Source organism: Panthera leo, chromosome E3, assembly GCF_018350215.1.
Source record: "Panthera leo isolate Ple1 chromosome E3, P.leo_Ple1_pat1.1, whole genome shotgun sequence".
Classification (NCBI taxonomy): domain Eukaryota; kingdom Metazoa; phylum Chordata; class Mammalia; order Carnivora; family Felidae; genus Panthera; species Panthera leo.
Window position 1 is genome coordinate 31,741,323 of NC_056694.1, and position 203,547 is coordinate 31,944,869.

The following is a 203,547-nucleotide window of genomic DNA, read 5'->3' on the forward strand; positions in this document are numbered from 1 at the left end:
CCTCTCGATCGCATGGTCTCATTGGGCAAGATGGGGGCCGGGCGGATGGTGGTACAGAACTGGTCTCAAGCTGGGATTAATTACATATGCAGGGTCCACAAGACAAGAGCCCTGTTTCAGGGACCAGAAGACGTACACTGTAGAACTGAAACTGACATCAGATGCCTGGAGTAGGAAGCATTCATGGGTCACTCCTTTGTGTTGGTCCGAGCGCGGGCGCACTCATACATGTTTACAAATTACAAGGCTCTTTTGTGTGGCCAGTGTTTGTCGGGGACGTTGGGAGTTGAGTGTGTCGCCAACGCTGAACCACATCCAATGAACGAAAGAGCTTTATGTCTACTAGGACCTCAAGAATTTTACCGATTTCGAATGCCAAGCGGCTGTCTGTCTCATATACCGTGCGTCCATCTGGGAGAGGTGGCCTAATACATCAGTGTTGGTTGGCGTCTTGTAAACAAAAAAGTATTCAGGGATGGCACCTATTTAAGCCAGCTGGAAGCCCATGACTTTTCCTGGCTGACCGCAGCACCGCCCACAAAAATGTTTTCCCTGGGATAACTGGTTTCCCAATTTCTACTGTGAGAGCACCTCTCCGGGGCGCCGAACGATTCGTAAATGTGGCTTCACACACTCATGCGCAGTTTGGCCTCGGTTTTCTCCCTGGCGGCAGCCTCTTTCGTGTTCAGGATGTTAATCCTTCTCTGACTCTCTGGGCTCGAGGATCTCTGTTAGGAGTAAATGTAGACGTTGGAATTTTACTTGCAAAGTTCTGATTTGCATTTGGGATCCTATTAAAGTTATCTCCTGCATTTATGACTCAACTGTTCTCCGAAGAGTCGTCTGTTTTTTATAGATGCAGGAGAGGATTGTAACTAGATCCAGCAAGGTGATGAAAGAGAAACCAGTTTGCGTGTGTGTGTGTGTGTGTGTGTGTGTGTTTCCAGCCTAAGAATTTTAAAGAAACAAGATTCTGAGGGTCAGATTTAAACACACACACACACACACACACAGAAAACCACAGCTCACAGCCAAGTGTATCGCCTAGTGCATTTAACTAACTTTTGGGACTATTCTCTGCGGTATTAGGAAAATGTTCACGCGTTTACTTTATTTCCCTTTTAAATAAGCTACTTGAGATCAGTTTTAGGTTCACGGCCAAACGGAGCGGAGAGGACAGAGCTCTCTCATACACCCCTGCCCTCACGCACAGCCTCTCCTCCCCCCACCCCCCCGCAGGGGCTATATTTGTTAGAACTGATGAACTTAGGGGTTTGGACACATGTGTAATGATAGGTATCCACCGTGATAGCATCGCACTGAGTAGTTTGCTCTGCCCTAAAAATCCTCTGTGTTCTGTCTGTTCTTCCCTCCCTCCCCGTTAACCCCTGGCAACCACTAATCCTTCTACCGTCTCCGTAGTTTTGCCTTTTCCAGAATGTCTCAGAGTGGGAGCCGTCCAGCGTGGAGCCTTTTCAGATTGGCTGCCTCCACTTAGCATGACGCATTTAAGGTTCCTCCGCATCTCCCCGTGGCTTGAGAGCTCACTGGCGTTGAGTGCTGAGTGGTATTCCATTGTGCGGATGTACTACGCAGCCAAGGAGATCCAAACAAGCCTCTTAGGGCGCCGCGGCGTCTCCCAGGTGATGCACCTTTTCCCAGATAGGCCGCATCGGTGTAGGGGTCTTGGATCCGGGGCCTTGCGCAGCTCGGGTACCAAGCACAGCCCAGCCTGGGAAGAGGGAGCAGTGGGCCCAGCACGGCCCTGCCAACATTGCTTGGCGGCGACTGCTTTTGAAGCTAAAATCCACCTGCCATTAAGGTGTCTGATGCGGCAACATTTGGCACATCCACGGTGCCGCGCAAACGTCACCGCCAGCAAATTCTGAAACTTCGGCGGCGGCGGCCCAACGTAAAACACCACGCCCTCTGCCTTTTCTCCCGGCACCCGGCAGCCTCCCATTTGCCTTCCGTTTCTCTGGATTTACCTAGTTTGGATAGTTCGTGTAAAGGCGCCTCCGTGATCCGCGGCCTCCCGTGGCTGGCTGCTTTCACCCGGCGGCCCGGTTTTGAGGTTCGTCCGCGTTGTCGCGTGAATCCGTGCTTCATCCCTTTTAGGGGCTCAAAGATATGCCACGGGGTGGCCATATCCCACATTTTGTCAGTCCCGTAGTCTGTTGACAGACATTCGAGTCGTTTCCGCCTTTTGGCCGTTACGAGTAGTGAACGCTGCTGTGCACGTACGTGTGCAGGTTTTTGTGCGGACATCTGTGGTTGGTTTTCCGGAGTATTTGCCTCGGAGTGGATTTGCTGAGTCATCCGGTGGTTCAGTTTAACTTTTTGAGGAACCTCCTAGTTGCTTCTTAAAGAAACGTTTCCTGGGGCGCCTGGGTGGCTCAGGCGGTTAAGCGTCCGACTTTGGCTCAGGTCATGATCTCGCGGTCTGTGAGTTCGAGCCCCGCGTCGGGCTCTGTGCTGACACCTCAGAGCCTGGAACCTGCCTCGGATTCTGTGTCTCCTTCTCTCTGTCCCTCCCCAACATATGCTCTGTCTCTCTACGTCTCTCAAAAAATAAATGTAAAAAAAAAAAAAAAAAGAAATGTTCCCTATTGCGAAGCCGCATCTAGCAAGGTCTCCCCATTCCGAATATGCTCTTGGAGCAGCCCCGTGGCCACAGAGATGGATTTGCCCTGACTCCTCAGCTGATCTGAACCCCATTCAGCCCCTCTGTGTGGACCCTCTTTTGAGAAGGTGCTATGAACCCCAAAACAGAGTCCTCCGGTGCTGTTGGTCACTTGTTTGTGCGCTCTGATTGGGGGTACAGCTGGGGTTCTGCTGTCCCCTCCCTTGTGGAATTGACTGTAGAAGGGAAGAGACATCAAGTAAGAAAGGCTCAGTCGGTTGAGCGTCTGGCCTCGGATCAGGTCACGATCTCACGGTTTGTGGGTTTGAGTCCCGCGTCGGGCTCTGTGCTGACAGTTTAGAGCCTGGAGCCTGTTTTGCATTCTGTGTCTCCCTCTCTCTCTCTCTCTGCCCCTCCCCCACTCTCTCTCATTCTCTCTCTCTCTCTCTCAAAAATGAATAAACATTTACAAAAATTAAAAAAAAAGAAAGAAAACCTAACATTACAAAACTGTTGATGTGCTTTTGGGGTGACGGTGGGGTTTGTGGGGTTCAGAGCCGATGCCCCAGAAAGAATTCTTGAAGACATCTTTGGTGCAAAAAGGTGATTTAAAAAGACTTTTTTTAATGTTTATTTATTTCTGAGACAGAGACAGAGCATGAGTGGGGGAAGGGCAGAGAGAGGGAGACACAGAATCCGAGGCAGGGCTCTAGGCTCTGAGCTGTCAGCACAGAGCCCGACGCGGGGCTTGAACTCATGAACCGGGAAATCATGACCCGAGTCGAAGTCGGTCGCTCAACCGACTGAGCCACCCAGGCGCGCCAAAAAAAAAAAAAAAAAAAAAAAAAAAAAATGTGATTTTATTAAAGCACTAGGGACAGGGACCCTGAGCAGGAGACTTTCATATGCTAAAGACTCGTGATTACTGAAGGCCTAGCTATTGTGGAGCTAAGGTGGTTTTTCCCTCCAGCAAAACATTAGCATTAAGATTTAGGGAGTTCCTGGAGAAAGTTCTACTCTGCCTGCCTCAAGTATCTGTCCACGGACTGCAGGTGAATAAGGAGATTCAATTTTATCTGCCGTTTCCTTCTGCCTTTGTTTCCCCACATCACCGTGGAGGGAGGGTGATGTTGGGGCTCCAGGAAACTGAGCCTGTAGGTTTCTGGAGATGAGGCTATGGGTAGGATTGCCTTTTTCTTGTAATTTACGAAGACATTTGTAAACTGATGGAGACTGTGATCGCTATCAGTTACTGTCGGTTTTCTTTCCTTTCCTTTGTTCTTGGGCAGCCAGGAGAGCCCAAGGAATGTCACCCATATCCCACCTGTGCTTGACCTCAGCTTGCCTTATGGCCCCTCGTCACTGTTACAAAGTACAGGCCAACAGCGTTAAGGGCAGTGATGGCTTTTGCAGGGAGGGGTGCCTTATCCTTTTAGATGATCAAGTCCTTCTGCCTTAGGAGGGCAGCCTTCGGGCTTCTAGGCCGCAGTCTGCAAGTGTGTTTGTTGTTCTGTGCCTTTGTGTGATTCAATTTGCTGTTTCTTCCTCCCTGGGTGCAATCACCGGATTCTTGCCATTTTCTGTGGAAGAGCGGTAGTCCTTGAAACATAATCCTTTCCCCTAGCTCTTGTCTCCTGATTTCCTGTCGATAAGCAGGAAGCCTGGGGCTGGCTTCCAGTAAGTGGGCGGCCGCAGGCGGGGTATGGCTCTGCCTACCTACCTGCCTGTGACCAGTGGAAAACGTGACCTCTGCCCATGGGGCTGCCGTGTTCTCCCAGGCGTGTGCCCCTGAGGATGGGGGCGCCCCCCTTGAAGCTGGCTCACCCGAGCAGACTTTGCCGTCCCCAGTGAGGACATTGCGGGAAACATTTGAGGACCGCTTACAATTCCCAGTGGGGATGTTTTTGTTGCTTCGTTCCCAGTGGGCTCCCAGGCCGAGAGAGTGGGGAAAGCATGTATGGTACAAATACAAGCTTCTTCGGCTATAATTTCCTTATAACCTGCAGCCCGTGGACAGATGCTGGAGGCGGGCAGAGTAGAACTTTCTCCAGGAACTCCCTATGTCTTCATGCTGATGCTTTGCTAGAGGGCAAACGACCCTAGTCTGGCAACAGCTAGGCCTCCCCTATCTTGGGAGTGTTCTTTAGCATATGCAAATCTCACTGGAAACTTCCCTGGGCTTTACCCCCCAACCCCATAGTATATAACTAGTCTCTCCTCATGGTCCTGGGGCAGCTCTTCCTGCCCACGGGTCCCGTCTAATGAGAATCACCCTTTTGCACCAAAGACGGCTTCAAGAATTCTTTCTTGGTCATTATCTCCAGATCCCCCACCATCACCCCAAAACCTCATCCGTGGGTTCCTTTCGTCTTGGCTTTCTGCACATTCTCAAACCCGAAGCTGTTAGCCCAGCAGGAAACTCTGTGTGTGTGTGTGTGTGTGTGTGTGTGTGTGTGTGTGTGTGATCTTGGTGTGGTTGGTGCGGACATCTTGACCACGTAATTACAGGATTCTTGCCCCGTTTCACTGAGAGCCTTTCTCTGTGGCCAGCCCGGGGAACTGTCCCTGCTTTGTCGCTTTTCTAACCAGGAAACCTTCCCTCCTTGTTTTATGTTGAGCCTGCCCGCTTACATCAGCGCAGTGGTTTATCAGTGAGACTGCATGTGTGTGCATGCGTGTGAGTGCAAGTGAGTGTGCGTGCCTCTGTGAGGGTGTGTGGGGTCTGGCTATGTGTGAGTGGGTCGGTGCACGGGTGGGTGTTTCTGTGGGCGTTTGGGGGGGCTCTGGGAGTCTCCCTAGGTGCTGTGTCTAGCTCTGCGTGTGTCTCTGGGTGTGTACAGGCAAAGGGCAGCCACAGGGCTGTACCGCCTGGAAGCCACGTCCTGCACGTGGCCATGTGGCTTCCTGGCTGTGCCTTCAGTCCTCCAGCTCGGGGGCCCTGCAAGGACGTCCAGGTCAACCACCCCAGCGGGGGCGGGGGGGGGCGGATCTTGAGGACTAAAGGGTCTGAATGATTGTCGTCGTTCCTGCGTTTAAGCTGTTTGGATACTGCGTAGGTGTGGACGCACCTGGCCTCCTGGCCTTGGGCTTTGACAGCCACTACCGTCGTCAGGCTTCGGGCTGGTGATTCCGGGGCGGGGGCCCCTCTGAGGCTTCTGTGGTGGGACCAGCCTAGGCCATTGCGCTCCCCCTGGGCCGCACCTGTGAATCCCAGCCGCAGCCACAGCCCAGACCCCCTGAATCAGAAGCTCTAGGGTGCAGCCAGGCCTCAGGTGACCTCTCCCCTGGGCACCGTGGGCACAGTGCCGGGGGCCCACGATACTTCTGGGGCTCAAGGAAATGCTCTGACTTTATTTTTCTGTAATCAGAAGGGAAAAGCCTGAAAATAGCAATAAGGAATCCAACCTGGATTACATTCCTCTTTCTACCAATGCAGTCGGAAACTACACTTTTTTGGGGAGGGAGGGAGAGAGAAGGAGAGAGAGAGAGCAAGAGCGAGCCGGAGCAGGGGAGGGGTAGAGGGAGAGGGAGAGAGAGAATCCCAAGCAAGCTCCGTGATCAGTGTGGAGCCTGATCTCAGGGACTGGGAGATCATGACCTGAGCTGAGACCAAGAGTTGAACCTTGCTGGGGTGCCTGGGTGGCTCAGTCAGTTAAGCTTCTGACTTTGGCTCAGGCCATGATCTCGCCGTTCGTGAGTTCGAGCCCCAGGTCGGGCTCTGTGCTGCCGGCACGGAGCCTGCTTGGGATCTTCTCTCCCTCTCTCTGCCCCTCCCCTACTCACACTCCGTGTCTCTCTCTCTCTCTCTCTCTCTCTCTCTTTTGCTCGCTCAAAAATAAATAAACATTAAAAACATTAAAAAAAGAGAGAGAGTTGGACATTACTGTGAAAGGAGGAGCCCAGGGATGTCTGCACGTGGCTCCCACGTGCCCCCTGTCTGCCGATCCTGGTCTGGGGTTTGGTGTTGCTTTCAAAGCCCTTCTCATTGACGCGATGGTCTTCTTCATGCCTCTTTCATCCAGTAGGTGCTCATCGGGTGTGTGACACATTCCAGGGACACACAGGGCAGCAGAGATACAGGCTCCTGGCTCCTGGGGTTTTAGACAAGAATGTCATCATTTTAGGACCGTCTTGCATGTTTTAAGGTTATTGTGTTACTAATACCTTCTTCACGTATTTCGTATTTCTTCACCAGTCCTGCCAAGAAAGCTTCCAGGGGGGAAGTAAGAACATCATCACCGTTTACAGAGAAAGTAATGGAGCCACAGAGTAAGTGATTTCCCCCTGGGGGCCGCTGAGCCATCCATAGAACAGTGTGACTTCCGGTCCTAAAATTCACCTGGCGCTTGCTAAAATGCAGATCCCCGGGCCTCTTGCCTGGAGATTCCGATTCAGAAGACCAGGTGCCTGGGTGGCTGTCAGTCGGTGAAGCATCTGACTCGACTTTGGCTCAGGCCATGATCTCACGGTTTCGTGAGTTTGAGCCCCGTATCGGGCTCTGCACTGACCTCACAGAGCCTGCTTGGGACTCTCTCTCTCTGCCCCTTCCCTGCTCCTGCTCGCATGCTCTCTCTCTCAAAATAAATAGTTAAAAAATAATAAAAAAGAAAAGAGTTTAAAAAATTAATAACAGTGAAAGAAGGTCAAGTCAAAGCAAATCAAATCAAATCATTCGTTTTGGGGCACCTGGGTGGCTCAGTCGGTTAAGTATCCAACTTCAGCTCAGGTCATGGTCTTGCAGTTTGTGAGTTCAATCCCCGCATCGGGCTCTGTGCTGCCAGCACGGAACCCACTTCGGATCGTCTGTCTCCCCGTTTCCCTCTGCCTCTCCCCAACTCGTGCTGTCTCTCCATCTCAAAAATAAAATAAACATTAACAAATACACACAATGGTTCGTTTTATGTTAGGTGAGTTTTACCTTCATGCCAAATGTGCCAATTTGGGTGATTTACTGTGACAGTGTGTCAAATGGGGCCAGAGTGAATTAATTGTGCGCCCAGTGTAATCAGAAGGGGTACGTGCACGAGGTGGTAACCATTCACAAGTGTAATAAGAGTGCAGCGTATAATGAAATAATATTGGAAAGCAAAGGGTAGAATTTGAGGGCAGGGCCTCCCTACTACCGTCTGGGGAACCAGGACAGCGCGGCAGAAGGGGGCGGTGCGTGCTTGTCGACCTTGAGAAGGAAAAAGAGTGGAGAGGGTCTCCACCAAGACCTGTGTCTGAGCCCCCACAACCTGCTGTGTGGTTGGGGCAAGTCATTTTAACTTCCTTGGGCCACGTTCGTCTCCTCTCTAAAAAGAGGCAGGCGGATCCTTCCAGCTCTAAAAGTCTGCGCTGGGCAATGGGGGTGGGGGGGTGTGGGGCTCTAGGGAAAGGCCAGGGCACGTGCTGGAACTTGCCGGTGGCTGGCAAGCTAGGAAACTTCTCAAGACGCAGGCCGGGCACCAAGAAGTCAGTGTCAATTAGGACCAGGCAGCGTTCAGCTTTGACTAGCAGGATCAGCCTGGCCCAGCGGGTGAGAGTAATCACAAGGACTGGCCGCCCGTGTCCCCTTCCCCACCATCTGCTGCCAGGTGCAGTGTGTGCCTCAGCACGCGGGGCTCCCTGTGAGAACGGAGCCCGTGGCCACCTCTGCACGTCCCTCAAAAAGCCTTCACATTCCTTTACCGGTGGGTCGTGGGGGCCGCCTTCCTTTCTAGTCTGCGAACGCCACCATCGGAGCGTCTGTTTTGCGTTCTGGGACCTCAGGCCAGGCGTTTCTTCCCGGGGTCATGGTTCCCGGAGCCCGGGGCGCGGAAGCAGGACCGGATAAATGCCCGGACGTGAGTTATGGTCCTCGCAGGAGCTCACGTAGGACCCTGCAGGCCCCGCAGCTGGAGTGAATGGGATGCGGACAGGTGTCCTTTCGTTTGGAAGAGGCGGGGCTGGCAAGCAGGTGTAGACGATAGAGGTGAGGCCCAGGCGAGGTGGCTGCTGGGGTAAAAGTGGGCGAGGAGGGGCGGGGGAGGCCGGTTTCCCACTCCAACGCCTAGAATTTCCTCTGTAAACGGCCACTGACAAAGGGCTTCAAGGTGAGAGCTTTTTCTAAGGCGGGGAAGGGTAATAGCTTTATTTTATGGAGATGTTCTGCCCCCATTTAAAGTGTGTGATCAGGGAGGATTTTTTTTTTTTTTGTCTGTTCTTTCATAGGGTTTTGCCACTATCACCACCATCAATTTTACATTGCCATCACCCCTAACAGAGACCCCGAAGCCGACAGTTATCACCCCCCCATCTCTCCCCAGCAACCCCCCACCCCCACCAGCCCCTAAGCAACGGCTAATCTCCATCTCTATGGGGTTGCTCATTCCGGACCTTTCAGACAGTGTGTGGTTTCTCGAGTCTGGCTCTTTTTTCACTTAGCCTGGCCTTATTCAGGGTCCGTCCGTGTTGTTGCCTATCCGTCAGTCTTTCGTCGTGTGGACGCACCGCCTCTGGTTTCTCTGTCGATGGCTTCCTTTTACCGCGAGGGAATTCATGGTTCCAAAATTGCCGCTCCCTGTGTCGGCTGTGGACAAAAGGAGTAGCTGTGTCCTCTTTCTAAGACCATGGCTTGTTAGACGGTTTTTCTGAGAACAAAGAGGGACTGCTGTTGATGAGGATACGAGATGGCAGGTGTGAGAGGGGGCCGTCCTAGGCAAACCTGAGGTGTGGATGCCCCCCACTCCCCGCTCCTGGGGCAGGTGGGGACAGGCAGCTGTGTTGTTCCAGCAGGCCCTGGATCCGGGAGCTGAGGAGGCCAGGCCTTAGCGAAGCCCCTCTGTGTGCCTTTTCCGGCCCGACCCCAGGCAGACCTCGCGGGAGAGCTGCCCTCCCCGCAGCAGGCTTGGTAACAGCACCGCGTGGCAGGCCGAGGGGGCCCCCAAAGGGCTCAGGCCCCCGGCCTGCCGTGCTCTTGGCAAAGCGACGTTCTTGGTCTTGGTGCCTTTCTTCTTAAGTCTCGTACTCGCTCCCTTTTTAAGTTATTGATGTATTGGGGGGAGGGGGTGGGCGACAGAGGACCCGACGTGGGAGCCGTGCTGACAACAGAGCCCAATGCGGGGCTCAAACCATAAAGTCATGACCTGAACCGTCGAACCCTCAACCCACTGAGCCCCCCAGGTGTCCCTTCCTAAGTCTATTTATCTGAGGCTGGAGAGGGCGTTTCCTTCAGGTGGCTCTTTATGGTGAGTGCAGAGCGGCGGGCCTTAAACGCTTTTCCCACTTGGACTCAGAGCTCAGTGCTCCCCACATCCCCCACATCCCCCTCCAGCTCAAGGTCCACAAAGCACCCAGAGCCTTTTATTTTGGGAAGACCCCCCCCCCACCCCCGCACAGGGCGGTTCCCTGGGGAGAGTAGTACCGGAGAGGGGAGTCCCACATCCCCCATCACAGTGAGTGAGCAAAGGCTTAAGGTGTCATCTTGGCCTTGTGGCTTGAACTGGCTGCTCCCCAGCTGACAGCAGCTGAAGTGGGTCCTCGGTCCTTGCCAGCAAAGCGGTGTCTGTACTTGGCGGGGGGGGGGGGGGGGGGTGGGTGCTGGAGCTGATGTATTAAATTCACGGTATGCGGGGGCACCTGGGTGGCTCAGTGGGTTAAGCATCCCACTCCTGATCTCAACTCACATCTTGATCTCACGGTCGTGAGTTCCAGCCCTGGGTATAAAGCTTGGGTTTAAAACCCCCACCATCAACAATATGCAGATGATGACCAGCTGAATATGGAGGCACAGGGCCGCCCACGTGGGGTCCCTGGGCAGGCAGCTCCCGTGGTGTGGGAGCTCCCACCTTGGGGAAGTGAAACCCATGGGGTCGTTCTGATTGAAAGTGCAGTTTCAATTTACCGACACACAGGAAGTAGAGTCCCAAGATTTATGATGTAAAGAATTGGGGGGGGGGGGGCACCATGAGCCAGGGGATGGCCAATCCTCTATCCCAGGTCAAGGGGGAGCAGGAGAGGGAGAGCAGGTGGCCTGCACCTGTTACTTGGAAGGTGATGGGGCGGAGGGCACTAACTTTAGAGTGCTCAACTCTAAGTGGTTTTTGTAAGAGGTGCCCCCAGAGAAAGCGAAGCAGGAACTTGGGGCGGGAGCCTCAGGCTGGGTTGCACATCTTCAATGTGCAGACTTCAGGCATGAGCTGGGTTGTCATGCGGTCACGGGTCTGCACAGCAACTCGAAAGAGCTGATTTTGCGTCAGCCTTGACCCTGAGATGAGGGATACAAGATTTTCTGCAAAGCGTCCAAATCCCTTTCGTGTTCCTTGTCCCTCATTCTTCACGAGTGGCCGATATCACATGCGGACTTCTTGGCCTCTCACTCATAAACAGTTAATTTGGGGAGGCGCCCGGGTGGCTCCTCGGTGAAGCGTCTGCCTTCAGCTCCGGTCATGATCTTGAAGTTGGTTACTTCGAGCCCCGCGTCGGGCTCTGTGCTGGCAGCTCAGAGCCTGAAGCCTGCTTAGGATTCTGTGTCTTCCTCTCTCTCTCTGCCCCTCCCCTGCTCATGTTCACTCAAAAATAAACATTAAACAATTTTTTTCAAACAGTTAATTTTTCTTAAAATGTTCCCAGTATGTCTTTTATAGTATTTTTTTAAAGTTTTATTTTGGGGGGCGCCTGGGTGCCTCAATCCATTGAGCCTCTAACTCTTAATTTTGGCTCAGCTTGTGATCCCAGGGTTGTGGGATCGAGCCCTGAGTTGAACTCTGCCCTGAGCTTAATATTGTCTCTCTCTCTCTCTCTCAAAAAAAAAAAAAGTTTATTTTTTAAAAATAATCTCTTCACCCAACTTGGGGCTCCAACCATCAACCCCAAGATCAAGAGTCTCAAGCTTTTCCAACTGAGCCTGCCAGGCACCCCCATAAACAGTTATTTTTTGACTGAGCAGCATAGGTCCCCGAGCAAAACTCAAATGGTGCAGTGAGAATGGCCTCTCACCTCTGGCCCCCCACGCCCACCCGAGACAAAACCGCAGTTGAGAGTTCCTGGTAGGTCCTTGCCCACAGAGTTCTAGACAGTAGCAAGCAAACACACACACATAGTGTCTCTGGCTTCAGCCTTTTAACACTTGACGGTGGCCTAAAACCTCCAACCCTCCGCATCTTGCTTCCCTGCATGGTGGAAATCTGGTGAGCAGGGCAGCTTGTTAGAGTACAAGGCCACAGGGACATGGCAGGTTCGATGAAGCTTGCAGACCTTCCCATAGGGAGACTCTGGCTTGCCTGGGTGGGCCCCACCTGTTGAGCTGATTATGGCCCCCTAAATAGGTTCGCCTCCTAATCCCCAGCCCCTCTGAATGTTACCCTTAGGTGACCAAAGGGACTTTGGATAAAGGTATGGACCTTGAGATGGGGAGATGATCCCGGATAATCCTTTAGATAGGGGCAGGGGCCATAAGCCAATGAGTTTAGGAAGGTTCCAGAAGCTGGAAAAGCCAAGAACATGGGTTGTCTCCACTCAGAGGTTCCAAAAGAAATCAGCCCTCCCAATACCTTGATTTTTGGCTCCTGAAGATCCACATCTCCCTCCCGTCGCCCCCCCCCCCCAGATTTTGAGAATAATTTTCTTTCTTTATTTTTTAAGTTTATTTATTTATTTTTTGAGAGAGAGAGAGAGAGAGAGAGAGAGAGAGAGACTGTGAGCAGGGGAGGGGCAGAGAGAGAAGGAGAGAATCCCAAGCAGGCTCCACACTGTCGGTGCAGAGCCTGACACAGGGCTCGAACTCATGAAACTGTGAGGTCATGACCTGAGCCACAATCGAGAACTGGATGCTTAACTGAAAGAGCCCCCCAGGCGCCCCGCCAAGACTTTATTTTTAAGTAATTTCTACACACAACGTGGGGCTCAAACTTACAAATCCAAGATCACCAGCCACAGGTTCTACCGGCTGAGCCAGCCAGGCGCCCCTATATCAGACTTCTGACCTCCAGCGCTGTTAGAGAAAAAAATTTGTGTTGTTGTAAGTCACTAAGTTTGTGGTAACTGACTATAGCAGCAACAGGAAACTCCTACTGCCCTCTGTCTTGTGAGCCTTTGAAAGCTGAGAACCTGGGTGGCTCAATTGGCTGAGCGTCCGACTTCAGCTCAGGTCACGATCTCATGGTTGGTGAGTTGGAGCCCTGCGTCGGGGTCTCTGCCGTCAGCACGAAGCTCGCTTGGGGTCCCCTGTCTCCCTCTGCCCCTCCCCTCCTCACTCTCTTTCTCTCAAAAATAAATAAAACACATTAGAAAACCCCAGACCTTTCAGGGGCACCTGGGTGGCTCAGTCGGTTGAGTGCCCAATTTTGGCTCATGTCATGATCTTGTGGTTCGTGATTTCGAGCCCCACGTGGGGCTCGCTGTTGTCAGTGCAGAGCCCGCTTCGCATCCTCTGTCTCGCTCGCTCTCTCTGCCCCTCCTCTGCCCGTGCTCTCTATCAAAACACAAATAAAAATAAACATTAAACAAATCAATGAGAAAAACGAGAATTTCTCTGGCTGGTGGCAGAAAGATAAAGTGGAAGGAAACATTGGAAGCATGGTGGGGGCTGCAAGGAAAGCCTGAGAAGGCGTGAGGTCAGCCCCTGGGAGCTAAGCCTTGCTTTTTTAATGTTTGTTTATTTTTGAGAGAGAGAGAGAGAGAGAGAGCTTGAATGGGGGAGGAAGAGAGAGGGAGTCAGAAATCCGAAGGAGGCTCTAGGCTCTGAGCTGTCAGCACAGAGCCCGACGTGGGGCTCGAACCCACGAGCTGTGAGATCACGACCTGAGCCGAAGTTGGAGGCTTCACCGAATAAGCCACCCAGGTGGCTCTGGATGTACTTGCTTGTTAACATGTCAGATTCTCTGGAAGGATCCATAGGAGCTGGTACCAGGTTTTCTCCACCTCATGGGGCTGCAAGCAGAGAACCTGGCCAAGCCACGCTGTACCTGGACTTCGGGCCTTGGGACCTTGAGATAATGACTGGGTGGTGTTTCAAGCCACTTAACTCCTGGTAATGTGTTAGGACTGCAATAGAAAACTAACAGAGGTCAATTTCTCTAAGTGGTATCTCTTCTAGAAGCGGGTCAAAAGGTGGGTGCACGGCACATTTTGGCAGCTGCTGAATTTCCTACTCAAGGGTTTTGCCCATTTCTGCCCCGCTGTTGTGTATCCCGGGGGTTGCTTCCTCCCCCTGTAGCCAGAGGACTGATTCCTGGAGTCACAATGTTGTCTCCGTCAGTCTGGTTGATGAACAGGATATCACATGATAGATTAAAAAACCTTTATTGAAGTATAAGTGATATAGAGCAGACCACACCTATTTAATGTTTATTAATTTTTTGAGAGACGAGAGAGAGAGAGGGAGGATGGATGGATGGATGGATGAGCATGGGAGGGGCAGAGAGAGGGAGACCCAGAATCCAAAGCAGGCTCCAGCCTCCGAGCTGTCAGCACAGAGCCCGACGCCACGAACCGCAAGATCATGACCCGATCCGAAGTCGGAGGCTTAACCAATGGAGCCACCCAGGTGCCCCTAGACCATGTGATAAATTGTGACATATGGCCATCCCCATGAAATTGTCACGGGTTTCGAGATACGGAAGCGGAGGTAGGAAGCCCATTTGTTACCCACAAAAGTTGCCTCATTCCTGACTGTAGTGTCAATTTCCTGTCCCCTCTGCTCCCCACCTCCACACCAAACAGCCATTGATCTGCTGTCTAGAATTTTTAGTTTTCAGAATTTTAGATAAATGGAGACATACAGGATGTACACCTGCACTTTCCCCACAACTCCAGCATCGTTCAGAATAATTGTCGTAAGGTTCACATGTATCAGTCATTCGTTTCTCTTCGTGCCTGAGGGGTATTCTCTTGTTGGGATGTTCTACGCTATGTGTGTCCGGTCACCTATTGGCGGACGTTTGGGTTGTTGCCAGGTTTGCACCTGAGAAACAGAGCTGTATGAATATTTGTGTCTGAGTCTTTGTGTGGACATAAGGCTTTCTTTTAGGTCAATACCTCGGAGTGGAGAGGTTGGGGCATAGAGTTGATGGACGTGTGGCTTTCAGTGATGCACACATCATAGGTTTATTCTGTGTTTTCAGTCTGATGTTGAGTCTCTTGCAGTGGGATGAGAATCTATTGATGGGTTATTTTCTGTGAACGGGGTGCTCCCATACCTCGTTCGTTTATTGAATAATCTGTCTCTACTATGTGGTGCTGTTTTCATCATGTGGTAACTCCTATGTGTACTTGATTCCTTTCGGGTCCCTCTCTTCCCCACTTGAACACGACATGAAGCCAGAAGACACTCAACCAGTAATTTCCAAGCCCTGTATTAGGCCAGTGAATACGTAAATCCACAGAGGTCACATGACTTTTCTAAGATCAGGCCGCTCATTGCACAAGGCAAGAGGTTCCCCACCTCCAACCCCAGCCTTTCCGAACTCCCTCATCAACAGGGAGTAGGCTTTATTTCAAAAATAAAAGATTCAGCAAAAAAAAAAAAAAAAAGCCTGCAACACCTGCCCTAAGATTACAATGAAATTTGGGGCGCCTGGGTGGCTTAGTCGGTAGAGCGTCCAACTTCAGCTCAGGTCATGATCTCACAGTTGGTGAGTTCGAGCCCCGTGTCGGGCTCTGTGCTGACAGCTTGGAGCCTGGAGCCTGCTTTGGATTCTGTGTCTCCCTCTCTGTCTGCCCCTCCCCCACTCACACTCTATCTCTCTCTCTCAAGAAATAAATAAACATTAAAAAAATTAAAAGATTACAATGAAATTAAACTGGAGATTAATAACAGATAGCAGGAAAATCCCAAAATACTTGGTGATAAACAATACACTTCTTGTTTGAGGCAGCAGGAGCAGGGGAGGGGCAGAGAGAGAGAGGGAGACACAGAATTCAAAAAAAGGCTCCAGGCTCTAAGCAGTGAGCACAGACCCTGATGTGGGGCTGTAACTCAGGAACGGTGAAATCATAACCTGAGCCAAAGCTGAACACTTAACTGACTCAGCCACCCCGGCGCCCCATCAACAATACACTTCTAAATAACACATGGGGCAAAGAAGCAATCTCCAGAGAAACTAAAAAATATTTTGACCTAAATGAAAATGAAAACACAACTTCTCCAGATTTGTGGGATTCAGCAGAAGCAGTGTTTACAGGGAGAGTGATAGCATTGAATGCCTAAATCAGATAAAAAGACAGATCTAAAATCAATCAGCTTCCACCTTAAGAGAATGATACTAGAAAAAGATGAGCAAATCAAAGAACGCAGAAGAAATTCTGAAAATCAGAGGAGAAACCAATGAAGCGGAAAACAGGAAACCAGAGAGTCTACAAAACCCAAAGTTGGTTCTTTGAAAAGATCAATACAATTTACAAGCCTAGAGCCAGGTTAACTAAGAAAAAAAAAGAAAGTATACCCATTACTACTGTCAAAAAGAGAATGTATCATTATAGATCCTGTGACGTTACACATGACAAAAACAAAACAAAAAACCCAAATACACACACAAAAAAAGCTACGGTCCGATAGCTTTCGTGAACGTCGGTGTGAAGATCCTCCACAAAATATTAGCAAGTTGAATCCAACAGTGTGTAAATAGAATTATATACCATGACAAAAACTCTTGGTAAGCGAGAAATAGAAGGGAAAATCATCAACTTGTTAAAGAATATCTACAAAAAAAGAAAAACAACCCTATAGTTAACATCATACTTAATGGTGAGAAACAAGAAACTCCCACTGGCATCACAAATAAGGCAAGGATGTTCCCTCTCACCACTCCTTTTCAACATTGTTCTGGATGTTCTAGCTAATGTAATAGGACAAGAAAAGGAAATACAAGGTATACAGATTGGGAAGGAAGAAATAAAACTGTCTTTCTTCCCAGATGACATGAGTGTCTATGCATTAAATCTGAAAGAATTGACTAAAAAACTCCTGGAATTACCAAGCTATTATAGCTAGGTTGTGGGATTCAAGGTTAATATACAAAAGTCTATCGGAGTGCTTGGGTGGCTCAGTCAGTTAAGCATCTGAGTTTGGCTTAGATCATGAGCTCATGGTTCTAGAGTTGGAGCCCCACACTGGGCTCTCTGCTGTCAGCACAGAGCCCCCTTCAGATCCTCTGTCCCCCTCTCTGTCTGCCCCTCCCCTGCTTGCATGCACACACACACATACACACACACACTGTCTCTCAATAATAAACATTTACACACACACACACACACACACACACACACACACACACACACGTCCATCACTTTTCTATCAGCAGCAAACATGTGGAATTTGAAAATAAAAACAGCACCCCCCAAATGAAATACCTATAAACCTAACAGAATGTGAGGAAAATGACAAAACTCTGATGACAGAAATAAAAGAACTAAATAAATGGGAAGATGTTCCCTCTTCCTATGTAGGAATCGCCAGTATTGTCAAGATATTAGTTCTTTACAACTTGATGTACAGATTCAGTGCAATCCCAGTAAAAAATCCCAGCAAGTTATTTTGTGGATATCAGCAAATTGATTCTAAAATTTACATGGTGAAGCACAAGACCCAGAATAGCGGATACAGCATTGAGGAGGAGAAAAAAGTTGGAAGACTGACACTCTTTTACTTCAAGATGTACTGTAAAGGTATTGGTGAAAAAACAGACAAGTAGATCAATGGAACAGAGTACAAAGCTCAGAAATAATCCCACAGAGTCAACTGGCTTTTGGCAAAGGAGCAAAGACAGTACCATGGAGCAAAGATAGTCTTTTCAACAAATGGTTTTGGGACAACTGGACACCACATGGCACAAAAAATATAGACCGAGGTCTTAAACCATTCACATAAACTAACTCAAAATGGATCACAGACCTAAATGCAAAACACAACGACATTCTTGGGTTTGCTGATGACTTTTTGGAAGGGACGCCAAATGCATGATTCCATGAGAGAAGAAATTGATAAGCTGGCTCCTTTAAAATTGAAAATGTCTGTTCTGTGAAAGACAGTTCCAAGAGAATGAAAGCCACAGACTGGGAGAAAGTATTTGCGAGTGACACATCTGGTAAAGGACTGTTATCCAAAATGTGGAAAGAACCTTTGACACGCAACAAGAAAACAGCCTAATTCACCGACGGGCAGAAGATCCTAACAGACACCTCACCCATGATCTATGGATGGCATCTTTTTGCCATTGATTTCGTCATCAGGGAAATGCAAATTAAAATAATGAATACCACTCCGTACCTATTTTGATGGCTAAGATCTGAAACACACATCAAATGTGGGTAAGGATGTGGAGCAACCAGAACTCTCCTACATTGCCAGTGGGAATGCAAAATGGCGCAGCCACTCTGGAAGAGAGTTTGGTGGTCTCTCAGAACATTAAACGTACGCTTACCATGAGATCCAGCAGTCGTGCTTTTTGGTACTTACCCAAAGAATTTAAGAACTTACATCCATATAGAGGCCCCTTTAGTAGAGCTTGTGACTCTTGACCATGGGGTTGTGGGTTCAAGCCCACAGTGAGCATAGAGTCGTCTTAAAACAAGCTACCTATGTCCACACAAAACCCTGCACACGGATGTTTATAGCACCATGATCCATAATTGTCCAAACATGGAAGCATCAAGGTGTAGGGTCACCTCAGTCGCTGAATGGATAAAAAAATGTACATCCAGGCAATGCAATATTATTATTATTGTTGATATAATATTAGTGAGTTCTAAAGAGAAGTGTCCTATCGAGCCATGAAAAGATAGGAGGAACCTTAAAAGCATATTCCTAAGTGAAGCCGTCGTCAGAAGGCTACGTCCTATGTGATTGCAACTATATGATATTCTGGAAATGGCGAGACTATAAAAAGATCAGTGATTTCCAGGGACTGGGGGAGGGAAGAATGAATAGGTGATTTGCAGAGGATTTCTACGGCAATGAAAATACTCCGTCTGATCCCCCAATAGCAGATATAGGTCATTAGACAGGTGTCCAAACCCATAGAATGTTCAACACCAAGAGTGAACCCTAAGGTAAATGATGAGCTTTGGGTGATAACGATGTGTCAATGTAGGCTCTTCACTTGTGTCAACTAGACCAGTGTGGTGGGGAATTTTGATTATGGGGGAAGCTGTGCCTGTGTGAGGGCAGCGGGTGTATGGGAAATTTCTAGGCCTTCCTCTCAGTTTTACTATGAACCTAAGACTGCTCTAAAAAATGATGTCTTGGGAGACCTGGGTGGCTCAGTTGGTCAAGCGTCTGACTTCAGCTCAGCTCATGATCTCGTGGCTCATGAGTTCGAGCCTTCTGTTGGGCTCTGTGCTAACTCAGAGCCTCTTTCTCTCTCTGTGTTTCCCTGTCTCTCTGCTCCTCTCTCTCTCTCTCTCTCTCTCTCTCTCTCTCTCAAAAATAAACGTTAAAAAATTAAAAAGCAAAAATAAAGTCTTAAAAAAATATGGTGGTAGTGGTTCATAAAGGACAAAATCTTTGGTGAGATCGTCCACCGAGGTAAGAACTCACTGCGCCCCCTACTGGTTGGTTGTCTACCATGGACTATCTGTTGCCCTACCCGCTCAAAAAAGCGCCATCTTTTCATGGGTTACACCGAAGTCTGGCTAATTTTTGTGACTCTGGCTTGGGTGTGATGGGCCTTAAATCATTCTCTGTCTTAATTCAGAACTGGAAGCTCCATCCGCACGTACTGATAAGCCCAGCCCTGCATTTTTTTTTTTTTTTTTTTTTTTTTTTAAGAGGAGGAAGCTGAACTTAGTTTTGGTGGGAGGCTGAGGGGTGGGAAGGCTTGTCTAGGAGGGTCTTTCTGGGAATCAAGTCCTGGAGTCCTGTGCTCCATCCATCCAGTTCACCAGCTTTGTGTCCAGTAATGAAAGAAAAATGGGAAGCGAGGCCAGAGATGCTGGGAGACTACCCTGGCCAGCTCTGGGAGAAGGGGGTGATGGGTGATGGCACACCCAGAGTGGCCTGGAGGGACCCCCTCCCACCCCGGCCCCAGTCCTCCTGGCGGTTCTGAGCGTCCAGGCCTGGAATGTGATGCCGCTGTGTGGACTGGGAACCACGGCGTGAAACATGGAGGGGTTGTGTCTCAGATTCCTGACCGTGAACAGGGCAGGATTCTAGGACCATGGGCAGAGGCCAGAGTCTCCTGGAGGAAAAGATGGAGGAAGTGATAACCATTGATCTCAGCTGCGGAGTTGAGAGACAGGAGACTCTGGAGCCAGATGGGGTCCAGCCGTGTGACCTTGAGCAAGACTTAAGGCAGTGGGAAACGGAGGGCTTGTCTGTAACAACGGAATGATAGCATTTCCACCTTGCTGACCATTTTTAGGGGTGGAGTTTGGGGGGAGGTTTGACTGAATGACTGACTTAATATTCTGCGAGCGCTTTGCCCACTGCCTGATACAGGTTTTTAAATTATTAATTAAAAAAAATTTTTTTTTCTTTTTTTAAGAGCGATGTACACAGAGTGCGAGCGGGGGAGGGGCAGCGAGAGGGCAAGATGCAGAATCCCCAGCAGGCTCCAGGCTCGGAGCCGTCAGCCCAGAGCCCGACGACGTGGGGCTCGAACCCACACGCTGTGAGATGATGAGGTGAAGTTGAACGCTTAACAGACGGAGCCACCCAGGCACCCCCACGGTTGTTTTTTTTCTAATTGTGATATACTTGACATACAGCCCTGTGTAAGTTGAAGGTGTAGAACGTATTGACCGCATACATTTATATGGCAACGTGGTTGTCATTCTAGCCTCAGCTAATACCTCTATGGTGTCATATAACTATCATTTCTTCTAGTATCGGTGACACCCAAGTTCTGATCTCTTAGCCACTTTAATATTTATAATCCAGTTTTCTTTTAGCTCCCAGAGGCCAGCCCCGTGGGCGGGACATAGTTTTCTCCTTTGCTTTATCGCGTTTGGCATCGCCCAGAACATGTTGTGGGTCCTAGGGAGCTTTTAAACGTTTAGCCCTGAAGCACCTGGGGGGCGGAGTTGGTTAAGCATCCAACTTTGGATCACATCACGATCACGAGGTTTATGAGTTCGAGCCCCGTGTCGGGCTCTGTGCTGACAGCTCGGAGCCTGGAGCCTGCTTCGGATTCTGTGTCTCCCTCTCTCTCTGCCCCGCCCCCACTCACGCTCTGTCTCTCTCTTTCTCAAAAAAAAAAAAAAAAAATTGAAAAGCAAATTTTGTTTTTAAAGGTGAGCCCTATGGAATGGGGGCCAGTGAGAACGTTTGCCTGAAGCGGAGGAGGGGTAGCACAATTACTGGTTTCAAAATACGAAAAGAAAATGGACCAAGTGGGAAAGTACAATTGATCGTTTCCCTAAAACATCTGGTGTCAGCCAGCCAGCTGTTTTAACTCGAAGAAAGTTACACTGAACGTGTATTTAACTGCCCAGCAAGGGCATGAATGGAGGAACAATCTGTGCTTTATCCATCCCAGAGAATAGTACACAGGCATGAAAAAGAACCCAGCCCTGACACCTGCTACAGCGTGGATGAACTTGAAAACCTTATGCTCAGTGAACGGGACCAGTCACTAAACGGCTGTGCACTGAGTGATCCCGGTGATATGAAATGTCCCCAGTAGGCAAATTCGTGGAGACGGAAAGCAGATCGGCGGTGGCCGGGAATGGGGAGTGAGTGCTTACGGGTGCTGGGGTTTCCTTTGGTGGTGATGAAACTGTTCTAAAACCAGTTTGATGAAGGTTGTACAGCACTGAACGAACTGAAGACCACTGAACTGTGCACTTCCAACGGGAGAATCATGTGATCTGTATTATACCTCCATAAGGCAGTTTATAAAAAGCGTCTTTAATGTGGGAAGTAGGTGTATGTGATGAGAGGCCCACAGGGCCCAAGGAGGCGGTGGACCCGGAGATTGGCTGCCCGCAGCCTCAAAACCAAAGGTACAGGTGGAGGTGACTTTGAGGTGAGGAGGAGGAGGTGAGGTCTGGGGGGAAAAAAACAGGACGGTGGCCTTGGGTCAGGGCATGGGAAGAGCCTGCAGCCATCCACTGTTGGGTGAGAGCCATCGCTGGCGCCTGGGTTCGCCTAGTTGGGCAGTGGGGCGGACAAGCCAGACCTCACAGCAGTGATAGTTTTGCAATATTGTGAATGCCCTCAGTGCCACCAAACTGCCATTTAAAAATGGTTGAAATGGTAAATTTGATTTCAGACCACACACAAACACACACACACACACATCAAGGTCGTGTTTGCCTTCTGCCCCAGAAGCTCCATTTACAAGGCTTGAAGAGGCAAACCTTTCTTTGCCTCTCCTGAAAAGGGATTTTCCCCCTCAGTAGTCAGAAGCCCCCCTCCTCCTGGGTAGAGCGCTAAGAACTTGATCGGAGGTTTCTGATTGGCTGGGTCTTTGCCCTGGAAGCCCCCTCCTCCCCTCTCCACCAGCCGGCTGGTGGCCGTGGTTGGGAGAATTGAGCAGGGCTGTGCCTGCCCCTTTGGGAAACAAAGTCCTTTTCAGGGTTCTCTGTGCCATCAAGAGAGGCTGACAGTGCGGGGCTCCTTTGGGCTGGTGGCGGTGCAGGTGCCCATGGGGCTCTTCCGTCTGGTCCTGCTTGGGGCGCTGGTGGCAGTGACTTCGGGGAGTAAGTAAAGCTGCTGTGGTCCTGGTTGTGTGTGGGGTGAAGCCTGGACAGCAACTCCTTCACCTGGGACAGTATTTATGTAGCAAGGTGCCTGTTGACCTGCTCTTCCCCTGATTCTCATGGTTTTGCCTTCCATGGGGAGAAGGAAAGAGATTCCAGGTGGATCCTTATCTCTTGCCTCTGTCTTCCACCAACCTCCTCTGAAAACTTGAGACCAGATCTGTAATGCTGAGGGATGAAATGTTAAGTTGAGGGCTCTGAGCTTGTGCGCAGGGATGCTTAGCTGTTTGCAGGGGTGTGAGGTGGTGGGCATGAAGATTCGAAGCAGCTCTCTCTCGGATGCAGCGTAACTTGGTGAAGTGTGCTTTTTATCTGTTGTCTGTTTCCTACGGAGGTGTTGAGGGCAGCGAGATTCAATAAAAACATAATGGGAGACAATATGTAATTTCAAAGTTGCTAGCAGCCCTGTGTAAAGAAATGCTAAAAAGGAACAGGTGAAATTAATTTGGGGGATATAATTGACTCGACCCACTATTTCCAGAATATCATTAGAGAAGGTAGTCGCTGTAAAAAGGTATTAATGAGACATATTTTCTGTTCTCTGAAATCCGGTGTGTGTTTTATACTGGGAGAAAATTTCCAATTTTTTTTTTTTAGCGTATTTCCATTCTAAGATTGTTTTTTTTTAAATGATCTCTATACTCAACTTGGGGCTCGAACTTAAAACCCTGAGAGCAAGAGTCGCACGCTCCATCGACGGAACCGGCCAGGTGCTCCCATATTTCAATTTGGAGGCTAAATTTTCATTGCAAGGACTTGATCTGTAATTAGATTTCCTAAGATTTAGAGTTGAAAAGGCGGGTTCGTACACTAAGTGGTTTTAAACCTACTTAAGTTTTCCAGTAGCTGACTTGAGTTACTGGTTTTTAATTGAAACACAAAATGGAAAGTTCCTCCATAACACCAGCCACATCTCAGATGCCCAATAGCCACACGTGGCTGGTGGCTACTGTCCTGGATAGTGCAGATCAGATTGTAGCTGGCTCTTTGATTTTGTTTTGCTATATTTTCAGCACCTATTTGCCTGGTGCACAGTAGGTACTCAGTAAATCTGGGCTGAATAAATGAATGCATAGGGACCAGAACTGACATCCGAGAAGGCTAAAAGGAGACCCGGTTTCATTTCCAGGCTGTAGAGATCACATCCATTTCAGTCCCTTTCGTATCTCTCCCTTGAAATGAGTAGAATCCAATAGAGAGATGTATTACCTTTCCAAGTTCAATGTTTCCCCTCTTTGGCTGATCTACTTGGTAGGATAATTGAATTGTTTTGGAACTTTTTTAATTTAAATACTATTTTTTTAATACTTAGAATATTTACTAAAAAAATCTTAATATAATTTTTCGTCAAATTGGCTAACAGTGTGCTCTTGGTTTGGGGGCTAGATTCCTCTGGTTCATCGCTTACTTTCAACACCCAGTGCTCATCCCAACAAGTGCCCTCCTCAATGCCCATCACCCATTTCCCCTCCCCCCACCATCAACCCTCAGTTTGTTTTCAGTATCCAAGAGTCTCTTATGGTTTGCCTCCCTCCCTTGCTGTTTGTAACTATTTTCCCCCTTCCCCCCCCCCCCCCCCCCCCCCCGTCTTCTGTTAAGTTTCTCAAGATCCACATATGAGTGAAAACAGATGCTATCTGTCTTTCTCTGACTTATTTCACTTAGCATAATACCCTCCAGTTGCATCCACGTTGCTGCAAATGGCACGATTTCATTCTTATTGCCAAATAGTATTCCATTGTATAAATATTGTTTTTTTAAGTGCTTGAGAAAGGAGGAGAACACGATTTAGTTCGAGCACAATACTCTTTGAACACACCTCGTTTCTGGAGCTCGTGGTGGATGGGGGCTCGCGGGCTGGGCTGCTTTGCAGCGTAGTTGGTGGGCAAAACAGATGTACAGGTTGTTGGAAGGGCAAACAAGCCGAACGCTGGGTCTGTGCACAATTGGGAGTCAAACGATTATGCATAAACAGGTTTAATTTGGTGCCCAGAGTATATGCTGTCAGAGACTTGGAGGAAAGTGGGAAGGGAAATCCATCGGGCTAAATGTCTTTGAAATGTGGTTTTATCCAGTGTTAATGTACTTGAGTGCGAAAAGCGATTTGTGAGACGACATAAAACATTTGGGAGGCGGGGATGTCCTCTCACGTTCTATTGTTTCCAAGGGTCTAAACAAAATGGCGTAAAATGCACTTTGCCCCATCTTGGGGAAATGTTTCATCTCTCAAGGGATTAGGCAGGCTCCTATGGGAAATGGTTAGCCGTCGAGGCCCGGGGGTGGTTTTAAGGATGGAAATGGTATTCTAGAAAAGCTGTTGTCTGAACATGGTTGCAGACGGATTCCTGGCTGAGGTTGTTCCAGGAGAGCGGGATGGGTGGTGCCTGGGAAAGATCCAGGCGGGTGGCTGGAAGGAAGGACAAAGGTTGACAGAAGGTGAAAGTGGGCAGCACTCGGTCTGGGACCAGTGAGGCAGAGAAGCTGACCCTTTCCCGAGAAGGAGGTGGGGGCGGATTCCCTGCAGAGGGACCTCCATGGCCTGGGGTAGGGGCTAGGAGGTCGGGAGCCCGTGCTGTTCATTCTGTGGTTGGCTTCTGCTGCTGAGAAGGCGGCCGTGGTGGTGAGGGGTGGAGGAGGTGTTCCGGAGGTTCTGGAGACCACCGCTCATTGCTGCAGCCCCCTGGTCTGGCTTTGTCGGTTCACAGTGGTCAGGGAGAACCCTGCTGGGGTGAGGCCCGGGGGAGCCTGGGGTGTGGAGAACAGGAGGAAGAGTGTTCAGGGAGGAGGGAACAGCATGTGCGAAGGGCTTAAGCTGAAGAAGAGGACCCATGCGTCCAGAGGGTGAGGGCCAGGTGAGAAGTGGCCAGAGGGCAGACAGCGGCCAGCCCTTGTGGTAAAGGATGTTCTTAGGAGCGCATGTGGCTTGAGGGGGGCGGGGAGGGGACTTGGGAGCTGTTAAACCAGGAGCGATGTGATCAGATTAAGGTTTTTGTTCTTCCTACACTTTATTTTTGAGAGCGAGAGAAAGAGAGTGTGAGCTGCGGAGGCACAGAGAGAAGAGGGAGAGACAGAATCCGAAGTAGGTTCCAGGCTCTGAGCTGGACTGAGCTGTCCAGGTGCCCCCAGATTTTGGTTTTTAAGACAACTCCAGCTGCGGACGAGGAGTTGTGGACACGGGGGATAGTTACGAGGCAGGGGCAGGGAGAGGAGGGAGGGAGACTTGCGTTTGTTGATAGACTCGACAGAGCTTTGGGGACGGCCACCAGGAACAGAGTAAGAACGCAAATGACTCCCACGTTACCAGCTCGGGCAATGAGGACAGTGGTGCCACATCCACGATGGGGGAGAGCAGGTTGGATAAGGGGTGGGGAGGTCATTCCCAGCCCTCTGACAGACAGGAGTACTGGCATCATCTCTTCTTGTCCCCTCGGACGCTTAAGCGTCCCCCCCCCAACACAAGTAGGTCAGTGGCCGGTGGGTGGGGCCATCCCGTGCCTTCTCCTGGCCCTGCCCTTGTTTCATCCGATCTGTGATTTCAGAACCTCAAGATGTGTTGATGAGCTGCGCAGCCTCCTGCTTGAAGACAGGTGCAGGTGAGCAAGGGTCTCCGGAGACAGGAGCGGGCAGGGCTGGGGGTGGGAGCAAAGCGGACCAGCTGCCTGGTGTGAGTGGGGACAGCCTCCTCGGAGCACATGTCCCCATTCCCAGAGCGGCCGGTGCAGAGGAGAGAGGCCAGTTCTGGAAAGGCCATCTGGTTATCAGCAGTTGGCGGAGTAAACAGCATGCCTGGGGCTCTGGCCTTACACCTTGTGGTCCCCAGATGGAGTAAACATCTGTGCCGGGCGATTCTATTTGCGTTTTGGGGTGGAGTAGATGAGAGAGCTTTAGGGCGAATTCTTTGGAGGGAGAGGAACGTCCTGGAGTGTGAGGTGTGGCTCTTTGAGCACCTGAAAATGTTAATTCACTGACAAGCCCCAGAGAAGGGTGGGGTGTCATAGTTAGCTGGGTTTCGCAATTGGTCCCCTGGCCTAAATGGGAGGTTAGGGAAGTATAGAGCCGCCTCCTCCCTAAGTCAGCCCTTCCCGCCACCTCATTGTCCCCTGACGCTGGCCAGCTTCCCGGCCCGTTCCCATCAAGAACCAGGACAACCCTCTCCTAGTGTACATGACGCACATGACGTCCTCAAGGGCACAGGCGAGGACTCAAACTCCCAAGGTTGGCATCCCAGCTGTGTGACGCTGGGTAAGTTAGTAAACCTCTCTGAGCCTCAGTTTCCACCTCTGTAAAATGGAGAAAGAAGAGCCACCCAGAGTTGGTTGAGGCCTAAATGAGTTCACGTAAGTGTAGATCAGTGGTTCTGAACCAGGACTGTACCCCTCAGGGTGTTTTGCAGTGTCTAGAGAGAGTTTGGGTTAGCACAGCTGGTGGTCACATCTGGCGGGTAGGGGCCAAAGATGATGTATAAAGGTGTCAGAAGGGGGCCTTAGCGTAAGAAAACGCTGGTCACCCTTTGCTCAACACGTATTGTTCCTGTCTTTATGTTATTCTTCACCCTCAGAGGAGGGTGCCGTCTGCTGCGCTTGCCCTGCACCGGGAACAGGCAGCTCATGGACCAGTGGAGGCAGGGAGGTGGGAACCCAGACGTCTAAATAGTCTAGGTGGAGTTGAGTGGCAGAGGTTGATGGGTTGTCAAGGTGACATTCTATCCTCTGTCTGCTCTCCAGGGTCAGCTGAGCCCCACCTTCCTGTGGGCACCAGATACACCTATCGATTTTCCACCAACACCAGTACTGGCCTGCAGGGGGCCCCGGCGGAGGGGAGTGGCCTTGGCCTCCGAGGATTGGTCATCCTAGACGTGCTTGGCCCGTGCCAGATGGCCTTATGGGTGAGTGTCTTTGGGCAACCGGGAGATCCCAAGGATGCTGGGAGGGCCCAGGGGAAGTTACAGCCCCCTCTCTCCCCCGGCTTTCCATTATACATAAATGGAGAGGAGATTTCTGAACAATCTCAAGTTCATCAGGTCAGGACTCTAGAGGGTGACATCGGAATGTGGCGCCATTTTGGTTGTAGGAGGTACCCTGTGTGGGAATAGCGGGGGTTAAAAAAAAAAGAGGGAAAGGGAAAGTATTCCTCGGGGCAAATAAAGCCATGGGATTGGGTGTTGGGGTGCAAGCTGTGTCCTTGGTAGGAATGAGGGTCCAAGCTGGGGAACCTGAGCGAACACAGCTGAGGGTCCACGGCTCGGGTTAAAGGCACATGGTAAAGCTCCCTCGTGGTCTCACAAGTGGAAAGGCCTGCTCCTTCTTTCCTGTCTCCTTTCTGATGATTCTCCTGTGGTTCCTGGACAGACCCTCCCACCCCACATCAATGGCGGCCTTTTGCTTTCCCAGAAGTCTTTTTAAAAAAAAAAAATTTTTTTAATGTTTATTTTTGAGAGAGAGGGAGAGACAGAGCGTGAGCAGGGGAGGAGCAGAGAGAGAGGGAGACATAGAATCTGAAGCAGGCCCCAGGCTCTGAGCTGTCAGCCCAGAGCCCAACGCGGGACTCGAACTCACGGACCACGAGATCATGCCCTGAGCCGAAGGTGGACGCTCAGCCGACTGAGCCACCCAGGCGCCCCTCCCAGAAGTCTTATCTCCTGCTTGAGAAGCATTTCTGAACTGGCCAGAATGCTTGCTCACTAGCGTTTCTCAAAACTTTTTTTTTTTTTAATGTTTTCACGTAGACCACTGGATGTGGTCTCTCGAGGGGTGGCTGTGAGCTGCCTCTAAATTCTTCAACTGCCCAAAATGTCCGCTCTGGTCCCGAACTTCATCTGGAGTCTGTTGTCCGCTCACGTCCATCAAAATACTGGCAGCTCTTGGTTGGTTTTCTGTAAGACCAGTTTTCACAAAGGACGTTGTGTGCTGCTGTAGATTCGTTCGTTTGCTTTAAGCATTTAAAAAAAAAATTGGTAATGTCAAATGTTGGCCAGAAAAGAAAAACTGGCTTCTATCAAAGGCGTTTGGGAAAAAATGGAAACTTTACAGCTGCCCAGGAGGCAATCCGTTACATACATTTTTGTGTCAAAGGTGTGAAAACGGATCTTCAGAGCAATGTGTTTTCACAAACGGAATGTGTAGGTCTAGTGACCACCAGATCAAGAAGTGAAACACAGCCCCCGTCACCTGCTCCGTTCTCCCTCCTGGTCACTTTTCTAGAGGCCTTCCGGAGTTCTAATGCCATGGATTAGTTTTGTCTGTCTTTGCACTTGGCTCCCGTGGAATTATTCAGATGTTCTCAGGCGTCTGCCTTCTGTCTATTCTTTTTGTGTGTGTGTGTGTGTGTGTGTGTGTGTGTGTGTGTGTGTGTGTGTGTGTGTGTAATTTTTTAAATGTTGATTTTTGAGACAGAGAGAACAAGTGGGGGAGGGGCAGAGAGCGAGAGAGGGAGACACAGAATCGGAAGCAGGCTCTGGGCTCTGAGCTGTCAGCACAGAACCTGACTTGGGTCTCGAACTCATGAATTGTGAGATCATGGCCTGAGCTGAAGTCAGACGCCCAACGGACTGAGCCACCCAGGCGCCCCTCTATTCTTTTTTTTTTTTTTTTTAACGTTTATTTATTTTTGAGACAGAGAGAGAGCATGAACAGGGAGGGGCAGAGAGAGAGGGAGACACAGAATCTGAAGCAGGCTCCAGGCTCTGAGCTGTCAGCACAGAGCCCGACGCGGGGCTTGAACTCACGGACCGTGGGATCGTGACCTGAGCTGAAGTCGGACGCTTAACCGACTTAAATTCTTGCCTTTTAACCATTTTTAAGTGTACAGTTCAGTAGTTTGTTACAAAACTATGTTCTGCTTCTCTACGTAAAAGTTGCACATACGGAATATAGCTAGAATGGATGGCTTTCAATCAAGTGGTCAGAAAGCAAATGCTATCAGTTACGTGGCTGAGGGATTCATTGTCCAGGACAACGTCTCAGTGCCAAGGGGGACCGTATCTCACCCCAAGATTGCAAGCCTGGGTGACTGGGGGCACGACAGACCCTCTGTTGGGGGAGGGGAGCTGGTTTTCAGGGGAGAGAGCAAATGGGTTTCAGTCAAGATGAAGATGAGTCACTTTGAAAAAAAAATCCCCAGACAGTGAAACGACCCTGTAAAATGCTATCCTGGTGGACACGTGTCATGATGGGTCTGTCCAAACCCATAAAAATGCACGACACCAAGAGGGACCCCTGATGTAAACTCTGGGCTTTGGGGTGATGACGACGATGTCTCCATGCGGGTTCGTGTATTGTGACAAATGTACCACCCTGGCGGGGTGTGGGTAAAGGGGGAGGTTGTGGGTGTGGGCATATATGGGGTATGTGGGAAATCTCTGCACCTTCTCAGTATTGCTATAAACATAAAACTGCTCTAAAAACAGTCTGTTTTTTGGGCGCCTGGGTGACTGCGTCGGCTGAGCGTCCAACCTCGGCTCAGGTCGTGATCTTGTGGTTCGTGGGTTAGAGCCCTTCATCGGTCTCTGTGCTGACAGTTCAGAGCCTGGAGCCTGCTTCACATTCTGTGTCTCCCTCTCTCTCTGCCCCTCCCCGCTCATGCTGTCTCTGTCTCTCAAAAATAAATAAACATTAAAAAAATAATTAAAAAATTTAAAAAGTAGTCTGTTTTGTAAAAAGTGACATCAGTCACAAGAGGAAGGCAGTGTTTAGGGGTGATTTTATTTTTCATGTTTAGAAAGTCCATCTTTTGTGATAAGCACACACACAGGCACATGCACGTATCCACAGGGGCATTGGGACATCCAGGTTTTTTAAATGCATGGTGAGCAAAGTCTTGGTTGGCTTTGCAATTCTAACATATTTTGTTGATACACTATATTACAGATACACATCCCTTCCCCACACTGCTCGGGCCTTTTAGGCAAAATGAGAAACCAGTGAGAACTTTCTGGACATTGACCAGGGAGCCGTAGATTCTGGGTATTTCAGCTCTTTATCCCCTGGAGCTAGTTGGCCTCTACCACCCAGGAGCTAGAACCTTCCCTCAAGGGAAGGATCTCTCTGCCTGGCTCCCAGCACGGGGGTCTTATTACCATGCTGGGCCCCAGAACTGCTCGATGGGTGGGGGTGCCAGTGGGGTCCTGGGATATCCCCGGAGAGGTCACCAACTCACGATGCTTTCTGCTTTAGCTCCAAGGCTTCCAGGTGACCTCCATCTTGGGGTCCAAGGTGACAGTTCTGAAGGATTCCGAGAGTTGGAGGTAAGACGCTAGCCTTACTCGTGGTAGGACCGCACCTACAAGCCCTGTACCCCCTTCTGTTAGCTACCAGGTGTCAGGTGCACTGAGTTAGATTGCAAGAACAGTGAGAGTGACCCCGCCTTAGGTTTTGACCTCGGTAAGAGCCCAGGCCAGACCATTGATGAAAACGACTGAGAGTTAGGGCATAGGAGACTTGAGTGAGTCTAAGTAGCCTCAGCTGGCCTTCCCTTACCTGGTGGGAGAAGCTGGTCTCCTATTTCCCTGTCCATCACCCTCCACATGTCCAGGATTTGTGTTTGTCAAACACCCGCTGGGCATTGTCCATGAGTACTTTCTGGGAGACCCTGGGGACCCTTTAAAGCCCACCCCTCTCCCCTCCCTGTCTCTGCTGAGATAGGGGTTTTCTTGGACACCCATGGCCTCTCCCTTCCCGAGCTAAGCCTCCCTTTTGTGACCCGGCCAAGCCTGGAATTCTCTTTCAGGCTTGTTTCCCAGGACTCCCTGACAGTGGCCTCAGTGGCCTCAAAGCTCAATCCAGCCGCCAGACTGAAGACAAGCCCATCCCTGCAGATTCCTCTTCCTTTTTTATTGCAAATTCATTTGTTAAAAAAATAAAGCCTTTGTGCTGGGGTCCAGGGTTAGGGGATGCTGCCCAGGGGCAGATGGGTCCCTGCTGAAAGGCTTAGGGTGGTCTCCTCCGAGGGGGCAGTGAGGGCTATTGTCCCTGGGCTCCTCATCAGAAATGCTAAGTCACAGGGCTGGGGGTTGTCAGCTCCTTGAGGCCAGACTGACATTTGCTATTCTGGAAGGGGCGGGCAACATTTGCATTTCTCTAGCACAAGGCCTGAGACCCAGGGGGCTGCCTCCAGAGGGCCCTTGACTCCCGGGGGTCGGAGCTGGAGAGGGACAGTGACCTCCTGGGGAGGTGAAAGTAAGGACCTCAAGGTTCTGCTTTGCTGTCTGGCTGCTGGACTTAAAGCACCTCTCTCTTCTACACCCACACACAACTGTGGGGACTTCACGGCCCATCACCTCCCCCCACCCCATCCCCCCGCCTGGCAGGTGCATGAGTGGCGGGGAACAGAGGTGAGGGGTGGCGGGATGAGCCCTGGACTCAATTCTGCTCCCACCTCTTTCCTGACTTGCTATGTGAGCCCCTTCCCCAGTAGCTCCCCCTCTCTGGGCCTCTTGTCCTCATCTGTATGGTGATGGGGTCTGAAGTTTCTGAGACCCATGGCCCTGGAGCCAGCCTGCCTTGGTTTGAATCCCGGCTGCTGCCCTAGTCCCTTTCTGGTTCTGAGCCTCAGTTTCCTCATCTGTTTGTGTGTGCGCACGCCTTTCGCGGTGGGGGGGGGCGGGGTTGGGGGATGCTAGATACCTCCCAGTGGGCTGGGAAAATGAGAATCTCTGGAATTCAGGAAGCTCTTGGAAGTTGAGCTTTTGGTTACTTGACACTGGGCGCACCCGGGTGCTTTAGTCCAAGCGTTAGGAAGGCTGGGCTCACCTTGGAGCCAAGAGTTGGCTGCCTCTTGTGGTCCGTTCAGAAGTTGCTGGAGACCCCAGCGGAAGAGGGAAGCAAGGTCATTTGGGAAGATGGGGGGGGGAGGGGGAGGGCGTTCCCTAGGGGCTTCCTATGGGGAGTGACCTGTAGCAGAAGGGGCAAAGGCACTGTGGCCCCAGCAGTGCCTTGGAGGGTCTCCTCCTGACTCGCACCCACCGGTCCCCAGCGCTGCCCTGGGCCGCTATCCTCTGCGCTTCGTCCTGCACGCAGGCCGCGTGGCCCGTCTGTGTCCTCGGAGCGCAGAGCCGCGCTGGGTGCTGAACGTGAAGCGCGCGGTGCTGAGCCTCCTGCAGGGGCGCCCGGGCGCCTCCGGCCCCCAGACCCTCGAGGAGGTGAGGCCGGGAGCCTGGTTTGGGGGGGGGGGCGGGGGCAGGGGAGGAGCAGGGGCTGACGGGGTCCCCGCTCGCCCAGGTGGACGTCCTCGGCAGGTGTCCTACCACTTACCAGCCACACGGTGCCTGGCTGCTCAAGACCAAGGACTTAGGCCGCTGCTCCCTGCGCAGAGCGCGCTCTTCGCTGCGCTCCCAGGCCCTGCCGGGGGAGGAGGTGAGTGCTCCCCTCCCCCGCCCCCAGCCCTCCTGGACCCACCTTTCTTCCCCTCCTCCCTCCCCAGCTTGCCCCGCCCTTTCCTGTCTACACCTCATTCCCCTCCATTCCCTCTCCCTAGTTCTTTCCCTCCAGACTCCTCTACCCCACACCCCCATCTCGTCCCCTTCGCCCTTCCCCCTTCCCCCCTGCTCCCTGGCCCCACTTCCTCTCCTCCCATCCTGTCCACAGCTCCCTGCAGAGAAAGTGTTTTGTCAATAGCACTTTTCTGGGTAAGGGTGAAAGATGATCACTGTTAATGTTAACAATTACACAAAGTCTTCTTTTAAGTTTATCTCTTTTGAGAGAGGGAGGGAGGGGCGGGCTGGGAGAAAAGTGCTGTCAGCGCAGAGCCTGATGCGGGGCTGGAACTCATGAACCGTGAGATCATGACCTGAGCCAAAACCTAGAGTTGGACTCTTAACCTAAGACTGAGCCACTCGGGCGCCCCTGTACAAAGTCTTAATATCTGGCAGCCTCAGGTTCGACGTGAGGTTTTAGTACCTGCCCTGGGGTTCCTTTGTGTGGGAACCCCCCTTGTCCTTTCCCTCTCTGTCAGCCTTTGCTCTGGCTGCTGGTACTACAACCCAGGTTGGGGGGAGGCTGAGGTTGGGCTTTGAGGCCCCCAGCGTTCCCCACCTTACCCCTTCACAGCCGGGGCCTCGCCTGAGCCCCTGCCTGTCTCCCCCACCCCCATGGTCCAGCAGCCCGGCCTGGCGTCCCACCTGACCTGCCACCAGAGTTTCCAGGCTGGCATACTGAGGGAGGCCTCCTGCACGGAGCTGGACACCGTGGGGCCCCTCTCTGAGAAGGCAAGTGCCGTGCACATGCGGACCCTTTCCTCGCTCACCCTGCTGCGTGAGATGTCCTTGGATCCGGCTGTCACAGGTGACCAAGGGTGGATGTGGGGACCCTCAGAGCAGACTTGAGACCCCCTGTGGCAGAGCGGCTCAGGCAGGCCTAGGCTCTATCACTCTGTCCCTGTTTGGCACCCTATCTGTCTTGAGCAGTTTCTGAAAATGGCTGTTGACACGGGAGTCCGTCTCTTTTTCTAGAAGTTTCTGCTGGCTCCCATGGCTCAGGTTTGGTCTTGTCCTTTTCCCTGGGTGGAGATAGAATCTTCTGGTTCTCAGCTTTTGTGGGAGAATTCCACCTTCCATCTGATGACCTGAGCATTTTGGGGGCACGCTGACTCAGGTTTCCTGATTTTCTGGAAAGTTCCTGCCAACACATAGCGTTCCCTGGAGCTTGGCTCCCTTCTAGAATTTTGCACGGAAGGAAAGAAGCAAGGCATGCATCTGAGGGGAAAAGATACATATTTTTTGGTGGTTGAAAAACTGCTCTTTCCCTGAATAATCAAATAAAAATGATTGTTATTGCTGACCTTAGGGAAGGATTTACTGGGGGCCAGGAGCTGTGCTGAGCGTTTTATGTGGATTGTTTCATTTGGTTCTTATCATGACCCCAGTGGGAAGGTACTGTTGTTAGTTACTTTTTCAAATAAAGAAACTATACCTCGAAGAGGTAAGAGGACTTGTCTGAGGTCACACAGCGGGCAAGAGACAGAGCCGGGACTTGAACCCCCAGCTCTGTTCTGTAACCTTCGTGCCTCTGAACCCAGGCTCACTGCACCACCTGAGCAAGAACCTGGCAGGTGGGACTGAAGTCCTGGAGCTTCCCAGCATCCCCTCTGATTCCACAGAACACTGGCTGGGGTCCCAGCCTGCCCTGCCTTCTGAGCTCTGCCTTGGGCACCATGCAGGCAGCAAAGGGGTCGTCTAGTCATGTTAAGACCTGGATGTTCCCCAACGGAATTGAATGAACTGTCCGTGGTTGTTTTTTTTTTTTCATCTTTCATTAAGATAGAAGTGGTTTTATTTTTATTTTTTATTTTTAAATATAAAAACTTTAAAAATTCACGTTGCACACTTCATTTATTTTTTTTTTTTTTAGGCATTTATTTATTTTGAGAGCAGGGAGGAGCAGAGAGAGAAGGAGAGAGAGAAAGAATTCCAAGCAGGTCCTGTGCTGTGTGCTGAGTCGGACGTGGGGCTCGATCATGACCTGAGCCAGGATCAGGAGTCGGATGCTTAGCCCCTTAACCGACTGAGCCCCCCCAGGTGCCCCACAGTTAATCCATTTAAAGCGAACGATTCAGTGGCTTCCAGTATAGTCACAGAGTTGTGCGTCTATCATGGCAGCTAACTATAATATTTTCGTCACTCCAAAAAGAAATTTCACACCCAGGACACCTGCGTGGCTCAGTTGGTTGAGTGTCTGACTCTTGATTTTGGCTCAGGTCATGATCCCAGGGTCGTGGGATCTCAGGATTGAGCCCTGTGTCGGGCTCTGCTCTAAGTGTGGAGCCTGCTTGAGGTATTCTTACCCCTGCTTGTGCTCTCTCTCTCTCTTTCTCTCTTTAAAATTAAAAAAAAAAATTAAAATTCACACCCATCTGCCATCATTCTCTATCCCCCTGGCCCCAGACAACCTCTCTGCTCTCTGGATTTGCCCATTCCGGGAGTAACATGTAGATAGAATCATACGGTATGTGACCTTCCGTGGCTGGCCTCTTTCACTTCCGATAATGTTTCAAGGTGTCTCCACGTTGTACCGGGTGTCTGACCTTTTTATTGCTGAGTCATCTTCTGCACGGAGGGACTTTGCATGTTTTCTCTGTCACTCCCAAGAGCGCTTTGGAGGTAGCCTGTTTGACTGGCCCTCATGGATGGGTGTGAACGTTGTTTCCCATCTTTTGCTGGTAGCCGCAATTCGGCCATGATTTTCATCGTGCCTGTCTGCCCCACCCCCTTTGCCGGAAACATGTGGAAGTGTTGGCAGGGTTGGGGGGCGGCTCCCAGGGGGCCTTCTTCTCAATCTGGCCTTCCCCCACCCCCCGTATGGTCCTCCCCATCTAGCGCTTCCCATATCAGATCCAAACGACGGGGAAGTCACTCCAAGCAGCCTGTTGTACGAGTGGGAGGAAACGCAGTCTCAGGCTTCGGTGGTCACAGTGGCCGTGTCCGTAAGGAAGCTGTGCCAGGCTCAGACCACCAGCTTCGAGGTAAGTGCCTTTGGCAGCCTTAGGACAGAGTCTGGCCTGGGTCCCTGAGACACCCTCTTCTTTTTTTTGCCAAATCCTTCTTGGTGTTTAGTATCAGGGCTGCTACGTACAGTTGAGCAGGGTGTGTACTGCACAGCTGTGTCGGTTACAAAAGCAAAAGAAGGGGAAGAAATCGAGCTGGTGTGTGCCGAGCCTTGTGGCCCAGTGCGGGGAGAAGATGAACAAAGCGGAGGCCTTTCTTTCACTTGCCCGTCTGCGGCCAGACAGTCCTGTTGGGCCCTCGGGCTAACTTTCTGAACCTGGCTTATCCTGGAGATCTCGCCGGAGATCTCTAGCCATACCCAGATCTGACCACTGGAGACTTCCCACCGAGTCCCAACCCATTCAGCCTTCCTTGGAACTGCTGGTCGTTTAAAGTGGAGGAGTGGACTTGAGAAGATGGTTTCGCGGCCCAGAGAGATTTAGAAGGCTCGAGACATCTGGCTGGTTCCCTCCTTTGTGACTAATGACAGGATTTGTCGGAATACGTGATGCTGTGTCTTCCCCCTGCCTGTCTTGTTCTGAGATAGAGCCCCGCACCCACACGTAGGAGGAGAGGCGGACAGGCTGTCCCTGGGGAAGGAAAAACGACGCGTCTGGGTCCTGTGTCGAGGCTGCCCTCCCACGTTGCCTTCCTATAAGAACCTTCCGTGTTCCCAGGAATGATGTTCCCATCAGCGGGGCCCAAAGTGGCCGGTTTGCTCAGTTGGGGAACTGTTTGGCTTGTTCAGCAAGATGAGACGCTTATTACTACGTACTGGGCACTGTTCTCGGCCCTTAGAATGAAGGAGACAGGTACCGTCCTGGCTTTTACGTAGCATGAAATCCAGGGTGACGGGAGAGGGGCCGTACCCACCACAGGTGATGAGGATTTCAGCTGTTGATGAGCGCTGGGAAGAGAACAGAGTAGGGATGTGGCTGAGTGACCGCTTGGGACCAGGGTCTAAAGCAGAGGTCATTGGAGTGGAGACCTGGGGTGGTCCCTTGACAATCTAGGGGCGAAAGTGCTCTGAAAAGAGCTTGAAAGAACCAGAGTCTGGAGTCTGAGCCCTTGGGACGTGTTTGGGGAGCTGGCTGCCCAGCCTCGTGGGAGCCGGACGGTGAGGACTGGTGGGGCCGCCTCCTGCAGAGCCTCATGGTCAGGATAATTTCCGGAACATTCTAGACACATCTCGATCTTTGTTCCACCATCCCTGCCATTCACCACTCTGGGCTGGGTGTCACCAGTGACATTTGGGAGACTTTGTCTGCCTCCGCACCTGGGATAATGAGTGAGGACACCCACAAACCTGTGAACTGAATGTCCTGGACCCCTAGGGGCTGGGGTGGGGGCACATAGAGCAGGAAAGGGGGGTCAGAGGTGCTGGCATGGGGTATAATTTTAAGTGATGATGGAGGAGATGTTGAGTAGGGGTCGGAAGAGCTGTGGATGTGGGTGGCCCGTGGCGGCGGAGGGGAGCCACAGCACATACTCCAGGGTAGGAGCTGCTCGGGGAGTCTGAGTGGCAGGGTGGTTGGTGGGGGCCTGTGGCTGGCGCCCAGTGGGAAGCACGAGAGGGGACGAGGGTCCCCTCGGTGGAGCTCACAAATCCCTTTCTCTTGGGGTAGTGGGGAGCCTTGGAGGGTGTCGTACAGAGGAGGGAGGTCACGATCTGATGTGCATTTTAACGTTCCCCCTGTGGCTAAGGCTGGAGAACAGACCGAGCGCCAGGTGGGATGCAGGGAGCCCAGGCGAGAAGCTCTTGTAGTAACTTAGGGGGACATACAGGAAGGGGGTCTGGGAGACGAGGGGAGAAGGGTCAGATTCAGATGGACACTGAGAAAATAGGTATTTTTATAATATATTGAGGATGTAGAGACTGCGTTTATACCTACTGATTACATTTATTGACTATGAAACAGAGTAGAATATATTGAATAAACAGACTGTGTGTTATATCTGTGTATACTGGATGCATATTGAACACACACACACACACACACACACACATACATTTTGTACATGTGTGTATATATGGCAGAGACACACGGGGGAACCAGGAGCCAGTCTCCAGCTTGCTGATCCCGTGTGCCTCACCCTGGGGGTTTCGTGGGAGCCAGAGAGCAGCCAGAAAGAAAGGAGCCATCTGTCTCGCAAGGTGGTGCTACAAGCCACCAGCTGGTTAGGAAGTGACCGGGTCAGCTGTCAACCCAGGCAGCCTGTCCCCCCAGCAGGGTTCTTACCTTGACATTCCTGGCACCTTGGGCCAGATCGTTCTTGAGTGGGGAGGGGCTGTCCTGTGCATCTCGGATGTTCAGCAGCGTCCCTGGCCTCTGCTCACCAGAGGCCAGCCTCACCCCTATCCCAGCTGTGACAGAAGTGTCCCCAGGTGGTGCCACATAGCGCCAGGGGAGTATGGTCGCCCTCGCCGAGAACAGCCACTTTGTAGCCTATGTTCTAACTGTCATGTGGCTCACCCTCAGGAAGTGCTCGGAAACCACAGGACAGGCCCGCTTCCCTCGTCTGGCCCCCAGAGCACCCTCTGACTCCCTGGTCGGGCCCTTCCCCAGGAGAGGTGGCTCAGGGCAAGGCGTACTCGGGGCCTGCGTCTCGCTTCCTGGAGACTGGCAGTGCTGGCCCCCGAGGGCACAGGGCGGCTGTTCTGTATTTATAGCCCGAGAAAGGAAATAGTGTTCTCCCTGGGGAGGTCCTCCCCGGCTGGCGGGGAGCTGCTGAGGACCTTGTTTCTGAAAGTGGCTTTTCAGGGATGCCTCAGTGCCCACGGAGCAGCTCCTCGGCCCCCTGAAGGCCTGGGGGGCCCGCCTGGTTGCCCTGGGGACCAGCCTTGTGGGCTTCGGCTTGGGATGCCCTTGCTCGTCCCCATTGTTGCTGGGCAGGAGACAAGATTGGTTTTTTCAGTCGGGAAACAAAACCAGGACTCCTGCTCAATAGAGAGCAAATTCTGTGGCCTGACCCTCGCCAGAGAGGCCCTGGAGTTTCGACGTCGGGGGCAGGGGGCTGTGATGGCTAGGAGCATCCGTAGATGATGCAGGAGGAGGTGAGAAGTGAGGCAGGGTGGCACAGCCCCACCCCCACTGCCAGGGAGGACTCCAGGCAGAGGGCTCGGCTCTTGGTTACCTTCTGGTATTCTAAGAATATGGAGCCCAGGTCATGGGCCTTTATTAAACACTGACTGTGTACAGCCAAGGGTTTTAGGGGCCGTGTAGACCATGGTATGTCAGAGGTGATGGTCCAAATCCTGCAGGTCGGTTGTTAAACACAGCCGTTCTTATTAACGATCGTGTTAGAAATAAGTCCATGTTAAGGGCACCTGGGTGGCTCAGTCAGTTGAGTGACCGTTGATTTCGGCTCAGGTCATGATCTCATGACTCATGAGATCGAGCTCCGTTTTGGGCTCTGCGTTGACAGGGTGGAGCCTGCTTGGGCTTCTTTCTCTCTCCCTGTCTCTTTGCCCCTCCTGCACATGTGTTCTCTCTCGCTCTTAAACACCAAGAAAAAAAAAAGAAGTCACATTAGAAACAAAGGTAATCAGTGTTCAAAACCATCACTTACCTGCCTGTGACCTTGACACCTGTGACCAGGGTGTTTGCACCTGCTGTAGGCGTGTGTGGTGACATGACCTGCTCTCGCGCCTCCGTGCTGCTTTTTCCCAGTCTGCATCCAGTGACAGCACGTGGGTACACGGGCAGCTGGAAAGGGGCCACAGTGGGAGTATTGACATCATGGGACTTGGCAGCTGCCAGAAGTCCGGGCTTTCTTTTTTCTTGTTTGTTTGCCCACCCCCACCCCATGCCCTCAGGCAGGGGACACTGGTGAAGAGTGTGGGTTTAGGAGCTAGGTGGCCAGGGTTCAGTGCTCGACTCTGCCACTTAGGGGTGAGGCCACCGGCACCTGAGTAAAGCCCTCAGAGTGTCCCGGATCTTCTCTGTTAAGGGGGGCTAACGACACCCACTCCCCGTAGGCTGTCGCGCGCGGGTCAAATGAGACGGTGCGTGCACGCGACCTAGAACGGTGCCTGGCACGCAGCAGGGGCTCCGTACAAAGTGACCGGTGGTGGTCGTGGTGGTGTTCGCGTTAGGATCGTGCGTGCTTCTTAGTAGCGGACGGGCTTCTCCCTTGTCTCGCTGCTGGAGGGGAGAAACGGAGGCGGTGCTGTGATCCTTCCTGCTGTGGCTGACTCTGGAAGGCTAGTCCTGATGCCCACACTCGGGGCCGGAGGCCTCCCCGGAGGAGGCGGCATACTCCAGGGTGGATACCCGGCCTTCCCCAGGTGGCCAGGTGCTCAACCAGGCACAGCAGTTGTTGGAGGGCTTCAAAGCGTGAGTGTCTCAGCCCAGAGACTCTCGGGTGATGCCGAGCTGAGCCCATCCAGAAGGCAGGCAGCAGGCCTGGAGTTGAGAGTCCCCAGGGGTGGCTGCCCCGAGCTGGGCTGACAGTCTTGAAGGCCAATAGCAGTCAGGGCCTGCCGTGGTGGTGACAGTCGCCCCACCCAAGGGGCTGGCTTGTGTGTCCGGCACCAGAAAGTAAAGGCAGACCTCAGGGTAGCCTCCAGCTCCACAAAGAGAAGGCACATCATAGGAACGCTGTCCGGACCCCGGGGGCCAGATGTGCTGTCCGGAGGGGTGGGTGGGCCGAGCTGGCCAGTGAGGGGCCTGTTGTGCAGCCTGCGTCTTGCCCGGCCAAGCTGTGTGCACGGGAACTGGGTGCCTGCCACTCAGCACGGGAGGCCAGAGGCTGGGCGAGTGGGTCCCAGCCCCAGCAGAGCCCTGGCTGGCCAGGCGTGGGTTGGGGAGCCTCGGTCCTGGCCTTGGCCAAGCCCGGGGGAGGCGTGGGGACTGCCAGCAGGAAGCCGGGACCAAATCACCTATCTCCGGACACCTGAGGGGTGTGTGGTCTGAATACGCCTTTTTATTCTATATTTTTTTCATTAAAAATATCAGAAAAGATTGCCATCTCACAGACTCTATGAAAGAGGCTGAGACTCAGCCTAGATCGTGGTCGCGTGAACATTTAGTGAGCTTTTGTTAGAGCATAAAGCCCACAAAGGCAGGTATCATGTCTGTTCCCTCCACTGCCTCCTGCTTATCCCTAGCCCCTAGGTGTAGTGGCTGGCACACAGTAGGTGCCCAGTAAATGCTGGTTAAGTTAAAGAATAGAAATGGACCAGGCTGCGTGCCAGGAATTTAGGAGAGAGAAGCCCAGACATGTGGCCTCATTTCTTTGGATCTTAGGACACTTCAGGTGGAAGTTACCAATACATGTCCCACTTTCTTTGCCGTCCTGTCTGAAGGCAGGGGAATGGAGTGGGTGACCCTGTGCCCCCCACCACCCCCCGAGGCTGCCAGGGGAGGAGGTGTCGCTCATGCTTCCCCCCTCTGATTCCCAGGCCGCAGAACTGTTCCTGACGCTGGTATTAGAGCTCCAGGGACTCTCCCCAGAGGAGCTGCTGGAACTCTGGAGACAATCTTCTTTTAAATGCCGGGACAACTGGTAAGGGCCTTGCTGTGGGGGAGGGGTACCGGCCCGGGAGCTGGCTGGCGGTCCTGGTGGGGCTGGGTCATCTTGGCCCCGTCCCGGGTCCCCCCTCTGAGGGCTGCATGGTGCTATCTCGTCTCGTCTCGTCTCATCCCTGTGATACTGACTCGTCCTTCGTTCTGGGATGTCTGCCAAGAAGGTGATTAAGCGGGGAGTCTGGAGGTTCCCACGGGCTGGCGGGGGTGGGGGGGCCCTTCTTGTGACTCAATCTGAAGGGCCTGGCAGTATAAATACGGGCATTGTTCTCTCCCCCAGACTGGGACCCTCTTGCAGAGAGCTGGAATTAGCATTCCAATGTGCCTTGGGTACCCTTCTGGCCGTGGGTGGGGGTGCGGGCCGGGCTGGGGTCCCACCCCCTGGACCCTACTGATGTGGGGCCAGCAAGGGGTGAACAGAGACCCCAGGCGCCGAGTGTCTGAGGAACTCTGTGGGCTCTGGGCTGTCCTGGGGAAGCCTGGGGCTCCTTCCCCAAGTCCTGCTGCTCTCCAAGCTCCTGAGCTCCAGACATCTGGGACTTTCTCACAGCCTTTCAAAAAGATCTCAAAAAGCCTGCTTCAGATCCTGTGTCTGCCTCTCTCTCTGCCCCTCCCCCGCCCATGTTCTGTCTCTCTCCCTCTCTCAAAAATAAATAGAAAACATTTTTTGAAAAGATCTCACAAAGGTTATCAGTCCAAAATATGAAAGAAAAAAAAACCCTGCAAAATCAACATGACCAAATGTCTCAGTGACGGCACAGCCTAATAGCTAATGGAGAGGCACCTCCTGAAACCCTTTCTCTGTATCCTCTCATTGAACCCTCACTAGGACCCCATGGGGTAGGTGGCTTTTTTTTTTTTAATCCCTACTTCATGTTTGCGCAGGGAAGCCAAGGCACAGAGCAGTTAGGAAACTGACCCAGAGTCACACAGCAGAGTTGGGATTTTGAACCCAGGCGGTCTGTGCTTCTCCGTCTAGTACTTACGGGCTTGAATAGAAGTGATGTTTGACTTAGTCGTGTTTTAATTCTGTGTGGCCAAGGCAAGGGCCCTCAGGTCCTCAGGAGGAACGAAGTACCCGTTTCCCTGGTGACCTCCCCCGTCTGCTGCTCTGCATTTTCCTACAAGACCCTGGGTCTCATCGGTCCATGTACATGTTAGGAGGCGGGAGGACCCATCCCAAATCTAGGACTTTCTGAGAGGACAGATGCTCTTCAGAGAGTTCTTGTGTCCATGAGGTTGCCTTCACTTCTGGCCCAAGTGTGGTTCCCCAGGGCCCAGATTTATGGCGGAAAGAGGAGGTGCGAGGGTGAGAGGTGGGAAGAAAAGGGAGGACGTCGTTCAGAGGAAGTGACCTGTGTGTTCCAAGGACTCTCGGGCCATGTTGGGGCTGGTCCATCAGCATTCCCATTTTCGAGATGAGCAGATCGAGGCCAGAGACTATTGACAGGCAGATGATGAGGGTGGGGGTGGAGCGTCTGGTCCTGGGCAGGCGTGGGCTGGCTTGTGGGGCCCCCGGCTCTGGGAGCCTCCCGTTTCTGCGGTGATGCTGGGGATCTGCCTCCCATTTGGTCACGTCCCTACTCAGAGCCACCATTGTATCAAGGTTGAAAACCTTTTCTGAGCTTCAGAACCTTTCTGCCATCTCAGAAAAGAAAAGAAAAATGCTGATGTTGGCCCAGGACTGAACATCAGAGGCAACCTGCCAGTTGTTGGTTCCTGTTCGATGCCAGGGGTCCTCGCCCCTGCTTGGTGACTGAGGCAGGTTTTAGCAGAGCATTGGGCGGTTCTAATGTGGCCCCAAACCGCTGTTTCCTGGGTGGGCGGACTGGCCAGGGTTGGGACTGGGCTGCTGTTATCCTTGTGAACCCTGTAAGCCAGGCTGCTTGGGTCCCAAGCCCAGCTCGACCCCTTCCAGGATGTGTGATCCCAGACACGTCCCCATCGTACTTCTCGGAGCCTCAGAGTGTCCCGGGATGACCCAAGGCCACCTCGAGATGAGTCCGAAAGCGCTCAGGATGTGCGGGCCACCTCTGTGACATCCCTCTGTCTCTCTCGATCTCAGGCAGCCGCTGGTGGATGCCCTGCCCTCCTGTGGCACCGAGCCCTGTGTGGGCCTCATGAAGGAACTCATCATGTCCGGAGAGGTAGAGGTGGACGAGATAGAGGCGTGGCTCTGGTCGCTGGCCTTCATCCCACAGCCCACAGATGCCATGGTCCACACGCTGCTGGTGAGCCCCTGCTCCCCACCCGGCCCCCTGGCATCCCTCCCTGACTTAGCAACCGATTGGACACAGGAGGTGACCCGCTTTCGTCAGGGCTCTGAGCCAGCCCCTCGTGCTGCCAGTGGGGACAGAGCAGCGAGATCTGGGTTTGAGTCTCAGCAGTGTGCCTTCCAGCTGTGTGACTGTGGGCAAGTGGCTTAACCTCTCTGAGCCTGTTTTCTGATCCGGAAGATGGGGATGGAATAAGAACCTTCCTCCGGGGCTGGTGGTAAGAGATGGGGCGATGCATGTAAATGGATTCTCCCCGTGTCTGGCACAGAGTCTGAGCACTTTAGGTGAGAGCTGTTCTTGTTATTGTACATAGATACGTTTATTGAGTCTTGAAACTAGGAAGCCTGTGTGAAGCTAGGCCAAGGATTTCTGATCACCTGGAGGTCTTAGTTAATCCTGACGATGCCTCTGTGAAGTAGGTGCTTTGATTACGCCCATACTGCAAATGGGGAAACCGAGGCCCGAGGAGGCTGGGAAGCTTGCCTAAGGTGGCCCGTGTGCCCTTCCTTTCTCCGAGGGATGTGTCCTCACTTGCCTGCGGGCACCGTCACTTGTTGTTCCTCACCCTGCTGTGCCAGGCGGGTAGTGGGCGAGGATTCAGGGGCCACCAGCAGGGAGGAGGGGTGAACACACTCGAGAGTTGGTGACGGGCAGCCAGGGTCCCCAGGAGCAGCAGAGACCCCTGCCTCGCCAGTGGGGGAGGACGTCTCCAGCAGAATCTTTCAGTCCCTCATGCTGGTCAGGCTCTGGCTGACTCTCTGGGCAGAATATAGGGAGCACTCACCCCCGACCCCTGACCGCTGACTCTAGGGTTGGCCGTGGGGCCGGTCCAGGCAGGCTATGTGGTTGGCTCTGCTCAGCAGATATAAGTGAGGCCCTGATTCAGAGCCAGGCTCAGGCTGGCCCCCGCTGGGGGCATCCCGCACAGCTTATGGCCCAACAGGTGACAATCTGGCCACCAGGGGCACTAGCGCTGTCCAGGAACCACCAGGGCTCAGTCAGTGCCTGCAGGGTCATTGTCCTCGAGACCGTTTGTTCGGCACAAGTGAGGTGGCTAAAAGGGCAGGCTCCGGTTCTAGACCTCCAGCTCCGGATTGCAGCTCTGTCTCTTACCAGGATGACCTACAGCCGGGCGCTTGCCTTTTCTGTGCCTCAGTTTCCCCCTCTGTGCAGTGGGGTGATGCATAATGAGACTCTGTGGATCAAGGGGCTGTCGTGATGTGCACCAAGTGTCAGGCGTGCGGCTGGTGTCGCTGCTGGGACCGCTTGTTAGGGATACGGGGTGGGCGGGGTCCCTCGGCTGACAGAGCCCAGGGTCTCATCCGCCTACTTGGCTTGTCCTCTACGCCAGAGCTGGCCCCTCTCTGGACTGGTTTGCTCGTTCTCTCGTCCAGTCCACAAGGACAGAGTGTGCCGGGCGCTTGTGGGGCATGTGTCCGGGATGCAGACTTGCTTTTAGCAGCCTGGAAGGGGTGGAGAGAAGGAAGAGGGGAAGGGGGAGGGGGAAGAGAAAGAGGGGGAAGGGGGTAGGCAAGAGAGTTTAAAAAAATTTTTTTTAATGTTTGTTTATTTTTGAGAGAGAAAGAAGCGAGAGAGAGCGAGTGAGCGGGTGAGGGGCAGAGAGAGAGAGGGAGACACAGAATCTGAAACAGGCTCCAGGCTCTAAGCTGTTAGCACAGAGCTCGATGCGGGGCTCAAACTCACGCACCATGAGATCATGACCTGAACGGACGTCACATGCTTAACTGACTGAACCACCAGGCACCCCAAGAGTATTTTAATATACTTTTTCTTGTGGAGTAATTTTCGGTGTGCAGAAGGGTTGCAAGGCTAGTACAGAGTTCCTGTGTATCTGGGCCTGGTTTCTCCCATTACTAATGTCCGACGTCGCAGGGCATATTTGTCACATCCAAGGAACTGACCTTAGTACGTTACTTACTAAACTTCAGCTGTTCAAATCCCACCACCTTCCCCACGGTCTCCTCTGTCTGTCCTACCGTCCCAGGGGGCCGCATTGCAGTTAGGGGTGTGTTTTTAGTTACATGTCAAAGTACCCAATCAGGAGACTGTGCTACTCCTAAGTGTCCTGTGTGACATTTGTCCACCTGGGCAACCAGAAAAAGATGGAGGACATTTCCTGCTCCCCTCCCCCACCCTGTGTCCTTCCTGGTCGGTGACGTCAAAGATCATGGGGATTCTGACCTTTCCGGCCGTCCCTCACTCTTGCCCGCTCTTGACATTGTCCCGTGAGCTCATGCGCACCTGGAGTCTGGCTTCTTTCTCCCATATTCTCTGTGAGACTTGTCCGTGCTGTGTGTGTGTGTGTGTGGACTCCGTTCCATTGCTGGGCCCTATGCTGCCTCTTTGCCGTTTCCTCTCTTAGTGGTGTCTCTTGATGAATGTAACTTAGAGGTTCTTGGTTTGGGAAATGCAGGCTGTCTGTCTTTTCCAGCTCGTGTTTCATCTCCCCAAGTCGTGATGCATCTTCTATTGTTTTCTATCAGCTTGCCTGTCTGGCCTCTGGGGGAGGCTTGATTTGGGGGCAAGACGAGTGGGCTTCCAAGTCCCGTTGGAAAAGGGAAATCAGTTGTATGAGGGCCATAGGCCTGGGGAGTATTTTATCTTTTTTTTTATAATTTTTTTAAATGTTTTTATTTATTTTGACACAGAGACAGAGGGTGAGCAGGGGAGGGGCAGAGAGAGAGGGAGACACAGGATCCGAGGCAGGCTCCAGGTTCCGAGCTGTCAGCACAGAGCCCGATGTGGGGCTTGAACTCACAGACTGGGAGATCATGACCTGAGCCGAAGTCGGACGCTCAACCGACTGAGCCACCCCGGCGCCCCGGGAAAATTTTATCTTTAAAAATTAAAAAGGGGGGGCACCTGAGTGGCTCATTCAGTTAAGCGTCCAATTTCAGCTCAGGTCACGATCTCACGGTCCGTGAGTTCCAGCCCCTCATCGGGCTCTGTGCTGACAGCTCAGAGCCTGGAGCCTCTTTCAGATTCTGTGTCTCTGTATCCCTCTACCCCTCCCCTGCTCATGCCGTTTCTGTCTCAAAAATAAACAAACATAAAAAAATTTAAAAGAGAGAACCTTTTAAGCAGACTTTTAATTGAAGTGTCACCAAAGCTTTTTTTAAGTTAGAGATTTTTGTATTAGGAGCCAGGGTTCTGATTCTCGTGAAGTCAAGGAGGGCTCGCTGTTCTGGGCAGACATCTCCTGCCCCCCTGTCCCTCAGGCAGCCAGTGATCCCACAGGGTCCTTGTTGCTCTGGGAGCCCTGACCTCATGCTGGCCCCGCTGTCCTGCAGCTCCCAGCTAGCCAAGGGGCCCCAGCCACTTGGCCTCCCCCGCTGGGCCCTACCTCGCTTCTCGTTCCATCTTTGGTCCCTGGAGGGCCCAGTCTGCCCTTACCTTTTCCTGGCGGCCTTCCTGGGGCAAAGCCAGTAGAGAGCGAGACCTCTGACAGGGGGGAACCGTCCTCCACAAGCCTGGCTGTCTTCTCTCCACGGTTCATGTCCCCTGCTCTCCCTCCTCTGTATGGAGGAAACAGGGAAGATTGTTCTCAGTTGATAAATCTCGAATAACATTGAATGTGCTTTTCCAAGCCACATATCCCTTTCCTTTCACAAAGAAAACACACACGGAGACATACATACCAAAACACACATATATGTGAAAGTAGAGATGCCTATACACAGACATGTCATGGCCACACACACAAAGATACTCACAGGGACAAGTGCGGACATCCACCCATACCTGGGTGCACACACACACACACACCAGGCTATACTGGGACGTGCACACACACACACATTAGGGCAGGCATGTATACACACAGGGCACACACCCATGTTGGTACGTGTGCACGCGCACGCACTGGGACATGTGCACCCCGACCCACATGGTATACTGGGAAAAACATACACTCCCATAAGGGAACACAACACGCGTGTTTACACATACCACATACGAGAGCACACAGGCAGACACCGCACGACGCACAAAACTGGTGGACAGCAGGAGTCTAAGAGAAGAACAGAGACGGTATAGACATTGCATTTTCCCAGGCTGCCAGGCCGTCGCTGCTCTGGGTGGTGTGGGTGTGGGGTAATAGAAGCCACTGCCCGATGCCCATGCCCAGACCTGGTTTCCGCAAGTTGAGAATATGTATTTAAGGAGCAGTGAGCGTGGGGTAACGTCCCGCCCGGGAGCCAGACCCTTCAGGGTTACGTCTTGGCCCCACCTCTTTGTGGGCTGGGTGACCGTAGGCAAATTACTTAATCTCTCTGTGTCTCACGATTCAATCATGTGATCTGTGTGACATGTGAACAGCAGAACCGGGCACACAGGGAGTGCCATGTCAGTGTTTTTTATTAAAATCCATCTTCCTAGGGTCGCTTGGGTGGCTTAGTTAAGCGTCCGACTTCTGTTCGGGTCATGATCTTGCGGTTCATGAGTTCGAGTCCTGCCTCCGGCTCGGTGCTGACAGCTCCGAACCTGGAGCCTGCTTTGGATTCTGGGTCTCCCTCTCCCTCTGCCCCTCCCCTGCTCGCATCTGTCTTCTCTCTCAAGCATAAACATTAACAAAATTTATAAATCTATCTTTCTGGCTTTTCCCCCAATAGGCCTAGAACCAGCGCTCCCCTATCCCCCACTCACCCCACCCCCCTTTGCTTTCCTCTGATTTGAAGGCTCCAGGGCCCTGGTGTAGGGGTGCCTGAGCGTCTTGGTGGGACCCTGTCGCACAGCTGGAACGGGCCGGGGTCTGACTCAGCCTGGGCTCAGTTGCTGCTGCTGCTGGGAGGCCCCTGGAGAGATGAGCCTACTTGATGTGGGTGGGTAGGGCAGTGTAGCCCCATGGCGGGGACTGGGGTCTCCTGATCCTCAGGGAGTGAGACCCAAGAGGCTCCAGCATGTGCTGGAGGGTGGGGCTGGCGGCAGGAAAGTCTCGATTTCCACGCAGTTGGGAAGCTGGCGGAAAAACACAGATGTCATTTAAACATTCAGCTTGCAGGTAGAGAAGTTAGGTTAAAAGCCAAGGTCATAGAGACTGCACACCTCATCCCGTTACGGCACAAGACTGCCTCCCTTCCCTCGGGTTTATTTAGGCGAGGTGGGTGTGCGCGTGCGCGTGTGCGTGCGCATGCGCTTGCTGGCGTGAGCGGGAGCGCGCATGCGCGCTCTTGCCACATGCAAGCCGCTCCCCGCTGATGTCTGCGCGTCTGGCCCCGCTGCGGTGAGCCGCCGAGAGCGCTGTGACAGGAGCATTTACACCGTGGAAATAGGCCAGCGCTACCCACGAGGGGCTGCGGTTTCTCCGGGTGGTTGCTAAGCATTAACCCGAACGCTCCCGCCCCGCCCCGTGTTGTGCCCGCCTTCCTCCTCCAAACTGGTGACTGAGCCCGGGGTTTCCCAGCCTCGCACTGTCGACCTCTGGGGTGGACAGTTCCTCCTGGGTGCGAGAGGACCTTCAGCGGCATCCCCGGTCTCTGCCCCCGGGATGCTGGCGTGTCTGCTTCTCAGTTGTGACAGCTGAAACTGTCTTGAGACATCAGCGACAGTCCCCTGCCCTGCGTCCCCCTAACGGCCTTCTCCCTCCTTGATGCACCTAAGCGTCGCCTAGGTCCTTTGGCAGGTGCTCCGTGGATAGGCCCCACCACACGCCAGTTTATTCAGACTCCCGGGATAGGGGACCCAGGTCTCTAGGAGTCTGTGTGCAGCCAGGGCGGGGGCCCATCTGTACGCGGCCGGGCCTGTGAAGGGCCACTTAGCAGCCTTCTCGGCTGGGGTGGGGGCTGGTTTCTGTCCCCAGCCGCTCCTGCAGACCCCGGGGGCCAGCCCCAGCGCCTTTCTGGGCATCTCGGCCCTGGCGCACAACCTCTGTGCCTCTCTGGACGGGCCCTGCGGACGCCTGCCTGGTGTCGGCTCCCTCATGAGGATCCTGGGAGAAGCCTTGGATGCCAACTGCACCCTCCAGGAGCCCTCAGACGCTGACCAGGTGAGGGAGACCGGCATCCTGGGCACAGCTTGTGCCACGCAGGTGAGCCCTCAGCTGTGCGGGTGAGGTGAGCACCCCCACCAGGCCTCAAGGCCCCTCCGACGTCTTGTTTCAGCTCCAGCTCGTGCTGAAGGCGATTGGCAATGCGGGCCTGGCGGCTGCCGCTCTCACCCCTGCTCTGAGCACTTGTGCATCTGAGAGGAGCTGCCCCCCTGAGGTCCGGCTGGGGGCCATCCAGGCCTTCCGGAGAGTTCCCTGCTCTGCGGACGTGAGCTCCTGTGTGTCGTTCCCTGGGGTTGCGATTGGGCGGCGGTGGGTCTCGAACCACTGTTTGCGAACTCACTTCTTCATTTGTTCATCCGTCGCGTATTTACTGGGCACCTACTGTGCACCGGGCACCTGCGTGAATAGGCGTCCGGGTCTCTGTTGACACAGAGCTTGCATCTGGTGTGGGAGGCAAGGACTGATCAAAGAAACACACAAATAAGCAATATGATCACAAACCATATAGAAGCCTTCCTGTGCTGCAAACCCTCTAGTTCGGGGGTCAGCGAGCTCTGGTCCACAGACCCTACACTCCCTTGCTGCCTATTTTGCACGAAATACTTTGCTGGAATGCAGCCGTGCCTGTTCATTTGTGTGTTGTCTAGGACTGCTTTTTTTTTTTGCTACAGCTGCAGAGTACAGTCATTGCAAGAGACTGCATGGCCTGCAAAGCCAGAAAAATGTACTGTCTGACCCTTTGCGAAAAAGTTGGCTGACCCCTGTTCTAGAGGCTTCTCTCGCCCTTAAGCCAGAGTCTTGACAGACCTGGCAGGCCCTGTGTGCCCTGACCACTGACTTGCTTATAGCTTTGTCTCCTATTTTCCTCACCCCTACGGCTCTCCAGCCACGCTGGGCTCTTGGTTTTCCTCACTCTGGGTGCACTTCTGCCGCAGGCCCTTTGCATGGGCTGTTCTCCCTGCCCCGAATGCCTTTCCCCTGGATATCCTGAGGCTTCACTTCCTCACTTCCTGTAAGTCTTTGTGTATAAATCACTTTGACTGTGGGGGTCCTCCTTGGCTCTTGCACCTGAAATTACTTATACATTTAAAAAAAATTTTTTTTAATGTTCACTTTTGAGAGGGAGAGAGAGGCAGAGTGTGAGCTGGGGAGGGGAAGAGGGAGGTGGAGACACAGGATCCGAAGGCTGTCAGCACAGAGCGCACGCGGAGCTTAAACTCACGAATCCAGAGATAATGACACAAGCCGAAGTCAGACGCTTAGCTGACTGAACCCCCCCGGGCGCCCTTGAAATTGCTTCCCCATTTAAGTTTTCCCTTTTTGGCATTTATCACCTAATACACATTTCACAGACGAACCACACTTATTGTCAGTCTTCCTGCACTAGAAGATCACCTTCAGGGGACAGGAGCTGGGTTTATCTTGCTTGTCACTGTCACCTGGCGCTTAACACAGTGCCGGGCACATAGTAGGTGCTCAGTAAATACTGCTGCAAGAGTGGACGGATGGAGGGCTGTGCTCTGAAGGAAACCGGCAGGTGCCGAGGGAGAAAGTCACAGGGTGAGGGAGGTTGCTTGCTTAGGAAAGGGGCCTGGGCAAGCCAAGCCCTTGAGAGAATACCTCCTTTGTGTCGCACACTGTGCTGCTTCTATAAATAAAGTTTTATTAGAATGCAGCCACACCCATCTATCTACCTGTTGTTACCTGTGGAAAGTGGGGAGCCTTCGGGCTGGAGGATGACGGGGCTCAGCAGTGACCCTATCACCTCCCATAAACGGGCCGCAAGTGACAGCATCAGGGAGGCCTCCTATGGTGGAGATATTATAAAAGCTGGGGCGGGGGGGGGGGGGGTGGGCGACAGGGCCACCTGCTGGAGCCAGAGCAGCTCGGGGGACATGGAACCCAGGGGTGGAGAGTGGTGGGAGGTGGATGGACCCAGGGTGATGGCCTCCCCTCTGCCCGGGCCAGCGATCTGTGCTCTCCCGCCTGTACCAAAGCCCCGAGGAGGACGCTGAGATCCGCATCAATGCCTACCTGGCCCTGATGAGGTGTCCTGGCGAGGAGGTGTTCGCCCAGGTGCGGCACACCCAGGCCGGCGAGCGGTCTACCCAGGGTGAGCAGTGGGAGCTGGGGGTGGGGGCGGGGCTGGCACGGGGCCTCCCGCTGGGTGCAAGGGTTTGGAAGCGGGTTCACCTCTGCGCATCAGGTGCTCTCCTCACCCCTTCCTGTTCTCCTTTTCTTGCCACACCCCCTGAACAAGTAGCCTCGTGTGCCCGCACGTCCCGTGTATGGCACCTAGACAATCTTGGACAAGTTGCTTCTCTTTTTGGATCTCCGTTTCCTCATCTGTGAAAAGGGATGAAAGCCGCTGACTTCCCTTGTAGCTCTGGCCAGCTCGTGACCTAGTGCCTGGAAGGGAGACCTGAGACAGAGGAGGAACAGTATCTCCAAGTCTCCGATCCCTTCTAGGGTCAGAGAGTACCCTTTAAACAGGGGCCTCTGGGGCTCCTGGCCGGCTCGGTCAGTTAGGTTTCTGACTCTTGGTTTTTGCTCAGGTCGTGATCTCATGGTTTGTGGGTTCGAGCCCCACGTCAGGCTCTGTGCTGACAGTGTGGAGCCTGCTTGGGATTCTCTCTCTCACTCTCTCTGCCCCTCCACTTCTCCTGCTTCCTGTCTCTTTCTTGCTCTCAAAATAACTAAACAAACAGGGACCTCTGGCCATAGTTCCTAAACCCAAAAGTGAAACTTCAAAGAAAAATAAGTTGAACTAATTTTCAAAAATCTTGTGCATGCTACACAGTGAGGTGAGTCCCTGGAGCCCCACAGCCCGGGTTCAAATCCCAGCTCAGCGGCTCCCTGCCTGTGTGCCTTTGGACAAGTTACTAAACCTTGCTGAGCCTCTGTTTCTACATCTGGGAAATGGGGATGATCGTACTAGCACCGTCTCCCTCATAGAGGGAGCATAAACCGAGTCAATACACAAAGGCATTTAGAACGGTTTATCTTTTAAAAATTTAAAGTTTCTTTATTTTGAGAGAGAGAGAGAGAACGCATGTACCTGTGCACGAGAGAGGGAGACACAGAATCCCAAGCAGGCTTCTCACTGTCAGCGTAGAGCCCAACGTGGGGCTTGAACTCACGAACCGCGAGATAATGACCTGAGCCAAGACCAAGAGGCAGAATCTTAACCGACTGAGCCACCCAGGTGCCCCTTTCCACCCCCCTCCCCCTTTTTTGAAGGGTGTACACATTTAAAAGTCTGTCGTGCTGTTAGGTCACCTTCTAAAGAAGTGACATCCCCCCGAAAAGAATACAAACGGTACTGCTAGGAGATGTAACTGTTCGTTGGTGGTATCGGGTGGGATGGGATGGGATGTGAGTGGGAGGTGGGGAGAGAAAGCGGTTTTGGTCAAGTAGGCCATTAACCCAAGCCCCCCCTCACCGGGGAATCAGGGAAGGGGCTCAGCCTTGATGGAGACCCTGGGGTAGCAGGCCTGTGTATTGTCCCCTGGGAACAAAAGCCAGCCTCCACTCTGATCCATGGCGGATTGTTCTAGAAGCTCCCTGCCGGGCATTCTCAGAGCCTGAATATCCCTCATCGGAATCTTTCCCCTGGGTGATCTCATTTAATCTTTACTTCTCCAGAGAGCCTGGGGATCCCTATCCCGAATTGCACGTCACCCCTTTCCCAACCCTGAAAGATACTCATTTCTCTGGGCCAGGCTTCCTCTTGACTGGTCTGCACCAGCAGCCCTGGGAGATGGGTTGTGATGCTTCATTTTGCAGATGAGGAAACTGGGCCTCAGAGAGGTAGAGTAACCAGCCTAAGGTCACACAGCTCGTGAGTGGTGGACGTGAGATTCAGACTTGGGTCTGACTGTCAACCCAGAGCTTTCCCCACAGTGTCCCCCTCTCCCTTCCGGAAGGCACGTCAGGATGCCGTGCGCGGGCTGGATTGACAAGTTCCATGAAAGCACCACTGTTGGCCGTGATTTCTTGAAAGAAAATACGGATAGCTGGGCTCCTGAGAAGCCCCTTGGCTTGTGGAAGTGGCAGGACTTGGGCTACAGGCTCCGGTGGGGTGGGGGGAGGGAGTCTGTTCTCTGGGCTGAGCCAGCTCCTCCCCTCCCCTCCCCTCCCCTCCCTGTTGGCTGTGACTGGACTCCAGTGGGTTCCTTTGTGTGGAGTCACCTGCTGCAGCTGCTGGAGACCGATGACCCTCTGAAGCGCGCTCTCCGGGAGACCCTCCCTGAGGACATCCTCAGCCAGGAGTTCCATCCGGAGGCCTGGAAACACTCATCCTATTCTGACGTCACCTTTCGCTCAGGTATGACCATCCTGGGCAGCCGCTGCCCCGTGCTGGGGCCATGAAGCCCTGGGGGACCTGGGAGCTCTAACCCTCGAGGACACGTGGATCGAAGACACTCTTTCCCAGTTGTCACCTGTTTATATGCCACCTGCTTGATTTTTTTTGCTCTGTTCCCACCCACCTGCCATTTTTGTTGGAAGAAGTCTAAACTCATCAACTATCAGCCAGTTCATAGCATGCAATGGAGTATTTCTGTCTTTTCTCTAAACTGGTTATTTTTTAACTTGCATTTATCTCAAAAGGAATCTGTCTATTACTACCGTTAATAAAAAAAAATCAGTTTAACTCTGTAAACGCAAGGTAATCCGGAAAAGGAATACAATGCTGATGAAATAGTGGTGGAAGATTGGCTCTGTTGCCTGTCTGTGAATTGGGGACCTGTTTTCCCCTGTGTTAAAAGGCACTAAACGGAGGCTGTCACCATCTTGTAATTAAACAGAGCATCCAAAAGGAAACCCCGTTCTAGCTTGGGTACCTCTACTCCCTCGGCCGCTCCCGAAGTCTCTGGGTAGAAAGTGGGGTGCTCACCTGTCAGCAGGGGTGTCCTGATCTTTTCTGGGGTTTTGATGAGGCTAAAGGCAGAGACACCTGTCCTGCTGGAGAGGACGTGCCCCATCTTGCCTTGTCTTAGGCTGTGGCCCCTCGGTGGCCAGACTCTACTCTGTGACAGGTACAGAGTATGCTGATCCTCTCTCTTGGTTCTCCTAGTGTCTGGCAGCCTGGGAGCCAACCTGGAGCGGACGCTTCTCTTTTCTCCAGCCTCCTTCCTCCCCCGTTCCGCCATGACTAACCTGACCATCCACGCCCTAGGTCATGCCTTCAACTTCCTGGAGGTGAGAGGGGGCCCACTCTAGTCGCCTTGGGGCCTCTTCTAGAAGGCCAGGAGTTATCCCATCCATCCATTTTTCCATATATCACCTCTTGAATCTATTGATCCACTCCTCAGTCTTGTACCCCCTGGTCCTTACATCCATCCACCCACACGTACATACATCTGTCCATCCACTCGATCCCTCCCTCTCACCCATCTCTCTTCTCCCTCTCATCTCTGTACCTTCCCACCCATCTGTCCATCTACCCTCTCACCTACCCATCTATTCACCTGTTCTTCCAGTCAGTCACCTACCTACCCATCCATGTATCCATCCACACGCCTACCCGTTCATACCTCTGTATGTTCGTCTACCTTCATCTGTCATCCATCCATCTATCTATCTGTTTATGTAGCCTCTCACCCATTTCTCCACCAACTTCTCACCCCTGCATCTATTCATCCAGCCTCCTAGTCATCCACATACACTCCTGTGCACCCGTTCACACACCTGTCCACATATTCACGGTTATATACATCTGTATATCTGTCATCAATCCAGCCTCCCATCCAATCCATCCATCCATCCATCCATCCATCCATCCATCCATCCATCCATCCATTCTTCTCCTCCATCTGTTCACTAATGTGCCATTATCCCCATCTCACCATCTACCCTCTTTCCCATCCATCCATCCATCCATCCATCCGTTCTTCTCTCTCACCCACCCATCTGTCTATTCACCTACCTACCTACCACAGCTTCATTTTTCTCACTCATCTATCCATCCTTCCACAGATTGAAATCTGTCCATCTTCCATTTCCATCTACACCCATTCGTCTATCCGTCCATCCATATATTCATATTTAACTACCCACCTGTCATCCATTGCACAAATATCTGTCTTCTACGTGACTTGTGCCAGGTGCTGTACTAGGCTCTGAGAATCTGACGATCAACAGGTAAGATAAGATCCCTGCCCACAGAGGTAAACAGATAAAAAATGAGTAAACATATTGATAAAACAGTGGCAACTTTCAAGTATTGTGTTGGGGAAGGCGAAGTTTGAGCTGTGACCTAAAGGGGGAGCTTGAGCAGCCTAGGGAAGAGCTGGGGTAAGAGCGTCCCAGGCGGAGGCACCAGTATGTGCAAAGGTCCTGAGACAAGAAAGGACTTGGTATGTTCAAGGAGCAGAGTAGACCAGTAGAGTGAGAGAGACATAAGAAGGGTGTGCAGAGAGGAGCAGGGCCACATCGTGGAAGAGTTCTTTAAAAAAATTCGTTTTATGTTTTTATATTAATTTTGAGAGAGAGACAGAGCGCCAGTGGAGGAGGGGCAGACAGAGGGAGGCAGAATCCGAAGCAGGCTCCAGGCTCTACGCTGTCAGCACAGAGCCCGACGTGGGGCTCGAACTCGTGAGTGGCGAGATCGTGACCTGAGCTGAAATCGGACGCTTAACCGACTGAGCCATTCAGGCGCCCCTCACATCCATCACATTTTAAGAACCAACTAAGCCAGGCGTATTCGCGTTCTCTCGAGAAACAGAACCAGTAGCACATAGGTACCTCTAGAAAGAGATTTATTGTAAGGAATTGGCCCACACGATTATGGAGGCTGACACTTCCCAAGGTCTGCGGTCAGCAAGCTTTAAAGCCGATGGTGTTGTTCTAGTCGGAGTCTGAGGGTCTGAGAGCCTTTTAGTTTAGAGGCTTGAGACCTGGGAAAAGCTGATGTTTGAGGTTAGGCTGAAGGCGGGGAAAAGGTGATGTCCCAGCTTGAGGCAGTCAGGCAGAATTACCCCGTAGTTGTTGATTGCCTTTTGTTTCATTCATGCCTTCGACTGATGGGATGTGGCCCACCTACATTATCGGGGCACTCTGCTTGGCTCAGTCTATTGATTTAAATGTTAGGGGCGCCTGGGTGGTTCATTCAGTTGAGTGTCTGACTCTCGGTTTGGGCTCAGATCATAATCCCAGGGCTGTGGGATTGAGCCCCGCATCAGGCTCTAAGCTGAGAGTGGAGCCTGCTTAAGAGTCTCCTTCTCCCTCTGCCCCTCTCCCCCTCCTCTTGTGTGCACATGTGCTCGCTCTCTCATCCTGTCTCTTTAATATATCTATGTATGTAATATCTATATTTATCTATCAATCTAGATATACATAGATATAGATATTATGTAGATAGATAGATATAGATGAATGTTAAATCCATCTAAAACCACTCTCACAGAAACACCCCAAGTTGTGTGTGACCAAATATTTCAGCACCCCATGGCTCAGTCAAATCAACACAAAATTACCCATCACACCAGGCCTTCAGCATGCCTAGTGCATGAGACATGGGACCCTGCTCTCACGGAGCTCAGGATCTTGCAAGGGAGACACCCAGATTACAGCATCTGAGTGTGACCTAGAGGTTTTGGGCTGGACATTGAGGGGAAGGAGTGATAGATTTGGTCAGGGGATGGGGAATGTGGGAAGAGAGTGATGTGGGAATTCAAGGAGGACTTCCCAGAGGCGGTGCCATTTGAACCAGGCCTGAAAGAATCGGTAAGAATTTTTCCTGTGCAGCTTTTGCCCAGCAGATGTGGAACTTGATTTGGAAACGTGGTGCCCCGGGGCACTTGGGTGGCTCAGTTGGTTGAGTATCTGATTCTTGATTTCAGCTCAAGTCATGAACTCCTGGTTCATGAGTTTGAGCCCTGTGTTGAGTTCTGCGGTGACAGCATGGGGCCTCCTTGGGATTCTCTCTCTCATCCTCTCTGCCCTTACCCTGCTCAATCTCTCTAAATAAATAAATAAGTTTTAAAAAAAAAAGAAAGGTGGATCCTAGGGACCCCAGAGAGCCCTGCCCAAGCCTGCTGGGCACCCCAATTCAAGCCCTCTGCCCTGCAGCTCTGATCATCCATGTGACTGAGCATCTCCTCATGGAGTCCTGGCTTTTTCTTCCCAGCTTGGCCTCCGGCTGGAAAATGCAGAGAAAATCGTCCACAGGCTGTTCAGCGGGAAGTCATTCTGGGGGCAGGAAGAGGAGGAAGAGGCCCAAGCAGAGAAGTCCCCAGAGCCAGAAGCAGGGTCCACCCCACATGCCAGCAGCCCTGACTGTCCAGGAGAAAGGTACAGAAAGGTGAGAGGCATGCAAGCAGAAGGTAAGGGGGGGTACCCGCTCCCACCCTGCTCCCACCACTCGCCAGCTGAGCTTTTGGCCTGGGGTCCCAGCTGTCAATGACCTCAGACCCTGCCTTCCCTCCCCCCACCACCACAGAAACAAGTAGCTGGTCCCGAGCTGAGTAGCAGAGATTAGCCTGCCTGGTGGTGAAAAAGTGTTTATCAAAGCATCACATACAATTAGAAAACTGCCCAAGATTGTTAGCGCTTTTCCACCCATAGAAAACATCCTTATAATCAATGCCCAGACCATTGTCAGCACCCCAGGGGCCCCCTGCTCCTTCCTCTTCTAGTCTACCCCCTCCTAACCAAGGGTAATCACTAATCCCACCTCCTAACTGCACTGATTAATTCTACTTAAAAACAAAAATCAACTTTGTAGAGGTATAGTTGGCCAGTAACAAACGGTGTGTATATACAGTATAGTTTGTTGAGTTTTGACATAGGTATGTGCTATGAAATCATCACCATAGTAAAGTCAGTGAACATATCCATCACCCCCAAAAGTTTCCTCGTGCTCCATAATATCCCCTCCTTCCACCCACCCCTGTCCCCAGGAACCAGTGGTAGGTTTTCTGTCCCTGTAGATCACTTTGCATTTTCTAGAGTTACGTAAATGGAATCACGTGACACAAACTTAATTTTAAAAGTGTATAACCTTGGGGTGCCCGGGTGGCTCAGTTGGTTGAGCTTCTGGCTTCGGCTCAGGTCATGATCTGTTTCATGGGTTCGAGCCCCACGTTGGGCTCTGTGCTGACAGCTCAGAGCCTGGAGCCTGCTTCAGATTCTGTGTCTCCTCTCTCTGCCCCTCCCCTGCTTGCACTCTGTCTCTCAGAAGTAAATAAATGTTTAAAAAAAATTTTTTTTAATAAATAAAAGCATGTAGCCTTTTTGCCCAGCTTCCTGCATGCAGGACATTATTCTGTGATTCACCCACATGGCAGGCTATACTGGTAGGTTATTTCTTTTTATTGCTGAATAGCATTCCATTGTATGGATGTGCCAGTTTGCTTATCCAAAGGTGGATGGACCTTTGTGTTGTTTCCATCTTGGGGGCTGCTATGAACATTCATGTACAAGTCTTCACCTGAGTGTATGTTTTCACGTTTCTTGGGTGGATGTCCAAGAACGGGCATGACTGGGTCAGATGGTAGTTACAGGTTTAATCTCTGAGACCTTCCTGAACTGTTTTCCAAAGTGGTTGTGCCATTTTGCACTCCACCAGCAGGGTGGGAGAGTTCTGGTCTCCCCCTCATCCTCGCCAGCACTTGGTGTGATTAGACCTTTTAACTGTTGTCATTCTGTTAGTAGTGGTATCTTCTATCTTTAATGTGTGACTCCCCAGTGACTAATGACGTTGAACTTCTTTTCATGCTTGTTTGACCATACGTCTTCTTTGGTGTATGTTCAGATACAGTGTCGTTATTTTTTTAATATTGGATTGGGTTCTTATTACTGAGTTTTGAGAATTCTTTGGATTTTGGAAACAAGTCTTTTATCCGATATGTGGCTTGCAAATATTTCCTCCCAGTGTGTGGTATGATCTTTAATTTTTTAATTTTCTTAAAAATTTTTGTTTGTAATGTTTATTTATTTTTGAGGGGGGGAAGGGGCAGAGAGTGAGGGAGACACAGAATCCGAAACAGGCTCCAGGCTCTGAGCTGTCAGCACAGAGCCTGATGCGGGGCTCGAACCCACGAACCGTGAGATCACGACCTGAGCCGAAGTCGGACGCTTAACGGACTGAGCCACCCAGGCGCCCCTACAATGAACCATCTTAACGCAGACAATTCAGTAACATTAGTACATTCTCAGTGATGTGCAACCCCCACTTCTATCTAGTTCCAGAATACCCTCACCACCCCAAAGGTGACCCATACCCATTACAAGTCACTCCCCAGCCCCTGGCAACCACTAATCTGCTTTGGGTCTCTATGAATTCAACTATTTGGGACATTTCCTATGAATGGAATCAGACAACCTGGGACCTGTTGTGTCTGGCTTCTTTCACCTCCCATCGTGTTGTGAGATTCATCTGTGTTGCACGGGTCAGGACTCCCTCCCTTTCTACAGCTAATATTCCTCTGTGTGGAGAGACTCTACTGTTTGTCCACCCGCCTGCTGAAGGACCTTCAGGCTGCAGGTTGCTTCCACTGCTTGGCGAGAGTGAATGATGTTCCTCGTGTCCTTTTGTGTGTGTGTGTGTCTGTGTGTGTGTGTGTGTGTGTGTGTGTGTGTGTGTGTGTGGTTTCTTTGGCTTAAAGTTGGTTTGTGAGATCATCTGTGTAGCTGTGTATACTTAGGGCTTGTTCGTGCTCTTTGCTGTGTCACGTTCCACGGTACGGAGACACCACCGTTTGTTTATCCGTCCTGCTTCTGCTGGGCTTCTGGGTGGTTTCCAGTTTCTGGCTTATTGCAAGTGGTGCTGTGAACATTCTCGTACGTGTCTTTTTGGTGAACGCACGTGCGCGTTTCTGCGGGGCGTGTAGCCAGGAACGGATTTGGCGGGTCGCCGGGTGCTTTAACATCCGTTCTGTGGGTGAGGACTGTGCCTTCCGTGACTCTTCTCCCACTGAAGGCCACTTAGGTGGTTGGCACCTTTTTGCTATTATAAGAAGCTACTGCTGCATACATCTGATGGTGATCAGGGAGAGTGGCTGGGGCACTTATCGTGGGACATGGTCACACAGTTACCAGTCATCGAGTGTGAACCCAGGGCCCAAGGACACAAAGATGGTCGGGACATGGTCCCTGCCCTTTAGAGCCTCTTGGACTAGATCTGGGGCCAGCAAGTCACGTGAATGAGGCTGGTGGGCTAGGCATAAACACTTTTTCTTAGAATCTATAATCCTTGGGGTGGCTGGGGGCCTCAGTCGGTTAAGCATCCGACTCTTGATTTTGGTTCAGGTCGTGATCTCACCGTTACGGGATTGAGCTCTGCGTCGGGTTCCATGCTGAGTGTGGAGCCTGCTTGAGATTCTCTCTCTCTCTCTCTCTCTCTCTCAAAGAAAAAAAATCTACAATCGTTTTTGTCTGTTATTTTCACCCTCTTGATGGAGAGTCGTAACCAAAGATCTCTTCTGCACCAGCACAGCGATAATGGCAACAATACTTGGCCTCCGTGTTGGAGAGGCAACAGGGAGAGGTGGGGTCTGTGGCAGGTTCCGGGAGCATGTGCCTCCATTAAAAGTGGCAGCTATTGTTCACCTCTTTCTGCCCCTTGTCGTGGTGGAGGAGGGGGGCAGGCAGGCCAATACTTGTATCTTTCGAGAAGCAAGAGAATCTGGATTTTACGTGTCATTTCTTAAATGTTTAAATGTTGGAAACAGATCCAATTTTCAAAAGGTCCACACTGCGTGAAATACACAGGAAGACAGTGTGCCAGAGACTAGTGCAGATGGGAGAGGTGGGGCAGGTAAATGCAGTGTGGTGCCTGGATGGCGTCCTGGAACGGAGAGAACGGGGCTGGAAAAACTGGCGGAATCAGAGCAGTGTCTGCAGTTTTGATAATAGTCCGTGTCTGTGTCAGCTTCTCAGCTCTCGCCCTGACCCTGGCAGTGAAAGACGCTGAGCATGGAAACAGGGCGAGGGGTGTATGGGAGCTGCTCGTACCATCTTGGCAATGCTTCTGTAAATCTAAGGTTATTCCAGAACAAAAGGATTGTTAGAACACTCACACCCACACACACCATACTGGGCTCTGGGCAGTACGGTGCAGGTCAAAGAAAACACATCTCTGGATTCTGCTTGTGGGCCATGAGTTTGGCAAGCCACGTTCCAGACACCAAAAGCCCTTGACCTTGCCCTCTGGACCACCCCGCCCTCCCCCCGCCACCCCCACCACTGTCCAGGCACCAGACCTGATGCTGGTCACCTGGCTTCTCCCTCAGGTGGCCCGGAGGCGCACGGAGAGGCGGGCGCTGCGCTGTGAGCTGAGCGTGAAGGTGTTCGGGCACGAGCTGAGCGTCATGAACTGTGGGGTGTTGGGGAGCCGCATGAGTCGCCAGTCCTTGAGCCTGGCCGAGCTGGCAGTCAAGCTCCTGAAGGTACCTCAGGCTGGGCTCGCCCCCTCCCCGCCCTGCTGGCCCCGTGGCATTTCCTTTGGTGCTTTAAAGGTTATTACAGTACTTCTCAGACTTAAGATAGTGGGATTTCAAGCCAGGCTGCCCAAGTTCAAATCCCAGCTCCACCTCTTACCTCCTGGGGAGTGTTAACTAGTCATGGCCTCAGTTTCTGCATCTGTGAAATGGGAATGATATTATAACAATAATAGTGGGACGCCTGGGTGGTTTAGTCGGTTAAGCATCCGACTTTGGTTCGGGTCATGATCTCACGGTTCATGGGTTCGAGCCCCACATCAGGCTCTGTGCTGACAGCTCAGAGCCTGGGGCCTGCTTCGGGTTCTGTGTCTCCCTCTCTCTGCCCCACCTCCACTCGCACTCTGTCTCTCTTTCTGAAAAATAAATTAAAAAAAAAAGTGAAAAACCAGTAAGTGCTCTGCATCGTGGGCAGCGCCCGCACTCCTTACCTGACTGACCCTGGGTCCCTGACCTCTGACCCTGATCCTTTTCCACAGTAAACTGTGTGGGTTTGAACTCGGCTTCACCTGGTTCTACGTACGTGGGTTTGGCCAGATGATTTCATGTGTTGATGGGCCCGGTTTTCTCCTCTGGAAACGGGATAATGATAATATCCCTTCCTTCCCCCCTCCCCCGCGCCCCTTGTATGAGGATCAAATAAGGTCGTGTGTGCTCCGTGCACACCTGGCCCGCTCCGGGGGCTGTCACCTGCATCACTACGGTTCTGTGACTGCAGGGGCAGGAGGTTCAGGTGAACCGGAGGCTGCACCTGGCCTTGGAGGAGCTCACCTTCCCCACCATGTCTGGCCTTCCAGCCCGGCTGACCCTAAATGTCTCGGCTGCCATCAGCGTCCGAGTGCGAGGCACTGCCAGCTTCCAGCAGCCCCTGGATTTCTCTGTGAATGGTTATGTCAAGCCCAGGTAGCCGGCTCCTTGGAGCTGGGGGAGGGAGGGGGGCGAGGAGGGGTCTCCCCTTGCAGAGGGCTGCAGAGAGCGCGGGCACCACTCTGGGCTGGACGGGGTCCCTGCTCTGCAGACCATCTGTCACGCCAGCTGCTGTGATTTGGTGGGTTTTGTTTTGTTTTGTTTTTGTGCCAAGAGACTGTGAGGAGGTCCTGGGCAGCTATGCCCGCTTTACAGGTGAGAAGACTGAGGTTCAGTGAGGTGACAGCATGGACCCAAGGAAGCATAGCAGTGCAAGGCAGCGGGGACTCCAGTCTCCTGCCACAGCCCACGCTTCCCCCTGCTCCACGCTGCCTCTGAGGGGAGGGGAGGAGGGAGAGCAGGAGGGCCATTTAAGATGTGTGGGCACCGAGTCTGGTGACCCGCATAATCACCCACGAGGTGGGCACTGTCCTCGTTCCTGCCAATGGTGGAGGAGACGGGCTCCAGGCAGGTGCACTGTGGGTCCAGGGCCACACAGCATGGGCCGAGTTTGCTCAGTGCTCGGTCTGATTCTGCAGCGGGACTGACTCGGCTGGCCTGTCTGTGCTTTCTGGGTCTGACGGGGGCAGTGTGGGCGTCCTCTGCGGGCTGCTCTTTGGCACGAAGACCCCAACTGGGGCTCAGACAGCCCAGGTCCCCATCCTGCTACCCTTCATCCCAGCCATGGGTCCCGAGTGGGTGGTCTCACCTGTCCCGTCCTGTGTCTGCGCCTATGAGTTGAGGCCGACGATGGTGAGGACTGGGAGGACGGTGTGTGAAGGGCTCGGTGCCCCTGGAGCGTGGCCAGCGATGACCCCGGCGCACGGGCCGCTCTGGCTCGAGATTCGGAGAACAGCCGGGGGTGGTGGGCGAGTGGGTGCTGGGCTTACGCCCCCTCCCCCCACCCGGGTCTGCGGGACACAGCTAGTGTCTGTCTCTCCCCTCAGTGCCCTGGTCCGGATCTCAGCGCAGATGGGCACGGTGGGTGCCCTGGGGCAGGCCGGGCTGAGGTGGGTGACCGGCATCCGGGGCACCGCCAGCCTGGATGGCGGGATCCAGGCGAGGAAGAGTCGAGACCTCAAGGTGCATCTGAACACGCCCGAGGAGCCTGTGGAGCTGCTCAGCCTCAGGTGGGCGGTCTGCCCCAGTGGGCGGGGCCGTGAGCGCCTGCCCCTGCGGAGCGAGGGGGTGGGCAGGCGTGGGCGGAGCCTGAGGGCTCGTGCATGCGTGTCTGTGAGCACCCGTGAGCGTGTGCACATGATCGTCAGCGTGTGCGCCTGTGTGTGTGTGTGTGTGTGTTTTCACATGTGTCTGAGAGTAGAAGAAGTGCGTTAGGTGAGCCTGTGTGTGCAGAAGGGGGTGCGTGTGAGTGTGCCTGTGTTAGTGTCCTGTGTGTGTGTGTGTGTGTGTGTGTGTGTGTCAGTGTGGGAGTGTGTTTGTGACACACTGTGGGGGCCAAGGACTGGAGGTGGGAGCTCTTATAGGGCTCTCTCCTGGGACCAGCTTGTTCCCAGCCTCCTGGAGAGGTGACAGTTGGACAATGTTTAAAACCCCCCACTTGCTCCTAGGCTAACCCAGGTCTTACGTGATTGTCCTTCTTCATGGGGGTCCTACCCACCTCTTACCTGTTTCCTTCCACTACCTCCTGCCTTTCACTCACTCCCTCTCCCTGCACCCTGACGCCCTTGAGCCACCCTTTTTGTGCTTCCAAAGAGGCCCCTTTATTCCCACCCCAGGACCTTTGCACCTGCTATTCCCGCTGTCTAAGATGCCGGCTCCTTCGCATCCTTTAAGTCTCTGCTCACATGTCAACATCTGCAGATATCCACACACTCCCAGCTAACGGAGGCCTTGCCCTGTCCCCAAGACAGACCCCATGCTGCCCCCATTCAGGTTTATCATGGCACTCGTCACCAGTGCTGTGGGTGAGTTCTCCAGAGGCCTGTCCTGCTCGCGGTGGCATTTGCCCTGGTGTCAGACTGTGGCAGCTCAAGGCGTATTTGTCCGGAGAATGAACGAAAATGACTTGTTTGGGACTTTCCTCTTTCCCCACCCAGCTCTAAGCTGTACCTCGTCACCGGGGATGGCGTGAGGAGCCTCAGTAATGCCCGCAGCCCTTCTGAGGCCCAGTCCTGTACTGACAAAGAAGGTAGGCGGTAGTAGGGTCCTTGCCATTGCTGTCCCCAGTTGGGCATCTGGGAGCCGAAGGGGCCAAGGACAGCTCCAAATGCGAGAGTTGCTCTCCTGCCCAAGAAGGATTTATACCCCTTAACTCTTTGATTCTGCTTCTAGAACTCTACCCTGTGAAAACAAGCCAATAAAATGTGCTATGCACAAAGATGTTCACGGCATCATTATTTACAAGGGCAGAAAACAGGATGCAGCTCAGCGATCCAGTCCTGGGTGATTGGCTCCTTACGAAGGCTTGCAAGCTAGGAATAGGTTGTTACATTTCCAAATGGGTGAAAAGTAGTCAGAGGAAGAATATTTCAAAGTGTGGAAAATTTGTGCAGTGCATATTTCAGTGGCCGGAAATAAGGTTTTATTGGTACATGGCCGTGTCCATTTGTTGACCTATTGTCTGTGGCTGCTTTTGTCCTTCAATGGTAGAAGTGAGTAGTAGTGACAGACCATCTGTATGATCGGCCAAGCCTCAAGTATTTACTCTCTGGCCCTTTGTAGGAAAAGTAAAACCCTCCAACTTCCGGTTTAGGGAGTTACTGAGATATCCTATGACTTTACATTTTTTAAAAAAGTTTGTTTATTTTTGAGAGACAGAGAGAGCATATGCAAGTGGGGGAGGGGCAGAGAGAGAGAGAGAGAGAGAGAGAGAGAGAGAGAATCTCAAGCAGGATCCATGTTTAGCACAGAGGTCGATGTGGGGCTTGAACTCACGAGCTGCGAGATCATGAGCTGAGCCGAAGTTGGATGATGAACCAACTGAGCCATCCAGGTGCCCCTAAGTTATTTCCCTTTTATTTATTTTTTTTTTAGTTTTTTTTTTAATGTTTATTTACTTTTGACAGAGAGAGAGGGAAACAGAGCATGAGCGGGAGAGGGGCAGAGAGAGAGAGGGAGACACAGAATCCAAAGCAGGCTCCAGGCTCCGAGCTGTCAGCACTCAGCCTGATGCAGAGCTCAATCTCACTAACTGTGAGATCATGACCTGTGCTGAAGTCGGACATATACCGAGCCACCTGAGCACCCCAACCTGTAACTTTCAAACCCTGTAACGAAGGAGATATTTTAACAACATTAGAAAATTATCTGGTAATGACATCATGTTATTTTTCAGCAAAGCTGAAAAAAAAAATGGGGCGGGAATTCTCCAAACCGGAGTGGATCTTTGTAGTCATTTTAGAAGTAAAGTCGGGGAGGGGTCCATCTAAACGAACTGACCACTTTAGGCCGGGTGCTGTCCTGAACACTGACGGGCTCTGTCAGTCCCCACAGTAACACCATGGGGCAGGAACTGTTCTTAGTTCCAGTCCACCGATGAGCAACACTGAGGCACAGAGATGTTTAGCAACTTGCCCAAGGTCACACAGCTGAGAACTGGAAAAGCTGGAATTCGGACCCAGGCAGTCTTGCTCGGGAGCCTGTGTTCCTCTACACACAACTGCCCACACTCTTCATGTCTGCACTGGGGTCCTCAAGCCAGGGTGATTTTGCCACCCTCCCCCCACCCAGGGGACATCTGGCGATGTCTGGAGACAGAGGGTTGTCGTAACTAGCACAGCTCCCGCAACAGAGGCTTGACTAACCCAGTACGTCAGTAGTGCCGAGGGTTGAGGGACCCTGGTTTACATGGCACTGGTTCTCAGAAGCAAGTGGAGAAGCTTTTTCTTTTAAAATTTTTTTTTAACATTTATTTATTTTTGAGACAGAGAGAGACAGAGCATGAACGGGGGAGGGTCAGAGAGAGAGGGGGACACAGAATCCGAAACAGGCTCCAGGCTCCAAGCTGTCAGCACAGAGCCCGACGCGGGGCTCGAACTCACAGACTGCGAGATCATGACCTGAGCCGAAGTCGGCCACCTAACCAACTGAGCCACCCAGGCGCCCCGAGAAGCCTTTTCTTTGCTGCGTGAGCAGCCGTGGGCTCCCGCCTGGAATTCTCTAGCTTACTGCTGCCCAGTGCTGCCCACTCCCCTTTCTCCACAGGGTCCCGCACCTGGGGCTGGCAGCTGTGCACAGAAGTCACCTGGCCACCAGCTGGTCAGCCCTCCCTGCTCTCGCTGCCTGTGTTGGCAGCTGTGACACTGAAGAAGCAAGACCAGGGCCTTCAGCAGTACCTCCTGGAAGCTGCCTATACCTTCCACCCCCAGGTAGGCCCTCTGGAATGGTCCCCCCTACCCCAGCCAAGTTGTGGGTCTCCCTAGGTCTTCTACTCTGGGATCAGCCTCATGAGGACATGGGGCTCCTCTCTGGAGCGGCTGGGCTGGGCTGGTCCAACTGTGGTCTGCCTCCTGCCTCCGGACCCTTGCACAGGCTGATCCTCTGTCTCTGGCTGTCTGACTTGTTAACTCTGAATCTTCCAGTCTCAGTTCACACGTCACCTGCTCAGCAAAGCCTGCCTTGATGACCCCAATGCAGTCATGTTCTTTTGTTACTTGCTCTACTAGGACCATGCTCTTTCCCTTTAGATCATTTTCATGTTTGTTACTAAAGCTCCTTGGCTGCTGTCTGTTTTCCCCACTGGCTACTCAGTTCCCGGGAAGAGCTTCAGTGCCTGTTTTTCTCTCTCCTGTGTCCCCATCATCTGGCACAGAATGGGCATTCAATAGCCTCCTCCTATCTGATCTCCCAGTGTCTTCTCTGGTCTCCTTACCATCTGTTCTCCCCTAGCAGCCAGATAGGTCTTCTGAACCCCAGAAGGTTCTTGTCCCTCCTCTGCACAGAGCTCTCCAGTGGCTTCTGTCACTCTGAGTAGGAGCCAAACACCCTGAACCACTGGCCTGTCCTTCTCATCTCCCAAATTCTTTACCAGATTCACCACTGTCCACACACTGGTCTCCTTTTTTTTTTTTTTTAAACACCAAGCACATTGCTACCCCAGGGCCTTTGCACTGGCTGTTTCTTCTGGCTGGAATACTCTTTCCCAGGCATCCACTTGGCTCTCTCTCTTGCTTCCTTTGTTTTCTCAAATGCCCCCTCCTCCGAGGCAGCCTTCCCTGACTACCATGTCTGGCCCCAAACACTGAATTTGTCAGCAGAGTACCCCTTACCAGGTGCCGTCCTGTGTAGACTTGTGTCTGGTGGTCCCTCCCCTCTAGAATATAGGTGCCATGAGGATACGGGTCTTTGGGTATGTAATGCTCAGTCACACTCCCTGTGCCTACAGCTAGCTTCATACACAGTAGTGAACCTTTACAGGTAGTGAAAGAACGTACGATGATGCAGGGTCTCAAAGGGTGCTCTTGTCTTATGCTGTGTTGTCCTAGAAGCAGACCTGAGTCAAGGATTTGGGTCAAAGTGATTAAGAAAAGGCTCCAGGGGGACCTAGTAAGAGAGTGTGGAAGTTAGAATAGGGAAGGAAGAGGGGCGCCTGGGTGGCTCAGTCGGTTAAGCATCCAACTTCGGCTCAGGTCATGATCTCGCGGTTTGTGAGTTTGAGCCCTGCATCGGGCTCTGTCCTGACAGCTCAGAGCCTGGAGCCCGCTTCTGATTCTGTGTCTCCCTCTCTCTCTGCCCCTCCCCAACTTGTGCTCTGTCTCTCTATGTCTCTCAAAAAATAAATAAATGTAAAAAAAAAATTTTTTTAAAGAATAGGGAAGGAGAAGAAGGTGAGTGGGGAGTGACGTCAGGTGAAGCAGCAGCTTCTTCCTGATCCTGGGGGAGCCCTGGAGCATGGGTTCCAGGTCAGAGTGGGGTCCTTGTGAGGCTGGGAAGCTGCAATTTTTTGTTTTTTGTTTTTAACTCCTGTAAAAACGCACAGGAGGGCAACATTCTGGAGGCCCAGGTGCCAGGTGTTAGCACACTGTGCAGAGACTCATAGATACGTGCGCTGAGCTGGATAAGGGATCTGAGGGGATCTGCTCAGGGTGCCCCTGGTGGGTGCCATGCCTTGCTTCTCCCCAGGCTATTTGCCGGACAAACCAAGTCCCTGTAGACGTGGTCCTGAGTTTCCCGTAGGACTTTGCTCTTCCCCAGGTACTGCTCGAGATCTCCAAATTTGCGACTTGGTTCTTGCCTCGAGAGGTCAAGGAGGAGCCTCAGAACTCAAGTTTTTGAGTGGTGGGGATGCGGGTCTTCCCTCGGGAAGAGGGAGAACCTTCAGACTGGATGAGATTCTGGAGCCTGAGCAGTCTGCTGTGTTTCCAGAAGGACAGCTGGCTCCCTCGGGAAGCTTCGGCTCATGTCTTCATGGGCACGCCCAAGTCACACGTGCCCAGGGACGTCGGGGTGGACGTCAGCTACAGCTTGCCCCAGGGGAGGTTCCGGCTCAAGCTTCTGCATCTCAGGAAGAAATTGGAGCTAGACGGTAATGACCGCGTCCCCTCCGTGTTCCCGGGGCCCAGAGATAAGAAAACTGGCAGGATGTTGTCCTGGGGGAATGCAGGGGGCAGAATGGCAAACCCTGGTCCCTAAACTCTTGCGTTGTCCCCAGGAAAGATCGAGACTCTGCAGAGCGGCCACGTGGGTCACCTGGAGCTGATAATGGACGACCGGGACGTCTACTACATCAAGGTTTGCTGCATGTCTCCGTATCCTCGGGCCTCCCACGTTGGCACCTGCCACCTTCCGGGCATTTCCAGCCTGAGTCCCAGGGTCCCTGCTTACTAGTTGACGTCACCATTGCTGTGTCCTCCTCCCATAACATTTGTGACCTCTTGGCACTCAGAGACGTATAAAGGAGAGAAACGTGGGCTCGAATCTTACTACCACTTAGGTAAAAAAAAAATCAGTCATATTAGTAATTCAGGAGCATGCTTTAAGCTCAGTAGAGAGAGGCAAGTTAAAGCATGCCGTTCCCCAGATTTCCAGAAAAAATAGCAGTGTGTGCCCCAAGCAGTCTGTATTAGTTCCCCAGGGCTGCTCTAACAAAATACACCCCCCCAAATTAGGTGGCTGAAACACCAGAAATTTCTCACGGCTCTGGAGGCCGCAGGTCCAAAATCAAGGTGTTGGAGCCTCCGTGGCTCTTGGGAGGCTGGGAGGCAGGATGTCCTCCATGCTTCCCTCCCAGCCTCCGGTGGCCACAGGCATCCCTTGCCTGGTGGCATCTTTTCTCTGTCTTCACGCTGTGTTCCTCTGTCTGGGTCCAAGTTTCCTCTTTTTATAAGGACATCTGTCCTTCCAGAGTAGGGCCCGCCCTCGTGACCTTATAACCCGCTCATATGCAAAGCCTCTATTTCCAAAGAAGGTCCAGAGGGAGACGGGGAGACCAAGGAGGGGATTGAAACCCGTAGGTTTGAGCGTCTTCGTTTTTTCTATTTATCAAGCACTCATAGTGTGCCGGGTACTTGGAAGACAGCTCAGTGAAAGAGACACACACAATTTTCTCCTCTTGGGGCTTCCATTGTAACAGACAAAATCAACAAGTAAATTGTATAGTGATAGGTGGGTATCAGTGCAATGGGAAAAGGGAATCCTTGAGCTGGCCATAGGAGTCTGAAAGATCAGCCGTGAAGGCTATTGGCTAAGCTCCGTCCTCTGTCCCCTGTCCAGTCTGTCTCAGTTCTTGTGGGCGGAGCCGGGCTTGCTGGCCAAGCCCGGCCCCGCCCCCGGTGATGCTAGGGCCTTTTTAGGGCCGGAGTGACCTGTGGCCAGCAGCTGGCGGTGAGCCCCAGCGGTTTGAGGCCCAGCTGGAGGCAAAGCTGGTGACGGCGGGCCGCCCTGTGGTCCTCACCGGGCACTTCAGCCGGCAGGCAGGCAGCCGGTTGGTCTTCTCCCTGTTGCTGAGCAACGTGCTGAGTGACCAGGCCCACCTGTCAGGTAGGAAGAGGGGCCCCCTCCTGCCCACTCCCTCTCTTCAGGGCGCCAGGCTACAGGAGGGGGAGGGCTGAGCACCCCACGTGGAGTCTCCATGCCCTCGAAACCTGCCAGTATTAACATCCCCCCCAAGGGAAAATCCAGGCTCCGTACCTGCTCATGCCTTCCCTTCGATGCCCCCCCCAGAGGCTCCCCTCGACGCCAACTACCTTCCATGAACCCCAGAACAGCAGCTTTTGGACTCTCTTGATTCTGGCCCATATTCCACCATGTGTAAAATGCACATTTTGCATTGTGACCCAAATTGCATGGGGCACGGCTTCAACCTTGAGCACATGGCCTGTCCTGGGCATGGGCCAGCCTGGCAGGTGCCTGTCCTGATGCCAGAGCTGGGGTGCAGCCCTGTGGCTCTGCTCCTCGTAGGTATTCTGGGAGATTCTGGGGGGATGACGGCAGGGCCTGCTGGCCCCCTGGCGTGGGTATTCTGGGTATTGTCACTGGCTGAACGTTGGGGTCGCAGAAACAGGTTTCCAAAGGCCTCCCCAGATGGCCTCCGAGGCATTGTTTTTCTCCTCTGATCTGTCTTGTTTTCTACTTGAAGACTTTTGGCCTGGACCCACAAAAGTGACTTTCGGGGTCGCCCCCAAGTAGTAGGGTCAGTGCTCTGACATCGGTGTTCCTCGGCAGACACCGGGGCATCCTTTCCACCAGCACCCCTGTCCCCGGGGCCCCCGGGAGGGAGCCCCGGCCACACCAGGCCTGCCGCTCTCACTGCCCGCTCCCCCCGCAGTGCTGCTGGAGAAGAAGGCGGAGGACGGGCTGCAGGTGGTGGTCCTGGGCGGCGAGCTCTCTGTGCCGGGTTTCGTGGGGCTGCGCGGCCTGGGTCTGGTGCAGCAGCGGGGCCGCCTCTGGACCAGCTCCCTGAGGATCAAGTATGGCCTCCTGGGTACGGACCTCGAGCTGGGCGGGGGCCGACGTGGCGGGACCCTCGCCCTCTCCTGGGGCTCTGGCTCTGGGGGCCGAAGTGCCGTCTTGCCTTTTGTCCTTTCATCACCCTGTTCCTTAGCCACCTGGTCACTTTGTTGGCCCTGAATAGACCTGAGCACCCACCAGTTAAAAAAAAAATAAAGATATTTAAGTCTGTCCCTTAAGCCCTCCCTCCCCTTCAGTAGGTTCCAGCGAGTGACGGGAAGTGGAGCGGATCCGGGGCAGGGGTGGGGGTGGCCGAGACCGGGCTGTGTGCTCCCGTGTCCCGGGAATGGGGATGGAGGGCTGCTGGCGGACGACGGGCAGGCGTCTCCGGGTTGCCCCGCGTAGGTCAGGCGAGGCAGCTGGCGCAAGAATGCAGCACCAGCCAGAAGCTGCGGACGCACAGTGGCTCAGAGGCAGCTTATGAGCTAGAGCTGGACCACGAGCTCCACTGCACGCAGGCCCCAGCGCTCAGCCACAAGGTGAGTGCCCTGGGTGGGTGGGCGGGGGCGTCTGGGGAGGGCCCAGAGCTCATCCCCACGGAGAGATTTGGTCAAGGTCACGTATGGGAACGGGGCTGCAGTTGGAGCTGCAGTCTCAGGCTTCCGTCCGTTGGTTCATTTGGTCTTTAGTGAATATCTACTATGTGCCTAGCACTCGGGAGAGCTGTGCACAAGGCAGCGCCTGGCCTGTGGCGTGCTGTTGCTGGGTGGGGGCACAGAGAGAGAGAGAGAGAGAGTGAGAGCGCGCGCGAGAGAGAGACCAAAGCAAGGGAGCCATAGGGACATGGATGGTAAACAGGGAGGAGACTGAGGAAGCATAACAGTGGGGAATCTAGTTTGGATGGGGTGGTAGGGAAGGCTTCTTTGGGAAAAGTACATCTTAAGGTGAAAATGAAACCATGAAATGGCTCTGTTCCTATGGAAGCCTGCTTCAGGAAGGGGACATGGCAAGTGCAAAGGTCCTGGGGCAGGAGGGAGAGCTGGAGCGATAGGGACTCGCAGTTCGCCATAGTGGCTGGCAGCGTGAGCAGAAGGGAGAAGCCGATGTTCCCTTGTTAACTGACTTATTTCACATTTTCCTCTCCCACTGGATTCTTGCCCCCATGAGTGCAGGATCTTCTCGAGTCTTCCTTCTTGGGTATCTGATGTCCAGTGCTGGGCATAGTACCTACTTGGTACTTGGGGGAAAATGTGTTCAGTGAATGAATACATGAACGAACCTGGTGTGGAGATGTGAGAGGGGGTGGCAGGATGCCAGGTTCGAAACCCTGATCCACTGAGGTTCTGTCAGAGAGCCAGAGGCTGCCGTAGAGAGTGGGGGCAAGAGGCCACGGATTTCACTCAGTCCCCACTCAGGATTTAAGGGGTACTGACCACATAGTCTCAAAGGTGGACCATATTCTAATGCATTGTTTTACGAAATCAAAGTCAATGCAAAAAGACATTCACCTCCTGTGGAACTGTCTGCCCAGAGGAGCCACGGTGGGTGGCAGCGAGGAGGCCCAGGGACTGGGCAGACCAGGCTTCCTTGCGGATCTCCTTGGGGGGGGGTCCCCAGCTTCAGCTCCGGCACGAGGAGGGCTCGGGCCACCTGCACTCCCACCTGGAGGTGAGCTATGGGAAGCACTGGAACGAGAGCAGCGGTAAGAGGCAGTTCCGCATCAGCCAGACCTTCCAGAATGACTCCGGCCCGGCCCTGAGCAATTACTTCGTGGAGGTAAGCGCAGGCTGCACAGAACCGCAGCGTTGCCTGCTGGCAGCTGGGCATCCCCCCCTCCCCCCACCCCCCGTCACCACATCCCTTCAGGCCTTGGTTGCAGGGTCACCGCCTGCTTCGGCTTCACGTTCAGGTTTTACCGGGGGGCTAGCGCTTTTCTATAAGTATAACTGAGCACTTAGCCCCCGGACAGGCGATGTACTCTTGCAAGGCACACCCTTTGGGTGTGTGTTTTTCAATTGTTTAAAAATGTTTTTAATTGGGAGCGCCTGGGTGGCTCAGTCGGTTGGGCGTCCGACTTCGGCTCAGCTCATGATCTCACGGTTCGTGAGTTCGAGCCCCGCATCGGGCTCTGTGCTGACAGCTCAGAGCCTGGAGCCTCCTTCGGATTCTGTGTCTGCCTCCCTCTCTGCTCCTCCCCTGCTCGCACGCTGTCTCTCTCTCCAAAATAAATAAAGATTAAAAAAAATATTAAAAATGTTTTTAATCGTAACAAAATACAACATAAAATTGACCTTTTTTTTTTTTTTTGCGATCTTTAGATGTATAGGTTAGTGTCATTAAGGACACTCACGCTGTGGTACAACCATCACCACCAGCCTCCCCCAGAACTTTGCCTCTTGTACAATGGAAACTCCGTCCCCAGTAAAGAATAACTCGCCACTCCCCGCGCCCCCCCGCCCCCACAACCACCTTTTTACTCTCCACACCTCTTGATGCCCGGGGTCCCTCATATAAGTGGCATCTTATGCTATTTGTATCGTTTTGACTGGCTTCTTTCATTTAGCGTAACATCCTCCAAGTTCGTCCAGGCTGTACCTGGTGTCAGAATGGGTTCCCTTTCAAGCCCGAATAATGTGCCGTTGGATACGTGCATCACATTGTCCTCTGTTCCTCTGTTGATGGACCCTTAGGTTGCTTCCGTGTTTTAGCTGCTGTGAAACATGCTGTTGTGAATGTGGGTGTATGAATTATCGGTTCGAGTCCCCGTTTCTAATTCTTTTAGGTAGATAATTCCAAAAGTGGAGTGATGGATCAGATGGTAATTGTATTTTTAATTTTTTTCGACCGACAGCCATACTGATGGCCACAGCGGCTGCGTATCTTACACTCCCCCCCCACCGCCCCGCCCCAGCAGCGCACGAGGGTTCCAGGGTCCCTGCGTGTGCACTGACACTTGTCGTTTCCTGTTGTTTTTGATAGTAGCCGTGCTAATGGGTGTGAGGTGTTACCTCACTGTGATTTTGATTGGCATTTCCTTAACGATGAGGGATATTGAGATCTTCTCATGCCCTTGGCGGCCATTGGTCTGTTTCTTTGGAGAAATGTCTGTTTGAGTCCTTAACCCCCTTTTGCTTTGTTGACACTGAGTTGTAAGAGTTCCTTGTACCTTCTAGACAGTAACTGTGTATCAGATACGTAGTTTGCAAATACGTTCTCCCGTTCTGTGGATTGCCTTTTCCATCTGTTGATACCAGCCTTCGATACACACAAGTTTTAAACTCACAGATGGTCCAATTGATCTCTTTTTACTTTCCTGGCCTGTGCTTTGGGGGTCCTAGCCAAGAAATTCTCGCCAAATGTAATGTCGTTTCTCCTTGATGCTTTCTTCTAGGGATCTTCTAGTTTAAGCTGTCAACTGGGTGTTTGATCCCTTTTGAATTAACTTTCGTGTGTGATGTAAGGTAAGCGTCCCGTTGTGTTCTTTTGCGTGTGGATAGCCAGAGGTCCCAGCCCCGGAGTGTTGAACAGACTGGGATTTCCCCCCACCGACTGGGCTCACTGTGCTTGTTGGAAATCACGTGACCACAAATGTGAGAGTTGACTTCTGGGCGCGCCATTCTGGTCCACTGGTCTCTATGTCGCTGCCTTTCTGTCTGCCATACTGCTTTGATTACCGTAGCTTTGTGAGGCCTCCAACCTCGTGCTGCTTTTTCAAGACTGTTTGGACTGTTTGGGGTCCCTTGAGATTCCATATGAATTTTAGGATGGATTTTTCTGTTTCTGCCACACACACACCAAAATGTGATTGCACTTCTTGATGGGGATTGAGTTACACCTATAGGTTGCTCTGGGTTGTATTCGTGAAGACTGGTTGTCTCTCCATGTATTTATATCTTCTCTAACCCCTTCCACCAACATTTTGTGATTTCCAGTATACAAGTCTTTGGTCTTCTTGATTAACTTTATTCCCAAGTATTAAATTGCTTTTATATAGACCAACAACACTCTGTGAATAAATTCCCCTTGTGAAAAAAAAAAAAAGTAACATTCAGAATGAAGCTAAAACTTCGTTCTTAGTTTTTTCTTTCATCCTGGCCCCTTCTAGAAGGAACAACAGTTATATTCCTGGGCGCTGGAAAGGAGATCTCTTTCTGTTGTTTGCTCTGTGGGCCTGTCACAAGCATTTAGTTTTGTTTGGTGAGTCTTGCTTTGTGAGACCTTCAGCTACCCTGTAGGAGGAATTTCTTGTTACTTTGTAGACATCTGATCCATTCTTTTAAACACGTTCATCATGTTCCCTGTGCTGCTGTATTGTATCTTATTCGGCCATGTAACTCTTGTGGTTTCTAGCAGAGCGAATCTGAACATCCTTGGGCATGCCTCCCTGGGCACGTGTGTATCTCTGGGACACAGGTCATAATGCACAACTGGGATTTGTATATTTTTAAGTGGCTGCCTTTTGACAGTTTGCTCTCTAAAATGCTCGAATCAATCCCCCACCGCTCCAGCCACGTCCAAGAGGAGCAGTTTCCTTTCACCCATATGTGACTTTTACCACTGGAAAAATATTGCTGATATGGGTGGAAAGGATATCTCGTAGTTTGAATTTGCATTTCCCTGGTCACTCAGGAAGGCTGAGCACCATCTTTTCTGTATTTATTCTACTGCAGATGGCTTTTTTATATTGTTGGACATTCGAAAAAATTAGAACTCTGACGTGATTGACAGCTCTTTCCACTACTGCAGTACATGCATTACATTACTCTTCTAAATTGTGAAAACATCTTCTTTCTGGAAAGCATCTGGCCCCCAGGGTTTTGGGAAAGACATGAAAGCTGGGCGGTGTTTCTGCAGGCTTCTGAATATGGCGGACACCCTGCTAGGTTCTGGGGGGACAAGTATGAATAAGATACTATTCTTTTTTTTTAAATTTTTTTAAACTTTATTTTTGAGAGAGAGTGCAAGCAGGGGAGGGGCAGAGAGAGAGGGAGACACAGAATCCGAAGCAGGCTCCAGGCTCCGAGCTGTCAGCACAGAGCCTGACGTGAGGCTCGAACTCACGAACCATGAGATCAGCCGAAGTCGGACAGTCAACTGACTGAGCCACCCAGGCACCCCAAGATACTATTTATTCTTAAGACGCTGACAGGGAACAGAAGAGGGAAGGACAGAGGGAGTAGTCATGAGCCATTTATTATTACCAGGCCACAAGTCACCTGTGTTGTTGGTACCATCTCATTTAAGCCCAGTGAAGTAACCACTATCTGTCCTCATTCTTTGGAACGGAAATTGTGTCAATACGCTGGTCTGAGGTGTCCCTGGCCACAGGTCTACCATGTGGCGGAATTGAAGTAGAAACTCCAGGATATCTCATTGCAAACCTTAGGCTCTTAGCCTCTTGGCTGGACTGGATTGTGCCAGAATTAATTTACTGTAAAATAATTTACTGAATGATGAGTCAAGAGGAGAAATCATTTCCTGGGCTATTCTCTGAGCCCAGTATCATCCTGGTGCCCAAACCAGACCGAGACCTCAGGAGAAAAGAAAAACCAAAGACCTCTTATAAATATAGATGCAAAATCCTCAAGAAGGTACTAGCAAGCCAAATTCAGCACTATATAAATAGAATTACATAGCACAGCCAAACGGGTTGTATCCCAGGCACGCAAGGTTGGTTTCACATTGGAAAATCAAGGTAATACACCATATTGATAAAGGATGCATCGGTAGAAGATGAGATGATCAGTAGAAGCAGAAAAAAGTATTGGGCAAATCCCCTTATCCTTTCATGGTAAAAACACTCAACAGATGAGCAATGGAAGAGTACTTCCTCAACCTGACAAAGACCATCTATGAAACATCCACAGCCAACATCATACTTCATGGTGAAAGACTAAATGCTTTCCCTCTAAGATCAGGAACAAGACAGAATGTCTGCTCTCACCACTTCTATTCAACATTGAACTGGAGGCTTTAGCCAGGGCAGTGAGGCAAGAAAAATAAAAGATGTCCAGATCAGAAAGGAAGAAGTAAAACTATTTCTGTTTGCAGATGACATTATGTCCTCTGTAGAAGACCCTAGTGAATCCACACAAAAAAATCTATTAAAGCTAATACATGAGTTCCTCAAAGTTGCAGGAGACAAGATAAATATACAAAAGTCAGTTGTGTTTCGCTACACTAGCGATGAAAACCCTGAAAATGAAATTAAGGAAATAATTCCTTATGTAATAGTGTCAGAAAAGGTGAATACTTCAGCATAAAAGTAACAACAGAAAGTAAAACTAATACTCTGAAAACCACAGAATGTTGTTGAAAGAAATTAAAGAAACTGAAATAAATGGGGAGACATCCCATGTTTCTGGATTGAAAAATGAATGTTAACATGGCAAGGCTCCCGCAGTGCCTGGGTGGCTCGGTAGGTTAAGCGCCTAACTTCAGCTCAGATCATGATGTCACGGTCCGTGAGTTCGAGCCCCGCGTCAGGCTCTATGCTGACATCTCTGAGCCTGGAGCCTGCTTCTGATTCTCTGTCTCCCTCTCTCTCTGTTCCTCCCTTGCTTACACTCTTTCCCTCTCTCTCTCTCCCTCAAAAAATAAATAAACATAGGGGTGCCTGGGTGGCTCAGTTGGTTGAGCGTCCGACTTCAGCTCAGGTCATGATCTTACAGTCTGTGAGTTCGAGTCCTGCATCGAGCTCTGTGCTGACAGCTCGGAGCCTGGAGCCTGCTTCAGATTCTGTGTCCCCCTCTCTCTCCGCCCCACCCCTGCTTGTGCTCTGTCTCTCTCTGTCTTTCAAAAATGAATAAACTTGAAAAAAAATGAACATTAAAAAAACGAAAAAAAAAAAGAATATTGTTCAGCAATAAAAAGGAATAAAGTTCTGATGCATGCTACAATGCAACATGGGTGAATCTTGAAATTGTCATGCTAAATAAAACAAGCCGGAAACTAAAGGCCGTATATTATATGATTCCACGGATACGAAATGTCCACAATAGGCAAATCCATGGGAACAGAAATTGGATTAATGGTTTCCAGGGGCAGTGGGGAGTGACTGCTGATGGGCACAGGGTTTCCTTAGGGGTGGCCTGGGCTGGGCAGTTCCTGATAACTGGGGAACTCAGGCCGACCCGTGGCTGTCCCGGTGAGCCAGGGGAATGTTGTAGGTTGGGAGTGGAGTGCTCTGACCAGCATGTTGACGGTGGGTCTTGTCCAGTTTGCGCTCCAGGTGCCTGAGAGGCAGGTGGATTACCGTACACAGCTGTACCACTTGAGCCTTTGGCAGCCCCACGTGGAGAGCAGCACACACCTGAAGGTTCAGGACAACGGACAGCTGCCCTTTGCTGCCGGCTTGCGGTGGAAAGACACCTCTAGAGCTACCCTGTGGAAATGGGAAGGTGAGTGTCATTTAGGGAGGCTCTGGCTAGCGGTTGAGATTTCTGGCCCCCAGGTCTCTGCTCGGACTATGCCCCTTACCTGGAATACCTTTCCTTTTTGTTTGCCTGGATGTCAAGATTGATATACTAATTATCCAGTGTCACCCCGCCCCACTTCACCTGTTGTCCGTTACCCTGCAGTCCCCCTGGCTTCTTTTCTGTTCCCCCAGAGACCTCAGAGCCTTTGCACATGCTGTTGCTGCTCCCTGGAACACTGTCTCGCCTTGAAAAACTGGATTTACCATGGTTTATCCTTGAATTAATTTTATTCTTATTGTAGTCATACATAGTTTGAAAAGTAAAGTAGAAACTTTGAGTTGGTAATTGTTGAAGGTGGGTGAGTATTACATAGGGGCCCATCAGATGATGTTCTCTACTGACGTATGTACTTGAAATATTTCTTTAAATTTTTTTTAAAGATCTTTTTAATGTCTGTTTTTGAGAGAGAGAGAGCAAGAGAGAGTGCGCATGCACATGAGGGAGGGGCAGAGAAAGAGAGAGACACAAAATCTGAAGCAGGCTCCAGGCTCGGAGCTGTCAGCACATAGCCTGAAGTGGGGCTCGAACCCACGAACCAGGAGATCATGACCTGAGCCAAAGTTGGACGCTTAACCAACTGAGCCACCCAGGCATCCCTAAACTAAAAAGCTAGTTTATAACAATTATTGTAATTGTCTGCTTCATATCTTTCTATCCAGAGTTTTACTTAATACAGCAACCATTATAAATTCTTTTATCTGTTTCTTATTAAACTCTTCAGCTCTTAAAATAATATAATTATACTGCTATTTCTTGATTTTTCTATTTTAGACATTCTTCATATATTTTTTTACCAGACAAGATGATAATGTAACTCTTTAACCAGACTTTTTCGAATATCTGTTTTTCTTTGCCCCCCTAAAAGAGTTGGTCTGTGAATATCCACTGTTTACTTAATTGTGACTCTATAAATGTCCTTCTTAGCTGAGACACAAAGCTGACTTTTTGTTTTTTCTGGAGTTATAATGGGCTTTCCCCCTGTTTGGTTAGTTTCCTATTTTCCTCTTACTAATTATCCCCAGTTTTTTAAGCATAAGTGCAAAACTCTTCTCCAGATGGCCAAACACATGAGATTATGCATCAGCTTCAATTAGTTCCCATATTTTTCTTGGAGACCTTCTTCTTGGAACCACTGTCCCTCTCCAATGTAGACTAGTTGCACAGCTGTGGTTCTGGGGTGTCCCTTCCCCATCATTCTGAGAATTCTTTCTACTTCTCTGGGTCACAGCCCTGTTTCTTGCACTTATGTCCTCTTTTTTCTTGATTTACTCTTTTGTTTTGATGGAGCACATCTTCCAGTAGCTTCCTGAGAGAGGTATTAGATTCCTAAAGCTGCTTTAACAAATGACCACAAACTGAGTGGCTTAAAAGAACAGGGATGAATTCTCTCACCAGTTCTGGAAACTAGAATTCTGCATTCAAGGTGTTGTCAGGGCCATGCTCCCTCTGTGACCCTGGGTAGAATCCTTCCCTGACTCTTTCCTAGCTTGTGGTGGTGGCCATCACTACTTGGAGTTTGTTGGCTTGCAGCCACACTGCTCTCATCTCTGTCTCTGTTGTCACATTGCTTTCTCCTGGTGTGTATGCCTGGGTTCAGACTTCCCTCCTCTTACAAGAACACCAGTCCTATTGGTTTTAGGGCCCACCCTACTCTAGTGTGACCTCATCATAACTACTTACATTTGCGATGACCTCACTCCCAAATAAGGTCTTGTTGTGAGATACACTGAGGGGGTGAGATTTGGTATATTTTTGAGAGACACAGTTCATCTCATAACAGGATGTAAATGTTTTGCTCCCCCAATGTTTAAACTGGCTTCATTCTACCTGGGTAACTTGGCTGAGTAGAGAATTTTCGTTTTCCCCTTGGGATTTTGAGGACTTTGCTCTACTGTCCTTTCATACAGTTGAGATACTATTTTTGGTCCATCGGCCTTTGTATGTGACCACTTTCTTACTCTCTGGAAGCTTTTTGGAATGTCTCTGTATTCTCAGCATCTTCAGATCTTATGATGTGCCCTGACATGCATCTTCTTTCATCCATTGTATTGGGCACTTTGTGTAGACCCTTTCAACTTGGAAGTGTCCTTCAGGTCTGGTAGTTTTCTTGTACAGTTTCTTTGATAATCTCCTTCCCTCTGTGTTGTGGTCAGATAGGCTCCAGAAACTGAGGTTCTAATTTTCTTTCTTTGCTTTCCTTTGTTCCTTCTGTTTATCTTTCTGTTCTGTTTTGATGACCTATTTCCTCAAGTTCTGCCACCCCTTCGACTACGTTTAAATTTTGGCTCTCTTCTATTTTCTAGAGCTTTTTGTTGTTGTTGTTGTTCCTGGGAGCTCTCTTCTTAGAGTGTTTTGCTCACAGACACAACTCCTCCTACCTTTCTGAGACCTAAGAGAATTTGGGGGCTTTGATTTTTCTGAGTTTCTTTTAACTTTTGTTTTCTGAATTTCTATGAGTGGCTTTCCTTGAATGCCACGCAAGGCTTAGGTGTGTGCTTATGTTTAAGAATTGACCACTCAGAACTACTCTGGAAGGAGTTCTACATGTGTTTGGAGGTTTGGGGGTGCACTTGTTGACTGGGAAGCTTCCGTCTTGAGCATTTGGATGGGGAGCCCTGGGACCTGTATCTGTGGACCTTTCTTTTTCTTTTTAATGTTTATTTATTTATTTTGAGGAGGGGAGGGGCAGAGAGAGAGAAAGAGAATCCCAAGCAGGCTGTCAGCATCAGTCTTCCGACCACGAGATCATGACCTGGGCTAAAATCAAGAGTCAGACGCTCAACCGACTGAACCACCCAGGTGCCCATCTGCATATATACCTTTTGCCCAACATGTCACTGTGACAAAACTTCCAACCTACGGAAAAGTACCGTGGATTGTATCATCGATACCAACGTACCCTTAACCCAGATTCTACGATTCCATTTTTATTCCCCTTGTGTTATCACATATCCGTCCCCTTACCACGTCCAGGTTATTTGTTGGTGCAGTTCTAAGTGAGCTGGCGACATCCATACATTCCACTCCTAAGTATTCCAGTATGTGCGGTATTAACTAGAGGGGAATGCACACCTCTCCAGGGTGCCACTTAATGAGTTTTGACAGGTGCACACACCTGTGTAGCCCCTGCAAGATTCAGAGCATCACCAGCCTTCTGCAAAGTTCCCTTCTGCCCCTTCTCACCCATTCCCAGTTGCGAAACCTGCCCATGGTGGATGTGATGAGGCACCTCTCGAAGCCTGCCAGTAGCTCTTTTCATACTGGGTGTCCAACTTCTGTCTGTTTACTTCTTGCAGGAGCCTTGAACCTGGATAGTCCCTGGCTGATGGTCTCGATGGCTCACAGGCTGTACTGGCCCCACCGACCCACTTTCCAGGCTGTTCTGGAGCTGACGCTGGGCAAAGCTCGGACCCTCAAGAACCTGGTGATAAAAGTGGCCTGCAGGCGTCGGGGCCGCGACAGGGAGGGCAAGATCCACATTTACACCCCGACTACCACTTACCTCCGGGTGCGCAAGCCCAGCCACGCCCCCTGCTCCCCTCCCGCAGGCGGACTCTGGGCCCAGGAGCGTGGTTCCCTGCCATTTAGAAAGTCTCCCACGCAGAGGGAGAACACGCAGACCTGAGATCAGGTCACAGATGTGGGTGGTTTGGATGACCCAATGTGTACAGTCTTGAGAATTAGTCGCTAAGTGAATTTGGGAGAGGGGACCACCCCATCCCCCCATCCCATCTCGATTTCCCATATTCTTTTTTTTTTTAATGATTGATTTTGAGGGAGGGGGCAGAGAGAGGGGGCCAGAGGACCCAAAGCAGGCTCTGTGCTAACAAATGAGCCCAGTGCGGGGCTCAAACTCACAGACTCTGAGATCGGATGCTCAGCGAGCTAGCCACCCGGGCACCCCTCACTTTCCCATATTCTTGCTTAGCAGCTGATAAAAATAGGAAGGCAGGTTGGAGGGTAACTCAGCAACAAGCAGACCTCAGGCTTTTGCCGAAAACCAGAATAAAAACTCCTTCAAAGTCGTAGGTGACTTTTGTACCGGCTGCTGGATGTAATTAAGTATGCTTCTGTGCACCTGTTTGATCTCAGAAGCCAAAAGATTTGAAAGAAACCCAGTCAGTGGAAGGTGCCCTGGGTGTCCCACGAGGGAGCTGGGCACATCCATCCCCTCCCCATGTTGGGATGATGGGTGGACCCAGCAGGAGGTCCAGGCCTGACTTGGACCCAGAAGGAGGCAGCTCCATGGGCCCATCTGGGGACAGTGCAGTCCCCTCTGAGTCAGGGGCAGAGTGGGAGCAGGATGGAGGCGTGAGGAGTCAGGCATCACTGGCAAGCCTGGGGACTCAGGAGGGACTAACACGTGGCAGCCAGAGCCACGTTTGAATCTGGAGCTGACAGATGAGCTGGTGGATTGTCAGTGGGGAGGAGGGAGCGCGAGACACGACGTAAATGACCCCAAGGCTCCGGCCGAGCAGGTGTGTGGGTAGGAGGTGCCTTTCACTGAAATGGACATCTGGCGTTTGCAGGGGGGGGGGGGTGGGCATGGTTCTGGGGGGAGACCCGAGGGTCAGTGACCTACGGGACAAGGCGTCACAGATTTTTAGTATTTGGCAGTGGGTTCAGTAATCCCTAAACCCCATTTTGACCCCATCACCCCCTCTCCTGAGGCTTGGAGCTGTGTGAACAGCGGACAGTGGCCTGTAGGGTACAGACACCATGCTTTTCCTGGTGGGGCCTGTGCCGGGGGCCGTGGGCTGGGGTGTACAGCCGTGTGTGGGGCTACAGTGTCCTCCCTCCCCCAGCTCCAGGACAAGCCAGAACAACACCTAGTCTTCCCAGGCCTTTGAAGACCACAGCGATGATGCAGGGAAAGAAGGCCACCCGCATGTGTGTGTCCCTTGGGACACAGAGACCCTGCCTGCTGATAATGGTGGCCCCGTGAGATCATATAACCTTTCCGAGCTGAAGAGGAGAGAGGGGGAAGGGAGTTATCTTCTCTGACAACTCAGATTCTCCCTCTGTTCAGGGCTGAGAGATGGAGGGAAGTTTTTCCTCTTTCCTCAAGACCCTGTGGGAAACAACCAATTCTGCCGGGACCAGTCGGGAAAGGCCTCCCAGAGGTGGTATCGGAGGGGTTTTGAAGGATGGGTAGGAGTTCACCAAGTGGTAATGGGGAGAAAGGGCGTCCCAGGGGAGAACATAGGGTCACCCTCCACTTCCTCAATGTAGGTGTCCACGGAGATGGCCTTGGCACAGAGCCTCTTCCGCAGCCGGACTGAAGTAGAATCAGCGTGGAGTGCGACTTTGAAGAGTGAGATCCACGCAGAGAACAGCCAGGAGCTTAAGATACTGCACGGCTGGTTGAAGGGCCCCCTGCAGGAGGTGAACTTAACGGCAGCTTACAGGCACATGGAGCAGGTATGTCCCGGTAGCCCTTACTGGAGGCTCCACTCTTCAGAGACCTCAGATCTCTCCCCTGGGGTGGGAGAGGGCTCAGTGCCACTAGCTTGGTCTATGACCTTGGGCTTCCCTGAGCCCAGTTTCTCTGTATGTAAATGGAAACTAGCCTTATTAGCACGGACCCGTGCTAGCAAAGCCCTGCCTCATGGAGCCAGAAGCCTGAGAACTTCGTTTCCCCGCTGGGCGCCTGGGGAGGTGCAGGCATGGTGGTGATACCGTGCGATGTTGCGGTCTGATCCAGGGTGAGGCTGCCATGCAGTTCAGCAGCCCTTGTCAGATGCCATACCCAGGGCAGTGGACGGGCAGTGGGAGGAGCCCCTTGGACCCCCGGGCAGGAGGTTTAAGGAGCTCGGTCCCCGCCGGCCATCCATCCCCATCAGCCTGGTCTTTGTTGCAGCCTCGGAAGACCCACGTGTCACTGGTGGCTCTGGTGACCAGCATGAGTGGCCAGCCTCAGGGCCTGGAGCTGGAGGGCAAGCTGGAGGAGGTGACGCGTGATGGGAGGTTGTACCAGAAGCGGGGGACCTTCCTCCTCAGGTACATGCAGGCCCTTCCCCTTACGAGCATTGTCTTCCTGGGCCTCTGCTTCTGCAGCGTGGAGGGTCACGGGGGACAGGGTGAGCTGTGCTCCTGGGAGGTCCACGCTGGCCTGCGGGGCCCAGACAGAGCCCGGAGCTCAGAGACAAGCCATCTGCGTCCCTTGGAAGCCCCCACATCCCTAGTCCCCCTTCCATTCGGATGCTAAGAAACCTGGGAGCAGAAATCTTGTCCCCACCCCAGCCTGAAAGCCGTTCTGGGGAATGTTTTCAGTTCCTAGAGGCACAGCTGGTTGCAAAGGTGGCTCTTGTGGTTGGGGATGTAAGAGGGGGGATTTCATGAACTCCAGGCCATGTCCAGACCCTCTGCGTGACCTTGGTCATCTCGTGTCCAAACAGCAGTAACAGAAGAGTACCAGCATCTGTTATCTGCATAGATCTCATTTGTTCGTTTGTTTTGTTTCTATTTGTTGAGTACCTACTATGTGCCATGTACTTTTCTGGGTGTCTGGAAAACAGAGAATAAAAAAGACAGAAGTCCTGGCCCTCAGGGAGCCTGTACTCTTTGTGTAGACTTTCTGTCCAATGGTCCCAACCACCGTGTGACATGGCGGGGGGGGGGGGGGGGCTAGTATTTTAGCCCCCATTTCACAGGTGGGAACACCGAGGCACAGAGGAGTCAGTGAAGGTAACAGACCCCAGGTGCTGCCTGTGCTTGGGTCTCTGCTGCCAAGGGGCGAGGATGACCCCTGCCATGCCCCGGTCCCTGGGTTGTCGAGACGGCGAGGCGAGACGGGGAATGGGTATCAATTGGCAGATTATAATGCGCAGGGCCGGGGTATGTCCTCATGTTCTCTCTGTGACAGTCTTTGCTCTGCAAGCTTGCGACAGGTCCCGTCTGAGCTCACGGGACCCCTGGCCCCCCGCCCCTGCCAGCTGTTTTAATAGCCATTCTTTGGCCCGTTATCCTCTGTCTACGCCAGGCACCCCTTGCCTCTGCCCATCCCGCGGAGTCTGCTCCTGCAGGAGACCTTCACGGCGGACAAGTCACACCAGCGATGCTCCCTGGAAACCAGGCTGGTCCTGAACGGCCAAGAGGAGACCCTGCAGACGATAGTCCTGGGCTACCAGGCAGGACACCCCTACGTAAGTGGGCTCTGGGGTGCAGCTGGAGAGGAGGCTGGGCCCAAGGGGAGGCCCCTTGTCTGCTTCTGACCTGTCCTTGTGTGTGTGTGTGTGTGTGTGTGTGTGTGTGTGTGTGTGCGCGCACATGTGTGCTCTTCCCTCCCAGGTGTGTGTGGGCCTGACCCACCCGTACAGCAGCAAGGCCGTCCCCGGGAACGCGGAGGGTTGTGCTGCTGCTTGGAGTCAGCACGCCGTAAGTGAGAAGGCCCCGGAGGCCCCAGGCCCCTTGCATCCCAGCGGCCCGCGATCCAAGTGCCGTCATCTCTGCCCTGGGCGAGCAGAATGCTCTCCTACCCGGGTTTTCTGTTCCACTCTGTCCCCATTCTTCTACCTTGCGTGGCTGCCAGAGGGGGCTTTTCAATATGCTGCTTAAAGTCATGCCCCTCATTACAGTTCTCTCTGGACACAGACCCCAGCTCTGCCCGCTGTTGTCTCGCTGACCCTCCAGGCCACCTGAGACTACTCTCTCCCTTTTGCTGCCTCCTTTCCCTTCCTCACCTGGCTCTTTCCTGCCCCAGGACCCTTGTATGTTCTGTGCCTGGACCTGTTCCTCTCTCCTTCAGCTTTACCTTCATCCCTTTACTCATTGTTGGGGGTTCAGCTCATACGTCACGTCTTCTGGGAAGCTTTATCGCGACCCCAGACCACCTCCCATCCCCCAGCTACCCCTCCTGCACCACCCCCCACCTCTGCTTCTGGCTCCTGTTGGAGATCTCAGTTCTATTTTGATAGGATTCTTTGACCAATTCCTTTCTCCCCTACTGGTCTGCGAGACTCGTGTTTAGTACCGTATCTGTTTTACGGGCATACCTCATCCGATGGCACTCTATTACGCTTCGCAGATTTTGCTTTTTTTTTTTCAAATACAAATTGAAGGTTTGTGGCCACCTTGTATCCAGCAGGGCTGTTGGTGGGGTTTTACCAACAGCGTTTGCTCACTTCGGGTCTCCGTTTCGCATTTCGGTAACTCTTGCAGCAGTCCGCGTTTTCATTATTATATTTGTTACAGTAACGTGTGACCGGTGATTACCACTGGCTCAGACGATGGTTAGCAATTTTTAGCAATAAGGTATCTTTAAGGTATATACATTGGTTTTTTAGACACGATGCTCTTCGTGCACATTCAGTTGACTGCACTGTCAACATAACTTGTGTGTGCACTGGGACAGCAAGCATTTTATCTGACTTGCTCATTGCGAGAATCACTTCGTTGGGGGGGTCCCGGAACCACACCTGCAGTATCTCCAGAGTGCACCTCGATTTACCTTTAGAGCCTCAGGGCCTGGCGCGTCGTCAGTGCTTAATGAATAGTCACCTCAGTGCCATTGAACATCTGTCGTGTCCCTGACCCAGAGCAGGGGTCGACCACCTATTTCTGTGAGGGAGCAGACAGTAACTCTTTTTGCCTGTGTAGACCATACGGTCTCCGCCCCCTCGTCGCACAAAAAAACACCCTAGAAAACACAAATGAACAGGCACAACTGTGTTCTGATAAAACTTTTGCTAATGGACTGAATGTGTCCCCGCCACCCCCAGATTGGCACATTGAAGGCCTAATGTGAAGGTATTGGGAGGCGTGGGGTTAGCTCACGAGGTAGAGCCCCCGTGAAGAGATGAGCCCCCCCCCCCCCCCCCCCCCCCCGTGAGGACACAGTAAGGAGACAGCCACGTGGCCGGCATGCCCTGATCTCAGATTTCCAGCCTCCAGAACTGGAAGAAATAAGTTCCAGTTGTTTAAACCACCTGGTCTATGGGATTGTTGTTACAGCAGCCCGCACTGACAAACACAACCGTATACACGGAAAACGAACCCGGCCTGACTCTCTGGCCGTAGCTTCCTGAACCCCTGCCTCAGAATGTGTTCGCATTCGTCTTCCTAGGCATGAGACTCGTGTTTGCGATGTGCCCTTGGCAAACGATTCCACAACTCTGGACCCCCGTCTTCCCGTCTGTAAAATGGAGACAGTACGCATCTCTTAACGCAGAGGTTGTGAGAACCAAGATGTAACGTAATTCTCTCCCTCAGGGACCTGACGGGTGCCCCCTCAGCCCTCATCCCGGACTCCTTCCTGATCCCTCTAGGGCAGAAGCCCCGGGAGGTAACCCCATTCTCCAGCAAGCAATTATTGAGCACCTACTATGTGCCAGGCCCTGGACGAAGAACTTAGTGGTGGTTTCTCCCTTGCGGGATATACAGAGGCCTGCTGAAGGGTGAAGTGGGACCAGCTATTGAGCACAGAGACCTCTCCTTCTGGGGCCCCACATCCCTACCAGTTAAACAGGGCTGTAGATGGCTGCCAGAGGCTTGAGGCTGAAGTCCTTGGAGCTCCTGACAGGAAACAGAGGGCATAATGCGACCCCAAACACCTGCAGAAATACCTCCCCATGGTGTTCAGTGTTGTTTAAACCGGAGATTGCAGAATCGCGCCGTGGGCCGGATCCAGCCTCCAGATGTGTTTTGTTTGGCCTGCTTAGCACTTAACATGTTTTAAAACGTCGTCAACATCGAACATCGGAAGATTTGGGGGTAAAAATCAGATTTCTGCCTCTAATTAAAAAGGAATCAGAAGATCTGACACATGGGGTCCCAAATCCCACCTGGTAACAAGAAACGAGAACCAAGGAGACCAGAGCCTTTGAATCTAGCTGAGTATGGCTGCCCGTTCTTCTTTAATGTTTACTTTTGAGAGAGAGAGACAGAGCACTAGCGGGGCAGGGGCAGAGAGAGAGGAACACACAGAATCCGAAACAGGCTCCAGGCTCTGAGCTGTCAGCACAGAGCCCGACGTGGGGCTTGAACCCACGAACCGGGAGATCATGACCTGAGCCCAAGTCGGACGCTTAACCGACTGAGCCACCCACGGGCACCCTGGCTGCCCGTTCTTTTCAAAACCCTCTCTGTGTTTAATGGCATGCTTTCTTTTTCTTCTCTTGGAAGAATTTATTTATTCCTGCTCCCTGTTGTTTCTAAATTAAAGTCGTGTATTCTTCTGAAGTTATACACTAGCGATAAAATTCTGTGGCAAGGCGTTTGTAACTTCTCAGTGAACCCACATGGGCACAGATGGCGCCCTGCTCCCGGGTGCTTGGCATGTGGCAGAGGCTAGTAGCTGCTAAGTGAACAGATGATCCCCCCACGGGTGGTAGGATCCTATGGCTGCCGCACAAAGTACCACACCCTTGGTGGCTTAAAACAGCACACTCTTACCTTGGAGATCTGGAGATGAGAAATCCCAAATGGGTTTCACCTGGCTAAAATCAGGTGTTGCTGGAGTTACATGACTTCCGGAAGCTTCAGCAGAGAATCCGTTTCCTCGTCTTTGCTAACTTGTTAAAGCTACCCATGGTTCTTGTGTTGTGGTTCCTTCTCTGTCTTCAAAGCCAGCAGAAGTAGCAACTTTTCCTCCTTCCTCCCTCCCTTCCTACCTCCCTCTCTCTCTCTGTCTTTTCCAGCCTGTCTTTGGCCTTGGGGTTGCAGGCTATCACTGGTGATTCTGGATTCTTCCGGATATTTATTGAGCACCTACTATGCACCAGGTCCTGCGTTAAATATGAGGCATACAGCAGTGAACAAAACAGACTAATACCAGGACACTCCTTTGGAATGAGACACAGACCCTCAAGTTTGCCCCCTCAGGCCCACCCCACAAACTCTACCTGTGGGCACCGGCCTTGACCATCCCTGTTGGAAAGACCCTGGTGCACTTGGTCCTACTCCCTGCCCTGTGAGTGGGTGGGTAGACATCTTGGGACCACTTTGTTCTCACCGCTGGGTTCCCAGGGTGGCTTCTGCAGGCCCTGGGAAATGGGAAGTCACGTCTCTGAATGCCACCGGTTCTCGCTCACCCAGGCTAAGAGCAGGGAGGTGGAGGCAACCTTGAAAGTCAACCAGAACGTCGTGCTGCACTTAAGGGGTCTGCACCATGACAGATCTCAGGGTGAGGAAATCTGGCACCGCCTGGCCCTGAATGCAGCTCATTCCTCCCAGGTACCGGTCCCCAGGTTGGGCAGACACTGTTTGGTGGCCCCTGAGCAGAGCTCTCAACCAAGAGAGCTCTTGGGAGCTCTCTCTTGGGAGAGAGTAAACGGTACCGTTGCTTTCCAGCTGAGGCTCCCCCAGGCCCTGAGTTTGGATGGGGACGTTGTCTTCAGACGGGGTCCCCCGGGACTGTTTGACTTCAGTGTGGACGCAAGGGCTACGGCCAGCCCCAACGTCCCATCCCAGGTCAGTTCTGCCTCTTTGGTGGGGGAGGAGCGGCATTCGTGTTAGAGCGCAGGTGTCTGGTGGGGGGGGGGGTGCTGAAGAGGGGGCAGGGGGCCCTGGAGCGCTTACTTTGGGCGTATGCGTGGGAAAGGGACAGTGAGAATTATGCAGAAGTTTTCCATCGGCCAGTCCCTGAAGTGGGTCCAGCCACTCCTGCCCACATCCCATTGGCTGGAACTTATCACCTGGCCCACCCAGCTGCAAGGGAGGCTGGGAAATGTAGTTCTCGCTGTGTGTCCAGAAAATGCAGCTCGGTGACTATCTAGCAGCTGCTGGAGGTATCTTTGTTCAATCATTCGCTCTACACGGGTTGGGTCTCTGCTGCACTATGTGCTGGGGACGCACGGGTGACTGTTTCTGTCTTCACCTCCAGAGAGCTTTCAAGTTCAAATCTTAGCTACCCTGTGGACTTGCTATGTGACCTTGGGGAAATTACTCAACCCCACTGAATATCATTTTTTTTTTCATCTGTGAAATGGAGTTCGTCATACCAGCTTGTGAGAGGAGCGGTGACGATTAAATGAGGCGATGGTTATAAAGCCCGTTGTCCAGTGCCTACTTCCTGGTCAGGGTCAGATAGAATGCAGCCGTGGACATGGGAGACATGAGCAGGCACCATGGCAGGGGACGTAGGGGTTCCAGGGTCCCAGAGTTATCTTCCCAGCCCCATGTCTGGGTCTGTACTTGTCACGCTTGCAAGTAACAGAGCCTGAGTAACATCTGGGGCCAAGAAGCATCACAGAAGGTGCTGTTGGCCTGGGATTTGGGCAAACTCTGGGATGACCGTCCCCCTTGGAGCGCCCAGCCAGCTACCTTCTGGGGTTCTCCCTCTCCCTCCTCTGCTCCCTCTGACCCTCCCCCTCCCCCTCGGCCTCTCAACAGGTCTCAGTCCAGCTGAACGGATCTGACTCCCACTTGGTGTTCCTCTTCCAGCTCAGGCATCCCCACAGACCCCCATTTCCTCCAAACTTACAGGTACGGACGTGGGCCCTCTGGGATGACCTCAAATTGCCTGCCAAGTGCTGTCTCGGAGCCACCAGCTTGCTGGGAGATGGGGCGGAAGGAAGGGACGATGGAGGCCCCGGTGTGGGGCGGGGGGAGGCCACCCCAGGATGTTAAGCTGAGCCAGACAGCCAGTCCAGAATCAAGAACAGATGGCAGGGAGGTTTCCAAATCCATCATTTGGAAGTGATTGTCCAGGCCAGAAGGGGTTTTGGCTCCCTGGGGGGTAGAACGATCACATTTCACCCTTGAAAATGGAGAGAAGCAGAATTGTCCTCTAAACCCTGTCCTGTGTTTGGGGGAGGCCATCTGATCATTTTTGACCCTGGAGTATTTTGCCTGGTGTGGGGTGGAAACACGAAGGGTTTCACTTGACAAGGAAATAAAGGGCGGAGAGAAGGAGCCAGGCAGGAAGGCTGAGCTCTGTCCACGCAGCACTGGGTGCTCAGAAAGCCCCTGCACGTTGGTTGCTTCGTGGAGCAAGCTGTATGCACCACATCCACAGGAATCAGGCCATGGGCTAGGGAGACGGAGGTGTAGACGGGTGGTCCCACCTGTGATGAGGCTCAGAACTCGAAGGCAGTTTTTAAATGCCTGCTGCGTGCTCATCCCTGTGCTGGTGGCTTTGGAAACTCTATAAAGGAGCCTGAGAAGAGCTTCGGATTATGAAAGCTGGTCCTTCTCAGAGGCACCTGTTACAGTGTGTCAATAGCTCTGAAATCAGGATGTGTCTTCAGACCCACATAGCTTCATTGTTTTGTTACCAGCTTTTTTGCTCTCACCGGGGTCCATAAAGTCACGGCACATCTCAGGGCCGCTGGCATCCCTTATTTGAGGCCATGCTGTCACTGTAATCCCTTGTGATGGGAGCTGCTGTCTGTTGAGTGTTTACCGCGTGCCGGGCTCTGTTTTCAGCCCTTCACGTGGCTTCTCTCATGGCTACCCCGTGACTGTGCCATTGTAGCATCTTGCACATGAGAGTCTGAGACAGAGAGGTGATGTGTCTTGTACAAGGTCACTGAGCGTGTAGGTAGAGGATCCCAGATGGGCACCGGGCCGGTCCGGCTGTGGAGCCCATGTCCCCATTAAGTGGATGTAGCTGATGATGGGGATGCTGGGTCATCTCACGGGCTCAGACTTCGTCGTCACTTTTTAAAACAGCAGCACCCTTTGTTTACGTTATCTCTGTGGGTGAAGTGGGGCTCGGGAGCCCAGCCTTGTCAGCCTCTGTCCCCCTCCTGGAGCCCCCCCAAAGCATCTGCTGCTGGACTCTGTGCACAGCAAGCTTCTGTAGGGTCGCAAGTAGCCTAGCAAGTATCCGCAGCCCTCCCCCTCCTCGCCTGACCAGCGCTCCAAGGAGATCAAGGCCTGTCATCCGGGCATTCTTTGTTATCAAGGAGGCGCACCAGGCTGGCCGCCCCCCAAGCCCTTGACCTTGAACACTGAACATGTTTTTTTCTGCATATCCTGCCTGATGGGAATATAGAGGGAGCACAGGATGTGGACATCCTCAAGACAGTGACGGGCAGGTGTGTTCAGGGTGTGCGTGCGCAAAGCAGCCAGCAGCACGTCCCGTACGCTCCACCCCTGTGCACCCTGGACGGCCCACACGTTCTTCTCACGCCTCTCATCCGCGGCGTCGCTGGAGCCGGTATGCCGAGGTGCACTGTAACCAAATCCCAGAGCCACAGCGTCCCGGGGCTAGGGAAACACAAACGATTGTGAAACTCTGGAAAGCATTTTGCTAGGAAGAAGGCGAGCGATTGAACCAAGCCGGGTCAGTAGCCAGGGAATCAGCAGGTTTACTCTGTGTGCTTCAACTAGCCGTGGCTTGGGAGACGTCGTGGGAACGTTCAGGTGCATATGAGCAGCATTCGGTTTTGATGAGAGCGCGTGTCCCTCGTGTTGCGTTTAACACATCACGAGCTCTCCCACTTGGCAGAACTACTTGCCTTATTCGGGAACTCTCCTAGGTAAGGAGGGGGATTGCCTTACAGGTGGAATTAAAGATGGCAGCCGTGTGTCTTGCCACCTTGCGTCCGTGGCGGCCGCAGAGGGGAAGACCACGGCCAGGGGACAGAGCCGCTAAGATGTGTTTTCGGTTCTACGTCGGGCCCTGACCACCTTCCAGCTGGTAGGTTTCTCCTGTAAGCGAGTGAGTAGATGGCCCGGCAGGCAGGGATGTAGCGTCCCAGGTGTAGTGTCCAGTGCAGTCCAGGGTAAGTAGGGCCAGCCCCGGGCACCGCATGCCCGTAGCCATCCCCACGGAGAGGGGAACGCACCTGCGGGAATGGATGCGCGTCGATACCGAGCCAGGTGTCAGCAGTGACGAGTACAGTGGGATCGCATCGTTGTGTGGGGGGCAGCCTGACATGAGGACTGCTTTCATTGTCCTGTTAACTCCTGCAGCCCGTCCCAGACAGCACAGTCTCTTGGCAGAGTCTTGTTTAACCCTTTGAATTATGTTTGTATCTTCTGGGTAAATACCTGTTAGTCACGTGCCTGCGTCTTAATCGCTGGCCTCCTGTGGCCTCCGAGCTTCGCCGGATGGCACGCTGAGTTCTCTCGCTTGCTGTCCCGCTCTGGTTTCCCTCCCCTGCCCCTGTGCGCGGCATCTCCAACAAGTGCGTTGGACCGGCTGGCGTTTTCAGGGCGTCCCTGTCCTCGCGCGGCGCTCCACAAGCATCTGACGTATGGGCCATCCCTCCCCACACAGAGGTCACTGGCCGACTTGACATATCCCCCTGTGGATTTTTTCCCCTTTTCCCCTTTCCAACACCTTACCACTCGGGGAGGTTTCTCTCCAGCCTCATGGCTAGCCCGGCAATTAGGCAACTGCTCCCGGGCAGACTCTAAGGTGAGGGTGGGTGATGGCCCAGCGAGACGGAAGAAATGACCCAGATATGGCAAAGAAAACAGGATTATTGGGGGAAACTTACGTACAGGGAGTCCAGGAACAGCACACTGGACAAAACATCCGCTGCTGGGATCTACCCGCGGCATCTAGCCCAGCCAGCTATCTGTTGCCTTTTCCCTCCTTGCATGGCCAGCTCCAAGGAGATCACGGTCTGCCATACCGACATTCTTTGTTACAAAGGAGATGCTCCCCCTTGGCCATCTCTGGAGTCCCTGACCTTGAACGCTGAACATGTTTTTCCTACATATCCTGCTTGATGGGAACTCAGACGGAGCACGGGATCCATACATTCTCAAGGGAGCGATAAACGGCATTCAGGGTGCACGTGTACAAACCAGCCAGCGGCCCCTACCACACACCCCCTAATTGAAATTTTAATAACACAGACGTCCTGTGTTTGTTTGCGTGCTGTATGCACATCTATGATTTACACATAAGTTTTTTTTTTTTAATCCACCCCTCCACAAATCAGGTTTTGCATTTTGGGGGCGATATTGCCCCTCTTGAGGGCGCATGCTTTATGGGAGTCCTCGGGCCCGCAGAGGCCCAGTCGGAGAAAACATGGGTGTGACTTAAAAGTTCTCAGCCCAAGCCATGTTGGAATCACCTATGGAGGTTTTAGAACATTCCTGGACCCCAGCCCTGGAGGCGCTGAGTTGATTGGTCAGGGGGTCCCGGGCATACTTGGAAAAGAATTAATAAACTTCATTTTCCAGAGTGGTTTGTAGGTTTGCAGAATAGATGCATGGAAAGTACGGAGAGTTCCCTTTTCCTCATAGTTTTCCCTCTTAGGAGTATCTTGCGTGAGTGTAATACATTCTAACTGGCGAGCCAGTATTAATATATTATTATTAACCAAAGTCTGTAGTTTACATCCGGGTTCCCTCTGGGGGATGTATGGTTGTAGGGGTTTTTCCAAGCAAAGAATGTCATATACTCTTCTTTACTGTATCACACGGAGTGGTTTCCCTGCCCTAGAAATGCCCCGTGTTCCATCTGTGGATCCCTTCTTCCCCTTTACCCCCTAGCTACCTCTGAGCCCTTGACGCCTGGTTCTACCTTTTTCCAGAATGTCATACGGTTGAAATCTTCCGGTGTATAGCCTTTTCAGACTGGCTTCTTGCACTTTGTGAGCTGCATTTAAGGTCCCTCCACGTCTTTCTGGAGCTTCTTATCACTAATATTCCATTGCATGGATGGACCACTTGATCATTTCGTCCATGGAGGGACCAGGCATAGTTTTACAAGCTTCCCACATCACTGCGCTGCACCTCCCAGGCTGGACCAATGGGGAAACTGAGGCCTGGATTAGGAAAGGGGCTTCAGCTCCTGCGGAGTTGGCACCAGATGGAACTCCCTGCTCCCACCCCCACCCCTGGGAGCCTGGCCAAGCCTTTGCCTCTGCCTGTCCCCGCCCCCCCCTCCCCGCCCCCCAGTATGGCTCCTCCTCCTACACCGCACACTCCCCACCTTGAGCCCTGGAGCTTCTGGAGGTCTTCTGGGGTCAGGGAAGGCCATCCACCCTTCTTCCCTCTGCCTCCTCTCTTTTCCTGTGTGCCTGCTTGGTGGTTCTCACAGCTGGAGTGGCTCAGGAACGCTTCCAGGAGGAAGGGCCTTCCCACATAGCTGGCTCCCACAGACCCTTCCTGAACTCCCTCCACTTCGGAGTCCTCTCCTGTCTCCCTTCAGGTGCAGGCGACTGCCCGGCGATACAAAGACCGCAGCGTCGTTGGCTCCCTGTCTGTGCACGCCTCCGACCGTGAGCTGCTTCTGCTGGAGGCCGACACCAGCCGGGACACCCGGAGAAGCAGCAGGGCCTGGGGCGCCAGTGTCCTCCTCCGCCAGGCAGTCCTCCGCGCCCCCAGGGCTGTTCAGCTGCAGCTGTCCAGCAAGGTGGCCCCAGCCAGGTGAGGGTCCCCAGGGGCCCTGTGAGCGAGGAGGGACCTCGGCGGGCAAAGGGCTGGTGTCCCGGAGAGATGGGAAATCATGGCTCAGAGGCGCCCCCTTGCGTCCCTCGGGGACCGGGCCTAAATCCTCCCTACTTAGGCCATTCTTTTTTTTTTTTTTTTTTTTAGTTTATTCGTTTTGAGAGAGACAGAAAGCACGAGTCGGGGAGGGGCAGAGAGGGGAAAGAGAGAGAGAATCCCAAGCAGGCTCCCGCTGTCAGCGCAGAGCCCGGTATGGGGCTTGAACTCACCAACTGTGAGCTCATGACCTTCACTGCGCATGCCCGTTTATCCGCCGCGATCCGGCCGTTAGGATCCTGGGTTCTGGAGCCTGCTGCCCGGGTTCAAATCCCAGCGCAGCCTCTGGGTTGCGGGCCAGCCACTGTGCCCTTTCTCAGCCTGCTTCTTAGGGCCGTCCTCAGGTTAATGGAGCAGCGCACGTGAACGCCACACCAGCACTGTCCCGCGAGAATATTCGCTCCCCAGCTGCCATTAGCATTGCTCTTCTCAGTGTGATACCTTCTGGCACAGATTGGGTCTCCGTTAAGTATTAGTGCCCTGTTTCCCCTGCGGCCCCAGCGTTGGCAGCTTTTGTGAATTTGAGGAGACCCAAGGTTTCAGGTATAGTCCTGGATGATTTTGTCCCCAGAATTACCCTCTGTAGCTGTCCATCCATCCATCCATTCATCCACCTGTCCAAACGTCCTTCCTTATCTCCAGTCGAAAAAGGGTTTGAGGCAGATTATAAAAATGTATGTTGTTCTAGGTCAGGAATTGACAAACTTTCAGCAAAGGGCTAGGTGGTAAATATTTTTGGATCTATGGACTATATGGTCCTGGTGGGAACCACCCTGCTCTTGTAGCCCAGAGGTATCTTAGCTGATATGGGGATGAATGGGTGCGGCTGTGTTCCAATAAAACTTTATTTACAAAACAGGTGGTGGGCTGGTTTTGGCCCACAGGCCCATAGTTTCCCAACTTTTGTCCTAGATTTTTCAAAACACATGAGGAAATTAGCATGAAGGGAAAAGAAAACTGGGGAAAATAGGAAGGTGCTCAAAGTGGCTTTAGGAAACAAAATGCAGGCCACGAGATCTTCTACGTTGGCTGGAGTCCAGCTTAAGATTTGGCTTTAAGCATCCTAGTAGGCAATGCAAAAAGAGAAACCAACCGGTGGCATTACTTGCAAAGGCTGTAGGGAAACACACACATTCAAAACTGTGTGGTTTGCACCGTTGATCCCCAAGAGAGGTGCCTCCCATGGTGTCTTACAGTAGAGCATCCTATGTGGACAGTAGGGATCACGTCCCCTGCGCCAGCGCTCTAGGAAGTTTAACACCAGGCTTCTTGAAGCTATTTATTTTCTCATCGTTCAGTATCATATGATGCATAGATAAAATATCAGTAATATCCACTCAGTGTCAGTAGTTCTTTTTTATCCTCCACTTGGCAATAGAAGAAACTGAGGCTCAGAGAGGTTCTGTCGTTGTCCAAGGCCACAGTTAGTGAGCAGCAGCACTGAGATTCAGATCCAGGTTTGGCTGACCGCAAAGCCTATGATCTTAGCTGCTGTTAGACTGCGTCTCCATGGGCTGAGAGCCCGATAGAAGCAGTCCTGTGGGGGGTCTGGACGGTGGGGTGCAGGGACCCACCTTCCACGGTCTGCCCGCAGTGTAAGGACTGCCTTTATTCCCATCACGTTCCTTTCTAGGGTTTGGCTGTTGTACAAGGTGCTGGTGGACCAGAGCACAGCACAGCTTGTTCTCAAGGCTTCGGCGGAGCAGAGGGGAGGCCAGGTCCTGACCCTGCAGAGCCAAGCGCACCACACGGTGGCTGGCTGGCCGGCTGTACCCCACCTCCTGACCCTCAAGGGCGTGTTGAAGCAGAAGGAGACATTCAGAGAGGGTGAGCCTGGGGAACGCCATGGGGCAGGGGCAGTGGGGGTCTTGGAGAAAAGCCGTTTCTGTGGAACTACATACAGGGTAGATTAGATCCTACAGGTTTTGAAGCCCACGTACACTCTGTTTCAGCATCTCACATACTGACAACACCGCTTTGTCAGAAATAAACACCTCGTCGACGAGGTGAATCTTGTAACGAAACACCAGGTAGGTTTCCTTATGCAGGACTTGTCACAGCCTTTTATGTACTAATGGACATTAGAAAAATCCAGGAGGAAGGGTTGGGAGCAGTGTTCCCCAAGCATATTTTTTTTCTAATACTTTTAATTTTGACAAAATTTCGGACTTGCAGAAAAGTGGCAAGAATAGCACAAATAATGCCCTACACCCTTTACCCAGCTTCACCAATTACTGACATTTTACCACAATTACTTTATCATTCTTCTTTACCTCTTTGTCTCTCTCTCTATACACACATATATAAGTGTGTCTGTGACATTTTTATTTGTGTATAAAAATACACTTGATTCCTGAGCTGTGTTTGACAAAGTTGCAGACATGATAATTCTTTACTCCTAAATAGTGCAGTGTTTTTTTCCTTACACGTGAAGATATTCTCCTACATCCTACAATGCAACTATCAAAATCAGAAGACATAGAGTATTCCTTTCCCTTTCATGGTATTTTACATTTTTGAAGGATATAGGGAAGTCATTTTGGGGCTTACCTGATGCTTCCTCGTGACTACTTTCAAGCAAGTTACAGTAGTGATGTGCCATCATATCTGGAAGTACCTAATATCAGTATGTCCCAGAATTTTTAAAAGTTATTTATTTATTTATTTATTTATTTATTTATTTATTTAGAGAGGGAGGGAGGGGGAGAGAGGGAGAGCGCGAGAGTGAGCAGGGCAAAGAGAGCAGGAGAGAGAGAGAATCCTAAGCAGGCTCCATAATGTCAGCACAGAGCCCAATGTGGAACTGAAACTCATGAACTGCGAGATTACGACCTGAGCCGAAATCAAGAGCAGGACGCTTAACCCACTGTGCCACCCAGACGCTGCCCTGTGTCCCAGTATTGGTGGCGTTAGCTTTGGTCATTTGATGAACACAGTGTCTGCCAAGTTTCTCCACTGTTAAGAGGACTGTTTTTTTCCTTTGTGTGCTGAGCTCATAAAACAGGTCATGGGAGCATTTCCTCCTTTTATTATCCAGAAGAGTTTGTATAAGATTGGTATTCATGCTCCTCTAAGTGTCTGATGGACTCTACCCATGATCTTGAATTTTCTTTGTGGAAAAGTTTTTTGGAAAATGGATAGATGTAAAGCTATTGAGATTTTCTATTTCATCTTGTGTCAGTTTGAAAGTTACCCTTGTCAGGGGATTTGTCCGTCTCAACTAAGTTGTCAAGTTTATTGGTATAAAGTTATTCATTGTATCTATTATTATCCTTTTAATATACGTAGCATCTATATATAGTATGTTCCTTCTTTCATTCCTGCTAGTCGTTACTTGTTTTCCTCTCTTTTATCAGTCTAGCTAGGATTATGTCAATTTTTATCTCCTCAAGCAATATTTGGTTTTGTTTTCTCTCTGGTTGTCTCCTTCTGATTTCATTGATTCCATTGTCTTGCCCTTTCTTTTCTTACCCTCAATTTGGATTTACTCTATTTTATTAAGGTGGACTTTCAAGCCATTGATTTTTAGATTCTTTTCTTTTCTAATGGAAGTATATAAAACTATATATTTGCCTCTCAGGATTCTGTGAGCTGCTTGCCACAAATTTTGGTGTTGTGTGTTTTCATTATTATTCATTTTGAAATATTTTCACGTTTCTCTTATGATTTCTTCTTTTGACCCGTGGACTATTTAGAAGTATGTTGCTTAATTTCCAAATATTTGAAAATTTTCTAGGTAGCTTTTTAATATTTCTTTTCATTGTGGTCCAAGGGTCAGTCTTTTAAAATTTGTTGTGACTTGTTTTACAAGCTAATATATAATCTGTGTTGTAACATACCTTATGCACTGAACAGGAATTTGTATCCTGCTGTTGTCAGATGTAATGTTCTACAAAGGTCAGTTAGGTCAACTGCTTGGTTGATCTATAGCCTCACTGATTTTCTTTAAAATTATTTTTAAAGGTTTATTTATTTTTGAGAGACAGAGCACGAGCAGGGAGGGGCAGAGAAAGAGGGGGACACAGAATCTGAAGCAGGCTCCAGGCTCAGAGCTGTCAGCACAGAGCCCATTGCCGGGCTTGAACTCACAAACCATGAGATCGTGACCTCAGCCAAAGTAGTACTCTTAACTGACTGAGCCACCCAGGTGCCGCTCACTGATTTTCTTTTTGTCCTGTTACTGTATCATTAATGAGAGGAGGGTGTTAAACTCTACAGCTGTGATGACGGATTTCTCTATTTCTTCCTTCGATTCTGCCCATTTTTCTTCATGCATGTTGACATGCTGGTATTAGGTGCATGAGCATTTATGATGATTATTCTTTCTTGACGAATCAACCCATTTATTGTGACATATGCTGTCTCTCTCTCATCTGACTCTTTTTTTGGAAGTCTGTTTTGTCTGCCATTAAGGTAGCCACTCTTTTTTATTAGCATTTACGTTGTATGTATTTTGTTACCTTTTTACTTTAAACATATCTGTTTCCTTATATTTGAGGTAAATTTCTTGTAGGCCACATATAGTTGGATTTTGCTTTTTTTTTTTTTTTTTTTTTTTTGAGAGCGAGAGAGAGCACAAACAGGAGGGGCATAGGGAGAGAATCTTAAACACAGTGCAGAGCCTGACATAGGGCTCAGTCTCATGACCCTGAGATCATGACCTGAACTGAAATCATTTGGATGCTTAATCACCTGAGCCACCCAGGTGCCCCTGGATTTTGCTTTTATGTCTAGTTTGACAATCTCTGCCTTTTAATTATACTAGTTAGTCAGTTGATGTTTAATGTGATTATAGCTATAGTTGAATTTATGTGTACCCTTTTGCTACTTGTTTCCTTTTTTCTCATATTTATTGTTCCTCTGTTCTTTTCTTGCCTTCTTTTGGAAAAATTAAAAAAAAATAGAACTCAGCTTTAATTTATCTACTGCCCTTTAAACTTCTGTTTCTTTATATTATTTAACATTCTGCTTAGCATTTGTTTTGGAGCAGGTTACATCAGTTTTAAGAACCTAGACTTTGATCCCCCCACCCTTTCTGCCATAGTTGCCCTCTCTTTTACATCTACATACGCTATAAACCAACAACACAGTATTATAATTTTTGCTTCAGTCGTGTTGACTTGAAAGGCGTTAAGAGAAATAAAATGGCTTTTGTATTTGCACACGTGTTCATCTTTTGTAGCATTCTTCCTTCCTTCCTAAAGATCAAAACCTTTTCCTGGTATAATTTCCTGTCATTTTAAAGAACCACCTTTGGGGGCACCCAGGTGGCTCAGTCCGTCAAGCGTCTGACTCTTGATTTCAGCTCAGGTCATGATCTCGCGGTTTGTGGGTTCGAGCCCTACATCAGGCTCTTCATCGACACTGTGGAGCCTGCTTGAGATTTTCTATCCCTCTTTCTCTGCCCCTCCCCGCTCGTGCTCTGTTTCTCTGTCTTAAAATAAATAAACTTTTTAAAATTTTTTTTTTCAACGTTTTTTATTTATTTTTGGGACAGAGAGAGACAGAGCATGAACGGGGGAGGGGCAGAGAGAGGGAGACACAGAATCCGAAACAGGCTCCAGGCTCTGAGCCATCAGCCCAGAGCCTGACGCGGGGCTCGAACTCACGGACCGCGAGATCGTGACCTGAGCCGAAGTCGGACGCTTAACCGACTGAGCCACCCAGGCGCCCCTTAAAATAAATAAACTTTAAAAAATTGTTTAAAGAACCACCTTTAGCATTTCTTGGAAGGCAAGCTAAGTAGCCATGAACCCTCTTGATTTTTATTTGTCTGAAAATGTTGTTCTTCCTTTTTTCTTGAAGGATATTTTGTAGATGCATGTCTTAGTTTTTATTATTTTAGAGAGAGAGAAAGGGAGCAAGGGAGAGGGGCAGAGAGGCAGAGAGAGGGAATCTTAAGCAGACTCCACACTCAAACGTGGAACTTGACGCAGGGCTCGATTCAATGACCCTGGGATAATGACCTTAGCTGAGATCAAGAGTTGGATGGTCAGCCAACTGAGCCACCCAGGGCCGCTGAGCACCCCTGTATCCATTTCTCTGAACACATCTAGGAAATCTTCACATTTGGAAAATTATTTCTTCTGAGATTTTTCCTGTCCCATTTTCTCTTTCCTCTCCTCCTTGGGATTTCCAGTTGATAAATTTTAGAACTTTTGATACTGTTTCTAGGTCTCTGAAGCTCTCCTGATTTTTTTTTTTAGTCATTTTTCCTTTTTTTTTCCTTCAGATGTCTATTGATCTGTCTTCCAGCTCAATGATTTTTTCTTCTGTCTTCTCCAAACGCCACATGACAAAAATTGTAAGATGCTCCAATACATTTTTTAATCTCATATTTTGCATTTTTTGTTCTAGAGTCACCATCAGGATTTAAAAAAGAAAATTTCCATTTTACAGCTGAGATTTCCTATCAGTTCATTTAATACAAGAATATTTTCCTTATATTCTTTTTAAAATTTTCTTTATATTCTTGAGCATCGTTATAAGACCTGTTCTAAAATCCTTGTCTGCTAAAATCCTTGTCCTGCTTCTTTGTATGTGTAGCAACTTGAGATTGTATTCTGGACATTTTCAATGATATAGAGACATGAATTCTTTTTTATTTCTCTGAAGAGTGTTTTTGTTTGTGGGCTTTGTTTTTTTTTCTTACTATATTTTATTTTATTTTATTTTATTTTATTTTATTTTATTTTATTTTGTTTTATTTTGTTTTATTTTGTTTTGATTTGTTTTATTTTATTTTTTTAATGTTTATTTATTTTTGAGAGAGAGACAAAGAGTGAGTGGGGTAGGCACAGAGAGAGAGGGAGACAGTGAGTCTGAAGCAGGCTCCAGGTTCTGTGCCAATAGCTGAGAACTCATGTGGGGCTTGAAGTCATGAACCACGAGATCATGCCCTGAGCCGAAGTTGGACCCTCAACTGACTGAGCCACCACCCAGGCACCCCTGTTTTTTTCTTATTTTAGCTGACAGTTAAGTTGGGTAGATTCAGAACCCAAACTGTCTCCCCTCTGGTGGGATGCAGCTGAAATCAGTTCATTTCTCTTATTTTTGCTGGGCTGCTTGGGGTCTTTTCCGCTGTTGTGAAGTTCAGGGGATCAGCAAAGATAGGAAGTTTGCAGGTAGAATTTAGGGTTTCCCCTGGGTGGCTTCCTCCAGAATTTCCCACTTTACTTGCCATTTGTTGTTGCCGGTTGGACCTCTGTTCTCAGATTCCCTAATCACTTAGAGTGCAGATTGCTGTTCAAATGTTGTCCACCTTCATGGTGTTAGAGTGAAAACATACAGCCCGTTTAGTGCTGGTGATTTCCTCCAGTGCTAAGTCCCACCCACGGTCTGCCTATTTGTGGCTACTCTCCTGTCACTTTCAGATAACTGCTGTTTTTTCATTTTGCCCAGAGTTTGCAATTGTTACCTTGGGAGTGCTGGTCCGGTTAAGCTCCCCACCGTTAATAGAAATGATACTACTCATTTGTCTTTTATTTAAATGTTTATTTTATTTATTTATTTTGAGAGGGAGAGAGAGAGAGAGAGAGAGAGCGAGCGAGCATTGGCACAAGTAGGGGAGGGGTAGAGAGAGGGAGAGACAGAATCTCAAGCAGGCTCCACACTGTCAGCATACAGCCCAATACACAGTTTGATCTTAGGAGCTGTGAGATCATGACCTGAGCTGAAATTAAGAGTCAACTCTTGGGGCGCCTGGGTGGCTCAGTCGGTTGAGCACCCGATTTCAGCTCAGGTCATGGTCTCCCAGTTCATGGGTTCGAGCCCCACGTCAGGCTGTGTACTGACAATTCAGAGCCTAGAGCCTGCTTCGGATTCTGTGTTTCCTTCTTTCTCTCTGCCCCTCCCCCACTTGCACTTTCTCTCTCTGTCTCTCTCTGTTTCAAAAATAAATAAACATTAAAACAAATTTAAAAATTGGACTCTTAACCAGCTGTGCTACCCCGGAGCCCCATCATATATCTTTTTTTCTTTTTTTTAATGTATATTTTTGAGAGAGAGAGAGAGAGAGAGAGAGAGAGAGAGAGAGAGAGAGAGAGAGAACATGAGCGGGGGAAGGGCAGAGAGAGAGGGAAACACAGAATCTGAAGCGGGCTCCAGGCTTAGTTGTCAGCACAGAGCCTGACACAGAACTTGAACTCATGGACCGTGAGATCGTGACCTGAGCCGAAGTTAGACGGTTAACTGAGCCACCCATGTGCCCCATGGTGTGTCTTTTTGATGTGTTTCCATATTCTTTGAGCACTCCCTTCCTTTATGACCCAAAAGATGTTTGTCTCATTTTACATTTTCCCTCACGTGAAATAAGCCATTTCTCCAAGAATCCGTGGTTCCTTTTAATGCAAAATAATATGTAGAAACTAAGAGCTGGGTGCTAGGTGTGTTTATTCCTACTGAACTATCAGTCCTAGACTTTCTCAATGGACGTACCTGGAAAATAGACGTGTGCGCACGCGCACACACACACACACACACACACACACACACACACACATTTCTGTATCTTTCTACAGATAGGTAAGTTTAAAACCATTCATTCACATTGATGTCCTCAATTTCAATTTATCATCAAAAGGCTCATTCTCATGTTTTCCCTTTTCACCCTTCTCATCCTTTCTCCAACAGAAAGAAACCTGGCTCTAACCACCCACAGTGGATTACTCATTTGCTCAGCCCTACAATACACAGAAAGTAGTTTCAGAGTCACTAACCTGTACCTCTGTGAAAGGAAACCCTATTAACTAGAATTCAGTATTTGATGAGAATTTTTTTTTTTTTTTTGTCTTTGGCCTGAACATAATGTGGTTGGAGTTCATCCAAGTAATTATTGCAGGCCTAAATCCAACCACGGTGTTCACATGTTAGTTAGGGTTAATAATCCCCCTGCCACCCCCGTGTGATTCTGTTAATCATTTGAAATGCAGTGGGGTTCGCTGGTTCCTGTTTGTATTCCATTTTTAGGTTTCCCCTATCCTTATTGATTTTATGTGCTTGGTTTTTGATCGTGTGAAACATTAACAAGGTTCCCAAAGCCAGAATGACACAAAAAGGGACCCTTTGCCCAAACATCCTTGACCACAGCGCCCTAGCTGGACATCTGTCCAGGGCCCAGTGTTTCAGAACCTGATGATTCTGCCCTGACCCCTAAGACATGGGTGCCATTCTCTAGTCTGGTAGTAACATTAGCACCGACCCCCCTAATCCCAAATTGGCTAAATGGGCCCAAACCAAATTTCATAATAAAATGACATAGGTCGAAACAATTTTTAAACACATGGGTCGCCTGGGTGGCTCAGTTGGTTAAGCGTCCGACTCTGGCTCAGGTCATGATCTCACGGTTGATGAGTTTGATCCCTGCATCGGGCTCTGTGCTGACAGCTCAGAGCCTGGAGCCTGCTTTGGATCTGTGTCTCCCTGTCTCTGCGCCCCTCCCCTGCTCGCAGTCTATCTCTGTCTCTGTCTGTCTGTCTCAAAAATAAACATAAAATTAAAAAAAAATTTTTAAACACAATCAAATAAAACATGTCCCAGAGAACTACTTGTGTTGAGTTTACTTTGAGTTACACTGATGATCTCTCCATTTCTTAACATGTAACACGTGTTACTTCATTTTTGAAGGCAACTATTGACAGAAAATTTCTTGGAGTGTAATTTACATATAGGGGAAAACCTTTTACGTTTTGTTAAGCTCACAAAGTTATGTACCTCCCAACACAGTCTGGGTACAGGACAGTTAACATCTTCCCTCAAAGGTCCACTGTGGTCAGCCTCTTCCCTAACCATCCCCCCACCCCTACCCCGGCAACCCCTGAGCTGTGGTCTGTCCCTTATAGCCTTGGCTTTTGTATAATGTGACATGAATTGAAACAGTATGTGAACTGTTGAGTATGGCGTCTTCCGCCCAACATGATGTGGTCGAAATTCATCCAAGTTGTTGCACGAATCAGCACTTTATTCCTTTTCTTTGCTGAGTAGTATTCCATGGTGCTGATATCCAGCAGATTATCTGTTCACAGTTGAAGGGCATTTGGATTGGTTTCAGTATTGTCCAATTTTTTTTTTTTGGATTTTCCAATTATGAATAAAGCCACTATAATCATTGGCCTACAGGTTTTTGAGGGACCATATGGTTTCATTTGTCTTGAGCGGGCTTGCTGGATTGTAAGGCAAGTACGTGTCGAACTCTGGAGGAAAATGCCGGACCGCTTCCAGCGTGGGTGTACCATTTCACGTTCCCGCCAGCGCTGTGACGGTCCTAGCTGCTCTGTGTCCTTGCTTTTGCAGTTGGTGTCGCACATTTTTGGTTTGGGGGTTTTCAGTATTGATTGGTGATGGAATCTCATTGTGGTTTAAATTGGCGTTTTCTGGGGGAATCTGGGTAGCTCAGTTGGTTGAGCATCTGACTCTTGATCCCAGCTCAGGTCATAATCCCAGGGTCGTGGGATTGAGCCCCATGTTGGGCTCTGCACTGAGCGTGGAGCCTGCTTGGGACTCTCTTACTCTCTTTTTCCACCCCTCTCCCCTGCTCATGCCCGCACACGTTCTTTCTCTTTCTCCCTCAAATTGAAAAATAAATAAATAAATAAATAAATAAATAAATAAATAAATAAATAAATTTGCATTTTCCTAAGTACTGATTTTGTTGAACATCTTGTCATAGGTTTATACACTACTTAGGAATTTTTGTGAGCGAAGTGTCTATTTAAACCTTTGGTCCATTTCAAACACTGAGTTGTTGGGGCGCCTGGGTGGCTAAGTCACTTAAGTGTCTGACTTTGGCTCAGGTCATGATCTCACAACTGGTGGGTTCAAGCCCCACTGTGCTGACAGCTCAGAGCCTGGAGCCTGCTTTGAATTCTGTATCTCCCTCTCTCTCTCTCTGCCCCTTCCCCACCTAAACTCTGTCTGTCTCTTAAATTTTTTTGAAATTGAGTTGTTTTCTTGAATTCCCAAATTGAATTTGGAGTTATTTACACAAGTCCTGTGTAAGATGTGTGTTTTGAAAATAACTTCTCCCAGTCTGTGGCTTGCTTTTTCATTCTTTGATTCATTAATTCTTGTCTTTTAAAGAGCACAAGTTTTGGGGCGCCTGGGTGGCTCAGTCGGTTGGGCGGCCGACTTCGGCTCAGGTCATGATCTTGCAGTCCGCGAGTTCAAGCCCCGAGTCAGGTTCTGTGCTGACAGCTCAGAGCCTGGAGCCTGTTTCAGATTCTGTGTCTCCCTCTCTCTGACCCTCCCCCGTTCATGCTCTGTCTCTCTCTGTCTCAAAAATAAATAAATGTTAAAAAAAATTTTTTTAATAAAAAAAAAATAAAGAGCACAAGTTTTGAATTTTGATCAATTCCAGTTGATTATTTTTTTTTCTTTTATGGATAATGCTTTTGTGGTTGTGTTCAAAATCTTTATTTACTAAACCTGAAGCCATATCATTTTTATTTGTTCTTAGAAGCTTTATGGTTTTAGTGTTTAAATTCAGGTTTGTGGTTAATTTTGAATTAATTTGTGTATGTGATCAGGTAAGGGTTGAGGTAGTTTTTTACTTGTGGATTTTCAGTCATTTCACATTTATTAAAAAGACCATCCTGGGGTGCCTAGGTGGCTCAGTCGATTGAACTTCCAATGCTTGATTTTGCCTCAGGTCATGATCCTGGGATCGTGAGGTCGAGCCCCACATCAGGCTCTGTGCCAGGCGTGGAGCCTGCTTGGTATTCTCTCTTTCCCTCTATCCCTCCTCCACTCATGCGTGCCCCCTCTCTCTCTCTTTCTCTCTTTCTCTATAAAGAATAAATAAAAAAATAAAAAGATCATCCTTTCTCTGTTGAATTAGCTTTGTACCTTTGTTGAAAATCAATCCACTCTGTGTGGGGGTCCATTCCTGTCTCATCAACAATATTTCATTATATCTTCATCATAATCTAGTGAAGTTTTACTCTGGTTATCCATGATTAACTGGTTAATACCCTGTAGGATATGGTAACATAGGACCCTACAACATAAGGAATTTATGAGCATAATAGGCAGTTTATGTCAGAAAGTTCTGTCTGTGTGGAAAATGTTGTGTACTCTGTAATCTGATTGAGATTTGCATGAGCTCTCTGTCTGGAAGCACAGAACAGGGGTGTTTAAACCAGCCCAGGGGTGAAGAAGGGCCTCCTTCCTGGAGGTGGTAACGTGTGAGTCCAACTTTGAATGACGGGAGGGGAGGTGTTATGGGCATTTGGACAATGAAACTGGGCGGGGGCAGTAGATGTAAATGGTTCTGATAACAGCAAGATTCCCCTCTTGTGTGAGTTATATATGGGCACGGACTGGCCCAAAGGTGTGGAGTCTTTTCTGGATGGAAGAGATCTCCGAGCAGTTTTTCTATCCCTGGAATTCAAGGTTGGATCCCTCAAGCCTTGCTGGATCTCAGTTTTGTTGTGTCTAGAATGGGGCTGTTCTTTCACTGTGGTCTGTGGTTCTGTAGAACAGGAATTGAGCACTGGTATTAACTGACGTCCCTTATTAGGTATGTTTGTTTGTTTCTCTTTGTTTTTGCCAAAGCCCTTTTGTTTGTGAATTAGCTCGTAGCTTGCTTGGTCCTCAGAGCCTCCTGGGAGGGAGCTGTTCTAATTTGGTCCGTTTCCCAGATGTTCCCCCTGTGGCAAGAGTTAGAATTACATCATGGATCTAGGAACTTGTTCTACCCCGGGATTCTCTTCCCTCCTGCCCAGAGCAGCCCAGTCCCCTGCTCTGTGCAACTTCTCTGCCATCCTCTACAGGTACCATCAGGGTCACTGCTGACTCAGCTGTGCTGGGTTTCCTCCTGCGGGACAAGCATGAGAACGCAGGGAACAGAACCAGCATGCACAGCGTCACCTGCATCCTCGCCCAGAACGGCACCCGCGCCTTGCCAAGAGAGCTCTGGCTGAGAGGGCGGCTGCAGGCCCAGACGGGGAGCCTGGGGGGCCAGGCCAACCTCCGTGCCGATGCAGCCAGCCTGGCTCTGGGTGGGGTCTGCGCCTGGGGCCCTGGGCATGGCCGGCTCTCGGGCAGCCTGAGTCACAACATCAGCACCCTGAGTGAAGCAGGTAGGAGGGGTGGACAGGGCCAGATGCCTCCCTCCCTCCCCAGAGACGTCCAGGTCCTGAAGCCAAGGGGTAGGAGACAGAATGGAGCCTCTAGTCCCCACATCCACCTTCCAGCTGTATTTCCTTCCCCTGCCAGCTTCTCCCAGTGCTGCTGTCTTCCTTGGGCTGTGTGTTATTCACCCAGAACACACAGTGCAGGGACATCAGTTGCTACTGAGTATTGACGTCCTTCCCATTCCGGTGGCCCTTCCCCCAGGACTGCCCATCCCACCACCTCCCCTCCAGCTTCTCCGTGTTGAAAGCTGGTCTAGTGGGGCCTCAAGGATGTGCTCCTGTACCACAGTTAGGAAATAGGACACCCCCAGCTCTAGCTTCTTGGGGACACTTGAGTAAGGCCTAGAGGGGCTCAGAGTGTGGCAGCTAGGGGAGAATGAGAGATCAGACCCCCTCTGTTCTCCTCCTGCTTTCTGAGAGCCAGTCCCTGTCCCTGAAGGGTTGGAAGTGTGAAGGGGACACCAGGCCTGTCACTTGCTGAGTGTGGCAGAGGTGTTCCCTGGTGAAATCACCACTTGTATGGATCAGAAAGTGTTGAATGTTGACACTTTCATATGGTTCCACCTGGTATGTTGGGGGAAGTGGGACCTGAGAGGCCCGAGGTTGCCCCAGGGCCTGGGGACGCTGCAGACAGAAGCTGGGCTGACGGCAGCCCACTCCCTTACCCCCTTCGGGCTCCTGTGGAGGGTAGACTGGGCTCAGTCATCTCTGTGGTTCCTTCCGCCTCCAGGACTCCCCTCGGAGGCGGAAATGGTCCTGTCACACACCCACGTGGCTTCCAACCTCTCCACGAGCTTTATGGTGCGGAGTGCACGGGCCCAGCTGGACACAGCGCTTGGCCTGGACGGCCTGGCCCCCGGCGTCCCGGGTCACCTGCTCCGCGCCAGCCTGGCCCACACGGTGCCCGGCCTCAGGCGCTGGGGCCTCCCGTTCTCCGTGGATGGCCGCGGACACTCCCAGGTGGGTGGGGGGCTGGGCACGGGGGCCCCGGGGGTAGCGGGTCCCAGGGACACACACGGCTTCGCTTCTGCCCAGAGCGCGGGACACCCTGTGGCGGCTGGGCTGACGGCGAGTGTGGACGGCGAGCAGCTCCATGTGGCCCTGGAGGTGAGGCGACAGCCTGGCCACGGGGGCCTGGTCCTCGAGCTGCACCATGGCCTCTCGGCGCTCCTGGGCACCGTGCCCACGTGGCTCCAGGTGAGCGACCGGCCCGAGGGCGCATCCCAGCCGCCTTGCCTCGCCCACTTCTTAGGTCACCCGCGGGACTCCTGCCACCTGCCGGGCCCCTACCCGGATCCCGCCCCGCCGCCCCGCCCCTGCCACCTTGGCCCCTCCTCTCGCCCCCCCCCCCATCTTCCCTCCCAGCAACTCCGCATTCTCCCTTCCGTCCGCCACACCCTGTGTTGAACTCTTCCTCTCCTGTCCACCCGTCCTCTCCTCCACCTGTCCTGTGGTCCTGTCGACCCCCGGGCGCCCCCACCGTAATTGGAAGTACCCCAATTGAGGGAGCCACGTTGGAGGCACTCTGGTCCCCTCTAGTAAAGTTCCACCCGCCCACACCCTGGCCACCAGCGAGTCTTTTGGCCGTGCACCTGCCCCTCCAGGAAAGACCTTGAACACTGAAGAAGGGGCAGCAAACGTAGCTGGCCTCTGCGTTATTCTCAAGGATGAGAAGCAGGAAGCCTCGTCTGTGGCGGCACAGGGGTGGCTAAACCATCTACAGAGTGCGGGAGGTGGGGCCGGTGATCAGGGCGAGTGGCTAAAGCCACACTGTTTCCTCACCTCCCCTTTGTGTGACTTGGGGCAACTCGCTTACTCTCTGTGCCTCAGTGTCCTAATCTGCACAGTGGGACTGCTGACCATTCCCACCTCTTGTGGTTTCCTTGAGGACCGGATGAGGAACCAGGTAGAACCTGGCACACGGAGGCCGTGTGAGGACCTGAGCTCTGGTTCCTTTGGTTTAATGATGATGCTGTGGGGTAGGGCCGGGTTTCTGCACAAACCTCTCTATCGGGGTTATTTTCCCAGAGAGGCTTCCGTGAAGGGCGATGGGGTTGGGCTGGATCTCTGTGCTCCATCTGGGGCCCGCGTTGGGTAAAGACGACTCCGGTTGCCATCTTCCGGGCAGCGGCTGTCGGCGTGCTCCCCTCCCGACCCTGCTGGTCTCTGCAGGTCAACTGTAGTGGAGACGCCTCGCCTGCCCAGCTGTCAGGGCTCTGCTGGGGGGACTTTGCCCAGCAGCCTCTGGAGGTACCTGGGTCTCTGTCGTTTGCCGGGTAGTGGTGGCAGAGGGTGGTCTGCATCCGGGGGGCTGGCACTGTCTGAGCACTGAGGACTGCCCACAGCATGGCCCAGGGGCCTGTGGCCACTGCCAGGCTGACCCACATGGTCCCCTCCTCTGAGCCCTCCATGTCCCCCACAATGCACAGCTGGACTGGGGCACAGCCGGACTGGGGCACAGCCCAGCTTAGGTGGCTCCAAGCTCTCCTGGGCTGGGGCACGGGTGGACGGTGGGTCCTCTCTGTCGCAGGCACATTGTGGCAGGGAGCCCTGAGCCACAGGGCCCTATGTTCCTGGACCCAGGGTGAACTGGATGCAACCAGGGGGCTGCCTGCAGACCTGGTCAGTGCTGCCCTGTGGGCCCCCGAGTGGGCAGCTGGTAGCCTGGCCTGGCTGAGCTCCGTGCCTGCTGGCAGGGGAGGGGTGGGTGTGTAGCCCCAAGGACTGTCTGGGGGAGGAGGACAGAGGTGTTTCTGCTCCCGAGGCCCGCCACCACGGCCTGGCTGCGTGCTGGCATATTCCCACAGGAGCTGGTCACTTTGCCAAGGTCACACAGCGGCCTGGGTGGCGAGAGGGTTAACTAAGGGAATAAGGGGTCAGGACTGAAGGGGTCTGAACAGGCTGGACAGATGGGCTGCCTTCCCTACTCTGTGTCATGGGGAGGGGGACATCAGGGACCCTGAAATGCTCTTAGAGGCCAAACTTGATGACTCCATGGGTGGCCATTTTCAGCTGTTAGAAGCACTTTGCAGGAGTAGAGCCTGTTAGCTAGGGATGGGGGTGGCCCAGGGGATGGGGGTTCCCTGATCCCCCAGGCCAGGCAGAGGGTGAACCACCGCTTGGTGGGGTATTGTAGGGACACCTGCTGGGCCTCTCCTTGCCTTTCTTGGGGGTAGGATCTGGCTGTGTTGTCTTTGAACGGCTCCCTCCTGGTCCACACCCGCACGGCCAGTCTGGCGGCTCAGATATCTTCTGGGGACACCTTCGCCCGGGCCCACGTCCACACAGCCTGCGGCCACCGCCATATCCATCTGGACACCGGCCTCCAGCACGCATGGCCTCCACTTGAGGCTCTGGGGGTTGCCCCCGACAACCACATTCAAGTGTCCGTGGCGGGAGACGAACCCATCGGGGCCGGGCTGGCAGTGGCCCTGGGCCAGTGCGCCCTGACTGCCCGTGGGGACATCAGCCCCGAGGCCAACACCACACACACCAACTGGACCCTGTCACTGGTGAATCGCTGCCCCTTGCTGGAGGTAAGCCACCTCTCCATCTGTCAGTGCGGGGCCCTGGCGGGGCTCCCACCTCCCTCCATAAATTATTAGCTGCTTACTGTCTGCCCGGCTCTGCCCTCAGCCTAAGAAATTTCCGTCTTTTTGCCATTGTCCTCTGCCTTTGGGGTTTCATGGACTACAAAGGTTTGAGCCAAAAAATGGGGCCCAAAATGAGTTGTCTCCCCTTTCACAAAGGGCCCTACTGATTGCCTTTCTGGGGCTGGAGTTGATTCTTTTCTCATGAGCTCACTTATCCTACCCCTAGGTTTAAGGGTCTGAGAGTAATCATAAGAATATTAAGAAATAACAGACGAAGTTGATTGAGCATTGTGTGCTGAGTGCTCCTTAAATCCTCACCCCCACCAGGAAGGGCCGCTTGTATCCCTAGTCCCAGGCTCTGGGGCCCAGAGAAGAATGAGCCCAGTTACTCTCCTCTCGTTCCCATCTTGGGTCGGTGCCCCCGTGTGGGGCATGTTGTCTGCCCCAATGGAACACGTTACTGAGGCCCTCTGCCCTCCAGCCAGCGATCAGTGATGCTGATGCTGAATTTCCAATAGCCAGGCTTTCCGGGCGCCTGGCTCTGGCCAGCAACTCACAAGTATTAACTCATTTACATTCAGAGATGGGTAAACCGAGGTTCCAAGTTCGGAAAGATGGAGCCATTGGTGGAGCCGGAACTCAAGCCCATGTCCGTCGATGGGGTACACAGGGTATCGGTCACTTGGCAGGGGGAGGTGCTGGTGGACTTGAGGCCGTAGGGTCAACGCTGCCCTTTCCCACCCAGGCCCATCGCCAGCTCCCCCGTCTGGGCTTCTGAAGCTGCCCTTAAGTCCAGCCACTTCCCCATATTTCCAGGCAACAGGCCTCCCACAGGCCCTGCACGCTGATGGCAGCCTGAGCTGGAGCCCTTGTGAGGTCAATCTGGCCTCAAGCCTTCGAAGTGACCCTGGAGACGCCCACCTGCTGCTGGCCCTCACCTGCGGGCCCCAGACCTTGGTCGTCGGGCGCCTGGCCCACTCCCTGCCCCTGCTGGGCCGCCTGGGTCTGCCACCCAGCAGCGCCATCAGCCTGGCCGCCCAGCCCCGGCCCCCTGCCCACAGCTCCCTGGCCCTCCAGCTGGGGCCGTGCCGGCTGCAGGGCTCACTGGAGCAGCACACGGAGAACCAGAGCACGTGGACGCTGGCCGCCGAGCCGGGCTGCCCGCTGCTGGAGGTGCGTATGGCGGGCCCACGAGGTGACTGGAGGGACCTCCGGACCCCCTGTCGGCGTGAGGCGTGAGCCTGGCTGGCTTCATGCCCCGGGAGCCTCCCAAGACCCCAGCCACTATTTCCCAGATGCTCTCTCTGACCCTTGGTTCCTCTTTAATCTCACCTTCCCCCTCGACAGATGGGGAGATCAAGGCACAGGGTGGGGGGACTCACTCAGCGCTGTGCGACAGAAGGGCCACCGACTTGGAATTGATCAATTTGTCTTTTTTAGTGAAATTCTGAGTGCAGGAAGGAAATGGGGGGGCGCTCCCCTTAGCTAACAGTGGGGACAGGCACATCTTGGTTTCATAACCTGTTAGAGGCCACCGGCTGGGCATTCTCTGGGCCAGGAGATGATGTGAGAATGATCCTATGATATTTGGGGGAGGGGAGCCCGACTCTCAGGAAAGGGAGATGCTGAGTCAGGACTGGCCTCCTTGTCTGCGGGGGGCAGGCCCCTCTGCCTGTCTCCTTGTCTCTTACCTCCCGATGGAGCTTCCTGGGCGTAGGGATGGGGTCCAGTCCTCTCAGCATCCCTGTCTGTCTATGCTCTGTCTCTGTTAATCGAGTTGCCCACGACGGAGAGGCTGAAGCATCATGGGAACCAGCAGGCCCAGCCCTTGAACTCTGGGATGATGAAAGAGTTCTGTCCTTCGTTTCCAGAACAGTAGCCAGTCGCTGCAGGCCCTGAGCACTTCACCTGTGCTCACCAGTATGACCGAGAAACTAAATTTCTCCTTTTACTTCATATTAATTTGAATGGAAGCAGCCCCATGCGGCTAATGACTATCCTATTAGACCGGCCTAAAGACAGACCCCTTGCAAACCTCAGTGCTGTTACGTACCAGCTGTATGATCCCGGGCGTGTGCTCTGCCTCCGAGCCTCAGTTTCCCCGTCTGTCATTTGGGGATAGTGACTACCCAACTCAGGGCTGGGAATAGATGAAAAGAGGCTGTCCTTGGGGAGCACGTAGCACCAGGCTAGTTGTGAACTAAGTTTCTCCAGTGGATACTTGTCTGTTGTGATTTTGCTGTTGCTGGAATGGGGGACGCGGGAAGCACGGGTTGGTCAGACTCCCCCCTGACATGGGACCTCCCTCTGACCCCCTCTGGTCTGGCAGGGCCTGGGCCTCCCAGCCCGGACACAGCTCAGCGGCTCTCTGCGCGCTGCAGATGGGGAAGCAGACGTATCGGGGTCCCTCGCGTCGGCCGGCCACACTGCCTCCCTGACCTTGGTGGCCGCCTTGCACCGGTCCGAGGCCACGCTCCGAGTGAAGCTGAGTCACACGCTGCCTGCGCTGCGGGCTGTCCCCCCAGAGGCCCTGCTGACCGCCCAGCTTGGGTGGGAGTCCGGGAGTCGGCTGGATCTGCGGCTGCGGGAGGGGACCTGTGAGCTGCAGGGCAGTGGGGAGCTGCACCTGGGCCCCAGGCTGCAGTGGCAGGTGCTGGTCCAGAGCTCCTGCGAGGCCCTGCAGGTAGGTGGCGCTGCGGCGTGGGAGGAGTGGGCCCCAGGGTCACGGGGGGTGGGGCAGGGGCTGCCTCCCCCCCTCCTCCCCTTCCCCCGCCCCCCACCTGCCAAACAAGGGAGAGGAAATGAATCCCAGAGGGAGGGACTCATCAAATACTTGTCGAGCCCACTCTGTGCCCTGGAAATGTGGCCACACACCCAGAAGAGGTAAATGCCTACCTGGGGAGACAGGCAGTCCCCAGCCTACACGAGCGAATTACAGAGTATATTACTTAGTGATAAGGGCTACAGAGAGGCAGAAAGTGGCAACGGGGGAGTGGAGGACGACAGGACACATACTGCAGTTTGGGCAAGGTCGGCCCCGAAGACCAGATGACTTTTGAGCACAGACTTAAAGGAGAAGAAGGAGGAGCCATGTGGATATCTGGGGAATGAGTGTTCTAGGCATGGCCAGTGCAAAGGCCCTGAGGCAGAGCCAGAGAGGAAAGGGCATTTGCTAGGACCAGGGTCAGCAAACCATTTCTCTGGAAGTCCAGACAGTAAATATCTTCACCTTTGCTGGCTGTGCTGCCTCTGTAGCAACCACTCAGCCTTGTGGTTGTCACACAAAACACCATAGAACATATATATACAAGCGGGCGCGACTGTATTCCAATAAAGCTTTATTTACAGTAGCAAGTTGTGGGCTAGATATGCCCCATGGGCCACGTAGTGTGCTGACTCCTGTTTTATAAAAAGTACGCTCAGATTCAGGATCCTTTGTAGAGGCTGTGAGAGGACTGGGTGGGGGTCTGGGTGTGTGAGAGAGGGGGTCGGGGAGCAGGGTGCCTCCTGTGCTTGTGTCCTGTGTGACAAGAGCTCTGGGGCTACTGTTTCCTATGATGGGGAGCACAGTGGGAGGAGTCCCTGACAGTCACATCTTGGACGTATTGAATTTGATGGAGTTGTTGGACACCCAAGTGAAGATATTGGGCACAGCTCTTGGAGTCAGGAGGTTGGCTCTGGTCTGGACTGGAGGTCCGTGGCTCTCGGTGGTCCCACTGAAGGCCACAAGACTGACTCAGGTGGCCGTGGGGAGGGTGTAGAAGGAGCCGTAGCATAAGAAGCAGCCACGGGTGCCGCAAACAAGCCAGCGGGGAGGAGAAACCCAAGGGGAAGGGGTCCCAGGGGCCTGGGAGGAAGACCTTCCCAAGAGGAGGGAGGGGTTGACAGGGCCCAATGCCTGTCTGGCCAGGGCGTGTCAAGGCCCATGCTGGGGAGGCCACCTTTGATGTCAGGAAGCACCAGACTGAATCGTGGCTCTGTGCCCTTGTCTCTGGGTGGCCTTGAGCAAATCATGGCTCCTCTCTGAGCCTCAGTTTTATCAAAATGGGGTTAAAGACCCCTGCTCTCAGGATCAGATAAAACAGCAGACATTGGCTGCCCAGCCCTGCCCGGGGCACAGTGCAGGCCCGGGGAATGGCAGTGTCTTTTTCTGCCATGCGCTAGGGTGAGGAGCCCAGAAACACTCTGTGTTCCTGCTTGCAGCCAGTTTTCTGGAAGGTTCCTCTGTCAGGAGCAGATGTTTGGGTCCACGTGGGAGGATGGCAAGGGGAAGAGGGGGAGAGCTGCTGAAAAGTCAGTTCTCCAGCTCCTGTGGTTGCCAGACTCTTGGGCAGGTTGACTTGTAAGACTTGGTTCCGTTGGCTGCAAAAAGATAGGATCCCTGGTGGTTTGGGGAGGAGGGAGGCCCGAGAGAGAAGTTCATCAGATGGCCGAGAGCTACAGACCTGGGACCTGTGAGACGTGTCTGCAGCCATAGGACCTTTGAGAACTTGATCAAAGTCACAAACCCTCTCCTAGGAAGGAGTTCCCACCCCATTTTGCAGCCGGTTCGTGGGAGAGGCATTAGGACTCCCGATGCCTGCTTTGAGCCGTGTCTTGGTGAAGAGCCCTGCTTCTGTGTCTCTTTAAACCCCTCCAGGCCCTGGGGGTCCTGGGCCGAGTCAACAGCTCCGGCTACGTCGAAGTGAGCTCTGTGGCTGCGGACGCCCAGGCGCTGGTCGCAGTGGACAACAGCACTTTGCGGGCGCTGCTCATCTTCAAGACTGCCGAGGTGAGGGCACGGGGATAGTGGGTGCCTGGGGCGGCCTGGGAAGGGGTCCTGGGGCCCGAGGAGAAGCACCGGCCACCCTCCTAGCTCCAAAGAGGCCCCAGGGGATGAGAGCATCAGGACCCATAATTGGAGGAAAGCCTTCAGTTCCCCTGGCCTCGTGGCCCCCCACTTTTCTCTTGCTTGTTTGCTTTAAAAAAGACTTTTGGGGCACTCGGGTGGCTCAGTCAGTGAAGTGGCTTGACTCTTGTGGTTCAGGTCGTGATCTCACGGTTCATGAGTTCAAGCCCCGCATCGGGCTCTGTGCTGATAGTGTAGAGCCTGCTTGGGATTCTCTCTCTCTCTCTCTCTCTCTCTCTCTCTCTCTCTCTCTGCCCCTCCCCTTCTCGCACACTCTCTCACTTCCTCTCTCTCTCAAATTAACTTAATAAATAAATTTTTCACAAGTTTTCTTGAAGTACAACATAAGTACTGTAGGAAAGCCCAGAGATGAAAATGCTCAGCTTGGTGAAGTTTTCACAAACCAACCACCACCTACCTCGAAGCACAGAATGTGAGTAGAGCCCAGAAGCCGCCTTTGGCCCCATTCCTCTTACCTGCCACCAAGAGTCCCCACAAACATGAGTTCTTGAATGTCACATCTGCGGAAGCACACACATGTTCCTCTTCACGTCCGCCCCTTTGGTTCAACGTTAAGCTTGTGAGATTCGCCCATGCTGCACTCGTTGATTTTTTCCTTTTTCACTGCTCGATAGTATTCCCTGCTGCGCACACATCACGATTCATCCGTCCGTCCTACTGGTTAGCTTTTGGGTGGTGTCCTCTTTTGACTGACCATCGTATCCATCAATCATGTCCTTATTTTTATTTTGTCTTAAATTTTTTTTTATTGTGGTAACATTTACATAAATTGTACCATCTTGGGGCACTTGGGTGGCTCAGTGACTTGGGCATCTGACTTCAGCTTAAGTCATGAGCTCACAGTTTGTGGGTTCGAGCCCCACATTGGGCTCTATGCCGACAGCTCAGAGCCTGGAGCCTGTTTCAGGTTCTGTGTTTCTCTCTGTCCCTTCCCCACGCTCACACACTCTCAAAGATAAGTGAATAAACATTAAAAAAATTTTTTTTAATTTATCTTCTTAACCATTTTTAAGTACACATTTCAGTGATTTTCAAAACACTCACACTGTTGCCAACCTGTCTCTATTACACACGAACTCCCTGCCAGCCCCTGGCAACATACTTTCTGTCTCTGAGGACCCCACCTACCTCGTCTAGGTGGAATCATACAGTACGTCTCTTTGTGACCGGCTCTTTTCACTGAGCATCATGTTCTCAGGGTTCATCCATGTTATTGAAGGTGACAGAATGCCCTTCCTCTGTTGAGTGCCTGGGTGGCTCAGTCCGATAAGCGTCCGACTCCTGATCTCGGCTCAGGTCACAATCTTACACTTCTTGAGATCGAGCCCCGCGTCAAGCTCTGCACTCTCAATGCAGAGCCTGCGTGGAATTCTCTCTCTCTCTCTCTCTCTCTCTCTCTCTCTCTCTCTCTCTCCCCCCCCCTGCTTGCTTGCTTTCTCTCTCTCTCAAAATAAATAAGCTTAAAAAAGAAAAACAGAATTCCCTTCCTTTCTAAGGCTAAGTAATTACCCCATGGTGTGGATAGACCACGTTTTGTCTGTCCTTCATCCGTCAGCTGACCCTCGGTTTGGTCCCACCCTTTGGCTGATGTGCATCTGCTACCGTGAATGTGGATGTGCAAGTGTCCTTTCAAGGCCCTGCTTTCTGTCCTTACGGACGCGAGTGTCCAATTTTGGCCTCTTACGGACAGTGCTGCTTCACGCACACTCGTGCTTGTGTTTTGGTGAGCACGCACGGGGTGGAATTGGCAGACCGCGGGCTGTGTGCCGGTAAAATCACCTGTTGGGTTGCCGTGCGAACCAGCTGGCCTTCCCAGAGCTCCCGGGGAGAGCCGCTAACCGCTCCTCAACTTAAAAGTCCGTGCTGTCCTCAGCCCGGGCACGTTGTGTGCGCTCACCCATGTGAGCAGCTCCCTCGCCGGTCCTCCAGTGAGCACCATTCTGGATGTCTTGGGAGTTTTCCTTCGGGCCCCTGATGTTTTTTCTTTCTGCTGCATCCCAGCCTGCAAGGCGTGTCCTTCCCAAACATCCTGCGGGTCCTTCCCTGTGCCTCGCAGAAGCCCTTTCTCTCTCAGGTTCCTCTCCTGGGTCCACCCCTCGCCCCGGGATTTTTTTTTTCTTGCCACTTACTTTATGTCAGGCATCCCAGATGTACAGGCTGCTTTTGGTGTAAATCCCCCCAACTTTTTCTACGGTGCCCCGGCCACCAGGGAGGGGGGACAGAAGAGGCTTGGTGTAACGTTGGAGTGGTTTGTTCCCCCCCCACATCCCCCCCCCCACCCTTGAGAGAGTCTGGCCACCTCCCAGGCGGCGAGTCTCTTTCCCTTGCTCTGCTGCAGAACCAGCGGGAGGTGGAGGTTTCGCTCACGCACGACCTGCCCCAGCCCCGCCCCTCGGGTCTCCCAGCCCACGTCCTGCTGCAGCTGGCCACCGAGAGGCAGGGGCCCCGCTACAGAGGCACCCTGAAGGTCGGAGTGGACGGCAGACAGGTGTGGGGCTCTGCTGGCGGGGCCTCCGAGAGCTGGCGGCTGGAAGGGGGGGGTGGGGACAGCCCGGCGCGGTGGCCCAGCTCACAGCCGTCCATGCCGACAGGTGTCCGAGGAGCTGACGTTCACTCGGCAGCCAGAGCGCATCTCCCTGGAGTATACCCTCCAGCACGACGTCCCCATGCTGCGGACGCTGCGGGTTGAGGACACGCTGGGCCTGCGGGTAAGCCTCGGTGCTCGTGGAAACCCACGGCCGTGTGCCCTCCTTCATTCAGCAAATGTCCTTGGACGTGTGGTGGAGGACAGGGGTGTGGAATAGACTCAGACTTCCCTCCGAGTCTCGGTCTTCTCATCTGGGAAGTGGGGATAGCCCCCTCTTCCCTAGCCCAGCCGCAGCCCCGGGACCATTACCCATTCTCGTTTTCCAAAGCCTCCCTGGGACATGCGCTTGTCCTTGACCCCCTTGTTACCCGTGTCCGCTCGCACTGCCCGGGGGGGCTGGCCCGGTGTCTCACGTCAGTGCTGTCTCTCAGTCTCTCTCCCTCCTCTGGATTCACCTGCGTGTGTAGCTTCACTTGGCGGCCGGGCGGGCACCGCCCGCCCCTCCCGTTTGCCCCTCTCGGCCAGCGGCCCCTTGTTCCTTGACCAGCGGCGGTCAGACCCTTGGTGTCATCCTTCATCCCCTGCCACTCACATACCAGACGCACCTCTCACGGGAACTGCCAGCGTATCCCCCCCAGTATACCCAGAGCCCGACCCCTTCTCCCCACCTCCAGCTTTGTCACCTGCTCCAGGCCCCCTCAGGTCACACCTGGGTTCTAGCCACCTAGCTGGGCTCCCTGCTCCCACCATGGCCCCCGTGGTCTCCACCTAGAGCCCTTCTAAGTCAGACACCAGCCCGGCGCCAGAAAGCTTCGTGCCAGGATCTGGCCTGTCCCCTCTCTGGGCTCACCCGCTATGGCTGCCCTCGCGGACTTTCTTCAGGCCACGCTGTCCGCGCCCTGTACTCAAACTGGCAGGTCCTCCTTCCCTTCCGTGCCCCCTGCCCGCCTCTGGCTTCCCCGGGTCTTTGTGCACATGTCCTTTCTCCAGCCTTCCCTGCACAGACCTGCTCTGGTCGATGTCACCCCCACCCTGGCTGCGTAGACCCTCCCTGGTCGACGTCACCTCCCCGCGTAGACCACGTGGGTCCACGTCACCCCCCTTTCCCTCCCCGCGTAGACCTGCTCTGATCGATGTCAAACCCCCCCCCCCCCCCCCGCCGGGCGTAGACCCACGCGGGTTGACGTCACCCCCCCACCCTCCCTGCATAGACCGCCGTGGTCAACATCACTTCCCCCACCCTCCCCACATAGACCCACCCTGGTCGACGTCACCCCCCCACCCTCACCCTCTGCCCAGAACGTGCTCTTGTTTTCCCTCTGGTGCACAGAACGTGTGTAGCCAGATGGGTGGGGTTTCCCTGCACAATTTGCTGGCTCGCTTTCCCTGCACAATTTGCTGGCTCGCTTTCCCTGCACGTGGATGTGTTCCCCCACCCCCCCGAGCCCCACAGTTGGGTTTTCATGGAGGCTTCATCACGTAGGCATGTTGGGTCATTAACTCAATCCCCAGCTCCTCCACCCCTCCTCAAGGATGGGGGGCCGGGGCTGAAGGTTCCAGCTTCTAACCAAGGCTCAGTCTTCCTGGTGGCCGGCCCTCTCCAGGAGCCCCCCAGAGGTCACCTTGTTAGAACACCATGCGCTTCTCTTGCTTAAGAGATCACAGGGGATCGGGGCGCCCGGGTGGCTCAGCCAGTTAAGCCTCTGACTCTTGATTTCGGCTCAGGTCATGATCTCGCGGTTCGTGAGATCGAGTCCCACGTCAGGCTCCATGCTGACGGTGCAGAACCTGCTTGGGATTTTCTCTGTCTCTGTCAATCTCTCTCTCTGCCCCTTCCCTACTCATGCTCTCTCTCAAATAAATAAGCGTTTAAAAAGTAGACTTCAAATGGTAAGTATTACGTGTATTTTACCACAGTAAAAAGTTTACAAAGCACATGTACCTTTGGAAGGTTTTAGGCAGGGCGGGAGCTCTGTGCCCATGTGGCCTACCTGAGCCATCGCAGTTCTAAGAGCCCCTCCTCTTATTAGATACTCTTCAACCAGCAAGCCCCACCCGGCAAAACAGCACCTGCAACCCTGCTCCTCCTTAAACCTGCTCCTGCAGGGGGGCCTCTGTTCCTCCCAGCCCGGCGCTGTGGGTTTCCCGGATCCAGGGGGAGCTGGGCCGGGCTGCCTTCCCGGCACAGGGTGAGGCGGCCTCTCCTCTGTGTCATTCCAGGCCGCTGTGGAGGTTCCTGGCCGCGGCTCCAGCTTCGAGCATTCCGGACGCATCTTGGCGGGGTCCACCTCCCTGAGCTACTCCGTGAGCTGCTGTCGCCGTGCCGGGCACCTGGAACTCACTGTCTGGAGCGAACACAACAGCGTGACCCTGCTGCGGGCCGGACTCCCGCGCAAGGCCCGCCTTAGCGCCAGGCTGCAGACGCTCGGTAAGGCGCCCAGGGCCCTGCCCCGAGACCCAAGAGCCGGCTTCCCCCGGCCCGGAGCCTGCCCGCCAGTCTCGGGTGCGCTGAGACCCCCTCGGGCCCAGAGTGGTCCTGAGCTCCAGAACCAACCGGGACATCCTTGCCCGATTCCCTGCGAGCATGCGCTCCTTTCCCAGACCTGCCAAGGCAAAGCACCACAAACTGCATGGCCCGAAACCACAGATGCTTGTTCACTGATGGTCCTGGAGGTCAGAGGTCAGAGCTCAGGTGTCAGCAGGGCCACCCTCCTGCCCAAGGCTCTCTGGGGACAGTCCTTCCTTGCCTCTCCACCCAGCCGTTCCCCGGCTTGTGGCCACATCCCTCCCATCTGTCTGTGCCTCTTTTCTTGGGGACACCAGATGCTGGATTCGGGCCCCCCCCTACTCCAGCACGACCTCATGCCAGCACGATGACCTCTGCAGAGACCTTGTTTCCAAATAAGGTCACGCTCATTGGCACTAGTGGCTGCGACTTCAACTTAATTTTTAGGGGGAAACGGTTTAACTTCTAATGGAGGGGGAAGGGAAGGTAACGGTAATAAGAGCCAGTGTTGATCGAGGCTTACTGCATACACACCAGGCAAGCTGTCTACACACAGGAGCTCGCCGGGTCTGCTCAGCCATCCAGTCACACCAGGGAGAGTTGAAGCCCACGGTGGGGCCTCTGAGCCCTCAGGATCCGCACACTCATCTCACTGACCACGACTTCTGGCCCCTACTTACTTTACTCCTCGCTATTCTTCAGACACGTCGGGCTTGCTCCTGCCTCAGGACCTTTGCACAGGCTGTTCCTCTGCCTCGAAGGCTGTTCCCCTGCATATGTGCTTGACTCAGTCCCTCACCTCCTTCAGATATTTTTCATAAGTCATCTCCTCCATGAGTCCTTTCCCACCCACCCTGTTTATTTGTACCCCCACCTCTCTCTAGCTCATTCCATCCTTTTCCTGGCTTGGTAGCTCTAACATACCATATAACATACTTACTAAACACCTTCATTTCTCATTGCCTGTCTTCTGCCCACCCACGCTAGGATGTGTACTCCACAAGGACCCAGGGATGATTTTTACCTGTTCTGCAGAGTGGAGTGGAGTGGGTGTTCAATTAAACATCTGTTGAGTGAAGTCATGAACATATGAGGTAGAGATTAGTCACTGCCCCCATTCTGCAGAGAAGGATGGAAACTCAGGTTGAGTCACGTGTCCCAGGCCACACAGCTGTTGAACATTGAGATCAGGACTTGAATCCGGGCAGTGTGACTCCAGAGCCACCGTCTGACCACTATGTAGATTGCAGAGAACGGGACACTTGGTGGCTCCCCTGTCATTTGGGCCATCTTCTTTTCTGTCCTTGGCTCTCAGCCCGCTATGGGCTGAGTGGGAACCTGGAACAGACAGAGAGGGACTGACCTCACAGACTGCTCTGAGGAAGGGTTTACTGGGGTCGTGGCGGGTAAATGACGGGACAGTCGTTCCAGGATGACCGGTTCCTGGCCCTTGAGAAACCTGGTGTGGCCGCCTGTAGCCGCGGAAACTTCTCACCTGTGCACTGCTGTCCATGTTTAACTGTCCCAACCCCTTAGGGGGTATTTTCTGCCTGGTATTAACATTCTTGGTGTCCCCGAGGGTCTGAAACATGCCCGGGCGTGGAGATGGGGGCCCCTTCAGATGTGTGTCCCCTCCTCTTCGGGCCCCCTACACAGCAGGTGCATGTGGTTAAACACCGCATCAGGTGAGGACAGGAACGCTTCCTGAGGTCTGTGTGCCCCCCGGGTGTTTTCAGGTGTGTTACCTCCACGAATCTTGGCATCGTCACTCAAGGTGGGCAGGCTGTGCCCACTTAATTGACGAGGAAACCGAGGCTTAGGGCCACCTTGTCCACATCTGCCAAAAGCGCCACCTGCGCTGATGGGCCCACAAGGCTGGTGATGGCCTGGGCCAGGGGTCACAGGCTGGGGCTGTGGGGTGCATGGCCCAGGAAGCTGGCCTCTGATGTAGACTAGGCCTCATGCACTTACCCTGGGTAAGTATTTTCTGATGGAGCAGGAGGAGTCTAAGTCCAAAAAGGAGAAGAAGAAAGCTTCTGGATTCTCCTTGTCCAGAGGGTTTTTTTCCCCCTGCTTGCTAAGATGAGGCATGGTCCAGCTGGGCACCATGAGAGGTTCCTGGATGGGTGGAAAGAGCGGGGCCCCTCCAGTCTGGGCCAGGCAGGCTGCAGGTTGGAATCATTTGATAGTGATTGGATGTTTGATAAACCTGGAGGGAAGTATTCTTCTGTTCCCTTGGCAAGCCCTGGACCCCTGGGGTGTGTCCAGGGGTGCTAAGTGCTGGGGATGGGCCCGGGGAAAAGTAAAGGCCCTGCCCTCGAGGGGCTGATCCTCCCTAGGCGGGGAGCATGAAGGGTTGGCGGGGACAGTGCGAAGTGTCGGTTTGGCAGCCAGCCCAGGAGGAGGAGAAGCCAGGCCGAGATCCCCGGGGGCAGGTGGGGGCCGCCTCTTGACGTCCCGGTGGCTCAAAGCAAGAAGCCTTGCCTGGGGTTCATGCCCCCTGAGAAAGGAGGCAAACTGAGCCCTTAGCAGCCTGTGCCCTTCTCTGCCCTTAGAGACCCAGACCGAGGCCAGCGTGGCCCTCCACGGAGGGGATGGTGGGGTCAGCGTGGACGTGGCAGCATTGGTGGCCTGGCCGATGGACGGCACTCTGGAGCTGATGGTGAATGCCAGCCACGCGGTACCTGCTCTCCGGGGGCTGGGCCTGCCCTTCGCCAGCCAGGTGAGACGTGGGTCCCCCCACCTCCACGCTGGGCCGGTCTCCCCCCAGGTCTACCCACTCCATCCGGTTCCCAGCCTGCGCCAGGCCCGCTGTGTGCACGACCGACCGTGCTCTCTCTCTCTGTATCTCTCTGGCACTTTCCAGTCGGTGAAGGCTGTTGGTGACACTGACCGCTAGAACCCGTGTCTGCTCAGCCGTCTTTGTGCTTGCAGCCCTGGGGCGTGTGGACGGGCCTCCTGCGGCCTGAGTTCCAGCTCCCCGCCCTGCGTGCTTTTTTGCCCCTTCCGGTCTTGCGTTCAAGTGAAAGCCCAGCTTTGGTCTGTGGAGCACCGGGGTGTTCAGCGCCGGGGTTTTCTGTGCCGTGACTCCTTTCCTCCTCCTAACACCCCGTGAGAGGCGGGCGGCAGAGTCCTTAGGAATCTCGGCTCTGGGAGTCAGATCCCAGCTCTGATGCCTGCGGGCTGTGGGGCCCGGGGCAGGTTCCTTAGCCTCTCTGTGCCCTCAGTCTCATGAAATGGGGGTGATACTTGTGCTGATAGCACGAGGTTGGGGAGCACGGGGAGAGTTCGCATCAGTTACACCTGGTGGAGCAGGTGGTTTAGAAGCTTTGGCTGCCGCTGTGATGGTGAGTCGCCGTCATCACTGTCTCTGGGTCACACGTGAGAGGGTATGCCACCTGCCCAAGGTCATGTGGCAAGCGGGCAGCCAAAGGGGCTCTGGCTGGCAGCTGGGCCCCTTGCCATGCTGCCCTCCCACATCTGGGAAGAAGAACCTGCTGTGGCCCCGTGAATGGGGTCAGGCTCCGGCCACTGCCCCTTGGCACAGAGTTGCCTTTCCCGGCTGGGCCCTCTGGCTGCCCGGAGAGTCACTGGCACATTCCAGAAGCGTCTTGTTTTTGATTAGCAGCACGTCCCCGCCCCCACTCCACTCTGCCCCGAGGAGAGGCTGTTCCCAGAGGCCCTGTCAGCCCTCATGCAGGGGGTCTTTGTCACTGGACCCCCCCAACTGAGGGAACCTGGTTCCTGCTCCCTCTGACTTCATCTAAACCCCCTTTTCTTGGTCTCGGGCCCCGTGGTGGGGAGACGTGGTGGGGCTCATTTTCTGCTGGCGTCCGGGGATGCAGGCCTGGTGGGGTGCACTGTGGGCTGCAGAGTGGGGCCTGGCTTGGGAGGGTCCTCGGGCCCCCCGTACCCCCCCATACCTCACAGCCTGCTGCTTCCTCAGCTCGTGTTCCAGAAGCTCTGGGCAGAGGGACAGATGCACTCTTCCCTGCAGCTGACCTGTGATTCTCAAGCCAGCCTGGTCTTTGACGTGCGTGGCCAGAGCCAGGTGCTCAGGTGAGGGGCTCCCTGCCACTCTGCCCGCCCCCCTCCCCCACCGAGCAGAGAGGGATGGGTGAGGGGGAGAGATCAGCTGGGCCCCTACCGCGTGCTGACCTCTAACCCCCAGCGCCTCCTTGAACCCTCCCCACAGCCCCACTGCACAGATGTGGAAAGAAAGGCTCAGAGAAGCATAGCAACCTGCCCAAGGCCACACAGCTCATAAAATAGCCTTGGCCTTTGGGGGGCAGGACACAGATGAGGAGTTCCTGGTCCCACAAACTAAATGCATCCTAGGCCTCAAATTCAAATTAGTCATTGTTAGAGCTCTTCAGTCTGGGGACCTGCCGGGTGGCTGGCCCGGTGCCCGGTGGCCTCACGCATGTATGAAGTCGGGGGGCCACCAGGCTCCAGCCCCCGTACCAGGTCGCCGAAGGGTAACTGTGCCCGCCCAGGGTCATGGGGCCACGTCTGGGGAAATTTCTGGTTGTTGTAGCTGGGGAGCTACTGGCTTCTAGTGGGCAGTGGCCAGAGATGCTGCTACATGCACACGTCAGCCCACAGCCACGAGTGACACCACGGTGTGGCGGAGCCACCAGGAAGGGGCAGCAGCCTGGAGCTCACAGCACTGGGCCGCCATGAGCACCTTGGCCTGGAGGGGCCAGGGGAAAGCGTGCCGTGTGCACTCGGCTGCCAGGAGCGAGCCCACGTTTGAAATGCTGCCATCTAGACCCTGCTGAGGCTTCCACTGGCCAAACCCGAGAGGGCCTATTGATGGGCCCGCCGAAGACACTCAGCCCGGCACCGCTATAGCTCGTTATGCTGAGGGGGGAAACTGAGGCTCACAGAGGGTAATTGAGGAAATTTCCCCGGCCAGCACCCGACACAGGCCGGGCGGGGATGGAAACGCGTGTCACCTGACCCGGCACCACGCGGCCCTTGGGCCTGGGGCGTGCGAACGCCCCCCCACCGGCCCCCGGCCAGGTTCCTGGATCTCCTGCCCTCTGCCGGGGAGGTTGGCCTGCCCTGACCAGCCATGGGCGCCCTCGTGCCCAGCCTCAGGCACACTCTGTCCTTCCTTCCAGCAAAGAGCTGCAGCTCTCCGGCCGGCACCGCCTCCCTGGCCTTCTGGGCTGCTGTCCCCGCACAGCCTCAGCCAAGGTAACTGTGCCCAGCCGCTCCTGAGCCCTGACTGCTTCCAGATGCCCTGCCGAGGTGGGAGGGGGCCCTGCCAGGGACCGTAACCTGTCCACATGTGTCCGCAGGCCCATGGCAGGCCCCTGTGGGCTGCCCTCAGAAACCCCTGGCTCCAGCTTTCCCAGACACCCCCAGGCTCACATTCCTGGGCCGGGCCTGCAGCCCCCCACTGAGCCCACGAGACCCTGGGGAGCGGGGGAGGCCCGCCTGCCGGAGGCCTGACACCGGCACCACCTCACCAGCCTGGCAGGCTCCCAGCAGCTGGGTCGAGTGGCCCAGGCCTTAGAGCTGAGGCAGCAGTGCCACCCGGGTGCCCTGTCTTGTTCCCACGGCCCAGGCTCTCTGTGTCTCTTCCCGCCCTTGACCTTGAATCCCCTTTTCACCCGGGACCCCCAGGACAGCCCCTGGTCACGCATCTGGCCTGTGCGTGGCATTTGGGGGTCCTGGGGGTAGACAGCAGGCCCAGGCTGGCGTGCCCCCCCTCCCTCTGTTACCGTTACCATTACCTGTTTCCCTGTCAGCAAGTCTTCCCCAAATCAGAAGCTTCTGGAGGGCATACCCAGCCCAGGGCCCAGCACACAGTAGGTGCTCCGGGAAAGATGTTGACTGATGGAATGAGTGACCAGTTGTTACATTTGCTGACTGGTCACTTTGCCATCCTGCCAGCCACCCAGTTTTGTTAAGTGCCCTCCCTGCCCGGGGCTCAGCTGCCTCTGTTTGCAGAGCCCCTACCGTGTGCCAGGCCCCGTCCTGGTGCGCTCACATGATGTCAGTGCTCCCCAAGCTTCGTTGCAGCTGTACGATCCATCAGGGAACCTCTTGTTCCCCCGACCCCAGTCTTTGTTTTGTATACTTTCCAATCTATAGAAAAGTTACTGTGGGACAGTGAACATTCCCCAGTTGTTAATATCCTGCCAAAACTTTCTGTTTATACTTACGTGTTATATATATTTGTATATTCACACACATGCATACATTTTCTTCTGTGCAATTAAGAGATGCTACAGACATGTTTCTGGACACATCATACCTCTTTACTTCTAAATACTTCAGTGAGTGTTTCCTATTAAAAGTCTATTTTCTTGTATAACACAGTGTAAGTACAAAACTCAGGAAATTTAACATGATGTAGTAATATTATGATTTAATATGTAGTCTGTAATAAAATTTCCTAGTTACTCCAGTAATGTTCTTTCAAGCTGGGTTTTTAAAAAATTTGTTTGTTTTTAGTTTCTTTTAAATCTAGGACCTTCTGCAGGATCACCAGGGGTGCTTAGTTGTTCTTTTTGATTTCTTAATCTGGAACAGAGGTCTGCAGACCTTAGGAGCCAGATAGTAAATATTTTCGCCTTTAAACCCAATATGGTCTCTGTTGCAATGCTCAGTGCTGTCACTGTAACAAAAAAGCAGCCATGGACAATATGTAAATAAATGGGTGTGGCTGTGTTACAATAAAACTTTATTTACACAATCAAGTGATGAGCCAAATTTGGCCCAAAGTGGACCCCTGATCTAGAAATTTTTCTCCTGCCCAGTACCTATTCCCCCCGCCAATATTTTTACTATTAACCTTTCCAGACACTGGAAAATGAAAGCAATTTTGTAGTGAACATCCACATACCCAGTGCCTAGATTCCCTTACTCCTGGTTCACTCCTGTTGCTTTATCAGATAGCTCCCCATCCAGCTGAGTTTTTGACACATTTCAAAGTAAGTTGCAGAGGTTGATACACTTTCCCCTAAGCAGGAAAAGCCCTGCACTGACAGTTGTGAAGTTTCCAGGCAGTTATTTTGCAAAACTTCTCCGTCGGGATTTGTCAGATTCTTTGTTCAAGACGAGATCTGGGTTGAATGTTTTGACAGGGTACTGCTAATCCGCAGAGCTCTTTAAAAATACCAGTTTGGGGGCACCTGGGTAGCTCAGTCATTTGAGCATCCAACTCTTCGTTTCAGCTCAGGTCATGATCCTGGGGTCATGGCATCAGGCCCCACATCGGGCTCTGCACTGAATGTGGAGCCTGCTTAGGATTCTCTCTCTCTGTCTGCCCTCCACCCCTGCTTGCAAGCAGGCTTTCTCTCTCTTGCTCTCTCTCTGTGTCTCTCTCAAAGAAAATACATTTTAAAATGCCAGTCTTTCCACCCTGTTCCCAGAGGTTCTGTTTTTACAAGCGGCGGGTAGGAACCCAGAATCTCTATCTGTGGCTAATGCCCTAAGTGATTCTGTGGTGTAGCCAGTCTGGAAGATGGCACATTACTTCATACACTTTTTGCAGCACATTAATAAAAAGTCTCATCATCCCGGTTATTATCTCCGGCTAGAAAGCAGAGACTCGAGTGGTTAAGGAACTAGCCAGGGGTCATCCACCCCATGTGACAGCCGTGGAGCCAGAATGGGCATCTGCTGTCCCTGCCTGTGCCTAGTTCCCTGCGCTAGACTGCCCCCTGCTGTCCACAACACTAATGCAACCACAATTCTTGCCCGATGACCCCGGGATAGTAGCTGCCTTCAAGTGCGTGTTACAGCTGGAAGGGCTTGGAGAGGTGGTTGTCATGGGCACACCTGGTAGCCTCGGCTGGGGCTCAGGACCCTCATCTCCTCAGACTTCGTCCAGCCCAGGAAGCTGCAGGTGTCTTGGGCCCAACCCTACAGCCTGGAGCCGGGATCCACCTGAACGTTCCATCAGAAACCAATGGGGCAGGCACCTGGGTGGCTCAGTGGTTTGGCGTCCAGCTTTGGCTCAGGTCACGTTCTCACAGTTGGTGGGTTCAGGTCCTGCGTTAGGCTCTGTGCGGACAGCTCGGAGCCTGGAGCCTGCTTTGGCTTCTGGGTCTCCCTCTCTCCCTGCCCCTTTCCCACTCATGGTCTGTCTCTCAAAAATACATATTAAAAAAAATTAGAAAAAAAAATAAAGGAAACTAATGAGGAAATCTCTCCCCTGCTTCTCTGACCCAGCTACAGTATTCCGAGCATGAGGCCGAGAGCGCGATTTTCGTGGCGGTAGAAGAGCATCATTTCCACGTGGGCACCAGGGTGGTGACCGCGAAGGCCAGTGTCACCAACATCATCAGGCTGGAACAGACCTTCCCCCAGGTGCATGGAGGGCAGCCGGGGCCGGCTGGGGGGGCTCTTGGGGCGGCCCTTCGAGAAAAGAGGAATTGTCACGGGCTGTGAAGTAGGCGAGACTCGCTAGAATGGATCGGCAGCTGGTCTCTGTGTCCGTCCCTTCCTCCCTGTCTCCTTCCCTTGCACGTTATTTACTGAGCCCCTACTAGGGTCCAGGACAGGCAGGTCCTAGAAGCAGAGGACATCGCCTGGAATAGGATTGGTGGATCCTTCCTCTCATCCCGTGTCCATCCGGTGGGGCGATTGACCCCCCCAAAATTGCATTAATAAGTAAGAAAATACTCCAGATGGTGATACATACTATAGAGAAAAGAAAAATGGGGTGATAGCGGGGGAGCTCTTTAGGGGGCCAGGAAACCCTCACAAAGAAGCTGACATTTGAGCTAGCCCCAGATGACCAGCAAGTGTCGGCCGTCTGAAAAGCTGGTGGAAAGGCCTTCCAGGCAGAGGGAAGAGCACATACAAAGGTCCTGGGGGCAGGAATGAGTTGGGATGTTTGAGGAGTGGCCACCGGGCTGGAGCAGAGTGGGGGAGTATGGATGCGGTAGGAGGTCGTAGGGGTCCGATCGTGTAGGCTCCTGGCAAGCCTCAGGGAGGAGTTTGGATTTAGTTCTCTGTGAAATTGGAAGCCTTTGAGGATGTGGTCCAAGCGATGATTTCAGACCCTTCCGGCTGCTGCGTGGGGAGGGACCTACAGGGGGCAGCAGAGACAGCAGGGAGGAAGCGGCTGTCCTCCGCAGGGCAGGGAGTAACGGGGGTCTTGCATCAGGGTGGGGCAGTTAACTTCCTCCCCCGATGCTCAGCACTGGGTCTGGAACATGATGCCTGCTCACTGAGTGTTTGAGGAACCCTTGCTGCAAACCACAGCAGCTCCCACGTGGCAGTGCCCGCAGGTCAGCCCCGGGCTGGCAGAGGTTGGCCTTGGGACTCTCATCCCGTCTCATAGACGGGGAAACTGAAGCTCAGAGAAGTAAGGGGACTGACCCTGGGCCACACAGCTTGGAAGGGGAGCTGAGAGGTGGTGTCCTTTTCACGGGGCCATGCGGCGTCTTGTGTCGTGTTCCACCCCTCCACCGCGTTGTCTGCCCATCCCCCGGGAGCCTTTGGCTTTCTCGCTTCCTGATGTCTCTGGCAGCCCCGTAAACTGTTCATGCCCCGTGAATGTTCCTTGTCTTTCCTCTTCCGAAAGTGCTTCTTTTCTACCCCAAGCAGCAACGCGGACCAGGTTGTCCAGTGACCCGGTGCTGTCTTTCTCTTCCAGTTCACCACCCTTCCTGGGGAGCTGGTCCTGCAGACCTCGTACGAGAGAGCCCGTGGGACCCGCACCCTGCACCAGACACTTCTGTGGGATGACCAGGTGGTGACCCTCCACGGGAGCCTCTCTGGGTCCTTCCCCAGGCCCCCAGGGAACCTCAGCCTCCAGGGTGAGTGTCTGAGAGGCCGCTGACGGGGGTGGCCGGTTCTCTCGCTCCACGAACCATCTTCGAATGCTTGCTCGACCCAGATGCTGTTCCAGGCACTGGGGGATCCGCCCGGAAATAAGATGGCCCAGGTCCTTGCCCGCAGGGAGAGAGGCAGTGTGCAGGGATGCGAATGTGAGGAAAAGCCTATCAGAGTGTGAGAGCGGGAAGGGTTTGATTAGGGGGTGTGGGGTTCCTGTGGGTGGGGCAGCCTAGGAAGGCCTGTGTGACGAGGTAATGTCCAAGCTGAGCCCTGAATGATGAGAAGGAGCTGGCTGTGGTGAAGATCTGAGGAGGGGCATCGAGAGGAAAAGGAAAAGCATGTGCAAAGGCCCTGAGGTGGGAATAAGACTGGAGTGCTAGAGCAACAGCAGCGAGGCCAGAGTGGCCCAAGTGCACTGAAGGGGGAGCGAGCGGTGCAGACAGGCGGGCGGCCCCAGGGACCCCAGCCACGCAGGGTCCCAGCCCGGAGCCCAGAGTTACGGTTCCCCTGAGTGTGATAAGACAGGACGTGTGGAAGGTGGGGCAGCCCCGAGCATTCCCAGGGGGTTCAGAGCTGAGGCTGAGAGTTGGCAGGGGAGGTGAGTGCTGTCCCACAGAAGCCCCAGTGACGGCACCTGCGTCCCCCGAGGTCCTCCAGCAAACAGCCCCCTGGAAGGGACTGTGAGGTCACACAGGCTGTCAGTTTACACAGAGCAGAGCCCGACCTGCAGGCCTGCGACACAATGCAGACCCCGGTCCCGGGGCCACCACCTGCTGGGTGGTCTGAAGGAATTTCCCCAGGGTCACAGTTGCCACACGTGTGCCCTGCAAGGCAGAAGAAATGCATAGATCCTCAATAAGCTGAGGCAGCGTGCGTGTGTGTGTGTGTGTGCGCGCGTGCAGAGGGTGTGTGGGTGCATGCAGGGGGTGTGTGGTTGGGCTGGGCAGCCTGAGGACCCTGCTCTGTGGGTACAGAGCATGGGAGTCAGGGGGTCAGAGTGTGGGAAGAAGGAGGGTTAGGGCTCTGAGTGCGGGGCCCATGAACGTGGTCGGCGTTCTCTAGACTAATGACCTGGTGGCTCCTTAAGAAGCACCTAGTGGCACTGTCTCCGGGCACAGCTCCCAGGAGCCTGTGTAGGAACAGCTGGCACCCTTCCAGAGAGTTCAGAGGGCCACTGTCTCCCGTGGAGTCTCAGGTGACTCTTGCTCATGGGTCTGAGAAGACAGGGCCAACCGGTGGCCTCACAAGATGGGGTCAAGTGTTGCAAGAGGTCCGGGCAGCTAGACTTAGCCTAGCGGGTGAAGGAAGAAAGTCTAGGGCAGGGAGACTGCCCAGTGTGAGGTCTCAGCTATGGAGATGCTTCCATGTCTCACCCTAGAACAGAATGCGAGTAGAGGCCAGCTGACCGTGGGCCGGGTGGGTGCGGGGCATTCAAAAGGGGCACAGGTCACCCCTGAGTGTGAGGAATGTTGGGTGGCAGGTGGCCCAGGCAGCCTTTGGTGAGTGACAACCGTCCCCAAACTCACTGGTTTCTACCAGAAAGCCTCAGGTTGGGCACAGGCTGCTGCTGACCTGGGCTGGGCTCTCCAACTCTCTTGGGGGCTGGCTCCCGGCAGATCGAGGACCGCCTCGGCTGGGAGACCCAGGTGCTGCCTATGTGCGGTCACCGTCCAGCAGGCCAGCCTGGGTTCCCTCTTGTGGTGCCTGGGCAGGTTCCCAGAGAGCGTGTGGGAGCTGAGGCCTCTCGAAGCCTGGGCTGGGATGTGGCAGCATCCCCTTCCCCAACTCCTATTAATAAGTCTCAAGGCCCAGGTTCGAGGGCTCCACCTCTTGATGCAGGAGGTGCTGAGTCTCCCTGCAAAGCGGGGAGGGGAGATTTGGGGCTCTCACAGGGACGGGGGGGTGGGGGGCGGGTGCGTTGAGTGGTGGGTGACCCAGTGAAGGTGTAGTTTCTGAATTTTGTGTGGATTACCTGAGCACGCGGCCCCCAAGTGGCCACCTTGCCCGAGGTGGTCGCTGTGTCTGCTGAGATCCCCCTGGGCCCTCTCCGCCCCTCCCTGTGCCCCCACCCAGTGGAGCTCACGCACCAGCTGCCCCTCTCCCTGCCGCGACACTGCAGTCTCAGCCTGTCCTCCGAGCATTCACGACGTGGACGCCGGGACCACCTGGCCGTGGGCTGGGATGGCAAGGACCAGGTGGGTATCTGGGTTGGAAGGAGACCCCAGGAACTCTACCAGGCCTGTAGGCTGAGCAGGACCCTCGGGGCCCAGGCCTGCCCAAGGAGCCTTACTCGGGCCAACCCAGCTGGTTCCAGGCCCCAAGAGACCGTGGGAAAGGCACGGGGTGGGGAGTGGAACCTGGGTTGCAGCCACACCTGAGCGACAACAGGGAAACCAGTGGTGAATGCACAGGGAAGGCTTATCATGTGCCGGGCACGGCAGCCCCACGTTCCGATGGTGACACTGAACCTCAAGGAGGTATAGTGACTTGTCCGGAGTCACGGAGCTAGTGGAAGTCAGGGCTGCGATTCTAACTCCTTGATGCCCCTGGCCCGTGTCCTCCGTCCTCTGCCCCATCTCTGTCCTCACTGTCCCTGCCTGCTCCTCCCCGGGCCTCAACTTTGTCCTCTGCAAAACGGGCTGAATCTCTCCAAGGGCACCCCCCCACCCCCCCCGCAGTCCTGGGAGTTTTGTGCTCAGAGCCAGCCGCTCTCATGCCCTTTGACCTTGGAGAAGGTTGTCTGTACAGGGTGGGGAGGGGGACGCCCTTGTGGGCGAGGCCTCGGGCTCAGCCTGTCCCCCTCCCCAGGTGGTGGTCTCCTCCTCTCTGCAGTTGGGGAGGGACAAGCTGGCCGCCCGCCTGGCCCTGGCTCAGCCCTTCAACCTCTCCTGGTCGTGCATGGAGGCCAGCGGCCTTGCTGAGAGCAGGGGTGGCAAGGAGAGCTGGCAGGTGAGTGGGGAGCATCCGAGGTGCCTGTCATGTGGTCTTGGGGGTTGGCGAGCTGCATGGCTGAGCTGGGGGGGGGTGGGCAGGGGGAGAAGGTTCTGCCTGTCTACCGGTGTGAGGGACTCCTCCAGAATCACAGATTCCTGAAATTTGGGACCCTGAGAGGTCCTTTGGTCATTCATTCCTTTATCAGTACTTTATTAAACACCTACTACATGCCAGGTAGTGTGTGAGACCTACAGTGCTGCATTTAAAGAGCTTACAAGCGTGTCTGACTCATCATTTATATGCTTGCTTGTTTAGTCAGAAACTGCAGGGGGCTATGGGCAGGGCAGCTCGACTCCTCAACCAGCTGGGTGGCCTTGGGCAGCTCATGGACCCTCTCTGAGCCTCAGTTGTTTTAGCTGTGAAACGGAAAACAGTAGACCAGTGTGTGTAGACAGTAGACAGCGTGTTCCAGGCCGAAGACCCTGTCTAAAATTCAAACAAATGAATGAGGAAAAATTAAGAGTTGTGATAAGCACTCTGAAGAAAGCAGAGAGGAGGCTGAGATAGAGACTAATTAGATGGGGTGGTCAGTGAGGGCCTCCTGGAGGAAGTGGTTTGTCAGCTGAGGACTCACAAGTGAGAGGGAGCCGTCTTGTGGCAAACTGGAGGAATAGCATTTTGGGTATAGAGGGGGGATAGCAAGTGCAAAGGTCCTGAGGTGGGAACAGGCTGGGGTGCTTCGGAAAGGGCCAGAGGCAATTGGGCTGGAACAGAGTAAGTGATAGGACAGGTGCCAGGAGATAGCAGCTGAGGACCCCTGCCTTGGGCGGCCTCTGCTGCCATAACAAAACACTGCAGGCTAGATAGTGCCTGTCTCTTAAAACAAAAATTTACGTCTCCCACTTTCAGAGGCTAGAAGTCCACGATCAAGGGGCCAGCTTGGTCAGGTCCCGGTGAGACCTCTCTTGCTGGCTTGCAGCCTTCCGTGTCCTCACGTGCCAGGGAGAGAGCTCTCTGGAGTCTGTGGTTACAGGAGCGCTGGTTCCATCATGAGACCCGCCTCACGACCTCCCGTCAGCCCCGCTTCCTCCTGCCATCACAGGGGGACGAGGGCTTCAGTGGGAAGATTAGGGGAGCGGGGCGCACACTGAGTCCAGAGCAGCCCCAGAGGCCCTGAGTCAGGGGGCTCCGATTTCCTTCTGGAAAGGGCAAGTCTGGGTGTTGGCAATGAGGTGTCTTCCATTGAAATACTTGCAGCTTCCTCGTCTGGGCGTGGCTCTGAGCTCTTGCAGCCGGGGCAGGATGGGGGGGGGGGGGGGGGCAGGACTTTGTCTCTAGTTCCCTGCTTCTTCCCCTAGAGTGGTGGGCAGGGGGCCACCCTCCCTCTCCCCGCCCCTCGCCCCTGCAGCACACACACACAGAACATCCTCTTCCCCTTCCCACCCCCCTCACCGGCCTCCATCTGATGCAGGTGCAGCTGGCCTTGGACAGAGGGCAGCCCGTGACCTTGCACCTCACCTGGGCTGACAGGTCCTCGGGGTACGATACCATCTGGGACGGCTGCCTGGCTGCCTCCCCGGGGCAGGTAGGCCTTGGTGGGACTGCCACGTCGAGCGCGGGCCTTTCCCTGACTCTGGGCCCCTGTGCTGGCCCTGAGTCACATACTCCATCCTCTTGTCAGTTCCGGGCCACCTGGGGCCTGGGCGCCCTCAGGGCCTGTGGGGCCTTGACACAGACCACGGCCGTGTTCAGCGAGCAGCTCGACCTGTCCTGGGACCGACGCCGGGTGCAGCAGAACCTGACCTATGAGGTGAGGCCTAGAAAGCCGGGTCCCAGGCAGGTACCCACAGGGCGGCCCCATCTGCTATAGAAAGTGCCTGGCTCTGAAGCCATGTGGTCCTGGGTGCCAGGGCCAGCTGTGCTGTGGGACCATGAGTACCCATGTCTCCACAGTGAGCCTTGGTGTTCCCAGCTGGAAAGTGGGTGCAGTAGTCCTTCCCTGACTGGGGTATAGTGACAGCTCTGGGAGGTGAGGAAAGCAAGGCACCCAGCATGAGGTGAGCCCTCGGGGCAGACACCAGGCCGTGGAGAAATGGGGACACCCGGCCCTGGAAGCCCACCGTGCTCCTTCTGGGGTCTCGCACCCGCGTTCTGGCACCCCTAGGCCCAGCTCCCTTGGTGCCTCCAGCAGCCCTCCTGCCCAGAGTATACATGGCTGCTGTGGCTGACCGGGGCCATCATAGCGGGACTCAGGGCACCTGCTCCCCTCTTGTCAGGGTCTCCCGTCTGCAGCCGGCCGGGGCCTTTCCCTCCTCTACTGGGATGAGCCCCTGCCTCACCGGGCCCTGTCATTCCAGAGGCACTGGCCGTCCCAGCCAGACCAGATCCATGCGGGCGTCGTGCTAGAGCACATCTTCACTGCCTCCTGCGCCACCCAGAGCTTCCGGGGAGAAGTGGAGACCGACTACAGCCACTGGCTACACCATTCCCTGCACCTGGGGCTCTGTGACCTGCCCAGGGTGAGTCCGTCCCAGGGAAGGGGCCCAGGGACCCATGGAGGGAGGGTGAGGAGAGAGGACAGCATCTGCAGAGTGCGGGGGTGTGTGTGAGGGCGCTGGGTGCCAGCGTCACCGCTGTGCCATTTGTCGGCCGGTTGACCACAGGCAGGGTCCATACTTTGAATGTTCAGTGATTCACCTGGGGAACAGGAGAAGTACTAGGTTCCGGTGTGTAGGGTGACTGTGAGGTTTAAGACATGACACAGGAAGAGGGTTTACACGTAAATGAAAGCTACGCTTAGTCTCATCGTTGTTAGAGGTAGGGTGCTGGGGCCCCTTTCTCCCAACATTCTGCCTGAGTTTGTTAGCTGGTTGATTGGTCCTTCCTCCCATCCACCTACCACCCTCCCATCCAGTCACCCACCTCTTCACCCACCCTGCTGTCCGTCCGTCGTCCATCCGTCCACCCATCCACCTACCCAACCACCCAGCCGTCTACCCACCCACCTACTCACCTACCCTCCTGTCCGTCCATCCGTACATCCATCCTTCCATCCACGCGCCCAGCCACCCACTCACCTACCCTCCTATCCATCCCTCCATCCCTCCATTCCTGCACCCACCCATCCACCCACCCACTCCTGTCCATCCGTCCGTCCATCCACCCACCCACCCACCTACCCACCCACCTACCCTCCTGTCTGTCCATCCGTCTACTCACTCACCCACCTACCCTCCTGTCCATCCGTCTGTCCGTCCATCCATCCATCCACCCACCCACCCCCCTACTCACCTACCCTCCTGTCCGTCCGTGCATCCACCCACCCACTCACCCACCCATCTACCCTCCTGTCCGTCCATCTGTCCATCCACCCTCCCTCACACCCATCTCCTCACCTACCCTCCTGTCCGTCCATCCATCCATCCATCCATCCATCCATCCATCCATCCATCTATCTTCTCATCCATCCCAGGGTCAGGCTTTTTCATAACTGGCCAAATAGCAACATTTTAGCTTTTCAAGCCATATGGTCTCTGTTACAGTTACTTAACTTTGCTGTCATAAATACGTGTAAACAAAAGAGCTCATTCTCTGCCGGTGTCTGGGGATGCGGGCCTGGTGGGGTACACTCTGGGCTGCAGATTGGGGCCCACGTCTCCCCACTGCTGGGCCCAAGACCAAGAAAAGGGGGTTTAGATGAAGTCAGGGGGAGCAGGAACTAGGTCAGCTCAGTTGTCCAGTGACACAGACCTCCTGCTCAGCTGAGGGGTGACAGGGATTCTGGGAACAGCCTCTCCTCAGGGCAGAGTAGGGGTGGGGACGTGCTGGTAATGTGAAAAAGAGGTTTCCGAAATGTGCCGGTGACTCGCCGGGCAGGCCAAATTTGGCCCTTGAGCCAGTTTCCCAACCCCACTCATCCATTCATTCAGAGAGCATTGTGGGGTTCACTTACTCAAAGCCCTGTTCTAGGTACAGGGACAAGGATGGTGAAAGGGGCAGACCGGATGCCCTACCCGCTGGAGCTCACATGCCCCTGGGTGGAAAAAGTTAAACAAGAGGCATGATAAGTACTCAGGCATGATGAACGCTCTGAAGGAAGGAAGCAGGGAGAGAGGACACGGGATTGCAGAGGGGCCTCATTGACAAGCAAACTCTGTACAGGGAACAGCTAGTGCAAAGGCCCTGTGGCCAGATATGCTTAGGGTATTTGAGGAACATGGGGCAGCCCTTAGCAAGGAGGTGAGGTTAAGAAGATAATGCTGACCCATGGGTCAGGCCCAGGAGACCAGCTTTTCTTTTCAGGACAGTGGGAAGGCAGAGAGTTGTGAGCAAGGGGGTAGTGACTGATTTGCATTTTTATAGGGAGGTCTGGCTGTCAAGTGGAGGAGGGACTGGGGGCTGGCGCTGAACTGGGAAGGGAGACCCAATAGGCTACTGCGACAGATGACCAGGGCTTGGTGGGGACAGGAGACTGCTGCCCTTGTGCCCCCCGACCGCTAACACCCACCCTCTCGTCCCAGGCTCTCTCGGTCTCTGGGGAGCACACCCTGGGCCACGGTGAGCTCCTGCTTCGTTCCCACTGTCGGCTGGGCCTTGCCCCGGACCCAGGCCATGGCCTACACCTCAGCCTGACCGTGCGCAACCACAGCAGGCCTCGGACACCAGACTTCTCCGGGGAGCTGGAGGTGGGTGGCCAGGTCAGGGCTGGCCGGCCCCGGGTGGGGGGGGGGGGTGCTCTTTATCCCTTGCTGGCTGGCGAGGCCACCACCGCCCCGACGGCCCTGCCACTTAGTGGCCATTATCGGAACTGCAGGCTGACACCCTGGTGGGGACCAGAGCTTCGCTGGGGGGTGGGACCCTCCAGCCTGTCCCCAGCCCTGGGACAAAGCGGCTCCTCCCTTGCCCCGGGATGTGGCCCTCGCTATAACTCAGAGGCATTGGCTGGACTGTCTGGGTTTGAATCCCAGCCTAGCCCTTTCCTCACAACTTGCTCCCCGTCTGTGCCTCGGTTTCCCCCCTGTAAAGTAGAGAGTAGTAATTGCACCTACCCTGCCTCCCATGGGGTTAACGCTGCAAGGACTGGAAACGTTAATACGTGTAGATCACTTAGAGCAGCACCTGGAAGGAAGCAGTAGCTAAGTACCAGCCATTGTTACATCGGCCCAGCGTCCTTGCCCTCCTTCGGCCAGCGACGCGGGAAGGGAGGAAGGAGCGGAGGTGTGGCCGATGCCCGCTGTGCCCCCACAGGCTGAGCGGTCTCGGGAGGGGACCTCTCTGAGCCCTGTCTCCTCGTCTGTGAGCGGGGAGCAGACACACGTCACAGGGTAGTTGGTCGGGTTGCGGGCACCCCCTCCCTCTGCCCACTTAGCACAGGCACACAGTAGGTGCTCAGTCCCTGCTGCCAGCTGCCCGCCTCTGCGTCTCCCTGGCCGAGCGAACTCGACTCGGTGACCTTCCTTCTTCTGACCTCGTTGCCTCCTCTGCCCACTGGGAGCAAATCCCACCCTCTCTGCCGAGTGGGGTGCACAGTATGCGCGCCCAGTAGGTGCTCGTGAGATGGGTGTTTCCTTCCGGCATCCGGAGCCGGACGAGGAAGGCATTTCTGCTCTGGAGCTCACTCGGCCTCTGTGCCCACACACAGCCGCGCGGCTGGTTCAGGAGAGCTTTGCTTTCTGAGGTTGTCCGAGCTGACTCCTTGCTTCCCTGCTCCCCAGCCAGGCCCCTGGCTGCTCCCGCGTCTGTAATCCCGGTGCTCCAAGGCCTGCCTCTCACAGCTGGAGGTCGGGGAGTGAGCCACTCGCCCCATTTGGGGGTCCATGGGGTGGGTAGAGGCCTTTTCCAGCCTTGTGTGGTTCTCATGCCAACACGGAGGCCCCTGTGCAGAGGGGGGACAGATTGAGGACGTCGGGTACTCACCCCGGCAGCATCGGAGGGGCCCTCACCAGCCAGTGACAGCGACAGGGACAGTGGCAGGGTGGAGCTCGGCAGGAGGCCATCTGGGACAGAGGCCCCAAGTACGGTCTGCAGATTTCCCGCCCCCCCTCCCAGCCCCCTCGTGCACTCTGAAACCTCGTCAGGATTCTGGGCCCTGCCCCATCTGCTTGGAATGTTCAGGGACAGATTCTCTGGAACCTGCCCATTAGTGAGCCCCTGATTCCTCGGCCTGCCCGACAGCTTACCCCCAGCTCGGTGACCGAACACAACAGAAATTGTTTCTCTCACGGTTCTAGAAGCTAGAAGTCTAAAATGAAGGCATCCACGAGGCCTTGCCCCCACCAGAAACTCCAGGGAACTACCCTTCCTGGCCTCTTCCAGCTTCTGGAGGCTTCTGGCAGCTTCTGGCAATCCTTGGCATTCCTGCCTCACGGCTGGGTCACTCCAGGCTCTGTCTCTTCACACGGCTGTCTTCTCGGGACCTCAGTCGTTGGGTTCAGGGCCCGACTTAATGCAGTACAACCTCGTCTTACTTTAGCACATCTGCGGAGACCCGATTTCCAAATGATCGCACATCCACGGGGTGAGACCTTACACCCGTCTTTTTGAGGAACACGACTCAGCCAGGAACACACCTCCTGAACCCACATACACAGAGTAATTGCTGTTGCCACTAAGTTGAGAGAGCCCCCGTCCCACGTCATTTTACAGATTCTGACACTGAGGCACCACCCTCAGGGATGTGTGGCTTGCCGGAGGCAGGGTCTCGACTAGAACACAGGGCAGCCACGTCCAGGCCAGAGGTGCCTCCCCTCCTCCTAACCGGCCGCCCCCCTGCGGCTGTCCTCCTGGTCTGAGGGCCTCAGAGGCCTTGCCTGACATTGCCACCCCCCACCCCCCGCCCATTCAAAACTCACCTGTCCCGAATCCCCCTCCCTCAAGACTTGGTGTCTCCAAGGGTCGGGATACACGGCCAGTGACTTCATCCTGTGCCACGGGCTCCCCACAACGTCTCCTTGATCTTGTGGAGACACTTGCGTGGTTCTCAGGCAATTTTGGAAAACATGGCCTGCAGGTGGAAACACCAGGAATGTCCAAGATGCCAAGCCCAGGGCCACCCGGGTCAGTTAGGGCAGCGTCTCTGGGGTGAGGCCTGGCACCGGGAATTTGTAAGCCTCAGGGATGGCGGGTGCCCCTGGCCTGTTAGGTCCCAGATGTGGGCTGAATAGGTACTTTCTGCACTCGGTAGGGATTGGGAACCTCGTGGGGGGAGGGGGGGGGGAATGTACGTGGGGGTCCCAGTGTCCCTGGAGGTGTGGGGCAGGGGTGGCCACTGTCTCTGCCCTCCCTGGGCCCGGGGACGGCAAGAGCCAGGGGCCGGGGCCGGGCTGCACGCTGCTCTGTGACTTCCCACCCCCAGATCCTCAGCCCCGAGGCTCAGCGGCTCGGCCTCCGGGGCCGGGTTTCCGCCCCGGCTTCTCGGTGTGTGGTCCAGCTGGAGGGAACCGTGGACGATGGCAACGCGAAAGCGAGGCTGTCGGTGTCCCGGGCCCGGGGCTGCCTCCAGGCCTCTGTGGCCCACGAGGAAGGTGAGTAGAGGCTGTGAGTGTCTGTCAGGTTGGCCCCCAAGAGCACAGAGATTGGGGTGTTGAGAGCTCAGGAGTCAAGGAAACCCTGTTAGGACTTTGTGGCACCCTCCCCCCCGGGAGGTGACGACGAGCTTCCTGCGGCCACCTGTATGACGTCAGGAGGGGCTGGGAGAAGGACCCAGGTGGGTATGGGCTGGGGGATGAGAAAGAGACCAGGCCTCGGGAGGACCGGGAACTCTAGGGCCTGTGGGTGACGGAAAGCTCCGGAAGGCTGGGGGGAGGTGGAGTGGACAGTAGGGTGGCCGCCGGCTGAGTCCTGGGGAGCAACAGCAGGCCCCTTCCCGGCTCCAGGGAGCCGACAGGAGAGCGTGGTGCTGCGGGCGTGTGCCCACGGGCGGACGGCTGAGGCCGAGGTGCTGCTCCAGGACAGCGGGCGGCCCGTCCAGCCACTGGGACGCCTGACCCTGCAGGCTGCCGACCAGAGTGTCCGCCTGGAGGCGCACGGCTGCCCGGGGACCCTGCTGGGCCGCGTGGAGGTGAGACGGCCGGGCGGCGGGGGGCGTGAGGGATGCTGTTGTCTCTGGGGCGGAGGACACAGAGCCGCTGGACCCTGAAAGGGTCCAACAGTGCCGAGGACGTCCGAGGAGGCCCATAGCGTGTGGATGCATCCTGGGGCCCCGTCACAGGCCCTGAGAACCTCCTCCGCGCCCCTGTCCTGCGGAGCCCCCCTGGAGCCCCCAGCCCGTCCCTCTGTGCCCGCAGTCTAGTGTGGCAGCTGTTGGGTCCCAAGTGCAAGCCCAGCTGGAGAAGAGGATGCGAGGCTTGGAAGCCTACGTGGAAACGTTCCGGCGCCTGGTGGGTAGACTGCTGGGGTGTCGGGGACACGGAGAACAGGAGGCTCCGTGCGGAGACAGCCCCCCCTCTCCCCTCTGGCGCCCATCCCCTGCCCTCCGCTCACCAGACGTGAGAATCTCCTGGAGTGCTGCGTGCCCCAGACCCTTGCCCTGATCCTGCCCCAATTTCCCCACGCAGGTGCAGCCGGCGGGCCCCCTGGACGGTGTGGCGGGCCCCCTCCTGCAGTTGTCACGTGCGGGGCTGGGAGCCGTGCGGGCAGGTGGCCGGGCCGTGGCCGCCCTGTGGGGCCAGAGCCGGGCCCGGCAGGCGCTGACCCACCACTTGCCGCTCTACCTGGAGAGGCTGCAGGCGGGGCTGGAGCAGCTGCGGAAGGAGGTGGAACGTGAGTGCAGGAGGGGGGGCCTGACCCGGAGCCCTCCCGGCCTGCTCGGTCTCCGGGACCTGCAGCCTTCGCGTTCCCCGGGTGCGGCCTCCGTGCTGTAGGTCTCCATGCTAATAGCCCTTAGGCCCGCTGCCTGAGTTCTTTCGGGGACCACTGCCCCCGTGTCTCCCGTCCCCGCTGATTTCTTTGGAATATGCAGCTTTGTTTCTAGCAGGCCCATGCCTGTATGCTTCCAGAGCCGGTTCCTGGTTCTGTGATAAACGCCCGCGGGGCTGTGTGGTTGAGGGTTCCTTCCTGGTTACTAAGCATCCGCTGCCCCGATCACCCTCCGGGTTGATGTGGGGAACCTCTGGCCCCTCCTCAGGGAGCCTCGGGGCTCACAGCCGGCCTTCTTTCCCACCCCGCTTACGTCTCTGCGTCAGAATCCCCACGGCCACCCCCGGGTTCGGTGGTTCGCTAGGCCTCAGTTCTCAGCATGTTGTTACGGCGAAAGCATGCAGAGCAAGATGGAGGAAGAGGTGCAGGGGCCAAGGCCCAGTGGGGGGGGGGGGAGGGGCAACGAGGCACAAGCTTCCAGAATCTTCTCCCCGGGAGGTCACCCGGGCCGCCCTCAATTCCGCCAGCTTCGAGCTGTGCTGACATGTGTCTAACATCGTCCATCAGGAGAGCTCGTTGGAGACCTCGTACCCAGGGTTTTCCTTGGGGGCTGGTCACGTGGGTAGCCTTCTCTGGCACTTACCCCGCTTTGGGGCTGGGAGAAGCAAAGGGTTATTCGGCACGAGCCACTTGTGTGCACAGCTGGGGCACAGCACGAGGCCCTCTTCCCGGTTCTGGGGGTGATGGCACCTCCCTAAAATCTGGGATCCCAGGTGCCTGCCAGGGGCTGACCTTGTGAGCGGGACTCTCAGAGGGGAAGTCTCAGGCCCGCTAAGCCGGCTCTTGTCCGGGGTCCCTGGCGCCATCACCTAGTTTGCTGGAACAGGCCATATTTCCCGCAGGCCTGGGTCTGGGCTGCGGGCAATGGCATCTCGCCTGCCGTCGGGACTCCGGGGCCTCACGGTGGGCGCTGGCTGCCTGTTGCAGGGCCCCTGGCCACGCTGAAGGAGGCTTACCTGGAGGTCACGCTGCGGCCCCTGGACGAGGTGTGGCAGGAGCAGGCCGAGTCCGCCATGCGGTGGTTGCGGGCCCTGGGGCCCAGGCCCATCGCGGCCGCCTTGGAGCTGGTGAGGCGGGGCGAGGGGGTGGGAGGTGGCCCTGCTAGGTGGCCGGAACCCTGATGGCTCTCGCCACCCGCCGCCCTGCAGGCCACACGCCAGATGCTGTCTTGGGCCGAAGCCACTTTGTCACAGGCTCTGAGGAGGCTCTGCAAGCCTTTGCTGGATGTGTACAGCTTCTCGGCCAGGTACCTGGGCGTCTGTCCGTCCCTGCCTTCCTGCCCCGGGCTGGACACTGGGCTGAAACACCCCGGGTCTCAGGACAACCCTCCCAGGGACACGTTTGCGGTCCTGGTTTTACAGATGAGGAGATGGGCTGCTTCTTCATTCCATAGATGTTTCAGGAACGCTTTCTCTGGGCAGGAGCTGTTCTAGGTGCTGCGGATACAACAGTGAATGACCCTGATCCCTCCACAGTCTACCCCCCGGGGGGCTAGACTGAACACATAACTAGGTTATCTACACCAGGGGTCAGCAAACCTTTCCTATACAGGGCCCTGGAGTAAAGTGTTCAGGCTTCGTGGGCCAGATGGTCTCTTGCTTAGTCTTTGTTTTGTGTTTCAAGAATCCTTTAAAACCTAAAAGCCCTTGTTAGCTTGCAGGCTGTTCAGAAACAGAACACAGACTGGATCTGACCCCTGACCCATGGTTTCCCAGCCTCTGATTTGGTGTGTTAGGTGGTAAATGCTAGGGGCGGGGAGAAATAAAAAGGCTTGACAAGTGGGTTGGGGGTGCATTTGAAGTGGTGCAGCCATGGTCTGCTTCAAGGAGAAGGTAGCATTTGGACAAGGGCTGGAAGGAGCTGGGGTAGTGAGCCATGGACATCATGGGAAGAGTTCCAGGCAGAGGGCACAGTCAGTGCAAAGGCCCGGGGGTGGGAATGTGCCCTGCCTGTTGGAGAAATATGGAGGAAGCCAGGCTGGAGTAGAGGGTGTAAGAGCCCGAGAGGTGACAGGGACCCAGGCAGCCTGGGGCCTTTGTGAGGACTTGGGCGTCTCCTCTGAGATGGGAACGCACAGAAGATTTTGAGCTGAGGAAAGACATGATCTGTGTCCCCTTTCGAAAGATCCCTGTGGTCCTGGTGTTGAGACTAAAGATATGGGAGCAGGGGAGTGGTGTGGATACGGGTGGGGAGCCCAGTAAAGAGTCGTCACTTAGGGGCGCCTGGGGGGACTCAGTCGGTTGAGCATCCGACTCTTGATCTCGGGGTTGTGAGTTCAAGTCCCGCGTGAGGCTCCGTGCTGTGCGTGAGGCCTACTTAAAAAAAATTTAAAAAATGGTTGTTTCTTGGTGGCTGTCCAGGCGAGACCGGACGGTGGCTCCGCTGAGCAGTGGTAGCCGTGGAGGGCTGGGACGTGTCAGAGTCTGGATGTGGGTTAAGGTCAGGTCTGTAGATTGGAGGACGAGATTGCATCCGGGGTGGAGCAGTGCTAAGGGTTTTGGCCTTGGTTTGGCAAGGTGGAGAGTCCGTTTATGGAGCAATGGGGCATGAGCGGCGGAAGGCCCATCGGGGCTTTTTTCGTTTCCTGTTGCTGCCGTAGCACATCACCCACCAACTGGGTGGCTTGAGGCAACACAGCTTCGGGGCACCTGGGTGGCTCAGTCAGTTGAGCGTCCGGCCTCACGGCCTCAGCCGATCTTGCGGTTTGTGAGTCCGAGCCCCGTGTCGGGCTTCCTGCTGTCAGCTCAGAGCCTCTGCCCCCCTCTGTGTGCCCCTCCCCTGCTTATGCTCTCCCCCAAAGTAAACAGAACAACATGGATTTATTCTTGTCCAGTTCTGGAAGTCTGAAGCCCGGAATCAGTTTAACCCGCAGTCAGAATATGCTGACCCTGCCGGTTCCCCCCATGGAGCCCCCGTGTCCTTGACCTCCTCCAGCAGCTGGAGGCCCCTGCACTGTGTGGCTCACCGCCCCTCCCTCCTGCTTTCTGGCCTTTGTCCTCGTAGCTCCTGCTTCTGAGCCCCCGCCTCCATTTTTGTGGTTCTGTCGTGGTCCTCGGCTCCCCTGGATAATCCTTAACCCTGTCACACCTGCAAACTGTGTTTGGCCACATAAGTTACTGCAGTCCTAGGTCTCGGGCACTTGGATGTCTTTGGGGGCCTCTATTCAGTGTACTCCACCAGAGTGGGGATAGGGGGCCATTCTGGACGTGTTGAGCTTGAGACCCCGTGGGGACTCCCAGCTGGAGGTGTCCAGCAGGCAGCTGATGGCCTGTGTTGTGCGTCCAACTTTGGGAATCGTCAGAGGGGGACCGAGCCCGGGAGCAGCAGCAGAGGCCCGGCGTGTGCGTCCCTTCCCCTCACAGGCCGGGGGTGGGGGGACCCTTCTGTAGGAGGGGGTTTAGGGTGGCAGTGGCGCCCTTCTCCCAGGGCCAGCGGTCACACAGAGCATCCGGACCAGGGGAATGCTTGGACTTGAACGCACCTCTAACTTGGGCAGCGCTGGATCAGTCACTGCTTTGTGCCTCGGTTTCCCCCCCTGGGAACGCATGATGCTCCTGCTGCCCTAGCTGTCAGTGCGGTTGCCACGCAAGCTGGCGGACAGAAGCTGCAACCCAGGGAGGGTGTCAGGTCACGGGAGGAACGATGTCCCCAGTCGGGGCTGTTTGCACAGGGAAGGGGCTGTCTGGGGAGGTCCTGGCAATGGGTCACCCCTGGGTGCTTGTGCTGTAAAAAGGACTTCGGGGGTAGAAGGCCTTTGAGGCTGCTCCCTGCCTCAGGTCCCCTGGGCCCCGTGGGGGAGGGAAAAGTCCTGCACCCACAGTAGAGGGTGTGAAGTTGTCCTTGTCCACGTCTAGCCCCAGCGCGATGAGACCTCTGTGCTCCTTCAGGCCCCACAAGGTCGACCTGACCCCCTCTTTTCCATCCTGAGACAGTTTCAGGGTCTGCCCTTCCCTGTGCAATTCCCAAGGTCCCCGGGGCTCTGATGCCCTGCTTCTCCAGTGCTCTTGCTGCCCCTGCCCCCCGCCCCCCGCACCTTGCGGGGCCCCAGTGGTGGGCCCATCTATCCCTTGGGGTTCACACAGAGGTGCCCCCACCTGACCCAAGGCCACGTACGTCCTTCCGATGAGGCCATTGTGTCTCTTCTGAGCCTGTCCCGCCCACCTCCCCCTCCACGAGCTGCTTCCAGAAGCAAAGGCCCATCTGTCCGGCTGGGGTCTCCCACCTCTCCCGTGCTCTTTCCAGGAACTGCTCGTTGCTGGTGACGCTGCCACTGTTGCCTGCAGGGGACGAGCCCCTGGCTGTGGCCCGGGTGACCGGCTACCTGGTGGAGAAGCTGGTGCTGCCCTTCCGCGAGCTGTACGGGACCAACGTGCTGGCCGCGTACTACCGGCTCAAACACCGCCTACTGCAGAGCCCCCATGAGTGTGAGTCTCCCGCCCCCCTCCTCCCTGCTCAGCCCCGTGCCCCTTGGGGTGCAGTGACCGGACCCTGCAGGCGCAGACACGGGGGCGGGGTCCGGGGTGAGAGGAGCCGTAGCTTGGTACTGCTGGGCCCGGAGCTTCCTGCGCTTCCCGAGGTCATCCTGGCCTCGAGCTGGGCTGCAGAGCCGGGCTTGTAGCCAGAGTATGAAAGCCCGAGCCTGGCCCCAAGGTGCAAGTGGGCCAAGTGGCTTGGGGCTCGAGGCCAGCTCCCTCCCACTGCACTGGGCTGGAGCCGCAGAAGGCAGACCTCCAGTTGGAATCGGAAGGCGGCTAATTGAGTCCAGACTGGGTCAGGCAGCGCCTGCAGTCGTGGGCGGTGCCGGCATCGGATGTGCTTGCGAGGGCTCGGGGCCCCTGGAGGGTTTGCGTCCGGCTCGTGCCCCCGTGTGGCCCCGGCCGGTCTCCCCGCCTCTCTGGGACTTGGTTTCTCCCTCTGCCAAGGGGCGGTGACAGCTCGGCTCCCTCCCGTGGGTCACAGGCCCGGGTGCCGTTTGGGTGCACAATTCCTTGGTGACGGGGAAGATCTGAAGTCCACGGGCAGGCGTGGCACCCGGGGCCTGGCGGGACTGGGGTATCGGTGCGGGTTCTTGTCACCACACAGGTTGGGGGGGGGTCGGGCTGGGGCTCGCCTTCTTGGGCGCAGGGGTGCTTCCTCTGCAAGGCAGAGGTGAGGGAGGAGCCACTGGGTCTCAGAGCTCCACCTGTGTGTGACCTTGGGCTGGCCTGTGACCTTCAGCTTGGAGAGCTGACAACGGGGCTTTCATCCCCTCCTTGTGCGGCCGGGTGAGCCAGCAGCTGCCAGGCCTCGGTCACCGTTCCCGCTGAACACGGCCCCTGCCCCACAGCAGTGCGGGCTGGATGGGTCAGGCCGTCCCCCCCTCCCTCGTCAGCCGCCTTTGAAGAGATCGGAGCCAGGCCCCGTGGTACCTGCCTTGTGCTGGGGAGACCTTTGGCCATAGTCTTGTGTGCATCGTTTTTGTAATGTAATTCTGTTTTACAATAGCTTCATGGACACACAATTCACTTACTAAAGCATATGATTCTGGGGCTTTGAGTATATTCATAGGGATACACATCTGTCCCCCAGTCGATTTTAGAACATTTTCGTTCCCTCAAACCACCCCACCCGCCATCTCTCAGCCATCACCTTCCCGCCCCAGCTTTACAAGGCTCGTGCACGTGTCAGTCCTTTGTTTCTTTTTACTGCTGACTGGGCTGCAGATGGCTCACTTCGAGGTGCCGGGCTGGGCAGAAGAGCTGGGGACAGACCCCTTTCTCCGCACGTGGGCTGCCCCAGAGGACACCGGCCCAAACTGGCCGTCCTCACCTATCTGGCGACCTCTTCTTCCCAGACCATGCTGTGGTGGCCGGGGCCAGGCACGTGGTGACCTTCGATGGCCAGGTATGGAGCCTGGGTGTCCGCTGTGGGAGCCTGCTGCTGGCCAAGGATTTTGCTCACAACACGTTCTCGTTGACGCTGAACCGGGCCGGTTCAGGGCTCACGTCCGTGTCAGTGCAGCTGAACCACACTTCCCTGGTGTTCTACCCCAGCCTGAAGGTGAGCCGTGCCAGCGTGGGAGGGGCCCAGGGGGAGGACAGTCTCCTGCCGGCCGTCCCATCCACACACCTGTGTCCTGGGCCCCACGCCCTTCCCACCCGGTGCCCCGCGGCCCTGCTGCCTGGCCCCCTCAGCCCGCGTCTGGCCCCCAGACCTACAGGCTATACGAGTCCTCCGAGCCCAGGCAGAGCTGTCCACACCGAGATCTGCCCCCTGCCGCGACAAGGAGGGATGTGCCCAGGGTCAAGCTGGCCAGTGAGGACGGCGTCTCAATCACCTGTGACGTTCGGGCTGGCCTCTGCAGCGTCACTCTGGGCCTCTGGCTCCACGGTGGGTCTGGGCCCCAGCTGGGGGCCTCCGGGGCCCGTGGGGTCGGCTGTGCGGTGACCAGAGCAGGCATCCCAGGCCGATGCGACCAATCCCTGGTCAGGGGTGCACTCGCTGTCCTTGAGAGGCTGGGGGCCAGGTTCCCCGGGACCCCCTCCCGCTGCTGCTTCCCGGGGGGCTCCCAACCTGAGCAGGCACGAGAGGAGCCATTGCAGTGGCTCGGCACGTGAGGGCTTCCCTCCCTCCCTTCCCTTTCTCCTCTCCCTCTGGTGAAGGGTCAGAGCCAGGGTGGGGTGCAGGAGTCAGGGGTGGAGGGTCCGGCCCCCCTGGGAACCCTGGCCAGGCTCGCCCACGTCCCCCTTTCCCATAGGCGTGTCTGCCGGGCTCCTGGGCACTAACGACAATGAGGCCGCCAACGAGCTGATGCTGCCGGACGGCACCCTGGCCCACGGCCTGGAGGAGCTCGGCCTCGCCTGGCAGGTGAGCTGCTGGGCCTCACCAGGGCTCCGTGGCTGTGGGCAGAGCTTGGGCCCCTGCGTGCTAACGCTGCAGACAACTGCTCAGACCCAGGGGGTGGCCACCCACTCCGGAAGCTGATGCACCTAATCTAGATGCCCGGGAGAAGAGAGGTCCGGGGGGAGGCCTGAGTCTTGGGTTTGTCTCACCAGCTGGGTGGCGACTGCAGGGCCGTGGAGAAAACTCACGAGTGCCCCCGACAGAGCCCCACCTGCCAGGCCTTCTTCCAGGACCCCCGTTCCTGCCTGGGGAACTGCTTCAGTGTGGTGAGTGTGAGGCTGGGTCTGGACCCCAGGGAAGCCCTGCAGCGGGTAGACCGGAAGGCCAAAGAACTCCCCTGCCCTGATCCAGCCTCTGCCCCTCCTTGGTGCTCCTCCCAAGTGTGCAGTGGGCAAGGACCCTGACTCTGACGGCTGGCTTTCAGGTGGACCCCACCCCGTTTCTCAGCCTGTGCTCCCAGGACACCTGTGGCACCCAGGAGCTCTTTCCTGCCTGCAACCTGGCTGCGGCCTACATCCACCTGTGTGCCCGGGGCTTTGTGCCCCTGGACCCTCCTCCACAGTGTGGTAAGCTGCTCCAACCAGCAGAGTCTGACCCCTGCCCCGTTGACCTGTGTCTTCCCTCCCAGAGGCAAAACCAGTTCCTTCCTTTTGCTTAGCTCCCTTGGGGTGGACAGGCACTCCATCTTCTTGCAGTGAGCTCTGTTTTGACTCTGAGTTATGGGCAAAGGGTTACTTACTGAGAAAAAGAAGCCCAAAGACTCTCCCTGTCCAAGCCAGGTCCTGAAAATCCAGGGACCTCCGGCACAGGAGATAATAGCTCTGGGAGGTCAGACAACTATAAACTCAGCTTCCGAAAATTTATAACCGCAGATCTGCTCGTCAGGGATTTTAACGGACACTCTTTCCCCCGTCTGGAAAGCCCTCGGTCAACCAATATTATCCTTCACTCTGATTCCTGTGGCTAAAGTCCACTATGTAGGTTGAAAGTCAGCAACTGCACCAAGCATTGGGAGTAGAATCCCTGTTAAAGGGAAAATTATTCCTGACGCTTGTAAAAGAGCTCTAAGGTGGGCTGTATTCAGGGGGACTATCACAGTGGTGCGGGAACCACTGCAATGGGGTTTGGCCACAGGGGTGAGAGATGGGGCTCAACTCAACAGGGAGCATTGGGGACTGCGTGCTGAGCAGGGTTGGGGTCTGTGGATGGAAAATTACCAAGATGAACCGTGAGAGATAGGCGAGTTCTTGCTCAATCAAGCTGGCAGGATTCTTGTTGGAGGCAGGCCAGACTGATGAGAGGAACCCTGTCCGATGTCGAGGTAACCAGTCATGCAGGCTAAACCGACTTACCAGAATTCTTGCTAAACCTGGCTCATGGAGAGGTGGAGTCCCCAAAAGCCAGGGCCTCCTTGCTGAGACTTCGGAGGCCCCAGGGTAGGATATGATCCAAACAGAGACTCTTGGCCACTCACTGAGACCTTCAGATGCTAGCATTTGAGAAGATGTAATACATGGAAGAAACTGAAAATGGTAAGTGGGATTCCAAAAGCAATTTCCAGAATTGATAAATATTTACTGAAATTTAAAACATAACACATTTGACAGAAGAAAAAAAAATTAATGAACTGGAAAATATAAAACAGAGGGTGGAGTGAGGTGCTAACAGAAATTTCAGAATGAGAACACGAAGAGGTTTGAGAGTGTGATGCCTCAGATTCAGGAAGCACAAGGCAGCCCAAATACTGACCATAAACCTCTATTAAGACATTTCAGCTTGGGTAAGAGGTCATCTTTCAAGAAACAGGTAGACAACCAATCTCCCACCAGCAAGAGTCCAGTCTCTTAAATTAAGAGAGTAATTGCTGAGTTAGATTTTATACCCAGGTCAACTATGATACGAGGTTAAAAACGAAACATTATTAGCACTGAACTGTCTGAAAATATCTTTCCCACTGGGAGACAGTCACTAAAGGAACAGAGCAAGCCACACACATTTATTCACACTCCGTCTGTGGCTGTGTATTTGCAACACGGGCTGCAGATCTGGCTGCAGAGTCTAAAATATTTACTGTTTGATTCTTTACAGAAAGCGTTGGCTGGCCCTTTGTATAAACCAGGGAAAGCAGAAGGGAGGAATTTAATGAAACAGGAAGAGATGAACAATAGAAGGGATCCAGAGGGGAAAAAAGACAGTAACTAGGAATGACCGAGAAGTCAAAACCACAGATCCAGGAGAGACTGAAAGGTCATTCAACTACTCTGGACAGATTGCTGATAACTTGCAAGACCTAGCTTGAATACAAATTGATTTTTTAACCTGAAGAATCTCATAGCTATTAAATCAACTGAATCTATAGACTATAACGTTGTCTCAAAGACAGCAGGCAAAGCTTACTTATTAGGACACCAAAAGCCTGAGTCACAAAAGAAACAAATAGACCTCGTTCATACAAGACAAAATGTTTACAAACCACTTATCTGACAAAGGACTTCTATCTAGAATATATAAACTCAAATTTAACAGTAAAAAAAAAAAAATCTAAGTAGAAAATGAGCAATCACATGAAGACGTTTCACCTAAGAGGACATATAGGCAGCAAACAGGCCCAGGAAAAAAAGGTGTTCAGCAGTATTAGTCATTAGGGAAATGAGAACACTACATACTTATTAGAACAGTTTAGAAAAAAACAGCAACACCAAAGCCTGGCAAAAGTGTACAGAAACTCATTCCCTCATCTATTGCTGGTGGGGAAATACACAATGGTACAGCCACCCTGGAGAAAAAGCTAAGAACACACTTAAAATAGAATCCAGCAATGACATTCCTGGGTATTTATCCCAGAGAAATGAAAGCCTGTGTTTCACACAAAAGCCTGGATGTGATTATTCATAGCACTATTATCTGTAAGAGCCCAAACCTTGCAACAGCCCAAAGTGCCTACCTTTGGTGCACAGCGAAACAAAGGTGGGTATGTCCCTACCGTGGGATATATTCAGCAATAAAAAGGAACACCCTACTGGTACAGGTAACAACTGGGATGAATCTCAAAAGCATTATGCTGAGTGGGGCAAAAAACCCCAAACTCCTAAGATCAAGCGCCGTATGATTTTATTTACGTAACATTCTCAAAATGACCAGTTATAAAGATGAAGAACAACTCAGCTGCTGTCTGGGTCTGGGACGATGGAGGAAGGAGAGGTAGCCCAAGGGAGGTGTTTCTGGTGCTCGAACAGTTGTGTATTTTGGTGGTGGTGGTGGTAACACGAACCTACAGCTTCAAGGAGATGTCCGAACTAGATACATGCCTTCGACCACTGTCAAGGTCTGGGTTTGGAAATTGTGCTCTCATTACCGAAGATGTGGCCACTGGAAGAAACCGAATGTAAGATACACGGGACCTCCCGGCCCTATCTTTGAACCTTCTTCTGAAAATCTGTCCGTCCAAAACAAAAACTTTTAAATGGTACACACCAAGCCCAGATCATGTTAGAGCCAAGTTGAAATAATTTACTGTAACACTTCCAGAATAGGAAAATGAAACCTTTCTATCCCCAACTCATGTTAATGAAGTAGTAAGATATGAACACACGGCAAGGACAATACAAGAAGAGAAAGAAAAGCCCAACTTCGCACTTGAATATAGAGGTTACTAATGTATTAATAAACTAAACAATCTCTGGAATCCAAGGATGGTCTTTAAGAATAATGTACTAAAGAAATTTAGGTAATTCAGGACTCTTCTAGTGAGATATCTAATAATGCATTGGAAACATCTTTTTTAATGTTTCACAGAGAGAGAATCCCAAGCAGATGCCACCCTCAGCACAGAGCCTGATGCAAGGCTCGATTTCATGACTCTGGGATCGTGACCTGTGCCACAATCAGAAGTCAGACGCTCACCCGACTGGGCTACCTAGGCACCCCTGGAAACATCCTGATCAAAATGCAGAAGAAAACATGGCCCAAGAACAGACACTCACATCAACGGAACAGAAAAGAGAACCCAGAAATGGACCCACAAACGTATGGCCAACTCATCTTTGACAAAGCAGGAAAGACTATCCAATGGAATAAAGACAGTCTCTCCAGCACGTGGTGCTGGGCAAACTGGACAGCGACATGCAGAAGAATGAACCTGGACCACTTTCTTACACCGTACACAAAAATCAACTCAAAATAGGGGCGCCTGGGTGGCTCAGTCGGTTAAGCATCCGACTTCGGCTCAGGTCATGATCTCGCGGTCCGTGAGTTCGAGCCCCGCGTCGGGCTCTGTGCTGATGGCTCAGAGCCTGGAGCCTGTTTCGGATTCTGTGTCTCCCTCTCTCTCTGACCCTCCCCCATTCATGCTCTGTCTCTCTCTGTCTCAAAAATAAATAAATAAATGTTAAAAAAAATTTAAAAAAAAATCAACTCAAAATGGATGAAAGACCTCCATGTAAGACAGGAAGGCATCAAAATCCTCGAGGAGAAAGCAGGCAAAAACCTCTTTGATGTTGGCAGCAGCAACTTCTTACTCAACACATCTCTGGAGGCAAGGGAAACAAAATCAAAAATGAACTACTGGGACCTCATCAAAATAAAAACTTCTGCACAGCTAAGCAAACAGTCAGCAAAACTAAAAGGCAACCGACAGAATGGGAGAAGATATGTGCAAATGACATATCAGATAAAGGGATTAGTATGCAATATCTATAAAGAACTTATCAAAGTCAATGCCCAAAAAACAAATAATCCAGTGAAGAAATGAGCAAAAGACATGAATAGACACTTCTCCAAGGAAGACATCCAGATGGCCAACCAACACATGAAAAATTCTTTAACATCACTCATCCTTAGGGAAATGCAAATCAAAACCACAATGAGATACCACCTCACACCTGTCAGAAGGGCTCACATCAATCAACAACTCAGGCAACAAGAGATGTTGGTGAGGATACGGAGAAAGAGGATCTCTTTTGCGCTGCTGGTAAGAATACAAGCTGGTGCAGCCACTCCGGAAAACAGTATGGAAGGTCCTCAAAATGCTAAAAATAGAACTACCCTACGACCCAGCAATTGCACTACTAGGCATTTATCCACGGGATACAGGTGTGCTGTTTCCAAGGGACACATGCACCCCCATGTTTAGAGCAGCACTATCCACAATAGCCAAAGGATGGAGAGACCCCAAATGTCCACCGATGGATGGATGGATAAAGCAAATGTGGTATATATGTACAACAGAGTATTATTCGGCAATCAAAAAGTATAAAATCTTGCCATTTGCAACTACGTGGATGGAACTGGAGAGTATTATGCTAAGGGAAATTAGAGAAAGACAAATACCATATGACTTCACTCATATGAGGACTTTCAGGGACAAAACAGATGAACATAAGGGAAGGGAAACAATAATATAAAAACAGGGACGGGGACAAAACACGAGACTCTTAAATATGGAGAACAAACAGAGGGTTACTGGAGGGGTTGTGGGAGGGGGGCTGGGCTAAACGGGTAAGGGGCACTAAGGAATCTACTCCTGAAATCATTGTTTCACTATACACTAATTTGGATGTAAATTTTTAAAAATAAAAAATAAAATTAAAAAAGAATGTGGAGGAAAACAGCACACTGGCAAGAGGGCAGGCCAGGAAGTCAAGACCTTCAGTCCCCCAGGAGAACACCAAACGTATAATAAAATGGCCCCAAGTAGCTTTGTGGGAACTCTAGAAGCAGCAGCAACCAAAGGAGTGCCTGAGCAAGAAAAAGCTCAACTCAGAACCGTAGGGAACCCCTTGGTGTTTTTGCTTGCCTGTCACAGTAAGGTTTCAAGTAAAGCCAACCAATTCATCCCTCAGGATGGAAGAGAAAGTGTGGAACTTGCTGACAACGTTCTGACTTGCCTGGGGGCTGCCAGAGGCACAGGCTTCGGTCTCTTCTGGCTCAGAGTGCCGATGACCGTAATGGCAGAGTCTGGGTGTGGGGTTGGAGGTTGCTGAGAGCAGTCACGGCTGCGTATGTGAGAGTCCACAGACCGGCGGGTGGCCAGGGGCCAGATTATGGCAGAGGAATTCAATGTCTAGACCCCTGAGAAGAAGCAGGGGGGAGGCTGCTGGGGAAATTTAGACCTTTAAAGGCAGCTGTGTATATTGGGGATGGGAACTTAAAATACCCACAGGCCCAGAGAAGATAAAGCCCCCCTAAAAATGTTTGAGAGAACCCTGAGCCTTTCGATCCGGCTGGTTCGCGAAGGTCTTCCTCAGCCCAGGGACAGTCTGCAAAGACTGGGAGAGGTGGACGCCTTTTCAAATGCCCAGTTTCAACAAAAGATGACAAGACACACAAAGAAACGGGGAGGCAGGGCCCATTCACAGGAATACAGTCAACCTCCAGAAACCAACTCTCAAGAAAAACTGGCCTCAGACTTGAAAACAACAGTCCTGGATCTGCTGTCAGCTGAGGAAAAGAGGAGGGGACGACTAAACGGAATTACGAAAACAACATCTAAGCAAAAGGAGAATGTCGACAAAGACCAATTGTAATAAGGAACCAAATTCTGGAGCTGAAAAATCCAGTAATTGACTTGATGCCATCTGCCAGACAGTCACTCTAGATTTAAGGACACCCATAGGTTGAAAGCCAAAGAATAGAAAAAGATAGTCTATATAAATAATGACCAAAATAGAGCAGGGGTGGCTATGCGGATATCAGACAAGTAGAATTTAAGGGGAAAAAAAAAAAGAGCTGTTGCAAGGGATAGGAGAGGCCATTAATCCTTTTATCGACACATAATTCACCAAGAGGATCTAACAATTACAAGTATATATGCACCAGACATCAGAGCTTCTAAAAATCTGAAGCAAACATGGACAGAAGTGAAGGGAGAAAACAGCAACTCTTAAGAGTCCTTCAACCCTCCCCCATCCACCCACTTTCAAATCACATATAGAACATTAGAACACACATGGAACACAGAGAACATTCTCCAGAACAGACCGTCAATTAAGCCACAAAATACGTGCAGTCTTAATACAGTTTTGAAAACTGAAACCACACAACATATCTTTTACCAATCACAGTGAAAACAAATTCCTAAGAAACACAACTAAAAATAGGTGGAAAATAGGAAAAATCAAAAATTGTGCAAAATTCAATAACACACCATGAAACAATGGGTCAAAGAAACCGCAAGGCAAATTAGCAAATATATTTTTATTTTTTAAGTTTATTTATTTTGAGAGAGAGCAGGACACAGGCAGAGAGAAAGGGAGAGAGAGCCTGTGCAGAGCTTGATGTGAGGCTTAAACCCACGAATGGCGAGATCATAACATGAGCCAAAGTCAGATGCTTAAATGACCGAGCCACCCAGGTGCCGCAAATTAGCAAATCTCTTGAGACAAGTGAAAAGTAAAATAAAACACACCAAAACCATCAGATTTAGAGAAAGCAGTGCCAAAAAGAAAATGTACATTCTTTTCCTGTAAATGCTTAAATGAAAAAAGATGGTAAATCAACAACTAACTTAGTCTTTTCCTGTAAATGCTTAAATGAAAAAAGATGCTAAATCAACTAACTTTATACCTTAAGGAAGTAAAAATAAATAAATAAAATAAACTGAACCCAAAACTAACAGTAGGAAATCACAAATGTTAGAACAGAGATAAACGAAACAGAGAATACAGAGAAAATTAATGTAACAAAACGTTTTTTAAAGATCAACAAAACTGACAACACTTTAGCCAGATTGGCTAACTAAAAAAAAAAAAAAAAAAAGTACTCAACTAAAATCAGAAATGAAATACAGAACATTGCAACCAATTTTTACAAAAATCAAAGGGATTTTAGGAATATGAACAATTGTATGACAAACTGGACAACAAAGATGAATAAATTCCTAGAAGTATATGGTTTGCCAAGATTGAATCATGAAGGAATAGAAATCTGAACAGACCGGGAGCCTGAGTGGCTCAGTTGGTCAAGCATCCAACTTTAGCTCAGGTCATGATCTCATGGTTTGTGAGTTTGAGCCCAGCATCTGGCTCCGTGCTGACAGCTCAGAGCCTGGAGCCTGCTTCTGATTCCGTGTCTCCCTCTCTCTCTGCCCCTCCCCTGATCATGTTCTGTCTCTGTCTCAAAAATAAAAAAGCATTAAGAGAAATTAAAAAAAGTCTGAACAGACCTATAACTAGCAAGAATATTGAAATAGTAATCAAAAACCTCCTCACAAAGGAAAAAAAAGGCCCAGGACCAGATGGCTTCACTGGTGAATTCTACCAAACATTTAAAGAATTAAAAACAGTCCTCCTCAAGCTCTCCAAAAATTGAAGGGGGAACATCTCCACATCCATTCTATGAGGTCAGCATTACTTCTACACCAAAGCCAGATAAAGACACTTCAAGAAACAAACTACACAGGCGTCTGGGTGGCTCAACTGGGTTAAGTGTCCAACTTCTGCTCAGGTCATGATCTCACGGTTTGTGAATTTGAGCCCCTTGTTGGACTACTTGATGACAGCTCAGAGCCTGGAGCTCAGATTTGGAGTCTCCCTCTCTCTCAAAATAAATAAACATTTAAAAATTTTTAAAAAAACAAGTGACAGACCAATATCCCTGATGAATATAAATGCAAAATCCTCCAAAATAAATAAATAAATAAAAATACTACCAAACAGAATTCAAGAGTGTATTGAAAGGACTATACACCCAACCAAGTGGGATTTATTCCTGAAATACAAGAAAGGTTCAACATAGGAAAATTATTCAATTTAATACACCACAGTAACAGAATGAAGGACAGAAACCACATGATCATCTCAGCTGATGCAGAGAAAACATTTGAACAAAAATTTAATATCCTTTCACAACAAAAACAGACTAAAAGGAAACTACTTCAACTAATAAAGGGTATACATGAAAAGCCCATAGATTACATAATTTTTTTTTAATGTTTCTATTTGAGAGAGAGGGAGACTGTGAGCAGGGGAGAGACAGGGAGACAGAGGATCCAAAGCAGCCTCTGCACCGACATCAGAGGTCCCAATGTGGGGCTCAAACCCACAAACTGCAAGATCACAACCTGAGCCAAAATAGGAAGCCCACCAACTGAGCCACCCAAGTGCCCCCATAGATAACATATTCAATGGTGAAAGACTAAAAACTTCTCTTCTGAAAGCAAGAATAAGACAGCAATGTCTATATGGGCCTCTTCTATTTAATATAGTAATAGAAGTGCTAGCCAGAGCAATTAGGCAAGAAAAAGAAATAAAAGACATCCAAATTGGAAAGGAAGAAACCATCTCTGTCCTCAGACAAAATGACCATATATATATTATATACACACACACCTGTCTATACATATATCCTATGTACCTGGAGAAAACTCTGTAGATGGCGCACACACACACACACACACAGTCCCTATTAAAACTAATAAACTTGGCCAAGTGGCAGAATACAAAATCAATACAAAACAATCACTTATGTTTCTATACACTAAACAAAAGGATATTAAGAAAAGGAAATTTAAAAAATAATTTCATTTACAATAGTATGAAAACAAATCAAATGCTTAGGAATAAACTCAACCAAGGAGTTGAAAGACCTGTACACTGAAAACTATAAAACATCACTGAAAGAAATTGAAGAAGATACAAATAAATGGCCAAATATCCCATGTTAGTGGATTGGAATACTTAATAACATTAAGTATAATGACATTATATTAAATTAATTACATTAAGTATAATAACATTAAGATACTACTCAGTGATCTACAGATTTAAAGGAACCCCGTCAAAATCGCAATGCCTTTTTTTTTTTTACAGAAAAGAAGTCCATCCTAAAGTTCATACGGAATCTCAAGGGCCCCCCAAATAGCCAAAGCAATCTTGACAAAGAGCCAAGTTAGAGGTCTTGCACTTCCGGGTTTGAAAACAAATCTACAGTAATCACAACAGCGTGGTATTAATCGGTTGAGCGTCCACTTCAGCTCAGATCATGGTCTCATGGTCTGTGAGTTCAAGCCCCACATCGGGTTTGCTGCTGTCAGCCAGGAGCCTGCTTCTGTCCCCCTCTCTCTCTCTCTGCCCCTCCCCTGCTCATTCTCTTTCTCTCAAAAACAAACCAAACAAAAAACAAAAAAAAAATCCAGTATGATGTTAACACAAAGATAGATATACAGTGCAATGTAATTGAATAAAGAGCCCAGAAGTAAACCCTTGTATAGGTGGTCAAAGGCCTTTTTACAAGAGGGTCCAGACTATTCAGCAGACAAAGTACCGACTTTACATCAAATTGTGGGAGGGGAAATGGCAGAAAGGGCTGTCTGCATCCCACAGGATGAAGGTGGACCCTTACCTTATACCATATACAGACATTAGCTCAAAATGGATCAGAAGCCTAAACATAAAAATTGAAACCAGAAAACCCTCAAAAAACAGGGGGAAAGCTTCTCAACATCAGATTCGTCAGATTTCTTGAATAGGACACCAAAGGCACATGCAATTAAAGACAGCAGGCAAATCGGACTTCATCAAAATTACAAACTTTTGTGCACAAAAGGACACCATCAGCAGAATATAAAGGCAACCTATGGAATGGGAGGAAATATTTGCCAATTTTACCTGATAAGGGGTGACTATCCCGAATATATAAAGAACTCCTGCAAACTCACCAACAACAAAACAACTTGATTTAAACATGGTCCAGGGCGCCTGGGTGGCTCAGTGAGTTAAGTGTCCGACTTCAGCTCAGGTCATGATTTCAGGGCTCGTGGGCTGGAGCCCTGCATCGGGCTCTGTGCTGACAGCTTGGATCCTGTTTTGGATTCTGTGTCTCCCTCTCTCTCTCTGCGCCTCCCCTGCTCATGCTCTGTCTCTAAGATAAATAAAAACATTTTTAAAAAATTTAAAAAGGATCAAAGGAGGGGCACCTGTTTGGCTCAGTCGGTAGGGCATGCCGCTCTTGATCTTGGGGTTGTGAGTTTGAGCCCCACCTGGGTGTAGAGATCACTAAAAGTAAATTACAAAACATTAAAAAATTGTCAAGGGACCTGAACAGACATTTCTCCAAAGAAGACACCCAGACGACCAACAAGCATGTGAGAAGATACACAATGTTACTCGTCTTCAGGGAAATGTGAGTCAAAAGCAGAATGACCTATCACCTCACACCCATTTGGATGGCTACTATTAAAAAAAAAAAAAAAAAAAAAACCAGAAAATAAGTGTTAGCGAGGATGCGGAGACACACCGGAACCCTCGTGCACAGTTGGGAGAAATGCCAAAGTGACACAGCCACTAGGGAAAACATGATGGTGGTTCCTCAGAAAATGAAACATAGCATCACCACATGATGATACTCCTGGGGTATACACCCCAAAGAATTCCAAGTGGGGACTCCTACAGCTGTCGGTACGTCCGTTATTTGCAGCAGCTTCGTTCACAGTAGCCGGAAGGTAGAAACAACCCAGATGCCCACGGACAGATGAGCGGGTGAGAAAAGGGTGATACCCTGTCCTTACAAAGGAAGGAAATTCTACCACCTCCTACACTTGAACCTGGAGGACATGAGGCTAAGTGAGAGAAGGCAGTCACGGAGAGACCAAGGCCGTACGATTCCACTTCTAGGAAGCACCTAACATAGTCCAAAGCACAGGGACAAAGTCGAATCGTGGTTGCCACGGGCTGCTGGGAGGCGGAGTGGGCCCCGTCTAATGGGGACAGAGCTTCAGTTTTGCAGGAAGAAAAAAAAATCCTGGAAGTGGAGGGTGGTGATGGCCACACAGCAAGGTGAATGTACCTAACAGGGCTTCACTGTGTACTTGTACGTGGTGATTAAGAATTTCCTAATTCAAGAACATTTCCTAAGCACCTACTCCATGCTAGACACAGTGACACAACAATAAACAGTGTACTTATAAGCACCGCAGTTATAAAAACAACAACAAAACACACACACACACACACACACACACGGAGTGTGAGTGGCTCAGTTGGTTAAGCACCCAACTCTTCAATTTCGGCTCAGGTCGTGATCTCTGGGTTCGTGAGATCGAGCCCCACGTCGGGCTCTGTGCTGACAGCACGGAGCCTGCTTGGGATTCTCTCTCTCCCTCTGTCTCTGCCCCTCTGACACTCGTCTGAGTGTGCGCGCGCTCTCTCTCTTTCTCTCTCCCTCAAAATAAATGAAGCAACAAAAGACAAAAAAGAACACACTTGAGATAAACTTCTAAAAGCCAGCAGACATGAACCCACATGAATTGCCGTGGGTTTATGTGACACAGACTGCATACTTTGGCAGGAAACTAGCAAGTATTCGAAGTATATCCTATTTGGAACAGAACCAAAAATGTAATCTCAATAGAGGACCGACAAGGCATTTAATAGAATTCTTTAATGTTGGTGTTTTTAAAAAATTCAACAAACGGCGGATAGGCGGGACCTTCCCTGAAGCGGACACTTTGAGGTGTCGGCCATCCAGCCTTTCAACATCACAGTGGGTGGGGACACATCAGAAGCCCTTTGAAGCCAGCAGCCCGCTAAAGATACATTGTTTCTGCCTCTACTGCGTGCTGTATCCACAACCCCATCCTGCTCAGACCACAAAAAGAAATGAAGTACAAGAGATCCGCAAGAAACACTTAAAACGCACCTGCTAATGGCCACTTGCCTCGAGAGGGCGCTGCCTGTCTGTCACTCCTAAGTTGAAGAGACCCGCTCTTCGGTGGGAGCCGGAGATTCAAGGGGTGAGGCTGGATTTCTCTGCAAGCAGAGGGAAGTCACCCCGAGGTCACCAAATATTCTGGAACCATCCAAAGGCCCCTGCTGCTTTCGTGACCTAGAAACCGCTCTACCCGGGAGTCAGCTCGGGCATCACCCCTTGACCTTCCCCTTGCTCCCCCTTTGGGTTTTAGGTGTATCCCCTGTGCTCCCAAAGCCTAGGGTACTGGGGTTCAGCCCTCCCCCTCTAGGCTGGGAACTTTGGGGTGGGGGTGGGGTGACCAGGTCTTGGTTGTCTGTCACACAGGCGCAGGAGATCACCTAACCACACCTGGTGCTCTTCTCCAAAGGGGTGAGATGTCCTTTTAAAGAGGGCCACTCTGGGCCTGTGACAGGGGCTCCAGCATGATTCCAGGCAACAGAAGGGGCCCCCTGTCCTCTGGGCCCACAGAACAGCCTCCTCTTCTCTTTACAGTTGGAGAGTTTGCCTAAGCCAACACTAGGCTGCCAAAGATTTCACACCCGTCACCCCCTCAGCTCGGCCAAGATTCTTGGCCGAACAGAACCATCACAACGAAATGCCAGGAGGCACAGAGATCACACTGGGTCCAGATACAGCCAAGGGGGGCTCGTCGTCCATGATTTCAGAATCCTTCCGGGGACAATAAAGTTCACAACTGGTGTGGACAGTTCTCTACCTTCCTTGACAGCTGCACGGCCTTCTAGGAGACAGCCTGGGCCCCTGTCCCACCCCTGCGGGGCCGGGGGTGGGTCCATTCCAGCCACTATTGTTGCCCAAGTTCTTTTTTCGCTTGCTTTGTTGCTTGGTCGGAGGCCTCCACCGTGTGAGCCCAGGGCTGCCCTGGGGTCTTCCTACTTTGGGACAAGCACGAGGCTCCTTGAGGTATACAGATGGTCCCAAATCCCTTCATCGCAAGCCTGGGGGGAGAGTGTCCCTCTTTGGGGTAGATCCTCAATCTGGAACTGAATGTTTCAGGGGACACTTGAGAAGGCCTCCCTTTTTGGGGGACTGGTTTCCACAGATAGGTGCGAGGGGCACCCAGGCCCCAAGGATACAGCCTTCAAAGCTGTTGACCTTTGGGAAGGCTGATCTGTCCCTTGAATTTTTGAGTGAAAAATCTGGCACGATCCCAGAACACATCCATTGGATGGATGGGGCTAATCGTCCACTGGAATGATGGGGGAACTTGGGTGGCTGTGAAATCGACCCACCATTGGGAGTCCCCTTCAAGTCTTCTATCCAAAGGCCTGAGGTCCAGATTCCAAAGCAAAGGGCAAAGCGTCAGACACGAGCTGGGGGGCAGCCAGGTCAGATGCCAGATTCCCTTGCCCCAGCCTCCCCACCTGTAAATCCCCAGCACACAGCAGGCGCTCAATAAAGTCCAGAAGAAAAAATACTAGAGGGCTTGAGAGTTTTTCGGAGAACGCGTGAATGGGGCCAGTCCTGCACATTGCCACACACTGGAGGGAAAGGGGAAGGGGCTTCTGATTTGTTGAGCGTGTTGTCATGGGTTACAACAAAAAGACCCCAGAGTCCAGGCACTGCTCTTTGAAAGATGTTCCATCTTTTCTTAGACCTTCCAACAGCCCAGTGACGAATGCACAATCCCACATAAGGGAAGAAGCAGGCTCAGAGAGCCCAGGGGACTTACGAGGTCATCCAAGCAGCAGATGGCCAGGCTGGTGCAGGTCTGGGCCCGCTGGACCCTCAAGGCTGCCCAGCTTCAGTCATCACCTCCTATGCTTGCAAGAGCGCCATATTGCCTACTTTGAGAGAGTCAATTGAACACTGGCTCTGTCCCAAGCCAGATACGTGATGCTTACTCTCCATTTCCGAGTCCACATTAAAATGCCCAATGAGCCGTGTCACACACGATCAGAGACACATCCACAACCGTCAGAGGCACTATGCTAGGCCCTGTCACAGGGATCTCGGCCCAAGAGAAGGAAGGAAAGCAGGAAGGAAGGAGACAGTTCACAGCGGAAAGGCAACTGGTGGAATATGGGGAGCGGAGGTGGGGGGTGGGGGGCAGGTCAGAGTCTGCGGCACGGATGATTTGTCACCACGCAAGCTCTTGGTTTCTCCATCTGCTCACAGGATGAGTTATTTTCGGTCCAGGCAGGAAAGTGCACAAGGTTCCCAACCTGCCTCCCACGCTCTGTCCGCAAAGCGCTTACCAGGAAAACAAGAGTGGTAGGTTGGGCACCAGCCTTGACCTCAAGAGGGAAGCACAGTTCTCCTTTCTCAAGACGGATTTAACGACACCAACACTTTGCCATTTGGGGGGTTAGGCTGGGTGTGCACACACAGGCGTAGAATTTAAAGAAAAAAATGGATGAGACAGGGAATGAGTCCATTAAAGATGCAAATAAATAAGGGCGCCTGGGTGGTTCAGTCGGTTGAGCATCCAACTTCGGCTCAGGTCATGGTCTCGCATTCGTGGGTTTGAGCCCCACGTCGGGTTCCGTGCTGACAGCTCAGAGCTTGGAGTCTGCTTCGGATTCTGTGCCTCCCTCTCTCTGCCCCTCCCCCTGCTCGTATGCTGTCTCTCAGAAAATAAAACATCTAAAAAATAAAAAAAAATTTAAAAATGATAAAGATTTGTGCCTCAAGCACATAAAAAGCAAGTCCAGATAAGTCTTTAAAAAAACTCAGTCTCCGTGAAGTGATTTGGTCAAGGACAGAGCAGGCAAAATAGAGTAACACTTATAACTTCTTAAAAATTTTCTTAAAATTTATTTTGGGAGAGAACAGGGGAAGGGAGCAAAGGGGAGAGAGAGAATCCCAGGCAGGCTCTCGCTGTCTGGGAAGATCCCAACGTGGGGCTTGAACTCCTGAACCTTCCGATCATGACCTGGGCCGCAATCAAAAGTCAGACACTCAACCGACTGAACCAGCCAGGCGCCCCATGATTACAGCTTCATTAGGCTGCAGGGTCGGTATTTAAAGAATAACGTCCAGAACTAGTGAGGCTGTGGACAAAAACAAAGCCCTCAAATCTGGTAACTGGCAGTTTCAACTGGTACCTCAGTAGTGGGTTTCTAACATCCTTCTGAAACCATTCACTCCTGGGGCACCCGGGTGGCTCAGTCAGTTAAGCGTCAGGCTCTTGACTTTGGCTCAGGTAATGATCTCACAGTGTGGGATCGAGCCCTGTGTCGGGCTCCATGCTAACAGCACGGAGCCTGCTTAATATCCTCTCTCCCTCTCTCTCTGCCTCTCCCCTACTCGTTCTCTCTCAAAATGAACAGATCAACTTAAAAAAAAATCAGTAACTAAAACCACTCATTCCTTTGACCTGATAAGCGCCACTCCCGGGACTTTATCCAAAACCAGGGAGGGAAGGGAAATGAGAATGATCCCCAAGATTCCAAAATAACTTTGTTATTCAAAATGATGAAAACTTATACACCACTAACAGGGCAATGGTCTTTGAAAGTTGTGGTCTGTGACTTTGATACCCTATCTCGAACTCATTTGTCAAGAGGTCCAACGTGAGGCAATATATTAACATGAAAAAAAAGATTAACTTCCAAGTACAGCAGGAGGCTGCCTAAGAATCTGCACCAAGAATGACTGCATTTGGACAAGAAGTGGTCAAGGATACAGGAAAATGGAAACAGTTCATATAGGAAGAGTGATCACACTGTAGGGGATTATTTTTTCTTTTAAAGATTCCTTTTGGGGCGCCTGGCTGGTTCAGTCAGAAGGGGGTGTAACTCTTGACCTCAGGGTCTGAGTTCGAGCCCCACACTGGGCGTAGGGATTACCAAAAAATAATAACCTTTAAGAAACAAAGCAAAAATGCCTTTTGTAATTGGTCTAACGCTGATCGTCCTAGGGACGTTTCAAAATTAAAAGGAAGCGAGAGGAGAATGGAGAGGTAACGTTTGAGGCGTATCGGGTCTCGGGAAAGATGAAAATGTTCTGGAAACAGATGGTGGCGATGGCCGTACAACATTGTGAATGTACCTGATGCCACTGACTTATGCACTTAAAAATGGTAAAAATGCTAAGCTTTAGGAATAGGTATCTTACTATCGTAGGAAAGTGGTAGGAAGGAATGAAAAGGGTTGAAGGAATTTTTTCGTTTCTCCAAGCAGAGGGGTTGGGGGTAGTGGCCACGAGTGACACTTTATAGGGACAGAAGCCTAGCGGGAGGCTGGGAAGGTGGAGAGGGAGTGGCGCAAGGAAGAGGAGGGCGGTGGCGGCACGTGACCCCTTGGTACTTGAAGCCGCTCTCCGTCTTCAGGGAGAATCGCAGGCAAGTCCTTTCTTGGAAGAAACTTCCGTAAGGGAGGGGGGGAAAAAATCTCTCGGCTCTATCCATCTTGGGTCCTGTGGCTGGGGCCCCGTAACTTATGCTGGCGAGGGAGACCGGCAAGACGAAAAGGGACAGAAGTTTAGGACCATGACCATCAAGCATGCACGGGGGAGGGGGCGGGGCACTGGCGTCAGTAACCCAATCTGCACGCGTGTGTGTAACGTACATGGGTGGCGGTGTATACATCCATCTATCAAGAGTGTTCACAGAGGGACACATTTTTAGAGAGATGACCAAGTCAAATGAGGAGGAGTGGGAGCTTCCACAGGCGGAAAATTGAGGGAGGGGAAGTCGACGTGGAAACTGATGGTCGCTAAGGGCTGGTTTTTAGCGGGGTTTATTCTGCAGACGCCTCCAGCGCTGTTAGAGAACCAGAGTTCTCCGATTAACCTGCGCCCTTCCCGGCAGGCAGCTGGAGGGGAGGGAGACACCTTTACAGACTGAGTCCTCGCCATCTGCAGGGGTTATGACCGAACGAAAGCGTAGAAAAAGCAAGTACAGGTAATTTTTTTTTTTAAGTCAAGTCTCCATGACATGATCTGAGTGAAGCCGGAGTTTTATAACCAAAGGGGGCAAGGAAACACTGCTTATGTTCGACCACCGTCTAGGTAAGGAGCAAAGTGAGCCGGTCAACACACCTCTTGGGAAAGGCCGCGTGACCTTTTATTACCCAACCTCACTTCTCGATTATTCTTTAAAGACAGGGAAGGGGATAGAAGTGAGGTCACGCTGAAGCACTCTGGCCAATGCTCCCACCCCCAGGAGAGGAAATGAGCCCTTCCTTGGCTGGTGAATGCAAAGGATGCTTTCCAGTGACTCCTGCTGCCCCGGGGGCTCCGGGAGATGACGTATGTCTTAGCCTATTTCTCCAAGAACAACTTGGAAGAATGTAGCAGTTCCTGAATGTAAAACTTTTCAAAAATTAATAGAAAAATGGTAACCTGAAGTCAATCTAAGACTTGTTTCACTTGGGGGTGGGGAAGCGGGATTTAAGGGAGTCAAGACAAGAAAAGGGGGCTGTCGAGGCCGCGGTCTCTACACAAGTAAACTCGAAAGCCCAGAGGCAACATTTTCTGAGGGGACCAAGTACCAACAAGTACCTGAAGGGGGTTCAGAACAAGTCTTCCCAAAACGTGCAACTTGGCACACAGACTATTTTGAGCCGAAGGCAACTGAGCCCATGCAGGCTAAAGAGGATTTTGCCCCTCCCTTAAAGACCTAGAAGAATCTATACTGAAGGGTCTTTCCCAACATAAGAGTTATTACCAAAGATCGAATTTATCAGAGTGACCCAACTGTACCACAGAACAAAGATCTAATTAGGCCACAGCCTTTCTTGCCATCGCCCTGTCAAGGCCCTCCTCATGCTTTAAAGCCCCAGACCCCATCCCATACCTTAGCTCAGGAAAACATATACAGCTCATTTTCCTTTTGTTTTAAAAAATATTTATTTGGGTGAGAAGCGGCAGGGGGGCGGGGCTGCTGGGGAGGGGCGGAGAGAGAGAATCCCAAGCAGGCTCCACGCTGCCAGTACAGAGCCTCATACAGAGCTCGACCCCACGAACCGTGACATTGTGACCTGAGCCCAAATCACGTCAGACTCTCAACTGAGCCACCCGGACGCCCCTCACTTTCCCCTTCTGTCTTTGACCCTCTCATGTACGTGGGATTCCCATACATACAAAATTAAATTTGGGTTTCTCCCGTTCATCTGTCTCCTGTCACTTTAATTCTTAGACCAGCCGGAAGAACCTTTCAATGGTGGAGGAAAACCTTTCCCCCCGCAAAATACCGAAAAGAGAAAGTGTCTGTACCAGAAGGAACCGAGAAGGTTTTGCAGAAATACCAACACCCCCCAAGCCTCAGAGCAGGGAGGGGAAGGGAGAAAGCTCAGGCTGGGTTGTTTCCCAGGAGAAGTCAACCCACGCCTTTAGGAATCCTAATTCCAATGCCATTTAAACTGATCTAGGGCCCACAGGAGGAAGAAACACTTCCAAGTTCTTTATCAGAGACATTCATATAAAAAGCCAACAGTGAGGGAAAACCACACACCGACTTCGCTTACGTAAAAATCAGCGCAAAAATCCCAAATAAAATTTTAGCAAATACAATGCACGGTGATCCTTAAAGGGGTTCACCAAAACCAAGTGGGACTCGTGCAATACGACAAGGACATCTTTTAATTTCTAATAATGTATTAAAAGGGAAAAATCATGATCATGGATGCTGAAGGGCATTTGGCAACATTAACCATTTATAACAAAATCTCTTATCAGATAAGAGGGATGCTTTCTTAACCTGATAAAATTATACACACAGACACACACATCCACCCAGCCCAAAAATCAGCATCATTTGTAATGGTTGGAAGCAACAGAAGTTTCCATGAGGCTCTGGAATGAAAACATGCCCCCTAACACCACTATTTTGTTTGGAAGTTTCTAGTTGATGAAAGTAGTTAAGAGGGAAGACGAAATTTGAGGAGAAAGAAGTGAAATAACTGTGTTTACTCTGGAAAGTCCAGAGAAGCGACGGAAAAACGTGGCCGACACTAAGAGATTTCACCAAGGGATGGGGTGCCGACGTACCACACCGAAACACCTAGCCTTTCTAGGTACAAACAGGAAGCAGTTAGAAACGTTAACAAGAGAAAATATTCCATTTGCAACAGCACCCCCCCCCCCCCAACACACACACAAAAGAAAACTCCCAGAAACAAATGTGCTAAAATGTATACAATCCAGACGGAGAAATCTTTTCAAAGACCCCGGAGGATATCAAATACTTTAAATGTAAAGAAAGCTGTGCTGCATATTTTCCTACCTAGAGAGACTCAACACTGGAAAGATGGGACCATCTTTTGCGTTCGGGAGGATGCGGAACTGGAGCCCTCACAGGCCCTGGCAGGAGGGGTGAGAGGACATGGCCGCTCTGGAAGACAGGTTGGCACTTTCTTAAAAAGTTAGAAATCCTTTTCCCATGTGGCTCAGCAATTCTACTCCTAGGTTGCCCCCGACGAGAAATGAAGACACGTGCTTGCACACCAAGACTCGTACTCAAATACCCCCCAGCGACGAACAAATACACAAACCAGCTCAGCAACGACAAGAAAGTACTGGGACCTAACACACGAGGGATGAATCTCAAAAACGTGCTGAGTGACGGAAGCCAGATGCTGAAGACCACAGGTGGTGTGATGTCATTTATATGCCATTTCCAGAAAAGGAAAATTGGTAGAGACAGAGAGCAAGATAGCGACTGCCTGGGGCTGGCGGTAGGAACACACATGTCATGTTTCAACTAAACGAGCTGATTCTAAAGTTCATGAAAAAAATTTTTTTAATGTTTGTTTTTGAGAGAGAGAGACAGACACAGCGTGAGTGGGGGAAGGGCAGAGAGAGGGAGACACAGAATCTGAAACAGGCTCCAGGCTCCGAGCTGTCAGCACAGAGCCTGACGCGGGGCTTGAACCCACCAACTGTGAAAACATGACCTGAGCCAAAGCTGGATGCCTAACCGACTGAGCCACCCAGGTGCCCCTCAAGTTCATGAAATTTTTAAACAACAACGATAACCAGGACATTTCTGAAAATAAGAATGAAGAACAGCTAACCCTATCAGATATTGAATCAGATGATCCTGCAGTCATTAAAACAATTTCACAGGGTGCCTGGGTGGCTCAGTCAGTTGAGTGTCCAACTCTTGGCTTTGGCTTAGGTCTTGATCTCCTGGTTCGTGGGTTAAGGCCCCCACGTGGGTTTCATGCTGATGTCACAGAGCCTGCTCAGGATTCTCTCCCTCTCTCTCTCTCTCTCTGCCCTTCCCCTGCTTACTCTGTCTCTCAAAATAAATAAACTTAAAAACAAATTTCATACCAACAAATATGTGTATGAAAATGTACATAAAACATGTCAGTGGGACATATGTCAAAAATACACACAATCCATTCAAAGTGTAACATAAAATGAGAGACTTCATTTCAGATAAGTGGGGGAAGGAAGTGCTCTCTAGTTATTGGTATTAAAACAACTTTCTAGCTTCTGGGAAAAACACCGTTAGACCCCTCTACCTTTTTCTTCCAAGTAAATGAAGTATGGATGAGTCAGATTTAAACCTAAGAAATGAAACTGTCAAAGTAGAAGAAAGCCCAAAGAAACTTTAACCATCTCTTGGTAGGACAGTCCTTTCTAAGCAGGACTCAAAACCCAGAAGTCCAGAATATACATTTCGTAATCTAATAAAAAGTTTTAGGGGTGCGTGGGTGGGTCAGTTGGTCGAGTGTCCCACTACAGCTCAGGTCATGATCTCACAGTTTGTGAGTTCGAGCCCCACATCGGGCTCTGTGCTGACAGCTCAGAGCCTGCAGCCTGCTTGGGATTCTGTGTCTCCCTCTCTCTCTGCCCCTCCCCTGCTCGTGTGCTCTCTCAAAAATAAATCAACGTCAAAAAAAAATTTTGTTTAAGTTTTAAAAAAGTCTGCCAGCCTCAGTGAATTACTCCCACTCCTGCCATAAAGGACTCTCAAACTAAGCAGAATACATAAAATAATCATTTGCAGGAACTGGACACTGCAGCACAGAGCTGTCGTTCTTGAGAAAAGAGGAACACTTGAGATGAAGCCACCACATTCACCATGGCTTTCTTTGGAAAGGAGAAAAAGACAGTATTGACACTGAGCAGAGATTTGTAGCCCAAATGGAGAACAGTGGTCTTGTTAACTGGAGGTAACGGAGATCAGAGTTCAAGGATGCTAAGGCACTTGAGACGCACAGGGCAAACACAGGAGGGGAAGGAGCCACACAGAGGGAGCCCCAGAAATCTGCACAGAGGTTCACCTTAGCTCCTTGACCAAATCCTAAACTGTGCACGTAAGGAGGAGACACTAGGAAGCCTAGTGGAAAATAGCTCAGGGGTGGAGGAGGGGTAGGTAAACTGAAAAAAGGTATTACAAGTCATATAGTTCCAACCCTAGGAGGCAAGATTCTGATTGAGTGTCCTAGGCACTCGGTTGACACCCCAGAAAAGCCTGGCCTCAAGAGTGCAGACCATACCCCAAGAATAGGGGCCACACACTAGAACGTGAGGGGTGGGTGTGGGACCTGAAATATACTCATTCTAACAAAGCTAAAACCAAGCCTTGATATGCTCAAGGTCAATTTTACTCTCTTCAAGAAAAAAAAAACTCAACATTGTTTAGATGAAGATCATATAATCCAGACTCCTCATAACATGTCACCCACAATGTTCAACATACAATCAAAAATTACTAGCTACGCGAAACAGGAAAACACAGTTAATGAAAGCAGATTCAGGCATGACCCAGATGCTGGAAGAGGCAAAGACTTGAAGATATGTTAAAGAATTGACAGGTCAAACAAGACAATGAAGAGACAGAAAATTAAGAGAAAAAATGGAAACTCTATAAAAGAACCAAATAGAAGTTTTAGAACTGGAAAATACAAATATCGGAAATGAAAAATCTACCAGAGTAATTTAACCACAGACTGGACACAGCCCAAGAAAGAACTCAGTGAATTTGAAGACAGGTCAATAGTAGTTATCCAGAGTGAAGCACAGAAAGAAACAAGAATTGAAAATGAAATGGGGGCGGGGGGGGGGGGGTGGTGCGCCTGGGTGGCTCAGTTGGTTGAGCATCCGACATCGGCTCAGGTCACGATCTCACAGCTGGTTTTGAGCCCCGCATTGGGCTTACTGCTGTCAGCGCAGAGCCCCCTTTGGATCTTCTGTTCCCCTCTCTCTCTGGCCCTCCCCTGCTTGCACTTTCACACTCAAAAATAAACAAAACATTGAGAAAAAGTAAAATGCAAAGAGAGCAGCAGGGCGGGGGGAGGAAGAGACAAAGAACACATGTCTGAGACCTGCAGGGAAGCGTCAAGTTGTCTGCTATCCGCGTCACAAGAGGCCCACAAGGAGAAGAGAGAGAGAACAGGGAAGAACATATGGGATAACAGCCAGTAATTAATCAGAATTGATGAAAGGTATCAATCCACAGATCCAAGCAGCTCAGCAAATCCCAAATAGGATTTACACAAAAAGGACCACACCTAGGCACATCATAAACAAACAAACCCAAGAAAAGGAGAAAATCTTAAAAGCAGCTTGGGGATATAAGAGACATTACATTTGTGGGAACAGCAATAAGAAAGACAGCCAAATTCACTAGAAACAGCGGAAGCCAGAAGAAAATGGAATAAAGTGGCAGGAAATGCAGCAAAAACATCTGACAAAAATGAAAATAAAATAAAATTTCCAGCAAAGAAGAAAGAATCTGTCACCACCACACCACGGAAGCCCAAATGTGCAGAGGTGAGAAATGATCCAAAGAATGAATTTTTACAAATCTTTCTCTGCCACCAATCTCCACTTGTCAAGCCAAGGGTGAGAAAGTCTTACCTTCGTTTGTCAATGAGGCGTTCCAGACAGAGATCTGGGGGAGTCGACTTTGGTAAGAATTCTTCCCCTTCCCTGGCTTCTGTCAGTTTTCCCACGACCCTACCTGCAGGCTCCAGACCAAGTAGGGTGTCCCAGTGGGTCCCATCTGGGAGACCAGAAACCACAGGGGAGGAGAAAGAATTTTCCCTCTACCCTTCTGAGTTCCTGGCTGACACATCCCCAGCCATAATGAAAGACAGATCAACAAGACAGAAACGAACAACTCGTTGACATGCGTACCTCGTAGAAGTATGGGATACACCCCGGGAGACAGGAGTTAGACTCCTGAGGTTGCCAAAGCTACCCGCTTAAATACCATCATCAGCTAAAGACCCAACAAAGGTGTCAGGAAGCCTGTTTTGGGGAGGTTACCGGGAAAGGCGCGGTAAACAAGGCTACGGTTTGTTGAATAGACTTAAGCACGTTGTCCACTGATAGGAGTTTCCAGAGATTTCAATTTCAGGTACAGAGAGGGAGACACCTTTACAAATGGAGATTGTTATAAATGTAAATCTCCCGGGGTGCCTGGGTGGCTCATTCAGTTGAGCATCTGACTTTAGCTCAGGTCATGATCTCGTGGGTCATGAGTTCGAGCCCCACGTCAGGCTCTGTGCGGACACTGTGGAGCCTCCTTGGGCTTCTCGCTCTCCCTCTCTCTCTCTCTCTCTCTGCCCTCCACCAAAATAAACATAAAAAAAACTAAAAATAAAGTTCACAACCCAGAAAGGTTTAGTTTTTCACACAACTTGGCCCAGGGCAATGAGCTTGCCGGAATGCCCGGGGGCCACAGGCCAAAAAGCAAACACACAAGGAGCCAGGGTCACATTTTGGGTGACCCTTCCATGCTCACAGGTAGTAAGGTCTCCCGGCAGGGATGGATTTGCTTTTGAAGCCATCAACTTGGTCGGTTTTCTCTATAGAACAAGAGATGTTTAACCCGAATGCACGGATATGACAAATTAGAAAAAATAAAATGGTTTTAGATCATGTTGACTTGGGGAGTGACCACTTTAAAAAAATTTTTTTTTTTTTTAGTATTTATTCCTTTTTGAGAAAGAGACAGAGTGTGAGCGGGGGAGGAGCAGAGGGAGAGGGAGACACAGAACCTGAAACAGGCTCCAGGCTCTGAGCTGTCAGCACAGAGCCCGACGTGGGACTTGAACTCACGGACTGTGAGATCACGACCTGAGCCGAAGTCAGACGCTTACCGACTGAGCCACCGAGACGCCCCAAGGGAGTGACCGTTTTAATGCATCCTTTTCTGGTCTTCCGTGTTTGGCTTGAAGCCTTGTGACAGAGGAGGAGATCGGGTGTCCACACTAGAGACAAGATGAGGCCTGGAGCCCCGCCCCAAACTTTCGGCCACTGCGGGCCACACTCAGCCAGCCTCCCAGCCTCGACTCACTGCACTCGTCCCAGGTGACCTGGGAGGGACGGTGGGGTGATGAAATCCACCTACGTGCCCAGACCGGCTACCCGCCCTGCACTCGCTCCCCAGAACAGGGCCGGCTTTGCAGGAGGGGCACCGCACAATCAGGGCCCTGTGCTCAGAGGCGTCCCCGCACTTGCCTGAATGCCCAGCTGATCCAACAGCCCTGCGTTTTCACTTCAGTCTGGGCCCTGTGAGTTATGTAGCTTGTTGTGCTCCAGAGCCACCAATCTGAGGATCTCAGGCGCCTGGAACAGGTCAGAGTTGCCATAAAACAAGGGGCTGGCCAGCCACGGAGCCCCTCCAAACGGGAACCCCATCCCTGGTTCTAGAGTAACTGTCCTTGCCCACTTCCTAATGGAGCCTCAAACAGCTTGACTACTCTAAGGGTTAGCAACCTACTTCCACCGAGCGCGGGTCCAGTTTACCTAACTGTGGAATTATCAAGAACAAGAAGAGCCAATACTCAAGGGCTGGGGCCCTTTATACACACGCATCCTGCCCGAAAATCTCCTGGGAGGTACAGGACCCAGTGTGGCCTTATGGGGTCACCGGAAGTGGCCTGTCCCGAGCAGGACAAGACTCAACAACCCTTCTTCTCAATGTCAGAGCCGCTCCGAGGGAGGCACGAAGGTGGCGTTTGCAGGATGCCGGGCCCAGCTCAACAGTGAGTAGACCCACTGTGCCTCAGTGGCCCCAGTGGATCCAACCCACATCCAGGTCTCGGCACCCTGGCCTCCAGCCGGCCAGCCTAACTGGGAACAGCCATTCCCAGCCAGGCTCCTGCATCAGAAAGGCCCTTCCTTTCCCGAGAAGCCTCTTCTGGGGTTTCAGGAAGGAAGTGGAGACAGAGAGAGGAAACCACAAAGCCTTATAACTCTCATTACAGTATCACCTCTTGGTCCGCACCCCCTGCCCCTTCACCTTGGACAGCACTGTGCTGAGAGGGGACGGAGGGCCACAGCCTGCGTTTCATTTTCAAACCACCCAGCGGCTCTGAGAGAGGAGGCCCCGGGGACTGAGACGAGCTGGCAAAGCCGGGTCACGGACGCATGGGGTCCCTCTGACCTGGGGGGGGGGGGGGGGGGGGGGGGGGGGGTGCTGAGTCAGTCACACGTTAGCGTCTCCAGAAGGCAAAGACCAAGACCAGAAGAGTGGTGATGTTGGCCACGGCTGAGCTTTACTCTGCTGACGGAGGTTTCTCTTGAAGCACACTGGTGAGGCCGGGGCCCAGCCAGCTCATCTGCCCCTGGGAACACAGAACCCCAATTAGGAAGCGAAAGTACGAAAGTAGCACTGTGAGCTTCTGTATTTCTGAAGAGAACCTTGTAGAAGGATGCAAGGACCCAACACCGGGCCTCTAAGCAAAGGGTGAGGGGTTCCTCGGCTCCACGAGGGCTCAAAGGTCGCCTGTTTCCTTTCCCTGCCTGGGCCCCAAGCTCTGCCTCCAGAACCTTTTCGTTCTGAGGGCGAAATTTAAAGCCGGAGGACGAATCCCTCCTCTCTGCCATCCCGGACACCTACCCCTGTGCCACAGCTGAGGAGGCTGGTGACAGACGGGGGCCCTTGCTCCCCCAGACCCGGCCGGCGGGATCCGACTCTCCAACACAGGCACGAGCTCTTTGCCCCTTTTGTAACTGTGGTGACCACCCTGGGCGCCAATTACGCCCCCTTAAGCCTCCGGGGAACACTTAAGGCCCAGGCAACGGCAAGAAGGATTAGGTCAACAGAAGAGGCATGTTTTTCCAATTAGTTACAAACCACCCATGTTGGAACTTGCGCAAAACTGGCCGCTCACTTTCACATTACCCAAGATGCCTCGTTTGTTCTTTCTCCGTCAAGAAGTTCACAAGGCTTTCAAGCAAATTTGGTTCTAAAGGCCCATGACCGTGGAATAAACAGGATGCTCCAAGAGCACTGCCTCCACCGGAAAATGCCAGAAGTCTCTTCCACGGGCAGCGAGGGAACAGACGGAAAGTCACTTGGACCTGCCGAACGTTTCCTACCTGGGGCTCATTAACACACAGCAACGTGTGCGACTCTGTTTATGTTGGAACTGGATACGCATTTTACTACATGCATACATTTTTTAACAGATTTTTCCCCCCACTGACATTTCTCTCCCATGCCAAGTCTGGTCCAGCCTGCCAGACCGGGGAGATCGAGAGCCCAAGCCAGTGAGCTCATTCTTGAAGAGCCTCGTCACAAGCCAGAAGGGCGAAGAATGTGGGAAAAGCAGCGAAGATGCCATTCTCACGCCTACAAAGACCAGGCAAGTCTTGCAACAGTCAGGACACCCTCACTCGCGTTTTGCCGACGAGGAAACAGAGGCTCATAGTGTCCTGGGTGCCACACACAGCCTCACGGTGGTGGGGAGCTGGGATCTGAAGCACGTTGTCTGGCTTGGAACCCTCTTTACCCCTCACATGGTCGCGTCTGACAGGTCCCTGTCGTGGCCAGAATTCCAAGATGGCTTCCCTAGATCCCCAGCCCTGGTGTATACACACAACAGTCCCATTCAATCCAACACGAATCTGGGGACCACAGTGAAGGGAATTTGGAGAGGTCACTGGAGTCCCCAAATCGGCTGACCTTGAGACAGACAAGCCTGACCGTCTCATACATGCCCTGTATCATTTTTTTTTTTTTTATTTTTGAGATAAAAATAAACAGGACACGGCAGGGTTCGCACTGTCAGTGCAGAGCCCCACATGGGTCTCGAACTCACCAAACCATCGGATCAGGACCTGAGCTGAAACCGAGAGTCAGACGCTCAAAGGACCGAGCCACCCAGGTGCTCCTCTACGTGTCTTTTAAATTGCAGCCTAGGGGCACCTGGGTGGCTCAGTCCATTAAGCGTCTGACTTAGGCTCAAGGCATGATCTCACGGTTCATGAGTTCAAGCCCCGTGTCGGGTTCTGTGCTGACAGTGTGGAACCTGCTTCAGATCCTCTGTCCTCCTCTCTCTGTCCCCCCCCCCCAACCTGTTCGTTTACACACTGGCTCTCAAAAATACTGAAACATTTAAAAAAAAAATTAAAAATTAAAAAAATAAATTGCAGCCTAGAAGGCAGAGGAGGAAATCAGGGATTGGAAACTCAAGAGGAATTCGACACTGTTCCTGGCTTGAAGACGGAGGGGAACACATGGCCAGGAACGGGGGTGTAGTCTTTACGAGCTAAGAGCAGCCCTCCAACTTGCAGCCAGTTGAGGCAAAGGGGGCCACAGTCCTGCGACCACAAGGAACTCGACTCTGCCAACAATCTGTCTTGAAAACAGATTCTCCCCTGAGCCTCCTGCAAATAGCTCGGCCAGCCACCACCTTGACTTCTGCCTGGTGAGGTCTGAAACAGAAAGCCCAAGCAGGCGGGGCCAGACGGGCTGCTGCGTCCATAGCAATCTGTTAGGCGCCATGATGGCCCCTAACCAAGGGTCTCAAGCACCCGCCCCAGCTGTCACACCGAGGAGAGACTTGGAGACCTCCAGTGCCTCTCCAGGGCTCCTGGGGGGGCCCCACGCTGCCCACTGGGCTCCCAGCAGATCCTCCAGAGCACCGTTCCTTCTCTACAGGAACCAGCCAAGCACGGTGGGAAGAGGGCCAGCCTTGGAATTAGAAGATGCTTCCACGGCCTCACCTGCCTTCTTACTGCTGACCTCCGGGCAAGCCACATGACCTACACTTGTGTTGCCCAGGACCCCCCAGGGCCACAGGCCACGCGGGACTGCTCACATTCAAATTCATAGGAATTAAGAATTCAGTCTGATCAAGATTGCCAGAAGAGGAAATGTGGGACACCCAGTTAAATTTGAATGGCAGGGAAACAATAGGTAATTTTTTTAGTGTAACTACATCCCAAATACTGCATGGGACATACTTAAAAAGTATTAGTTTATCTGACATTCCAATTTAACTGAGCAGCCTGTATTTTTTTTTTAATAAAAGCCTTTGTGGGGGGGGGGGGGGCGGGGAAGGAGGAACAGTTTTAGATCTACAGAAAAATTGGGACAGAGGAATACAGTTCCCAGCTACCTGATGCCCAGATCCCTGATTACTAGCATCTTCCATTTGGATGGTTTTTTTAAGTTGTCTCCGTGCTAATGCACGGCTTGAACTCATGACCCTGAGATCACGACCTGAGCGGAGATCAAGAGCCCAATGCCTGGGGCACCCGGGTGGCTCCGCCAGTTAGGCGTCCGACTTCGGCTCAGGTCATGATCTCACCGTTGGTGAGTTCGAGCCCCGCGTCCGGCTCTGTGCTGATAGCTCGGAGCCCGGAGCCTGCATCGGATTCTGTGTCTCCCTCTCTCTCTGCCCTCCTCTCACCCCGACTCTCTCTCTCTCTCTCAAAAATAAACATGAAGAAAAAAAAAAAAAGAGAGAGAGAGAAGCTCAACCGACTAAGCCACCCAGGCGCCCCAGTATAGTACATTCGTTGCCAACAATAGACCGCTGTAAAAATGTCATTAACTATGGGGCGCCTGGGTGGCTCACTTGGTTAAGCTTTCAACTTCGGCTCACGTCAGGATCTGGCAGTTTGTAAGTTTGAGCCCCGAGGCAGACTCTGTGCTGAAAGCTCGCTGGGGCCTACGTCGGATTCTGTGCCTCCCTCTCTCTCTCTCTGCCACTCCCCCACTCATACTCCTTATCTCTCTCTAAAATAAACATCAAAAAAGATTAAAAAAAAAAAAACCTAGCTCAGAGGCTTGAGCCTGCTTCAGATTCTGTGCCTCCTCTCCCTCTCTCTCTCTCTGCCCCTCTCCAGCTCATGCCGTTTCTCTCTCAAAAATAAACTTAAAAAGTTATTAACTCAAGTGCACACCCCACTGGGACCTCCTCTCGTCCCGCATTCTTTCTGTTGCAAGATCCCACCGTACATGGAGCTGTCTGGTCTCCTTAGGCGGCCCCCCGACCCCCATTTCAAAAGTCACACGTGGCTGTGGTATCGGTCAACACAGGTCAATCCAGCTCCCTCCCCCCCCCCCCCGCCCCCCGGCTGTGACAATTTCTCAGGCATTCCTTGATTTTGAGGACCTGGACAGTTCTGAGGAGTACCGGTCAGGGACTTTGTCGAATGTCCATCAAGTAGGACTGATCTCGTGTTTTTCTCACGGTGGAGGGTAGCCGTGGGGAGCGAGATCGGGGAGGGAAGGTGCCCTTCTCATCACATTCTACCAAAGGGCATACCCCACTATCAACGGGACTTGGCACGACTGACGTTCGCCCTGGCCACCTGCGTGGGTCAGGCTTCTCCCTGTAGAGCTACCCTCCCAGCCCACCTTCTCCACAGGGACCTCTTTGGAAGGAAGTGACCATGCACAGCCCACACTGAAGGGACGGGAGGGGGCCCGTGTTTCTGTTTACTAAATTGGGCAACCCTACCAGTGGCAGAAGGTGCCTATCAAGGGCTCAACAGCCTCACGAGGTGAGCGGCTACTATACCGGACTGGGCAGCTCTGTTCTAGGTCAAGTCAAAGCAGGCAGGCTGCCCGACCCCAGGCCATTCCCATACCGTGGGTACCACCACTCCCCTAACGGTTTCCTCCAAACGGACTCACTTTTTAAAAGGGAGACCTGAGGGGCGCCTGCGGGGCTCAGTCGATGAAGCGTCTGACTTCGGCTCAGGTCGGGATCTCACCGCTCGCGGGTTCGAACCCCGTGTAGGGCTCTGGGCTGACAGCCTGGAGCCTGCAGGGGATTTTGTGTGTGTCTCTCTCTGTCCCTCCCCTGCTGGCGCTCTGTCTCTCTCTGTCTCAAAGATAAACCTTTAAAAAATAAATAAAACATAAAAAGGAGACCTGATGTCACGACCTTACGACAGACAACCTCGCAGCAGCCCAGCACCGAGGATGGTCCGGGGCGCCCGGGAGGGAGAAGTAGGTGGTCCAGCCCAGGTCCCCCGTGGGAATTTGCCCCATCCTCCGCTCCTCCTCCTCGGGGAAGCTGGGGGACGAGTGGCCCCCCCAGTCCCGGTCCAAGGAGTTCCTGAGTTTTTTACTTGCCCTGCCTCTGGACTCCAGGGTCCCCGTCTGAGGAGGCCAAGGGCTCAGCGGTCAACCAGCACCACAGCGGCTCTAACCCCCACCTGGGGCTCCAGGCCAGAAGCTAGATATCTGCGCGGTCACGACCCCAGACCGGTTACAAAACTTACCCAGAGCGCTTTCTAGATGCTTACGTTTTCCTCAGCCCCGCCCACACGAGTTCTAATTAAACAGGGGGGTAGGGATTAGGCTACACGTCGCCCACGTGGGGCTGATAATCAGCCAGGTGCCACAGTCCTGAGGTCTCCGCGCAGGACGCCCAGGTCGGACGGGGGGGTACAGGGGTACGGTCTCTGTACCCGAGGGCGGCACAGCCGTGCACCAGAAGACCCCAGGGCAGGGGCCTGGGTCTGAGTGACTTTCCAAAACAGGAACCACCTATTTGATGAAAACTCCCGCTTCTGCTTTTTCCTCCATGGACACAGGTGGGAACAGAGCCTTCTGAGAAGCTCCTCTCCTTTTCCTATTTGCCCAGGGGGAAGGGAAGCCTAGTGGTTTGGTATTTCCACGGGCTAGTGCCTGTTTCTTCTTTCTGTCTTCTTCATCGTTCTTGCCTAGATCACGTCTCTGGTCCCCACGATCAGGGGCACAACCAGAATGCAGGCCCTCTGGGTTGTCATCCATGCAGCTTGGGGGCTGAGTTGTTTCCTGGGCTCCACGGGTCACCGAGGAGAGGCGCTCGGGATGGATTACACCCAAGGACCGCCCACACCACACTCAGAAGATTTCGATGAGGAGATTCAGAGATGTAGGGCCCGGGACCAGGTGAATGCACCTTTGCATTTGGCAAGACGTGCACTTTGCGGGGGCAGAGGGCAAACCCGGCAGGCAGAAGGCCTCCCCCAGATGTCCGTATCCTAATCCCTGAAACCTGTGAATGCGACCTTTGCAGACTTTGTAGATGTGATTAGGTTAAGGGCCTTGTGATGGGGGAGGAGAGCCTGGTGAGCCTAATGTAATCACAGAAGTTTCTTGAGCTAGAAGCGGGAGAAGCGAGGCAGGGTGGGAAGTCACAGATGTAAAACATGAGAGGAGAACAGTGCTTCTTGTCACTGTGTGTGTGTCCCCAGAGCCTCGAACCCAGCGGGTGCCCAGTAAGTGCTTGGCCGTAGAGCAGTGAGGCGGACATTTTTTGCGCACCTGCTACGAATTCCGGGATTCCAGTTAACAGCCCAGTGGACAAGCTACTTCACTTCTCTGATCCCAAGCCATCCATTCTGTACCTATGACAGAAATAGGGCTCAGAGAAGTGAGGCCACTTGCCCAGGGCCACCCAGTTAATAGGCAGTGGGGGCTTCAAAAGCAGAACTATCGGAGCCCATCCAACACCATCCCCCATCCCCCATCTGGCTTGGCCATTATGGGCGAAACTCCCAGGGCAGACAGCTGTGGAGCATCTCACGGCCCCACTTTATTCCTTTGCTTCCTTCTGTGGCTTTTCATTCCGGTCTCTGGCGGTCATCCCATGTCTGACGGCACAGGGCAGCAGTGTCTGTGGCCGGCCAGCAGGGGGAGCTAGCACCTAAGTGGAAAGAGCAGGAGCTCCCAGAGTGGGTCCCGGGACCTTCTCCGGAAAGAGCGATCCTGTCTCTCGGTGAAGGCCCTGGCCACCTCCCCTACAGCGTGGGACATCACCTGGCCTGACACCTGTCTCTGCCACAGCCTGCTGGCCAGATGCGCTTGGGCAAAGGACCGCATCCCTTTGGGGGCTGGGGAGGGAGAAGAACGTCCCAGAGGCATTGATACAATAAAATGAAGTAACAGGGTAAATGTTCTAGCACGGTCCCTGGCATGTAATTCTTGGTTGAATTTGCATTTTTTATCAAGAGATGTTCACTGATTCTCACAGGACTAAAATTTCAGACTCTGCCCAAACTGCATAAATTGTCGTGGGGGGAGGCGGGGGCTCAACCGGCTCTCTTGTCTTTTCCTCCAGCCTTTCTTTCTTAATCAACTTGTCCCTGTTTGCACTTCAGAACGCTCTCAAACATTCTAGCAAGCACCCTCAGGCTGGTTACAAATTACCCAGGGTGCTTGATTCAAAGGGTGCTTTTAGTGAGGCACGGCCTGTGGGGGCTCCTTTCATTTGAAAAGTGTGGTTCCGTGTGGATTTCCAAAGCCCTGTTCCCTGTGGATTTCCTCAGTCTTCCCACCTAAAAACCAGCCATTCCCCCGACATTTACCGACAGCCCGTGTGGGTTTTGCAAGGCCCTGCACAGGGCAGAGATAAGTAAGCCACGATCGCATCACTGGAGGCTTCTCCGATGGGAACAGAGATACTAACAGTTGATCTCAGAACACTGTATGTGCCCGAGATCCCCAGTGAGAAGGCACACCTACGCCGGTTCCCACGGACGTGCATCTAGGGTCGCATCCCGTCTGAGGGAAGACCCATCCCGACTTCCGAGACTGACCTCCAAGCCCAAGGTCAGACAGGAAAGGCCAGAACCGGGCCTGCAACCCGAGTGGGGCTAAGCCACTCTCTCTCCCTTCCCCTAAGCAGGCAGGGGCTCCTTGAAGACGCCTTCTTGAACGGGTTCCAAAATGCCTGCTAAATGTAGGTCACTGTGGCTGCAAGTGCATTTTTTCTCCTTACCCTTGCAAAGGGGCAGCTGTCGGGTGAGTTTGGACTGTGGCCTGAGGTTTAGCAACACCAGCCCCAGCCCCTTTGGTGGCCTGACATGTCTCAGGGTCACAGCAGTCATGCCTGAGAGCCTGGGGATCTGAATGTGACCCCACAGTGCGACACCCCAGCTCCTCCTCTCCTCCAGCGTCAAATCATGCACGAACAGGCCAGGACACAAAACGCTCGACCATTTCACGGGGTCACTGCTTTCCCTTCCTGCTTCACCTGATGCAGAATTTTGCGGTAAAGCTTCAGCTTTACAAGAATATACAGAAGAAATGACTAGGGAACTCAGCGATCCAAAACCAGCTAAATGAAGGTTGCTTTTTTTTTTTTTTTTTCTTCTTCTAATGTAAAGCAGTTCCAAGAAAAGTGAAGTCACGGCCTAGGGTGCTTATTTTCAGTTCTTAGAAAAGAGCCAATTTCAAAAGGGAAGCTGGGCGGCCCGGAGCACACAGCCTGCCCTTGTCTGGCGGGGAAGTGGCGGGGGGTGGGGTGGGTGCTTGCTGATAAACCAACTGTGATTTGGCACCAGAAAACTAAAACCCCCAACCGAGCTGCGTTTTCATTTAGTGATGTCAAGGCGGAAACGCCAGCCGAAACAGTGAGAGCTATTAATATTCAGGAGAAGCACCAGAGCCCGGCTAGCCTGCTGAGGCGGCACACTTCCAGCACCGTGAGCCCCTGGAAAGCCACCAGCAGCCTCCGGGGACTGTCGGAAAAACACCGGCACCTCCTGGGGCCGCCTCCCACACTCCTGACACAGGTCATTGCCCAGGCAACACTATCGGGCTAATGGACGTTTTTCAATAGGGCATTATTTACCAAAAAGTTAGGGGAGGGCAAACGAGGCAGGATATGGTGGACAAGGTTCTCGGCAGGCCAGGTCAGTTTTCGAGCAGAAAGCAGACTTCAGAGAAGGGGAAAGCTCGGGAGTGCAGACTTCTATGTCGTGTAGCCTGGTGCAAGGGCTCTCAGGGGAACCCAGGACAACTGTGAAATTCGGTTTTAGGCTGAGAATCCTAGAGCAGAGATCCCATGGACCAGGTCAGGATTAAGTGTCCATCTCATCAAAGCTGGCCAACAGTGCCAGCCAAGAGGAGCCCTAAGGAGACGTGACAGCTAAATACAAGGGGGTATCCTGGATGGGATCCTGGAACAGAAAAAGGACATTGGGGCGGGGGTGGGGGGGAACAAAGGAAGTCTGAATAAAGTACAGACTTTAGTTAATAATGGCAGCTCAGGGCACCCGGGTGGCTCAGCCGGTTGGGCGTCCAACTTCAGCTCAGGTCATGATCTCACGGTTTGTGAGTTTGAGCCCGGCCTGGCGCTCTGTGCTGACAGCTCGGAGCCTGGAGCCTGCTGCGGATTCTGTGTCTCCCTCTCTCTCTGCCCTTACCCAGATCACGCTCTTTCTCTCTCTAAAAAATAAATAAACCTTAAAAAAAAAAAAAAATTGTTTTAAATAATAGCATCTCACTGTTGGTGCATTAATTGTAACAAACATACCACGCGAACATAAGATGTTAATAATAAAGGCGACTGGCTGGGTATATGGAAACTCTTGGTACCGTCTCCGTAATTTTTCTATAAACCTAAAACTATTCTTAAAAAAACATTTCTCTAAAGGCAGTTGTTGGATGTAAGTTAAGAACTCACAAATTCCTCCCAGAAACGATCATTTTGGTGCCTGCCATGTGCCAGGTGCACGTACAAGTGATTTATTTGTGCTTCTTCCTTCATTCCTCTTGTCCGTGCCAGGAGCTGGGTAAAATCTGCATTTTATAGATGAGGAGACTAAAGCACAGAGACGTCAGATAACTTGCTCACTGTCACACAGCAAGTTTAATGACACACGAACGACTCACGTTCAGGTCTCTCCGCCGCAAAGTTCGTGACGGAGCTCAGCAACATTGCCTGAAAAATCCCCAAACTTTGAACAGAACCTGGCCTGACACAAGCTTCAAGCAGTCCACGAGCCCAGATCAGTGATAAAAACATGTACTTTCCAATTTGCCCTACCTTTAGAAGTTTAAAAAAAAAAAAATCCGTAAAACATCAGGGAAAAAACCCCAAGTTGAAAACCATAGGAAATCCCAGACACGGACACCGAATGCTGGTGCGGATATGGGATAACAGGGACTCGTGGACGTGGCCGATGGAAAGGCAAAGTGGGGCAGTCACTCTGGAAGGCAGGCGGTAGACTGAATATGCGTCCCCTCTGTCAAATTCGTGTGCTAGAACCTAATCCCCAGTGTGATGGTATTTGGAGGTGGGGTCTTTGGGCGGTGAGTAGGTCCAAGAGTGGAGCCCTCATGAAGGTATTATGCCCTGATAAAAAAGGCCCCAGAGAGCTCCCTCACCCCTTGTGCCACATGAGGACAGCCATCTAGGAACAGGAAACAGTACCCTGAATCTGCTGGCACCTTAATCTTGGACTTCCCAGCTTCCAGAACTGTCAACAATAGATTTCCGTTGTTTTTAAGCCCCTGCCACCGCCCCCCCCTCCCCGCCCATCTATGGCATTTTGTTATAGCAGCCACATAGGACTGAGACAGTCTGGCGGTTTCTCACAAGGCTAATACGGGCTCACGTGTGACCCCAGGCATTTACCCCAGCGAACTGAAAACTTGTGTCCACGCAAAACCTGCACATGAATGTTTATAGCAGCTCCATTAATAACCAGCAAAAACTGGACCCAGACAAATGTCCTTCAATAAACAAGTAAACAAACCAGGATACATCTATACGAGGGAGTGTTATTCGACGATCAAAAGAAATGAGCAAGCAAGTTACAAAAACCCATGGAGGAACCTTAGATGCGTTTTGCTAAGTGAAAGAAGCCAGTCTGAAAGTACGACATACTGTAGGATTCCAACTAACTGGGACATTATGGAGAAGGCAAACTATGGAAACGGTAGAAAGATCCGTGGTTGCCAGGGGTTGAGGGAGGGGGAAGGGTCAGAAGGTGGGACAGAGGTTTTTCCGGGTGGTGAAACTATTCAGTATGATACTATCATGGTAGACAAATGATATTATGCCTTTGTAAAACTTGCAGAACTGCCTACCACAAAGAGAGACCCCTACTGTCAACTACGGACTTTAGTTAGTAATATCATCGTGGGTCATCAAAGAGTCGCATGTGCTACTGACGGAGCCAGCTAGGAACCCCCGAAATAGTCCATTTTTTAAAAGATACATCATATAATTTATTAGTGGTAGATGATCCATAGTCCAACAAAACTCTACAGCAATGTAGGAATATCATCTGACTCCCTTGATATTTACAATCTCAGGAAAAATAAGGCATGGTAAGCAGCAGAGAGCAGAAACCCACACTGAATTTGATCATGAGAAAGTCATTCCATCCAGAAAACGTAAGAACTCTAAAATCATCATGCTGTGCACCTTACACTTCTACAATGCTGTATGTCAATTATATCTCAATAAAACTGAGAATGGGGGGGGGGGGGCGGGGGAAGCTTCCACACCAGAAGGTCGCTCCCTTACGGTGTCTCACTAAAAGTTATGATGCAGAAGTTTAGTTAATGCCTAAAAGTCATTCTCAATCTTGATTTTAGTTTCAACAAGAAACTTTCCGAGTGTTTCAACATCTCCAAGTGAGGAAGAATGACAGGTGTTACCATCCATATCTCCAAGGAATGTACCTTAAATGGTTCAGAGACGAGAACCGTCTACTGTCTCTGAGAGGCTGCTGGTGTCCACAGCAGGAAAACGCTGTCTGACTTGCAAACTGGATATGGAAGCTGTTGATGGGAGAAGAGGCGGGCCACGAGGTCATTCCCATTTCCGGAAGTCTGTTTCCCTGCCCACAACCACCATCAAATCACCACCGGCAAGGAGTGACATTCAGATTCTGCATCGTAAAAACAGGGTCACAGCAGCAACAGAAAAAGTTATCAGCACTCGTAAAACGTGGAAAATGTAACATGAGATTTCTGCGGGCTTTAAAGGGAATTAACACACGCAAACCAAAAGGGAACAAAAGCAAAAAAACAGAAACAGAGCACACATCTGCTTTTCATCTGCAAACAGTCGTCACAGCAAGGAGCACGAGGGCCGAGTTAAGTGGAGTGTCCCAGCGTTTAGAAATCCTACCTCCGGAGTCCTTGGGCAACCGAAGCTAAGCTCTTTGAGAAACTTTTAAGAAACAGACATAGGACGGTACCCGTGAAATCCACATGGTGTCGGAACCTAAATTGTTTCAGGATTTCTGCGGTTTTTAGCAGTGCTTCCAATGTCATCTAAGGAATATTCCTGTGTAAATCCTCCACTTCCAGTTCCCACATGCTTTCATGGATGGGGTTGTCGGAAAGATCGGTCATCTTCACGGCCTGAAGGCAGGGCTCAGGGCTGCACGCCTGGACCACTCCCATCACCATCACATACTTTCCTGGAAGAAGAAAAGCCCTTGGTGATGTTCACACTGATACAAAAACAAACACAAAACGGAGACCCCGTCCTTCAGAGAGCTTAATTTTATCAGAGGCAAATTAGAGACAAAAAAGGTGGGGGGGAGAGAAGAAATCAAAATGCCAAGGCAGTCAGTGATCGATCGATCTAATATACACATAGACAATAGATGTATATCTATTTACATACATATATACATACATAGACAGTAAGTTCAACATTTAACGTGGACGATGACACCTGTATCTTCTTTGGCTCCTGGGTTAAAAATGTTGTAACAAAATTCAAGCAAGCTACCATCACGCGCAAAACAATTACGCCCAAGGGATGGAAGAGACTCCCATCCCAGGATGTTCTGAGGCAGGGGCAACCCCCCCTCCCCCACCCAGCTTTTCTCTTATGGCTGTTTCTTGCCCAAACGCTACAGGGTGTGTGGCTGGTCTCCGCGCACAGGGCCAGTCCAGTCCTCTTTCTGCAAAGACACCCCCCCGACAGCCACAAAGTAAATCCAACGGTCCGCTGATGCCAGAAGAGCTCAGCTGGCCGCCGTACCCTTCCGTGCCACCCTGTTGTTCCAACTGCCCGGGACCAATCCCTGCCACCGGCCGGGCACATCCCAGCCAACCAACAAGAGAGCAAATGAACAAGAGAGTGGGTCGCCATCAGGACGATCTAATGACATATGAACCACAACTCTTCCCATTCCCTTGGGGGCAGTGGCTCTCCTTGAAAGCGAAACTTGGCCAGTCCGAACCACACACAACTCAATTGTGTAAAAAACCCCAAACACAGCAGGAAGGGCAGGCTCTCTGCCAGCCCCCAATGCGTGCCCCTGCGAGGCTGCTTTGGTCGCAGGGCTTCTGAGTTTGCAGGCAGGCCCCAGGGCTCTGGCTGAAGGAAGCCTGGCAAGCAGACGCCTGCCTCTCTGGGTTTCTACCCCTTGCACGATGGGTTTAGGTTTCTCTGAACCCACCTCCAGATCCCACCGGAGCGAGCCATATGGGGATCCTCGGTGACAGGGGCCAGTTCTAAAACTACACTTTGCCGATACCCTCTGAACAATTCTAACGCGCTGGGAGTCACGGAACCCTCAGAAAAAGAATGACTGAAGACCCGAGGCAAGATGACCATGCCCGAGCAGATCCCAACCAGGGGAGGTTAAGAGGAAATCTACACGGAGGAACACACAACTAAGCGGACGAGCTCGCTGGTGTGAGTCCTCTCCCCCCGAGTTGAGACAATCCGGTCCGTAGTGTTCATTCTACCCACACCCCCCTCCTCTCCCCTTCCAGCGGCGTCTCTCCATGGTCTCCTTACTCCTTCGCCACCATGCCCGCCCCCTCCTTTCCATCAGGCCTTCATCCTCCGCCCTGGACCCCTTCCATGGCTTCTACTCCAGACTCTCTCCAGCCACTTCCTCTTCACAACCACCCCCACCCTGCTGGTGCCAAGACTGTTTTTCTCAAACAAAGCTCCAGCCTCCACACACTTCCATTCCTTATACTTGTCACATGTCGTGAAACCTCCTGATTGTTTTCCCGTTTGAAAATGCTAACAAAAAAAAAAAAAAAAAAAAAAAAAAGCCCAAACATTTTCAGCTCACAGCCCTCTGAAGAGGCAGCAGCCTGTAGTTTGCTGACCCTGTGCTAGAGTGATGCTACAGCGATGAGGGCAGAACAAGTCTGAAGGATGGGGCAAGGTCAGGTGAGGGGAGAAGGGAAAAGGAGCACTTCGTAGTAACAATAATCACATTTTTTTGAAACCTCACGATGAGCCAGGCACGAGGGTAAGGCCTTTTTTTTTTTTTTTTTTTTTTTTTAACTGGATCCACACAACAGGCCCCTTTTTGACAAAGGCAGGACAGATCCAGAAAGGTTAAGCACTCCAGGCAGCTCAGCTGGAAAAGAGCAGAGCCAAGAATTCAACCTAAGTATAAAGATACAGTGGTCCAAAAGACCCATCCCGGCCCTCCAGTAGTCAGGCCTACTGCTTCTCAAGAGTGTGGCCCCAAGGCCATCCAAATCGGCAGCACCTGGGAGCTACTTAGAATTGCAAATTCTTGGGGCGCCTGGGTGGCGCAGTCGGTTAAGCGTCCGACTTCAGCCAGGTCACGATCTTGCGGTCCGTGAGTTCGAGCCCCGCGTCAGGCTCTGGGCTGATGGCTCGGAGCCTGGAGCCTGTTTCCGATTCTGTGTCTCCCTCTCTCTCTCTGCCCCTCCCCCGTTCATGCTCTGTCTCTCTCTGTCCCAAAAATAAATAAAAAAACGTTGAGAAAAAAAATTAAAAAAAAAAAAAAAAAAGAATTGCAAATTCTTAGTCTGGAGGGGGGGGCGGTCTGTGGGTTAAGGTTAAGCATCCGACTCAGGCTCAGGTCCTGATCTGTTCTGAGTTCGAGCCCCGCCTCAGGCTCTGTGCTGACGGCCCAGGGCCTGGAGTCCGCAGCGGATTCTGTCTCCTACTCTCTCTGCCCGCCCCCACCCTCCCCAACCACCCCCCGCCCCCGCCCCCGGCCCCGCTAGCGCGCTCTCTCAAAAATAAACAAATTTAAAAAAAAAAAAAAAAAAAAAAAAAAAGAAATGCAAATTCTCAGCCTCACCCAGACGTAAAGAAGCTCTGAGGGTGGAGGCCAGATATGAGTCCGAACAAGCCTTCGGGGTGCGTTTGAGCTGATTTAAGGGGCAAACATTAAAGAACTACAGCCTAAGGCAGTTCCGCGAAGGAGGCGCAGCAGAAAGCTCTCCAAGAGTCTAGACTTCAGGGATGAACAGAGGCTGCCCGGTACAGGGTTTTCCAAACCCTGATGGGGGAGAAAAATCACCTGTGGGCAAGGGCCTTGTTACAAACACTGACGCCGGGGGTCCCTCCACCGCAGATTGCGACTAGGGGAGTCCCCGGATCCGAGCGTCTACGCGGGGTGCGGGCGAAGCTTACCAGCAGGTCAGCTTGACTGCGGGGTTGTGGGGAGGGGGGCGGGGCGAGGGACCGGCCAGGCCCCGCCCCCAGCGGCCCACCACCGGGACCCGCCCGGCGTTCCAGTCTTGCCGTTACCTGGGGCCAGGCAGGGTCGCCCGCGCGGGACCCGCTCTAGGCCGCGCACCACGAAGGCCCCGCTCGGGTCCCGCAGCCGCGCCTCGCCGCCGCCCGCCGCCAGCACCGAGCCCTGCATCCACACGGTCACCAGCTCCAGCGGCTCGCGGCCCGCCGCCGCCCGCGACAGCCGCCACGCGCCCGGGCCGCCCTCCGCGTCGCGCCGCAGCTGCTCGGCCAGCACCTTGAGCGGCGGCGACCGCGGCAGCCGCACAGCCGCTGGGCAGCCGCGGGCGAAGGAGTCCGCTGCCCCCACAGCCGCCGCCGCCATGCTGCCCCAAGTCCGCTTTCCCGCCAACTTTGATAGGCAGCGGGGCCGGGGCCGTGGCCACCAATCAGGGGGTGTTCTGGCGGAACGGAGCAATCATCGGCGTCGGGAGGCGGGGCTTCCCAGCCCGGCGGCCTCCACCCGTCTCCAGGAGTGCGCATGCGTACGTCAAGTAAATAAACGTCCCCAAGCAGGTGGGTGGAGGGATGAAGCGAACCACAAGAGAATAAATACACGGAGGGAGGTAAACAGCTTCTTGTTTCGACGCATCTCAAAACTTGATGTCTATGCCTGTCACCCGAGAATGTTTTCATCTTTACATCACCTTGCGTGGTAGGATTACTCCGAAGTTAAGCAATACTAGTTAATACTGGAAGGAATAGTAGCATGATGAGGCCACGTTTATTGGGAGTGATAAAGAGTCGAGTCACGAGAGAAGGCTGGGAAGAGGGACAGGGACAGCTGGTAAAAGGGACACTTTTATTACTATTTTCATGATATTTTAATAACAATAATTTAAAACTTAAAATACATTGTTCGCAAAATAAATGAACATTGTAGAAAACTTGCAGAAGAAAATCTGGAATAATAAAAAAAAATTGTAAAAATCACTTCGAGATATCCACTGTTAACTTTTGGGAGTATTAGCATCCATATGTTTGACCTACAAATAATGTTTTCTGTATTTTTTCACTTAATAATGACATTTCCGCATATCAACAAATACCCTTTGCGGCCTCGCGAATGACTTCATGATGTTTCATTTGTCAGATCACCTGTTTAACCAGTATTCTACAGTTGGACTTTAAGACCATTTCCAACTTGTCATTATGTAAACTCACTACTGTGAGCCTACATAGAGCTGAATCTTTGTACGCGTTTCAGATAAATTCTTAGAAATGGAATTCCTCCCTAAAAAGGGTAGGTCCCCAGTGAGCAAAATCCACAAATCCTTAACCAGGCAAATCCTTAAAGTCAAGACTAGTCCTTAGGAGACTTTGTACTCCCAGGGCTCCTGCAGTACAGAGGGTACTGTATATTCAGCAAGAGCTCGATCTTTCTAAAGCAGTTAAGATGTACTGAGCCAGGCCGTGTCCTAAGAGCTTTGCAGGGAGAGTTCCATGGACTCCCACACCCTGTAAAGACTGTGTTCTACACAGATAAGGAAACAGACTCATGAAAGCTATGTGACTTGCCCTTGGCCTCTCTGCTTGTAGCCTCTGTGGGATCCTGGCCTCTACACCTCCACTCTGAGCTGTAATATAACCAGGCTGCTGGGCTGAGAAGGGAGCAGGCACATTAGCCAATAGAGATTCCAACCCTTCCCGTCTGGTGGGTCCCCAGTGCCTTCCCCTGGGCACCTGAACGCCAGAGAAGTGATGGTAAAGGGAGCTGGGGTAAAGGGAAAGGCCCCTAGGCAGCAGGCACTACATGTGCAGGGCCCAGACAGGAGACAGCAGGAACCAATGGAAACACTGCCAGCATTTCAGAATGGCTGGGATACAGAGTGCAAAGGCAGGAGTGGGCATAAACGAGGCTGTACCCACATAACCTCATTTCTTACGCTCATTTCTCAGGAGACAAAAAGGAGGTTCAGGCCAATGACAGGCCTGTGAGGAGGAGAGCCAGGATTCAAATCCAAGTCCCTCCAATCCCAAACTTCATGCTCTTGAACCACTCATGTCATCTCACTGTCCTTCCTGGTGCCCACCTCCCCCCCCCCGCCACCCCGCATCAAAGATGCCTCGTCACCTTTGCTTGTGCTGTCCTTGGCCTGATGTGCGTTCCCCCGAACTCTCCCAGTTGAAACCTGGCTCAGTCACCAAGTGCCTGCCCCCACCAAGCCACTTTTATTCCGGGAGACGTTGTTGAGCTAATTTTTCAAGTCAGTTTCTCCCATCTAGATCCATTGTAATGTATGATCGCCACATTAAAAAGAAAAAAAAATGTTGACAATGTATTCAGTGCTTAACAAATAAAAGCTGTCTGTGGTGGACTCTGGTCCGGGGGCAGCCAGTCTGCAAACTTGGCCTCTGCAGTGCAAGCGTTTCTCCTTAGTACCCAGGTGGCTGGCGTGGTAACTGATGGGCAGGCAGCCCCTTGGAACCTCCTGAAAAAGATCTAAGGCGCTGCTGCATTTTGCCAGCTTCCGGGGTTGCAAAAGCCATGTCTGAAATCACCATCGTGAGCAGGCCGACGGGTCTGGTAACACACACTGGGTGAGCCTGCCCTCCATGGAAGATTATCTCCCTCCCTACCCGTCACCCTCTCACCCTGGGCCTTGAGCAATCCCCTGTGCCTTTAGCAAATAAAGCAAGATCAAAGACCCTTGGAAGGGAATTTCCTGCCACCTAAGGACAAAGGTAAGACAAGGGGAATTCTAGGCCTTGACCTCGCATTCAGCCTACCCATTCACCAGTTCTCAGGCAGATCGGGCTAAAATGCTTCTGGTTGCCGGGAACAAAGACCGAACCCTCCCGCCCCAAGAAAAGAAGTTTATTCTGGAAGGATGTCCACACAGTAACATCTTCAAAACAGCCATAGTTGTTGTTAGCTGAGCGTTTCCTATGTGCTAAGCACCATGCCAGGTATTTCATGGGCAGAGTCTCAGCGAGGGAATTGTCTCATGACAGCGCTAAGAAGTAAGTGCGTTTCTTAAGTCCGTTTTACAGATGAAGAAACTGAGGCTTGGAGAGGTAATGTGACCTCCCCCACCCCCACCCCAAAGACCACACAGCTAGTAAGAGGTGCAGCCCTCTCAGGTGCCTTAATAATCAGGTCCCCAGATGAGGGAGACTTTTACCCACTATCGTGGGTCATCCAGGGAGCAATTCCCTGGGGGATTAAAAAAAAAAAACCAAACAAACCAAAAATGAAAAAACAGTTCTCTCAAACAAATCTTGGGGGCGCCTGGGTGGCTCAATCGGTTAAGCATGCAACTTCAGCTCAGGTCATGATCTCACAGTTCGTGAGTTTGCGCCCCGTGTCCAGCTCTGTGCGGACAGCTCAGAGCTTGGAGCCTGCTTCGGATTCTGTGTCCTCTCTCTCTGCCCATCCTCCACGCTCTCTCTCTCTCTCTCTCTCTTTCTCTCTCTCAAAAATAAAACCATTAAAAACTACAAAAAGCTTTTAAAAACCCAAATCTTGTAGTTAATGAGACGCACACCAAAGGAAGCAGGTGAGGGGGGCAGTATCTAGATGTCTCCAGCTTACTGTGAAACGTAACAAAGGGGAAAGTGGTTTGCGGGGCAGGTAGAGGGGGGGACAGGTGGACAGATACCCAGTAAGGTGAGTAAACTCCAGAAGTTCTGGTGCTGGGCCAGCCCTGCAGAAGGGTCCTACCAGGGGGGGCAGGGGACTGGGCCTTTGTGCTCCGTACTGACCAGTCGCCGGAGGTGGGGGTGTGACTGAGGGCCATTCCCACAGAGGGACTCGGCTGGCCACCAGCAGCTGCCGGTTCTGCCAGCCTCTGGGGAGTGAGCCCTTCAGTGCAGAGGGCAGGTCTGACCCCTCCCGCCTGCCCAGTTCAGCTCAGCTGCCTTCAGTTCCCACCGACAAGCATGTATCCATTCAACAAGCAAGAAACAGGCACCCCCTCTATGGCGGGCTCCGTGCTGCCCCTGGGGCTGTCGAGACTTACAAGGAAGACCCGACCCCGGCCCCAAAGGGGCGAATCAACTAGGAGGACAGACCTAGAAAGAGACACCACTAGATGTCCTCTCCCCCTCACTTCCTCCACTGCAACCCCGCTTGCCTCCCTTGGACACAGCAGGCGCCCTCCCACAGCAGGACCTTTGCAGGTACCACAGTCTGTGAAGTTGGGAAATTCGAAATTCAATGTGTAGTTAACACTAACAGCCCATCCCGGCACACTAGCCACAGTTCAAGGACTCAGTCGCCTCATGCGGATAGTGGCGACCATGTTAGGGCAGCTCCGAGCAGTGGAGGGTGGGGCCCCCTTAGCTGCTGGCTGCATGGGCCTGGGTGCAAGGGACCCACATTTTCCTTGACTTTTCAAGAAATCCCAAACCACTGAGAAGGAGATCTATGCTGTCTCTGGCAGATCCGTGAATGCCCCGAAGTCTGTCTGTACTCCTGCCAGCTTCCTGTCATTAATTCCTTCCTTAAGAAAGTTAGCTCTCGGGGCGCCTGACTGGCTCCGTCAGTGGAGCATGCGACTCTCAATACAATCTTAAATTTAAAAAAAAGAAAACAAAGTTAGCTTTTATCAAGCACTTACCGTGTGCCTGGCGCTATTACAAGCCTTTGCACACTTTGTCTCATTTAAGCCTCTTGATGGCCCTATAGGGTGGACAAAATCATTGTGCCCGTCTTAGAGATCAGAGAGGTCAAAGAAGGCACTGGGGAATCAGGAGCCCTGAGTTCAGGTCTTTCGCTACCACTGCCTGGCTGGGTGGCCTTGGGCAAGACTGACCTCTGAGCTTCAGCTTCCCTTTCTATGGAATTTAGGGGCTGGGTCATCCTAACTCACGGCTTCCCTGCATACATAGGACCTCTGTCTGCAGCCAGACTTGATAACGAATTCCCCAGGACTTCGACCTCTGGCCCCTGCAACGAAATCCTCTGATCCCCAAGGAAATCCTCACCTGTCATGCCAATCCTGGCTGGTGAGCCCCTCACTGTGGGCAAAAACACAGCCAAAGACATAGATGAACCGCCTCCCCCCAAAAAATAAAGAGTGAGAGGCAACAATTATCGAGCCCGGACTCCACCTTAACGTACATCGTCTCCTTTCATGCCCACAATAATCCATGAGGTAGGTACTGTGGGTGTACCCATTGTACCCATGCAGAAGACCGAGACCCAAAGAGGTTTAGCTCACCCAGGAGCAGGATCACGTATGCTCGCCATACCTAACCCAGCATTCCCACCCCTGGGTTCCTACCCTACGGAAATGAAAACTTAGGTCCACGCCGAAAGCACGGATGTTTGCAGCAGCTAGTTTGTGTTTGCCCCAGACAGAGACAGGTCAGATGTCATTCAGCAGGTGAACGGAGAAACACACTGGTACATCCACACTCTGAAATACCACTCAGCGAGAAAAAGGAATAGACAGTGGGTAGATAGGGAAAGTTGGATAAATCTCAAAAACATTCTATTGGGTACAAAAGAAAGCAGACCCAGGGGCGCCTGGGGGGACTCAGTCGGTTAAGCGTCCAACTTCAGATCAGGTCATGACCTCACGGTTCGGGGGTTCGAGCCCCGTGTCAGGCTCTGTGCTGACAGCTTGGAGGCTGCTTCGGATTCTGCGTCTCCCTCTCTCTCTTCCCCTCCCCCACTCACACTGTCTCTCTCTCTTTCGAAAATAAACATTAAAAAAAAAAAAAGAAAGCAGACCCAAAAGTTCTCATCCTGTGGGATTCCACTTATATGACATTCTGGAATATTCTGGAATGGCTAAAACTAGGGGGACAGAAAACAGATCAGTGGTTGCCAGGGGCTGGGGGAGGCAGAGAGGACTGAATGGAAAAGGGGCTGCAGGAGGGCACCTTTTGGGGTGATGGAATTATTTTGTGTCCTGGGTGTGGTGGTGGTCATTACACAAATATCTACCTGTGTTACAACTCATTGAACTGTATGCTCACACACACACACACACACCCAGAGCAGAAGCCCAGCCCCAGGCTAAGGTGGCTGCAGGCCTGCCTGTGGTGATGGTTCCACCCAGCCAGGAAACACCACTGCCTCTTTCCCTCTTTGGCGGACTCAGCCCAGGGACGAAGCAAGTTCAACCACGTATAAGTTAATGCTTATAGAGTCTGGGATTGGGGGAGGGGAGGGGGAGGAAGGAGTGGGGAGTGACTGCTAAACAGGTACATGGCTCCTTTTGGGCTCCTGAGAATGTTCTGGAAATAGGTTGAGACACTGGTTGTACACTTGTGAATGTGCCGAACGCCACTCTGTGTTTTGGTTTTTTTTATTTGAGAGAGAAAGAGTGTGAGTGGGGGAGAGGGGCAGAGAGAGAGAGGGAGAGAGAGAGAGAGAGAGAGAGAGAGAGACTCTCAAGCAGGCTCCGTGCTCAGCTCGGAGCCCAACGCGGGGCTCGATCCCACGATCCCACGATCCCACGAACCTGGGATCATGACCTGAGCCGAAATCAGGAGTCGGCTGCTCAACCAACTCAGCCAACCCAGGTGCCCCTGAATCGTACGTTTTGAAATGGCTGATTTTAGATGATATAAATTTCACCTTTATTTTTAAACAGGGGGAAAAAAAAGAAAAAAGCTCAAACCAGAAAACAAAAACCTATCCAGGCGTAACCATGCCCTACCTCTACCCTCAAGAACCAGGTTTCAGAGGAAGTCGAGGGACTCACCCAAAGCCACACAGCCAGTCTGAGGCTGCCCCTGAATCAGTAGCTTTCGAAGCCTGAATCCTTTCCCCTGGACGTATGTGATAAGATGGGTTAAATATCACCCCCAAAAAAGTGACTTTTTATCACCTGGAAGCCCGGGCTGGCCGTTTCTCTTTTGCCACGGACGACCTCGGATCAGTGTAGGTGGGGCTTGGAAAAACATTTTCCAAACCAAAAATGGGGACAGAAGGCAGTCCAGGGTTCCTTCTCCCCTGAGTACTGTGACCTGATTTATGTGAACATTCGCCCAGATGTTTAAAGAAACACCCAGGCCAAGATATACTCATAACAGACCCCCTTTCCCAAAATGATCACAGTTCTGTGAAAGCGGAACTGTTTTAGACCGTCAAGAGCGGGCTCCACACGCACGCTTGTACAGAAAGAAAAAACCTTCTGAGCCAAGGGGGGAATAGGCACGCCTTATCTCATCGGGCGGGAAGGAAAAGTGGGGCACTAGGGATGTCCAAATGGCCCCCCAAGGGCAGCAAGTGCTTGGGTTTAGGCTGAGGGCAGAGGGATGGACAGGATCACCTCCCCTCCCTCCCCCCTGCAGCCCACCAAAGCCTCAAAGCAGTGTCTCCAAACCCGAATGCCTCAACCGTCAGAAAGGGGTAGTTTCCCAACAGTGCCGGGACTGTGGTTTTGTGGGGGGCCGTGACCCTCATTATAGGTTCACCGAGGCATACGGCCGGGTGCTCACCTCTGAGGGACTCAAACTTCAGCCTTGCAAAACAGCGACACTCCTGAGCGAGCCCAGCTGGAAACAAAGGAAGTATGAGTCAACCCTGACAGGTTCTTAAAAACGGCTGCATTTAGGTGCTGCAGGCGGGCCAGAGACGGGTCTGTGTGAGCCTGGGCTCGGAGCCAGGTGCCAACACCCCCCACCTCCCAGCCATCCTCGGGGACCTGTGGGCAGCGGGCTAGCTAGAGGGGGCCGGGTAGCACCAGCCGGGGAACTGGTGGGGAGACACTTCCACCCAGGCACCTGCTGCAGGGGAGTGGGCTTGGGGAGTGGGAGGGAGCCAGGCTCCAGGAGGGACGGCCCGGGGAGCCCTTGGACAAAGGGGAGAAGGACCCCGGTTGCGTGCGAGCGCAACCTCTGAGCCATACCGCCGACCGGCCAAAGAGACGTGATGTGGCCCCATTTCACAGAAGAAGACTGAGTCTGATCCCTTTAGTCATTTCTTCTTTCGACAAGCCTTCGCCCAATGCCTGCTACGTGCCAGATGCCGGAATGTGGTAGCGAACGAAACAGACAAGGACTGTGATTTTATGAGTTTGCAGTTAGGTGAGAGGTGAGGAGGAGGAAGGAGAGACCGGCTTCTGGTGATGGGCGTGCACGTGAAGGAGCTCAACCAGGAGCAGGGAGGGAAGACCTTTACCCGGAAAGGCTCTGCCCACCGCCAATGCTTAGTTTGAGACCCGAATGATGAGTGATCCAGGGAAGGGCACTGCAGGCAGACGGGGCAGCAGATGCAAAGGCCCTGAGGTGGGAATGACTGTCTGAGGGCCAGACAGCCCCGGGTTGGGTGCAGTGAGTGAGGGGGTAACGGGCAGGGGTGGGGGACTGTCAAGAGGGGTGCACGGCTGGGGGGGGGGCCTGATCAGGGAGAGACTCACGTTTTGTTCTAAATGCAGCAGGGCTTGTCTAGGGTTGGGGGGCGACGTGGAGACAGGTGTGCTCTGATTTTCATTTTTGTAGCTGCTCCTGGCTGCAGTGTGGAAAATGGACCGTGGGGGCAGGGAAGCGGGGACAGCCAGGAGGCTGTCACTGCAGTGAATGGAGGTGTCTGATGCTTAGAGCAAGGAGGCATTGGAGAGGTGAAGAGAAGTGGCTGGTCTCAGCAACCCCCAAGCCCCCCAACCATGGCCTGATAAGGGGAAACAAAGAAAGGAGTCAAGGATAACACCCTGCTTGGGAGGCTTGAGCATCTGGGCTCAGGCAGGTGCCCCTGACTGAGACACAGACGGTTGCAGCAAGGTCCCCCGGCAGGAATTGACTGTCCCCCTTTCTCCCTGTAACCCCCAGCACCCCAAAGGGAAGTCCAGAGTGCCCTGCCTTCCCACCTCTCCTGGCCTCCTTCCGTCTATCCTCACCTCATGCCCTTCCCACGCTGTCCCCTGATGTAGCATCTCTGTCCCGTCTCCACCGCTCGGGCCCTCCTGCCAGAGGGCCCTTTCTCCCTTGGGCTGAGAGGGAGCCCCCCCCCCCGTCCCCTGCACCCCCCACCCCCACCCCGTGTTAGGACACCTCTGATGGGCTGGGGAGGGCAGCGGCTCTAAAGGCACGGCCTACTGGATTTGAATTCCGCCTTGACCACCTCCTAGCACGTGCTCCTGAGCAAGTTCCTTGACAGGACTCCATATCTACATGTGCACCGTGGGGTTGAAAACACAAGTCGCTACCACAGTGGGGCAGGTGCAGGTTTAAAGAAGGAGCACTCACTCCTTCGGCTCCTGGACCGTGAGAAGCGTCGCCAAGGGCCGGATGGTGTTTTCGCTGATGCAGGGAAGCAACCACTCGTGGGTATTTCTGCGCTCGGACCCCCACGCTAATTTGGGGAAGCGCGTACGGGGGTATGAAGAGGCCGGCACCCGCCAGGAGGGATGCACGAATGGCTGCGTGAATGCACCCCACACCCCTGCACAGAGGATGTCCTCTCCTGCTTTTACAGGAGGGGGAACTGAGGCCTGGGCCCACACAGCTGGATACGCTATGCGTGGGGGCGGGCTCCTTCGCGAGTCTTTCTCTGGCCAGCGGGGACCCCGAGACGGGTCCCCAAGAACCCTGGGTAGGCCACGCCTTCCCTGCGGCCCCGGCACTCGGTTTCATGCCACAGCTGCCACCGGGGCCAGATGTCCTGCCCTCATTTACATCCCTTCTACACCCTGCAGCCAGAGGAGCGAGAAGGGGAAGCCACAGGTCGGACCCAGCCCAGGTCACAGCGCCTGCTGCCTTGGCCATGCAGTCTGCTGGAAACCAGACGATGGGGTTTACAGGAATCAGGGCCTCTGAGCAGCACCAAATGTGAAAGCAAAACTCACACCGGCACACACACACACGTGCACACGGAGGAACACGCGTGCGTGGGCACACACACACGCACACACGTGTGCAGGCACACACAGATGCCGACGGCGCGCCCGTGCCCCAGCACATGCGCGCCGCTCCCTCCAGACCACCCCCATCCCGAGTGGCGAACTCTGACCACCCCACCCCCCAGCAAGCCCCCACCCCAGCAATCGCAGCTGCCCAGAACACGGGCGGGGAGCCCTGGGCTGGGGCGCGGGCTCCTTTGCTGCCTAGCTTGGTGCCTTCCATCAAGGGGTTAGCTCTCCCGGACCTCGGTCTCTGTCATTACTAAAGCAGAGACGATCACAATAAAAAAAAAAAAAACAACAAAAAAAACCCGCTTCCTTGAGAAGGGGGCTCGTGGCCAGCCGAAGCACACAGTACGTGCTCAGGAAAATCCTGTCAAAGGACTCAAAACAATACCCACGACAGATGGAGGACCTTCTGTGTCTATAGGTGGAATCCCGTGAATGCTCACAGCTCATCCAGGAGGCAAGAGGGCTCTCACCTTACAGAAGAGGAAAACTGAGGCCCCAAAGGTAATGGCGTCTCGTCCAGGGCACCAAGGTCTACGCATCTCCTGACTCCAGCCCCCCAGCATGTCTGTACAGACAGACACAGACCTGCCGGGCCCACCCAGTGCTGTCCCCGGGGGAGTCTCCCTGGCCCTCCATGCCCCACAGGTCCTGGAAGGGTCCCTGGCCGGCTGGCATCCGGGGCCAGTGAGCAGGGGCCCCGGCAGCCGCGTGGAGGGGGCTGAAAAGGAGAGGACTTGTCCGGGGTCACCCAGTACATAGGGTCTGGGGCCACTGTAACAAATTAC

General features: G+C 52.6%; 2 protein-coding genes across 8 annotated transcripts; one reads left to right on the forward strand and one right to left on the reverse strand.

Moving 5' to 3' along the window:
* The first annotated feature begins 25,076 nt into the window (after nucleotides 1–25,076).
* LOC122209464 lies at nucleotides 25,077–152,867 on the forward strand. Its single transcript, XM_042921333.1, has 67 exons — nucleotides 25,077–25,123; nucleotides 25,822–25,875; nucleotides 26,841–26,911; nucleotides 27,007–27,167; nucleotides 30,454–30,524; nucleotides 32,252–32,417; nucleotides 32,497–32,631; nucleotides 33,378–33,558; nucleotides 35,604–35,734; nucleotides 41,161–41,264; nucleotides 43,350–43,515; nucleotides 49,379–49,564; nucleotides 49,680–49,832; nucleotides 51,536–51,680; nucleotides 53,736–53,894; nucleotides 54,645–54,769; nucleotides 57,699–57,872; nucleotides 61,804–61,959; nucleotides 62,729–62,913; nucleotides 63,864–64,046; nucleotides 64,974–65,065; nucleotides 67,081–67,244; nucleotides 69,241–69,400; nucleotides 69,527–69,606; nucleotides 70,668–70,854; nucleotides 71,642–71,797; nucleotides 72,169–72,302; nucleotides 73,381–73,539; nucleotides 78,983–79,163; nucleotides 82,538–82,749; nucleotides 84,474–84,662; nucleotides 85,102–85,241; nucleotides 86,224–86,386; nucleotides 86,532–86,618; nucleotides 90,276–90,413; nucleotides 90,531–90,650; nucleotides 91,572–91,664; nucleotides 96,298–96,515; nucleotides 98,266–98,459; nucleotides 109,400–109,708; nucleotides 110,493–110,722; nucleotides 110,798–110,959; nucleotides 111,935–112,012; nucleotides 123,072–123,279; nucleotides 125,913–126,079; nucleotides 127,304–127,416; nucleotides 128,484–128,559; nucleotides 131,548–131,685; nucleotides 132,980–133,142; nucleotides 135,235–135,356; nucleotides 135,970–136,110; nucleotides 137,567–137,680; nucleotides 137,777–137,905; nucleotides 138,453–138,614; nucleotides 140,616–140,780; nucleotides 143,450–143,618; nucleotides 143,970–144,154; nucleotides 144,381–144,473; nucleotides 144,651–144,855; nucleotides 145,939–146,078; nucleotides 146,160–146,257; nucleotides 149,254–149,435; nucleotides 150,845–151,050; nucleotides 151,203–151,380; nucleotides 151,748–151,857; nucleotides 152,046–152,159; nucleotides 152,318–152,867. The coding sequence occupies exons 1-67, from the start codon at nucleotides 25,077–25,079 to the stop codon at nucleotides 152,549–152,551; spliced, it is 10,011 nt and encodes a 3,336-aa protein (XP_042777267.1). The 3' UTR covers nucleotides 152,552–152,867.
* Nucleotides 152,868–155,069: 2,202 nt separating this feature from the next.
* On the reverse strand, nucleotides 155,070–193,278 carry RMI2 (RecQ mediated genome instability 2). Of its 7 annotated transcripts, XR_006197648.1 has the most exons (4): nucleotides 192,969–193,278; nucleotides 189,155–189,900; nucleotides 164,527–164,636; nucleotides 155,070–155,262 (listed from the first exon to the last, which is right to left on the reverse strand). XR_006197648.1 is itself a non-coding variant. In XM_042921469.1 (2 exons), the coding sequence occupies exons 1-2, from the start codon at nucleotides 193,276–193,278 to the stop codon at nucleotides 189,752–189,754; spliced, it is 459 nt and encodes a 152-aa protein (XP_042777403.1). In that variant the 3' UTR covers nucleotides 188,070–189,751. The 7 variants fall into 7 exon arrangements, 1 of the variants encoding a protein (XP_042777403.1); XR_006197650.1 differs by lacking the exon at nucleotides 164,527–164,636; XR_006197649.1 differs by lacking the exons at nucleotides 155,070–155,262; nucleotides 164,527–164,636 and adding an exon at nucleotides 182,556–182,584.
* Between the last annotated feature and the right edge of the window lie 10,269 nt (nucleotides 193,279–203,547).

Coding starts and splice junctions, on each gene's coding strand:
- LOC122209464 (XM_042921333.1), top strand. CDS start 25,077: ATGTGCGAAGGGCTTAAGCTGAAGAAGAGGACCCATGCGTCCAGAGG. Junction 69,607..70,667: donor GGGACGTCTACTACATCAAG/GTTTGCTGCATG, acceptor GGGCCTTTTTAG/GGCCGGAGTGACCTGTGGCC. Junction 143,619..143,969: donor CTCTGTGGCCCACGAGGAAG/GTGAGTAGAGGC, acceptor TCCCGGCTCCAG/GGAGCCGACAGGAGAGCGTG.
- RMI2 (XM_042921469.1), bottom strand. CDS start 193,278: ATGGCGGCGGCGGCTGTGGGGGCAGCGGACTCCTTCGCCCGCGGCTGC. Junction 189,901..192,968: donor GCGACCCTGCCTGGCCCCAG/GTAACGGCAAGA, acceptor TTCTTCTTCCAG/GAAAGTATGTGATGGTGATG.